The 232,622-nt window shown below is 40.6% G+C and overlaps 1 protein-coding gene across 1 annotated transcript; it reads right to left on the bottom strand.

The window, feature by feature from the left end:
* Window positions 1–36,908: 36,908 nt before the first annotated feature.
* On the bottom strand, window positions 36,909–153,694 carry LOC115390401 (protein unc-13 homolog C-like). The gene is made up of 32 exons (XM_030094261.1): window positions 149,364–153,694; window positions 138,910–138,932; window positions 138,182–138,228; window positions 134,633–134,711; window positions 132,135–132,140; window positions 130,388–130,459; window positions 125,700–125,919; window positions 123,259–123,486; window positions 116,774–116,915; window positions 113,632–113,801; window positions 110,570–110,685; window positions 110,198–110,361; window positions 105,393–105,549; window positions 104,419–104,487; window positions 95,184–95,273; window positions 94,036–94,164; window positions 84,771–84,904; window positions 82,581–82,666; window positions 65,888–66,014; window positions 60,572–60,668; window positions 59,251–59,394; window positions 58,945–59,022; window positions 56,383–56,460; window positions 52,274–52,362; window positions 51,736–51,873; window positions 51,069–51,192; window positions 50,521–50,580; window positions 47,222–47,302; window positions 43,937–44,084; window positions 40,845–40,937; window positions 38,028–38,187; window positions 36,909–37,218 (listed from the first exon to the last, which is right to left on the bottom strand). The coding sequence occupies exons 1-32, from the start codon at window positions 153,562–153,564 to the stop codon at window positions 36,933–36,935; spliced, it is 7,836 nt and encodes a 2,611-aa protein (XP_029950121.1). The 5' UTR covers window positions 153,565–153,694; the 3' UTR covers window positions 36,909–36,932.
* Between the last annotated feature and the right edge of the window lie 78,928 nt (window positions 153,695–232,622).

Raw genomic sequence — 232,622 nt, forward strand, 5'->3', positions numbered from 1 at the left:
TTGAATTTGGCGAGGTTTATGCAGAAAAGCAGAACCAGATCAGTGCTTGAGTCTCTAGTAAAGTATGAAATATCCTGGCCAGAGCAAACGTTGGTCTTGTTCTGTCACACAGAGCAAACAAACTCATTTCTCTGTTATTGCAGTTTGTATCTACCTTAAGCATGCCGACACGAAGCCTGAAGTCTCCTGGATTTTTTTTTAAATGCAGACACTGAGGCAATACTTTAAAGCAGCAACCAAGAATTGAATGCAACCAAGGATGCATCCTTGATAATGAACTGCCGGCGTCACGCAGCTCCCGTCATGTCAAACACATCCGGTGGGTGAGGACATGCACTTCGTGGCAGAACTGCGATTTAACCTACAAGAGCTTTTGTACCTCTAGGTGCTTCACATCAAAACTACTATTAATAGGCTGATAATATAATTTCAGTGGTTAAAAAAAAAGAAAAGGGCAACCTTGACTTTGGTGTAAACTGACATTATGTCTTACATCAGATGGTGGGAGTTGGAATCACCTCATGATAATCGATCCGAGCATCATCTGGCCCTGTAGTTTATTTTCTTTCATCTTCTCTCAGGTGGTTTTTCTTCCAGTCATCCAGCAGTGAAAAAGAAGTGGGTAAATCCCTTCTCTCCTGCCCATGTTTGTAACTGTGTCTATACAGAAGTAAAACAAATCTCACCAGCTCAACTCAAACACATCAGCAGGAGAAATGTACATGACGTACTCATGTACTCATGACGTGAGTGTGTGCGTGACTGTGCGTGCGTGCGTGCGTGTGTTTCTTTCCATCATTTTGGTGTTTACTTTAAAGCTTCTACTGTCCCAAATTTTCTGAACAAAAATGCATGTTTTATTTTATTTTTTTGCCTAACATCAAGAACAAACTGACTTTTCACTGCATCAGCAGGAAATCAATGGACAGAAATGAACTTGATCTGATAAAACGTGGGTCAAATGTTATAATGTAGCTCAGTCTTGGACATTTTTCTGTATTTCCAAAATATTGATGTACCCTCGCAAATTTCATTCTAAGAGGCCCGTTACAAAAAACAAGGCATCTTGGAAAGCCACACTTAAACGGTGCAGGAAAAGCTCACGCTGAAAAGAAGCACTGCTGCATTACTCGTTTCATCAATCTGAAATGGCAAGCATGGTTTATTTGCTGCCGAGCTGCAGTGAGTGAAGTCGCAGCAGGTTTCCGTCACTGTTGAAGTGAAATACCTGCTGTGATATGGATCATCTACCCCGGCGACAAGTTGAATGTATGGAGAGCGATGCAGTCGCAGCCCTCTGCCCTGTGATTTGAGTCTATATTTGAACTTCATATAAGCTAAAGCAAATATCCAAAACAATGAGTGTATATTTTTTGACCCTGGTTGCTTACCAATTCTGTTATGGATAATGTTTATCGTCATTCTTGAGAAAAAAACTAAACAAAGAAAAAAAAAAAAAAGCGTGTGTCCTCAATCTTGTAGAGAAGCATTTTCAAAAGCATTCCAGTTTGATATCACTGACATACCTCTTTAAGTCCAGGTCAGCCATGATTATCTGTTCTGCCTGAAGAGGAGAAGTGCTTAAACCCCCTCCTGACGGCGTTCTGCTGCTCTGACAGGCTTCACTCGGCCTCGGGTTCAGTTCCTACGGCTCCTACTGACACTGAAACCCACGCAGCGGCGTTTTCAAACCCCGCCCGGACTGAATTGAAGTAGCACTGCGAGCAAGCTGTTAGTAGCACTTACAAAAATGAATCCTTTCAAAGTTTTTGGATAGTAAAGTTGCTGGAGACATGCCTCACCCCTGCAGCTGTCCTCTCGCTCTCATTGCGTCTAAAGATACTTATGTAGTAGTTATAGTGTTCTTCTGTCAGATAAATGAAAAAAGTGTCTTTTTCAGATTTGAAAATGAGTGGGTGTTTGCCATACCAGCGTTTGGAAAGAAAACACTTTCACATCTGTGATTTCATGATGGTGTAGCTGCCAAAATCTCATTTGGATGAACTTCCATGTTCTTTTTTGCCCCACTGGTGTTTCATTCAAATCTTTTTGTTTTTACCATGGTTTGAGTCTTGATGCAGTAGTGGGTTGTTAGCGTTTGGAGTTCCTAGATGATCTAAAATAAGAACAGCATTAAACCTGCCTCCAGCATTAGAGGCGTGTGCTCTTCTTATCGGAGCTCTATTTACAGTTATAACCACTTTCTCTTCAATATGTAACTCTTGTCTTTCACTTTACACTTTTTTTTTTTTTCGCTGGAACACTCAACTATTTTGGAGGAATATTATTGTTACTCTTTTTTTAAAAAGACATGATAATTGCATTTTTTTCATCCTCTGTAACTTGTGTTTTTTTTTAACTGCTTACCTCATGTTTCTGATCAGTTTCTTGAGACAGCACATTTAGTGACGAGAGCATCTGTGGTTTTGTGAGCCAAGGTTTTCACAGAGGACGGGACTGACATTTCATTTTTACCTCAGCGTGAGTTTCTTTGCTCATCACAGTGACGTGGACGGTCTGGTCAATGCTGACGGGGTAAACAAATGAGGGGAGGAGGGTTTATAGAAAGAAATCAAAGCTGACTTTGTCAATCTGCAGTGGTAGCTGTGACTTAAGCTTTCCTAAAACGCGTATGAGAACCTTTGGCTGAATGGATCAGTGTTTGATCTACTCGGGAGAAGGGCTAAAGGGACACCCTCTCCAGGCAGGACTTACCTCTCAGTGCAGACAGCCACCAATAGAAATAATGGTCTCTTCTCTACTCAGGTGCCCCATCTCAGCAGAACATTGTAGACGATCATGCCAGCAACTCAGTTACGTGACATTTGTTAGCAAACATCAATCTCTTATGCACAGAAGATTTATTGTTTTGTACAAATCACTCAGTGTATTTCGGTCTCTCAGACTTCTCTCTGTACATTCTGGTGCTTTATGGTGAGCTGCTTCGTCCAGTGATGTTACACTGATATTTTTCTTCTCTGTGTTTTTTTTTTTTTTTTTTTCTGAAATGGTACGTCTTCTCTAGTTTTGTGTGCACCAGCTCAGTTCTGCTTCTCAGAATGTGTAAGCACAGACTCAGACTCTGTGGTCATGTGCCACCAGCGATGCTCTGCAGCTACTCAGACACCTTTGCAATCTACAGTATGTGTGCCAAGCAAGACCTCATTCATCACAGACACTAATGTAGGAGCCAACTGTCGGGGCACTTAATAGATTAGCACTTCCTCTTGGGCCATGAGCAACTTTGGACTGTCATCTTTACATTTCTAGAAGTGCAATTTTCTTAGTCTGTAAAACAGCAGATGGATTACTCAGTGTTAGTCATGGCGACCGCGGCCATGATTTGTGATAGAAATATTGCTTGTTCACACAATAGGTAGTACTTGTGGTTTGTAGAACTATTTCCACTGTGTTACCATATGTGAAAATGTCAAAAAACTCACAGCAACTGTGAAAACTTCTCTTCTGTAAATAAACATCATAAGAAAAGAAGGACGTTGCTCAGTGTGATTCTTCTCTATCTCGCATGCAGAGACAGAGATCATTGCTTTTCTTTCTCTTGATTTCAAGTCAGTTTCATTCTCTGCATGATTTATTTTTCTGGCATTTACCTTCCCGAACTTGTGCTTATACTTAGATTATTTTCTCGTCAAACTCCGATCACTTTGACTTTTATGTTAAGTGACAACATAATGTGTTGTGGTTTGCATTAGTAGATTACAATTTATTTCATCTTCCTAACTCTGGAAGATAGGAAATGAGCTTTGCAGATGATTTACTGAATAATGATGCAAAAGTAAAACAGTTGAAGTACAAAAACAGTTCATCTCAACTTTTAAAACTAAAGCTCTCGTCTGTTAGTTGGCTGTGTTTGGACTTTGCAATTTGTATAATTCATTGATATTTAATCAGAGTAGATCTGAATCATGCCAGAGTGAATATATTTAATGACACAGCTGCAATCACAACTTCATTCCACAAATACCTCGCTATGCTGGAGTCAGTAAAGAGCATTAATCAGACACATTGTCAGCATTTTGGCCAACAGCACTGAGGCTCACTCAACACATTCACAGACTCAGTCTGGCTTGTGCGGTGGTGTCGTGGTCACTCTTGACGCACAAAGATCATTTTTAGAGCTTATCCCTGCAGCTTAAATGTCCCATCCGCCTGTTTGTGGGTGGGTTTTCTTTGGGTACTTTGGCTTTCTCTCACAGTTCAAAACTAGTCATATGAGGGTAACTGGTGACTAATTTCTTCAAATGTGTGAATGTGAGTGTGTGTATTGGTGTTTCCTGTGACAAACTCGCAAGCTGCCCTGGGTGTATTCTCTCCTTCAACAGCAGTTGAATAGAGCAGAATAGAAGATGAACGGATGATTCTTAATAGAGAACGGATCTGTATTAGGTCTTTTCACATTTGTGATCACTTAATATCATGTTTAAATTGGTTACATGTTTTCTTTTGCAATTTTTCCAATTTAAACCTTGTGAACATCTCTCAAAATCAGAACAAATGGTTAACTTTCAGTAATGTCGCTGACTGCTGTGTTATATGCTGCACTTCACGTGAGTTTTCTGTACCTTTCTATGTAAAATATGTAAAAGTACTAACATGACAGACACCGCCTGTAGGTACATTTAAAAACAGGAGGTGTAGTGCCAGGATTATCCAGTAGAATTATGTGGTTATACACTCAGGATTACAATAAGACTCCGCGTTGTGACAAGTGTCCTCCAGTTTAGCTTTGGACACTGGATATAACGAGGTAACAACAACCCTCTTTTCTCCGGTGCCCCACCCTTTTATCTCCAACAGAGCCTCAGGGCTGTAATTAGTCATCCTCACTGTTGCCATTCTCAGAGTGAACGCTGGGTGGCAGTGCGGTCCTTCCCAGATATCCACTAACCTGGTGCCACTCCCATTAGGAGAGACTGCAGCCTGGATGCTGCTCTCACCTCACTCCTGGCTTTCCTATAAATGAATAAGTGCTAATATATGCAACACATTGCATTACTCCAATACTGTGTTACATTTTCATCTGATAAAGGTGGTAAATGGACAAGAGTAAATATGTTACAAAAACACACAGTTAACATGAGATCCATGCCTCGATATTTGTTTGTATATGTACATCTGCCCGTGGATGGCCAGATGACACTGAGAACGCACAGGCAGGCCGAAGCAGGGCAGAGAGGGGAGGTGGGAGAGATAACGGGGTGAGATGAGGCCACGAGAGCTAAGGCAGGAGCAGTGAGGCGACGTGGCATGGCAGAATCCCCTGAAGAGTTTGATAAAAGCCTTCGCCGAGCGGCGGAGGGGTTCACTATCTCCAGCCACTCATCGCTGTTAATCAGGGGACCAGACTCTTCAGACAAATATGCAATGACCCTCACGCAACCAGACAATATCAAACACCTAACGGCAGACGCAGGCATGCAGGCGCGGCTGCGTCTCAGACTTTGTTGCTCTCCTCCGTGCACCTGTCTGAATATGTAATGTCTGTTGTTAGTGTGTATATTGTGTTCCTGTCCTTCAGCGGCGGCATGGTCTCTGGGCTACTTCACAATGCCTCATATTTCATCGGGGAGGCAGGCGAGTCAGGTGAGGGCTGTACTAATGAGGTAGAGCTGACTGCCTGTGGGGAAATAACCGTGTGAAGTTCTTGAATCAGCCCATTCATTCTGCCTCTTCCTGCAGCTTCTACACTACTACAAAAATTCCCACCTTCGCTCGCCAGCCCGCCTGGTTCAGTGCTGAACTGCATGTGCTCCCCGATGCTTCAAAGCGTACAAGAGAAGACCTCCTGGGCTGGCAGGTATTTGCAAATTGATTTTTCTGTTTGTAGAAAGAGGGGACGGTAGTAAGAGCTGGCCACAGCAAATAAAGGACTATAAAGAGAGACAAGCTCAGGACCTGAATTTTAACCATGAAAATGTTTCCATACGAGGAGAACATGAATGGATCCCGACTCATTCATACGAGAGGCTTTCAAAGTGTAGGAGGAGTCTTTCTTCGCTGTAAGAGCGTCGAGGAGGTGCAGCATTGGGAGAAGATAAAGGAGAAAGTGTTTCCCCAACATCAGGAGAAATTACAGACAAATAAAAACTAAATAAGATGATGAAATGATTGATGAGTTTCTTAAAACATTTTTTCTTAAAAGCTCTTTTATACTAAGTGTAATGGAGACTCCTTGAAATTCTAAGATAGATTTGTTTAACCAGTCATAACAAACACAAAAAGTTTGTGCTTTATAAAAGGATCTGTCCTTAGAATACACAAACCTCCCACCTGTTAAAAAAACTCCTGAAATGACTTGTTTTCAATTGATGTTACCTTGGTAACTGCTGAGATTTTAATATTTTTATCATCTTCACCACAGAGGGCAAGGCAAGTTTTTTTGTCTGGCACCATTTATACACAAGGTAATTTAAAGTGCTTCTCTAAGAGAAAGCAACACATAAAAATTACATTAAAATCATAGAAACAAAACAAGACAAATAAGCATCCTAAAGTCTCTTCATACATTGTAAAATCTCTCTGAATCTATTGTGATTGCCCTGTTTATTCGTTGTTACATCTTTGCCTCTTAAACTAAAAGCATGTCAGCGTTTCCTTTTTTTTTTCCCTCCCCATCCGCACTTTACATTCTCATAAAAAAGCTCTCGGTGTGTCGGTGTGGCGTCTGACGTGTGGCGGTGACAGTACGAGCTCAGGTCTGCTGTGTGACCTTCGCTGAATGTCATGTATGTTACCCTTCTAACCGTTCACTACTAAATAAAGCAAGCGAACAACAGGGGGGGAAGCCAATATAAATTCGCAGGCGTTCACCCTGTCTGCACGATATTCACCTTCTGCTGGGCGGGATGTGAGAGTTCTCCTTTGCATGGAGTGAAAAATGAGGGCAGTCTCCATTCATGTTCCAGTTATTGTCTCCAGTTATAATCTATGATAATCTCTGTACTCTCTTTTGCCGCATACTGTCTGAAATTACTGCAATAATTACCACTACTCACAGATAAGGCACTTTCTCAATGTCAGCCCTATACTGCAGGTTACATCCTGTCAGTCAAAATCCCCCAAACTCAACACAGGCCCCCTGAAGAGACAGAAAATGAAGGAGGATGAGATGGATGATAAATAAATGAAGTCAGGGAGAGGGGGACTTGGGAGGTAGGAGGATGGAGGGTGGAGGAAGTCATTTGCATTATTTGGACTCCATATCTGGAATTATACTTGGTCCCGTGAGTTTTGCAATAAGCTTTAATATACTCTATAAAGTAGTTGTAAAAGGTGAGCTGATGGGGGCCTGGCTGGCAGAGGGAGGCAGGGAGCTGTCAGTAATGACTGTGGTCTCTTTGCCCCAGCCTCCTGCCTCCTCTGGGATGCCTGTGCCTCCCTCCATTCACTGTTGACTGGCCACAATTGGACCCCGGAGAGGGAACGGCTTTAAAACACATTGTATACCAATTTTCTACTCTACAACCTGAGGCAACATGTTACACTCCTCTTTGAAGCGTAGAAATATTACATCCTTGACTCCCTTTTAAAGACAAGTGCTGAAATTGGATGCGAGAGATTTATTATGTAGTTAAAATGATTTCAGGTTGTTATTTATTTATTTTTTTTCCAATCCAGATTCTTCAGTGTTTTGTTCCTCCTTTGTCAAAACCATGTAGGTCTAGAACGCGTGAGATGCTCTCGCTGGGGGATGCCTTGAATCTGGTAATGAACTGACAGCAATCGTGTCTCAGTGGATTTGCAGCTGGCCAACTAGAGACTCGCTCCAGCCGTAGTCGTGAGCCAACCGCGGCCATGAAAACTTCCAGCTTCGAGCCGCGCATGCAGATTAAAGGCTGCGTGATGCCTGCCAGTGAGGAATTGCTGAGAGTGGTGCTGGCACCTGGCCATCAGTCATCCGACAAGGGTTTCGCTCGCCCTTACATTATATCCAACTCTGACCTGATGTCCGAGCTGCAGGAGCTCAAATCTCTGCATAGATTACACCAGGAGTCATACGAACAGGCAGGTGTGAGCAACTGACAACACTGTGGCGCTAAATCTTTAATACCATGATACCACCAGTACAACTCCCCACCCAACCACTGATGAATGAGGATGTGGTTCAAATATAGAAAATACTGACGCTATTTAGTCAGCCCACGCTCCACATTTTGGAGAAACTAATAATCTATACAGCAAAGGAAACCAGCGTCTCCACACAAAATGAAAATAAACATGTGAGTAAGCAATTTTCATGCATAAACTTCAAAAGGACCCAATTTTTAAGTGTCTGTTGTTGACTATCGACCATATTCTGTCACTGACTCTGTTGGTAAGAAAATCTAAAAGGGGTTTCCTTTTTCTGCATACCTGTTACAAACAAATATGACAACGTATTCTTGGTGCTGTATGAAAAAAAAACACATTTAGTAATAATATAAGATACTACACAAGCTCTTAGATGTGGACTTATTAGTGTTTTTGAGAGTCACACTTCAGGTCAGGTTTTGTCAGCAGGTCAAACTGTTGTGACTAATTTTTAAAGACTCTGGCCATAGAGGATTCTTCTCTCATTTACCCAGCTTCATCTTCTCGTGTTCTTCCAGGTGTTTGGACATTTGCAAACCCACCAGTTTTTGATGTCCTTTCTTTCTTCCCCTGTATTTCTGTGGCTTCTCTGATGGGTTTGTTTTGATGCACAAGAGTAGATTGCTTCACCTTTAGTGGAAGCTATTTAGATTCTTTTGTTAAAATAGTTGACCTCACTCTAGTATCACACATGTGTCTAGAAAAAAGTCTAGGCAAAGGGTGTCAAACATGTGGCTTGGGGGCTCAAACGGATCCACAAGAGAGTCTCCTCAGGTTTGCAAAGTGTTAAAATAACCAAGAAGACGCTTACTTTCATGAAAGTAAAGCCGCATTCATATGAGCCTTCAGCTATACCAAGTTCCAGGAGAGGACGGACTGGGAGTCATGACCTTCTGGAGTCCACCATGATTGTTATTGTCCTTTTACCTGAACCTCAAAGGACTGTTAAAGCGGTGCACATGCACAACAGTTGCACTCGAGATAAGTTTGTCCCTGTTTTGAGTCGGAGAGTTCTCAAAAGTTTTTGTTTTCAGTGGCACCGTTGTCTTGTAAACGGACGTCCAAAATGCAATGAAAGTGTTCAGTTTTCACTTAAACTTAAACCTTTTCTCAGTGTTGGTCACACAGCTTTTTCATTGACCATCAAAGAAAAACAAATGAAGGCTTAAGAGTTTGTGGATAGTAGATGTTAAATGCTGCAGAAAACCCAGTATCACCAACTTTAATATAAAACACTTTCACAGTCTTTTTAAAAGAAATATCATGTTAATTTCTTGATTTATGTGAATTTGTTGCACAGCAATGGAATGAAAAACTTCAGAATTGTTTGTCCTGGACTAGTTAAGATCAAATTGTCATTTACATGGCGTCTCAATAAAAGTAACTTCATGCTCTTCAAATTGTATCTGCTCCTTGGGAATAAATAGGAAATGAAGAGTTAATAACCCACACCTGGATACGGAACAGTTACTCTAAAAAAGACGCAGGCAACATGAACGATCTGTTTTGTATCAGTTTTAGAATATAATGTTTAGTTAAGTAGGTAAGTCTTTTAATTAACAAATGCTTATTTGAAATAAAAATAATGACCTTAAAGGACATTTTGAGGGGAAAAAACAAAGAACTAAAAAGAGAATGTGAAGCTAAGATCGTTCACACACTATCACCAGATTATGTACGCAGGCATATTTATAAAATAATGATACCAACAGTCATATATTATATGTTCTATACATAAGTTTGTTTACCTGAGCTGTAATTACCTTTGAAGGTTTAAAGTTTGCACATAAAACCTTTTCAGGAACCAGGCTGGAACCTAAGATGCAGGATGTGAAGGTTTGGCATTTGCCAAGAAAACTGTCTCCAAACCGTGTCCCCAAAATTTCATATTATACATTTTTTTTGTATGTATTTTGAATAAATAATAAGTCGAATCGTGTAGAAAAAAAGTTCTCTTTTAAGTCAGTTATTTGTGCGGTGTGGAGTGGTGCGATTTCCGCCGCTTGTCACCACAACACACATTATCCTCTTAACAAGTGTGGAGAATTTGCATAACAATGACAATAGTTCTGCCTAACAAATGAATCTGTGGCTCGAATTATTCATTCTTTGCGGACCTTTGTGCGGTACAAAGCTGGCTGCTGACTCTGGCGGTGTTTGGTAGCGCGGCCTTTTGCTAGCTGGGCCCAGCGCTGGAGACTTATTTCCACATCAGTGAATGGTACAGGCTGAATCTCAGTGGGCTGGGTGACCCACTTTTCCCGCTCTCCAAGTGTGTGTAAGCGTTGCGCGCCACACATCACGCTGCACTCGGCCGTTATCTAGATTCACTCGCGAGTCGCTGCCAGCTTCTCGCGGCAAAAGGCGAGCGCAGCAGCAAGGCGAGCCCACCATTAACGTCACATCCGAAAGAGCATTGAGAGCGGCGTTGAAAAGAATTTGTGCTCGTCTTACAAAGGCTGTTGTTGTAGTTAAACCATCTTCACCCCTGCGATGACGCTTTGCTAGTGCAGCAAATGTGGTTGAATTAGTTTTGAAAAGAACTATTTGGCTTTTAGCCTGCTTGTTTTGGTCTTTTCATACATGCGCCACACACTAAATCAGCATGTTATCCAGTTGTATGTTGTTCCTTCATCAGGGAACCTTCTGCAGCTGCTTTATTTTACACAGAGATGAAGAGAACAGACATTTTACAAAAATATGTTTCCAGCTGGTAAATACTGAATAATTATTCAGAGCTGCAGCAAGGCTCTAAATTATTTCACGACTGAAAAGCAAATTTTTCTTATTGTCTGGAAAAAATATTTTAATGCAGATCCATCATAAAATATAGATATTTTCATCAACTGCAAAAATGAAAGTATTTGAGAAATGTAGAGAGAGAATGAAACACTATTTATGAAAATATCAGTGGTAAAGAGACATCTTCAATTCTGATTTAAAATGCTTTTTTGTAAGACATCATTGCCTCAAACACGACCAATTTTTAGTTGCCACTGTTTTCTGCCAGCTACACCCTCACTGTAATCATCTCCTGTTGTCTTCATTTGAAAAGAGACTCCGATTGTCTTTATTCTGAGAAAATATTTTTTTATGTCTACATTGTTTCATATTTTTGTCCCAAACACTCAACGGACAAGCAAACAAGGTGCTGAACAAATATGCTCATCAGTCGTAACATTATGACCACCGGCAGGTGCTGCTTGTTAGTATTTTAATATTTCATGTGTTAACAGAAGAAGAAAAAAAGTGCAAGTGTGAGGATTTGAGTGAGTGTGACAGGGGTCAAACTGTGATGGCTGGAAGATCAGCGACTGGGTCGCGGGTGGACAAGGCTCATTGGCGGAGGTGGAGAGGGAAGGCTGGCCAGTGTGATCTGATCCAGCTGTGACAGAAGCTCAAACTGCTGCAGGAGCTACAGTCGGCTCCCGTAGACAACTCCGCGTGTCACACTTTATTTCAAACATACACTATAGGTGGGTTGTCATGGGCGTTTGCATAGAAGAATGAAAAAATGTATTTCCCAGTGGAATATACCAAACTGTTTCAAAATTGTGTTGATTGAAAAAGTGGAGGTTTCTTTTATTTTATTATTTATTATTATTTTATTTTGTCTTAAAATGTTCAAATGCAATATTCAAATGTAACATACTTTTTATGATGTGCAGAATTTTGTAAGTCATGAAAAGTTTAATTATGCGTGAAGGTGTGTGCGTGTACATCACCATGCTGTTTTTCACATTCCTGTGTAACAAGAAATGCAGAATTGTTTTAGAAACATATCAAATGTCCAAAGTTAAAAATGTATCCCATAATGCAACTATTTGATTAGTTTTCATTCATTTTAGTGTAGATGTGTCTTATGTTGAGAAATATACTTACTTTTTGAGTGACTCATTTGATGCACGTTTGTTTGAAAAACTTTAGTAAACACAAGAAAATTGCATTTTGTTTAATTATTGTTTCACTGAGTTCTTGATAAAAAATCCTTGTCTGCAGCCATTGAGCTAACAACAGAATGAAATGTTCAAATATGTTCATTACTGTCCCTCTCCAGACATCTTTTAGCTCAACTTGTGTTTCCATTCATAAAAACACACAGTCACACACACACACACACACACACACACACACACACACACACACACACAGAAAAAAGAGAGGGATGAAATATGTTGAATTGGTAAAAGCACCGATGGTTTAGTTTAAATTCAATCAACTGTTGGGAGTGTGCTCTAGAGACCTACTCAATAGTAAAATACCTCCATTAAATAGTATTGAAGTGCAATCTTGCAAATACTGTCAAGGTCAAATTAAACCTGGAAACGCTTCAATAAACTCTCCAAAAATATCATAATTTCAAAAGGCTTTTTTTTTTTTCTTTTTTCAAATTACATTTTGCGTCCTGGTTTGTGTTGTTTTCTGCATTGCGGTCTTCTTCACTCGGTCTGTCTCTTTGGAAGACTCTGCCTCTATTCAGCACTATGTTGCCAGGACATCCGAAAGCCAAGGCCTAACAGAACAGGTCAGTTTTGTTTGATTACCAAAGCAGTGAGCGTCTGGAGAGCCCAGTCCCAGAGAAATACTCTTGGAAAAAGAACACTTTTTTTTCTCAAGCTGCAGAGGGAACCAGAGCTGACACACATTTCCTCTTCTTGATGGTAACAAAAAGACCTCATTGTCAAATGTGTCTCAGTGTGAACTTTTCTGAAAATAGTAAAAAACATCTTACTTCCAACATTTGCAATGTTGCGTATGCCTCACTGTGGATGAAAGACATCTTTAGGAGCAATTACTCATCATGTCACCTTTTTTGGAACTGTAACAGACACACACCTAAAATTGTATTCTTCCTTTTTTGTTCAAAGCGCCTTTCTGGGCACTCAAGGACGCTTTTCAATAGAGATTAAAAACACATTACAAATAAATACACCAACAGACAATATAACACAGCAAACTAAAAAGACCGAGAGAGGTTACAGATGATATGCAGATTGAAACAAATGAGTTTACGAGTTTTGAGTCTGGATTTGAATTGAGGGAGATAATCAATGATATATATATATATATATATATATATATACACACACACACACACACATATATATATATATATATATATATATATATATATATATATATATATATATATATATATATATATATATATATATATATATATATACATATATACATATATATATATATACATATATATGTATGCAAAATGACAAAATGCCTTCTTGTATTACACATACAGTAAATATTTCCCTGATTTATAAATGTCGTAATTACTGCATGTTTGGTGTACTTGGACTACTGAAGCTGCATTAAGTTTAAGTTCCTGCAGGATCTCTGACAGCAGGACTGGAAGTTTGAGATTTGTCTGCAGTGAGTGGATCACCTTGTCGTTTGATGTCAACTTATTGGTTTGTTGCTCCCTGCCTCCCTCATATCATTTTCTTTCTTATCTCAACTGGTGCAACAGAAAGCTGCCACTTCTAGACACTTTGACATTCGAGAGAAGTTACATTTAAAATAAAAAAACACAGTAAATTAAATGAATAGGACTTGATCTTACAGCTAGTTGCTTTCGATCGTGGTAACAGACTGAGGCCAATCCTTGACACATCTTCAGTTGTGTATCTCAACTTCATTGAGTGTTTCGGCCATTTATCCCAATACACTCTGTGTTCAGGAAGGCCCACCACAGGCTGATCAGACCTGGGTGTGTGTCGACTGGTTGGTTTCTTCGTCTGTCACCTTGGGGTCCAGACAGGATCCCTCCTCTTCATCCACAGCCAGTGACTGCTTCTTTCTGCTGAGCTGGCCAGGGCTTTGATGGTTTTCCTCTGTATCGGCCCACTAATACCAACGTCTTTGAGGCGTTTTATGATGGAATGGCCTGCAAAGCCTCTGCAGCCCATTTCCACTGGCCGCACCTCAGCCTTCCAACCTCTTGCTGCAGCTTCGGGATTTTGACCAGAAGACCAAATCTGGTCATAGGTTGGTTGTTGCAATCTCAGATGGAAATCAGAGACGGTGGTCCAAGTCTACACGCATTTCCCAGTCTTTGGCTCCCTGTAGTTGTCTGAGCTCAGGAGGGCAAGAGTTTGGTGTCTGTTTCTCTCCCTCCTGTAGAAACGCTATGGTCTGTTTGCACGGGTCCTGGGGGTGGGGAGGCATGGTGTTGATAGCTACTCTCTTGGCCTCTACCTCCACTGCTCACTTCGTCTTGCTTGTGCAACTCCTCTATCACTAGGAGTCATAAAAATTGATGAGAAATAATAAAAACAACAATAATAATATATAGTTTGAGGAGGTAGGATGTGCTAATTAAAGTCAGGAAAACTTTGGTTTGTGCGACCTTTAAAAAAAAATCTTCAAATTAGAATACTACGCTGTGAATTCAGAAAGAGTTTTAAATGGCTGAAAGACTTCATTTTGTCAGTGCAGCCTCACAGCTTAATGCAGTCTTTCTTGTGCTTTTTCTGTCATTAGTGGGAAAACCTCCTGTCGCCTATGAATTCCTCTCCAGCCTTACACCACGAGCATCTTGCTTCTGGTTTTTTTTTTTTTTTTTTTTTTTTTTTTTAAATGACTGTTCCACAAAACCTAACAATACAGTGCATCATATATGAGTGTCAGTGTCTAGTTTGCTGAACGTGCATGAACAGCAGTCTTCTGGGTCAAAATACTACATTTGAATCAACAGAGTCCTTGACTTTGACTTTTTTTTATGCTTTTACATGATGACAGACTGGATTCGTTTCCAAAATACAGCCAGCTGTATTACACAACTCTGAGTGTGTGTACTGAAAATCTCACATCACCCATGTGCAGCCAGTTACAACATTCATAGCATTAGCTGACTGCTCTTTCTCAAGCTACAGCAGGCACTACAATTACACAGCAAACCTTAACATTTACATTGAAGCTGCACTGAACCAGCAGTGACCCAAAGGCGTCACAGAGCAGGCACGAAAAATTGCCTAAAGGCTCAACAATTTATGTGTTGTTTGTTTATCGCTGGGTGTATTTACAGTAAATTCCCATGAGGTGCTTTTAAGGCCATGTGTCTGTAAAACGTGTGGTGGAATTGCAGTGTTATCTGCCCCATTATTATTAGAGGCACATTATTCACACATGCGGCTAAAGTGGGGAGATAGTGGAAGGAATAATGGCGGTGGGAAGTCTCATCACTTGGCAACCTCTGTGTGTCATTGCATCAATCAGCCAACATGACTGAAAAGGGGCAAAACTGCATGCATCTCATACATATGTTGATGCACGAGACACAAAGTGCTGTAGAAAAAACAGACGCCTCACTGTGATCTACAGTGTGGATATCTAATCTGGTTTTCACCATTATTTCAGGAGACCATCAGGGTGGTGGGTGATGTAGCCTTGCTGACTGCAGGCTTATCGTTCATGGACAGAGACCACGTGAATCCCCTCTACTCTAGAAGGGTAACACTGAGAGCTCTCTACATGGCCATCAGGATGACATACCTTTCATTGTTTGGCTCTCTCCAACCACCATTGGAGTGTTTCACTCATCTCAACAGCAGACCTGAACTCCATTACCGTGCGCTTTAACAGACAAAAAGCTGTGTTGTAATAGAAGAACGAGACACCAAAGTGTTCTAATAGTGGGATTTACAATACCCTTTACAGAGATGAGAAGACATCTTACAACTACAAGGAACATCTGGTACTTTGTGGGAAAAAAAGCAGCATAGGCAGAAGTGACAGAGGTTAATGACATATTTTAGATGCATTGCCTGCTCTGCATTTCTTTTGCAACACTGCCTAGATTTCACAGTTAGGAGATCTAAGTAAATCTAAACCTGCATATGTATTCATTTGGAAGTTATTTTACTTTCATTGTTTCATTCTGATGCAGAGAAGAGTTTGTTGTTAGGTCGGTTGGACAGCATCTGCAATGCAAAGCAATTAAAACAAACAAAAAATGCCTCACCAAGGCTGGGTGATTTGAATCATGCTCCTTGGCAGTGGTTTTCCATTCATCGGCTTTCATCTGCCAGCAATCCCACAGATTCCTGATGCAGGGATGGCCTGAGCTTGACCCTCATTTTCTCTTTATATTATAAAGCCTTGGTTTGGCTCCAGCCCAGCACCCTGGAGAAATACCCTACACCTTGTTTTCAACAAATCTTCCAGGGCAACAGTGTCAGGCATGTTGTTAATGTCCATCGTAAGTTAACGGTGTGCCAGGACAAAAGCATTTGGCATGCACTAAATCCACTTAATTCACATCAGGGCATTTCAAGCACTGACAGCACCACCTTTCTCTGCTTTTTTTTCTTAGTTTACCTCATAGTTTGGTCCAGTGAACATCTTGTTTGAAATCATGCTTTTTTCTACAGAAGAGAAACTCACAATCAAGAAATAAAACTCTCATGTGTCATGTACCGGTAAAACAACTGCATTTTTTTTTTTTCAAAAAATCTCTACATGAAAAATCGCCGCAGTACAAAACCTGACTCTCCTCGGACTAATATTTTCCAGTAGCATGCAACTTCCCAGCCCGTAAAATTTCTGCAGCCTTCAGCTTTTATGCTTCTAACTCGCCCTCGCTGTATGAATCATGATGCTTAGGTAATTTCTCCTGTAAAAAGGAAGCTTCGCAGCTGCAATTGTTCTGGCTTGAATGGAATCTCCTGGAGGGTTTGTCCAGGGTGAAGGCTTTGACCATCCCTCCATGCGAGATCAAGCACAGCTGAAAAGACGTGAAGCTCACCGGTACCTGCTATCGAGAGGTGGCATCATTCAATGAGATTCCGTTGCAGAAACCTGGAATTGGCACGGACAATACGTCTGTAGTGGACACGGCAGGCTGTCATTCAAAGAGAAGTGAATTAAAACGACTTTCAGATATTGTAATGACTGAACCTTGACAGAGCTCTGTGTGTCAGTTCCGACTCATCGAGGCGGATGGAAAGAGTCCTCTGATGATTTTTCTCTGACATTGCTTGACTTTGGTTGACACAGTAGGGACACAATGACTTATTGAAAGTCTGTAATCATTTTGCAACTCATCTGAGACTTATTTTTCAGGATGGGACATTAACAGAGACGACTCCCAGCCAAACAGATGACTTGAGCTGCGATGCCACGAGGACACTGTCCCAGCCGGAGCAAGCCCGGCTGATTTATGATTTCAGCCCTCTGCCTGATCTCAGATGATTATGCAGGCGCCTCCTTGGGCACCGGAGAGCACCATAAAGGTTATTAGAGGTGCTCCACCACTCCACAACCAGCCATACGGAGAGACTGTGGACAGATGAGTTTTTAACAGCTGCACCATGAATCCAATCCCTCACAGGGGATTGGGATCACTTATCCACAGCCGGTCAGTACAATTCAATAAGCACAAACACTTTCACTTTCTCTTATCCAAGTTTCTAATCTCAGGTTGGGCTTCCATTCTTCACTGCATGGCCACAACGAGCCAATCTCTGCGATTCCCACCAAGAGCCCGACTGCCCCTTGGCCAAAGACTGTTTTCAGGGCCTCTAGGGGAGGAGGGCGATCGATACGGGATTGACTCTCTCTCCTCTGTGCTGATCCTCCAAGGCTCTGTCATGTAAAGTCATTTTCTTTGCCATGTATGTGTTTATTGGCAGTGCAGCCCATTTGTAGGCAGCGGGGACCAGTAGTCCGTGACTTGGAAGATTACCAAAGGTGTATTCCTAATGACTTGTAAGAGAAATCCGGCTCCAGAGGACAAATTACACAAGTCTTTTATGGTAATGAATCTCAATCTGAGCGAAATCTTTATCTGTCTGCTGAACCTAACAAACAATCACATCTGCTCCCAGGTTGAACATTCAACATTATCATTATTCATAATAGATATTTTAATCTGTATTCTCCTGGTTTTCGAAGCACTAAAATGTCTGTGGCTATTGATCTGCACTGCTATAGAAGGAGCAGATGACAAATCAAAGTATTCATCCATTGGTTGAAACCTATGAAGCACTTTAACCAAGTTAGAGTTCATTCCAGCTGGTAATGTGTGGGGAAAAGGTACACGCAAAGAAGCAATTCAGATTCACCAATTAAAAACAAATAGATGTTTTTGGATCGTGGAGGGAAAACAAAAGTATCAGGGTGCAGGGGGAACATACAAACTCCACATCAGAAGCAAGTAAAGAAGTGTTTGAATTTAGTACATGTACAAATGGCTTTCAAGGTACAGTATCTGAAATTCTTTCTCTGACTGCATTCTAAATTTACTCCCTAAATTTGAGGACAAATACTTGTATATTCTCCTTATTTCATTCATCTAACTGATTTGAACACTGCTGAAGGTTATGTTTCCTTTCTGTTTTCAGCCTCAGGAAATGAAATTCATAGTATTTTATATAAAATCCAGCCAGATTTCAGTTTTCTTTAAGATAGCAAGCAATTAGTTCAGGGTCAGAACTTTCGTCCAATCATGATCTGTATCCTCGCCAGTAAGTTTATCCATGCTAACAAATATACTATCACAATGATAACAATTCTAATGTGTTCACAGACATGGGCCAACACTGCACCCTTCAAAAGAGTCAAGTTGCCTTAAAAAGGCAATGTGTACCTTCAGTAAATTTCAGAACCTTTTTTGTTAAAAGTGTGTGGAATTTTTGGTGAATCTATTTACAACAACGGTGCTCAGAAACACTGAAACCACAACTTTTTAGAACCAGCACTCAAGGTGCAACTTTTCAGAAACTCCCTGATACGCTGCATGTAAATGAGGGAAAACACACACACACACACACACACACACACACACACACACACACACACACACACACACACACACACACACACACACACACTTTTGTGAAATGCTGCTAATGTACATGTGAAACACAGCATAGAAAATAGTTCATCTGGACGAGTCAACTGACAATAACAGTGGTGTCCTCCGAGTGGCATGACTTCCAGTCCGTATTCTCCTGGTGCGTTTATAGCCGAGACTTATTCATAATAACAGTTCAGCATGGTCACCTGTCCATACAGATAGACATTTTTCTCGCGATTGTTTTTGTATTTATCATATTTTTCTCTACTTTGCAGTATCCCTACATGCTAACTACATTTTTTCCAGCATTTCTTCCATTTCCATGTGAACGGACAGTGTTTTCAAAATGTTGCCGTGTAAACGAGACACTTTTCTGAAACAAGAACACAAAAACGATATGTTTTCACCTGAAACGTTTTCGTGTAAGCTCAGACTCTGTATCAATGCGCAGCCATTACAAAACTTTTTTGTTGTCTTTAGATTGTGTCTTTGTTACCTTAACTTCTTCATTCAATCTCATTTGTTTTTGCCATGTGAAAAGTTTGAAACAAAGTTTCAAACACAATCACAGCCTTGCAGTGATAACTCACTGTAGATGTTCTTTTTAATTGGCTACTCATCCAGAATTTTGTCTCCACACCTTTCATACACTATTTGCACTGCTTGCCATCTCAGTGACCCTAAAAAGAAATATATAAACACATTAGAAGCTTGTAAAAATAAATCACCGTAGGCCTTCTTTTGACCTGGAGCACTTCGTACTGTTGAATCAGTTCATTACCTATAGCCATAGTGGATAATCAATAGCCAGTTCTGCAAACACAACATAAGTGTGAGATATTACTGCTGTCTTCCTTCCAGTTAATCTTTTTCACCTCATCATGGCCTCATTCCAAAGCATTTTATTGCCGTGCTGAAGTAAAAGGCCCCACTTTAATGAAAACTAATATGTCCTATGACACTCTGATGTGGCGTCACATGACCGGCTGGAACAAACAAAAATAAGCCATCAGTCACGCCGTCATTGACGACGCATCAAAACATTCGAGTCGACGGAACACGCCCCCATATCGAATCGAGCCCTGTTGCACTGAGCCAGCATTCATTTTCATATTTATTTGCATCACTTAAACTTTGATTGCAGCTTCGCAAATTTTTATGTCTCCGACATACTCTTAACAGTAAGATTGAGAGTAGCTCACTCCCTTTATGGCCTTCACTGTTTAGATATTGATAGACTTGCTGGATTTACTTTACACAGTGAGCTGCACGATGTACGGTATCAACCTAAGAAAAGCGAGAAGAGGAAGCTGTGGGTGAAGCTCCCTTGTGACTTTTTAACTGAACCATAAAAATTAAGACTATGTTAGCTGACCACAAGGACGAGAATAAAGCAGAGTGATAGAGACCCTGCAGGAAGTTCAAAATGGATGACAACTGCTTCAACTAATGAACACTGAGGCAGTAGACTTGCACCTGTAGACTCTCACATTCAGCCTGTCACCTATGATACAATTGAATGTGTACTTCTCATAACTGACTTTGTATCATCTACTTTTTTCCAAAAGTATTTAAAAGCAGAGAATCGGAGCTGTGAACCCATGAACTCTTCATTATGATGATCCCCAGGACCACAGACAATATTCAGCAAATGTCACCTAAGCTTCTTGATACCTCAGAAATACCCTTTATGAAAACTGACAGATATTAAAAGTTGAAGTCAGATTGATTAAAGATACAGAGACATAAAAAGAGAATTACTTTTAACTTTTAATTTAATTTTATTTTTTGCAATGACAATATTAAAGGGATACTTCAACATTTTGTCAAATTGGCCCATTTAGCGCAATTCCTTAGTCATTTCGAACAGCATACTTACTGTTTTTTGTGAGGGCGAGCTGTTGTTTATTCAGAGGTGAGTCGAGGAGGTTTTCGGGACGGACACAATGGAAGTGGGCGTTATTTTTGCTTCCCCTCGTCAAACTCATCAAATAAACAATCCAACAACCCAAAAACACTTTGGTGGACACGTTTTAATCCGCACATTCACTACGCTGTGAAATATTAATGCAAAATTACGAGATTGAGTTGTTCATGTGAAGATTGCTAAGACGGAACTACTTACTAAACATGGCGTCTGGGCGTAGGGATTTCAAAAGAAAAAGTAGTTCCCAGTATTTGCTTCAGTGTCGTAACACTACAGTATTATTTGTTGGTGTTCCACAGCGTAGTGAATGTGCTGATTATAACGTGTCCACCAAAGTGTTTTGGGGTTGTTGGATTGTGTATTTGATGAGTTTGACGAGGGGAAGCAAAAATACCGCCCACTTCCATTGTGTCCGTCCCGAAAACCTCCTTGACTCATCTCTTAATAAACAACAGCTCGCCCTCACAAATAACAATAAGTATGCTGTTCGAAATGACTAAGGAATTGCGCTAAATGGGCCAATTTGACAAAATGTTGAAGTATCCCTTTAAAGTAAATCCAGTCAATTTGAAGAACCTCGTTAGGTTTAAAGCTAGGGTCAGTGATCTTGGAAAACTAGCATGTAGCACGAATGTAGCATCTCCCCAAGGCTCCGCCCAGCTCCCACCCCATTGGAGGAGCTCCCGTTGGGAGCGAACACACGGGATGCGGAAGCACCGCGCGCACGGAAGCGCCACGCGCACGGAAGCGCCACGCGCACGGAGTTTGTGATCGCCTCAAATGTTATTAACCTTTCTGACTGCCCGCACACAACGTGCATAGGAGCGCAGCGCGCCCGCTCCGCTTCGTTCTATTTTTTATGCGAGCCGCGAGCGCCGAGAGCGCCTTGGCAACGCGCGCGTTCTGAACCAGGGCCAGTGCACGCCATTGAAATGTACGCGCAGGGGGCTGGTAGAACAGCGAAGGGATTTGATTGGTTTCTTAAGAGCGGTCCGCGCCTTACGATTGGTCGGAGTTTTTACTGTCCTGTGGCCGCTGCAGTTGTCAGATTTTTTCCGCACCTTTTTCCGTCCACATAATGTATTGACTTCTCCCAGGGGGCAGGGAGCATTTCACTCAGTATGAGAAAAAGTGCTTTTGGACAACATCGTCTAACCTAGCTTTAACTGTCTCACAAATAACTGCATAATTTACCATACATCTCTCATTTATTGAAGGACAACCTACATAAATGTGTTAATTTCTTCACATTGGATTCTTCTGAATAAAACACCAGTCAATATTTCAGCACTGTAGTTGCTGGATGCGCAAACTGCTGTCCGTGCTAAACAAGTAATTTAACTATCTAACTTTAGTCCCTCTCCTGGACAGGTCAATTCGATCCGTTTCTAACGTGCAGTGCACACAAGTTCAAGGTGTTGGGACTGATAAGTGGCTGATAAACAAAGTTTATTACAAATCGAGTTTTGCTGAATCATGAGAAGCTCCCAACAAATGTAGGGTAAAACCTATCTTGGCTCAGGAGGCGTTATTGGGGTTTTTATTCCTAATCTTTTTCTGTTCACACTTTATTAAAGTTTCAGTCTTTTCTTATTATTCACAGAAGGAAAAAAAGAAAGAAAAACAAAAACAGTGCTATGGGACACCTCTGATAATATTCCGGGCTATTTTTCTAGTATTATTCAGACAACTTCTCATAACTATGTGATATTCTTTATATTTTCTCTTTCTTTATTTTTTTATTCTCTGTATATGCCATTTAAATCCATCATCAGAGCATTTGTTTACTGACCTGTCTCCACAGCTCCTCTCCTCTTCATGAGCGCTGGTTAGTGAGCCCCACTGTGACTTTGGTGTTGTCTTACAGCAGCCTGGTCCTCGTCTGGCTTTCTGATGGCCCGGGGTGTGTGAGGGGTCCTGTCAGATGCGGAAACAAAGATGAGTACATAAAGCAGCAGCCTGCTGACGATGATGCATCATCCAAGGAGAGGAGCTTCATAACATGGCCTGCGTACCTGCAAGATCTCAGCCCCTTATAGAGATGAATGAGCCACGCGCCCGTTTAAGCCTGAAATACAAGGTACCACAAATCACCGAGTCATTTGATGCAGCCAGTACCCATTCTTCAGACGGTGTAATGTGAATCACGTCTGCGAGTTGTGACGCCAAAATGAATAATAGAGATGTCTACCTGAGGAAACCCTCATATCCACAGAAGGTTATCTCAAGAAGAACATTGGACAAAAAAAAAAAAAAAAAATCACAAATTTATATTTACATTAAAGGTGCATTAAGGAGTTTTACAACCTTAAAAATACTTATTTTCCACCATAAATATGTTACACATTTTTAATGATGTGTACAATGTGCCCTGACATATTCATTACAAGTACCTCTAACAGCGCTAAATTGTCACTTGAAAGTTGCAGTGCCGGTCCGGCACCAGCATTTTTTTGGGGAGAATTTGAAAGGAATGATGTAATGCGCGCTCCGGCTGGGTAGGTTTCGTTATGTCCGCCATTACTCCGCCAGATGCTTAGTGAGCAACAACTGAGCAGGAACTTCCAGAAAGTCAGAACAGACTGGCTTCTAGCACTGCCACAACTCCAGCACAGACTCCACCAGGTAAAAGAAACTTAAATCTTACTTGAGCGCTTCTAAACGAGCGAAGACGGAGTCCCCCTCTTCCGTGCACGCGAGCCGCAGGGACGAGTTTTTCACTAAGCTGAATTACGCCCAAGGCCTGCAGGGGGCGCTGTTTTGCATAAAACGTGCAAACTCCTTAATGCACCTTTAAATTAAACACTGAATTATTTTATAATCTTGTAAGCATACTTCTAAAGATACAAGAGAAAGTCAAGGAGGTGTCAGGGGGGTGTTTTATAAAAAAAACAATTTACTAGTTCACATAGAATATTTATACTACATGTATATGCTATAATATGTGCAATATTGATGTGGAAACCATTAGAGGCAGAAAAAATGATAGTCCTTACTTTGTATCTAGGACACTGCATAGCTCTGTACACATGAACAAGAATACACACCACTAAAAATCATACAGCTGATTGGAACAGATGCATATCACTGTTTTATGTTAAAGGTTATTCAGCAAAATAAGCTTTAGGAAGTTACATCATTCACAATCATTGTACATGATGATGAAATGGATTCTGAACTTGGACAGTATACAGTACTAACCCTCTATTTTGATGGGTGAATGAGACTGGCATACTAGCCTTGGTACAGTCTGTTTCAACCACATCACATGTGACGTTTTCGCTTTCCATCTGGACATTGTTTCTGATAAGTTCCAGTCACTGTTTTGTCCTGGGCGTCTCTTGGTTGTCTTTTGCCTGTTTCTCTTGGATCTCCATATGGACACCTCTGCTTCTGTGAGAACGCTAATATACTCAGTGAAAACTTGAACTGTTGTGGTGGGATCTGCTTTTAGGTTCACCATGATCTGTGACACAGATCTGTATGGCTCTGACGGATGGATGGATGGATAGATGGATGGATGGATGTCTGATGATGGCTTCCTTTGTCTGAGTGCACAAAATTTATAATTGAATATTTGATGTTAATGTTAGATGTTTGAGAGAGTCTGTGATATAAAGAGCACATTTCAATGTTTTAGATTGCGACAAAAATATACCAGCTAGTGTTTCCTTCACATTTTTCAAAATCAGTTTCTTCAAAAAAAAAAAAAAAAAAATTCTAACAGCAAAATATTGCCTTGTTTATACTCTCACAGTATATTTCCTCAAACCACATCATAGCTACTTTACTTTCAGATGTATCACCAGAGACAAACTGCTGCCTGCTAATGGTGTAGTGTTATGAGTGTGTGTCTCGTTCTTCTGAATCATTGTGCTTTACTCATTGTGCTGCACTCATCTTCCAAATCCATTCAGATTATGACATAAAACTGGACATGCTGTGCAGTGCACAATGAATAACCAGGGATGCTGTATTGCCACATGCCCGTTTAGCGAACCACAAACACTTAGCGGTTTGGTGGGAAGTGATGAAACCCCTCTCTCTGACCATCTGCTGCAGGGCTTTCCTCTATCCTCCGCAGTCTGGACAGTACCAGGGGCAGACTGCGGTGACCTAATGTTGAAACTGAAACGCCATGGCCTTCCAACAGGGAAGCACACACCCCCGCCTGCTGACTGATGGTCAGAGCGGGAGATGTAACCACAAGGTAGCTGCTCATCTTTTATTTTTAAATTGCCTCTGCTGATATTTTCAAGCCTGAGAATGTTCCTTAATCCCCCATCAGTGTCAGGATGCAGAAACACGCAGTCACCCACACATACATAAATATACACTTAACCCTACACGTATCCCATAGTGTGTCATTGTGAAACCGGATGGCTGGCATATAGAGTGTTTATACATTTTGAAAGGTGGCGGTATTCTGGTGATTTAGATTAATAGCTAAACTGTCAGTGTGCGGCAGCTATGGTTGAGTGCTCGCGTATGAGATTATGCTTTACTTTATGAAGCCGTGTCACACTGTCGGTGGGTTTGTGAGGCAGCATGGGCAAGCTGCATTGAAACATTCATTTAGCATATTGGACAACCCAAGTGTCAGACAGAATTTCATCTGGCATTATTAACATCATGGGCAGGCTGGTGGGTAGAAACAATTGTAAATAACCTATTTGTCATAAAGATTGTCGGGAGGAAACAAAAGCCCATCAGTCATTTTGTAATGACCTTATTGCTTGACTTCAAAATTATAAATCACACACCCCCGTTCGATGATTCTCTTCACCTTTCAGATTTTCTTCCTGCTCAGATCCAGCTGACTGGAGCAGCATTAACAGCTCACTTGAGCTGAAACTGTGTAAGCCGCTGGTGCAGGAGGCAGATCCAGCATTTACCTCTCAGACAGGCTATAGGTTGTTGGAGGGTTTTCCCACATTTAGACTGAGCGGCGCGCGATCCCAATGTGGCCCAGAGCTGTAATTACAAATGAACAGATGGCCTTGCTGGAAGACTCTCCTCCCTCAATCCCTCCTTTTTACAGGAACACTACCTGCAGTGCACTGATCTCTCGCTGTCTTCCAAGCATCATTATGCATAGATTATTGTCCACATTGAATGGGAGGAGGTTGGAGTTATACACGAGCTTCATCAGTGACGGTGATGTTGTGCCTCTGCACATATGCAGCAGCCGAGAACACCCCTGAATCAAATGTGCATTTAGAGAGCTTGTATTGTCAGAATCAGGCTCACTCTGGTCTTGGAAAACAAACGATCGGGCTTGAATAAATTCTGCGCTAACTGGCTGCAGCAGAGAGAAAATTGCTCCGCAATGTACAGAGGACTTGGCTTTTGGTGCGACTTGTTCAATGAACTCCCATGAGATAAAGATGGAGTGGGGTAGACGCTGGCCGTGCTCACCGCGTCCTTTGTTCTCTCTTTGAAAACATGCAGGTGATTTACGAGCGAGGGCTTGAAAAAATCCCTCTGTTGTTGTTTTACTGTGTTCTAGTGGTCCAGAGCAACATCTTCCATCCCGGCCAGTGATTGGAGTGTGAGAAGAAGACAAAAGCAGGGAGAGGATTTATTTGACTTTCAAATAGAGCTTGAGACCAAATACTTGATTCAGGGCCCCCATTGTGCTGCCTCCAGTGGCCAGCGTATTCTCTGACAGCATTTTGATAGAGATAGACCAGCTCCAGGCTTTTAAATGTAATGATTTGTCAAATCAAATTGATATACTTTCCACAGAGTGTTCTGGTGACCAGATTCCAGATCCAGACACTTCCTTTTAATCAAAAGCCGAAAAATGAAATTGTGTGCAGTCGACTGAAAACTACACCCAGATGACTGTCGCGCTGCAGGAAATAAATTATATTTCACCCTTCCCTTGTCGTCATGTGTGTTTTCTATAAAACTGTAAATCAACAGAAGCAATTACAGTGTTGTTGGAGCCATCGGCAGGATAACGGTTGGCTGCTCAGTGTCATGATTCAATTCAGCGCGTCATCCATCAGGGTCAAATCGGCAGAGTCGTTGTCCTGTGTATGCTGCAGAGGTCGTCGCTGCAATCTCTCTAATGACCGTATGATTCCCTCTTTTTGTGCTACAATGGTGGATCCTCACTTTGTGTTCAACAAGTGTTATGTCCACCCCAGCGCCTTAATGGCTGCTTCTTGCTTCCCCACCGTGGCTCATTTTTCTTCGGTTTAATGGCAGGAGGAGGAGCAGGCTGCCCGTTCCCACTGAGACACATAGAGCTGTAATTACACTGTGCCAGATTGGTTAGGGAGAAAGGGCAGAGCAAGTGTGCACCCACAGGACACGGACAAAAACACATGTTTAAGGAGATGATGTATACTGTATATGCAGAGATTCACAGAGACACAATACAGCGAGAATAAATCCACATGCAGGTCACACAGCATTATGGTACTTACAGTACAGACCGTATAGAGTTCACATGCTCACACATACACATAAACACCCTCCCAGGAGAAATGCTCCTGATGATTTATTAAAGCAGAGAGAGGAGAGAAGGAGAAGCACCAGGCTGCAGTGATGGAGAGGGAAGGGGAAAGCCGTGGGGAGACAAAGTGGAACGGAGTCCTGCATGACTTCTCACACTTACACTGGACTCTCTGTGTGTGTGTGTGTGTGTGTGTGTGTGTGTGTGTGTGTGTGTGTGTGTGTGTGTGTGTGTACACGTTTTTCAATCCTTGTGGGGACCAAATGTCCCCACAAGGATAGGAAATTCCAGCAAGATGTGCCTCGTGGGGACATTTTTTGGGTCCAGATGAGAGGAAACAGTGTTTTCTTGACCATGTTGTTGTTACTGAAAAAAGTAAAAGTGCAAAAACATTTCTTTAGGTGTGGGTTAGGGTTAGGATAAGGGTCAGGGTTAGGAGTTAGACATGAATGGAAGGTCCCCACGAGGATAGAAAGGCAAAAGTGTGTTTGTTTGTCTGTGTGTGTGTATGTGTGTGTGTGTGTCTGTGTCTGAGTGTGTGTGTGTGTGTGTGTGTGTGTGTGTGTGAGAGAGAGAGAGAGAGAGAGCTAAACTTGACTTTATTGAAAGTTTAATTTCAGGAACAACAATTAAAATCACTATAATTGTATCTACAGTCAATCCAGATGTTTATGTTCCACTGTCACACACAACGAATGTCTGTATTCTGATGAAGAAACACTGACCACTGGCTCTTCGATATTGACCCCACCTGGTCTGATCTCTGGTCCAAACTTTCCGCTCGTTGATATCGGAAGGAAGGAAAAACAAATTTTGTGACATTGAAAGGATTTTGTCAGTACGATGGCCTTCAATCCAATCCCAAAAAACAAGTTCTAAATCTTCATAACTTAGACAAAGCATTTGTAGATGTTCCGTAGTCATCCTCATCTGTATTCGGCATATTTGGTCAGCTCCTCTCAATTGGGACAGGGAGTTCTCTTTGTGATAAATTCTCTGTCAGATATTAACTTCAATTGTAATATAGTCTCAGCGTCATGTAGTGAATTCTTGTGGCTCCACAAATTCCACTTAGATGCGCAGCGATGGCTTTGTAGTGGAACAGCTTACCGAGGTTAAAAAAAGAAAAAAAGCATTATAAAGCCTGCAAAAAAAAAATCAATGGTCAGATGCATTTTCAAGCATTTGTACATTTGATAGCTACAGATAAAAACAAAATCAAGTTTAAGTTAATTTCTAATGAAATAATATAGAATCTCTACCCAACACAGGATCAAATATCGGTATTATATTTTAAGGAAAAAATTGTTTTAAACACTGACTGTGCTTTTTTTTGGTCTTGAAGATGTTAGAAATAAAACCTTATTAGGAAACATGTTACTGGGTCACCACTAGTTCTGACAGTGATGTGCCAATTAGTAATATGAAATAATGAATTAATTACTCAACGTCAGAGACTGTGCTGTGCTGCTGACTTCTGCCAGTGTTTTCTGAACTGCTGCTAGCCTGAGTGTGTTTCTGGGTTTGTTTAGTCCTGACACTCAAGATTTTTTGAGTTTGTTAGTTTTTTGTAGATGAAAACCGTTTTTGCAAGTTGTCAGTGTTCTGCTTCCTGTGCTCGCCGTTAGTGATGTTTAACCTCACTTTAATGTCGATGCAGAGGCTAAGCCTCTGTTTGAAGCCCCTGAGGTGCTTCGACTGGATTTAGATGAGAGACGTGTCGACAACCTTTAACGCTTGAATGAAGTGAGTCCGAGACAATGGCTTGCAATTTTGTGCATTTGTTGCTCCAAAACTATAACAACCTTTAACTTTCACGCAAAATGGTTTCTTTCTCCCGGGCAGAAACATCTGCCCGACACAAAGTTCGTTATTTATAAAGTTGCACTGACTGGTTGCTACAGGAGAAATGCCTTATCCCCGAAGAAGTCAACGATCAAGCAATACATTTCTCACACAGCTCTCCACGGCACCTATAATACGGTGACAGCCCTCGATAAACATATATCTCCATATTTATACTTCATTTCAGCTTTTGTGTTGCTGCTTCATGTCTCCGCCATGAGTTCATTAATCTGTTCCTCACAGGAACAGGTGCTACGCTGAGTTCTGCATGGCTGCTGGAAACTGCATCGCCCTCTCGGGACCACTTGCAGTGAACTTCCTCCAGGTGAAAATACTAGATTATAATAATGACTGATTAACTAAAAAAAAACAGAATAGTGTGTGTGTGTGTGTGTGTGTGTGTGTGTGTGTGTGTGTGTGTGTACCACTATTTGACTTCCAATTAACTGATGTAACTTTATCAGAAATTAACAAGTGATTCAGCCATTCGACCAGAGGTGGGCTTTCCTGGTCCCAGAAGGCCACAGTCCTGCATGTGTTCAATGGTTTACTGCTTAAACACACATGAAAATAGCAAATTTGTCATTATTAAACCTGACCACACTACTACCTGCTGTTTCAATTATGAGTTAGTAGCTTTTTCAAAGAAAAATTACAAACAGGAGTAATATGACGACAGTGACCTACTAGAACCATTAAGTAACATCCGTGTGCCATTGGATATGCACATACACACCATGCAGATGTATTTTGATCCCTATGTTGGTCACATGACTAATGTGAGTACAGGCTGCTTGGATGGGCTATAAAAAGAACTGTTTCCTTAGTAAGTTCTGTTTCCCATCTGTCATTTTCAGTAGTGTGACAGATTTCCACCTCTTCCCACAGTCATTCTCGTAGATCTGACAATTGTAAGAACATAGTCACACACATAAAACACATAATGGGTAACAGGTGAAGTATTTTTCAGCTTCCCCTCCAGGTATACATCACCCACAACAAACACTGTGGCCCAGAGCTACTAATAAAATACAGTCACCACATATTTATCCTGGGGTCTTATGAAAGCGAGCAACAGGAGAGCGAAAACAACTCTAGTGGTAAATAAATTATTTAAATGCACGCCTTTGGTAATATTACTGTATATCCAGCTTAGTTTGCATTAATGCAAAACAGACTGATAAATATTTAACTGGAGTGTTTATCTGCAGAACTCAGTTGCCTCAATCCTCTATTTAACTACATCTTAATCAATACAGGGGTATTGATATCAGGCATTGCATTTTACACATTTGCATTATAATAATGTGCAGTTTAGAACGGAGTAAGGTCCCTGAATTCACTGCTGTATCCCTTCTATTTCCAATGCATAATGCAGTTGTTATGGCTATCTTCTAAATCACATGTCAAACTTGTGAATGTACAGTTTACAAAACAGTTGATAAGCAGTCAATGTGGAAACACACCCACCCCACACACACACAGAAAGAGAAAGTTGGGGGGGAAAGAACATGCTGTGAGCTGCTAATCCTCCCTGTGAGGGAGCTTCCATCAATCTTCCCCCAGAAGAATAAACAGCCCTCTGTTATGAAGGACACACACACACACACACACACAGGTCCAGGTTGGATGCTTCATGCCTGTCAGGCTGTTGCTCATACATAACAGCTGGCTGCTTTGCATTAGCACACAGATGGACATGTTCTTGTGGTCCATAACATCCAGATAATGGACCCTCCTCTTGCTGAGCCTGGCCTTTATTTTATCCCCCCTGTCACGTGCTCGATTAGCTTCTCCCTGGATCTTACTGACGGCGTATTTTCTGTGGCTTAAGACAACAAGAGTCACTATTTTACTATAAATTCCATCATCTGGATGTCGTTCACAGAGATCGTAATTGTCCTGCCGTGCGCTTGTCCTTCGAAGCGAGCTGCACAGTGAGGAAAAGTCCCGCAGGAGTTGACGGGATGCAAATGAGAGGTCAAGGTTGTGCGAGACAATGTCATTTTGTATCTTGGCAGGTCTGCAGGAGGAGCGGTCAGGTTAGTGTTTTCCTCAGATTTTCCTCTGTCTGGAAGCTCACACAAGAGCTGTGACTGTTTTCCTCTCCCTGGTATATTTTTTGCTCCCATGTGTGAAGTTGTTTTTTTTTTTCCTTTTCCAGTTTCTCTGATTGCACAGTGACAAAACAAACTGACGTGACTTGCATAACTAGCTCAGAAAAATAAAACCTTCAAATATATTTTGAAACGAAGATGTACTTTCAGGTGAAATGTAAGACAGGAACATCCTGGATTCTTTTTTTTTTCTCACTTTCTAAAAGTAATGATGCAATTTTCTGCAATGTTTCAGACTGTGCGTCACACAGCGAGCTGCATTATTTAAAGAGGCTCTGTTACCGGCACAGGCTTTTGTGTTTGATGAAAATTGCCTCCGATGTTTAACCAATTCTACTCAGTGATCTTTAACTTATCTACAGCGTACAGGAAAAGACGATGAATGAACCATCCATCCATCCATCCATCCATCCATCCGAGCCCAGTCCATCAAGGGGCAAAAACAGAAGAAAAAAAACAAAAGAAGAAGAAATCACGCACATTTTTCACAATGAGGGGTCATTTCGACTCACCGAGTATTCTAACATGAATGTTTGGACAAAATCAGAGAAGACAAAAGACAGCAATGTGTGCTCTGGAAGAACATGCAAACTTCCCACAGAAAGACCCTTCACCAATCAGTTAATGTCAGTCAACAATAAAACTCATGTGGGTTCCTCTCCAAAGGTCACCAACCATCTTCTACACGGCTTTATCCATCCACAGGTTATCGGGGCGCTGGAGCAAGTTCCAGCTGATGTTTCAAAAGGTTGGTCAATGCTGCACTTGTCACCCGACCACTGAAAGTCGGAGACATTAACTTCCTGATGACTGTGGGAGAAAACCTTAGAAACACGAGACGAAGATACACTCAAAGGTTCAATCCTGGAGTCAAACCAGGAATAATTTCCCTGTGTGCTTTCCGCTACACCACCAAGGAAAGTTATTACAGCTCTCCTAAATATAAATTGAAATGGTCCCGATCTGAAACCATGACAGTCATGAAGACATTCCTGCTGTGTTTATTGATCTCTCACATCTGTTGTGTCATTCTCTTGGTTCTCATCTTCTTCCTTTCACCTCACCTCTTTCCCAGAACTTCGCTAAAGATGTAAACAGAAGATAAAGAAAGAGTGAGATGCTTGTACTAACTTTACCTGGGCAGGTCATTGCAAGAATAATCAGCAGCAGGATTTTATCGGCCTTGAAAGATAACCAAACTATTGTTTTTGGTAGTTGTTATTTCTTTTTAGATCAGTGTCTCTTTGAGCGTCTGAGTGTGATCTGTGTCACAACACAGCATCCCACATGGTCCATATCAAAATGTAAGGAGGTGGTGTTATAGCTTTGGCAGGTGACATGTGTCTGGGAAATTTGTGCAGCATTTTCTTGTGGGTGTTGGAAGACTGGCAGGAAGTAGAGCATAACTGATCTGGAAACACTCATCTCACGCACCGTGAATTACATTTAGAAAAAAAAAAAAAAACAGAAAGAAGAAGAGGCAAAGTGTTCTTGTTTTTGGAAAAGGATTAGAGAATCTTGTGGGAGGATCTGTAGGTGTTTCCTTTACATGGGTAAAATGGTGATATTTTCAACTGTGTGCTTGATATGAAAAGTATGACGTGTTCAGTTTCCATAGGGGGAAATCATATATGGCACCTGGGAAATCACTCTAAAAACAAAGAACTTCCTCTGAATGTGGAAGTTTACCTCTCAAACCTCAATAATGTAACATAGATATGCCTACATCAACCTTTATGCAGTAAATCCTGCCTCATGTTTGTCATTTCAGTGATTTTAGTGGCCTTTATAATGAACTTTAAGCAAAAGTGCCCTCACACACAGACAGTCACATCCGCGCTGATGGCAGTTTGAGGGTTCCGGTGAACAGCTAAATGTGAATGATTCAAAAAGAATAGACAGTTCAACACAGACAGCATATTTCCAAGGAACAGAGACTTCTTGTATTGGTTCAATCATAAAATAATGGGCAGGCAGCATGAGTGTGATAACTTGTGAAAGTTTGTCATAGATGAACATCATTTGTTATTTTAAAGTAAATTTTTTCTTGTCTCAGAAATAAAACAAGGAACCAGATCAGAATTGTTCACACAATATTAACATGTTAGCATCTACAACCATGACACATTTGCACATGGTAACTTACACATATAGTCTGTGTTGTCTGCTCACCACAGCACCACATGACAGGAAGATGGAGGCAGAGGAGGGAAGTGGTCAGTTAGCCTGTCGCCTGTCACGTTTCCGTGTAGGAGGGTGATCCATGTCTTCAGAGGAAATTATTGAACCTCTTTGATGTGAAACACTCACTGAAGAGGTGAGTGTGTGTGATAATCTTCAGGTTTTATTGAATGGATCTTCAAACAACAATCCGTCTTGTTTGTCTCACCGCTTTGAATAAATGTAAAACAGGGTGAGTGAGCAGTTTGGCAGCTCCGGGAAACAAGCATCTGTCAGAGATAACCACAACTTGCCAGCATGCTGTAAGCCTCAGTCAGGAAAGGGATGCTATTTATGTGATGTAGAGAATCATTACTGCGACTGTCTGCCAGCTGTGCTTTATTAGGCATCAATTCTCACCATTCAAAACAACGTGAAGGCAAGCGATGTCAAACCAGTCCAACTTCCAGAATTAAACTCTTTCATTGATTTCAGTGATTATGTCCTGGCATGTGTTTACCAACACAGCTGTATTTCCTTTACATGCTCTAATGTGAGAAGCTCATAGTTCTCTTTGGTGCCACTCTTGGTGATCGGTGGTAACTGCTGGTGTGTTTCTGGTCATCACGTCACCGTAGAGAACTAATAACGTGGAATGAACAAATTCTTGAAATAATTACATCTGATACTTTTAAGTGCATTTTAGAAATGGAATAACTAAAAAAAAAAACCCAGATGTTTCGAATGATTGTCAAATTTCTATCAGAACGTGTTGGTGATATTAGGACTAATGAAATAATGCCCAGTAATCTGATCCCAGAGAAAGCCTGTGGTAGTCATGATAGCTGTTGATGCATTTCATTTCATCCGACTTTAAATTGTCTTGTCATCATTCCAAAAGAACCTCCATTGTTTGGTTTGTTTGTTTGGTTTCCTGTCTTCCGCACACAATGTGACGACAGCACTTATATTTCCTTCAATATCTATCACATCAAAAGTTAAACATGCAGTGTGCATGACAACGTGAGAGCATTGAAGTGAAACAGGTTTGTTCACTCAGTTGCTCATCATCAGATCCCTGCAGATCGCTTTATAATGCTTCAATGACCACTTGAAAAATCTGATGACTCCAGGAATCAGATCATGCATTTAAACTGGTTCAGTCTTCTGTGTGCAGCTTGAGCAAGCTGAATGAGGAGAGACCCAGTGGCAGGAGCTTCATCTACTGTGATATGGCACAATATGGGCTCAACAGTCCGTACTGCTGAGTGAAGCTACCTGTACACTGCACACTGCGTTTGAGTTTTCCTGGAAAAGTTTTCAACAATAGCTGGATTATTCAGGTCACAGTGCTCACAATCGAAGAACCTTCATTATTCAAGACAGGCGAAATCTCCTCTGTAACCTAATTCAGCAAAAGTCACTCAGCATAAATGTGTTATGACCCAACAGGAAGGATTCAGCAAAAACAGAGAAGTTGATGAAAATATTACATCTAGTGTTTTTAGCCGACACTGCTTTATGAAATCACACATTATTGTGTTATTTTAATCTAGAAAAGAATCCCACATTACTATCAGGACGTCTTTGTTCACAGACTACAATTCTACAGAAATCTGAAGTGGGCAATTATTTTTTATAAGAGAGCAAATGATAAACTAGGACAGCTGAAGAGACTGTAAATTGAACCCAGTTCTACGACAGGTCAGTGTTTCTCCTGGAGCAAAGTAGCAGCCTTTGATTTGAGAAACTAATGTTCCCAATCTGCATCAGTTAAGCTATGTATCTGTTTCTCTGGCCATGACAAATCAAACTGTGGTCTTCAGGCACAGCAACCTATTCTCTCAACACCAGCAACAAGACTTTACCTTTAAATCATCAATGTTTACACTCCGAAAATCTCATGTATGGCTCAAAGAGCAGTCAGACACAGCCAGATTGGGCCACAAGCAAGAGGAAAGCTCTGAAAACTATTATTCACAAAATGAAAAGGAATGACCTGAGTCTGAATAACATCAGAATTGACCTGAAGCTGTGAAAATTGAGGAAAAAGATAAATCCTTCAGAGTTAAAGGGAAGCTTGTTGGACAATTGTTGAAAATGACCCGGATGTTTTACGACATTTGCACATACTTTATGCACATAGAAGAAAAGTAGACTTTTGTACAATATCTCACTAAATATATTTACATGACATACAATTCGCCATCAGTGCAATACATAGGAATGTTGCATATTTACCAAATGTTAGACTCTTTCCTTTATGAAGAAAAATAATTCCAGTGACAGAAGCTGATATAACTAATGTGTAAAGTAACATGTGCAACTTTCATATTGGTTAACAGCTTCAGAGGAAATAAAAAAAATAAAATCTTAGTACCACCCTATCAACAATCAAATATTAAGCATTGAAAAAGTAATAGATCACATGTACATATATATCTTCATACATGTAATGAATTGCTTTTGTACAAATATTTTATATAACTTTGGCAGTTTATCAGGAACAAAGTTATCGGAAAAATATGAAACAATAATATCAAACTGTCAGCAATGTCATGTAAGCTTGCCTTCCAAAGCTCATGTTCACAGTGGTCATTCAGAAAGGCTGGAAGCCGATGGCCAAAACGAAACAACGAAAAGCCCAAAGAAAAAGTAAACATTTCCACCCTTTCTGCTAAGACTGTTAGCACTGGAGGCTGTCGTCATTGTTGTCATGGTTATAAAATTACAAACACCTATGAAGGTTTACATAGCAGTCATCGCCATTTAAAAAAACATGGTCTATTTTCAGGTCGGACTTAAAATACAAACTGTTTGAAGGCAAGGGGACAGGACCCTGCTCGGCGGTCACTGTGGAATCATGGGAGAGACATGACCGAGAAGAGGACATGCACAACAGTGCTGTGTGGAAGAACGTGAAGCCAAAAAACGAGGGGTGCAAAATGAACAACTCTGCAACAATCAGAACGCCACACGGTCAGAAAATGACTTACACCGGACAAAATAATCGAGCAAATTTCAAACATACTAAGTTCACCATAATTCATATACGTTGATTTTGTTCTTTTTTTTTTCCACTGGTTTGGCACTTTATTGGAACAAATCTCTGTTCAAAAAGACTAAATGTTGTACAAAAGGTATCATGTCTCATTAACATAACTTGTAGAATATAGTACTTAATAGTAAGCATACGGTAAGTAAACACTTGTACATACTGTAGTTTTAAAATGAACATTCCAACAGATGTTTTACGCACATGCACAAAAACAAACAAACAAACACAACTCACTCTCTCTCTCCCTCTTTTGCTGCCTCGCCTCATTTGGGCCTCCTCTGCTTCTCTTTGGACAATCTCTTCCTCTCCTGCTGTTTCCCACCTTGCTTCCACCGCTCTCTGTCCCTTCCGCTGTTCTCTCTCTCTCTCTCTCTCTCTCTCTCTCTCGCTTTAAGACAACACAACTTGTTTTTGTTTTTTTTTTCTCCTCATACTGCATTTTTCACCGCGCATTATGACACTTCCTCCGCCGAGCGCGTGTCGGTCTTGAGACGCACAAACTCTTTGGCCACCTCGTCGTGGGTCCTTTGAGAGAGTATCCTCATGATGGTGAGGCCGGTTTCGTCCATGGAGATGCTCTTCACCAGCGGGTAGCAGGCGGAGCAGCTGCCCTTGTCCGCCAGCTCTCGGAGCTGGATGACCGTCATGCCGATGATGCGGTCCTCGCGGGCAAAGCAGTAGTCCTTTACCGAGACGTGCAGCTCGTAGGCCTCCGGCCCGTGTTCATTACTCAGAACACTGGGAGGAGAGACAAGGAGAGAGCGGGGAGGTTAAAGTCAGAGACCGCAAACAACCGCCACCGACAATAAGAAGGGAGAATTCCAATTAATGGTGCAGTCAAAGAAGTCTTAAAAAAAAAAAAAAAAAAAATCTGACTTTAATGTGGTTGTTGTATTCTTGTTCAGACTCAAGCAGCATCCTGTCTTTTCTAAGGGACCCTCGGTTTGTTTTCAGTTGGTATTTACTCCCTGCAAACATTCATTACTTGCATGTGTGGCTGTAATGAGCCAATAAAAGCATGTTTTGTGAGTGAAGTTGATGTTTTTATTCAAATTAGCAATCATTGTAAGCCAGTTTTTAAAGGCTGTTCCCTAATTTTCTCTGAGAACTTAACAAGCGTTTAAAATTCAAATGACAACGCGAGAAGTGAGCATACATGCCGACGGCTTTACTCTGATGCCGTAGCAACTCACGTTAAGCTCACTGTTGCCTCTGTGACTTGGCATAGCTGGAACAAGCACAGTGTTGGAGAAGGGATCAGACTGCTAAAGCAGTCACCGGATTCTCCTCTACTGTGTGAATGTGCAAAGCTGAAATATTGCTTAATACATTGTTTTCTTAAAAAAAAAAAAAAACGAAACACTCAAACGTCTGCAGACAGAATGGTGAGTCCTAATTGTCAAATTTTTTTTCAGTTCCTGACCTCAGAGTTGCAAGTTGAATCCTAAGAACATGTGAAACACAAAATTATAAAAGTCGTACATGCCACACTCGATGCCTCAAGCAAGCACCGAGTTTTCTATTGTTTTTGTTCAAAGGATACTTACTACTGGAATGTTTCATTGTACTTTGGTGACCAGTTGTTATTCTTGGTCTTGGTGCTGAATTTGCGCTTCTTGTCAGCCAGGTGTGGGCCGATGGCATTGACCTCTACGAATGGACGGAACATGGCGTTGGTCTGCCAGATGAGGTTGTTCACGCCGACCACTGTGGATCACACAGGAAATCAATCGTTAGCACAGTTTAGAAGAAAAACATACAGACCAATGTCCAGCAAGATCCTTCCAGGAAAAAAAAAACGTTGTATTCCTAGCTCTGGTTTCCATTTTAGACTGGCATTTATCTTATTCCTATAGATAACCAGATAAATGTAGAAAATGTTGTATTACACTGGGACAGAGATTAAAGTCTGAACAGGGACAACGGAGCCTGATAGCAGGGCCATTTCCACTTATCTGGAACATTAATGGTAAACATCTTAGGGTGTTCGTCCCTGCAAATCAAACTGCAAGGATTTCCTGCCAGACACACCATCCTGCTCTGACATTCAAAACATGTGCAAAGGATAAATCCACCATGAAGGAGACAAGAGATACTGATTGATACAGCAGGTTTGCCGAGCTGGAATGCGACAGCGGCGCGCCATCGCAACAGCTCAATTTTAAATTTCACCCTTTGCTCAGTGATAAGCAAAAGTTGTAATTCTGGAAAATGTGAACATAAATGAAACATTTTGCTTTACGTTTCTCAACCTGTGAGGATGTATTTTGAAAAAAAAAACAACAACATGTATATATGATCACCATTGTAACCAAACCTGCACTCATGCTGTCAAGGTGCTAGAGCTTCTGATTCCAGCCGCTGTGTTTGTGCGTTTGTTTGTGTGTGTGGTGGTGCTAATATCACTGCTACTATGTGGTTGGTGTTTTTAACTGTGTCAAATTGTTGTTACTGAAATGACAAATCCAAAAATATGCAATAATAGACACGAGGTTAAAACAGTCATGCCTATTTAAACCAATTAGAATTGAGGCACCATTTGGTTCTATCCTTTTAAGGCTGCAGCGAGCGAGTGCTTCTCACTTCAGAGCTCAATGTGACACGATTTCACCTTTTCCCACATGTATTCCTGAAATGGCATCATACAGACACATTCACAGAACATCTGGCTTTGGGGGCGTAACTACATTCATCTTGCTTTAGGTCTTAATGGGCCGAACAAGGACGGGAATGAACTTAGCCCAAAAACTGGGTGTTGGAGAAATTAGACGTGCACTCAGACGTAGAAATGAGAGAACAAGCAAATTAAATGGGTTGGACAAGTAGTTCTGTATATTGATACTCAGGTAATCTGGGGCAGAGTGAGATATGCCTTTGCCTTTTCTTGGACCTGCGAAAATATGCATGCATATTTAAACATTTGAACTTAATATGAGCATTAACCTAACATGCAGACTAAAAATCAGGTCACTGTCTTATTTTTGGAGTGAGATTTTCAAGAAATAATGTACATAGCATAATGTTGCTCTTTGTGCAAGTATACTCAATAATCAAATTTATTTATATCTGTAGAGGTATGAAAAGAAGTAAAAAAAAAAAATGGAAATTACAAAGGTGAAATGTGAGTCAGGCAACAAAGGAAACCAACAGCAGAGGAGAGTCACAAAACATTTCTTGTTTTGTAATTGTAGAGAAGTTGAGTGTAAGTTTATGTTAAATGAAAGGAAAAGTCGAGACCAGTAACAATAAGTCACTTCACATTGCCATATACAACAAAACGAGGTCAAATATTTTTGTAAAGTGTGCACAAAATCTATTCACATCTGCTAATATTTTCAGACTTGATGTCAGGAATCCAACCAAGGACTGCAACAGGTAACCCTGGGTTTCTTTAATCATTTTTACTACTATCTGGTTACTCGCAGTAAATCCAGTTTATATGGTCATATTAATGGATTAAAATGTGACTTTTCACAACACTGTTTGGCATTTTTTTCTCTCTAAATGTCCTCCATACTTAGGCTCAAATGTGCTGACTAAAACTTAACACCAAGTAGAGAAACTGGAGGTGCTAAGATCGCTGTGCTGCCATTTATTTCTAAACTAGGCAGGTTGTGAGACTATCAGTTTTATTTTTTTTGGGGGGGAACATCTGATTTGATGGCAGATTAAGTATTGTTACTACAAGCAAGTCAAATCATAATCAACATTAATCTCCATCCTTTAGGAAACATGAATGACTGAATAAAACTGGAATGCAATTCTTCTGATAGCTGTTAAGAGCACTCAGTCAGCACTGGAACCCGCCCGCAGAACGGCACTTACATACAGAATCCCACGCTGCAATGTTAGCTTTATGATAAAAATACAGGCAATAAAAATATATATGACTCAGATTCATAAATCATAGGTTCCAGGCTAAGCTGCCACTTTTTATAGCTTCATACCGAATAGAAAATAAACCAAAGAGCTTCCAAAGCCAGGCCTGTTTTTTTGATGTAGTTTCATCTCACCATCTTCGATAAGCTTTATTGAGCCAACACACTCACATTAACACCTATGGGTATTTCCAGAATCACCAATTAACATCGACTTTTAGAGGAACCAGGTTATGCAGTGAAAAGGAGCTTGCCTTGCAAGCAGGGACTCGAACAAGTGATGGGTAAACGTGCCAACCACTACACCACTGTGCAGATTAGCAAGTGCATTTTATCCATTTAACAACATCGGATCATGCTGATTACTGTGGAAACGGCAGCTCTATCAGGACAACTGAGATTGAGTCTGAGAACATTAGCAGGTGTGAATAAATTTGAATAGAAATGAGGAAAAACACGTCTGAGTGTTGGAAAAAAAAGACTCACCCTTCACGCTGACTTTGTGCTCTCCGGTGCCAGGGTGAGAGATGAGATTCACTTGCATCGACACCTCCCCCACCGATCCATTGGATGACTGACCTGGACACACACCAAAACAGCAACAGGAGAATTAGAGAGGCATACTGAAGGGGAAAAACAAAATCCAAGAGAAGAGGCGAGATGCAGAGAAGAAGTCAAGGAGAGAAAGAGAGCCATGAGGAACCAGAAATAAAAGAGACAAAATCCAAAACTGTGGGTGCAGCATTGTTTTTTTTTTTCTCTTGGTATCGAGAAATTGATCCAAAAAGCTGTGTATAAACACCTAGCGGTGTGTCAAAGCTGCAAAACCAAACCTAAGAAAAACAGCAGGAGAAAAGACTTGAATTCAACTCTAAGGCATCCTGGTAACAAGCAAAGCCAGGCTTTCCTTTAGCTTCAGGCTAAACAAGAACAACCAGTGAAAAAAAATAAATAACAAAAACAAAACAAGAAACATGAAATCATCTGTCGGGTTTTAAGGCCTACGGAAAAGGCAGGTGGTTTGGAGGATTTCACAAAATAAACACTGCCGTACATGATGAAATCATCGAGCCGCCGCACTCGATGGGAATACAAAACACATGATTTGACAGCTTGCACGCAACTTACTAGTGACTCAAAACAATGCAGTCCAAAAGAGGCAGTGACAAAGGTGAAGAAAAATGCAAAAGGTAAAACGACCTTTGGACACGGCACTGTGCAAACTGTGAAAGTAAATTCTTCAGATCCCCTCATGCCCCACCTTGTGTTTCACCCCCAGCGCAGGACGAGCACGCTCGACACTGGAAGGCAAGTGCCACTGTGGTTGATGAAGGTACATGTAGATCCAATAGCTAATCGATATGTGCCGAACACGCAGTGCCCATTATAGCCGGTAATGAAGAAACAAGCCTCGAGATTTATTGTGATGATACCCTGGGAGGCCGGGGGAGGGTCGAAACGGACCCGCCACCGCCACCGCCGCCGCCGCCGCCACTGCTCTGTTAAACCCTGGAGTTGCGGGAAATTAACAAAGCCATGCCACTGCACATTTCCCTCAGCGATCCGTTTAAGTGGTGCCACAGCTGAATTGATTCTGTAACTTTCCTGCACAGCACACCTAGTTAGTGTCTTAATAAACAGACGTATGCCGATTCGACAGCAAATGTGCCAGTGTGGGAGACGGCTGCAGTCAGACAAATAATGGACAATGAAGATAACGGAAATACAAAGTAGATAAAACGAAGGTGGCAGAGTTGGGTCAGGAGATTAGATGCAAATATATGCAAAAAGATAGGAAGAGTGAGGAAGCCGCATTAATTATAGAGGAATTTCTCTTTTATTTAATGCATAACTTCCACCTTCAATTTGGATGTTGCCTCATTTGCATGCTCACATAGTCAGACGGAAGCTTATAACCTCATGAGCTCAAACAACGAAGCAGTGCAGAATGAAAGAAAGAAAGTGTAAATATGTTCAAAGTTACACACTTTACAAGTCATATTTAAATTATTTATATCAAGCCTGATGAACTTATAAACTGAGTTATTTTGTTTTGGGGGGCGAGGGGTTGTTGTTTGCTTCCTCTTGATGATTCTCGCCATCTCCTCTTTAGTTGCCTCTATCTTTAGTTGAACAGATAAAACGTGGTCTCTGTCAAGATTGAGACTCAACACATTTTATTTAGGTCAAATCACAAAGTTATTTCTAAATATCAAATGTTCTGTTTAGATCAACATGACTTCGGTTTAGGCGGGTGATGATCACCCGCCTAAACCGACGTCATGTTGATATGCATTTTCCTTGAAGCATAAAGTAGCTCAGCTCCCCAACAAGCAGGGGTACACATATGCTTCCACCAACACACTTTAGTGGGATGGAAGTGGTGTGTGCCGCGGTCTAAATGTGTCACTGTCAGAGCACACAGGGGTTGGTGATTAATGGAACAGTGTTCACTGTGCTCCATCAAGCATCAGCACATCTCCACTCTGTTTACTGACCTAATGCACATCAGCCACCTCACTACTTCCACTTATGGACATTAGACCTCCTCAGATAAAGAGAGACAACATGGTGTGAAATTAGAGTTGGGGGCGGAATGGGTCGAGAGACGCGGGGCGGGAGGCCGAGGCAGAAACACGTCGAGCAATTCTCAAAATAGCACGCGGCGAAACACAGCGCGTCTGGGCCCATCTGTCAGTCAGTGAGAGCGGCGGTGCCGGTCGGGCCGCCGGCCGCCTGGCCGACTCGCCTTCTCCCACAGCCTTCCTGCGTCCTCCTGCCTGCCTGTGAGGCATTCTGCAAGGCTGAGCACACCGAGGCGAGCAGGGGCTTAAAGCTTCAACGCCCCGCTGGGCAGAATTCCTTCTGCAGCATCTCTGGACACCTAAAGGTATTTCTGTCTCGTTACGGAGAGCGAGGTGGAGGAAAAGCTCCATATCGAGAAAGATGAATGAGACAACAGCATATTAAAGTGGGTCACTGTTGATGGAGAGGAAGAGTGAGCGCAGGGCATTAAAAGGGAATTCTGAGATTGATACAACATACAGTATATATTAAACATTTGTCATGGTGATGAAAAGAAGATGTCTGCGGAGATCCCACAGATACTTTGATTACTTGTTTGTTTATTTATAGTAAGAGATGAATGACATGTAGTGAGTGGATAAATGCAATTACTGCAGTGAGCCGAAGTAAAATGAAGAATCTCCAGGAGATCCTCCCAACACACACATCACTGTCAGGACTTGAAGAAGCCAGCGATTTGAAGAGGCGGACATAAAGCTTTCTTGTTCATTTTCTACCTAAAGGAGTCGACACGTTCGACATAAACTGTGAACAACTGCTGCAATTAAATCCACTCTGAGTGAACCATTTCACCACCACAGTTTGTTAAGTTTTACTAACCGGTGCCTCAGAAAAGCGTTAAAGTGCTGCTCTGCAGTCTGTCCCTCTTTCACATCTTTTGAACCTTTTCCACGGTGCTTCTGTAAAGGCTTTCTCTCCCCAAACCAGACACTTCTAATGGACGCAGAAAATAGTTTTCAATCTAAACAACGTAACCCAGCCTTGCTCCTTACCTTGAGAGGTTTGGGTGCATATATATTTCTTGATCAAGGCATCTGTAGGTTGAGTGTAAAGGCTGAGAGCATATTTGAGGGACTTCATGTCAGGACTCTTTTCGAGGAAGGTTTTCTTCAGTCCGTTTCCTCCGGCATGGAAGTATTGCTGCATGAAAAGAGAGAAAAAAAAAACAACAACATCATCTCATAACCACAGGAAGAAAAGGGAACCTCTTAAGTGTGTGCACAACAACAAGTTAAAGCTGACTACCAAACAACCTAGCATTAGAAATCCAGCATATGTATTTTCCAAGCAGGGGATCATGCAAGAGACAGTAATAGCTACTTTGCTGTTTAATTACGATGGCTTTAAATCTAGACCCCCTGCTTGGATAATTATTGCACATTTGTGTGTCAGTGAGCCTGATAGAGGTGGACAAGGCGAGTGTTTGCATTCTTAACAATTGGTTTCACGACTCCCACATGTGTAAGAAGAGAGAGTGGCGGTGAGCAGATCTAAAGAAAGGAACAGAAGCTTTTATTTTTTGTGTGCATCTATAGAGTGAGCTCTTTTCCGTAACACCTGATCATTATAAAACAAAGGAGGGTCTGTCAGGGTGTCCCCGGTGTCAGCTGGGAGTCTGTTGTCGTGACACAACCTAATAAGTCTGCACACACTGAAGTTTCCGAGGCGGAGAACAAAGCAAATACAGTCGACAGCGACAGGATGCGTGCGCTGGATTCGAGCTGCCAGGTGATATCTGAGCCACGCCAGCCTCCTCAGACACAGACTGACACCACAGCAGAGCTGATGCTGGCTAATATTTTTTGACTTGTGTCAGGTCAGTGCTTGGCAGTGACTCAACACAATGGGAGACGCGGTTTTCTGCCTCACCAACGACTCGTGAGTCATAAAATTTGACCGGCATGTGCCTTTCGTGATCTGTACATGATCTGGCGTGCAGGCCTGAGTCATGGGGTGGAGTCTCTGGAAAGGAAGTGGTATGCCTTCAAAAGGAAATTACATGAAACACCATGTATTTCTTCAACATATTTATGCTTGGCTGCACGGTTTCTCACCTGACTGCGGTTTGAGTCGGTTTGGGGGCTTTTTATGGAGAGTTTGCATGTTCTCTCTATGGGTTTCCTACAGCTACAGTACTTCAGTTTATTCCAAACACATTACAGGTCAATTAGGTGTGTTGAAAATACCCACAAGGGTGAATGTGAATGTGTGTGACTGTCTATCTCCGTCTGTTTTCCTCTGTGAGAGAAATGTCATACTGGATAGAAGAACTTTGGTATTTAGAGTCTACACGTAAATGCATTTTGCTGTGGGTTATTGCGAGTTATTGTTAATCCCATTTCCTGTAGTTCATGTTTATTTGATAAAAAAGCAAATCTAATCACCTTGTTACAATATTATGACTGATTAAATAATGTGGGCAGGTCATGGTTGGGGATGCTGACAGTGTTACAGCTGGGCTGCCGCACCGAAACGCCTCTGGCATGAAGACAGAACCTGAATCTTTAAAATATGAACCTGCTTCTGGCAAAATCATCTGACACACAGCCATGCTTTCAGCATATCTACACCCCTCAGTTTCCCCCCCAATCTTTCTTATAATCCTTTATTCTTAATTCTTCTTGTGCCCTTATTTCTGTTTAGTAAATTCTTGTTTATTTTCAGAGGCAGTGGCGGCCCAGAGGCTGGAAAAGTGACTTTGCTTGTTTAAATTCTTCACTCGGGTTCCTACTGTGACGATCCCGAAACGTAGCAGACTAATCGCAGCAAAACGTGTATTGATGCACTTTGCACTGAATAAACATACAAACAATTTTAAAGGTGAGATCTAAATTTGATGTGAGAGCAGCGACCGTATTCTCTTTCAATGGGCACACAGGTCAGAGTTCAAACAAACACAGGCAAATGAAGCATTACTGGGAATCTGTTGAAAGGAGCTCCTCTGTGGGTCACTGCATCCTCCCATTATCCTAGCCATTAATTTCAACAGGTTCACAGTTCAGTTAGGATGAAGTATTGTCAGTGTGGTACTCCTTAAATACACTTTTGGGTAAATATTTAAGTAAATTTACTCTGTTGACTTTTTTTTATTCCAAGCCCTTTAAAATATGTTCTTGCTTGTGGAACTCTGCCAATTTTCTATATTTATATTTACTTGGCTGTAGCCAGAATTCCTTTGAGGTCATTTATAGTTGAAGTACCAAAAGTCTTCACTTTTAATCCATCTCTCCCATTTGTCTGCTTAGACTGGAGGTAAATCTCATCTGATCAGCTGACTCTCCTCACCTCAGCTCTGCTAATTGACTCTTCTCATTAGAATACTAATGAGAAGAACTCCAGTGACGTGATTGATCTAAACCTGCAGGTAGTTTCCACAGTGACAGCAAAATCAATTAGTTTTCTCTGCACTTTATGATGCACTGTTCCCTGGTGGCACCTCCCATAACTCTTCTCTTGTCCCTGAATAACTGAGCCTTGGTTTTAAAAAAGGCTTAATATCTTCCACTAAAACACTGATGTGGCAGAAAGGTTTGAATGCCGCGGCTCACGGTGTCCTTTTGCTGCAGGGGTCCCAGCAGCTTTTATTAATCCGGGATGTTAATCATGCTCCTAAAATGAATCTAATCTTAACAAGAATCTGTTGTTCTGTAACTATGTTTTCTTCCCAGCGTGCTGAATGTGCTAATAAGTCAAATGCACCAAATGTCTTTGTTAGAGCTAATCAAGAAATATCAGAGATCAAAACAGCATGAATTTAGAACAGCTCATTAAAACCCTCATTAGAAGTTTTTTTTTTTGCATAAGAAATAATCTTTCTTTATTCATTTAGTACATTTTTCCTGTCAAGAAATTAAAGCTTCCCTGAAAAATGCTACTGAAAGGCAATTTGTAAAGTTTGAAAGTTATTTTAATGGTGCGGATTACATGTCAGTTTGAACTAAAAACGACATTTAAAAGATAGGACTGTTATACCGACATTTCAGAGTCCACATTAGTCAAAACAGTTGCTGGCTGTACATAAATTGGTGGTTTAAGAGAACAGAAGGAAATAGCAACTGCCATAAAGTAACACTTAAGCCCCTGTTGTCCTAAACACAGATTTCTTGGCTACACACACACATTTTGTCTTTGATTCGCAATATGCTCGGTTGAGTCGTTTGCATATCTCAGTTCTACCATGTGCATCTGTTGTGCTTTTTAAAGGTCAAAATTAGCCATTCATCTGACAAAAAAATATTGTCAAGAGAGGAAAAAAAAAAAAAAGGAAATTAACTCACCTTGATGGTGGGAAGCACAAGGTCCATGGCTGCACACTGGCGCGGTGTCAGACTTCTGGCTTCCTCTCGAATAACATGCTCCTGGAGAGACACCAGACAAAGTGAAACACTGCGCCGGGAAAAACTGCATCACAGGTTACATTCAGGCGCTTTAATTCTCAAACTGTTTCTCCGGGATAATGATAATGACCTCAGGTGAGTCACGCCACTTGAGAGTCAGACAAAAACAGAACCAGCTGCAGCAATTTAAAGCGCAGAGTGATAAATTTAAGTCTCGCTGTCTCACAGCGGCACTCTAAAAATCTATTTTAATCATGAAAAATGTTTTTGTCAATTGTAATTGGAGCTTTCCTGATTTGTGAATTGATTACAGTAAATAACTGGTGGCACTGCTTTATTTCCCAGGTGTTTCCCTTACAAGGCAAAGATAGAGCAGCATTAATGTTTTATGAAATGGGCTTTGGAGGAACCAAATCACTGGTGCAAATATGGCTGCAGTTGTTTATCATAATCAAGGTGCAATGTTCCCCCAAAATAGTTGCTTTTGGAAATTTTTCAGGAAGAGGAAGAGGGAGAGGGGGCTGCAGTCATGTGGGTTTCACCATATTGTCCAAAAGTTTTGACTAAACATTCCATACAGTCCTGATCACACAGTCTTACAGGTACACACTTTTATAGTGTGACGTGCGTTATTCCAAGAATGGAAATCCATTTCTCATTTTACATTTTGATTTAACTACAAGCTATTTTCAAGCTGCAGCATTTTTTCCCCACAATATAAAAAAAAAGTTTATTTTACATGCACTGTATGGCCTGCAAATGAAGAACCATTCATCACTGTGAGCGCAAGATACAATCTCTTCCCAATGGAGATAATAATAATTCAGCAGGTTCAGCAGCATACAGATCTAAATGGAAGGACTTTCCGTCCCGTTGCCCCAGCTAAACTGCACATTGGTGTTGAATCTCATGATTAAACCAACATAACCGTACTGGAAGATTCATGCATGAGGTGGAAAGCTGTTAAGCTGCACTTTGCAATCAGCACATGAAACACAAGCAAAGATACATCCATCACACTGATATCTGAATAAACTATGTTTTTATGGAGCCAGAGATATGTTTACAGCTTTTACTAACATAAAGCATTGATGCCTTGAATCAAAATCTATGCTTAGCTGTTGTGTGGATTTTCATTGCTTTATTTAGTCAGGAAACAATAATACTGTGGTTCAGTGAATGCTTTTCTTTCCATAAGAGGCAGTTGACTTGGAAAAATGTTTCAAAAAGGATTTTTATTTTTCTCTTTTCACTGCTGAATCCACAGGTCTTTCAGAGAAATTATGTTACTATCAAATCCACAAGGGATTGCTGATAAAACACTACAAACCAGCTTGTGTAACCTATTTGGTTTAATGGATAAGTGCTCAGTGGAGATGGGCAAAGGATTTGTGGAGGTCAGAGGACGTAGTTGGCAAAGTGGTCCTGCACACAGATTTTATTATGTGTTATAGGAAAGTAGCGTATCAGCACTAAAAAGCTCTTTGGCTGTTCCAGAAAATCCACGCCATCACAAAAGTTACAAAGCAATGGCAGTGGAGTTTAATGGAAAACAAATGAATAAAATTAACCAATGATATCACATACTACAGATAAATCAACAAAAACAAAAACGATCCCCCCCAAAAAAAAACCTGATTGAAAAAAAATCACCTCATGAAAGAATGAATGAAGAAACGACACAACGACAACTATCAGTCATAATCAGGGATAACAAGAGGATGATAAAGCACTTTAATGCTTTGGGAGGGAGAAACACCCATCTGTGCACTGATGATCAGTACCCAAATGTTGCCTCAAAGGACATCTGACAGAATCTCTCACGCAAGATAAAGACGCACACAGAGGAGCACACACGCATATGTACACCGGTAAAAAGGCAGTTTTGGTTTGCATCCCTTGTACTGTATAAGAAGTGAAATACCTCTCAGAGGTACTGTCATAGCATATCTGTTAGTGAGACTGCAGCATTTCCACTGATCCATTCCACTGCCTCGCTACGCCGAGCTCCAGGGATTAAACATCCTCCAGTCAAAGCGGCAATTAGACACCTGCCCAGTTATGTCGCATCAGCTGTAATGCAAAACATCAAAGCCTATATAATCTTACATAACTTCCTTTGTTTCTGGCAGCTTTCAATTCAGGGGCAGAAAGTGTTACGCCAGTGAATAACAAGGTCCGAAGGTATTTTCCCGTTATTTGAAGCATTTGTATTGCAGTACTGCACGACACCTTCTCATTGAGACTTTAACATATGCAGGCTTTTCACAAAGGATAGGAGTTTATTTTTGTTGCTTCAAGCCTTTCCTCAATAGTTTATTATGCGCCTGTGTCATCATATGGCCACTGGATCTATAGGTGGTTGTTTTTGTAATAAAACATACATATGTACAGACAACTACACACTATGAACATTAACAACCGAGTACACAGACATTTCGGACGGACAGACTATGAAGTTGGACTGCTATCGGAGTGACTCTTAACTATAAAACTACCAAGTCCCAGGAGAATATGGATCTCTAGAGCAGAATGAGCATTTTCAACAGCCTGATTTACATGAAGTATCTCAGGCAGAAGGAGAACATGCGACGTAATGTGACAGAGGCTGAAGCTGTTTGGTTTTATTTACCTTGGACAAGCATGCGACCACTCAGTTACAGGCCATTTGTCATTTCTCAATCTACTCTTCTGCAAATCTCAGCAGACTGAGGGGAAACCCAAATGCCAAATGCCGCTCCTCATCTTACCCTGAATGACTTTCTAAAAACATGCTCATTAAGAGGTTAAATATAATCCCTCTGGGTCATTCAGCGTACTTTACTATCATATTATGTGTACTTACAAAAGCAGCGAGTGACTTCAGATCACGTGTTTAGAAAAGGTTTAAAAAGTGAACATAGTGTAGCGTTCTCAGTGTTTTTTTTTTTAAATTTACCTACAATCCTTAACACAGTAAGACTGTCATGCTGTGAACAGTCTTACTGTGTTAAGGATTGTAGGTAAATTAAAAAAAAAAAATCACTGACGTGATGATGATGATGATGATGATGATGATGATGATGATGATGTGTCTGACTGAATTACAGATTTATACTGTTGAACTCATAATGGATGCTTGATTCACGCTTTAAGGCTTTTCCAAGACTCTTAGGAAGCAACAATTCGATGTTTCAAACAGGATGACTTTAAAAATTATAAGACGCATTAAATTCTCTTGCAGCTCATTCAATATTTACCTTCAGTTTGGACAGTTGTCCCAAGTCCTTGGCAGCACTGAAGATCATCTGGGCTCCTTGCTATAGGGAGAATCAGACGCATTTCACATGGTGACATATTCACACCAATAGCACAGAGCATTACTACTGATCTAAAAGATTTACACAAAAACAACTAAAGTAAAAATAAGCTATTTTGGTAATTATAGTTAGTTTTTTTGGAGGGAGGGAAACCCCATCCATCTATCATTCATATAGGGGACAACAACTGTTAATAAAATAAAATAAATAATACAACATCAGCGATAACAAGTTAAAAATGAAGCATGATGTAACTGCATTTGAACTATTCCAAGAACAACAATGCAACACAATAAAATCTCTCAGAGAAGACGGATTAACAGTGTGAGGCTGGTATTTCATGTTTTCTGTGTGTTATGATGGAGCAGGAGAGAGATGAACAGATGGACAAAATGAGAGGCAGGTGGACAAGAGGAGGGAGGTGGCCGAGCCGAGGGATGAAAAGAGACGGAGAAAAGGTAAAGAAACAGATAATTGTTCAAACTCACGCTCTGGTCACTCAACGGAGGCAGAACGATTGTTCTCTCGATGGTGTTCAGCACGATTTTCCACAGCTCTTTGAGGACTCGTTTCAGCACTGTCTTCTCACAGATCTTGGCAAACAGCATCAAACTGTGAAGCGGTAAAGAGAGGCACTTGTCAGGTCAACACTTGAAACACGTTTCTCCAGCTGAGCCAACCTGGCTGCAGGCTCCAAGCGGTGACGTCCTCGTAAATAATACGATTAGAAGGAGGAAAAACACCTGTGATTCATAGAATAAATGCCGGAGCTTTCTGCTTTAATCTTAGCCTATTGTGAAAGCAGAGTCTCAGAGACAGGAGGAAGGATTTGGCATTTCCATATCATTAAGAGGATTCCCTGTAATACCCCATTGGCCTCAATGTTGCTTTGACAAATGGTTGAGACTGACTTCCAAAGCTCTGCTGAACCATATCAGCTCTTTCAAGAATGTTGTTCAAGAACACCGCAAATATAAATAAAGTCACAAACTTGAATTTCAGGACCAAACAGTCCTGCTGGTCTCAAAAAACAGCGGTGTTCTCTCATCTCTTGAGTTGAAATACACACTTGAAATGGTTTGTTTCAGTTAAAAAATGAAGACCAATGGACATGAAAGCTGGACTGTTACTACACGTCATTCGCAGGGTGCCTACTTCTTATCCAGAAGATCCATCAGAGGCCGAAGGACAGTTTCAGCATCCAGGGCGGGGTTGTTCCCTTTGATCGGACCTTTCATCTGGACCAGCTCCTGGTTCATCTGCTTCACACAGTCCTCGATCACAGGTTTAAAACTGTTGTGATGGACAGGAACAGCCTTTTAAACACTTTACACGTTGTACACTGCAGCACTCAATGTCAGCTCACACCTGCTGTTTCTGTTATGTTATTGTAAGGCGTTAGGAGCAGATGTGTCTTTTCTTCGGGCTGAAATGTTGAGTAACTCGCCGTGCTCGGAAAGAACACCACACAGCGAGAGCTTGAACCAATTAAATTTTGAATATATGTCTATCAATAACTAAGGAGACTTATTGTACACCATAGCTGACGGAGCGAGACTTGAATGGAAACATTTCCCAACTAAAAATGATTGTAAGCAGACATATTCACATAAATAGAGGATTACGTTCACACGTGCACGCATACACACATGCATGCACACACACACTTATTTTAGACTCCCCCAAACCTCACCTGGAGCCAAACACGCCGCTGAGCTCATCAAGCACGGTGTTGAGTTTATTCTGCAGCTCCTTTAGCAGATCACTGGCCTCTGCATCCAGCTGTCAGTGAGAAACACACAGTTACTACATCATTACACTTGTCCGCACTGAGCATGGCTCTGTGTCTCCGGAGGACGCCTCAAAAGAGGGTGCGGGGTGTTACGGGGGGAGCCGACAGGCTCAGAAGAGAGGTTACCTGCCTTGCTGGTGGCCTCCCCACTCACTCCGCCTGCCATCTGTGCAGAGCACAGCTCTGAATACCAATGGACAGCTCACCTCTGAGCGCCGCAATGATGACTGCTTGCCGAGTCATGAGACACGGCATCGGCACACAAGTAGCCCGCTACTGTTGTTCTCAAAACGGGAGCAGTTTTGTGCATTATTGCACAGGTTACAGAGGCGAGAGGAGGCTGTCAACCAGCTATGTCCCGTACTGTTTCAGTTCAGGCTGCCAGACTGTTCCCGACATCTACACATACATCCATATCTGCAGATATCCTCTGCCTTTTAATTTTCGGGAAAAAAGGAACATAAAATACAAACTCATTACATATTGCATCTTTAGACACTATTATTAAAGCCTCCCACATAACAATAGCCTCAATGTCCTCTGTATCCAAAACTCCACATTATACCAGACCTGACATAACAAAACTGTTTCAAAATGTAATAACAGTACTTTTATGCACGTGCACGGCATGTGTGGGGTTTCTGCAGCACCGTATTTATGCATGTGATGGATGTGCAGGTTTGTTCACCACCCGATTTGGACAAATTCTGAAATAATGCATGGGTGGATGAGCGATAATGTGCACTGTGTGTGAGTGCATTTCTGTGTCATTAACAGGATGCATGAGAGCGTCCCTTTGTCTTGCTGCTTATGAATTACATTCGCCATGTATAAATGTCCAAATATTGATGTTTTGGATGGGGGGTGGAGAACACATGTTTTTAAGGCTCAGTGCTGAGATGGATGTGTGAGGCGAGGCACCGGACCACATGCATGACAGATCGTCACATTAGACCCGATAAGCTTAGCCATGGAGCTGCTCATCTCACACATTTTAATGGTGGATGGCTCAGCTGGGAAGCGGATGTGTAAACTAAACCTTTTATAGACACTGTTATTCTGCAGACATGCCTCCATTGGCATTATAAACAAGACAGATTTCGACACCCGTGTATGTGTGTTCACATGCACGCACATCCGTACTGCTGTCACCTCAATGGAAGTGATTGCAGCATGCAAAATTTGTCTGTCACACAGAAAATTGCCCATAGTGGTTTGAGTTGTTATTTCACCGTTCGAGTCACAGATAACATCTTTTGAAGTGATAGTAAAAAAATAAATAAATAAATGCCAGAGGCCTTGGTCTTTTATCAGTCCCTCTTTTGGCCTGGGGAAGGTTTTAGGTTTGGCTTTAATCTACAGCTTGGCAGTGGCAGAAACTGAGATTCTCAGTTTTGTAAGAACACTTTGTCCAATAGGAATGCTGGCAACAGACGTTCACCCCACTGTTAGATAAAACCATGGGACCCCTGCTAAGCCATCACCCCCTGAGAGGAGACGAGTCCCTTCAGACGGCGCATGATTTCTGACAGTTCAGTCAAAAGTCTACTTGAAAATGGCAGTCCTGATAGAAATGCCTTCATTTAAAGGTAGTCGCTGGGATTTGAGAGGCAGTTTTTGTGGTTTTGAAAAGCTCAGGTATTTTTTTTTCCTTCGAAATGTCAGGATACAGATAAGGTCCTGGATTTGCCTGGAAATGTTACATGATATTGAAAATCAAATAGTAAATATATATATATATGTATATATATATATATATATATATATATATATATATATATATATATATATATATATATATAAATGCAAAAACAGCTCCTAAATCATAAAGTGTTTCCAATAAAGAATCAACATGCGTATCGCCGTCCCCAATTTAAGGCCTTACAAATAGAAGACATTTCCTGCTCTGGTAATTAAATGTATACAGACAAGACATCGTGTTTGAAATTCATGGGGCACCTGGCTCCTCCATGGTAGCTGGTTTCACTCGACACTGACTGGCATTCAAAGTCCTCCGGAGCGCACAGACGCTCCCTCTGGCTGACAGCCTATCATCTGGAGTCCAGCTCGGCTTCCCCTTGCCCGTTTCAACAACGCCGTATCTGCTGGCTGGCAGGTATTTAGTCCACAGAACTGTCTGTCCAAAATAATGACCAGGACATAGTCTAACCTTTGTTTACATGAGTAAATAAAGGTTTAACAGAAACGACCATCTCTAAACTGAGAAGAGCAAAATAAATGGCGATAGTCATCTGAGGAGATCAGTTCATGGTGAAGCCACACATGGGCAATGGGGGAGATTATTGTTAATCTCTGTTATTGGTAACACTATCATACCAGATTTTTATAATTACCTTAGCTCCCTGGGAGTTAATTACTGATAGGAAATGATTCTGTAATGAATAGCCTCCTATGCAGTGAGGAAACTATCATAAAACTTTCACACGCAGTTTTATAATTGCCATTTAAGAGAAATGACTCAGGATGAGCTTTAAGATTGCCAATTATTTGCAGGAATCCACATCTTGACTTTTAAAATGGCAGATAACACCTCTATTGTCATTGTTTTTTTCAGATACTAATGACCACAGTAGTCTTGGCTGGGACCTGCAAACAGAGCGGCGACAGCAGCACCTCAGCAGAAGGCACAGCTGGGCAGATTTTTTAAGAGAAGCTCATTAAAAACCGATGTGCGAAATCCTGCCTGCAATCCTTTCTGCTATTCAGGGAAGGGAAGAAGAAGATCAAAACCGAAACCAGCAACTTAGCGAGCCTCCGACTCCTCTTTTTGCATTGGTGTAGACAGGAAAGGGGGGGGCAGAAAACTAAAATAAATATCACACTTTTCAAATTAGCGATGGAGAGACAAGTGGACAGACAGAAAAAAAAAATAGCAAGCTAAAAATAAAGATGGGATCGGGTGGTTTCATCCACTATCCCCAGAGCGAAGGGGATGGTGAGCTTTAGCAGCCTGTCCAGAGGGGTGATGGGTAATTCAGATTCCGTATGCTCTGTGGCACATGCTGCTGGAGGGGGTTGGGGGGGGTGAGAAGCATAGGAGCGTGAGGGGTGGCACAGGGGGGAGGGGGGAGGGGCGTGCTTTTATTTTTTTCAGATCGTTTGGTAAAATGGTGAGAAGGGGTGTTGACGAGTCCTATTGCACACACCTTACAGAAGGACACAACCCCCTCCTCCTGGAGACAGAGAAGAGAGAGCACAAAACAGGACACGGAGGTGGGGAGTGGGGGGGGAGGACAGAAGACACAACGACAGGAGACAAAACGCAAAGGCCAGACAAGCGTTAGAAGAAACAGAGAGAAACATGCACGTAAGTCACAAGAAGCCGGGGGCTTCTCAGGTTAGGCTGACGGACTGACACGTCGACAGGGGGAGTATTCACCTGTGTGTCAAAGGTGACACACGGATTTCAACTTAATATCGAGTAAAAATGTTAAGTCAACACATGTTATACACAGAAGGGCGGGTTGGATGTGGGGCAACAAGGATGGGGTAGAGGTTACTGAGGAATAGTAGTAGAGATAGTAGCTGGAAAGGGGGTCATATTAGAAGAACGGGGCGACATGTCAGATTAGTCTACTGGTTGGTTAAGTGTGGAAGTGAAGAGGGATTACAGCTCCTCGCTGCTGGGGTCAAGTCACTTTCACTTCACACAGATGTCATTTGAAACCATCATTTACATAAGAATGACACAGCATTTATTCTACAGCGGCAGAGTGCTGATCAGAAGAAGTGAGGTTTAAAGATTCACGTTAAGACTGCTGAAGTGCTCTTTAGCAAGACTCTGAATCCTATAAGTCCCGGGGATATCAGCATTTGGCTAACCTTGTGGTTTGCCTCTCAAGTAAAAAGTCAAGGCTGCTGTGCATTTTTTTTTTCTTTCATTAAAATAATCTATGAGATTTAGGAATGGAAATCTCTTTAGAACTGAAAGTGAGTTGCCTCAAAATTTCGTTCAGGCTTGGCAGGCAGCTAGTTCTTGGATAACAGACCTGTTTACCACCCATGGACTCAAACATCTTCTCCAACTGGACACGAAGCTGCTGAATGTTGTTGAGAAGGATGCAGGGCTAGAGAGAGAGAGAGAGAGAGAGAGAGAGAATGAGCATCAGTGGACTTTTTTTGTTTGCCTGAAATATCAACTAATACTCAGTGACAAATGACACTCAGCAGATCCCGATACAACAAAATCTCAACATGCAAAAAAGGCTAAGAACTGTAGAACTCATCCGTTTTGATTTCCTGACACATCCTGACATGCAAGGAGAGAAAAGGCTGCGCTGAACGTCAGGGCGTGTTTATGTGATCAATTCCGGGCTCCACAACAAGTTTTACAGGATGACAGACATTAATCACGCTGCTTTTTACTGTAATTCTTCAAAATGTTCAGAGTCAGTCACATAATATGTGCATCATCTACCCAAATAACTTCTGACGAGGATACGGCACACCAAAATGTTGACAGTGCTAATACATGGTGCTAAAATGGTAATTCTGTGCCCCACAGGAGAGTGATGATTGGTGTCTCTGTATTCCCACAGCAGCCAGTGGTCTCTCTGCGGCAACACATAATGCCTCGCTCGCCGCTAGATTTATGAGCACATTTCAATAGAAGTGATAAGATATTCTAAATCTGGATAGCGCTGGTGATCTCCCACAGTTATTCCAAGCTTGTGAGAGGGGGAAAAATAGAAGATAACAGGTTTGGTCCACTAACGCCTGCTGTGGATTTATAGTATCATTTAAATGCCAGAGGCTCCTATAATATCAGGCAAGATCGCAGGCAGCAGAGGGAACAACACAGCAAACCTACCATCCTGCATTGATTACGCCAATAATTTTTGAGTGAGGCGATGCTCAGCAGCACACTAGTCAGAAGATATCATTAATATTAAAGAATATTTAATTTTCAGTGCTGCATTTCCCTACAGTGGACCGTACGACTGAGTAGCGGTGAGCACTCTCGACTGGAGGGATTCAAGGGGGTCCTGACACTTTGCCTCCTTCAAGGTTGTCAAATTAAATTTGCACTTGAAAAAGAAAACCACAATAATAACAATAATACATTTTCTTCAGTCTAGAACAGATAAATGTGCACGAAAGGACTACCACTTTTGCATGTTCATGAATGTGGGCTTGTCAACAAGCATTTGGCTGTGTTTGCTGTATTTTATTAAAAAAAACAACAACAACGAATATGATGAAAATTTAAACAGTGTTTTCTTTTAACTAATTGTACTTGACAGACACATTATAAAAGATTGTTTATGCTCAACATTGAGATGAATGCTGCTGTTGGCATGTTTTTGCCATCTTGCTTTGACAAAGCATAATTCTGTTGCAGTCTGCTCACCTAATGCATTTTTCATGAAAATAAAATAAACTGAAAAATTGTGCTTGAGCAATATGAGTTACAAATAAAATTAGCATTAATAAATGAGTATATCGTGTTTAGTGTGCTTTGCAAATAATACATCATGTGGCAGAATAACTGCTCATTAACATGTACATAAAGTTTTACAGAAAATCAGTGACAGATGTTTCCAGTTTAGTGACTTTTTAAGCTAAAACTGGTGAAATATCTTGACTTTTGGACTGTATGGAATATTTTATCATGTATAAAAGTCACATATGTTTGCTTATCTCAGACTGCACAGTATCAAAATGTCCTACATGAATGCCTAATGAAGAATGAACAGTTTTTGAGAAACCTCTTTTTGAAGCAATGTTGCAGGAAGGATCATTCTACTGAAGCTGTTCCTCTCCTATTCCAGCAAACCTCACAAAATACCCTCTATCATTCTGCCTGAATCACCAAACATTACCAAAGTGTACAGACTTGGTGAGGTTGCTGTGATGTTTATCATGTTTGCCCTCCGTGAGACCGTCAAATGGAAGCTTGAGGCAGGTTAAATTTGATGTAACCCAGCCATCATATAACTGTAATTGCATCCATGTTCCTTTAATCCATCTGCTGTCTCCTCAGTTGTGTCTTGGGAAGGAATGTTTCACATTTTCTCCGGGACCGTTGTAATGAGCCTGTCATGGCTGTAAAGAAACATCTGCCTCATCCCCCGACCGACCGTGCACGGTGCGTTATCTCTCAGCACAACTCCAAACACCAGTGCTGATAATTAGGTCACTCACAATGCTCTGTGTTTAGTCATCTGTCACATTAAACAGTGGACAGAGGGCCCAGAAAATACCAGTGACTTCCCTCCATCAGCTGCGGGCTGTGAGATGAATAATTGCATCTGGGTTAATAGAGACACTGTGTTAAGTACATTACAAAGACAGAGCAGAGCAGGCTGGTCTCCCATATGAAATATGTTTTCTCATATAGTCTCCATGCCAACTGCTGATGGAGAGAGCAATCATGGAATCACTGGCGTCCGACTTACCATATTTGCACGCGCACACACGCACACACGCACGCACGCACGCACGCACGCACGCACGCACGCACGCACGCACACACACACACACACACACACACACACAGCCACTGAATGCAACCTTTTCTTTGAGCGTTTGCAGACTGGGTGGGCACTTACCACGTTCTCCTTACTCAAATACAAAGGAAAGTCCTTGGATATGATTGCAGCATACTGCAGAAGAACTTTGTTGATAGTCTGCAGGGATTGAAAGAGACTATTTAATAATTCAATTTATGTAACATTTTACAGTGCATCAACAGAAACGAAACAGTAAACAGTCGCAACCCGCTAACAATTTCATATCAAGCGCAATACATACACCAGGGAATCTGCTTAGATCAATGGCAACCTCTTTAACTGAGCGTTATTACTTCCAACAGAAGCGTTCAGGGTTCACTCGGAGGTATTTCCAAAGAGGCTGACCTTCGCAAAGCGGCACATGAAGTGAGCCAGAGCCTGCGGGTTCGGGCACTCCAGCTTCTTGATAATCTCAAAACTCTGGTTTAGTTGAGTGAACACGTCCACGACTGAGCAGGAGAAGAGGGCGTGCTCTGAGGTCTGCTGGAACTGTTGCAAGAACGACAAGATGACAGATAGATGTTAGGTTAGGCAGAGAGAGAGATGTAAAATCTCAGATTGTGAACTATTGAAAAACTTTATAATATTCTGTTTGGAACATTTGTTGAACGTCACGACTACACTATAACTACATAATTCATACAACTTGATTCTAGATGACCGCTTAGAGCTAATGATGCCTGATAACTGTTGAAATGTACAAATAAAATGGAACAAACTATGCGGGCTTTGTCTTGAACACATACTAAAAAAAATTCATACAAAAGTCATAAAGTCACTTTTTATTATTCATCCAAACAGTTAAAGGCAGGATTAATAAGGGTGTTAACTTTCAACTGTGACCACTGAAAACCTTGAATGAATGAATGAATGGGTCTATATCAACATTATATATACAGTACTTGTCATCTAGAGTGGATGGAAACTGTGAATCGTGGGCTTTAAGCGCTCTTGCGAGCAGTAGGTGAACTGCTATCTGTTTTGTTGTCAGCAAAATTAACATGTATAGACTGTGCCATCACAGTGCATCACTTTTAAAAGAGTACTAAAGTGATTGAGTGGCACACTTTGATATAGCTGGGCAGTTTTAATAGCCGGCGTGGGCAAAGCACCATAACTCATGGGGTCTTTTTCCTGAGACATGCAAACACCGGTAAATTTCAGATGGTGACACAGGTCTTCTGTTTCAGTCTTTGATCCCATGAGATGTTATAGCAGGACTGTCCAAACTGAGGGCCACATATTGAAAAAGACATCTAGGACAGTTTCAATTAAAAAATGTACCACTGTCAAAGTTGGATAAAAACCTGACAGACAAATGTGTGACGGTGCATCAATGTTTTGCATTTACTTAGTCAAGTTTTTGCATATTTCCTCTCATTACTGCCTAATATCCTTTTGAGCCTTTCTCTGTCCTCGAAATCATGTTTTGTTTCCTGTTTATATCAATTTTTAATTGAAGTTTCATTTATATTCCCGTCTTGTGATGTCTCAAGGCGAGTAATGTTTTTGACTGTGAAAGATTTTTGATCCTTCCACAATCCTCTCCTTGAGAGGTAAACTCAGGCTGTGCAGACTGTCCTTGCGGAAAAAAAAAAAGACTGCCTTAAGTGGTTGTTTGGGTAAAAAGTTACGTTTTCGGGGTATAATTTAATAATGCACTCACTCCATCTTTTTTGTCTCTTTCCAGCGCTCCATTGAGGAAATCCATGGCAACATCTTCGTTCTCATCAAGCCACTGAATGACAAACGGCTCGAACCACCTTCAAAAAAGAGAGAGATACTGTCATCGAGGGGCCAAAGTAACATTTTGCCTATTTTTAGCATGCTATTATCTCTCAAACAAACATATTACAATCAGAAATTAAGTCTCAGTATCCTAAAATGATTGTTTATTATTGAAAACAATAAAAAGATGTTCATGTTATACTCAAAACTTTCACTTTAGATATGACCAAAGCTGTAATTCATGCTGCCATTGATATCAGGTTTCCTTTGTGGACAAATGAGTCTGCCCGGCCCCAGACAGAGGACAGTGGAGGACAGCAGGGGCCGGGACTGATGAGTCGGGTAAAGACACACATTTGCTAGTAGAATAGTAATTCATTTCTGTCTGTTTCACTTTGCCATTCGCTTGTTTAATACAGCGCCTGAGTTTGTCCTCAGAGCTACGGATGTTGCCCCAACATTGCTTTGTACTTTGACTGAGGGCATTCGCCACATGAGCCAAAAATTAAAGGTGGGTGGGGCAAGAGAGGACAGGAGAGAGAGGGGGAGACAGGCAGATAAAATGCTGTGCTTGTGAGAATGTGTGTTTGCATGATGTGTACGCCTCTGGAAGAATCAATCCTGCTGGAAATTTAGTTTGAGTGGCAGCGTCGGAGACAGGGAGGGAGAGTCATTACTCTGATAGACTGGCTGGACGGGAGAGGACACGACAATCCCTGTTTGCATTACACATGTTTACATTGCAGCTACTCCTGCTTTGCTGCGCCTGGCTGTGCAGGCACACTGGAAAACGAGGATACATGAAAGAAAGAACAAAAACACGCTTTTAGGCTGTACATTCATCTCCATATCCCAAACAGCCCGTGACCAACATGTTTAGAGTCTTATTTTAATGAACTGCCGGCACAGATCAGGGGCAGTTTTACACCAGACTCTGATCTAAGCTATTATTCTGAGCCATCATATTCACAGTGCAAACCATTACACAATGCCACCAAACTGAAAAATAAGTACAAGTGTAAAATCCTTTTATTCCAGGATGACTTTCCCTCAGGTTATAAAAACACATCATTGACTATTGCAGAGATCCAGATTAATCTTTTGCATATTTTTTATACATATTATGTGATTAAAGGAGTCACACAGTGTTGTAGTGTTTAGAACTCTTGCCACAGAGGAAGAAGGTCCAGGTTAGGGTTGACCATATGTCTTCTGCAGAAACATGACATCCTTTTTGTTCATAAAATTATACCTGTGAGAATTTTACAAAATTCATTATAATGTGTGGGTTTTGCTCAGCTTGTTCTGCAGACTATTAATAATGTAGCGGCATCAGTATATGCAGTAGAGAGATCACTCAGTTAAAGCTCTGATTTATTTGGCACATACTCATAGCTCTCATGACTGTAAGATCTGTCTCACTCACTGGGCCACACAGTGAAGACAAAACAAAGCATGCTGGAATAAGGCAATGATGATACAAGAACAATTAACAGATGACAAAATTACTGAAATATTGAACTACTGAGTATAACTTTGCTTAATTTATATCATCATAGAAAGTCCCTGGAAGCAATTCCTACAGCATCCATGACATTCTGCATCCTTGTTTTCTTTATGTTTGTGAGTGATGGGAAGAAATGTGTACTCTCTGCAAAGCTGGCATCTATGCATCAATTGCAAATATAGTTAGGAAAGATCAACACTTCAGCAGGTTATGCATGGGCAGGCAAGGGAGATAGAGCAGTATTTTTTATTTTTTTTTTAAAGAATCTTTCAAAACATGATTCAAGCACCAAATTTGGCACATATACTCATTATGGGGTACATTGAACATATGTAGTCACAAAATCACAGATATGGATTAGTTTGACTCTACAATTATTTGAACATAGAAATGATACTTAGGAGATCTTTTCTTGCTGAAAGGTCCACAGCTAGTTCTCTATAATATGTCGGATAAATGGAAACATGTAGATGTACATGTATTCCTCTTAATAAAAATTTGGAAATACTGCGTTCCTTGTAAATTTTGCACTGTTTTTATGCTAATAATGCTATAAAGAAGTTCCAAATACATACTAAGAATTGTACATTTGGATTCCTGATACTTGAGAACCTATTTTTCAACACCAAGATCAACTAAATCTGCGGCTAAAGTGAGAGTCTGTGGTTGAAAAGGCATTTTATGTGACAGAATATTGGCCGCGTTGAAAAAATGGCAGGCACCTTAAATTTCAGATGGCCTGGGTAATTTTTTTAAAAAGCAACCTCGAAGGCATGTGTGCCAAGTTTGGTGCGAAAAACAGCAACCAAAAACAGAAAATACACAAAAAATACCTGTATTTCTCTTTTTGTTTAACTAAGATTTTGAGGTACTTTGTACAAAAGAAATATATTTTTCAACATTTTGCTACCTGTCTGTTGCTTTTCATTGAAGCAGAATAAATGTATGGTTTACAGAGTTACTTTAGGCCCTCCTGTTTTGGGGTTTTCAGAATGTGGCCACCATAGTCCAGGTAGAACCGGGGGCCCCTCAGAGACTGCATGTTCTCCCTGTGCAAAACTGAGTTCTCGCCTGGTTCTCCAGCTTCCATGACAGCTTAGCAACATGTGCGTGAGATGATCTCCCTGTTTTTATCCTCAGTCATGCAAAATGGCACAGAAGAATAGTGGATGTCAAACTGTGCTTGAAAAAGCTAATATCTCATTGATAACACTTTTCTTTAAATCCAGTGTTACAATATATGTTCAACACAAATTGACAAAACAAATAACAATGGCATGAGCAAGGTAGGAGATGGCTGGTTTGACCTTGTGTCAGTCTGAAAAGAGCGAATCACCAGAAAGCTTCCTGATGATAAAAGCCTCTTCATGGTACGGCCATCGAAACAGGAATGTTAGTGGTGTAACTTCAAAGATCAGTTCAAGTAGGAGTTGAGTTTAAGAGTGGAGAGGCCGTATTTTACGCGACTAAAGAGGACAGTCAAGAACAAGAGTGCCTTCAGTAATGGACTGTGCCAAAGTCCATGGCAGGGTTCAAAAGTGCGGCATCTGTTGGAGGCATGTGTCAGAAATAACATCAGCTTCACTACTCCCTCCACAGACTCCAGGGCATGACACCGCGCCATAAACACGAGAGGATCTGCAGTAATGAGTGTGAAATAGCCAAACAGAAGCTGTGTGACAAATGATTTCATCTTTCTGAGGAAAAAAGAAAAATCATGTTGTTGAATATTGACTGATCTTGTCTGGGAAAAGTAAAGTGCTGAGAACTTCAATGTTGTTAGCCTAGTTTTGAAGACACACAGAAAGGTACAGTGTTAGTGTTTGCGATTAGTTTGGAGAAAAACTGCCATAAACCATAGAGTATGATCAGCTATGGAACAAGTTTTCATTAGTTAAAGGAGCGTAAAACCACAACGTCAAAAGTTTAGTCAAGTGTGTAAAATGTCAATCAAAAACAGATGAGAGAGTTTGCGATCCTCAAAAAGATATAATCTAGTCAAAATACAACACACAGGAGAACACTTTACCGATTTGATGAAGAATATTAGCTTACTTTGAATTCAGCACATCTTTAAAAAAAAAAAAAAAACAGCTTCCACAGCTGCAAAGCACAAAGGAGCCATTTTAAAAAGGCAATTTTTTTTTCACAAGATGCATACAAGTTTGTTGATTTGTTATTTAGAAAAAGTTATAGAATGATCTTAGTGTTCCTTAAATTTAACTGAAAAAATTCCAACATTGACAGAATCTGATGACCACGGAGAATTTAGAAAAGTTCAGGTTGGCAGATTCAGATCCTATGATCTGAAGTTAAGGTTAATTTTTAATAGGATGGGTTGTATGGAGAAAGTAATCTTCTCAAACTGGTATTTTAAAAATGCTTAATCTGTCATTGAGAACCTTGAAAAAAAAAACAAACAGTGAACACAGTTGCAAAATAAAGTTGAAGCTGCATCATACAGAGAAAACAATCCTTCTTAGAGCAGAAAAAACCCTTTCATTTCAACCACTAACAGCTAAATTAACCCTGTGGTCAGATAAGATGAATGCTGTCCTCCACAACAAAGACGAAACAGGCCAATGCTTCCTGTGCATTGATCAAAAGTCAGCATCTGGGATGGTATGGAGTTGCATAAGTGCCCAGAGCGTGGGCAGCTTCCACATCTGAAAAGGTATTATCAATGCTGAAAAGTATATGGAGGTGTTAAGATAACAAATGTCTCCATCCAGACAGGATCTCTTTCAGGGAAAGCCTTGCATAATCCAGCAGGACAATGAAAGACCGCCTACAGCGCACATCTCAACGACATTACTGTGAATAAGATATGGGTTTTTATAAGATCTGAAAAACATTGCAATCTAACTTTTCATTTACATTCCACACATTATCCCAAGCCTTTTGAAATTTAAGTATAGGTAGAAGGAGACACTGCCCAAGTGGATTAAAACTTTTGGGTAAGTCAGTTAACAGCACAATAGAATTTCTCTGCTGATGATAGCAATACGTTGTGCATGACCATACCTTTATCTGAAGACCCAAGTGCAAGGCATTAGTAAATTGATAACTGCTTTAGGTGCATTGTATTGCTGTGAATGTAAGAGAGGATGTACGATGAATACAAAATAATGAAGGCAAATCCAAAATTATTGGAGTTTAAAGAATGAAAACCTCTTAAACATGTGGGTCTGAATCAATTACTGAAGGGTCTGATCAATATGTGTTCAACACACCTGAACCTAATGGATATATTCTCATGAAGCTCTGCAGTAACACCGATAATGAGCTCATTATGCGTTGGAGTGTAGTGGACACCATGATAACGTGATGTAAAATGCTTTTGTCTAACTGGGAATAAATGGAAAACAGAGCATCAGTAGTAGCCACACACTAAAGTTAGATCTATCAAACAGCCTATTCATTTAAATCCATGCATGCTAGTGACTGCCAGCTTTTGTAGTAGTAAAACTTCAGAACTAGAGCCATTAAAGACAGCAGATGTTGATGCACAGGAGCTCGTTTGCTGCTTAACGTCATTGTGTTGTAGTGATGTTTGTAGTTCAGCCTCATTGATGTAAAAAGGCTTAAAAAATGACTTTATAGAGTTGCAACCCACTGAGTTTAAACAGAAATTTAACATAAAAACCACCATTAACATGAGTCCGTGTGCCGTTGTTCCTCCATTGTAGTATTAGTGTATATGTGAATGTAGTGAACGTGTTACCGTGTAAATAACATGACACTCACAGTGAATACTCGGGCGGGACTCCCTTGAAGGCCGGCAGCTCGCGGACGTACTCATTATGGAACCATTTGACTTTGAAGTGGAGATTCATGTATTCAGTGCTTTTGCATAGGCGGTGCTTCTCGTGTTCTGTAAAAGAGAATGAAAAGCAAGAAACACACGTGTTAAAAGGTAATTCATGAGTTTAAAAGCCAGAAGAAGAAGAAAAAACTAAAACAGTGTTTCCTTTTTTTTTCCGTTGTCTTTTTCAACACATTCCCCTGATACGATAAGAACTGAACCAAAGTCACACAGATCAATATTAATAAGCAAACATTCCCACAACCCTATAAAACAGACCTGAGCAGCAGTGTTTGCTTTTAATCTGGCATCTTAACAGGCTCAATTATGAGCAGCCCTGAGCTATCAGACAATGGGAAAATAAAGCAGAGCATCACCACAGTTAAAAAAAAAAAAAAAAAAAAAAAAAAAAAGCTTTGAATGACTGCAAACAAACTAAAGCTAAAACGGATTAGACTTTGATGTCAGCTGACATGTCTGCTGACTCATTTGTCCACCTCATTGTGAGAATATCAAAACAATTAAACACTTGCACGAGATCCCCTGGAGAAAATAAAAAAGAATAGGGATGCTGCAAAAGAGCGAGTGAGGATAGAAAAAAAAAGAAACCAGGGAAATGATTTCAGACAGGAGGGAAAAGACCATGTGAGAAACTCCACAGAAAAAGAAAAAAAATCTTTAAAAGCAATGTTGGGCTGCAGCTGAGATGATGGCGCGAGGAGAAAAAGGAAGAAATGCGGTCAATATGAAATATCACAAAAGCACAGGCGATCACTGGGGAACGCGTTGTGTCATGAAAGTGGAGACAAAAAACACACTTTCAACACAGATAAGACAGGTTATAGATGAAAGACTATTCCCCAAATTAGCTTTGCACACAAAGCAGAGAGCGTTGTCCCTCTGTGAGGGTCTGCACACACAGTCCACGGAGTGAGGCACGTCGAAGCCTTGTAGGAGGGAAGATAATAAGACGAGACGTTCTCCTGGGTGTGACTGGGAAGACGGCAGCTGTCAATTTTCATGTCATTCATATTTATTCATTTATTTCTTTCATAACGAGCATTTCAGCTGTTGCAGTGAAACTTTGAGCGCTGCAGCTTTGCTGATGTCAACTTCAATAAATGGAAATCTGGACACCGAGTGGAAAGTTATTCAAGTGCTGATGTTCATCTATCTGTCTTATATAAGTTTTTTTTATTCTATTTAGAGCTGTGAGGGAATGGTTTGGGGATAAGACACCAGTCCAACAGAAAAAAAATACAGTCACACAGACACATTCATGTCTATGAGTGATTAAGAGTCACCAGTCAGCCTTGAACGCATGTTTCTGGGCTGTGGTAGGAAAGTGAAATAAAAAAAACCCACACATAGACAGGGATAACATGTAAACTCCACACAAAAAACAAAAAAAAATCCCACCCAGTCAGACTCGAGCCAGTGTCAAGGTAAGAGTGATCACCAGGATTACACTGTGATGCACCTTGTTTTTGTCTAGTAGCTCAAATAACTGCAAAAAATTACATTATGGTAAAAGTAAGAAATATCGACTACATCTCTTTAACCTTATAAAAATAGATAGTACAGGCTCTGACATGTATTCTACATTAACGATAGAAGTAGCTCCTGAAGGATATTTCTGCTGTTTTCTTTGATGAGTGGGCTTCTTCACTCACTTCCTGTAAATAAAAGCCTCAAGTGGGAATGTGCTGTTACGTTCCGACCAATTTTGCCTTTTTTCTTGCAGCTATTTGCCCTCTCAGAAATCAAGAGCCCTTTTTACTGAGATCAAGTCTTTCCTTTTTGTCTATTTTATCTAGCTTTTTGTTTTTTCATGTTTTCCTCTTTTAATGCCTGTTATGCAATACAAAAAAAAGGACTGAAGGATAGATAAGGAAAAAAAATATCGTGAATCAAAACTGGAAGTGAGGGTTACGTTGTGATACTGTTTCATAAACATGAAAACCAAAGAAAGAACAAATATGTGTTAAATGATAAAGTAAAGGTAAAACTAATTAGAGAATGAGATGTTTTACTGATTCAAGATCTGATAAAACAGACTTTTCTCCATCAAAGATTACTTTAAATTGGGACTGCTGTGTGTGTATGCGTATATTTGTGTGTGTCAGTGTGTGCCATGCCTTTAGTCACTGTGTCTGTGGAACTGCTTCAACTATAATGTGGATATAGAGCAGAAAAATAAACCCACAAATTCAGATAGAATATGGAAAATGGACAGATGGATGGACCAACACAGCAAAGTGACCGACTGCTGTTTCCCAAAAAGCGACTATTAGCCTTTAAGATAATGAATGTTGTCTGTTAGACGGGAGCAGGTTCTGAGGCAAACATCCTGCTCCAGACGACCAACAGCAGAGTTTACTGAACCGTGACAGCAGCCTCTTTCAGACTTTCACCATAAACTTCAGCAGCACACACTTAAAGCTGGGGTCGGCGATCTTGGAAAACTAGCATGTGTTTGAATGTAGCATCTCCCCAAGGCTCCACCGAGCTCCGCCCAGCTCCCACCCCATTGGAGGAGCTCCCAACGGGACGCACCCGCTTACATGCACGAGCACCGCTGCTACAGTACTAACCTGTCCTCAGCGCTTCGTTTCTTCGTTTTTCTTTATTTGCACTACGCCAAGTTATGGCGCACTCAACGGTAAGTAAACCCCCAAACATTCTTCTCTGCCATTCTGCAACGACGTTTCGTTGCAGGGCCAGGGCCAGTGCACGCCATTGAAATGTACGCGCAGGGGGCAGGTCGAACGACGAAGGGATTTGATTAGTTTACAGCCAAGGTGTCCCGGCAAGACTATCGGTTGCTGTTTTTCTTGTTTTACTCCTGCTGTAGATAGCGGATATTTTCCGCTCTACTTTAAGAACATTGCTTCCCATCGGGTCATAAAGATCATTTTAACCAGTATTTAAAAAATGTATCTAATTCAGATCGCCAACCCTAGCTTTAACATTCTCAACCACAGAGGTAAAAGTTAAAAAAAACACCTCGATCTCCTATTTCACTTTCAGCGTTGCCAGTCCACATTAAGTATTCCAAACAGCACCAAGCAAAAGCTGTGTTTTCATTGCAGACCCCTGTCACCACTGTGTGTACTTTGTAGTCTCTTTCTCTTTTAGCTGCTGCCTGTGACTTTGCATTGTCTTGGATTACTTTTTTCACGCAGCCTTTCTTTCAAATTTGTCTACTTTTTATGCAGTATGCAAATAGCCAGGTCAATTCTCTTCCCTGCGCCAGGATGAAAAAGAAAAGCATTTACTTCTTGGTTTTGTAGCTGTCACAGATCAAATGAGGAATGTGGGAAAGCTGCATCGGAGACATAGTATCATATCAAGTGTGGACTTCATCTCAGCTAAATGAAGACAGAGTAATTCTATATCAGTGTCTCTATCGCTGATAAAAACCTTGAATACATTGCAAAAATAAATAAAAACAAAAAAAATTAAACAAACAAAGAAACAAAAAAACTATATTTACAAATGAAATTAACATACGGGGTGGAAACGAGTTTTCAGACATCCATAAATTTTATACAACCTCAAATATGAAATATTTGTGAAACAAATATTTTTTGCAAAAGGTGTGGCTGCCTTACACAGACACAAACAAATACATTTTGTTTTCTTGTTTTGTTCATTGTTTCAAATAAAAACTAACAAAACTAAATTCTTGAAAGCTTCAATGTGTTTGTTTCTCAACATTATTGATATCAAAGTCAAGAAATAGAGAACGTGTTTAAAAGTGAGCAAATAATAAGTAAACCACCACATCATCGTTGTACTGAGTTTTCCTTCCATTAGCCTGAAGCAGAGCTCTAATCCGGGCTGACATGTTCTCCATCAGTCTTCCACACTGTTGAGGGGGAATCTTGTCCCATTCTTCTTGAATTACTGCTTTTAATTCCTCTAAATTCTTTGGTTTACTCTTTAAATAGATGATGCTAATCCTCCTCTGACCACAGAATTTTCTTCCAGTTCCTGGCTGTCCAGTTTTTGTGTGTTTGGGCCCAACAGCGCCAGGCTAACCTTTGCCATCGGGGGCTTCCTGACCGCCTTGCCATGATCTAACATGTGGCCATATGCAGTGTGGATTGAATACCGATCATCATTAAGCTGCTGAAGCTCCTGTTATTTCATTTACTGGCTTTCCTTCACATGCAAATCAGGGTGCTGTCATTTCTTGGCGAAGAAGCAATTCGACGCCCAGATCTCGGTTTGTCTTTCAAGCTGTTGGTTCCTTCTTTTAGCAATAATGTGCTGGTTTTATATTGGCACCAAGCACTCCAAAAAAGCGGGTGTTTTTTCAATAAAAGTGTGACCTTTCCTCTATCACTGCATCACAGTACAGGTACAATGATACATTCACACTGCCATGGCATACTGTACATGTTTTACATTTCCGTTAGAAGCGATGCTGTGGCTCTTTTCAAGCTGCTGCTGTAGGAACAGCCTTTAAACTCCACTTATCCTGAAACTTCATTAAAATGACACAGGTATGCTGTCACGTATAATTATAAATATATGTGTTAAATTGAAGCATTGCTCATTAGAGGGACTTTGTAACTGTGCGGAACGCAGTAATTTCAACACATTTCACTGTCATTTTGAAAGTGCTGGTCTCTCCGGAGAAAATGTCTCTGATATAAAGGACTTCATTATGTCTTGGCGAGCGTGGAGATAAATATAAGTAGAGAGGTGCCATAGCAACCACAGCCGAAAGCACGTTATAGGCAGGGAGAATCAGAAATAAACTCACACAAGATCACAGTAATTACATGTTCTGCCTAAAGTGTTCTGAGAATGATGTTTCATAGGAAAAAGGCAAAAGAAAAATAAGTTTTTCTAAACCCTTAACCTTAATTGAACAATGATTTACAGAGAGATTTTGTGCTAGAAACACAAATTTTCATCAATGAGAACAAGGGTATTATTATTAATCTGCTTTAAGAGAGTTTAATGGATTTATCTAAACTTGGTTTAATAGTGCTGCTCTTGATTGAGATACTTTAAAACATTTATTTCATTTTGTCTTAAAATGGTAATTTTTGTACTGGCTCCTGCTCTGACAAGGTCTCTCTTGCAAAAGAAATCTGGTGTAAAACAGATCAAATAAAAAATGTAAGATATCATTTATATTGTAAAAAGATGACATTTTTCAGACTTGCTCATCCAGATTTTCACATCTTTTCTCAAGTCCCTGCGGCAACAGTTGGAGACCATTTGAAGCAATGGTCTGCAAATTATTGATATGAAAACTACAATAATCTCAGGAGCTGCGCAGTTATTTTCTTTGAGAGGTCGACGCTCCAAAATACCGCTGCTTTCATCAGCAGCTAACCTTCACGGCTGAGGTATTTTCCAAGGCTGAAATTGCCGAGGGATGTGAAGTTTCACCTGGATTCACCCATTCAGTCTGGTGTTGTAGGAAGGAGCAGGTGGTTTAAAGACTGTGAATATTGAGTGGGGATTGTTTTACTAGAGAGGACCTGCAGTCATTCTGCTGCAGAGGATGTGTAATATCTGAGCAGAGGCATTCACTGTGGCAGTGCCACTTTAATGACTGAGGTGACACGCACTCACGCACGCACGCACGCACGCACGCACGCACGGCACACAGAGTCACCTGAAGGGGAAGAAAAAATGGCGGTCATATGGGAGGTCAGTACATGTTTGGTGCTGCGAGGAAAATTCTCTGGGATTTACCAAAGTGAAGTTGGATTTGGTGTATTTAGGGTCAGAACTAAAAAAAAAAATAGATTTATAAAGATAAAAAGATAAAAGCATTAACAGCATACATTTTAATGTAATGCAGAATCCTAAAGCTTGTTACAAGGACTGTTCATTTTCAGCACTGGAGTTCGGGCATTCTTTCAGTTTTTACTCATCGTGAAAAAAAGAAAAAAGTTCATAAAAGTGGAAACGTTTGTCCTTCAAGGATCATGAATATTTCATTTAATCTAAATCAATAATTTCCTTAAAAAAAAAAAAAGTTTGTATTTCTTGGCTGTAAGTGATATCCTGGCCTGGTGGGGGCATGCAAGAAAAGTTAAGGGTCATTAAAATAAGATCTGTGGATCACGAAGCTTATCATCTTTAATCAGCGTTACCAACAAAAGCACTGGCGATTCAAAGACATCACGTTCACTTGGTGGAACAGTTCATTTTGCAAGCCCAGCATTTTCAAATGAGACTTTTATTTCAATCTTCGTCTGTGCGGTATGAAACCAGAAGCGTCTGCCTGTTGTTAGAACAGTGTGAAGCCCTCGAAAGCATTTGTCGTTCAAAGCTCTTCAGTTTGAGAGTGATAAAGATGATCTTTCTAGAGAGCGGTGGCACCGAGGAGCATAATGTGCTTCTTTGCACATCCTGAAAGCAATAATTTTCCTTTCACTGGGTCCAATGTGATTCTTTTGAATAAAGGAGCGAATCTAAGGAAAATGAGGCCGGGGGAGTAATGTTTCAGAAATACGACAGAAAATACACACAGAAGCTGTCTGATTTCACAATGAGTCATCTGTAAATAGTTTAAAAATGTTTGTATTTGAAGTTCACGAGCAATTCACTAGCAATTTGTGTGTTTTTAAACACACTCAAGATCCCCATAAAAAACTCTAATCACTGACAGGTGAACTTCAATATGATTAATTTATCATTCATTGATGAATCTTACTGCTGTGACAGAAATTCATTTGCAAGTTTAAGTGCCATTTTTTTCCCCAACGCAGCATCTGTCATCTAAAAAGGTAAGTCAATTCATATTTATGTATGACGCTATGCTTATTTATGCTAATTCAGCCACAAGAGGCCTCCTGGTTGTGCCACATGAACCGACACATTGAAAAAAAAAAAAAAAAAAAAAAAAAAGGATTTAACGTACCATGTGTGCCAGCATGTGCATGAATTTAATGTGTGCTATTCTTGTATCATCACAAAGGGTGCAGCTTGCAGCGCTGCAGCTGACCTTGGAATATACCTCATCAATTTACGTGGCCTTTCTGTACTTTGCAAAGCAGGAATGATGCAAAAGTATCCAAAGCTGCAAAGTGAAACAGCAATGCATGCAAATGAGGTTACAGATTTTTTTTAAGTTGACATCTTTGACTGTCCAAGAAGAATAAAAGACCCGTGACTGTCTCCCTTTGCCACGTTAGATTTTTTTAAAGTGATAACAGGAGCGTTTCAATCCAAAAAAACCTTTCATTTTCAGCTGCCTAAATGAACCTCATACAATACCAGGAAATTATAAAAGTAATCACTTTTCTCCAGTACACACCAGACCACCCAGGTCTCACCCTGGGTTTTCTGGGTCGTCCACATTGTGAACCACAGGCGCAGGTGTCAGTAACATCCCAAATGCATTGAATCAACACAGTTCGCACACTTCCATGAGAAATTGCTTTTCTCTCTGCATCACTTAACGCTCCAGCCACTGCTCACAATCATCAGCTTTCCAAATTCGCTTCCAAAAAGCAGATGTGTACACGAGGGAGAACATTTTGTTCCACACACGGCGAGACAATAAACAGAAAACAATTACCCACTGGCAATTTCATCGGAAATGAAATGTGCCACCAAAATGCTATTGTATAAATATATTTATAAATGGAAAATACCCTTATTACTGCGGCATATACTGGATGATAAACTAACAGATGACATTGCTCGCACCAGCACTCGGACACGATGATGCAGTGTTAAGCACTCTCGCTCACAAAGAGTATACTCCCAGTTCAACTCTGGGTTCTGGTTCCTGTGTTTACAGTTTGCATGTTTTTCCTGTGTGTTTGTGTTGTACTGGTATAAAGTTTCCTGTGACATTAAAAATGCCTCTCTGTGTGTGTGTGTGTGTGTGTGTGTGTATGTGTGTGTGTGATGATAGCTCTCTGTTTAGAGTGTATCTTGCCTTTCGCTGATCGCCAGCTTGGATTCGTTCCAGCACTGACTTGAATAAAGCACAGAAGATGATGGATGACTCTGTGGATTCACCAGCTTGCTGTAATGTTTAAACATTTTCCTATTTGCAATATATTTCCTGTTTAATGGATACTGTAGTTATTTGAAAACTAGGGACCAAAGTTGACAATTCAAGAGAGGTGCTCAGGATTGTGACTGATGGATGCACAGAATAGAATACACAAACAATAAAGCACAATTGCTTTCACAAATGTAGAATATACTTCAAAGCTTCTACTTTAGGCTGACAGATTCTCATTCACCTCTGACTCTCTTCTGTTGTGTGTCTTTTGCCAAAGCTTTGGCTATGTGGTAAATGATCATCCGTATTGAATTTTTTGTCCAGTTCAGATCGTTTCGCCACAGTGTGCTGATATGTTTCATAACCTCTTCCTCCAACGTGTCGAACTCTATGGTATCATACTTGATTTTGTTATTGTGAGGTTTCACTGCTCCATCGAGCCGCTCCATGACCAATGCAAGCAATAATGCATGCAAAATTCTAATTTGAATTCTGTTTCTGCACAATGACGCAGGGTATCATTCTTAGTGGATCACCTGGAAAACATGCAAAAACTGAAAGCACAGTCTATTTGCCAAGAGGCTGTAAAATAGTGTTTACGGAGAATCTTTGGAAATCAACCAATAAAAAAATGAAAATAACCTGTCATAAACCAGCATATTTTTTCTGTTGTACTGTGCTATATGTGACACACAGTATGTAACTCAGTATGAGAGAGCAAACACACCACAGTCTGGTCAGCCCGGAAACAGGTTTAATTCTATTTCGTGGTGGAAATAAAGGAGACACATTTTCAGCTTTTGGGCTCTTCTTTGTAATGTGGAAACTACTCCAGACCAGGCACTCCATTAGTTTGCTCAGTTCTGGTAATAAGTGCAGTATTGGTTTCGTAAAAAGGCTGGGGACTAGACCTCAAACATGACAGCAAGACAACTGAAACAATATGTCGAAACTTAAGGGGGATTAAGCATATTTGGGTCTTATTTACGAGTGATGGCAGGAGGAATCGAGATTCAGAGGGGCGGCCGTAGTAATCACTGGACTGTTGGGGAGAAAAAGGAGGAAAGCTCTGGAGTAAAGCTCTGTGTTTACCTGTTGGTCTATTCCCAGCCTCAATTTTGTTAGTGAACAACAACAAAAAAGACATACCAAATAAAAGCTCAATCATCCCAGTCGACCTGCTCGTCCTCTACATTGAAAGGTGACTTGAGGTGATGTTGTTCGCCTCTCATTAAAGGTTTACCAGGTACGCTCAAAGGTCAGCCCTGGACATTACAGCCCTCCTCTGGTCTAGCAGTGGTTTGGGGTTTGAAGAAGTCGCAGAGGACAGGGATGTGGGCTTATTTTCTGCTACCATGAACTCATGTGGACTAAAGAATGAAACTAGGAACACAAAGGGAGAACATGCAGACTCAGTACAGTCCTGGTCCCAGGACTGAGGCAGGAACCATCTCACCACGATGATATCATCAGAATCTTCAATTAGTGGGACACTATCAGTACAGATCGTCGTAATCAACACATCTGTTTCACAGATCGTGTGACGGTCTGAAAAAATAATGATTAATCACCACGCCAAGTCCGTTTACTTTCTGTTTCACTCAGTGTGGAACACATGCATGATCTATTAAGTATGCTCTGATTGTCTGATCCATTATTGTAATCATTCTTTCAAAACAGCATCATCCTGCCTGCCTGCCATTGCATGCATAAAACACATCTGTGTTCACGTGTGTGCGTTGATACACTGTTGCATGTGTGTGTATCTCTGTGCCCTGCTGGTGGTAAACAGTGTGGGCCGTCCTGTGGGAGGAGTAGGCTCAAGGTCCCCGGTGAGGATTTCATCTTGTCTGACGCAGCCCACAGGGACGAACAACTCACAGGAGGCTCACTCACTCCCTGCTTCATTGATCTAAATGCCGGGATGTCAGGATGAACCGTGGCAGCAGTTCACTACAACGTTTCAACTCTGCAGTTACTGTTCAGCGGCTATAGACTTTCAGCACTGCAAAGTTACTGGAGGACCAACATGGCAGCACCGGCCAGTGTAATTTCCACTGTGACATAATTCCTTCATCTTGGCTTATGACCCAGTTCTGTCAAAGGGTCTCCTAAGCTGCATTAGAGGGGCCTACTGACACAGCTCTGCTGTAACTCCAGAGACAAAAGAGACACCAAATACCGCCGATGTGACTCCAAAAACATGCAGTGAAACGGGACACAACCAAGCATGTGAGTCGCTGATGTTAAAGGTCTGCTTTGACTCGGTAAAATGGAAGGTTTTAAAAAGCGGCCTAACATTTCAGACACTGATTAATTTTATTAAAGTTTGAGGGCTTGGGTTACTTGCTAATTAACAAATTCTGCGACAGTATACAATACTTTTCATTTCAATTTGAAAGGACATGTCTGTACTGTCACTAATGCTTACTCGCAGTCAGTTGAAAATACAACCATGTGCCACTCACACAGATATTCTTCAGTACATTTCCTACATTTCGAAATAAGAAGACAGGTATTTAATGCCTTACAATAACAGCAGCAGTAAAGATAGATTTGAGAAAATCACAGTTCAGATCTGCTATGAATCTGAAGATCAAGTACATGCTGAGGTTTAATCTACACAGATCATAAATCATTCACAATTTATTACAGCCGACTGCTTCCCTCACACAGCTGCTTTGTCTGTGTCTTTCCACTGCAAAGCCACATTACGATTTAAAAGACTGCCGTTCATATTAATAATGGTAGTGAGGCCATATCTGAGACACTAGCGGCTGAACTTCATTTGCACATCACATGCATGCAGATCCCCACGGGTGATCCATACAGATCACCGATCAGCCACAATCCATCACACCACTCGTGTCAGTGCGGATAATTTTCATTCACTCTATTAAAGCTACAGTGCAGGACTCTCACATAAATCAATGTCTATTAAAGTCAACTCCAAAATCGAGTGCTGGTTTTATCCTCATCACTGCCAGTTAAAAATGTCGGCATTTAACAGTACAATATAGCATGAAAAACTTTTTTTTTTGTCCGTGGCACCTCCAGTGTGTTTTTGTAGTTACTGTCACTGACAGAAGGGGGAGATATGAGCTCCACATGGCTAGATGAGAAAAATACAGTGACACCAGATATAATATATGGAGTTCTGTAAGCAAGTCCATATGTAACATTACTTTTTAACTGGACAGGCAGAAAGCACTGTAGTAAATGAAGAGGATTTATTAAGCATTGATGAAGATATTCATGTGCATTAAACTCACTGCCCCATGGCTAAAATAGGACCTCTGTGCTTTCTAACATCTATTAATACAAAAAGCTTTAAGGCGTTATGTGAGGAACAAAGAGATCAGGCTTGAAGTGAAGGTGCAGGTCGGTTTTTCATATTTCACTGGCGCTACAAAATATAACCGCGCCCCCGCCAATAAACACCATCTCTCTACAGAAAACTAAAACTACGAAAACTACAAAACTACTCAGTTGTGCCGAGATGCAATAATTGAAACTCAATTAAAATATTCTGTAGAGTGAAGTCGCTTGGAGACAGCAGATGAGTTAATAGGCCGCTGAAGCGCTGGATATTTAATGACATGCTCCAGAGACCCCTGCTATTAAACAGCTATACAGTGAGTACTGTAAAGCTTGATCACAGAACTACTATGAAGTCCAAAAAAGGGAAATACTTATCTACTTCTTGCTAAAGCACTCTTTTGTTACCAAGGGAATATTTAAAATTCTTCCCTTTTTTTTTATTAAGTAGTCCTCTTCATTTTAAGAATTGAAGATGTGTTTGCATGATGACAGAAACCTATTTAAGGTGAACCGTAATATGTTTCATTGGATCTCTAAAAGCTCAGTATACCAAATAGCTTCACAGAAAATGAGGCGGATGACGGCTACTGGGATTTGATTCTGAAATTTTAATTTCCTCCAACACAGCCTAAGTGTTTACAGCAAAACTCTGAGTGAATAAATATATGAGGCAGCCAGTTTAGATACAGTCATTCATTATTTCACATTCCACCTCTTGTATTCTCTCTCTGTCTTTTTGTATCCCCCGTCTTCCCTCCTACCTCTCGGTCTCTCCTACCCGCTCCCTCTCACACATTCAGAGATTCTCACTGAAATGCTAAATTTAGCAGCATCCATTTCTGCACCAGCACCAAAGAGCCTCCAAGCAGGAAGAAGAGGATGCATCAAAGACTTCATTAAGTAATGCACAAGCACATGCGTATGCGCACGCACACGCATGCACACACACACACACACACACACACACACACACACACACACACTGACCGAAAAAGCAAGACATTCTGGCGAGCCTCCTTCAGGGTGTCTCTGTTAGCTGCTCTGCCAGTTTTATGTACATTACGTAAAGAGGTCACTCTGTGTTACTTCCTTTTGTCTGGATGGATAACACAAGCTGCAACCTGGGCACGCTTATTATGTGCTGTACCACACTTTCAGCACATGCTGTTTGGGCACGAAGGAAGATGTGCATACCAATACAGAGCATTGCATGTGTGCACATCTTGCATATATAAATGTGATATGTAAACATCATATTGTCTTGAACACCTTTCTGCAGCATTGATACATTCTACTATGCAAAGTGTGAGAAAACAAACAACAGTCTGGCGGTATTCTATATTAGTCAGTCTGTTGGAGTATAAATAGACAAAGGAAATGTGTCCATGTGATACTGCCATGGTACATTTTCACTTGGCTGAGATATGAAATGTGACAATGGTAATGGACTAATATAAGGGACTGTTTAGATGTTCATTAGAATGTATTGGGTGTTCGTCTGGGCACCGCCACCACAGATTGTCCATACTCTGCATGCAAAGTAGAAATGCACTGAGACATCTCCCCCTTTCCTCTTCATCACAGCCATACGGACACTCTGATCATGTATTTCTTATTACATTTTGGGGAAACGAAAACATGCCACATGCAACATAGCACGTCACTGTTCCACGCAAGGTGAAAACAAGCAGATCAGTGTCGGCATTTCATCTATAAATGCATTGTATTTTCACCTATTTTTACAAGCCAAAAACTACTTTGATTAATCAACAACCTGTCTCCACCAAACCCAACCCAATGAAATGTAACTGCCACAGGAACCAACAAGAAATGAGCAATAATTCATTCAAAGTGCTCCTTTGAGGAACATGACAGCCGTGGCATACGTCGCTGTGGGCATCCAGTGACGTGCTGACAAGAGGAGGGAAGAGGGTTCAGGTTCAAGGAGCGAGAATGAGGGTATATGTGACTGAGTGCACCCATGATTCTTGTCTCCTTTTGTAACTCGGACACCCTCGAGCAAATGAGACACACACACACATATACACACACTACGCAAACCTGCTGTGACAGCAGTCAGTAACACCCTAGGTGGTCACATGCCCAGCTGCCCTGACTCAGTGATGCACACACACCAACACAACTGCTCTTTGCGTCTCTGTAGGATTATTGATCTGCTTAAACATTTACGTGTCACGTTCCATGTTTAGCGAGCTGGAATGCCACACTGGAAATCTATCTATCTATCAATAGGTATTACTCTTTAATTCAAATTGCCTCAGATCAGCAGAATGAAACAACACATCAGTCTTAATGTCATCTCTATGACAACCTTGTAATCGAACCAAGGTTTTCCAACTTGTACCAATCTGTTTAGTCTTACTTTACGTTAGGTATGACGATGTATTGAGTCACTCCAACAAGCAGCAGGAAGCATCAGGAAAACTATGATAGATGTTCCACTTATCACAATGTATTGTAGTTATCAGATTGAGTACAGTACATCGGATTTACCCAATTAAGCTCTGTAAATATACAATAAAAAAAATTATAACAAACTGTGGACATGCTATAACAACTAAGACATGCTTTCAATTAGACGTAGTGCCTGTTCAAATGATAAAATCTTTCTTTTTTCTATATTGCAATCATGGTATGCCACTCAAAAACAAATAAGCAAACACTCAACATGAATTCATGATATCTATTTGACCTTTTGTTTTCTTGTGGAAAAAAGTAACCTTTTTATTTGCTTCTCTGCAACAAGAGATAAAGTTTGAATTAAAAAAAAGATTTGTTTTTCTAAAGGTTTCTCAAGCAGTGACTCTGTGTTCCTGTTTGAGAAACCGGAATCAAAATAAAGTGAACTGCAGAATAAACTCAGCTATAAAAATTATTGCGTTAGGAAATGCAATATATATTGACATTAGAAGTACACGATGTATAATAACATTTCTTTGCATTGTATAATGTGAAAAAATAATTTTACTGGTCACTATATTTTCAAAGAAAACAACTAAAAAAAATTGTGCGTTACAGAAATATAAAAGAAGTTTGATGAAACAGAAATTACAATCAAAATGCCATTTCACTTTAAGGTGTAAGAAGACCTAACAGAACATTTATGAGAGAAAATGTGAGTTTGAGGCTCAATAACTTCAGCAATACCCCCAGTGAGGAACAGATGATTTATTACCATTTAACCTGCCGTCAGTAAATACCCAAACGAAAGATACCATATTTATTCTGGCAAACATGTAAATAAAAATAATATCTGTGGAATCATAAAGAATGATCAAGATAAGGGACTGTGTTTAAAATCCCAGCTCATTTCCTCACACAGAAATAAACGTTCATGTGTAAACCTGCTGCTGATGCAGCAGCATGTTTTCATATGAGCAGATTGAGTTTCACTGCTAAATAACAGATGAGGTTTGGAATAATCTCAAATGAAAAGCAGTGCATATACAGAATCTATACATTACATCACTGTGTGTTACACACATGCAGGTATATATGTGTGTGTATCAAGACACTGCAGTTTGCAGTGGCTGCACATACCACCTGGTTGCTATAGCAACTCAAGATGGCTTAGTACAGAGAAAGCAGCAGGTACAGTATATGCAGTGTGGATGAGGATAAATTACCAATAAGCTCTTTGGTGCTCCTGCTCTCTCGTGTGAGCAACATTTTCAGTCTTTTTGACCTCAGTCAACCAACCCAAATTTTCTACTAACTTGGTTTATTCTTGTTGGACAAGCAAACCATTCTGTTCTCTGCTGTAGTGGTTCAGCAGTTCAGTCTTGACTATAACACACGCAACAAAAACCCAGTAACAACAGCGTGACAACAAGTGGTGTCAAAGTTAAACCAAGAAACAAAACATTATGAGTTTGGGCAATATAGTCTTCTGCACCCAAATTAAGTAACTATAGATCCAATAAAAAATATTTGTCACTGTAGCAAATAAGTTTCTGAGATTGAAATGACATCTGCAGCATGTTAATACTGTGATGAATGAATCCTGCATAGCAAAGTCTTAAAAAACCTGCTACTTGCTTGAAACATGATTACAACCCAACATGATGTTTGGTCCATCAGGCTCCAAGCTCAAAACAGCCTCCAGGAGGCATTCACTGCTTTTGGAGAGGAGCGCTGGCGGAGTGTAGTTAAAGACTACATTCAAACAAGTTATTCATGACCGCAGAGCTCATCTTGATCGCAGTGACTTTGTTATCTCTGGCAAATTCTGCAGCAAACACGAAAAAACTTGCAAGAAAACAAAATGTGAACTATATTTTGCATGGTGGCATTTAAAATTAGCTGTCAAAAAGTGATGAATACTGTGTACTCTCATGAGTAATTAGTGGCAAAGGATGAAAATGACTGATTGTTTTGATTCATGCTAGATTACAGATAGTTAATTACTTCTTTTGGATTTAAAAGTCCTTTTTTCCCTCCAGCACAAATGCACAGTATCCTCCTTATAGCCTGATTATGTGGCATAATGACCATATATAATAACCTGTATTTATCAGGTCACAATAAGGATAGAAAACCAATGCATAAAGAACAGCAGCAGAGTATGGTGTACCTATTTATTGATGCATCTTTGAAAAGATATCTATTGATTTGACTCACAAAACGCACTGCTGCCTACCAGAGGAAGCGCTTAAAAAAGCTGCCCATTCGTCATCGACCTAAATCATAGACATGCTTCCCCTCCATTCTCTCACTAGGTTTAACTCAAATGCTGACCTGTAAACTACTTCACTCCTTAAATACCCCATAAATCATTTTCTTTGCAAGATTTATTTCCCTGCTTTATATTGCTTGTGAAAGCAACCGAACCACGCAGTCGCCGTCGTGCGTGGACACCAAAAACCCGATCCTACATCTGCTACTGACTGTGCCCTCGATCAATGTTTTATCTTGATTAAAGGAAATTCTAGTTTTTCTATCGCGATCGATCATGTGAAAGCAAGGAACCATAATCCCGATAGGCAGCAGAGCTGACCTCAGCCTGACGCGGCCAATAAACAACATTGTGACACCAGCCAATAAACAGAAATCACATACACTGAAGTGAAAGGCAGCCACGTTTCCAACGTGTTCCTGCGTGGTTACACAGGAACGAGGGAGCAACAAATAACCAGCAACTGCTCATCAATACATATCAGAAACACAGGTTTACATTCAGCAGTGACCGGTCACCATGTGCAGGACTTAGCTCATTCACCTTCATTTCTTGCTCAGTCCTTGCGCACACACACACACACGGCGACCCCTGTGCAAAGCGATGACGGCTGATTGTCACTGACCTTCCATTGCATACTTCATATCCAGGGCAAAGAGGTTCCACGTGATCTCGGCGCTGATCCTGCCCACGTTCAGCTCCTGTGGAAACCTGGCGGAATTGAAACGGATTCCAATCAGACTCGCTTCCGGATAGCGACACGCTCGAGCGGACGGCCTGATGGCTCGGCCCAGCCAGAATCTCTAACAAATGACTTAACAGATGTGCAAGAGGCCATGGTTGGCGAATCTCATAATCTAATAATCCCCCATCATCTCCAAACCAAGTTGAATTTGGGAGGGAATTGAGATGCTGCTTACAGATGAGAGAGAGCAGAGGAGGAAATGACAAAGGAAAGGACGGAGACCGGGGTGGCAACCTATCTGCCAAGTAATCTGTGATTTTGAAATGTTTATAGATTTTCAGTCAAAGCAGCAACGTGGGATGTCGATGGTTTAATTATCCTTATCTCCAGACTGTGATAGGAGGATGTTTACAGATGACTGGGCCTCGGGTGGGAAAAAGGTCAACTTATCTGGAAATGTTTTGGTTTTGCTCCGGACCGCCCCGTTTCTCACAACAAACTCATTTGTCGAACAGTTTTGTTGAATCAGTAGTGATCTGTCCGGTCAGGACTCTACAGGAAAACCAATGAGAATGTGCTCACAAGCCTGCGCTGAAGCTTTCTGATCCCTTCCACCAACTATCGCCACATCTTTTTCTGCAGCAGAGGAGCAAACACCCAGACTGGAAGGTTGGATTTGTGCCCCCAGAACCATTTTCCCCATCTTTCATCTCGATCACTGTCAAAATCTCATTCACTGTTTTCCTTCTGCTCCCTGTCAAACCAAGCAACGAAGGTCCCTTCTTGTAAAACTGAACCTATTTTCCATAGCCACTGTGTATATCTGTAGATGTTACATCCATTTCAGTGTTGAATAAAATTGTGTCTCTATGAAGGGGATTTCTGGAGATAATCCCTAAAGCTTCTTATGCTTTACACTTTTAAAAACAACTGCATCACTCATTTTATGATTCTCAATGTTGAAAAAAAAAAAATCTTTCCATCGGTTTATTGGTCTGAATTTTCAAAACATGATTACCTTTTGTTCCAGTAAAAAGTGGAAAATCAAGACCTTTTTTTAGCTCCACAAGCAAATATTCAAAAGCAACAGGTCCAGGCCTGGATTGGTTAGTTTCTGTCACTCTGGAGCTTGACCAAAGGAACGTGGAGGCACTCTGCATGAATATTGCAAATCTATCATTAGACAGTGTAGGAGAGAAAGCTCAAGGCATAAACAGTTCTAATAAGCATCGTAAATCAGCAGCAGGAACGAGAAAAGAAAAAGGCGAGGCAGAGAGAGAAAAGCCTATGTGATGACATTTCCTTCAGGTTATGTCATTTCTTTTCCTTTTGGTTGATTGTTTTTTTTTTTTATGTTAACCAAATCATCTGAACAGTGAACATTTTGCGTCTCCCACAAATCATCATCACAAAGCAGCCCTTTTTTTTATATACGCAAATCTGTAATCTGTTATATAATTTGGCAACAGCGCTTTCCTCTTTAATCCATCAGCGCCGCGGTTCGGAGCATTTGCGGCTTCATTGCAGGCGTCCCAGCCCATAATTCATTCATCCCTCCACAATTTGAAAACAACAACAACAACAAAAAAACATTTTTCAAATGTTGACCCACAAAAAAGTTTTCTTTGTTTTTTTTTAATCCAGAACAAATTTTTCGTGACTATTTTTATCCGTCAGGGTTAATCATGAGGAGGAAAGTCGCTGCAAATAAGCGAAGCTGAATAACAAAAAACAAATACGACCACTATTGAACAAATATGTAAATTCTCATAATCAACATTCATAACTTACATCAACATTTTGAGATGAAACTGAAGAAATAACATGTTTGATGTTAATTTATTAAACAATAACATGAACCTTGAATGCAGCTGCTTTGAAATATGCAGGAAAATTGATGTTTCTTATCTCCGTTGTGCTACGGATGTTCTCATCATGGTGTTTGGTAGATTTAACAATTTAAGCAACAATAAAAGTCAGATGATACAAATAATACAGCAGGCTTTAGTTAAAAAAGAAGAAAATTTCATTCATTACCAAAAAAAAAAAAAAAAAAAAAAAACAAACCTGGGAAAGCATTTTATAAAGAGACATGGGTGAATATTCATTGATTAAAGAAGAAGTACATACTGGTTAATGACTGGGGTGTATGCTGTACGGTCCTCATCAATTACAGACACCATGAGAGTGATGAGTTTCGGCCAGAAGTCCAGGTTCTTTATCGACGGACCCTGCTCTTCTCTGGGAATGTCTTGCTTTCGGCTCTGAGGAGAAGGAAAAATGGATGGGGAGGTGAAGGCTGGAGCATTATCCTCAAGGATTACTATAAACATGTTCTGTGTGATGACAGCTAATGTTATGAACTCAAATTTTATCATGGGGGAGTTTTCAGAAACATAAATTCCATTAATCAATCGTTTGAATGGATAACTACAACCATGCTGATGTATAGTAAAACAGAAAAACCTTGAAGGTGGAAATAAGCGCCAAAGGGACTACGAAGCTGGCAAGAACAAGAACAAAGTTGACTCTGCTCAGGAGATTTCACACTAAATAAGAAAAGCTCAATGTTGCATATTAATAAGGCTCTCTTCACACTCCTGCCCAATCACACAGGAGCTGTCAGATCACAGAAAAAAAACCCAAAAAAACAAACAAACTATAAACAATTCTGAATGATATGCGAGTCAAGAACAAGCTGTGACAACTCTCAAACAGGGAGACAGAATGCAGAGACCATGGATATATATTTTTTTCATACAACAATTAAAGTATTTGTCAGTTGACACGAACAAAAAATTAACAGATTTTTTTTCTTTACTCGCTTTGTCTCCACAAACCACTTCTTTTTTACCATATTTCCACTTTGCTGTAGATTATGGTCGTTTGAATCTTGTATATTTAGTTGTTTGATATATTCTGTTATGACAGCTTTTTACAGTCATTTGAAGTGAAAGATGGAGTGATACAGCTGTGAAGTGTCCATGTTCAACAACTCCAGCATTCTGGAGGTTTTCAGCACCACTGGATTGTGTAGTTTTTACTTTCAGTAAACCGAGAGATGTGGTGAACGCCATTTCTGTGCATCTCAAAAAACTAAGTTACTGTGTAAAACTTAAATCAATTCAAACTGTGAGTCTTCTAATTACTTAAGTTTAATACATATAACATGAGATATTTCAAGCCCTGTTTGTATTTGCCTTTGTCAAATCTTTTCAATCATGAATAATTCAGCTTAAATAGACTTAGACTTCACAGTGGTGCGGTCTATAAGTCTCTGTGTCTCAGTGTTTGATTTGAGGTAGTTTGCGGTTTCCATGCTTCACATTCACAAGTTAATGAAGCAAGACAGAAGATGGACAAAACTGAAATTGGACTTGTAAGTCATGTATCTCAAGCCAGAGTATTTCACTACATCAAATGTTTCTCCTAATTTCTATACCAGAGGTTATAATTATCCCATCGCATGTATGAGCACACATTTGCAAATCGGCGGAGCCAGCAAGCAAGTGAGACAGACTTAAACTAGATGCACGGGCCATGAGGGCACATATAACTGTTAGAAAACCATGATAAAGTGAATTATGCATAAAACGGGACATTTAATGCTAACTAAGATTAATTCAAAGCAAAAGCCTCTTCAGCATTTTTGCACTTTTTTTTTCCAACAGATGACACAGTTTGTTATGCGTCTCAAATACCTGAGGGGGTGAGGATGTGAAACTATTCACTTTTATTAAAATTCACCTTGTCATAACTGAATGAAATGATAAACGTAGAGAGGACAAAATAAGATTACTAACTTAAACCAAAAACTCTTTAAAGTCAAGATTTTCTTTCATTCAGTTGAAAACTATAGTAAATATGAGAATCCCTCTGCCTGATAGCCTTGACCTGTGTCGCTGTTAGTTTGCTCCCAGAATTAGCACGCAACATTATCAAAGACTTCAGGGGGAAGATTGTTCAGATCACAGCTCAGAAGACTTGTCACTGGTGTCTGGATATGAAAACATTTGTGTGTGTTGACTTGTGCAGAAATCTGTGTTGCTGTGCTGAGGTGAAAGGTGCTGAATCCAGAACCTCTCACTGCCTCCACCATCTGTTCGCCCCACGCTGAGTGCGACCGCGCCGATCTCCAGTCAGCAAGTGACTGTCCCCGTCGTTTAGCCTGCCACGACGGGCTCCGCAGAAAAATGAGCAAGGCCACGCGCAAGACAGGAAACCACAGCTGAGTTCATGCAGTGCCGCAAACTCCCACATACCGACTGCATCAAGATATCTGTACGAAGCCACTTGTGCTTTTGCACTCTGACTGTGACTGATACAATCCAAGAGTGTTGAGATTTCCCACTGATGAAAGGCTGCGGCAACATAGATTCATTTGTGTTTGTGCAATTCTTACTGAGGTAGAATGTATTTCTGATGACAAAAAAATACAACGTCAACAAAAAAATCAGTCAGAAATGAAACATGTTGAGATTAGGTACTGAATAATTGAATTTAATTATTTAACAACTTCCAGTGTATTGACTGTGGTGCAGCACACAGAAGATGAAGGGAGAGCCGGGGAAATGGAAACACAACACAATTCAATTTCTCCTCAAAACAATCCTCACAGAGCGATCAATTCCTACAATAATGAACTTGTGTCTGATACGTTAATTCTTGTTTTGAATATATGGTGATGCATGGCGTGTTATTCTGCTGCGCATCTTGCTGACGTTGCATTTGCTTCCAAATTTAACCTCAGAGGAGCAAGAAAACGCAGATGGAGCTCACTGATGATTGTGCGACAGTGGATCGTGTCTACCCAGGGTGCATTGCTTTAATCATTTTGAGTTTGGGGCGGCAAAAAGTTAAGTCTATCATCTTACGTGAAAGACACATGAAACACGATCACGCCAATGGAGAATCCATCACAGGAATCATAATGACAAAAAGATAGTAAATTCTTAATTTGCATTGGCGAGTGAGAAAATCACACGGGTTTCCCAGTCTGTGAAACTTAAAGAGTGAAACAAGCAACAAAAAGAAGACGTAGCACAGTGCGCAAGGCCCAGGACAACAAAGAGAAGATATAAAACTACATTTGGAAGTACACTTCCTCCTAAATGGCTCATCTGAATATTAAAAGAACAGTCTCTGCAGGAGGTGAACAAAAGCCATCAGTGGGCCTGTGTTTGTGTGGGCGTGTGGATGCATAACTGTATGCATTTATGAAGGACACTGAAGGTTGTGTCAACCCCACTAAATTACATACAGTATGCATCCCACTAAAATCTAGTGTGGTCTCCCTTTGCTCATTAGTATTCTCTTCAAGTCGCTTCAAATACATTCTCAGAGGTGATTAAATAGCCCGCTGTCTTTTACAGTCAACAACACGCCCATGGGCTTCACTCTCAGTGGTAGCTAGAGGTGAAAACGGTGCAGGGGAAAGAGTCCAGTGAATTTTCACTACTTCTGAGGCCACGTGTCGAGGGGGGAACCGGCAGTCGTATTGAGAGCAGAGCATAACTCCTCTGCAGGGGAGCTGGTGGCTTCTGTTCATTGTTTAGCAGTCTGCGTCCCTGAGTGGGAGAAATCAGCATTAAAATACAACTGGCTCCTCATCAGTTCCCACAATCTGACACAAATCTGATTGAAGGGTGTTGGAAGAGAATGTGATCAAATTCCCGGGAGAATGAGCAGTGGCTGGAGCTGAAACAGCTGTGGTTCACTTAAAAATGCACGAGAAATAGGCCGCGTGCTCACGCACGGTCCGCAAGGAAAATCCGACTCAATGACACCTATTTAGAAATCAAACAGCATATTCTTCAAACGCAGCTGAATTCACCACTTGGGCATTGTTGTAGAATATGTGATAATGCTAGTAAGAGACACACTTATCAAATCAATTTGAACTGCTTGCCCAGTGAGTGCGGGAGTCTTCCTGCTCCTCCGTGCTTCTTCTCGCAGAGAGGCACAGAGCCAGAGCATGCATGTCAACAATCACCAACCGACTCTTCAAAACCAAATTGCTTCCATTCTTCCGCCTTCTTTATTTGCATAACACACACAAATGTGCACACACATAAATGTATATGTATATTTTTATGGATACTTTATGCACCATCCTTGCAGCTCTGCATTCCTTCATAATGGATGAACAACAAAAAAATTATTGTTGATTTTCTTTTTTTTTTTTTTTTTTTTGTTCTTTTCCCATGATTTCGTTGCTCTCTTTCTGATTCCCCTTCATCTTGCTTCTGTAAATCCTCTCTTTACTGCCAGGATTTAAGAAACAGTTAAGCTGGATCCCCCCTCCCCGCAGCCACCTCCTCCCTCCCGGTCATTTTACGCCCAGGCAGAAGCAGCCAGCTTTGTTGCTGTGTTATGCAAGACGCCTCATTGTGGCCGGGATATTTCACCGCTCGCTGGCCACAGTGTCAGCCTTTGTGTCACTACACTCCATCACTGTTAGAAACTGGAGAATTGGGGTCCGAGATGCACTCTCTGCTGTGGAAGAGGCTACCAAGTGCATGTGAACATAATAATTTATAGTCACAGAGAGGTTTGCGTTGGGGTGAAGCTGATGTCTTCTTCCTCTTCCGTAGAGAAAACATTGACAGAGAGGTTGTCTACTGTGAAACTGGGGTGGACGAAGATGTAATTAGCGCGAGTGTCTATCTCACCGGTTTGGTAATTGCTTACAGCCCCTCAGGCAGTTTAAACAAAGGAAGCTTATTATTCAACTTTTGAGCAGATTGCACCCTATTACAACTGAGGAAGACATTATCTTCCATAGTGTGGAGGCCATTCTCCTTGGGAAGTAAACCGTAAAATAATCAGGCGGAGCTGCCTGTTGACTGATTATTTTCTACCCCGGCAAGGCCAAAGCGCAAACGAGCATGGAAATCTTTACATGTTTGGAAAAGCATGTGATGACTTAGTAATGCTGCGTTTCTTAAATAAACTGAAAACTTAATCCATGCCTACATATATTGAAAGCAGGTGCTTGCGGCATACTGAAGATGTTCTGTTGAATGTTTTCATGAGGGAACCGTATGGAATTATATTTTCATTCAAGGACAATATTACTTTAATGCCGGAACTCTCATTCTCATACATTATCCATGTGAGCAGTTCGAAGCAAGAAAAGCTTGAAAACTGTCTGTGATTTGCACCAAATAAGCAGCACCTAATGCGTGTTTTTTTTCAAATAGCCCTCTGCTGAAAAGGACATCTTCTTACACAACTGTCATTTTATCCAAAGTTGCAACATACAATAAGTGCATTTTATTATTAGGTGAGCGCCAGTTGAAATATCAAGACTAAATTTTACAGTATTGTCACATTTCAACAAAATTCACTCATACGCTCAAAGACTTGGTGTCGGCTGACAGTCGGTGAGGAAATGACATTTGCAGGCTGAAAACATAAGTGTTTTCAAGGTCATTTTCTGGTGAATAAATTAGGCGCGGCATTAAAGATAAAAGTTCACTTAATTAGAAATAATTATTCAGGTATATCCTAGAGGTATTAACCCGTTTTGCCCCACTGGCAACAATTGTTGCCAAAGTTTGTCACTGTTATTTTTGACTCACAATAAAAAATCTCAAAGGTACTAATGCAACTTTTCCCACTTAAATGCTAGTAGACCACTTAGACAAAGGTTTTCATTTTTAAAAAATCATTTCCAAGTGCTTCCTGTCACATGACATCATCTGCTTCCTGCTCCTTCCGGCTGAAGACATGGCCGACGCAAATCTTCCTGGAAAGAGGTAATTTTCAAACATTTCTAATGATTTTCCAACAGCCATATTTATAATTATTTAATCATTCGAGTCTCTAGAGTAACCCTGAACCCAAAAATTGTACCTAGGATAAATATTTTTTTGTTCATGGGCTTATTTTTATGAGCGGCAACAAAAGTTGCCAATGGGCACATAGCTTGTCACTAACTACAGGAAAACACTGTCTGCAGGATTGCTCCTAATTTACTTATTTAAATTTGTAGAATGATGTACAGTGTCTCATTTTAGTCCTCTTAGAATACTCTTTCAAGCTAAATAAGTTCACAGGTGTTCAAGGCCTGTGTGTTTAGGATTTTTATATGTTATCATATATCATTTTGTTGCTAGCTAACATTAGCTTGTGTTTCACTGAAGTAAAAAATGTTGCTGTTGGATGATGTTGGAGGTGCACTTCTCTTGGCACACAAGTACTTTTCATAGCCAAGGCCCCCCCACCCCCACCCCTGGGGTAGGATGGATGTTATTTAGCAATATCACAGTCGAGTTTGTGATCTTTGACTAGAGTTCATCATCGCTACTGCTCTTCAGTCGACAAGAGCAACAGTGATGATATCCAGACCAACATCAAAAACTAAACTGTGATATTGCTTTTTCCAGAATATTCTACATATGATGCTTTAGAAAGAATGATATTGATGATTCATCAATAAAATCAAATGTGAACTAAAACATGGCGCATTCTTACATCTGTCATGCTTGCTTTGTCATTCATTTAGGTCCTGGAAAAGTGGGCAGGAGGATCTCCTCTGCTTCCAGAGGCTGACAGCCCAGACCCTCCTCCATGGAACAAAACCAATTAGGCAGGGCAGAAGATCTTCAAAGGCATTGCTGATAACTGGTTTGATAGTTTCAACCACTGGGCCTTCAACAGCAGCAGGTGCAACTAGTGAGAGGCAAACGAGGCCTCATGAACCACTGTCCGTACTGTCTGAAGCCACTAGATGGTGCTGTATGTTCAAGAATTGTGTGAAAGCACACTTCATTGTCAGTCCTTCAGCCTCCACTTTAAAACCAAGAGACTCGTGACCACAGAAAATGGAAACCACGGAAAGTGGTTCAGGAGGCCTGATTTACCCATCACTAGAAACGATGCAAGAACTGTGGCGGCGCACATCATTAGCACGTGGAAAGTGTGATGTTCCACCACATGTGGTGTGCTTCAAGAAGTACCACAATGAGTAGAACATGTATGAAAGATGATGGAATGTATGGCAAGAAATTTTATGTAGTATGTGTTTTTAGACGTTCTAAGAAAAAACTGTTTGCTAAGGTGTTGAGTGTAAAAAAAATGAGAATAAAAAAAACATTCCAAGTTGTTTGTTGTTTGGAATTTTATGCAGGGAGAACCTGAGGCTCCATCTTATTGTTATTGTTTATTCTGACTACATTATTATTTTGTTGTTATTGTCATTCCTGCATTATAGGTGACATTTGACATAGTGACAAGGTATGTGCCCACTGGCAACAATTGTTGCCAGTCATAAAAATGCAATTTTTTTCAAAAAAAAGAACAAAATGGAAATAATAAATACATAACTTGATTCAACTGGACTCAACTGATAAAATGATATGCCTTACAACTCTGAAAAAAATTTGGGCACAAATGGGTTAAAAGAAGATGAATACTATAACTGCTTATTTTTTGCAGTTTTTGTCACACATTCATGAAGCATTTATTAAGTTCTCATTCTTGTCTTAGTAATTATCAGACACATTTCAGACAAATGAATAATGTATGCAATATTATAGAGGTAGCTATGTTTAATTATGAGACCATGATTTAGAAATGTAGAAAATGTTATACTGAAAACATTGGAGAAAAATTCACACATTAATTTACTTTTTATGAGTCAATAAAAAGTGTTCCCTCATTAAAGACATGCTTTCCTCTCAGAAACTGTCTTTTTGTTGCTTTGTTTCTTGTAATGTAGTGGGCAGGATAATAGTTTTCAATCCCACAGAAACCCCCACAATCGCTATGAAAGACACAAAAGAACATTGAAGTTTAAAAGAGGTTGCTGTGTTCGGAATGGTCAGCGTAAAAACTTTTTATTGGATCCACAAATGATTGAACCAAAGTGTTCTTTAGTGAAATGTGCCTCCAGATGACAAATAAACCACTAACTGCACATCTATGCTACAATGACAACTTCCTGCACCAACGGGCGAAGTCACTGTTGACTATAAAGTCTGTCTGAACTCATCTGTAGTGATACACAGACGGGGAAAGGTAAGACTAATGGATAAGGTACGGTATTAGGTAGGCTTTCAAAAGATACTGTAGTGAACCTCATTTTTGAACTTGGGGAGTTTTTTTTTAGCTCACAGGTTGAGAAAAGTTCTGAGAATATTCTGTAGATTTGTCTTCACTGAAGCAATGTGTTTGTGTATACTGTGACTTAGAAATAGATCAGATCACATTAATTGCTATGCAGTTTAAATGTTCCATATGGTTCCCTTACTTTTTCTTGCCACTGTATGCACATATGTAAGAACAGATTTATTGACAGATCCCCAGACATATAAGGCCTCTGGCCTTCAGCTGAAACTGTGCAGAGGCATGGAGTTTAATGTTAAGACTGTAAATGAGCTATAAACAGTAAAACCTCCTAAAAGCATTAAATTCAGCTCGCGTGATCGGACTGCACCTGTGCATGTGCACGTCCAATTCAGCCTCATCTGAAAATATAAAACTGTAGTCTGTTGGTTTATGGATCTGCTTAACAAATAGCATTTTCTTGATTAGCTGCCAACAGCTACGTTTCCACACATGCAGACATCAAGTTAATAGATATTTTTTGACTTTACAGGGATATTCGCCATCCATCTGTTGGCCTTTATTGATGTTCACAAAATAGTTGGAAATCAGTTTTGGAAATATCATAAGGCGGCCATTTATCTCACCGCATGTGTTCCCAAACATAAATATTAGGTCAATCACATTAACTCTGTGTCTGAAATTGTGCATTGTGTCATTTGCATCCATGTTCATACGCATTATTCAGCCCATGAGTCGAGTTGAAGGGTGTCAGACTCATTCCAGCTCAACAGTCATTCAACCCTAATTGATTACAATGGGACCAGAACAAAAAAGATGAAAATTTAAAACATAAAAACTTACGAATACTAGCAAATTTCTAAAAAAAAAAAAAAAAAAAAAAAAAACTCTTGAGATATAAAAGTAAAATAGATATACATCCAATATACTAAAATAACAGGAAAAGGTTTCAGTGACCAACTGGCCAGTATTCGATAAGTATTTGTGAACCTTTGACAGGACTGCAGGCTGCTGGAGCTTCAGATTTTATAACATGTAGCTATTCTGCCTGCAAGTTGTTCTAAAGTAAGTGCCCAGGTTTGTGGATTCTTGGTACACAAACAACTTGGCACATTAGTCTGCTGAAATATCCTGACATGAATGAATGAAAACACAGCTCCTGTGCAGCAACAACCCACCATTGCAGAAAGACCTGAATTTTCATCATGTATGGAAAAGACATTCATTCATATCGTGTGGAGCAACATTGCCAGCATGTTGTATCAGTTTGTTTTCAAGTGTTTCTGCCTGACAGCAGAGGCCTGACTGCTTCTTTAACGCTTACCTGGTCGAGGAGCTGGTTGTACAGCTCGTGACAGTTGTCAAAGATGTATTTGTATGTCGAGTCCAGACACGCTTTACAACAATCCTTCACCACCATACTGGCCCGCGGTGGACTCTGGAGCTCTTGTACCTGCACACATACGAGTACATACATGATTAAAATTCAAGAGGTATGCTTTCAGGGTTACATCCTCTACATGGTATCAAACCACATACACAGCATACAAATTACCTGAACTTAACCCATAAACCCAAGTCGGGACAGGTTCAACGTCTGCATTCGTTTGTAATGAAGTAATGATATCAACTCGCAAGTGTGAAACATTTATACCGAAACATCTCTTTCTTGTGGGGAAAAAGCAAGCTAGTTACATGCATTATGTATATTATAATTGGCACTTGGACAAACTGGCATTTAGGAAGAATGTATCGTAACGCTGTAGCTGCAGTATGTGAGCAGCGATGCATACTGTATACACAGTAACACTCAGCATGGTCATGACAGAGAGTGAAGGCTTTAGTAACTGAAAGTGGCAGTTTTCATTCCTTTGCTCACAGCTGCCATCTTAGCTATGCCTCAGTGCCTCGGTTCTACATCCCAGATATAGCTCGGTCCTTCATACAGCCACAGACAGGTAGTTTATACAGTGAGGGGAGGACGATGGATGGGGGGAGGAACAAAGCAGTGCCGGGAGCATTTCAAACATCCTGGTTCACGGTAAAATGTAGGACATTGTGTTACACAAAGTCAGTTCACCTGTGTTAACCAGTGCAGAGTCCTGCAGTAATTAACTATCTGGATTTGAATGATAAGCCGTGCTGCAAGAGATGGAATAAAATCCATCTGCCTTCGGATTTGTGTTTGAATGTTGGGAGATTTCGCCATGACCATTGTGAAGGTGTCTAAGTCATCCAGTCAAGGTTCTTCAGTGACAAAGAGAAGAACGAAGAGCAATAGCAGTGTGCAAGAAGTAATCAGTAACCGTTCAATGGAGTGTTTGCTTCTTTCATAGGCTCTGTAGTTAAAAGTCATCCTCCCAAGAACATTTAGACTGTTTATTGCCATGGCAACACACACACACACACACACACACACACACACACACACACACACACACACACACACACACACACACACACACACATTACCTTCATTCTGAAGAAAGTGATGCTGGTCAACAGATCGACGGTAGACTTCAGATCCTGCAGACGTTCAGGGTTTCCAGCGGGGAAATTATCCTGAGGCGGAAACAGAGGAGAACGCCATGAAGAAAGAGCACGTCTCTTTTCTAGGAGGCTTTTGATGTCGGACCTCAACCTGCCACGTCACCACGCTAAGGCCGCAACAATGAAATTGATCACAGAGCAATGTCCAGCAATCATAACAAAATGACTGTCTGTCTAATCGTTTAGTGGACAAGGGAGGTCTCTGCTGATGAAAAGCTCCATTTCAGGGCCATGAAGCCATCAGATGGTGCAGAGCACCGTGACGGGGTGAATAAAAAAGCCCTGACAGCTCTGAGGAAAGGCACTGCTGCCCCATACATTACCCTACATCTCCTACGCTCTCACTGCTCTAATAAAATTTTGCTTGTTTTCTGCCCCTCCTCAACCCTGTCAATAAATGCACACCGGAGATTCTAGAAAGCCAGCCAAATCTTTATAGCTGCCTGTAGGCTTGACAGCACAACCACAAGGGAGATCTATCTGAGATCAAGGCCCATCAGCGGAGGCAAAACTCTCTTGATATCTTTAAGACATGAGCAGCGTGGAGAGTGAGTTGGTCGATAATTCAAGATGCCCACTTTACGAAGAAGTAGTAAAGTATACAAAAGAGGCAGCTAAGTTTTCCGAAAACAACCGCTCAACAAAAAAATCTACACACAGACAGCCAGCAATCTACAGACAGCTTCCGGCACATCCACAACACTCATGATTAATAGAACTCAATTTTAGTGGTAAAAGTGTCGTCCCCCAATAAACGAAACAGCCTCCAAGCAAACAGGCTTGAAACACATCCTGCATTAGCAATGTGGACCAGTTGTACTATATTTGGCTGCTGACATCAAAAACAAACCAGAAGCAGCTATGCTTTTATTTTTTTTCTTCTTTGCCTCAGATAAAATGATGTTTGCGTCATTCCCTTTTGGATAAACAATGCAGTTTTGGGGAGAATTTCATCATTTTGTTTTTAGCAAATGAATTGCATTCTGTTGATTAAAGGAGGTTGAGCTCAATGTCTCCAACAGCCTCATGCAGAGGAGCTCTTTTTCTTCTTCTTCTTCTTCTTCTTCGTTTCAGCAGTCTCACAGCATCACAGCATGGAGCTCATTGGTACCATCACTTCATTTTTCCCTCCCTGCTGACAGCGAGCAGCTCGTACAATAACCATTCCCATACAACATGTAGCCTTTGAACACAAGTGCAATCATCCATTCATTCCTCTGAAGCATGGACTCTTTACAGTCACTTCACTGCAACCTTGAATGTTCCCATTGAATGCCGCCATAGTGCCACAATGATAGTTTCATATATATGTTCAATGACTTAGGTTTCTGGTAAAAAGAACTGTAGCTTTCATAAAGGAAACTCTAATTGAGACTACTGTGTGACTGTAAGCAGTGATTTTGAAAAAAATAAAGGTAATCCACATGAGCTCTGGCATTTCCCCTTAGTAATGTCAAAATAATCTGTGCGTTCTTGCTTTTTTGCAAAGCGAGAGGAATTAACATCTTTATCTGGAAGAGGAAAATCACCCCAGAATGAACTGAAACTGCTCCCTCGGAAAAAAAAGGGCAGTTTCCACTACTGCCAGTCTGCCTTTCACTGATAACAAGGGTCTGATCCATTGCCTGCTCATGAAATTAAACGATTCATTTAAATTGCACACAATAACATCTAATATCGTATTCCATACATTTAAATAGAGAATGCTCCATATTTTAGCATTTTGAGCGCTTTAATTCCCACAGCGAATTCACTGACTTCAAAAAGTGGTCTAGCTGTGTAATTATGGTGATTGAAGTCAAGTGATGTCAAGTGCCTGTTGACACTCACTTTGGCTGCTGCAAAGGAAGTAACAGCAAATGAATGTGTATATTCAAAATATTGTGATCCCAGCTTCCAAACTATTTGGATATTTGACAACCTGTTTTGATTGCAGATGGCAAGTGTTCACATAAACACATCAATTCCCCACTACTTATAAATGAAGGAATGGGGGAAAAAATCAGATGCATTCAAAAGTGGCTGATAAAAGTTTGAGTAGGCACTTGTGAAGAAGAAAACTGTTGATTCGCAAAGACAAAACATTGTATGTCAGCCTGAGTTTCTCCTGCTGACAGACATACCACAGAGATTCGCCCACAGTCGGGCTTAAAACTCACTAATTAAATCCTGCAGCAAGTGCACCACTCCAACCTGCTCCGCAGAAACACTGCACTCAGAGTTACAATAGTGAAGAAAACTTTGCCTAACCCTAGTACAATGCTGAAAATACAGGAAAGAAAGGGTCTGACTTCATCAGCAGAAAAAGAAAAAGAAAGGAAGGAGGAGGGGAAACGAAGATTTATTGCCCAAAGCAGACAAGCATACTAAAAACCCAAAGAATCAATGTCTGAGCCAGAAGTAGAGACAACATCAGCGCTGCCTCACAAAGATGACAGAAAAGCCATTATGAGATGAAACAAGGTTTGAGTGACGCTGATCAGCTTTTAGGTTTTTCGTTTTTTTTTCTTCATAGAAGTCTACAACAAACATTATGTTGGGCCACAGCCTATGTTAGGCGTGCGATACCTCATCATCAAAAACAATAAAAGCCAGCAGATTCACTAAGAAGAAGTGACGTGCAAAATGTACATGAACATTGAACTTTTCTTCTTGAAATTTACACCACTGTGTTGAGTGTCTCCCCGTGGGATTAAGTCACAATCTGAACAGAAGACTATGTCAAGATTTTATTTTGATCTGTGCAGATTAAAGAGACCAAACATCAGACAAAAACTTGCAGGACAAGCACAGAGCAACAAGTAGAGCGAGTGCAGGTAATCATGTGGAAAGAGAGATCAAAAGCAGTCATGCTCTGATGAGCGCCGGACCACAAGCAGCCACAGGAACGGTGCACTGGTCACCCTGCAGTCCGAGACGGAGAATCTCCGACCCGTCTGTGGATTTTTATTTCTAGTGTTAAGAGCCATAACTACTGCACCCACAAGAGTTTACATGCCATTTTAGATATATATGCATTTATAGTTTATGGATAGAAGTGAATTTTTTTTATACTTTAGAATTTAGTTTTTCAGTTTCAAAATGAGTTTTCAAGAGCGGAAAAGGACCATACTGATGATAATATACAGTATTTCTCATCTGATCTGGGAGTGCCTCAAGATGCCCAAAGACCTGGAACATTTCAGGGTCCAGGGATGTTTGGATTAACTGACTAATTGAGGTGATCTACCTCTGGATGAACGGCGGAACACCGAGAAATAGACAGTGATCTTCTGAACAATATATATTTGCATCTATTGTTCTATGAAAAACACGTACATTTTGTACCCTTTCCAATTTTTTTAAATCACTTTTGGTATGTAGGTTACTTAACTCCTGCCCTCTGTGAAAGAGGATCCCAGCTTGTCTCCTCTGCTTGGATTATCATCATGTCTGTTAGAAATTTCAAAGGGCTAGCCTTGGATTATGCAGGTTCTGCTCTGCAAAGAACAGGATTACCCTAAATATTTCCAGCAACATCGATATAGGTTTTGTTCTCCAAACATTTTCTTCCTCTGGGGCATGTAAAATGATATTTTTATGCACCGTGTGAGGATGACATACTGTACTTGAATGCTTTTGCGACAAAGGTTTGTTGGTATAATCTTGTTAGCATCTACACACAGTGTTCCTGGCATGATCCCACAGGTATAATTTTTGTTGCCTGTTTGATGCGTCATCATATATATGAGCAGCAGGATGAGTGACTATGATGTTAAGCTTGTAGACAGCTGCAGTTAGTCTTAAACAACTCCACATCACTGGCACAAACATCGGATCCGTCAATATTCTTTTGGGGGAAGGGGAATAATCAGTCATAAATGAAACAGGTGCAATGATTGTGAGATTCATACCGACCCACAATAAATTCAGATCTGCCATGGAATTACTTTTACCAGCATTTCCAATGAATAAAATAAATAATTTGTGTAAAATATGGTTAGTTCAGCAGATCCAACTTGAACTTTATAGGGTCGTACCGCCTGAAATCTCCTCAGTTGTGTGTGTGCTGCACATTCATCTCGCTGGCTGAAGCTGCTTGAAGAACCACATGAAGCGGCAAACCGGTTGTTTGCATTAAGTAAGTTTCTCCTGACTGATGCAACACTGCACAGAGTGCCATTTTAGCAGAGCAGTACCAAACAGCCAGCGGTGCTCGCTGAACAAACATCACTTTATATCAAACTGCCCAATATAAGCCAGCAGTCTAAATCCCTCACAGCATGCTCTGAATACTGAAATTTTATGTTCGCCCCCAGAGAGACTTGCAAAGCTGGGACAGCCCGGCTACACAAGGTGCCACCATGCATCAGGACTGTTCGAGTAAAGCTGAAGAGGAAGAATTGCACATCTAGCAAAATGTGGAGTGGCAGCTGCACCTCGGCTCCCGCTATGCTGATTCAAGCCCTCCGTTTTACAAAAGCAAACTCAATCTCCCTCAGAATGTCATTATAGGGAAATCCATACGGCAAACGGGCGGAGCAGCCAGATCTGAATCTTATTACTGTCCGGCGGTGGCAGGCGGGCTCGGTGGGATGGCTTCAGAAAGTGAGAGAATGAAAGTGGGAGTATGAACCGTGTGTGGAAGTGGATGTGTGTGCAAGAAGCACTGGTCTGTGGCAGGTTTGACAAGAGAGCAGCAGGGCAGCACTGGCAGGTGAAGGCAATGTGATATTCGGTGACTTCTCTGGGCGAACGTGTCAGCGGCAGACAGCTGGGCCATCTGAAAATAAAGGAGGCCATCTCTCCTCCACTTAACCGTTTCACTCCTTCTCTTGCTGCCCAACCATGCCTTTTATTCTTCATCTGTTTCTCTTCTCATGTGTTTCAAAATCCATGGCTGTCCCTCCAAACCCTTCTCTCTTTTCCTTAAAAATCCCTTCTCCTCCAACTCTGTCTCTCTGCTCGTTTCATCCACCTCTCTCTCCAAATCCACTTTATCCCTCCTTCACTATTTGCAACTTCGTTCTGCCTCTCTCCTTCTCTATCTACTTGCTTTAGCTCATCCTTCCTGTTTTTTCTTCCTCCTCACCGTAGGCACACAGCAGTCTGTGCTGCTTCCAGGGTGTGTCCCTATAATCACACGTGGTTTCACACAGAGCGCTACGGCGAAGAACAGAGGGGCCGAAGCAATCTCCCACTCGACCACACGTTGTCTTTTGTGTCACATCAAATGTGAGAGGGTCATCTTTCAGCTACAGTTCACTGTCTCATGCCAACAGCTGTGAGGAAGTGTGGAGTCGTGCAGACATCCGCACACTTGGGAGTTCAGAAAGTGGTTTGTGTGAAACAAAGAGTGGGGGGAAAGACGGAGACACGTGGGTATCATATACCTGGAGGTAAACACGATTATCAATGTACATGCAGGTATGAAGGGTGAGCCACATAGGCGTGTGGCTGTGCATGTGAGTGAGCGGCGTTTAACGGGATTAGCTCTCCTGGGATTGTTCAGGAAGATTATGTACTGTATGTCAGGATTTCAATTTGTCTGAGTAGGATGCAGCAGCACCTTTGGTGGCATCAGTGTGGTAGATCTCTGGGAAATCAACCATCAATTTTCTTTATTTTTCTATTTCTTGAGTTGACATGTTTGATTTAAAATGTCTGGATTAACAGCATACAGAATTTTAAGGAAGAAGGACATGGAATAAAACTATACAGTACATATAGAATAATAATACAATCCAATGCTGCAAAATGGTGAAAGCGGTTCAAACCGATGTGACGAGTGAACCGGAAAAGTCTGAATATGAATAAGGCTTTTCATTCAGAGGCAATCGCCAAACAAATGACTGTCAAGCATGAAGCAAAGTCATAATAGACATACAAGTGTGACTGTCTCCACTTATAGATGCAAAGTCAATGTATTTGCTATTAGAGGAGACACAATTGTTGTCAGCATTTGTGTGAAGAGGGGGGTGGACAAAGCCTAATCCATCATCATGCAGATTAATCTGATATTTAGGATTCTAAGTGGAAAACTTACCACAAGTTTAACTAAATGCTTCTATAAAACAACAATAGTAACAGTTTCTATGAACACATGCTTACTCCCGTGGTGTTTGATGGGCAGGTGATGCTTTACAGTGTCTTCACTGGATGCTTCACATTGATTTAAGCTGCTGTTCCAGTGTGAGCTGGTTGGAATTAAGGACAAATCTCTGATTCTAGACAGTGCAACAAAACCATCTCAAGGGATAACGGGCATATTTACAGCAGAAAAGAATCCATCAACTTATTGAAATGGTGGCTTTTTTTCTAAAACACATATGTTATCAACAATAACCACATGCAAACCAACCAGAAGCTGTTGATCGAAATGGGAAGCGCATCTCTCACCCCTCGGACTTTTACAAGACGCCCCCAAGGTAAAGTCACACAGATTTCAAGATGCTCAATACACTGTCTATTTATGAGACCATGAAGACCAATATTTCTAAAGATGCCGAAAGGCTTCCTGGACATCGTGGGCTGAATAATGAAATTCATGGACCTGGTTACACCAATTTCTGCACTCTGCAGAAAACTGTAAAGCAACCTGGACGATTATCACTGAAGTCCATCCTTCTCTCTGACACCACTTCATCCAATTCAAGGTTGTGGACCATGGAACCAATTCTAGCTGACTGTGGGCAAAGGCAGGGTTTGTCTTGTACAGACTGCTTATCCATCACAGCCTAGAGACAATACAATCACACCTATGGACATAATCATTTCAAATGCATGTTAAGGTTTGTAGCAGCTAGGGGTGTCTTCAGATATTCAACGATTCAATGATTCGTTTGAGGAGGCCTGACTCGAAGGCCAATCACGCAGTCGAAGCATCGCAAAATGTGGTTAATAAACGAGGATCATTCCATTACAGCTGTATGGGGGTGCTGAATGACTGATTTTACATAGAATTGCTTGTTTTTTTTTCCAAATAAACATGATATAAAGCCTATTTGTTATACATGTTAGCCTATCAAATATAGTGCGGAAAAATTTACTTGACTTGTTCTTTTATTCAGTATTCTATCTATTTAGTGTTTGTGAATGAACCACCATGGTGAGTGGCACAATCCGATTTTGCTTAAAGCACCATCACAGAGCAGCATCTTGTTGGTGATTTGGCTTAACTTTAAAAGGCTCACAATGTTGGAAAAAAAAAAACTTCAATCAAAGATGATCCAAAAAAAGTCAAATGCAAGCTGTGTCAGCAGCTCCTTTCATATCACTCCACAACAACTAACATGGCTTTCCACCTGAAACGGGTAAGTAGCCAAATTATTAAAAGATGTTTCTGTCACTCAATTCTCAGTTTGAATGCTGACTTCTATTTCGTTTAATTGTAATATTTTAGGTTATTAAATTATTTTTTTTATTTATCTAAAAGGCTTATTCCATTTAATTTAGTGTTTGTTTTTGCATGGATGTTGCGCTGCTAAACAACCCGACACAGCACAATTAAGCCTATTTCATTTAATTTGAGCAGATAATGTGAGAAATTGTTTAGCCAAAAAATTTGAGCTTATCTGCAGAGATTATAGATTTAAATAAATAACATGCTTCAGCCTGTTTGTTAGAAGTGGGTTTGGTTATGGTCACTTGAACTACTTCATTTGTTTGATGTTTAAAGTTACCGACACTTTGTCGCAGTCTGTGTTTCAGTTGTGTGTAGGAAAAAAAATAAAAGTTTTGTTTTACCTGCCTGCGCTTTTTTTTTTTTTTTTTTTTAATTACTGCAACATTCTGCTGTAGCCTGTATTCAAATGATTCTAAAAAAAAAAAAAAAAAAAAGATGATAGATTTGAGTATCAGTCGATGATCATCAGGATCGGACAAATCAGATTCGACTTTGTAAATTCTTAGTCAGGGACACCTCTAGTAGCAGCAAATGGGAACAGCTATTTTCCACAGAGAGAACATGCAAACATAAAGACTCATCAGATTCAAACCACGGAGCAGCCCTACTCACACATCCAGTCATTATAGTAGTCATTCAAAGCAGTCCATCACGTATGCTGGCGAATATATTTTTAACTTCAGCTTTTAAACAAGCAACGCCTCTTCGCTTTTATCTGTTCATCTTCAAGGATTACAGAAAACTGCTTAGGAATACAAACCATTAATGTTAGTCAGAAAATAGGGAACTTGAGTGTGGCCCAAGTGACATTATCAAATGTCATTCCTGACATCCCCGACATCAGCACATTTACCATGACATTTACCTCATCTTGGTCTCCATATTTACACTTGACATTAACGCGCCCCCTGTGCATTTCAAACACAGAGCCTGAACTGTGCCTCAAATAAAGAAGAGCGTCGGGCAGGTCAGCACGGTTCAAAGGCACACATTCGGCATGAACAACAAGGCACAACTGTGTCGCAGCTTCTTACCATAAACACACAGGAAGTAGACAGAGAAATATAAACAGAGGTGACTCCACCTGGAGGCGTGCATCAAATGAATCAAATCATGTTGTATAACGAATGACTGAGGAGCTGAGGAGCTGTTACTACAATAACAAACTGCTTTAAAAGGCGTGAATGGTCACGACAGGACTGTCAAGTAAACCAGTTTCACAGCAACGGAGAAGCAAAGTTATCTTTGTCAAATATGTGGGTGTTACTTCAAATCTGACAGTGTCAGTTGAGACGATCCTCCGTGGAAGACGTCACAGAGACACTGTTGATGGCTTCATATTAACAGAGTTTCTGTAGATCTGGCCAAAAATGCTACTTTCCAAAACCTGCCCTCAAACTGACGAGAGTCCCCAAAAGTCTGTATTCAATCAGGTGACTGAAAAACACATCCGACACCTGCGTGTAACGCTGACGCAAGTATTTGTAGAGCAAAACTTATGAAACTCAAGCATCACAACTCACCCTGACGTTAGCCCTAAAGCAATACCAAGAACTGTATCACGCCTTGCATTTCAGCTCTGCAAGGATCCACAATTAATGGCTGACCATTAAATCACATCCTAGTTCTTAAAAGTATATTAAAAAAAAAGTGTGGACCATAGCGTAAGCAGTTGCCTTTCAGATTTTGACACTCACAAAGAGAGAAAAACAAGAACATATACATACACACACACACTTGCACAGATGAACCACATAAAAATTTCTCACATACCCGATATTTGGACAGGTCGATCCTCAGTGAGTTATGCAGCTGGTCCAGCAATTTGACAAATTTCTCCCTCTGTCAAGATCAGAAGTGAATAATTCAGTTGAGAGTGTCACCACACAAAAAGCATTGTGCCTGGAAATTTATAACACCTGTGGCACGGCTTCGCCTGCAGTGATTCATTTTCACTTCCTGAAACAAAATATAGTGCCGCGCTCGGGCTTCGTGCCTGAAAATATTATTTGATGCCTTACAACATTAGCTTATTAAAAGTTTAAATGGGAAACATTGGCAGAACTCAGAGATGTTGATGTTGACTGTGAAAGCACAGTTTACTCCGGGCAAATGACTGAGGCTCATTAGAAAATGTAGCGTTGTCGGGTTTTCAATACAAAATACAGAGTTCACCTCAGTGTACCAGGGAGAATGGTTGCAGACCTTTATATAAGACATTGACCACCTGACTTCCACTGAGTGAAAGAATCTTAACAGCACAGCTCGGAAAATGCTTTCCATTGTTAATTGTTCTCATCATTCATTAACAACACAATCTTTCAATGTCAAATCCCTTCGGAAGTCTGACAAGCAAGCCTTCCACGTAGAGATTTTATAAGCTGAGAGTGATATAAGACTTAATACTGAATCACTTTCAATCTTTTCATGCCTTTTTTCTCATAAAACACTTTTATTTTAAGTGTTTTATGTGGTCAGTGAAGTAGGTTTAATCACTGTGCTGGGGAGGGAAAGGTTGGGTGTCAAACAGGGGGACAGCGGATCCCCTTGGAAAATCGCTTTCTGGACATGTTATTTAAACAGTCCTCGATAAGATGCTTGGGTACTTAAGAGACTTGAATTTGCATCAAACTATCTGCTCAATCGCTGAAGTTGCTGCAGTGGACAGAATTACTTTGCCACGTGGTTGTTAGTATCGCTCCTGCGACATCACTCTGGCCCAACAAGACAGTTATAGTTGCACTTACCCCAAAGTTAGAAGCAGCAAATCGGTCGGAAGCGGAGGCCGTGGTTGTGGTGGTGGTGGTGGTGTGGGCAAAGTAGGCATTGATGTTAGCGAGCAGGTTGCTCATAACTGCTGGCACACCGGGACACATGTACTTGGCGGACAGACAAGAGAAATGCCTGCAGAGGAGAACAAACAGCCATTATTCCGCTATAAATGGCTCAGAGATTTTGTGCAATTAAACATAATATCCCCTCCAAGGAGCAAAATACGATCACATGAAGAACCGCTGGACAATTTAAGACCCCACACCAACAAGATAATTTCAGAGAAAACGATCAAGATTGTAAAATCCCACAAGCTTAACTGAGCCGAATGAAGTATATGCATAATTACACTTTAAATGAACATTATTTGAAGTGAAACGCTGAAGAATCTCACCCATCCTGCTGCTATCAATCGTTTTGCACTGCAGTAACCACAATAAAAAAGTGCGCAGACATGCTGCAGTACTTTATTATTTTCACCCCCTGACTGCTGAAGAGAGAACGTATTTTATTGTTCCAAACAATTACTCCTTTAGGAAGAGTTAGCACGTAGATAGTCCACTGCCTTGTTCATGTAGTGTAAAATAAAATGATTCTTCATTGACTATCTTTGACAAATTAGGCAATAAATCAATGCTGTATAAGCCAAACTATTAATGGCATGAAGCGACAGAGTAATGGATGGAGCAAACAAGTTTGATAGTAAATCAGTTGATCCTGTGGGGACTGAGATGCAATCACACCCAGAGGAATGGAAGTGGAAAAATGTAAATTTTTTAAAAACTTTGCTGTTTAATTCTGTAGCAAATACCACAGAGACAAACTCCTGCACAGTATTTGCTCTTGCCAATTCAAGTGTTTTCCACCGGGGAGACTCCACATGTATCAGTCTGCTCTGAAATTACACAAGCCATCTCTCCCAGGGGAAGGACTGAGGGAAGTTTTTTCTTCTTTTTTTTTTTTTTTGCAGAATTGATGCCTCCCATTTGAATAAATCTTAAATCCATTTCTCCTGTCCCAAGTGCCTTTTTAACTCTTTGGGTCGCACACGGTAGGAGAATATTGCCTCTTTGGCTCTGCCACAATCCCTTCTCTCTTTCTCTCTTACCTTCTCTCTGTCTCTTTTCTCTCTCTTTTCTCTCTCTCTCTCTCTCTCTCTCTCTCTCTCTCTCTCTCTCTCTGAAACACATCTGCAACAGTGCTACCCATCAGTAATTAAGTGCTGGAGCCTGAGAGGCCTGGTCTGAGCAGAGATCTCTGCCTGAGTGAAGAGCATATGCTCCTTTTAACACTTCATCCTGCTTCTTCACAGGCCATGTGGAATGCCTCCTACATACAAATCAGCAGTACTTAAAGAGAAAGCTGGCTGCCGTCATCAAACACATTCATACAGCATGAAAAATCGATTGTAGGGACTCTTTATGAACACCACTTATTAAAGTGCAATAATCTGTGTGCTTTACTTCAATGCATCAAACAACAAGACATACCGGAGCTTCCTTATCAGCCTGTGGCATGACTCAGAGCCACTAAACATCTGGACGAATTGGGCATATTTTACTGTAAAGATGCCTGAGAGCTTAAAGCAAGAAAAAAGCAGGCTGAGCTCTATAAATATAGCATTTGTTTCAGGGCAAATTTTTAAGATCAAGAGAAAAATAAGATTTTATTTAATCTCATAGTGTGAAGTCCGTGGAACACAGTCTATTTTGACATTTTGAGTACAAAATCACACATGAATAATTCAGTATTTGAGCAAATTAAACCAATTTTTAAAGTGTCTTGCAATGTCTTTCAGAATATTCTATGTAGGTTTTTCCAAGATTATCTATATACAAGCTGAGTGATATGTGACGGAGAGCTTTGCATAACTTGGAGACAGACATTTTGAAGAGTTAACATCTTGCTCAGTGGCCTTGTGAAGGCGCAGAGTTAGTAATGACGACAGATTTACTCCCCCTCCTGAGTGGAGCCCATGCACAGACACACACACACACACGCACACACACACGCACACGCACACGCACACGCACACGCACACAAACACAAACATGTTCTCATTGGGAGGCCTATTTAATTACTCTGCTTTCAGCCTCCAAATTACCCAGGAGCACTTGGGGTTAGGCGAGCAAAGAGAGTGATGCGAAGAGAGTGATGATGGCATCCGCTGAATTCCCGCGGTGCTTTTAGAGCTGGATCTCCTGAGCCAATTTTCAAGAGGGAAGACATTGCATCCCCTCGTGTTGCCCTTGCTTTGGGTTTTACCAGCGGATGAGGCGCACTATGCAACACTCTCGCATATCGTTTTATGGTTTCAAATGGCTTGGAGAAATGGGAAAGAGATGATGAGAAATAAGAGATGGAGGAGCACTGGGGGGAGAGGGAGGAGAAGAGGAGGTTAGGGAGTGGTGATGGAGTGAGATGAAGAAAAACGAACATGAGGGAGGAGTATGGTGAGAGCCGCTGTGTGGCAGTGGGGGGATTCAGGCAGGGAGAGTGAGACTCCACATCTGCTGTGATTTATGCAGTCATCACGGTAGGAGCTACTGGGAGTCAAGGTTTCCATGATGAAGAAATCGGAACGGTAGAGCCTTTCATAAATTCCTGATGAAGCATAATAAGAGCAGATATGAAAACGCTAAGCTTAAACAAGGTGCAGGCCTGGAGCATTCACTCCACCTGACAAAGCTGGTAATAAGGCCACTTACTGCTTCGTTTGCCTGCACTTAAATAACCCTGCAATCCTTAATATGCTGCAATACTCTGTCACAATGAAACAACAACCTGTTGCTTAGCAACTCCACACCTCTACAATAAAATCTGCCAACCACAGTAAAGCTGCATTCTTGCTGTTGGTGAAGCAGCTGGTTTATTTTTTTATTTTTTTCCACTTATGGGTATGAATGCTGTTAATGCCAAACCCTCACTAACAGATTGGCCCAAGAAATCCAGCAGGGGGTCAGATAAAGACGCTGCAGTGGAATATATCGTGAAGTTAAACTACGGTAGGGGAGCAATTTCATGGAGAAACTGCTAAAACAATTGCTGCGTAATTAGAGTTTGATTTAGTAATTTAGAGAAAAGGCAGAATAGCTGCAGCCTGGTGATGACTGGAGATTCGTAACCCAAAGATCTGGTTAAAATTACTGCTTCAGATTGTGCTTCAGAGCTGCTCAATACCTCATTACTGCAAGCTGGATGATTGAGAAGTCTCTTTAAGACACTATAATCACGGGGTAAAGGTTGTGAAGCAAGGTATTCTTGAGTTTGTAATGGTAAAAAAAAAAAAGCTTCTTTTTCTTTGTTGGCTACGTATAAGTATAATGTATCCAATTTAGTTACTTGAAAACTGAGTGGGTGGAACTAAGGAGATTAACAAGAAGAAGCATCATGTATACTGTTGTAAAATTTCCATCATCCATTCATCTTATGCGTCAATATTGGCAACAAATTGTCTCGAGCCAATCCCGACTGAATCCCTGATCAGTTCATTAGAGAGGAAAACACAGAGAGACAGACAATCACTGACATTTACACCTACAGGGAGGTCAAGAGTAACAAATTAGCGTCAAATGCATCTTTTAAGACCGTGAGTGCTGCCATTATTGATAGATTATTAACACCATAATTAGAGAAGTTCTGGTGAAAATGCCAAACAAAATGAGGTTCCTATGATGTTAAAAAATACATCACTTGTAAATTGGCTGTTATTTAATGGTAAAATTCTTCATTTTCAATACATAACATGATGTCTGATTTAACTGACAATTTGCCACACTTTGCAAAAAGTAAGATTTGATGCTTTATTTTTTCCCAACTCTTTGGTGATTGATGACTATGACTTTTCTCAGAAAGATCAGATCACTATAAAGGATTTAACCCTTAAAGTTTAACTCTTTAAGTTGAAGGTGAAGAGATTCTCAGGAGTGCCACTGCAATCGCTGATAACCAGCTGAGTGGGCATCGGTGTAAAGCTCAGGCTTAATGATCCCAGTCAGCAACCGCTTGTTCCCTCTCAGCTTGATGTTTAACACATGTTGTAAATGCTGTCTTTCAATCAATAGTTTATCCAACATCTAACCGACAACAATTTTTCTGAAGGTATAATAAATGGGGTTTTTTTTTAAGGGCAAGAGAGCTGCACTTCGACGAGCCACATAAAGAAATCTTAATGGAAAACAGTGCATGTGAAGTGCAGTTTAAGGCTTTTTGTGAAAGGTCTTATTTATATAAATAAAAAAATAAAGCTGCAGCCGTCAGTGGACCAGAAAACCGATACATACATACATGCCTGGTGCAGACTTCTGCAGCGGTAACCATTATTTCAGCAATGCACGGTGTAAAATGGCATTGCATGACCTTGATCAATATTTAATGATTTTAATGTTTCAAATGGTGTGTTTGCATGTGCCTGTGTGTGTGTGCGAGAGAGAGAGAGCGAACAGACAGACATTTATAGATGGAGAGAGGTCACGGAGGATCAGAGACACAGCAAGAGAGGGAAACGAGGATGTTTATGTGCATCCGTGATCAATGTGACCACGGCAAGTTAGGAGGCTTCCTTTTTTTTTTTTTTTTTTTTTTTTTTTTTTGACCATGAATGAATCAATCACACAGAAGCTCGATAGTCCTCCAAGCTCCGATTCTGCTGAGGAGACATCTTTACAACTCCTCTTGTCCTCCTGCTTTCCTTCTCTTATCTCCTTCTCTCCTCCACTCTACTGAATGAGACAATGACAAATTGGTGAGGTAAAAGGCCATAGATCAGGGTGGTACTAACGTCATAGCCTGATAGATGGACTCCACTCCGTATCTCATGGCGAACTCATCCACTATCTCCTGAGACACGTCGTCAAAGTAGACCTTCCACGCCTCGTCCCCTTTCACCTGCGGGATCTTCACCACCCCGTTGCTCTTCACCTCGGTCAGGTAGTGGAACAGGTTCTGTGAGTGGCAGCAGAGATAAGGTGAGGGGGGGGGGGGGGGGGGGGGGGGGGGGGGGTGTGATGGAGCACAGTGTCATAACCGTGTGAAAAGGGGCCCAGTGTACGCCACTTAATGAAGGGCCTTATCACTGCTGTAACGGCCTGTGCAAAACATGATGCTCAGCTTCCACAGGCTGATGAGGAATGAAACGAGAACATGCTGTTACCTCATGTAAACAGGTGTACTGGCCATGAGGAGGAACCACGTTCTCCTCGCCCTTCATCTCCACGCTGATCTTGAGTCTGATGGCGCCAGATACTGCAGACTTGTCTGTCCTCTTATCTGTAACATAAAACCAGGCTAGATGAGCCACTGGACATAACCTGAAATGATTAGGAGAGTAAATCCAGGGTGCAAGCAACATCTTTGTGAAGACACAAATATTTTTGAACCTTTCAAAACTGAGCTGTTTTCAGTGTTACGGAGCAGAAGTAATAAAGATAAAAAGTACTTTAGGTCAGCATCAGGACTCAGGACAGCAGGGCGCTGAGTTTTGTTTTCAGGTTTAATGCTCACAGTGTGACATGTCAGCATAAATGTTTTAGGAATATTTTTATAGCACAAATAAGTTTCTATACAGTTTCAGCGACGAGCAGGTACAGTTCTGCTGCAGAGACTCTGTAGAGATGAAATGATGCTGTTTATTCACTGTGTGTAGCAACGCCGTGATAAGCTCTATGCTTCTTAGTCATGAATCCTAAACACTGGTGGCAGCTGGTAAACAGCATTATAGTACAATAGAAAAGTCAATTCTTTGAATACTTTTTAGGCACTTCCATCTGTACCCCAAAACATGTACAAGATTATCACATAACTCTTTATCTGAAGCAGCTTTTACTATGGTTGTATGTGACAAAACAAAATTAATCACTGCATCAGTCTGACTATAACTGGATTTAAAGGTTCATGCAAACATATTAACTTGAATAAAATCAATGTTTGTTATGGCATATGTGCAAACCGAAGCCCAAACAGAAGAAGGGGGCGATAAAACCGGTGGAGTTTGCTTCCAGACAGATATGCGTAGAGGCAGGTTTTGTCGCTATTGACTTTTGTTTGGCTGTGGAGGGTCATAAATCCACCAGAAACAGTACAGTACTGGCAAACTGAAGGAGTGCACAACATCATCTATTGTTGTAGAAGTGACCTGATTTAAACAATAAATCGATTAGACTATGTATACTGGTAGAAAGACAATAGTCCAATTAAATGGCTCCGGAAAGCCACAACCAAAGCTCGATTTAGCTGAACACACAGACAGACACAGAGCCTGTGGAAAAAACTGTGTGGACTGGTTTGTTTTGTTCGTGACTTATGACTTTGATCAATGTTACAACAGAAGATGATCAAACCTTTTAATGGTTGAAAAGAAGAACAATGACGAGACGGGACCTTAATGAAATAATCTATAGTTCAATGAACAACATTGCTGTGTTCACAGTGGCGGTCTGCCCTTCAATACATTGCAAAAGTGAGACACATAAAATACTAAAAGATTAAAAATTAAAATACATTGATTTAATGACCCGAAACACTGACAGGGGACAATAAAAGCATTACAGCAGATACTATAAAACATGAGTGAAATCGCATCTGGGTAAATCCATCCAAGCAGTTCAACAGATCCCACTTAGATGTTGTGAAAGGGGATGATTCATTAAACGTAAACATAAGGCAAATATATACTTAAAAAAAAAACAAATGTCAAAGCAAGGTAGGTTTATTTGTGTAGTACAATTCGTACCGAGGCGAATTGACGTGCTTCACTGCCACATTGAAAAAAAAAAAAAAACAACAACAAAAAAACAAACATGCAGCCCAACAGCACAAACACATAAATCCAGAAGTGCATGAAGACATGTCAGACAGCTACTAAAATACACAGTTTGGGACACGGTTAGTAGTAGACTTTAACCCACCGTACCCCCACCCCACCCCTGTGCTCTCATAAACAACACAACTCCTCTCCGTCAAATGAGTATAATTCTCCTCTACAGTCCATTGGTCAAGAGACAGACAAGTGAAATATAACAACGTGACAAAGCAACGGAGATGAGCGCTGCGCTCTGCTAAAGCCCAGATTGAAGAGGAGCTGAAGAGGCTTGGAGAGGAGAGCAGCTGGAGGGGGTGGACACCCACACCAGCGAAGGCCTGTTTAAACATTCATTGTGGACATTTAAAAAGGCACCGAGCATCAGCAGTGGGCAGGGGTCACTATTACCACAAATTGCTTCCTTTTAGCTGGAGAGACAAACAAAGACAGCACCCGCCAGTCATAATACTTCAACGGAGTGCGAGCTCGCATTATTCCGTCATTCAGTTCAGCCGCGTGCAGCGTGGAGAAACCAGTGGCGTGCGAGAGCGTTAGAGGGGAGGGGGGTGGCGCTCAGTGCACGGACAGCATCGCCACAGTGCACGGACAGCATCGCCACCGTGCACACTGCACTTCCTCACGGGCAGTCTGAGCGGTTACAGAATAAATGGAGGATGCTGATGTGAGAAGTTCAGTGAGACGGCTTTACCTTGGCAGCTTTGTGGGTGTGTCTCAATCATTTATTTATTAGACAATAATTTGTTAGAGAAAATAATTATCGCTTTTCGTGTGTCTTTCATAATAATATATCTTCAAACTGTCAGTCAAAATTAATAAAAAATAATCACAATGTTGTGACTGATGGACGAAATGTAGTTTCTCTTGTATTTAACATCTCCTTTTAAACTTTACTCTACAACTGATAAAGAAATATTGCAAATAAAAAACAATTAAAATGATGTGTTTAGATGTTAAAAAAGGGAATTTAGGTGACACTTTCTTATGAGCAAATCTGCAGAATTCAAGTTTTGAATTTTTTTTGCTGTGTAAAACACAAAAATGTTTCAATCCAACATCAATATTTTTTTAATACAATTTCAATTTTTTCCAAGGAAATCATCACAGCAAATAGTGTGGCCAACAAAAAGAAATTATTATTCATCCTAGTACTTTTATTTTGCTATAATGCAAAACTATAAGTGTGTCAAGTATAATTTAGAGAAAAAATGTTAAAGCTTCTTATTGGCCCTGCACACGTCTCTGGATCCTAATAATTTAAGAGTAATATCTTTATGTTTGAAAATATGAGAACTTCAGTAACCATGATTAAACAGCCGTCACATTAGTCAGCAGTCTGTTAGCAGCTACCACCGTGGTTTCTAAACGAGTATTCTGTAATCACAAGAGCGACGTACCCAGGTTGTACCAAACGTCCATCTCTCCGCTCAGAGTGCGAACTTCGATGATGGTCTGGCCGAGGAAATCGTCGGACTCTCGCTTGAAATGTTGTTTCACTCGTGATTTGATGTCGTCGTCCTCGTCCCACACGCGCACCTTGATGCGGTCCGTGGCGTTGTGACATTCACTGCAAGTTCAGAGGAGATTACGCCATGTCAAAACAATCTCGGCAACATAAACAGCAACAGCAGCAACTACATATTCAGAGACAGCTCATCAGTTTGTGGCAGTCAGCAGAGCAGAATGGGAGTCTAATGCACAAGTGAAGCATGAATATAAGTCACATGAACTGACCCTTCTATAAGGATCACATCTGAAATGCTTCGTATTCAAATTGAGACACAAGAATGTAGGATGTTTGTATGCACATGTGGTTGTGTATGAATTAGTTTGCATGCCTTGAGTATATTTGTGAGGAGGAGTTTGCTGTCTGCCAGGAAGAATTACCCCAAGACATTGCGTGACCTTTATTCTGCATCTGTTTTCTTTTTTTTTTTCCACTCTCCTGATGCATGCTATGATGATCAGAGAAGAGTCTTTCACTAGAATGACTGTGCACCATTTATCGCGGGGATTATCCATTTAGGGGAAAATTTCTACGGTAAAACGTCCATGGCTTTGTTCCCCCGGTTGCGGCTGACAGACGTTTCACAATAATGACAGAGCAAAATTAAACAGAGGTGGCCAGAGCACTTTGGATGGGGTCAGGCTGTTTGGCTCCGGAATTAAAACCAACAGATTACATTTTGTTCTAATCACATCTTGGGTGTGACAGCCTGAGCAACAGTATCTGCAGTATTTTTTTAACTAATCCCTTTCTGGTGGAAGCTCTGACTGCTTCTGTTGTGCCAGTCCAGTACTTTGGTCTCTGCCAAGCACACAGTAATGTATCGCTCTATTAATCTACATCCCTGTAGTAATGGGAAAGAGTTTTATTACAGCCACCACTGGAGTCTCATTACAGGTATGGAGCCATCTCTGTAAATAGCTTCGGAAGCACGCGCTCGTGGTATATAAACACACATATGCGCAGCGAAATTATAAGGTTATAGTAGAAATAGTTGGAGCAGAAATAGTGAAAGCATCACCTCAGAGAAATAGATTTTGAGAAAGGACAGAAACAGCTTGGATGCTTGGGGTATTTACCTTCTGCACAAAGCAAAGTGCATGTGCTACTTTCAGCCCGGACTCACTTAAACAGTTAATGCACAAACCTGAGTGCCCATGGCTGCATCGGTCATATAATGAGATGTGGTTAGGTGCATTTGGGACGTCCTGCTATCTTGAGGTAAGGAAAAGCAACTGACCAGCTACAAAAAAGGTTTTAAGGTTTATGACACAAAGCTCTCTTCTTACTCATTGAGCACATACCGCAATGCTCGTATAGATAAGCAGCTCAAAAAAAAAAAAAAACTGCTAGCAAAAATGGAGCTTAACTTGTGATGTTGTGAAAAGTTTGTATTAGAATCCGTATGTGCATTTTCAAAGAAGGCCTGTGGGAGTTTATGCATGTCAGCACATGCTGCATATCATTAACATTTCAACTCTATACAATTCATCATGGTAACTGTGTTGAATAGAGAAGTAAATGCTTCTGTAAGCATTTTCCTTTTACTTCAGGAAGGTGAAATATTAAATAAAATGAGTTCACAGTTCCATCTTTTCATCCCTCAAGAGACAAAGAATTAATCTTTTGAACCATGTGCCAGATTTTCCACAGAGATAATTCTCTGTCAAAATAGCGAAAGTGGACTTGGATGCACCCAAATGGACCAGTCGCCTGTCCTTCGCAGCATATGCTTTAGATCATTAAAATAAAGACCTAAATAATACTTAAAAAAAAAAAAAAAACAATTTCAATGCTTTTAGTGTAAGCCTGTAGCGGGCAAAAACATCCAGAGCACGCAACATGTGACAGCATAAAAACAAAACAAAAAAATCCATTAGCCGCTCTCCATTTGGTTTAGCTCAATGTGACAAACCTTCCCTGATCCTCTAACAGTTGTTCCCAAGTGCACCGTATATGCACCAAGGATTAAAATAAAAAACAAGAAGAAAATAATACATGTAATGTAAATACGACACTGATGCTCAGTGGGTTTGATCCTGACTTGGGTCAAATTATGTCCAGTTTGTTTTTGCTGTTGGTTTTCAGACACATCGAGAAAGCCTGACTTACTCACCTACAGTTGCATAATGAGTATTTACAAATCAGTTTTATATACCTGTGGTCTAGCTAATTATTCTGGCACTATGCGGAAAAACATATCCATCTGGTCCTCATGAGGCTGCCCAACAAGCCCCAGGATCCACTGCTGCATACTATTCGTCACTCCTGGGACAAAGAAAAAGCTTTTCCTCTCAGCCTGGCTCCTATTTTCAATTCCAGCATTTAAAAACAACAGAGCTCAGCATAATACGCATCCCCCTGGGTTCATTAACCTGACAGGTTTTCCGTATTTCCTATACTGTCTATTAGCAATAAAGTAAATGTTTACAGTAGTTTCCCGATACTGGCTCCCAGTGCTGGAGGTTTGATTGACAAAGAGCTAATTCAGTTATAAAGTTGTAGCTGATGCCGTATTGAAACAAATTGAGAACACAAAATGTAATGAGATAAAGAAACCTGAGGCTCCCCTGTGAATATATAATAACTCAAAGACAAACTCTCTCTTTGTCCTAATACATCCGCACAAGGAAAATATATGCAACTGTTTTACTGTTCTGTTTCATATTGTTTTATTGTACTGTAAAACACTTGGGCTGGCCTTAGGCCTTTCCTTTTTTTAATGTGCTATATAAATAAACTTGACATTGACAAACAAGAACATCGAAAGAAATAAAAATCAGAGGTCAAATAAAATGAAAACAGTAAAACAGAATGGAAGTAATTTGGTTGGTTTGGTTAAACTCTTTAATCTGATGGATTCCAGTTTTTGTTCCCTGCAGCCACTGTGTTATAACTGAGCTATTAAATTGGAATTCTGAATAAAAAAGGGATTTACATACTAGTGTCTTAAGATATCCTTACCCAGATGAGTTTTAATCTTAGAATGGATTAAAAGATCAAGCAGGGGTCCATTATTAGATTGCACTCACAAGTAAAACTTCTCGTCCCAAACCGGGTTGAGGTTGCCGAAGATGGTCTTCGTCCTGCGTTTGGTCTTGCCCACTTGGACGGTGACGTATGGATCGCTGGAACCAGTTTTGTCCTTGGCTTGTAAACCCTGTGCACTCATGACTGAAGACAAAACACATGGACAAGGGACAAGAGTCATGTCAGCACCATCAGAAGCATTTCATGATGTATTAGAGCCACACATAGGGAGGACTGGTGTACACTGTATCCAATATTCATTTGCAAAAAACAAAACCAAAACAGAGCAAAGCTAGCATAACACTGTTGATTTATTGCATTATCATCCGCTATATGAATTTCCCCAGATCTTCATGTGTTCTGCACTTCACCAACACATGCCTCAGTGTCCACTTCTTTAGCTGCCAGTTCATCCATCTTTGATACTGGCTTTGTGCAACCTGGGTTTACGGAGAGCTGGAGCTGATCCCAGCCGACTCTGGGCAAAAGGCAGGGTACACCCAGCACGGGGTGTAAGTCCACAACAGATCTAACACAATCACACAAACATTCACGTTTATGGATCACTACACAAGCATAGCATGAAGACCAAACCGGCGTCTTTTTGAGATTAATAACCACCAAACTGTTGTGCGGCAGTTGAAAGGAAACCGTAGAGGTTGTGTTCGTGGATTGTTTTTTTCTTCAAGCATTTCCTACGGTGGATTTCACTCCTGTGTAAGAATGTCCAGTGCTACATGTTGCTAATCCTCGGCTTGAAAGAAAGATCAGTGATTGATAATCTTATTTCCACACACAGAGGAAGGTGCACAGAAGGAGAGACAGTAGTATTTCACAGCGCCATAAAAGGGAAAAAGGACACTGCTGCATTAAATATGCATCAGTGACAATCTAAATAATTCAGGGTACATATATATCCTTCAGTTCAATGCTGACAGGGGTTGGTGGGCAGGATATAGAGGTTCGGGGGAGTCGCAGCCTGCTTGCTCCACGAGAATTCAAAATCAAATGCTTGGTAATAGCAGAGGAGGGGCCTGAGACAGTGATATATCTGCGAGGAGCTCAATACGCTTCAAACTAAATACTTAGTAGATCATCCAATGTCATCTGAACCCCCGTGTCCTCACAACTCTTTTCACTCTGATTCATCCCGTAGTGTCAAGTCAAGAGAAACTGAATGAATATCGCAAATCAAATCTCACTGAACGTATCTCAGCGCAAGCTTTCACAGACGATCGTTTTGAAGAAGTAAAATCACTTCACTGCCTGGTAGATAACACGCTTGTCAGGCCCATAAATATTTGGACACTATGACACAATTTTAATTATTTAAAATGAAGGGTTTTGTAATTTCAAAACAATTCACCTCATTTCAATGCAAACACCTTCAAATTGGATTTGATTCACATTTAATTGATGTAGGATCACTAATGTGACAAAATAATTAAAATACAGCCAGGTTATTTAAATACTAAGGAGTTCTCTGACACTGCTGCTAGTGCACAGAATCTGTGTTGAATTAGATTTATAAAGCAGCTTGTGGGTGAACTTCAGCAAACCTTCAAAAAAGTACCAAAAGGAACTCTAGAAAAGAAAAGAAAAACACAAATGTGTCTTACGATAATACATAATATCAAAATAGAATAAATCCATGATGTGCACTGTATATTTTATATATCCTTTATCTTAAGACGATCAACATAGTAAAATACTATAATCAGTGCTCTGCGTTAAACAGAAGACATCACAGAAATCAAGTTCCATTTGAACATATCTTTTCAAATTCAGTAATCTCATCACAGTTATGCAGGAACATTTTTCAGGTTATTTTGTGTCTTCAACCTCTACATTACCTGGATCCTCGGAGGGACAAAACTGGATTTCACACATGCTCAATGGGCACAATCACTGAGCTTTCATCACATAACTTTGGCAAGAGTTCAAGCAGCAAACAGGAATAACATCAGAACATACAACTTATTAGGAAAACAGAGGTACTCAATTCATGATCAAACAAAAACTCATAAGTCATCATAAAGTGATGTTTCAGGGGCTTTTTCTGTAATGATAATAACAATAGTGATGATAATAATAATGATAATAATGTGTTGTTTCATTATTATTAGTATTCATATTGGTATTAAAGACTTCGAAATGCTCTCAATGTCATTGTAAGTAACAAACATTAAAGTAGGGATGTTCTGACTGGATCAATAGGATCACATCAGACTGGGCCCAACTTTAGCGTTTTTCAATTGATTGGCATCTTTGTACTACAGCTGCTATAAACTGAGCATCATTTATAAAGTGCTTTAAACGGCCACTCAATAACACAACGGCTGAGTGACTGAAAGCAGTCCAATAGCCACTTGCAATACCTGTGTTATAAGAGGCGGAAGCATCAGACCTTGGTTCAATAAAACTAATTTGCTACAACATCTAAAAGTAATCACGAAGCAGGCTGCTCACTAACGGTGCTTATTTAGCCAGCCAAACGTCCTGCATATGACACAATATTAAGAAGAGAAGGCTCCTGTTGTCCAATGAGTCAAGCAGATGACTTCATAAATGCACAGCGACTCACAGCAGAGCGAGAACAATGATGTTTCTGCCGTGTTCACTAAACACATCATAGAGAGCCACTTCAATCTCTCTGTATAACGATTTTTGGGAAAAAAACAAAAAAAAAAAAAACATCCTCTTTGAACGCTTTTAGAGGCACAAAAAAAAAAATCACTTCAGCATACAAGGTCATTTAAAATAAGATGTGGTCCCACTACAGACATCTGAAACTCTGATGTTTGCCCCACGTCACTGCTGAGTCGGCACACTGGATTGATTCTGCCACTTTCAGTTGAATCCGGCAGGGCTGCATACACACCAGCTTCCCGGGTGTCATATGAACATGTGAAATAAACATCCAGGAGATGATCGGTGAAAAAACAGAAAGAGTTCAGGTCATTTTGTATACTATAGGAGCAATTTTCAAGTCAAATAAATTGAAATATTGTCTCAGAGAAGTATCAGGGTTGGCTAATACTCATTTCTAAAATGTATGATCAAAGTCCAATCAGCATATCTCTAAATTAAAGAACAGAAGAAACAACATTAAAAAACACTGAAGTGGGGAAAAAACAAAACACAGAGAGACACCGAGATAGTATACAATCTATAAATCATCACAGCTGCATGATGTGAAGTGTGAGAGGTTTTGGCATTAGGGAGGGAGTAGAGATTACGAGGGCTGAACAAATCTGGATCTGAAGTTAGATCTCAGTCAGTGGAGAGGAGGAAGGCAGAGGTAGATCTAAGAGTACATATAGAGTTCACAGGTCAGTGATGGAGGGCTTTGAAAATGTGCAAAAGGATTTTAGGTTTAATGGAAGGGTGAATCAGGAGTCAGTGTTTGAGTGATGTGCTGTTTGGAGAAACGAGATGTGACAAGATAGGATGGAGCTCTGGAGGACGCCACTTTAGGATGGGGAGGGCTGCATTTGGTAGCTGTTGTTTTGTTGTTGCTGTTTATTAGTTTTCTTTTCAGACGCTCCTGACGGCATGCAACCATGGAGATGTGAGGTGGACCAGGTGAGAGAGGAAAGATTAACCAAGGAGGACGTGATAAGAAAAAGAAGAAATTAAGAAAAAGAAATTGTGAACATGAAAACATACATTCTGCCAACATTACATTTAAAAGAAACACTGGGACAGACTCAAATTTAGATCTTTCAGCAGATTTGTGAAATAAATATAAAATAATTTGTCGCATTTTTGGATTACAAAAAAAAAAAATTACGGATACTGTTAAGAATGGCATAACATTAAAATTTATGTTACTTCAAAAACAATAATTTGCTGTTGAATACTTTTCAGTTATTTATAGATACAAATGGTTGGTTTTGGGGTTCAGATTGGGACACATGTAGCCTCTGTGAAGAAAAAAATACTGAATTGAATTGAAGACTGAATTGAAAAAAACAACAATAACAACAGCAACAAGAAAAGTGGAAGCAATTAATTTGTCCACGTATTGACATCATCTCTGGTGTGATAAAGATCTACTGTACTTGCTTTGGCGTTGAAGCCTGTTTTTGTCCTCAGTGTTTCCTGTGATTGCGGTTCCCTCCGTGTTTTCCTGTGTGTCTCTGTGACTGTGATGCACTGCCTCCTCCTCTCGGCTCCCAGGCTGCACAATCCCCCGTGTGCCTGTTTTCAATCAGTTCATCAATCTGCACTTTATCAAGCCTGCTCCCACAGCTACTCTTCCCCGGTTTTCCTGTCAGCGACAGTGTGGAATTTGTCCTACCGGACTGCGAAGAATTGCGCATTCAAAGTTTGTTGGACACGCTATTTTTCTACGTTCAACTTTTGGGGGACTTCACCTGCCTGCACGCCTTGCTGCTCGGCCTCCCTCACTAACCAGCCCTCCCCCACTCCCCGCTTTCACACCACATCATCCTGCCTCCACTTATTCCTCGCTCCGCCGTGCTCATCGCCGACCGGCAGCCCTCTCCGTCCAGCCTCAGCAGCCATCTGCCTCTCCTTCTGCCCTCAGCTCACACCTGCCCACTTCACGCTGCTGAAGACACAATAAAAAAACCTGGAATTCGATCATCCTTTCCAGACCCTGCGTTGACTGTCTGTTACGATGCACGGCTTCGTCACAAGAAGAACTCCTCATCACCACAGTCAGAGAGCCTGAAAATCCAATGGCAGTCTGTTTTTATCTAATGAATGAGTGAGTAGATATAAAACAGCTCGATACCTACATTCTAAACTGGGGCGTTCAATAAGCTTGTGGAAAATTGGCCGAGGTATCCCAGAGTCTCTGTCACGTCTCTCACTCCTTCTTTACTTTCCTTCTGTTTTTCTTCCCTCCTTCAATTTTGTTCTTCTCTCGCTGTCCTCTCCCTCTCAATTCCCATTATTTTTCACTCCATCTCTATTTGTCTGGCCCCCTCTCTGTTGCCATTTCTCTCTCCTGTATTGACACTGTGAGAAATGCAACGTGGGCAATAAATGAGTTGGACCTGGCACCACCACCGCGGGGATGGATCGGAGTCCAGGGTGAGGTTACAGATACAACTTTCTGACCTTCTTCCGGGAGCAAGTTTAGTAGACATAACTGAGAATAAATCCATAAACTCAGCAAATGCTCAGAGGTGTGAATGTGAAATTAATTCTGCAGCATGACTACAACCCTCATACATACTGAGCAAGCAGCGTAAAGAACAACCTTCTAGTAAATATGTGCAATTCAGAGCCTTAAACAGCGGGTATTTGTACAAGTGTACAATTTCTATGATAAAATACTGCATTCTCTGTTATTTCATGTTGAATAAGTGATGATATTTACCTCTAAACTTGAGAAATTCAGCCTGGGCTGTGAAACAGCAGCATGAATGAACAACTGCAGTAACCAAAGTTGGATTCAGATACAAATAAAATGGGTTAACTTCCATTCCTTCTCACTCAGAAGGCTGGGGAACAGAGACAAAAGTAGTCAGGTAAGAAAAAGGAAGAAGTCTGCTCCCAATTAGTTTCACCATGGAGACACCAAAAATACAAGATGTTCACAGTTGCACCCAATCATTACATGACCTGAGAAACTAGAAAGAGCACAAAGGAGTGAAAAGAAGAAGAAAAAAATGATGGAATCCTTTTCCTTTCTGACATGCTGTTATGTGCTATTATGTCAAACTGCTCTCCCAGGCCTGACATTTTGATTGGCGTCTGCGAGAGAGCTTGAGGTGAGGCTCTGGGCGGCTCATTTCCAAGGTACGCTCTACAGAGCCAGCCAACAGATTAGCATGCTGCTGAGCTGGGGAGGAGAACAAACCCAAAGTGCTCTGTCAGTTGCAGTGGGCCACTGTCTTTTCATCTCAGCATCACGTATGGTTTCATTTAATGTGCCACCTTTTAAAATGCAGCGAGCATTGTGTGAACCTGATGAAGCCTTTTACTGTTCACCTTGTACTCAGCTTTATCTGAAGCTGTGACACTTCAGGAGTTAACAGGAGTTAACTGGCTTTTCACGAAGAGAAAATCATCATTCATGATTGTCTGCAGTGATAAGTTTGGATGGTATTATTAACAAACTATTTCTCCACCCCATCCAATCAATTTTCATTTCTATATCAGAATAAATGTGCGGTGCTGGTTGTGCTTCATTGTCAGAGGTTAATGACCAAGCTCTGGAGGTTAATAACAAATAAAAGCTAATTAGAATAAAAGTGTTTGTCGTTTAGGATGAGTAATAGCACTTTAGGTGATTTGGTATGGGAGTAAAGGCTTAAAGGTCATAGTTCACAGGTCAAGAGTCACAGAGAGCAGTATCGGTACATTACGGCCGTTGACTGATGATTAATGCATAAATGGGAGATAATCAAAACCCCACATCATAGTTGACAGTTTCGATTACAGCGGGATTCTCTATTGAGATTTTAATGTGTGGCGTAATGAATGGATTTTCAGATATAATCAGGCTAACCTGTTATGCTGATTTTCGCCGACCATTTGGAGGTCCCGTCCAGCACGGCCTGCTTGGCTGTTTTCAGATGGCTGGCGAAGTCCTCTTTGGAGATGTGGAACATCTCTTGGATCACCTCAAACACTTCAGGCCGGTTCTTCTCTCTTATCTTCATACGCTCCTTCATCGCCATGATGATGTTCTGGGTCTTGTCTTCTGCCCCGTGCTTGGAGCTCTTCTCCACTGCCCCTGAAAAAAAAAAAAAAAAAAAAAGGCTTTCAGATCGGTGGGCTGCACATCTGTTGGCCGTTTTAATAGAGTATCTGTCATAGATATTGATCGTCCGTTTTCTGGTCAATTTTTTTTAATCAACTCAGCTTAGCTGACCTTGTTCATTCTAAAATATTCCACCCTTAAGTGTAACTGAAAGGTGCACAGTGTGTGTGGTGATTCAACATCTAGGCCTAATGTGAATGTACAGAATGAGAAAACTAAAATTCTTGCTAATACTTCTTTCGTGATCCTGTGAATGTGGGGGTGTTTTATGAGTCTACTTTACAAAAGAGGCACACATGACAGGTTTTGTTCTTTTTTTATCTGATTGGAGAATCACGAGTCTGCAGCTTGTTCATGAGTGCAGATTGAACTGTGATAAAGATGTATCACAGTCTGAACCATAAAACACTGTTAGGCTGGTATGAACGTGTCATAACACACAGACTTTTAGTAGAGCTCGGGTGTAGCTAATCCACTTAAGAGTGTGTGAGGATTGCCGCGAGGATCATCCTGAAGCCCCCATGTCACATTGTTCCCATTAATCTACACTGTAACAACGGCACTGTGCCTGATTGTAAACACTGATTGGAGACCGCAAAGAGGGCCGGTGATGGAAAGAGTCATTCAGACACACCACATGGCAAATGTACAAGGACAAGTTATGTGTGTAACACAAACCATCATAACATCTTGTATGCATACTGTAAGGCAAATCGAGGATGTTTTTTTTTTTTTTTTTTTTTTAATCGAAATGTGGGGGGTGGCAAATTTAAACAAGAGCAACAGTGATGAATAAGCATGTGCACATTATCTATTTTAACTGTATTAGTTTAAGGAAAATAAAACACATTACAAGAACTATCACGACTTGCCAATCCGTTGGCCATACGTTTAGCATTAATATTTAATCAGACAACAGCATGAGTCTGTTTATCCCACATATCTGATATACTGTACTCATAGTCTGACTCACACACATCCATGGTGAGATTTGCCAAGGGATGTGTACCATCCCTCCTCTGCTGAATCATTTTCATCTCAGGGAGGGGGGAAAAAAAATCTATCTCTCTCTCAGAGGGATCAATGCCATTTCACCTGCAGATCAGGGGAAATGCATTAAATATCACAGGTGCTTAATTTTGGATGATGCCACACTTTTGCAATGATTTTCAAATGGAAAGATTCAGTTGTTAACAGTGTTCAAAATCATCGGAGCTTTTAGTTTGAAAGCGGAAATCAGGTGGTTAGGCACTTATGTATAGGTGTCCAACTGTCAGTGTAGAACATTTGATCATTCTAATTTGTTTTCATTAACTGTGCACCACATTCAGTTCTCAAGAATTCCATCCATCTATCTACTGTACAACTTTATCCTGTTTTAATCCCAGCTGACTTTCGGACAAAGGAAGGGTGCAGCCTGGACAGGTAGCCTGTTCATCACAGAGACACACACAGACGCAGACCAACACACACATTTACATTCAAACCTCGGAGCACTTTAGGGGCAGCAGTCAAACACATGTGCATGTTTTGCTTTGTTTTTTCATCTTAATTTTACAGGGAGAAGACGCTTCAAAAAAAACTAAAGTATTTCACACTTTCACACTTACAAGCAATTAAGAGTCACCATTTAACCTGAATGATCCTGAGAAAACAGGAGTGCCTAGAGAAAACTCACACACATATAAAGACAACTTGCAAACATCTTAGGTACCGTTGATCTTGATCATCCCATTAACAACAGTAATTTGAGTAATGGGGACAGTTTGTTTCAGGATGGGTTCGGTTCAGGAAAGGAGCTGTGTTTAATTAGGTAATGACTTCAAATATTTGAAAGTTTATCTTCTGTACTCCATATTCTGCTTCTTCTAGCAGTTTTCTTTGTAAATTCCTTGACTTCTAATTTGCTAATCTGTGGCTGTGATTAAGAGATTTTTTTTCCAGTCTTTCCACAATTTCCTTAGCACAATTACAAAGCCAACTGCAGATCTCATTAAATCAGTGAAATAAGTCAGTGGCGCCAGTTTCCGAATATTAACAATCCAATATGCACAGAGACTGTCAACACTGGCATCTTTCCCTGGTGAGTAAGTTTCTTCAAGTGGCAGTTCATATTAAAAAATATATGGATGTAATAAAAAATGGCAGCTGAGGCTGTCTGTGGGAGGATGAAAAACTTTCCTTACTTTGTAAACAATCCGCGTTGAGCAGGTCCTGACACTTTTCGTGGCATTTGACGCCACACTCGGAGCAGCGCATCCCCTGCCGGGCGATGCCCCACAGCAGACCCTCGCACTCATGACAGTAGGTGGGCGCGGTTGCCGTCCACACCTCGAAGTTATGGGGTGTTGTGGATGATATCGGGTAGATCAGGGCCTGGAGAGTCTTCTTGAAGACGTGCAGTTTCTGTAAGAAAGACACAACACTGAAAGGCCCGAGCAAATAATAGGATATGAAGAGACTGATGGAAAAGGATTTGAGAGACAGAGAAGGGAGGCTGATGTCGTTATAGTCTCATGGCACCGCAAGCTCAGAAAAATAAGACTTCATAACAACTTCAAAATTTAATAAAAACAAGTTTGTTCTTAAATTGCTTCACAGAAATAGTCAATACAGCTTGCGATCAGAGAAAGAAATACTCCTGCTCCTGCTAAGGGAACACGGCAACCTGCTTTTATAAGATAAAGTTTCGGTTAAAACAGTTTGAAAGTTTAATAGAAAAGGCAGTTTTGGGAGATTGAGTTAAAAAAAAAATTGCAACTTGAATTTTGAATTCACCATATTTTACTGTGCTGATCTTGATAACAAAACAACTTGATTTAATTACAGCAGTCATGCAATACTGCAGCATTTCCAAGCTGTCATCCTTCACGGATCTAAGACAAACAAGTTTAACGGGGTACATTTTCCAAGAGAACTTGTATGGGGTTTTGCTGATCTCTCTCTGATTACCTTATCGCCAGAGGGGAGGTCAGCAGTATCAGAGTAAATCAGCCTTACATCTCATTAAGCTTAGATTAACAGCATCTTTAGCCCAAAGGTGTTGTTCTCATTGAGTGGTTTACTGGCTAAAGCCCCTCCAAACCAAATACTAAAAGTCTACAGGAGGCCTGTCTGGACTGATCGCTGTGTAACCGAAGCATCTTCAAATTGAATGCTTCACTGCAGTAGCCTTGCCTTCCTCAAGGACTGGAAAAAAGGCAGGACTTGCCAATTCTTGAAGGCAGAATCAATGGATGCTGTAAATAAGGTTTTTAAAAGTGAGCATTATCCAGATTGAGTGAGCAGGGGGGAGAGATGGGGGGGGGGGGGGGGGGGGGGGGAGAGAGAGAGAGAGAGAGAGAGAGAGAGAATGACAGAAAGAGACGAAGATGTATGGCAGCTTAAATAAATCTTCAGGAGGTACTTGTTCTCCACTTCTCCTCCCCCCTCCCCCTCCCCCTGCCACCAGCCCCCAGCATGTTGACAATGTGCTTCAACACCTGAATAGTAGCTGTGTGCTTTATCAAGACTACAGCAGGGCCAACTCCAACACACACACACACACACACACACACACACACACACACACACACACACACACACACACACACATACAGAGACGACAACACACACTTGTGGAGATGATTAAATGACGCCAGATGACAGGACAACAAGGCTATCTAACATTGTGAAACTTCGCTGACACAACGAAGAGGCTGCTGAACCCTACAGGACCTCTAATGAAACACGGAGCGAGACGGAGAGATTTCCCTTATAATCTGGCGGAGATGAGAGGAAGCAGATGTCTGAGATTTATCCACAACTTGCAACACAAGCTTGACTACAGCAACACTCAGAAGCCTGCTTTTCACCAAATTTGACACAGACCCATCCAATACTGGCACAGCCTGCAGGAGATGAGCGAATTAAATGTTCTCTAAACTTTGGAAATCACTCGGTTTTATCAGTGAGCCAATGGAGTCCTTCAGCCTCTTTTTTTTTTTTTTTTTTTTTTACCAAATTGTCTAAGTCAGAGTTATCAAAGCTGTGGCCCATGAGCCAAGGCTGGCCCAGCAGAGAGTCCATTACTTCTCCCTGGATAACACTGCAAAGAAGACTTTTTTTTCCCAATAAAGGAAACTGCTCATATTGTTTTTGTGAGTCAGAGGAAAATATTGACACCAAAACTGAAAGTTGGGGATACAGCAGCAAAATCTATGAACTTACTGTTACTGAAAGGTACATCAAAATGCACTGGGAGCCTAAAATTGTAAACACATGCATGATAATTATTGGAAAATTATTTCACCAAATGACATGGCTTATGGACTGGAGATTTTAATTAAAATTGGCCTTATGTAGAGATTGCCGTTTTACTGGTCAGAGCCACTCCAGATCAAACTGGGCTATGTATGACCCCTAAATTGAATCCGACACTCTTCTTCTAAGTGGTACTGTGTATATCATATCTGTCTTTACATTTCTTTCCTCCTGCATGAAGAATATTTTAGCACTGACTTTATTACCACTGCCTGTCCCTGTCTTTTTACACTTCCTGCCTCTCGCTGTCTTCTCACTCTCAGTCCTGACACTGTATGTCAGCCTGTGCATCAGATGTGAGCGGAGCGCTGCATGTGTTAGACTGTGAGGTAACCCTGGTGCCTCTGTGCAAGACAGTGCCGGAATTGATTGACAGCGCCAGCCTGTGCCTGAGAGCAACATGACGGGGAAGGATCTAATCTCGCCCTCCTCCTTTTGCCCCTCCTTTCCAATTTCACCACCTATTGTCCTTGTCAACCCCTTCATCGACAGCTCCGTCCTCCACATCCTTCGCCAGCCCTCAAAACCTCTAATCTTTTGTTAACCGCTCCACTGTCTCAGCCTTAACAAGGAGTCCATGTCCGTGACCTTATGCATTTTAAACCCAATTTCAGAAAGCAAGATTCACTAAACCATCCAGAATTGCTTAGACAGAAATCACAGACAAGCATTTAGAAATCAATATTGTATATTTTGCTGCAAACAACCTGCCTGATGATATCTGACCTGACTTATGGCGACACATCACATCTTATTTCCAGACAGTCGCTGACCCACGTCAGATCGCGGCTTCCTTCTTCCTTTGCAAAAGTCCCTGACTTGTCTAAGCAGGTAAGCGCGACCTCACTTTATGCTGACAGTAACATTTAAAAGACTCTGGTGTTGAGATCACATGCAGCCAAGAACATCGAGCAGACAAATAGGCAGTTAGCCGGCCCACACATAATGTTCCTTTCTGCTCTAAAAAGCAGATGCACGAGACACATGACGCAAAGAGAGAACAACAACAAGAGGATGAGGTCGCCACATCAGTCATGAGGAAAAGACATTTTTAATCATACTGAAGATGTGTAAAGGTGAAAGAGCAAAAAGATGAAGGAGATGACGGGGACATGAAAGTGAAAGGGCTGTAGAAGAAGGAAGCACTTTAAATAGAATCAAGCATCTCTCCAGGGAGTGCGGATTGTTCAGCATGGCTGCCTGATCAGTGACTTCAGGGCCAAGGGGTCATACTCTCCTCCAGTTTTTTTCTCATTCCTTCCTAATTTCCATCCTTTTTCTCATTGTCCCTCCCTCTTCCCTTTTCCTCTCTTTCCTCAACTCGTCCTCGCTCTCCAACGGCATATGGTTGTTTACTCTCTCTCAGCACTCACAGGGAAGCACTCTCCTGGACTTAATGCAGCAGATAAAACTCTGACATCTGCTCGTCCTACTTACCGAGACCGCACAATCTACAGCTTCGCTGGAACGTCAGCTCTGTTTGACCAACTATTAAACCGTTCCGTGTTTGGCCGCAATCAGGATGTCCGACATCTATCCTTAAAGTTCGAGTTCATACTTAAAACAGCGGCACAATCGTTAAAATCTCCCCTCGCAAACCAATTAGCACAGTGCATCATTCACGTCACTCCTCCCTCATCTAGGATATGAGTTGTTCATCCCTAAAGCCCCTTTAATCAAACCCACAGCTATTAGTAAGCAATCAAGACCCTGCCGCCACGGGGCAGCTGGGCATGTGGACCACGAGGAGCGAGTCATGTGTGTGAGACCACTGACTGACGTCCACATACAAACAAATCAGCGAAGATTGCATTAAGGGTCTCTTGAAAAGATGAAATCTTTGTGCATTATGTACAGAGCCCATTTAAGTCCAGTAATCTTGAAGGCTTAGGCAGCCCCGTGTCCCACATCAGCGGATATGAAATCGTCTGCTTGTTTGTGTCGCAGAGAAACTGCTTCCTCCTGCCGTTTTGCCTCCTGTTACGCCGTCTTCCCTCTGGGAGGGAAGAATTGCAATCAATTAATGCAGAGAGAGCTTTGGAGGTCAACGCAAAAGTGTCTCACACCATCGACTGAGACATTCTGCCCTTTCCACGCGGCTCAGTCACCCTCGATGTACAGTGCTTCTTATTAATCGCAGGACATCGTGTAAATAAAAGGAGCAGGCCGTTGCTTCATTGCTGAACTCAACCAAATCATCTGACAGAAAGGCCACAGCAGAATGAATGAGCAGCTGAGCAGAAAGACCAATTTAATAAACTGCAGCGTGCACAGCGACGGGCAGACAGACAGATGATGGCATGCTGTATGTGTATCCAAAGAAATAAGGCCTTCAACTAATGCAGTCCATCTAATTTTCCTTTTGGAACTCTGTGTTCCTGGCAATGTGACTCTCTGCCCTAAAGTACAGTGGCAGCAGCAAACAGCACAGCTATAAACATTTTGCCAGTATTAAAGCAACCTGTCTCTCCAAGTTCTGCCCATGACAGAGAATCCAGAATCCCTCATTCCTGCACAACTTTTCAACAAACACGAAGACTGCACAACAGCACGATCGCTTCCATGTACTCACCAGGTCCTCGTTATTGAGGGTGGACCGGTTCACCAGAGCGAACGAGATGCCTGCCTTTCGAGCAGTGAGGGTCTGACGGACAGAAGAACAGAAAAAAAGATAAGTTCATTGAGCCATTTTACCTATCTGCACTTTTATGTGGCATCTAATGGATTTACAACGAACAACAGGAAGCAATAAAGCACTCCCAGATTTCACGGTCTTTGTGTTTTTAGACATTTAAACTTTGTTTTGCACATTTATGTTTTTTCAATGTGTTTTCTTGATGTTTTATCCCCTCATTACTCCCAGAGTTCTGGTGTTTTATGGTCGGCCATGTTTTACCGTCTTCTAGTCCTAAGTCTAGTTTTGTTATTTCTTCTTTATATAATCTGGTTTGTCAACTCCTTCATTTTTTGATTTTGGATTTTGCATGCAGTTATCTTGCCTGTGTAGCTACTTTTCCATTTGGTCACTGTCAGATCTTCACACACCTTTCCCTCCTGCTCCTCAAGTTTCCTGTGAATATGTGGATTCCAATTCTGCCTGCTGTGCCTCATCTTCCCTCTCCACGTTGGTGTATACACAAATCTCATTTTCTCCCGAGGTTTCCCGAGAGCTGCACTATGAAGTGTGATTTTGGCTGTGGAGTTCACCCTGTTTTCAATACTACAGCAATGATCAACTCCTTACAGGGTGCACGGCTGTAGTAGCTTATTGTGACAATAAGCTACTGCAACAGCTCAGTGGGTAAAAAGATCACCTGCTGGTCAGCTGGCTCTCTTGAAAAAAGGTGTAATGAACACTTGGAAGAGCAAGATAAGTCTTTATAAAAGATACCCACTTTGGTTCAGAGCAACTGCAGAATATCTGCAATGTGCTAGAGGGTCATTCCTACAACATGTACACTCATATGTTATAACAAGTAAACTGAACACTGTTAGCTATTTTATTCAACTTTTTTATTTATATTATATTTACTGTCAAGTTATTTTGGCTCAACTGGGGTCGCTTCTGAAATAGTGATGTTAAAGTAATCATGCAGGTCACAATGATGGATTTCAGAAACAGAATTACCACACACCATGTCTATAGTGGAATCTACTTGTTCAATAAATGGAGAGGAATTAAAAATGTGATCCCCAAAGCAAAGTTGTTTTTCTTTCCCTGCCTATTTTGTGTCCTTTGGCAGCTAAAGCAAAGTTGTTTTTCTGCCAAGATGGTAAAGGATGTCTCTGTGATGTCTTCATGTCAGTGGCCGGTCACACGCCACTTCTTTTGTTGTACAGAGGTAGATTGGAAAAGGGTGAGTTCAGTTACTGTATTGATGACCAGGTTTGTAGTTCTGCTCATCCTCATCTTGGATATTTGGGTAAGTGAAGCTAGATAATGAAGAGATATGGCACCTTAATCCCACTTTGCAACGAGGTCAGCTCATTCAGATCTCAATAACCTGCCCATTCCCGAGTAAGTCTCTGGTTCAGAAACATTACTGTTTGAATTTGTCAGCGAATATTAGTTGTCTTGTTATTAAAAGTCAACTTTCTATTATGGGATTGTTTTGTGGCTATGATTTCTATAGATTTTCTGTTTATGATTTGATGTTTGTAGGTTTTAGGTTCACTTTTGTGAAATGGACACATTTCCTCTGGTTACAAAATTGAACAATACTAAAAGACCATTTGGGCATAGGTCTTAAATTACAATCAATAACCCTGAATAAAAGAAACATAACTTCAGCACAGGGACAACGAGAAAGTAAACTTACCAAAGCCTGTTGTTTCCAGGAGGTCATGAATAGAGAACGAAAGAAAGAATGAAAGTGAATTAGACAGGGAGTGGGAGGGTGACTGCTGAAAGCACAAACAGCAGAGGAATTGAATTTATTATCCATACTGAGCGCATAGGTGCCTCAACTGCCATGCAGGACTGCTGGTTTTGGGCATGAAGCTCTAGAAAGATTCAGCTATTCTCCAAGAGAGTTTATACAGCTGTTGCATGATTATTTATCCACTCATGCACTGGAAGTCACTAAACTGCAGTCATGCTTGGCATTTCTATTCAGTTCTCTGTTGGATGAAGCTTTGATCATATTTTCTGCTGTCTGCTCTGCACATTGGTTTGACACAAACAGAGAAACACGAGACACACGCACGCACACACGTATGGTTGAAGCCAGCTGTACTGCACAATGCCAACTCATACATACACTCTCTCTCTCTCTCTCTCTCACACACACACACACCCACTCACGCGTGCGCACGCACACACACACACACACACACACACACACACACAAGCACACACGCAACCAAAAACGCACGCACACACACACACCTCCACCCAGACAGCCGCAAACTTACTTGAACGCCCACACGTAAACACCCACATGAAGCACCCTCACAAACACAAACCAGAACACACACACACACACACACATTTACAAAGATTAGCGACTATATTAAAATCCATAGAGTGTGAGTGAGCAGAGTTTGATAAACATATATCCCATACTGAGGGAAGTTACGTAACAGAGGAATGCAGACATGGACAGCTGACAATATTGGATCAGTCTTTACCACGACCCTCTTGTCTGTACAGCCCAGCTATGGTAAAGATCCATGGAAGCCATGGAAAATGTAGGAGGGAACGTGACCTCTACATGAACCGTGAGTGTTGATGTAAGTTTATCAACATGCACCAGCACTGCTGAGGTTGCTGCGGGCAATACAAATAAAACCCTTGTATCAAGATATTATCTATTTTGCATCGCGAATCAATCTTCAACTTTTTTTTTTTTTTGTTGTTGTTGTAGTTGTTGCTTATGTTTTTGCATCCCGCTGCAATGCGGGGGAACCCTGCTGTCCATTCCAATCAAACGCTGTTGCTGCCCTGAAGCAATCACACAGCAAATGGGGGACATTGACAAAGGAGAGGCATGAAAGGGGACCAATTAATTTGCTGACTACTGACTTCATCCCACGTGTAAAAGGCTTGCTCAGTGTCACTTTTACATGATTTAAAAGCCCCACACAGTTAAATCAGAAGTCAATGAAGTCTCACGGATATATTTTTGGGCTGAGTTGTCAACATTTCAAGTTATAAATCAAATGTTTTCACACCTGCCGAACAACAAAAAAAAGGGGGTGGAGAAATGGCTCTGCCGCGAGCGTCGGCGAGGCTGAAATCTGACAACTCACAGAAAAATATTACCCATAGCTGTTATGGGTCTATGTAGGAATGGAAAATATATACACGCAAAATCCAAAAAAATTCAAATAAAAAACGACAACCCATACTTACCAAGACATTGTTGGTTATTAATTTCATGAGAGATATGGACAAATACAGCATCAACTCATGTTGTTCACCGTGATATAAACATTCATCAGCATCTATGTGTACGACATCAAGCTGCTTTTATCATTAAAATGCATTCTGTTTGTATTCAGAGTAGAAACTGTGCTAAAACTATTAAACATTTTTACGAGACTTAATTCTAAAGAGTTGTTTTAAAAGCTATTGAATGATTTGGCTAAAATACATGAAGATGAGAAACGGACATACACAGGACAGACGTACTGTGCAGCACATCACAAACAGTTAGAAACACACATGAATGCTACTGGCATCACCGCTGACTGTCGTCTGTCATAAAGACTAACCATGTGGCACAGTGCTAAAGTGGACTGCACTGGAACAGGCCTCTCTGTGACACATTATGTTGCTATAAAAACAAATGGCGGCGCATCAGTGTGATGCAACGTCTTAAAACACCCTCACTCCAGTAATTAATCAACCAACAGACTTACAGCCATGGTAACGTTCTCATAAAGTAGTGCTCTAATAGCCTGCATTTATCACCAATCAGTTTCTTACCAGCTTTATTTTACCGCGGTGGGATGCGTATGCAATATTTCAAACTCATGTTTATTTTGCTTGGCATTTCTTTTTCAATTAGCTCAATGTTTTTCTGTAGCAGGTGTAGTAAATGAATATACTAAACTGAGTTATGTCTTAATAACAAGTTAACAGTCACATTGTTTGAGGTTATTATCACAGTATTGAGGATCTTATATAACTACAATAAACAGTGTCACTCTGGACGACTATTATATTTTATCAGGGTGCCAGTAAAGATATTATTGCTCTCGGCACGGGTCCATACTCACACGGGGCAGGATTCCACCACTGTGGTATAACATGGGGTCACTTAGATAGATTTGACATAAATCACACATAACCTTGTTGAGGCAGATGACTCACCAGGTCTCGGACAAGAGGCACTGTCCTCTTGCGGCGTAAATCTGGCATGCTGTCAATACCATAAAGAATACTGCCAGCCCTGGAAAAGAAGACAGATTTAAGGTGTATTAATATCATAATAATGCCATGCTGGGGGAGACATTACTGGGATGAAAAGGGGGGGTCTTGATTTACGCAGCCGGCAAGTACCATGGATCACACCTCCTTCATAACCTGTCGTCTTCACCTCGCATGGTGGTGACCACGTATGCTGGAAATCAGAGGACTTCTACATGATTCCACTTAGAATTTCCCTGTTTTCAATGCTGAATTCATTCCCACATGGTATGACTACAGTGATGCCTGTCGTGAATGTAAATTACACTTTTTCAGAATGGTTTTAAAATTGTGGAAAGATGTAACATGTACAAGCTGACCTACTAACACTCTGAGGATCATGCAGCAAGTTTGCTTTCATGAATGCCAGAGGTGGAGCGTGGGTCTCAGTACAGAGAGGGCGGAGCATTCTCGATCGGCCCTCATGATAGTAATTTTACCATTCAAACAATACCTCACGCTACCATCAAATAACACACTAATGCTCACTTTTATTGAGCCAAGCAAACCTATATGCCTCAGAAAGCAGAATAAAGTCACAAACCAGTTCACAAACTTGTTCTGAAGAACAAATACACATATGCACGCACACACACACAACTGCAGACTGACAGCTGTCAGTCTCACGCCGGGAACGCACTGGACGCGGAAGCGTAGCGGAGGCGCCGCGCGCTCCGCGCGCGTCTCCGCGCCGGCGCTTGGCTGTTCGCACTGGAGGCGTATCTGCTGGCTGCGCTCTCCGCGCTGGTCACACATCGGCTGCACTCGGCTCGCTCCGTCAGCTCTCGGTTTTCACGTTTGTTCCCTGTTCCCTCTGTCTCGCTCTGCCAGTATGGATGTGTGTGTTTTGGTGACCTGTGGAGGGACTTTTTCTCCTCCTGTCCTCTTTTTTTCTGCATCACGTGAATGTCTGTCGCTGTGTGTGTGTGTGTGTGTGTGTGTGTGTGTGTGTGTGTGTGTGTGTGTGTGTGTGTGTGTGTGTGTGTGTGTGTGTGTGTGTTTGGGTGCGTACATGCGTATGTCTGTTTGTGTGTCCATCTGTCTTGTGATTAGACCCAAGTGACAAATTATAGACGGACGAGCAACACCGTCCGTAACTAATCGTTATTTAATTTGTTATATTTTGAAAATTGACCGGATTCTCTTGCCTTTTCTGTTTCCGACTTCCTGTCTGGTCCGATCTGCTTGATCCAGCTTGACACATGGCGCTCCCGGCGCTCGCGGCTCGCGTGAAAAATAGAACGAAGCGGAGCGGGCGCGCTGCAGAGCGCGAGCCGCGGCGCGCGCGGCGCTCCACTGCGCGTTCGGTGCGGCCGGTTAGATAGGTTAACATGGGAGGCGATCAGAAGCGCAGTGCGCGGCGCTACCGCGCGCGGCGCTTCCGCGTCCAGTGCGTTCGGGCCGTCAGAGCGTCCGCTGTCCATGGTGCTGAAAAACTCACTGGCGAAATTTGTACCATCTTTGATACAGCTTAAATATAAAATGAACACAGCTGGTCCAAAATTACACAATCTATTCAGATAGATATAGACACAGCTATCTGTATCTTTTGGAATTCACGTATATTAGAAAAAAAGAGACTCGCGGTCTCTTATAGTTGAGAGCAATACAAAGTACATTCAAATAGCCAGGTGTTTCAGACCACAGCATTCTGATAAAGATAATATTTTTGAAGGTTTCACTGACTCACCAGTGGCTCCGATGTTAGGTTTTGGGTAGTACCGCTAGTGGCTAGCATAGTGTTTAGCATACTGTTTAACTTCCCTCCAAAGAGTTCAGATCAAGTGCAAAAGAAAAAAACTCGTTCACGCTGCACAGCCAATCAGCGCTGGCTTATAGCTCTGATGCATTCATGGACAGTCGTAATGTAAGAATTGGCAAATTGGAGCCCACACTCATATGCATATACCTTCTCGCACAAAGCGCATTTTATTATAATAATTTATTTACGATTAAATGTGAACACATCACGAAACGGGGCCCTATGGCCTTGTGGGCCCTGGGGCAACCGCCCCCTTGCTCCCACTCTGGCTCCGCTACAGATGAATGCAGAAAATCGATCGTATATGCCAGACACCGCAATAAAATCAACAATAATATTAATAACATTAATTAAAAACAATCACAATTTACAATATGAAAATGTTCACACGGTTTACAACTGCTTCTGTTTTTAACATGTGAAAAGGAGAAACCAGCTCAGCCTTCGGTAGAAGTGCTTCTGTTGTTTGGAGGCTCATTTTCTCAACTAACTCAACACAACTTTCCTGTGAGGACTTTCCGTGCTGTACCTGAGACTTAGACTTTGTGACTAATTATCTCCCATGGTGATGTTTTTCTGCCAAACACAGATCTATTTGCTGCAGCACATCATCTTGTTTGATAACTCCTTACATGAACAATTCCAATTCTGTTGTATCACAGTTTATCTTGTGCTTGTAGAGATCAGCACTCCATTCAATCGCTCAATGGGGAATAGAAGCAAAGAAGCACAGAAGTAATTTCCAGTGGACCATTCTCATGTAAACAGGATGCAATGCACGCAAAACCCTCGTTTATATAATCCTGTTTGCATGTGAACTCACTCCCAATGCTACTCTTAATCACCAACAAAATGCATTGCACATACACACAGGATCTTAGTAAGTCATGGCCAACCAGAGTACAGTGAATGTGGAATTCAGTGAGTCATATTAAGCAAGCGACTGCAAGCCTCAAAAAAACTCCATTTCGAGATCAGCTGCTGCTAGTATAAAACACTTGAACTCTTCAGCTCCAGTTTTTCTGCCCTCTCTGTTTTCAAACTCCCTGGTGTGCGCCCAACTGCTCCGTCACTGCTTTCCCACCAGTCTTCCTTTTTCCCAGGAGGTTCTCCGTGGCATCACCTCAGCTGTCACTCAGAGCCTCTCTAATGACCTCAACATGACATCAAGGCCCCAATGTCTCCACACAGATAAAGCTCCTCAAGCTTTTCTGTCAGGTCTCTGAGCGACATCAGTGGTTTGACCCTAAAGATATGCAACGTGACAAGCTGCGCAGGCCTTTGCCACATCCCCGGGACCCCGACCGCCTGTATGTGTGCGATGCATGCTGCAGATGGCTGTACGATCATGGCATGCTCTGGGGTAATGAAGGCTAAAGATGATTATTGACTGTTTCATCCCCATATGGTGTACTAAAACAGTTGGCTCCATGTGTGTCTCAAAGAGACTTTTCAAAACAAGAATTTCATCAGATATGTGTGCTTGGAGGAGAAATTCCATGAATGCTGTGAAGGCATCAAACATTTTGGATGTCCGTCTCGCCTCTGATATGTTAATTAGGGCGTCCTGCTCGCAAACCGGTGTGCAGTTGACATTTTTAGCAACATGTGCCCCAGCATGAAAATAGAAAACAGCACAGCAGCTCTGATTTGTTTAATTGGGAAGCAATCCGAAGCGAGCCACCACTCACCCTCCAGACTGTAAGCCGAGCACTTTTGGATCCAAAAGACTGCGAGGCTGCGGAGAGAAGAGACACACAGCGTAAAACAATACATACACGATAAGCACACACATATACACACATCCAACTGAACACAAAGCAAACAACAGCCACACCAAACAGAAGAAGTGTACAGTCAAAAAATACAGTGCAACAAAAGGTACGTGGGAAAATACAGTACATCTGAGGGTCAGTTTGGGATAAGATAAATAACAGCAGAGGAGGAGTACAGCACGGAGAGAGGGGAGGGAAACACCACAGGCAAAAGACCAAATTATTCCACATCAATGTAATTTGTGGGCTCAAGACTGAGAGTTTTGCCGCTCTCTGTGCTTTGGGGCAGATTTGCCTGTTGTGTAACGCTCTCTCCTCACTGACCAAATATCCTGTTTGAAACACAAATCATTACAGCAACGAAATAGGTAACAACAGGCAACCAGCACAGGGTGACAGCAAGATGGCTCTGAGGCACATGCCAAGTTCTCTTCTCATACCTCCACATAATACTTTCATTTATCCCACCATTTAACACACACACACACACACACACACACACACACACACACACACACAAACACACACACATATACAGGTACATAAGACACAAACACTTGATTCTCAAGCGTACCACACAAGCACACACATGCACATGCAATCACAAGTGTCCAACTAGTCAATGATGAACAGTGACTTAAAACCTGAGTATCCAAAGCACTGGTATCTGGAAGAAGAGAATGAGAGAAGGGTGAAGAGTTACAAAGGCTCACCTCACACACACCTCAAGATGACACAAATCTAATATAACCTCATGACACAATCGAAGATTGACCAATTCAAACAGGACCACACACATGGTGAATGCGTAGCTCATGATCACAGGAATTTCAGAAACAGCAAAAAGTCGAGAATACAAGAGTTTGTAATCTCAAGTTCCGTCTTTGCACAAAGGTTCAACTAGAGATTTTCAGCATGCATTTAACATCACTGCCTGTGATGCTTAACAATCCTGACTTATAACTCTCCTGTGCAGACACAGGACATTAGGTAAGCATAACCCACCGGTATCATGTTGCTGTTTAAGAGAGGAACTCCAAGAGGACGAGCTCTTTAAATAAGCCATACTGCAGCAGTGCAATTACTGTGCTATTGATCCATGGGTGATAAATAGCAGCATAATCATGATCTAATGTGTTACAAACAGAAAACAGCTGTTCACAAGAGAAAGATCAAATTGGCACACTGATTAAAATGATACAACAGAGCGCTGGCTGCTGACGTGCTGTTACCGCTTCACCAACGCAGAAGAAAACGCTGTTATATAACATCCCTGTTTGATTTCACTATGTCTGCTTGGTCGTGTTTCATCTTCCAGATTGAACATCAGCACTTGTTGAGAAGTAAAATACCAATTGACAACTGTTAATGCTACAATAATTTGAGACCTTGGCATTGATTGAGAGTGCAGTCCACAGCAGTTGGTGGATGCCTTTATCCAAAGTGCTTTGTAATGCCATTAGTGTTCACCATGAGAGTGTGTCTTTTCATGATAAGTGGTCCTCATAGCGGTATTAGTATTAAAATGTGGCCAGTCAACAGTGTACTGTACAAAATGTGTAAATTGTCTTCTTTGGAAAATTGTTACAACATACTGTCAGATCATATATTTTTATGCATGTTCAAAACTACTGTCTCTGATTGCAGTTTTCAGAGGAATACCAGAAGATGTGCTATTTCCACACACGATACACCAAAGGCGAAACCTCTCCAGTCTGAATTGCTGAATGTTTGATACTTATATGTGAAAACTGAAAGCTTCTCCCAAACAAGTCCAATGGACTCGGGATGTCATGAGTTTCCTACATCTGGGAAAGACAAAAAGTACTTTGTGTGTTTCGACTGATAAAAAGTGACAAATTTAATTTTTATGTGGATGACAAAATATATGAAACTCCACTGAAAATTGTTCAACTTTTTTGTCTTCATTTATGTCTGTTTATTCACGTGTGTGATCTTTTAGTTATACGTCATGCTTTAGCCACCACTGAATGCATAGTAGATTGTTCTGTTTATGAGATTTACGAGAGACAGGATGAAAATATACCACTAAGCTAAAATATTACTACAAATATCCTGCGTTGCTCAAACATGTGGGAAAACAAAGCTTTAACAAATAACAGTGAACACGTTCAGAGGATTTGCACCTCAAGCAGAGCTGAGCTTCAAACTGGTACCATGGACAGCTCCCAGCCAAGCTGGAAGAGCCATCTGATCTGCAGCTGCACAAGAACAAGATAAAGCCAAACCATCGAGAAAAGCTTAAGTGCCTTATTATCAGACCTCATTTCACAGGGGGCATCAAATCTATAGAACAAAGCTATCATTAATTGGCAGGGCATGTGCACACTCGTGCATAAGTAGATGGCAAAGTGTTGAATGTATGACCATGAGCAAACGCAAGTATTTTTGGCAATGAATTTTGCCTCAGTGTTATAATTTCAGAATTGATAGAAATGTTGTAGCTGCTCGGTGTTGTCGCCATTCATTCACTGATCATTAATGTAGGAATGTCAAGTTAACTATTGCAACGAAAATGTAAATCTCCTTGTGGGAGCTTGAGCTGCTGAAAATACTGTATTGTAATCGTAACTGATTGATTCAAACAATTCAAAATAACATGAATGCACAATCATCTGACTACCAACTAATTGCTGTAATACAAGCTGAGCTTAATGAGTGAATCAATCATTTGGCTGACCCGTACACTGCCCACAGATCCACTAATGTACCAACCAACTCCATAAAGCGACTATGTGCACATTATGAGGGCATCTTAACGGAAGCAGAAAATTTGAAGTAATGCCCAATTTCCTTTTACTAGTAGTTACGTTCCTTTAGAATTTGCAAAGCAACTCCACAATTTATTGAAGAAAAGGCCCGTCACTGAAATCAAGTACTGCATGTTAATAACTTGCACAAAGCTGCAATGGAAAACTCCACTAACCTTTCGTATTGCACACGTGTGGCCAGCACATACAATAAGATCACACCAGTGCAAAAATCACATTATCAAGGCGATATCTAGTTTCTGAGACACTGTATTTCAAGATATTTTTCAGCTTTCAGCACAGTGACAAAGTGTCCCATGATAACAGTGCGACAGTGTGAGCGTGAGAGGGCATGAGGACATCGGAGGAAATTGAGATAACAAAGCAGAGCTCAGCCCAGCGACAGTCCTTTAAAACCTCGATCCTCACTTTGAAGCTCATGGCTCACGTATGGGTGTCAGACAGAAAGAAGAGTGAATGGACAAATCCCAAATGTAGGGGATTGTTTGATGTGCTCTTGAAAGGAACAGCCTAAAAGCTTTAACCAGTTTTGTAGCGTGGAATAAATTTCACATGCATACAAAAAAAAAAAAAAGATATTACTCAGATAGCATCGATGCCCATTATCTTAGTGCTTCTCTAATATGCCAGCCGTTATTCTCCATATACATTTAACTGTCTTTCCATCATCACTGTGGTGTCGGACTGTAACTTAAGATATCAGGGTACATTACTATCCACTTAGCTGATGTCCATAATTGGCATTTTAGTATGAGCTTAAGCTTGTGTTCAGTCATAACAACTCAAGGTTGTGTTGTCATTTTAGTTCTCGCTTGTGTGTTCAGTGCAGTACATGTAATAGGCTGCATCAGACCATAACAAAACTTAATTTACATTGCTTGCACGAAGCTTATTTACAGAGCAACGTGGAGGAACATGATTTAATGGTCAGAACACGACATCGACTTTAATGCAGAGTTTTGAGTCTCAGGAGTCAAATATGACCACAAATTAACCCAATATCTGGAGTTAAACACAATATGTCGCTTCTTGGTGCTCATCTTTTTCTGTACCTTCTTTATTTTTGCTGCGGCAGATGGCCGCCCACCTCAGAGTCTGGCTCAGTGAAAGACCTCTTCCAGTTAAAGAGAGGTTTTCCTCTCAACCGTTGCTCAAGAGGGAATTCTTGAATTGTCGAGTCTCGCTCTGTTTTATTGCCGTGCCTTCACCTCAATATTGAAAAATGTCTTGAAATGAGTCATGTTGTGATTTGGCACAACACAAATAAAACATCAGAACAAAGCAGGGAGCTCTGTAATAATGTGTGGGATTCATGTCAGCGTGCTCAGTGTTTGCTATGAAACATGGAAATGTTTGATTTAATTGAAACAATTGAAAACATTACATTGATAATCCTTTAATATGTATTGATGTAGGTATCTTAGCACTGCTTTGGGAGCTGTTACATTTTACTACAATGCAGGATTTGACACCAAGTGGTTAAGATTTTTCAAAATGTATGAATAGCATGTGATGAAAATTTCACATGTGCATTTTAACTTGAAAAAAAAGGTAACATTAAGTTAAGGTAACATCATTTGGAATCCCGACTGAAAGCTTATAGCAGCTTCGAAGACCTCACATATATGTTTTTAACTCTTTCAGTGAGTTATACATATCTCCTTGCACCTACAATGTTCCCTATGCTCATAAGTTATGCTGTTCTTATGAATACAATGTAGCAGAAAAGTTTTTATTTGTACTCAGAAAGAGCTAGGGTAGGAACATCTTGACAGGATGCATCCACTGTTTCTCAGCTTGCACTGAAATATATTGCAACAGCCTTTTTTTCTTTTTCCCAAAGGAACTGATGTCTCTCTGAGTTGTGAAACTTGAGTTATTACCAAATCTGGAAAACAGGGTCATATTTGAAAGATCAACTTTGACAATGAATGAGTTAGACATCTTTCTTCACTGCTGTTTTCCACCTGTGCTGAGGTGTGTTCTGTTCACTCCTTTACTCTGAGACTGAGTTGAGAGCAGCGGTGCATTTAAACTGTGACAATGACGCAAGGTGTTCAACTATACATAAAATCAACAAAACTCGCTGAGTTTGGTTTCTTGTAATTACCACAAGTGTATTCATACCCGTTGCTACGTGCGGGCCATAGTGCTCTTTAATATACCTGTTTGCATTTGTAGTTTCCATTTCAGTTGTAATCTTTGCCCTATATCTCACATTTTCAGCTCAACCTTGTCAAATTATAATCTTATCTGTTTTAATGTCAATCTCACCTGTTTTGTCTTCATCATCAAACATTCTTTCCCTTTTACATAATAGCATCGCCACATAAAATGTAATGCTCTATAAATGTTGTTTTATCTACTATAATTTCACCTTTTTGTTATTTTTAATTCCATCTTAAGTTACCTCCTTAATTTTTCTATTTGGAAAATAATCTGAATTCACAAAAACCTTTTTTTACAGTGTCTTGCAAAATTATTTTTCTGCTATGATTAATATTCCTTCCTTTCACCTCTTTCAAAGCTGTTTTTGGCATGTACAATATCTGCAGCTTGATACATTCTTGATGGCAGCACAGTCCATATTTTAATTTGTGACATACGTCAATCATCTAGACCTGTGAGGCAATACACAGATGGTGGCCAGCAGCCAAGCAAAAATGCATGTCCAATATACTCAAAAATTACCTCATGGAAACCAAATTTTGCACGAGACAATTAACAAATATGTATCGTAGGATGTTGTGGCCGTGAGTCTGGCTTAAGTTGTGGCAGTTCAGGGAGAAATGTGAATGTCCTGTGTGCCCATGGAGCCAGTTCGTACACGACTCGTACCCACGATGACTCAGATAATACCGCATGACCACAGCATTTCCCACTATGGAAGAAAACACATCAACTACTGTATGTGTGCAACATCCACTGACCGTTGCCCTTAGCTCATCTTTTTTCCCCCAACTATGACTAAGTGTTGGAGGCTGTGGCAGGCTGATGTCAGAGGCTTTATTTACTTTAATATTTCAGGGCAAAAATAGAGACCCTGAGGGCACGAACCAAGAGCACTGCAATGGGATGAATGACATTGTTGTCCATCACTTACTCCAGAAAAAAGTACATGTATTCTGTTTTGGTTATAAAAAAAAAAAAAAACATTTAAATATGTGCTGTTCCACGTACAAAAGGAAGAATTTCATCCAGATGCTAATTAACAGTATTCATGAATTTGTGATTTGAGAAATGCTTACTCTGAAGCTGCTACTAAAAGTTGCAAGAGTATGTAAAGTTTGTAGCGGCGGCTTTCCCGTTCCACCACCCTCAACAATGAAGCTAAATCAGTTAGATGGTATCACCTTAAACAACTACAGAGACTCTTCATTTCCTGCAATCTGCATTTTTCATATCTCCACTTTGGTGAAAAATGGTGCACTAAGCATAAAGAGGGTCTACCTCCTTGGTTCCCCCAGGAGCAATCGGCAAACTTCACGAGCGGCAGACCTCTATAAATATTCCAAGCAAGGCTGACCTGGTTACAGAATGCCCTTGGGAGTGTGAATTAGCATCTGAATACAGACGCTGCTGTAGCCAGTTGAAGACAGGCCTGGCAGGAGTGGCAGTGCTGCTGAGGCTCCCTACGCTGTTCCCACACAGACCAGCCAGCACGCTTCAGAGCACGAGCATGATGAGCACACATCAGCGTCAAGACATGAAGGCATAAAGCTAATGAGGGGGGGGGGGTTATAGAGTCTGCATGCATCTGTGGTTGTTTCTCCATTGGTCATATGATGAACTACACTCAGTTTGGACTCGCTGCCACAAAGGTATGCAAGTTCAGTGTATTCCCATCAAATTTCTGAAGCAGTAAAATGTCAGATAATCATGGATGAAGCAAGATGGAACTGCAGAAAAAGAGAGAGTAACAGAATTTCTCATGTTGACCTATTTGACATGCCAAACAAAACCTTTAAGCGATGTTCTGAATGCCAACAGAGCAGGGAAGCATGAACAAACCTAATGGTTTCTAGAACTTGACAAAAAGATGAGCCAAAAGGCGGCAGATGTAGTCAGAGAATTATCATGGTGAAAGCTTATCTTCACAAACAAGCCAACATAGGCAGCGATATACATATATATAACTTGTAGTGTGATCGCGGAGGCCACAAACTCACTGGTATAACATCTATAACTAGAGTCTTCTCAGTATTCAGGAAGTGGTGTCCATTTCCTAGACATTAAATTGATTCAATCAAGATGTCTCCTTCACTTAGAGCAGTCGTCACTCATTATTTGACACTCTCTATTTATAGCGTCAAGTAAGTACTTACAATTAAATTTATCAGAAATATTAACATTTAAACAAATATCAGTATAATCGAAGCCTCCTTCCATCACAGTAAGAACAATCTCTTGGTCCAAAAAAAAAATAAAATACAAATATCACAAATCTTCAGTACTTTCTGTTTAATTTTTATTCTGTAATCTTATATTTGCCGACTCACTGGGAGTTGGTGCTACTAAATACACTGCAAACGCTCAAAAGGGGAGTGATAGAAATGTTTTGGCTTCATCTCAGGAGAGTTGAAATAAACCACAGAGAAAAAGTAGAGAAATTGGCGATTGGAGAATTATTTCCTTGCTGTAACAATGCTTCCAGACAGTAAATGATAAGCAGTAGAGCTGAGTACGTCGGTCCTTCAAATGAAAAATTCTTGACTCTTGTTTTAAACTTCTGGTGCCTCCAGGCACTAACAATAGAGGTCTGACTGGCACTTCTCACCGCAAAAAGATACAGATATGAAAATCTGCAACCACTGGCAATCCCATATCTCCACAGTCTGGGATCAAACACTATCCCCAATCCACAGAATGGAGTTAGTCAGAGAATGCATCCAAAATTCTGAATGGGAGAGGATGGGTTGGACTACCAGTCGTCCTGGCCTCAAACAAATTCAACACTTGTGGGATCAGTTCGGGTGAGCTGTTAGTGACAGTGACCAACACTACCATGTGTGCTGACTGAGACAGAAGCTGATGGCATCCTTACAGTAGAGTGTGAGCAGCCTGGTGACCATTATGAGGAGAAAAGGCCAGGCCATTATGACTGTGCAGGGTCCAGCCACACAATACCTAGACTCCTGTTTCTTCAATGAATAAATCGTTACATTACCAAAATGTTTTGCTTCTACAAACTTCACTCATCCATTTCACCAATCCAGACTCAATTCACAATTCCCTACTTTTAATTATCTTTATTATCTTTGTTTTTTTTGTTTGTTTTTTAAAGACTGCAAACAATCACATTGCTTTTCATTAGAAGCTCCTTCCTCTCATGCCTTCTCCTTGTGTTCAACAATGTTCCAAAATTTATTTGCACAGTTCACTGAGAAAACTAACACTCATCTCAAACACTTAGTTTAACAATGATCACAAAGTCTGGAAACACAACAGTATCAAATATCCAGCATCACAGCGGAATAAGGTCAGAGACCCGAGTGATTATAAAAAGGTGTAAAAACAGACACAAGAAAACACTGAAAACTGCAGCTGATTGGTTACACTTCACGTGTGTGTGATTCAGCGATAGGTAACTTGATCAGTGAGTCAGTCACTATGATCGACTCTTAATTCTTCCAATAGTTCAGTAAAACAATTTAAAGGACTGACAAAATTTGTACAGTCACTGAGGTTTTGTTTGGATAAAATGCATATTAGAAGAACTACCTTTCGAATTGCTCGCTTAACACTCAAGTCCTTTATCTGGTTTGTTCACTCTGCTTGCACATACAATAGAAATGTCCAAACAAATGCACAAGATTCAAAGGAGTAAAACATTTAGCAAAGAAATGTTGACCAACAAAGCTTTTCTTGCTTTTAACAATCACATTGTAGTTTTGTCAGCAAAACTGAATTCCCTAAACAGCTAAGTGAAATTATATTGACAACTTTAACGGAATTGAACAGCTGAAAAGCATTCAATGATCTGCTGTTGTACTTAATATTCCAGTGTATCATAAGTTGTAAATTTATATTGAGCCTTTAATAGAACAATACTCCCTTGTGCATAATATCACTAAAATATATAGAAGACATTTGTTTCTAATTAAGTGTATCTTGTGTCATTTGTCTGATTAATTCAGTTTGTCTAATAAGAATAAGCACAAGAAGCATGACTTACAAAAATCAGAAAAGACTGAATTTGTTTAGGCTGTGAAAGTGATTTTATGCTTAGTTTGGTAAACTGATGCACTCAAAATGTTTCTGCATCAATGTGTCTCCCCTTGAGTGAGAAGGTATATCCTGGTTTTCCTGGGGTAACTTACATCACTGTGAGCACCAGTTACAGCCACATATGTAGGTCAAGAGATTTCTGATTTAAAGTGTGCATGGAAATTCCCCTGTGTCCTTTATTTCCCCCAGCATTTCATCCATGAATCGAACTTGCCTTTGAGTAAGCCTTGACACACCAGCTATGCAGGGTTTTCATTCAAGTCAAGCATTGTGGCTAAGCAGTGAGGTGTGCTGCTCACTGTCACAACAGTTGATCATATGATTCACGTCTGATTTGGTTCAAAGTTGATCCTGGCACGGGAAACTAATTCAGCTTATCTGCTGATTACAGTTGACTAAAATGATCTTAATTGAGTGCAAACATGGAGGACTCAACACTGACTGTGGCTAGTGGGTTTTCAAAAGTAACTTTTTGTTAGTAAATGAGGCTATTGTCTGATTAAAGTTACGTTAACAAAACAAAATTTAAAACAACTTTGATAGTAAAATATCAAGACTGGTAGAATTGTTGAACGATTTTTTCTTTTCTTTTTTTTTTTTTTTTGATCCACCCTAAACGTTCAGTGAAGTTATATTAAGTTACATTCACATATTCCCGTTCAAATGCTTTCTGTACCTTGGGTCTATTTACAAAGTATTCAGGATTCACACTAAAATGCCACAAGTGACTAATGCAATTTTAAAAAACAGCATAAGTCTGACTCTTGAGTGTTGCCAGTCCTGTCGTCCACATGGATGCAGTGGTCCTACAAAAACAACACCATGAACTGCAGTTTAGTTTCTGGACTGGTTTTTTTCACTAACAGGAAATCTGTTAAAACTTCACGTGTGGAGCTTGTGTGCAAAGGATGTGTAGTTCCTGACTGTTGTGACAAAGTTGTATTGTGAAAAGGTTGAACAGGTTCTAACAGTGTAAAGATTACAAAAAAAACAGAGTCAGTGGAGTAGCCGTTGACCATTGTGGCTAGTAACAGTGGCTGAGTTACACAGCAAGACCATTTCCCACCCACATTTGGCAGGTTGGTGGGTGTTAATGTTGAGCCCTGCAAATATGAGCAAAGCACTCAGTAATAAGGCATGACATGGCGTCTTTATGTTTATAGATACTATTAAAACAAGTCTACCAACACAATCACACTCAGTAAAAGAGCACAATCATGTTTTCTTTTTAGAAGGACAGATAATAGTTTTGAAGGTCAGCTCTTCTGAAGCTTTTAGGGTCTATTAAAGTTTGATGGTAAATGACAATCCTTCAAAAATACTTGTCTGACAGCCTTATCCCTTGAGCCAAAGTCTGCTCAAAGAAAATCCGGTACTGTGCAACGAGAATACAAAGTTGGGAGCACTACCATCCACCCTCAGAGAGATCCCCTCTGTTCAGTCTTTGTACTCTAAACAAATGAGCATTTCAAAGATGCCCTTCACACAGATCAAAGTCTAGGGTTCCTACAAATCCAAAAATATACAACCAAAGAAATTTCGAGTCCTAGGCTTTTCTCCACCGTACAAAATGAAAACAGGTTTGACCAGCACAAAACTCCTGACAGATGTTTAGAAACTTGTTTTGGAACATAAAATATTCTCACAGATATGTTTTTGTGTACTTTTAACGCTTGTTTACTTTTGCCTTCCTTTTCTATTGTTCTTGGTTACAATTAAGAGAATTCCACTATGTTCACTCACTACTTTTAAATGACAGTAGAATGCAGAATAAACCACAAATGATCATCACTGCCAATGTAGGGTTAATCAATCAAAAATCAAAACATGAATGCAACATTTATTTTTTCATTTTCAATAATTTTCAGCTCTTTTGTGAAAGCTAAAGTTTTTACAATATATAGGTGATGCTTTTTGAGAAATCTTCTGATAGAGGTAAGATTGTATGGGTGTTTAGATCTGATGAGTAGTTTAAATTGTTTGCAATTGATAGACTGCTGCAAAAGCCTGCCAAAAACATTTAAAATAATACAAAGTCTTTGCTTAAGTGACAAAGAATAAGCAAAGAAAAGCCATACCCCCTGCCAGGATCTGCTGCTCCAGTTCAGCCATCTGTTTCCTGTAGGCCCTCAGCGCTGCTTCTTTGAATGTGGGTCGAATGCGCTTCTTGGGTGGTGCCTCCACGGGCTTTTCTTCCTCTGGAACATTTTTGTTTTCATCCTCCTGCTGCTGTTCCACTTGTTCAGAAACCTCGGCAACCTCTTCTGTTATCTCCTCAATCTCCAAAATCTCTTCCTCGCCTTCTTCCATCTCTTCTGTCACGTCGTTGTCCTCAGTCTCGTCAGGCTCCTCAATGTCTACATACTCCACCATTGCATCATATTCAGCATTGTCCTCAGCAAGATGGGCGTCATAATCCTCATTGTACTCTTCATCGTACTGCTCATCCAAACTGCAATCATACTCCAGAACCTGTGCCTCTTTAGTGGCATCATAGTCTTCTTGGGCTTCCAAATCTTGAGAAGCCTCAAAATCCTCCAAGGCATCATCTTGAGAGGCCTCAGCATCATCAGACACATCATAGTCCTGAGAAGTTTCACACTCCTGAACAGGCTCCTCTGTTTCCTCTGTCTCATTGGTGTTAGTTCTATTCTCCAAGTTAGCTAACACTTGCTCCATCACTTCAACATAATGTGTCTCGCTATCCTCTTGTTGTTCCACAGCTTCTTCAGCTGCTTTCTCTTCATCAGCCTTGAGGAAGACAGGCTCTGTGCTGGCATCTGAGTCTACTGTAGCACTGGAGTTATTTCCAGAAGTGGAAAGGGTGCGGAAGCGCCCCATGAATGAGGATGAGGAATTGGTTGGCTCTTCAGGAGGAGGTGGAGTCGGCTGAGACCCTGTTTTCCAGACAACCTCTAGAGCTGACTTTGCTCTCTGCAGAGTAGATCCGAAACCAAACCCGAAAGATTTTTCGCTGAGATCTATGCTGAGTCTACTGCTCCAAGACTTTGGAACCTCCTCAACTTTTTCTGTTCGGATCTCACTCTGACTACGATACATACTTGTAGTCTTACTCTGAGCCTGGTGAAAGCTGTGGTTCACATCTAATTCAGGGAATTTTTCTTTAGGAACCACTTTGGGAGTATCCTTGGAAACATCTTTAGGAACCACTTTGGGAGTATCCTTGGAAACATCTTTAGGAACCACTTTGGGAGTATCCTTGGAAACATCTTTAGAGGCTACTTTGGGAGTGTCCTTGGAAACATCTTTAGAGACTACTTTTGGAGCTACTTTAGGGGGTTCTGCTGGTGCTATTTTAACGGTCTCTTTAGGGGTCACTACAGGGCTCTCTTTAGGGGCCACCTTAGCAGCTTCCTTAGGTGGAGTTGTCGCTACTTCTTTCGAGGGGATTTTAGTGGTCTCTTTAGATGTTACTTTCGGTATTTCTTTTGGAGTCTCTTTAGGGAGTACTTTTGATGCTTCTTTGGTAACCTCTTTAGCAGCTGCTTTTGCAACTTCTTTAGTTGCAATCTGTGGTGGTTGTTTTACTACAGCTTTAGGTGATTCTTTAGGAGATTCTTTCGGAGACTCTTTAGGAGTCGAGACTGGAGTCAACACTGGAGTCAAGACTGGAGTCAAGACTGGAGTGTCGATTGGGGTTATTTTAGGGCTCTCTTTAGGAGATTCCTTGGGACTATCTTTGGGAGTTATTATTGGACTATCTTTTGGGGTTATTTTAGAGGAAGTTTTCACAGTTTCACTAGACACTGCCTTAGATGTAACTTTTGAAACTTCCTTAACTGTGGGTTTTGGGGAGTCTTTAAGTGTAAGTTTCGGACTATCTTTATGGAGAGCTTGAGAGTTTTCTTTAACAGATTGTTTTAGAGTCTCTTTTGCTTGCTCTTTAGGAGCAGCTTTAGAGGTCACTTTAGGTGAAACTTTAGAAGATACCTTGGGAGTCTCCTTTTGGGATATTTTAGTTGCCTCTTCTTTCTGAGATGTTTTAGCTTGTTTGTGGGTCACCTTAGAGGTACCTTTAGGGGTATCTTTAGATGATGCTTTCGTGCTTTCTTTTGTAATAACCTTAGACCCCTCTTTGGAGTGCCGGGTTGATGTCTTGATAACAGATTCCCGTTCTGTAATAGGAGCAATAATGTGGGTGGTAATAGGTGGTAGAGAAGCTTCTCTATCAAGCATCATGAATTCCTCATCTCCTTCAAACTGCAAATCAACTTCCTGACATTTAGTGATGTTTTCAGGAAAACCTGGGATGGTTGACGGGTCAAATGGACTGCTAACTTCTATGGAAGCTTCCAACCCAGAATCGGCACCTTGTTCGAGATGGTGCCAGTCTTTCCAGGGTGATAAATCACCTTGGAGAGAAAGCTGGGAGCCACTATAGTGACTTCTGTCCCCTGACATGCATACAAGCCCATTGCTAACCCCACTATCAATAGTCTCTGTAGTCTCAACCTCATTATGATTCCCATGGCCAAGGGCGTGACTAGGGCTGGCATACCAAGAAGAAGCCATGTCTTCTTGTTTTCTTTGCCATAGTTCCTGATCTGAGGAAGAGAGCAGGGAGCAGCCATTTGCCCGTGTAAAATACTGACTCTCTGAAAAGTCTTCTGAGTATGACTGGCAAAGTTTTGAGCAGTCAGACTCGGAACGGCTGAGTTTAGGCGTGGAATAGTCACTCTGGGAAAGCCAACCAGGGGTCAAATCAGAGTAGTAAGCTTTTGCATGTTTGTCTGGGTCATAGTAAGAGTCATCAGCATAGTGAACTGTGCCTGAGTAGCCTGCATCGTCTCCTGACCGACTATGGTCATGAGACCGCCTTTTCTCTGATTTGCTCTTGTGAACTGGCTTGGAAATCACCATTGCATATTTATTTCTGCTTAATTCGTCCAGTTCTTTGTCACTGTCCATAGAATCCCAGTCATCACTTTCAACTACTTTGTCTTTTCCTGAGACCTTTACATCCATGCTTTCATAGGTTTGTGAGGATGACATTGCTTTGTCTTTTCTCTCTTTTCCATCATGGGTTAAACTATCAGTAGAAACTGTAATGCCTGTTCCTTTTAGTTTATAACATTTTTTCAGGACTATGTCTCTATCTTGAGGTGTTGCAAAAATAACAATGATAGGCCGGGGTTTTGCATTAGAACATTCTCTTTGTTGCCCCAGCCTATGAGCAAGCTCAATTTTAATGTTTTTATGGGCATCAGCAAGACCCATTTTCTCTTTCAGTATTTTATATATCACACTCTCCGTTTTCTCTGACCTTTCTTCAGGAACGTTCAGGAAACGCAAGGTTGAATTATTAGCTTGGTGGCTAATCTGTTTAATGTAATCATGAATATCGCGTGTTTCTCTTCTAGACTGGACAAATCCAGAACGAAGTTGCTCAATCTCACTTTGAACTACTTCTACACTGCTAGAAATCTCATCAATGGAACTTTTCAGGGCATTTACGTGGCCACGAAGCTCAGACAGTTCTGTCTCTATCTGGCTGATACCCTGAAGCTCCTTGAAAATCATTTCCATTACATCCTGGGTTTGACTGATGCAACCTGTGGAGGAGGAGCCAGGCTCCAGAGTCGAACTTTTTTGCTGCCGTCCAGCACGGTCCAAGGATTTGCTCCTGATTCCCAGAGTTTTTCTCCAGTTGCTGACCTCTGAGTCTGAGGAGACGCATTCCTGACTCTTTTTCCATTTTCTTAGCTTGCGTAGAGCACCAAGCCTCAGCGTGTGTAGACTGGAGCGTTCCACTCGTTCACCCTCAGAGCTGCCATCAGAGGGAGCCAAACTGATGAGGCTCTTCCTGTTTCGTCTTACTGGCATAGTGTGTGATTTATGCTCATCCAGTCTCCGCACAGGTTTGGTCTCACTCAAAGAGTCAGAATAACTACTGTCAATCGAAAGAACCTCAGGAAAGATACTTTCATTATTATTTAAAAACAGAGAGCTTTTCGGAAGTCCATTGGCTATAGCAACACGATAACTGAATGTGGGTGACAGGGATGAGCAGTCGTTCTTTCCGTCGTCGTCTTCAAGCGATATGTTACGTGCCGAAGAGCATTTGGAAATCTTTTTTACGGTTGTCTTCAGTGTGGTGGATATGGTTAGATTCTGTGCTTGCAAATCAGTGGTCAATTTCGGCTCTTTATTTTCGCTTCTCTCTTTCTTCTTTATTGGGTTTGCCAATTTCTTTGTAAACATTCCTTTGCAAATCTTTTCAAAGTAGGAAGATATAGTCTTGATTAGGGCAGAAACCATGGATGGCAATCCTGTGAACAGTTTTTATCATCTAGTGAAAGAAGAAGTTGGCTGGAAATGCAGCGTCAGTGAGCCAAGCACAATCAACCTGTGCTTGACAGTGTGAGTTCAGCTAACAAGCTCTAAAATCACACTCTGCATGGAGATTCACAAATACTCTTGAATCCAGTGGTCTTCATCCAGAAAAGGAACATCTCTCTGCAAGACAGAAAGAAAAGAGGGATTCTTTCAAAATTCAGTTGCACATTAACCTACCTACACAGCATATGAAATGATTACATTGTATTCACCAAGACAAGGGAATTCACAGAACAGGTCAAAGTCTCTCATTCAGTAGACTTAACTGGTTATTTCATTTTAAGTCTTATTGAAAATTGTCTTAAAATACTTTTTGAAGAAAAAATGTTATATCACAAAGGTCATTCACCCCACACAGACATTAATTTCATGAGAAAGAAAGACATTAGATAAGAGGGACGAGACAAAGTGTGTGTGTGTGTGTGTGTGTGTGTGTGTGTGTGTGTGTGTGTGTGTGTGTGTGTGTGTGTGTGTGTGTGTGTGTGTGGTCAAGGCCAATAGACTCACTGGCTGCATTGATGTATCTAGCTTGTTCAGTAGCCAATTATTAGAATTGTCTCGGTACTGCAGTCGTCTACAGTTATGAACATGTGGAGCACCAAAGTGAATTGCCATACTTTACAGTATCCATACAGTGCACTCAAGATTACATGATTATTAAATTCCTAGATTAATGAAGAAAAGAAAATGTTGATGTAATGCCCAATCTTATTACAATAACACAAGGTGGATTTTACTTTCTTCAAAATTGACTACAATTAGGATGATGTAGCTGTTTCAAATATTACGTCATATAAATGTGATTTATTAAATGACTTATGTTGTCATACATTTGACAATTTGTTTAATTGGAATAATTAGGCACCTGCGGCAAGTCAAAGAAAACAAAACCTGCACCGTAAACTAAGGGAAAAGAGTCGGATCATGCTGCAATCAGTAGTGTCAAACCCTGAAAGCTTGAAGTGGCTCCGAGAGGTGTGTGTTTTCTATAAAGTGGAACTGGTCAACTGAATCGAAAGAAGGATGTTTGTTGTGCGGAGGATCTGACAGCTGCTCCACATTAGTTCTGGGGTTTAGAGCTTGACGTGTCTACAGTCTCATGACCACAGAGACATGCTCACTTCAAATGAGCTGTGAAACACAGCTTCACAGTTAGCTTTTATTGCTGCCCTCCAAAGAAAGACCGAGCAACCAATCATTTTGGTTCCCACAATCAGCTGGATGTATTTTGCCATCACAGCATATTACTTTAACAGTAGTCATTGAAGCTTTTTTTTTTTATTTTAAAACTGTTATGCAAGTATTACTACACTTTCTGTTTATTTGCAAGGGTGGATAGCAGTACAATTTGATGGTCTTTTATCAACAGGATTTTTTTTTCCTTTCAATTTTTCTGACAAAAATATGATTTAAAAAATCAGCAGAAAACCACTGATTAGTTTCTTGAAACACTTGATGATATATTGTTTTAGTTAAAAACAAGGATTCTTAAAAAAGCTTTAGTGCAAAACGACAGATGTAAAAGTTATTATGGTTACAGATATTTAAAATTTAAAGTAAACCTGCATATTTTATGCTCCAAACAGGCATCAACAATAAAGTCTTACAATGTGCAACATTTTAGAGGAACCAAAAGGACTTCTTGGCACAGGAAAAACCATGTGCTGTTGAAGAGTTGAGGATTCAAGCTGTGTTTGAGGGTGTCGGCGGTGGGGCTTCGTGGCCAGTACTTTCAAGGCCTCTGGCTTAGATGGTTGGAACTAACACTTAAAAAACAAACAGGTCACTGTAGATACAGCGTGTTTTGACAACTTGAGGAAGATACTTGCTATAATATATGATAGGAAGGGGGTTCGTGACTCAGCTCTTTTTGCTGACTGGCATAAAGTCGAAAGCTGCCTTTGGCAACAGGTCATGACCTAAAACTCTGCCCCCATAAGTAACTGACACTGGATATTATATAAATACGCTCCTAAATTGCAACAATGAATTTAACTTTTTGTGTTTTTCTGAATTTGAAAACAGATGGAAAACATGAGCTAAACAACAATCAACCCTGGTTAGCCAGATTTTACAAAATGATGTTGATACCATAAAAACAGAGATAAACTATCAGCAGATGATTGAGGGTGAGGAGCTTTTTGATCAACCCTGTAGAAAATTCTGGTTTTGCTGAAAACTTCAGAGGAAAACAACAAAATAACGACAGTTGGTGAATTGCTACTGAATTACAGGATGTCTAAAGAGTTACATGCGGGACCAAACAAAAAACACAATAAACTGAAGGTTATCTATGATCACGCCAACCCCCACAACCCCAAGTTGGACAACAGAAGGCAGAATGGATGAAAGTAACAGACATGTGACTGAACCATTGGTGGCTCTCAGCTTGGATTTTTAATGTAACCAAGATGTTTCACATCACTGATGATAGTTCTGATAACATGATTTAAGACTATAGATACAAAGTGACAGAGTTTATATTCTCCATGTCAACCTGTCATCACTTAATTAGGTTTGATAAAAGCAATAACGCTTATTGCTGATTCAGTAGTCTCTTTCTATTCATGAGGCAGGGCTAGTTATTAAAATTAACTAAGATGAGGAATTAATAATACAGTTTCAAATCAGGTTAGTTAGTATATAATTATTACTTTAAAAAATGTGTAGATTTTAAAGTCAGAGCTGGAAACAGATCATATTTTTTATTAGTGAGTTTTTCCACAGCAGCACACTAAAGCCGGCTACAATATTAAATTTACATATTTATTCTTAACACACATGAATAACACAATATAATAATGAGCAGAATGAAATGTGGGCATGAAATAAGTCAGAGATTAAAATTATAAACAGTATGCAAAATGAAGTCAAAATATAATGGTGTTGATTCAAGTTGAGTTACATTTTAATGGAAGCAGAATAATCATTTGAAATATGTACTGTATAATGTGGGAAGTAAAAAACAAAATTACATGGGAGCATAGCAGATGGCCAACACAATTATAATAACTATAGAAATTGAGGAAATAATATAAGATTAACATTGGTGTCACACTCTTCAGTCTGCTCTGACGTTTTCAGGAGCTAAGGAATTGAATTTAGCATTTACAAGTACGTAGCAACCTATAGCTCTGAAGCAGGAAGAGCTGGTTTTATTTGAAAAGCACTGCTGAGGTGAAGCTCTACCACCAACGGAATGGGTCAGCCATGCTGGGCCTTCCCAAATTTTCATGGCAGTGTTGCTTTTTCTTTTGATCAAACAAACTTTTGATGCCCTTTGCAGAAGCTGCAGACTTGCAGGTGATACACACCCAGCAGGAGGTGACTGAGCACAGAGCGGTGACAGGAATGTGCTGTGAATGCAGAGCTGTAACTGTAACTATACCTCACTCTGTGGCTGTCTGTTCTGCACTGTTACAGTCAGTTTTGCTTAAAAAAATACTATAGATGCCTTGATAATATTGAGATGGCCAATTTTTTTAAGAGCTACCTTAAAATAATGTTTATTGAATATTTGATTAATTTGATTCAACCTACTTCTGTATAAAGCAATTTTTGTCTTTACAAGCATATTTCCTAAAGCAAAAAGTAATAGATAACAGACTGTCTCTATAATCCTAAATCTACAATATTCACATCATGAAAAATTGTTTTGCCAACGGATGTTTCCAAACTGCATCTTGTTGAATGACTCAACCATAATGGTCCATTACACAATTGTCCCCCAAAAAGGCAGCTGGTTAATTTCAACCAATGTCCTTAATGCATTCGAGATGCCTTTCTTTTTTTTTTTTTTTTGCAATGTACTTAATGTACTAAATTGATCAACAGCCACAGCCATGGCTTGCGTATGTCTCTGTTTGCTGCAGCAGATAGTGGAACATCACTTACATAAAGCGCTGCGCTGCACTGTGGCTGCACTCTGTCTGGACAAATCACACTAAAGGACTACTAGTGTTTAATGAGTGTTGATCACCAATTAGTGGGGCGCCTTTCTGTTCAACAGAGCCAACATCTTGACGTCTGCATGTTAAGGTTTGACAAATGAAGCATTCACCCTCTTCAAGAACTGGGGTTGAAGCACAAATGACTTGCAAAATGCCCCGGAGGCATCGCCTGTACTGTCCCATTAGAGTGTAATGATGCAAGAATTAGGAGAAAGAGGATGACAGATAACTAGATCACCTTATTGTCGTTCATGTGTGTTACCCCAATTTGATCACAGAATCTGCAAAGGCATGCTTCTGTGAGAAAGCCCTGCAAGCGAAAGTACTACAAATAAAAGAGGCGAGTCAGCGCTGACCGATACCTTGCATTTCTATCATATTCATGGTATGATTATTTACAATAAAGATTACAAAGTGTTGCTTTTACTGCAATAAATATGAAAAAAAAAACCTTCCATTCTTACTTTACATGCAGATATTTGAGTGTGTGACTGACAGAGATGTTATGAAAAAGAAGCCTCACTGTTGCTAATAATACTTGAATATTAGCTGTTATCCACTTTGAATGATGACTAAAGGATGACAGCAGAGCAAGAACAATGTGGTTGACGAAGATCTTGTGGAGAAAAAGATCGACCTTTGGGTGTTGAAGCAAATCATGCAAACTGCAATATTTGTTTATCATGAGTAAATTCGCCAGCAGGGGCAGTTAGTGAGACAGACGTAGTTCTGGAGGTTCATAGGTGCTCCTTCCATGCGTACTGAAGGTTTACTGTAAATGGATGGATTAAATGAAGAAAAGCAACTTGTCCAAGAAGGGTTAATTAAGTTTGTTTGACCTAACATATCATCTGAACATTAAATAATGCTGCTGCAGATTGCTTTTGCATGGCGCTCGCCCTCTCTAAATTACATCGCCAAAGAACATGGGAAATGAATATCATCTGACACTAATACTGTAAGACAATATGAACATATCTTGTGTAAACGTGTACAGTAATTCATAATTATTATGTTAATTTATTGGCTTATGATAAATCAATGCAGAGATGTAGCATCTGCTCACAAACGCATGCAGCCTTTAAACTACATGTCACGATTACTGTGCTAATACATTAAAAGATGCACAATACATTTAGATTATTAACATTCAACATGCCATGTGTTTCACAGTGCAGAAGTAAAGCTTAAACTGTGAGGTTCTCAACATCTGAGCAAAGCATTCAACTCCAGTAGCGATATCTTAATCTGTACCACTGATGTGCAGAAGAACGCCATAATATTGATTCTTAATTATCCTCATATATCTGTCTTTGAATGGGTTCTCATGGCAATATAATAAATATACTTTAGTTACTATTGTAAGGTGAATGTGTATGGAGGAAGGTCATCAAAATTACAAGCTGTTGTGCTATTTATATCTCATTTCTTCATTGGTAAGCTGTTTGTTCTCCCAAGAGTCATTGCTGATGTTAATATGACTGGAAAAAATGCCCCATTCTCAGGATCATCATGTCAGAGGCTGACATGTATTCACATAACTGACCCTGAGTACAGCTTTATAGCTGAAAAATATTCTTCACCTTCATTCCTTTTTTGTGGTTTATCTCTCTTACAATATAAACTTAGGGTTACCCTCACATATTAGGCCTTTGTACAAGTATCCATGTCTGGGATGTCAATGATGTTTTAGGCAGAGCAGCACTCTCACTATTTCCACATCACTTTGTTCTTTTCTTTTATCACATTGCTCCCTCAGAGAGGAGTGGCCACGGTGACAAACTCAAATTCTGGGAATTCCTGTGGTCCTGAATTACAGCTCCTCCTATTTGTGAGTCATAGTAGAAACCTCCAGAGAACTGGGGAGCACCTCAACCACACCCACTCAAAAAGCCTGGGGGGGCGATGCTACCCCAGACCTTCCGGTATCACTACCTGGAGACTCATTTCCCCCAATTTTTCTTAATGCATGTGATTAGTAAAGCACTCCGAAACCCTCCTTCCCACGTCCCTGCAGCCTGTTCAATCCCTGCCACTCTGCCTTAATGAAAATGAGTGTCAGTTGGAGGCATGCTAACCTATTTCTCACAACAGCGGCTACAACTCCTCGGTTCTCCAGATGAAAACACTAGTATGCCAATTTGAGGTTATTATGCTGCAAGCAATTATACTCCATGCTGTGAGGTGCCGTTCGCTCCCTTGTCGTTTTTTCTGGGGGGTAAGACTGTTGAATATTTTCGTGCATTCCTTCAGAAACGCATGCATATAAACGAGGGACGCTCGCGTGTTACGTCATGTCTCCAGAACACATGATTATGGATTAAGGGCCGAGTGTGGATTAGTGCACATGTGGGTGTGTGCACGCTCGCGCGTCTGTGTGTGCAGCCGTGCATGCACACACATGTGCGCCACGCATGCCTCCGTGCATGAATGCTTTCAAGCGTGCATTTTGCCGCTCTGGGAGAGAATCGAAGCACACCAGTGGGGGCCGAGGGTGTGTGTATGTGTGTGTGTGTGTGCGCGTCCTCAGATCATATTGCCCTCACGCCCATCCTGAGCTCCATTCGTCCTCCCTTCTCCTAACCTGTGTAGTCTATTTCCCAACAGTGAAATATCTGCCTGCAGCCTTAGGAAACCAGCCAACATCACAACAGATTGTCTCCCCTCATAAATCAAAATATTACCATTTCTTTGGCCAGCATGACGAGGAGCAGTCTCATCGCATTTGCTCAGTGTGAAACAACAGCATTGCTCACATGCGTTCATGTTGTGTGTTATGCATAACAGCACGGGGAAAGGTGAGAACGAGAGCATTGGGACATTTGTGAAATCGACGGCGTTTAGACGGGTCTTTGTGAATAAACAACCCAAAGATTAAGTGTCATTTACACCTGAAGGGGTTTTTTTCCCCCCCTTTTTCTTCAATGTATTTTCTACCACAGACACATCGACAGATGATGCCATCTATCCGCATCATTCTCAAATAACGTTTTATTAATCCACTGACAGGGCCACAGAGGGAGGGGAGGGAAGCAACAAGACAAGACACGGGATTAAGTCAAACAGACAAGATCCCCAAACGCCATGCAAAACGCGTCTCCAGCGCCCCGGCGGGGCCGCGCCGCCGCACGTACCTGGTGGTGCCAAATCTCCGTGCAGGACGCCGGCGGTGGGAGTGAGCAGCGCGGAGCCGTGTGGAGCCGAATCCCCGGTTTGAGCGAATGGTCGGTGCTGGGAGAGCGGCGGTGCTGGGGGACGGGGAGGGAGGGAGAGGAGGGAGGGAGCGGAGAGGAGAGAAAGTGGCTCTGTGCGCAGCTGCCTGCTAATACCGGAGCTCACAGCATCTCTCCGCGCCCGTCAGACAGCACATCCCAGAACCGAGCCTCCGCCGAGGAACACGCACACCTCCTCCATCGTGCCACCGACGGTACACCCTCCCTTCTTCTGTCGTTACCACTGATTTTTCGTTGGGGTGAAAAAAAAAAACAAAGTAAAAATGGTGCTTTTTTTTTCCTTCTGAATTGCTGCGTTTTGGTGATTCGCTTCAAAGACTGACTGGCGCGCGGTCACACAGCAGGGAGCCAGTGCCACAGCACGAGGTGTCTGATCCGGAAACACGGGGTGCGGGGGGCTGGTGGAGGTGATGGTGGTGATGGCAGCAGCTCTGATGAAGGAGGCAGACAGCGATGCTGCTGCTCCTTGATGCCCAGACTGAGGCTCTGCTCCCCGGCTGGAAGATGTTCCTCCCTCCCATGTAGGCTACAACTCTCTCTCTCTCTCTCTCTCTCTCTCTCTCTCTCTCTCTCTCTCTCTCTCTCTCTCTCTCTCTCTCTCTCTCTCTCTCTCTCTCTCTCTCTCTCGCTCGCTCGCTCCCTCTCTCTCTCTCTCTCTCTCTCTCACACACACACACACACACACACACACACACACACTTAATGCAAGGGAAAAGACAAGCAAGGAGGGAAGAGGGATTTAATGATATATGCTTCATTCCCATTGGTCAGGAGATAAAAAGCCACTACATCCCCACATTCCGATGGAAAACTCTGATGTAACATGTTATTAAACTGTGAGCAGCAGACAAACACCGACAAGATGATTTTTATTATATATTTTTAGACGATGTAGCTTTAATAGTTCGTCGGGGGGTGGGGGGGGGGGCACGCGCACACACGCACTCACTCGCGGGGTTTACGCGGGAGCGCACTTTCATCTCTTACTGTCAAGCAGACACATTTCCACTAATATAATGTGCGTCGAGTCGAGTCTCCAGGCAAACGCACTGCAAGGCGCATCCGTACATACGTGCGCTCACACATCATCTAATTGCGTCTCTCAGTGGAAACGTCGTCAGACATGATTGCTCATCGCCGCTGCTGATTTGTCATAGATGCACTCTGGTGAATTAAAACGCCATCAGTGTCTTCAGTTGATTTTTTTTCTTCTTACAACAGGAATAGAAAAGCATTTAAGTCGGTGAGAAGACACTGGGTGAGGCACTGTAGGACACTTGGATTTAAGTGGACTGCTGCATTGTGTCCCTGTGTGACATTTTCTTAATTGCGGCTTTAATTCCAGGTTGACTGACATGAATGAAAATGGACAGAGTGAAATGAAAACATAGCAGGTGGAGAGTCACATGAAAGTCCATATCAGTTCTCTGACTCCCCTGCCAATGGTAGTGATTAAGCATTCAAATGACCCCCCACCCCCCCACACCCCCCACCCCGACGCACACGCACATGCACGTCCTCTCCCCATCCTTCTTTGGGCTCTTCTCTGAGTTCACCTCCTGTCAATCTTGCTCTTCTCTCAGCTGAGATGTGTGTCATCTTGCCTCCCTACAGCAGCCAAAGCCTCTAATTGTTCGGCCTTCGAGCAAATCCCCCCCCCCCCCCCCCCCCCCCCCCCCCACACGCACACACACACACACACACACACACACACACACACACACACACACACACACACACACACACACACAGAAGATGGACAGGAGAAGAGCGGTGCAGATCATGATGTGGCTCCCGCTCGCCCCCTGCTGGCCACGACAGCAACACCAGCTTTACAACCCCAGCTGCTCCTGAGTCAATCTGACCAAACAGATTCCCAGCCAATTAGAGCAGGGCTCTGGCGATCAAGCAAGGGTGGCAGACCACAGTGTGATTTATTCCAGCATCTGACTCAATTCAAGGCCGATGTGATCTAGGGGTAGTTTCAATGTGTAAATCAATTGATGCATTTATTATGGGAAGTCGGTGCTTAATGTCACATTGCTGGGCTCCATCTGTATTTCTCTCTCTCTTTTCATGCCTTCTCCGGAGAGAGACCCTTTCTTGTGCATTCAGCTGCCAAGGGACAGCGAGCCAAGTCTCCTGAGGTCTTCTCCACCTCCATCCCTCACTCCCCTCCAGTCTTAACAGCCTTTCACTCTCCAAGCTTGTGAAACTGTCTGTCGATCGGTATTTCACATCCATGGCCCTCCCTTGTTATCTGTGTTTTATCTTTCCATATTCAATTTAAAGACAGGGAAATAAACATAGGATGCGCCTATTTTAAGTGAATGTACACAGAAATTTCTGTAAAATATTCTGAATTTAGCACAACCCAGGATCTCCATGCATGGCGGTGACCTGGTAAACACATTTAATGAGCAACATCTCTCAGCCTTACAACCGTACACTGTCATAATAAGGCCTGCAGATCAAACATGTTCCTTGGAGATGACATAGCAACATTTGAAGAAAAGAAAAGCCTCAAACAAGTTTTAATATGGGGGAAGTTAGATACATGTCTTATATCTGAAATAGCGCCCAGCTTTCGACAACTGCAGTTTAATATGTGTGAACTATTTTAACAAAACTAAGATACACTCTTCTTTCGTCCTCTGACCCATTTGACACTATTGGACACTGTCAGCATGTGCATAGCTCTCATATTGCACACCAAAACTGATTCATGCAACTGTTACTTCTCTTTATAAAACCCTTATTTTGGCGCCATGTACAAATTCTGTCCACGTTTTAGATACAGCAATGTCTATGGATAGTATTTGCTCAGTCCAATCATTACAAAATACAAGTGAACTGAAACAAACCTGCATTGTGTCAAATACGACATTTTGTGGATGGACTCGACTGCTGCCTTCACTCAGTCAGAGTGCTGGATTTGACAGTATTGATCCTGAAAAGTTGACATAAAAGAAACACCAGCAGTTAGACAATCTGTTTCCTGGAGAACTGTGCATCCTCATAAATCAGCCAGTGCGGTATTCATCAGGGATCAGTCCTGGGTCCAATCTTGTGTGCAAATGCTGCCTAAAGCATGTGCTTCTGCCATCTAGAGTCAAACTGGGGGTTGGGAGTGGGCTTCTAGAAAAGAGGGATTAGGAACCACTGCTTTAACGAACCTGCTGTTCTAAGAGATTATTTATTCAGTATTGGGGCAAACCTTCTACATTAAAGGTGTAACACAGGATTTTCTGTTTGCTTTGATTTCCGGGTGGATCATCTAAATAACTGGTGGGTCTGTTTGTCAATCATTCTGACGAGCTGGTTTCGTAAGGCGGGTCTACGTGCTTGCGCCCAATAAGCTTCTCCCTTTTGTGCATGCGCTTTCAGAGTGTTTATGTAGCCGGTGAGCTTCTGAGCTAGTACTTACCGATGGCGAGTGTGACATAATAAAAATGTAACTGTTTCGGAATACAAGCTTTATGTATGAGTGAGGCCGATCGCAGAAACTGTAAACAGAGCCGTGTACGTCCGGAGAAGAGGAGATCGCGCTCGCACGCTTCCGCGTTTCCTGGGAGAAGCAGAAGAGCCGGGCGGATGGTCTGGCGCATGTGCGTCGTTCAAAAAATGAGTAACAGACGTTTGGCTTTCTCTTTTCAAGAAAATCCTGTGTAATACCTTTAAATCTGCTGATAAACAGATGTCATGCTAGCTGACATTGCATGTAACATGTTCACCAGTCAGAAATTCAGCTTCAAATATGGTCTGCTTTTAGTCATTTGGACACTTTATTACTCTGCTGAAATCTTTTTCACTCAAATGAATGTTTCCCATAACTTATCCTGAATGAACAGATCCCGCTACATGTAGCCATTACACAGGCCTTTGTGCAGCCATCATAGTCAGAGTATGGAAGATCTCGGTCTTGAAACATATCAAGAGTGAAGTGGTATTCACGTTGGTCTGGCTTTCAGCTGCAGTGGAGGATCACTGTGCCCTCTCCACAGTGGGAGGAGAGCGGCACCCTCAGAACAAGAATTGTTTGCTGTTCTGAGATCAAGGCTGAAAGCTAAATCTTTATGTTTCTCAACAGTATGCTTTGATCAGAGTCTGAAAGAGGCTGAGTCATAAAATACATCTGCTCGGTACATCTTGAAAAGCAGTCTAAATGCCTCTTATAGATACAGTTTACTTGCTTGCTGCATCCTAGTCGGACTGTATTTGCCTGTCCTTTTCCATGTTGGCCGAACTCCCACTGTTATTCCTTTACTGCTTATTATCACGTCTGTGCAAAGCTTTATCTCCATTTGCAAATATGTCGGCTAAGCTCACTGATCTACATAAAACAGAACAGAGAACTGCCCTTCTGGCATACTCTCAACGTCTACAGTTTTGTTTATGCCTGGCTCTGATTTCTGACCTGCAGTGGTGTTTTTTAAATGACCCATGATGCTTGTGCCAGAATCCATATTTGCATGCTTTGGAAAAGCTGTGACACAAGTGATTTTATCTTAACTCAGATAAATCACAAATATTGGACAACTATTTCCCACTACAGAGCTTTATCATCTGGAGGCAGAAAAACAGGGAAGTTGGCAATAAGTAGGAAAGCAGATGGCCTTTACATAGCCCTTTAGTGGTTAAAATCCTTCCATTGAAGCATAAAGAGATAGCTGTGGGCACATGACCATCAATTCCATGGAAAATATTTTTTCATTTACGTACAGAAGAGAGTACACATTCAAAGGGAGTGTTTGGATCACACAGCTGTTGACACACAGCCAGCAGCAGTTCAGGCTGCCTTCGGTGCTATCCAATTGAAGAATTACCATTTTCATCATATTAGCACATGGTGAACCAGAAACCAAAAACTACAGTGGAGGATGTTAAAAAGCAAAACAAAACAGGAAATGCAGGGGTACAGATTCTACTTGTCATTTTCTTACACACATCTATAATATGTCTTCAAGATAAGATTTATAGATTATATTTGAGGGGTTTGTTTCCAGGCACCATTTGTTATATGAAATATTTACTTTGGTTGACTGGTGTCATCACTGATTCCCATGTTGCTCCAGTGTTTGAAAAAAAAACCCCACACACATAAGTAAAGAGTACAGACCTACAAGCAACTCAGTGAGGATGCTCTTTATGTTCTCTTTTCTCTGATCCAATGCAACATATTATTATTAAGTTTTCAGATGGCATAATTCAAAGTTAAGCAAGTAGAAATGTTCTTATTTTCTGGGTGACTGGGCATTCAGATTTAATAGATCACAACAGAAGACCAGACTTTCCTCCTTTCCTCCACTTGATACCATAAATATATTTTGTGATGCACCGAATTGCCACTGAAGCAATCAGCCTGTTGGATTTATGGAGCACAGGTTGCGTTGACAGTGTCCTTCAGCATATCCGTATTGTGGGTCTGGATTATCTCATCATCATCTGGACAACAGCGCATGGATTCTCGACAGGGTTCAATTCAAACCAGATGTTTGGCCCGTCAGTCTCAGTAATGTGGAGACGAACCAGTTCTGTGGCAGCGTGGGCACAAAAACATCCTGAGAGAAGGAAATCAACATCTTCACGAAGCTTGTCCACAGATAAAAGCGCGAGACGATCTAAAATGTCAGTAGATTAGGCTAGTAGGCTTCATCGACTTTGTTCTTAAAAAAACTCAGTGGATGAACAGCAGCAGACCTCATGGCTCCTCAAATCGTAAGAGATTACTGACACTTCACTGAGAGACAGTCTCTACATTCAAGATCAGGCTTAAAACTTCCCACTTCGAAAAGGATTAATTGGGCTGACTCAGGTCATGGGGGTGGGTGGGTGGGGGGGTTCTGGTAAATTAAACTGCTATAGGTTTAGACTGCTAGAATACCTTCTTGATGAGAATGGGAATTTGTATCGGGGTCTGAGCCCCAAGTGGAGCAAAGATTCGATTGGAAAGCAAGGAATTTTATTTTTCATTGACGTCTTTGCTTGTTATGTGGGATCATTGTGTTTTGATATGCATTTCATTAGAAATGTTCCCTGAAATGGGCATTTCAGCGCTTTATATTTGAAACTGAATGAGATTAACAGAACTGACTGAATGTGAATTGAAATGAAATTCCCTGCATTCCAAATCATATTCCTTTTGTCTGACCTTTTATCTAAAATGGAACCTCTACACTGGGCTCTGATCTGGATCATTAATCCCTCTGATGTTGAACAGAATGCCTGACATGTGACACTCAGCTCATTTCCTGTGTGGCAGCAGTTGATGCTCGAGTCCACTGGTTGTATAAAGTATACAATTTGTCTTTACCTAACAATCTTTACAAGGCTGCTTTCATTCGCGTTCCTTGTGCACCTTTTCTACCACGCGTGGTTCATTTAGTCAGTTTCTCACAAATCTGCTTTGATCCAACACTTCATGGGGTCAGTCAGGAGGGGGCCTCAATTTCAGCAGCTCTCCATATGATCGCAATCTTTTTTTTTGTTTTTTTTTTTTTGTTTACTGACCCTGACTGAGCGATTAATTTAATGTATGCAAATTGCATTCAAGCCGCATGACTTTTTCTTATATTTTGAAAAACATTTTTTTCAATCAATCAATCTTTATTTATAAAGCACTTTTCATATACATTAAATGACAACACAAAATGCTTTACAGCCTTCAAAACGAAAATCAGTATATAATAGAAAAAACTATAGCCACACCTTCATCACAATCACACACACAAATGTACACCCACACACACATAAATACACACTCCGTCTTTCATCACTGACATCACCGCCAGACCGGGGGGGAGCCCGCCAGCCAGACAGGACAGGAGGACCCGTGCACACAGATCCCCCACAGTGAACTGGACCAAACTCCCAGTGTGAAGGATCCCCCTCAGGAAACACTGGAGTTACACAACAATAAAAAAAAAAACTTTAAATTATAAAATATGGTAAGAAGTTGACATAAAACAAGTAAGATAAGGTTAAAAAGTAAAAGAACACAATGAAATGAATAATGATATTGGGAAGGAAAATCTTAAAGGCCAGTTAAAAAAAAAAAAGGTATGTTTTTAACCTCCCTTTAAAAATATCAACAGTGTCTGCGGTCCTGAGGTTCTCCGGCAGGCTGTTCCACAGGCGGGGCCGTAGTGGCTAAAGGCCGCCTCACTGTGGGTCTTGTTTCTGGCTTTTGTAAGCCGCTGCCAGTGGACCTCAGGTCCCGCGAGGGTCGATACGGTAAAAACAGATCAGCTAAATAAGAAGGCGCAAGGCCGTTAAGACTTAAAAACTAATAAGAGAACCTTAAAACTGATCCGGAAGTGGACAGGGGGCCAGTGCAGTGACTTTGAAAGCATGGGCTGAGTTTTGTAATAACTGGAGATTTGAAAACTTCTTTTTTGGGAAGACCAGAGAGCAAGGCATTAGGGTAATCTAGCAGACAGGAGATAAAAGCTGCATTAGCACCTTTGTACTGGCCTGAGAGAGAAACGGGTGGACGGGTGGCTATATTCTTAAGATGATAAAGACCAATCTTAGTTATATATTTAATATGTGGGATAAAATTCAACTCAGAGTAGAAAATCGCACCCTCACTGTGCTAGTTTAAAATCTAGTTGTTTTGGTAAAAGTTTCTCTGGCCTTTGGGACCGATAAATGAAACCTCAGTTTATCCTATTTGAGTTGAAGGAAATTCATTGCCATCCATGACTTGATGTCTGAGATACAATTAAAAAGGGTTTCTATTGGCCCTATTTAAATTATAAGTTTTAAGACTCAAATGGGAAAAGTAGTAATAATGCTAAATTCTATTTTTTAATTGAGGTTGTATGCAATTGATGTGTGAAATATATATATATTTTAAATTTCTGAAAATACTAACAATTAAATATTTTCAAGATATTTGATGATTTTGAAATGGGCTTTTATTTTTCAAATGAAAAAATACAGTATAGTTAAGATATTATTTCCTGTCGTCCTGTGATTTTCTCCAAATGTGACGATCCTTCATAAAATTAAAACACAAAAAGTAAAATGCACTCTGAACATGTTAGAGGGTTGTTATTAATGTGTGAAATGGCAGGTTCAGAGCTGTAAAACTTCAGGAAAGTGTAACTGTTGACAAAGAGTACAGCTGGGCAAAAAGCAACTGAAAGAAGAAGAAAAAAATACCATGTCAACACTGCATTGAAATTATAGCAGTGAGTGCAGGGCTGTCTGGGTCAAGATAAAGTGGTTTTCAGTGTGCGTGGGGGAAAAATCTTGTGATAGTTGCTTTTCCAATTTTTGTTTTTTTTTTTGTCACGCAGGACCACAGAATCCTGTCAAATTGTTTGGACTTTACAGCATTGGTGGAGTAGTCTTTCGGTTCACTATGTTGAGAGAGATCCTATGGATCAATCAGAGGGTGTTTAAGTCCCTGGCAGAGTCCGCTCTTCAGTTCGCACAACTGCTGCATTGCAGATAAAAATCCTCTTCAGCCAGACACATTTTACACACAACAGGGACTAGTACGAGCCCCTAAATACAGTAAAGCACAACCTGCCAGGAGATGAACACACTTTTTTTTCCAGCGAGCAGTCTTGGTGATTATGAAATAAATTGTTCAAACATCACAAGGTGCAACCAAACATTTACCACTTTCCCACTGGCCAAAAAAACCTGTTTAAACCCGCAAATAATCGGCTCATCATGGCAGTGGGAAAGTGTTTAAACGGCATTCCGATCCGGGTCAATCGACCCTGCAAGCGGCCAGGGTTTAAATCGGCTCACCTCCGCTCGGCTTGAGTGTGAATAGCACAGCCGGGTCGACGCTGTAATTTACGTGACGATGTCAGCATACATGCCTATGTTAGCGCGCTTGTTGTTGTTTTTAGACACAGGATGAGATATCCTTCATCAAGATGACCCAGCATTGGCAAGATAGCGAGATCAGAGAGCCTCTCTTGATCCATGGGGAAGAGGAAATTCGTCGACAGGTAACGTTGACTGAGCTCTTATGCATTGTTTATTTTTGCTTTGCTCCGTCTCGCAGATGATGTCATCAACGTGGGACACTATCAGCGCGGGAAAATGCAGCCACGCAGCTCACCTGCCGGTGATGAACCCCACGTTTGCAGGCAGCGGGAAAGGAGTCAATTGTCGATTGTTAGCGGGTAGACCCGTGTGGGTCGACCCACTAGTTTCAGTGGGAAAGGGGTAATTGACACATCTCTTCAGATAATTGACCATTTAGCAATATAATTAGAAACCAAGTACTTCAGTACTTGATGCTGTAGTCCATTGCATATTTTACTGAAACACCATCTTGATGAAGGAATAGCTATATTCAGTGTTTTAGTTTTTTCATCTAGCAGACAGTGACTAGATGCGTCTAGGTCTTTAGGAATACTACAATCAAAAAATCCTTGTGTGTGTGTGTGTGTGTGTGTGTGTAAACTAACAACTCAACTCAATGCCAGGATCATGATCCACTGAATCCACTGATGGTGAAAGTACAGCAAAACTTGCATGTTTATTCACATATACAAAAAAAACAAACAAATAAACCTGTGTGAAATAATCTGCGTTATCAAACCAAACATTTCCCTTAAAAGACAGTGTTGTCTTGTTCAGCATGGCTACACTGTTTTTATTGTTCATCACCTGTAAAAGCTTGATGTCAGTCAGGAAGCAAAAATAACTAACCTACACTGCGATTGCAGTGAATGATACAGTATTTAAAAAAAAAAAAAAAAAAAAGGACAGTGACATCAGTAAAAGCTACAAAAACAGTAAATAGTGATGATGCCACTGGGATGCTGTGCAGCATGGGACAGGCACAACAGTGTATTTTTATGACAAAAAAAAACAACAACATTGCAACACTATATGGGCCTCCTGGCTGGCTCGCCACAGTTTCTTTGTGTTGCTTCACTAAGCTAATTACAGTGGTTGCTGTGGACTGCAGCAGGTAAAACAGATCAGAGAGTGAGTGAGACTCAACACTTAAGACCTTAATGGGCTGAGAGCTTATCCTTGAAAAACAGCATGTCCAAGTCTCGACAAACTGGCCAGCACCTTTAGAACCTCGACTTTCTTTAAGTGGAATATTTGACTGCTACATTCTCACTGTTTTTGCTGCTCTTACCATGGCCCTGCTGTAACATTGTCTCAATTACTGAAGCTGTTTACACCCTCACGAACTGTGACTAGACGTCAGAGTGGACTTGGAGGTGATTTGTCAGACTGTAATGCAAAAGGCTAAATAAATTATGGACACTGAATGATGGTTATTCTGAATAATCCGCCGTTGTTTTGTTGATTGTTGCAGTTCGGGAGCAAGCCTGAACTGACGCCAGTGGTCTGCTCACTGCCTGGTCATCCAGCCAAATAATAAATGTGCTAAAGGTGCAACTCCAGTCTGTCTGCAAATTCCTGCAGGCAAAGAAAATCCACTTGAGCCCTTTTCAGGGCTGGATATATGTATTGTTGATTTGTTACTTGTTGACAGACGGGAACAGAAATTCACTTGTTTACCAGAAGCTTCACTGACTAATAGTTGGTTACGCAGTTGGATGAACAAGACGCAACTCTGCTTAGCAACACACATTAATTCCTCCAATGCGGTGAAGGTCTGATTGAAATGCGAGCTAGAACTTCAGTTTTTACTTACAATACACCTATCATGAGTAATGGTGCGTTCACACCGGACGCGTCGTGGGCGTCGTCGTCGCTTGGGATGCCTCGAAGCTGACGCTTGTGACGCTTCAAACACGACGCTTGACACCAGGTGGTCACAAAGCTCACGACACTTGCGACGGTCTTGACGCGCGTCAGTTTATTGGCGCGCGGGAGGCTGATTTCTGTTTCCAGCTATGGCAGATCGCATCAGGAGAGTGGCTTGGCTATATTTGTTAAATAAAGCTAGACAGCGTCGTCGTCGTCGGGCACATGGGCGTCGTCTGTGGGTTCATCCCATTATTCAGAGGCGTTCTGAATTTGGGGAGTTTCACCATTTGCTCTAGGAGCTGCGTGAGGATGAGGGTCACTTCCAGGGCTACTTTCGTCTCTCCCGTACCCAGTTTGACGACCGGCTGGCCCCAGTGTTGCCAACTCCCCAGTAAGAAAAGTCGCTATTGGCTGGTCTGCTCCTGTCTGCTCTGACTGCAGCGGGGAGCGCTGCGTGAGACTGACCGCTTGTGAGTGCTTTGGGACAGGGGAGGGGCTCACGGCAGCACCCGCTGCTCATTGATGACAGCAACGAGACGTCCTGTCACGTCTCCAGAGCACCAGAAAAGGTTGCTAGATTTGTCGGTAGTCGCTTTTGACAAAAAAAAAAAAAAAGTCGCCAAGAGACTTTGGAAAGTCGCCAGATTTAGTGAGAAAGTCATCAAGTTGGCAACACTGGCTGGCCCGCATCGGTCCTCGGATCACTCGTAGTGACGTAGCACCGGAGGGATCGTTTCTGATTGGTTGACGCCCAGCGGCAGCGCGTCGAAAGTTCAGTTTTCCGAACTCTCAAAAAGCGACGCTCACGATGCTCCTGACGCCGGGACGCGCGTCGTGGGCGCCGACGCTCAAAACGCTCGAAAGTCGACGTCCTGACGCACCACCCCGCCCTCCACCGGTCCACAACGCTCGTCCACATAGACTTTGCATAGAAAAGCGCCGCTCACGACGCTTGCGACGCATCCGGTGTGAATGCATAGTAAGTGGAATGGCTATGATAACACACTTTACAGTGCAATCATGAAATCTTCAATTAGTAACAGCTAAGTGGGAAAGTTCTAACTTCTCAACGCAAAAGCTACATTCTACTGTTGTGAAACACTGAAAGTCCCTGTGAGAAATCGAAAAGAGACCGTCAAGATTTGATTTGTGCGTTTGCGTCAGCAATTTCCATTTCTTACTGATTCACCTTATCTCATCAGGGGAGTGAACTATTTTAAACTCTGTCAAAGATGAAAATGTGCCGACGACAGATGGATATAAAAGTTTTTTATCAGCAGATGTTAGTGGAGATAACTGTTTGTGTGTTCATTGATGTTCTGTTCTTTCCAGTTCATTCTGAATGAATCAAGTTGTGTTGAAATATATACAGTGGATTTGGACACACTCCAAATACAAAGGTGTTTTAAGACGGTTTACAGATTGTTAAAATGCATCTCATAATGTTATTGCTTTGGTTTAACTGTTAAAGGTAGGACACAAACTTAATATATGGTTATTTATCCATGTGTTTATGGCTTTGTATTGGCATTGTTTTTATTTTTTCAAGGTTTGGGCTGCATTGTGTGTAGTCATTAGCTTTTTAGCTTTGGGCGCTTTTGGGTGACTGAGACAGATAGGGGGGGGGGGGGGGGGGGGGGGGGGGGGGGGGGGCGGGGGGGTAGAGTTTAGTGAATTAAATTCTGGGAGATTTGTTTGTTTTTAACTGTGAATTTTAGGTCTGTCTCAGGCTTACACTGACCATCTGCTGACTTGAGCTTGATAGTCACGAGGCAGAGTGGCCTTTATGAGTGTTACTGTTACATTAAACTCCCTCCATGAAAACCAAAGACAAATAAACAGAATAAAAATTTGAAATATTGCATAGAGTGCATTATGCATTTTGCTGATCCCGCTGCGGCGGAACATGGAGTTGCAGCAGCTTCACTGATCCAAAAGCAAGTTCATCACAGCTACAGCATGTGTAGATTACAGACGTCCTAACTGGAATATCTTTGTTGACACACCGCGCTCTGACATTTCAATAACCCCTGTGTGGTGTGAGATGTTCACCTTCAGCAGAGACAGCTTCAGATAAAATTGACTTGATGCCAAAGATTGACGTGTAACTTGACTTGACGCGACCTAATGAATGAGGAGCTGCGGCTCAGCTGCTGAATTGCCCCCCAGGCTGAGGACAAACAGTCTAAAATCTAAGAACTTGTGAGCAGCGAGGGTCAGTGTCCCTCACCTCTGTGGTAGTAGTGCTGCTGAGTGATTCAGCTTCAGTCAGTGCTCGGAGCCGCTGCTGTCTCTGTCTCACACAGAGACAAGTTTGCTGGAGGGGACAACCTGTTGATTTCCACTCCGGTCCTGAGGTCATCTCACTTCTTACTTGCAGCTGAGTCACCTCGCTGCGTACGCACACGCTCACATTGACCACACGATATTTTTCACAAAAGGAGGACATAAGCAAATAGTTCACCTAGAACAAAATGAAAATCCAACCCTAGTAACAACCTTGCATTAATAAAAGTAACTCAGATGCAATTGGTGTCATGACGGAGCATGAAGATTAACCACAGCATCCATTTAATTCAGTGGGTTAGGATTTCATAATACTCTGCAAATAAGCTTATGAAAGGTAAAATAATCACCACAGGATTTACCAGGAATAGTGCTCACATTTTTGTTTACCCTTTTCGTTGTTGACACACACACAAAGTTGCTCAGGTGTGGATGTCTGACACTTCAACAATAACAAAGCCTATAGCTGATTATCATTAAAATTAGCTCTGAGCACTGGAAAAGCTGTCTATAGTACAGTGTTAGCGGCCTGGCTGTGTCAGCACAGCACTTCCTGTTTACCGTTTAGTCCCGCAGCAGGCTGCAGACGGCAGATAACAACAGCACAAAGCATGCTGGGAGATAAAAGCACCACCAAATGTGCTGGAGCCCCATAGCGCCTGTCGCTGCCTGATGTGGCATCAGTCAGTATTACTGCTGAGAACGGTGCTCCCTCAAACTGCACCGCATATGGGAGGAAAAGGGGAAGCAGAAAGTCCTGTTTGTGATATGCTATAACATGTTAATAAGTTAACGAGAAAAACTTGGGCCTTTTCAGCCAAGTAATTCATACGGCATTTGTCTATTACGCGTCAGACTGATTCCGCGCCCCATGAGGTTAATTGATTCACGATAAAGAGTCTAATCTGAAACCTGTGGAGGCTGTGGAGAATTATAAAAGATTTGAGGCTCGAGGAACACAATTAGTCTGCTAAACTCCTAAATGCCCGCTGCCTTTCTAGTTGGCAATAGAAATATTAGTCCGTTAAGGTTTAATCCATGTCATGCCTCTGTCATGCAGCAGCCACCCCCCACCACCACTACTTTGGGGACATTAAAAACAAGCTAGCATGTAGGCTGTGTCCAAAAGGTCACTCCTCTGGAGCAATGCAGTGTCGCATTTTATGGCACCATTTGGAGATTATATTGTTTAACTCCAGGACTCAAGGGGCCACATACAGCCCGAGTTCATAATAAATCAGTCAAATAAGTAGTTTTTTTTCTTAGTTTTATTTAAAAAAAACAACATTATTTACGTCCTATTTTTTTCACATATAATGTAGTTTTACAAATTGTAGATAACTTTTATGTTTAATTACAATAAAATATATCAATGATTCTCTTTTTGTAGGGAAAAAGCCTGTCACAGATCCAAACACAGAATGAATGAAGCTATTATGCGTTTTCATTAACTCTCATGGTTAGCTTTGCTGCTGATGAGATGAGCTGTGAGTTGGCTTAGCTTAGCTTAGCTTAGCTTCATTTAATATATTTGACACAAGGTCATCCTGCAGGTCGGAGTTAGAATGGAACCTGTTGCTACACAGTGTTGACTTATGGGCAGTATGTTTGATCCTGTTTACCCCGTGATGATTAATTATCCTGTAAAGTCTAAGAATATAATCAGTGTTTATAATGTGAGTTGACAAATTGTGACAAAATTTGGAATTTTAAGTTAGAGTAGGATGTAGCAGCGTTTTTCGGTTATTGTAATTAATTTGTTCTGAAATGATCTTTGGAAATTTTTTGTACCATGTATATAACCGATATAAATCATTCATTCATTCATTCATTCATTCATTCAATAATTAAATGAAAATGACCTTCTGCTATAACTTAACTTTTTTGAAGGGGAAGGCTTCAGATCGGAAGTTCAAAAAAGGAACTTGGCACGGTGTGGTAATGTTAAAGCTTACAATCGCACCATTAGCAAAACATGTTATTTTTTTCGATCCTCAGAAACACACAGACTTTAAAGTTAGCCTTAATGTCAGGACTTTCTTTTAGAAGCACAAAACTGTCAGAATTATTAACGTCTCGTTTCAAGGTGCCGTGGTAAAACAGTGATGTCTCAGCTGTAATTCTTTATTATTAGTGTGTCCCTGCCACTCGAAAAAGCCTTCAGTTGATCTAAATTGCTGCAGACATATTTCTGCTCAAGCTTCACTTAGCTGCTTGTAAAATTGAGAAATGGGTTTTAAATCCTTTTTCTGATAAACAAAACCCTTGATGAGCAATTCCATCATAACAAAAAGACCATGTAGTGCAATTCTATCCTGGTGGTGCATTTCACTCCTCCAGAGTGGATCTTTGAGTTTGCAGAAGCAAAGCAGGAGAGAAGCCTTCAGCTATCAGGCTCCTCTCCCGTGCAACCAGCTGTCAGTGTGAGTTACCCTTTTGACTTTTAAGATTAAGCTTAAAACTTTCATTTTTGATAAGGCTTATAGACAGGGCAGACGTAGGTGACCCAGAACTATCCTTTAGTGATGGTGTTATGGATCCAGATTATTGAGTGTTTTTCTCTCTTCCTAAAGGTACTCTCTCCTGTCTCTGGTGTTTCTGACCTGTTTGCTGTCTCCATCAACCTGCCCCGTGTTTAATATCTGTTTTTTCTCCAACTTGTTCTTTCCTCTGTTCATTCTTCCCTCAACCTGACCGCTCTGTGTGCATACCTGGATGGTTGTATTAGAAATATAATAGTGGCCTCTCTGCGTGGTGGAAGCATGGATAAGAATGAGACTATCTGCTAGATATGCAGGAAATAATTTAAATATCTCATTGCATTTCAGATCTTTAGGATCACATCTGTGTTGAACATGCACCTGCAAGCTCAGACATCCAGGGTAACATTGAGGAGACTGTAATATTCAGACATCATTCAATAGGATAATTGGAAGTTTAAAAATACACTAAAACAAAAAAGTATGACTTTGCTTTGCGAATATACATAGCTTCAATCAAAGCTGCTAATAGATATATAGTTATTTCACCATCTTTCTATCTTGTTCAAGCAAAAGTGAAATAATTATTCAGAAGGTATTTAATTTATCAGACTTTTTACATTGGGAAATTTGACTTTTGAAAGCTCAGAGAACAAATTGACCTGATCTTCACTGAGCTTTGGCCTTGCTATAGAAAACCAAACAGTGGGTTGGAGAGACTGACAGTCATCTGTCCTTGATGGTACTGTTACTGCCTTCACGACATGTTCACAGAACTCCTGCTTTTCAATCGCTTTGCCTTCAGTCTTCCCCTCAGCAGGAGAAACTGATTCAATTCACAGTCAGACGGATGTCAAAAACAATACTCAAATCACTGCACTTCCTTCCTTCACAGTGTACCTATACATCTCTTCCTACTAACATGTTAAAGGACAATGTTGATAACCAGGTACAGAAATATGGAAAACTAAGAAGAAAAAAAAAGAAAAAAGTGTCACCTGCTTTTCGCTGAAAGGGATAAATGTTGAGTCTCCAATAGCATCTCTCAGAAAACTAACCTTGGATAAATCAAAAGAACAAACACCAATATAGAGATTCATTCACTGTTATTGTCAATGATGCAGAATTATCTGTTTGTTTCAGACCTGAAGAGAAACTGAAAGCTGAAAAGCTATGATGAAAATGCTAAATAGCAAAAAAAAAAACAAAACTAAATGACATTGGCCACCTATGGTAAACTAACAAAAGCAACTGAAAACTATGACAAAACGTTTCAATGCACAAAGGTACAGATATGACTGAAAATGAATAAATGTATTTAAACAAATGAAATTATTAAAACAGCGAAATTGGTTAGAAAACTAAAACAGTATAAACAGAAAGCATGGCTACTGCAAATAAAGCCTCCAAAAACAGCTAAATATGTACAAATTGTTAAAATATAAAACGTTTAAAAAATATAGATGAAGCAGCTCAAGTTGACAAATTACAACTCATAAGCTGTTATCTTCGCTGTAGGTTCAATATTTTGTTTCTCCCGACAAATGTCATTTGAAGAATCATGACAAAAATAAGTCACTTGGTGAAAATATTTGCACTCCCAGCAGCACTGACAGGTCCAGACTGATATCCAACTGGCTACTTTGGAAATAGGAGACAATCAATTACGCTTTATAAAAAGCATCAAGCCTTTGATTTAGGCTAATTGTAATTTAATTATGCACAGTGCTTTTTAAATGAACCAAATTCAGTCATGTGATCAGTTATCAACTTTTCAGGTAAAGTAGTTCTCAGTCCATGTGCTCAAGAAATGCACTTCAGGGTTTCTACTGTACTTTCTGCATTCCACTGTTGATGGTAGATGGACTTTGAAGCACTGGGCATATAAAAACGTGGCTCCATCAATTAACATTAGTGCAGATGGGACTTAAGTGAAAGTTACAGCAGCTGCATTGCATCCCAGACGTAAAGCTGGAACATCCATTCACTTCTAAAAAGGTCAGTCCAATCGCTCAGGAGATAACAGTGTGCTGAGTGGGTCGTTTTGCGATTACTGCATGAGGGTTCAACGGCAATTTTCAACGTGTACAACAGCAGCAGAAGCGGCCCCTCTGACCTGTGCTGTCGGCCCACCTGGGAAGAAGCCTTTACTCAAGGGTGTGAGTTCATTAAGAGCAGAAACTAAACTTAAACAAACTTACATAGTAGTCATACTCCTGTACCACATGCCAAACTTGCAACACTCCCAACTTAAAACCAGCTGAGTGTGCACCAAATATCAATACTCACATGTAAGTGGAACTCCTGCAATTAACACATGTGCTGCTGCAAGTAATGAGAAAGACACAAGCTGTACTTTATCTCTCACAGAAAACATGTACAAATACTACACATCCTGAAGTTAAAGGATGCGTTGCTCTATAGAGTCATCTCCTCTCTTGTTTCTGGATGGAATGGAGCTGTAAATGTCGATGCATATGTCTGTCACTGGTGAATATGCCTGCCCCTCGCTACAGCAAGCTAATTACGTTTCAGCCGCAGTGATAAATGTGGCTCCGCTTTGATTTACTTTCAGCTGCCCTCGCTGTATTCATAGCTTGTCTTTCCTCTCTCTCTCACACACACACACACGTGCACGCACGCACACATGAAGTTGAATTTCCCCCGAGAGCAATTATCATGGAGTTCTACAGTATGTACTCGTGCTATTAATCTCTTCACTGACTTTGCTTTGACAATACAGCACTTTCTGTGGTTATTTACAGAACAATTCCCCGCCAGTAGCTTTTACTGCGTCCTATAATTACAGGCACAAATAAGCTGACGTATAGAAACATGGCTGCTCAAGATGTGTGTGAGCTTGTTATGTGGGCAGGTGGGATAGAAAGTGGAGGATGATTCAACTCAATGACTTAGAAAACCCATTGAGCGGCTGCGCTTACTGTCACATACTGAATGTGCATTTGCATATACTATAACACTCACACACTCACACACACGCACACACACAAAGGGTGAATCAGCAGGGGTACTATAAACATAAGGTAATACAGGGCTCCATAGGTGTGTGTGTATAGAGATCAGGTGAGGCTGAGGAAGTTTGTAGGTCTGAACTCAAGCTTCACTACACACAGAGAGAAAGACACACACACACACACACACACACACACACACACATCTACGGGCATTTTTAGAGTCACTAATTATTACTTACTAAATGCCAGCTAATTAAAGACTTTGTTTTGAGGCTCTTGATCATTGCTGCAGGAATGGGAGGAACAAAGGCTAAGCCTCAGTGACTCAGGGGGTCATTCTACTGACCTCAGGGCTCTTTCAGACTGTGATTCCAGTAGTCTTATTATTTCATTACCAGCTGCGCTGTCGAATGCGGATTTCGTAAACTTCGGCATGACAGTAAGTGTAACTGCTCAGTGTCGCTCTCCATTTGGCGAGTGCCTGCAGGAAATGAATAAATGAAGCCATCAGAGACTCAAGCTGTTGTTCCAGCAGCATTTATGTGCAGGAAAAAAAAAAAAAAAAAACAAAGTTCAGTATGGAAATAAATGGGTAATGTGGTCATAGTCCAGTATTTATCTCCTTACAAAGCTGTGAACTACTGTTTCAATTTGGTGCGTTTGGGGCTTTGATCATTTTAATCTTTTTTTGGCTGTGAGCTCGTAGAAGCAGTCGCACTCTGTGGCGAGTGAGAGAGTTCAAGTTTGCTGCATCAGTGCTGGTGTCAGAACTGTGTGGAAAGTAACAAAAGACAAATGATTACTTCCAAGTAGATCTGATTACAATACACTTAAAAAAAAACTGAAATCCAAAAAGGACAAGAAACCAAATAAATTGCAAAACGAGTGAAACATGGTACTAAATCCAAAAAAAAAAAAAAAAATTAACAAGCAGATGAGAAATACTGACAGGTTGAGACAGAAACACACCAAAAATACAGCAGGAATATAACAGATGAGCCAACAAGAACACAAGGGCAGAGAGAGTTACACACCCTCAAGTCGAGGGGAAACGAGACACAGCAGGATCAATCAGAGGCATGGTTGAACAACATGAGTGCAGACCGCAGGCCCACGTCCCCTCACTGAGGAAAGGGTCAGGAACAAAAACAGGCAGCAGCTGAAAAGAGAAAGTGCTGCGCTTGTGAGAAATTCATGAAACACTCATACACACACACTCATAAAAAAAAAAAAATAATACAATCAAGAGAACAAATGAAACTGGATGCAAGCACTAGAAACAGACAAGACAGACTAATTTTAAATAAACTAAAAACCCAAATCTCTATAAGGACAAGAAAACAGGAAAATAGCATGTCAGGACATGAATCACTTGAAAGTGGCATTGTACATCAAAAACCAAATTAAACAAAAGAGCCTAAACAGTCTGTTGACCTCAGTGCAGAGCAGACGCTGGTTCATGGTTCAAAGAGGGCGTTCTTTCTTTGTAGGTGTTTTGAGAGGAAGATTAATCAATCCAATCAGCCAAACAGAACCCACCCCCTTTAAGAACAAGTACATTTCCACAATAAAGTACTGAATTAAATTGTTTCTGTCCTCTTGCCACCAGTGCTTGCTCACAAGGTAATTATTGGATTTTTTTCCAGACTATTGTGAAGATTCTTGCTTCCCTATGTCTATAAATATGTTGTCACATGTGCTTTGAAGAAAGAATTGCTGTATTAGAGTGAATTCATGCAAGTAAAAACGAAAGTGGGGTTTTGGGACTAAGAACTGAAGTGACGAACGATTTCTGGCTGTGATTCAATCTGTCTAAACTGAAGGAAATCACACAGTGTGACTCAGATTCACCTCTGTCCCGAGAGAAATGAGTAAAATAATGCTACAACAGTAGCATTATTTGCACATGCAGTGGTGATGTGAGAAGGTTGTGCCACTAAGACCTTTTAATCACTGGTCAATATTGGGTTTCTTTGCTTGAAAACAGTAAAGCCCCAACAGCACATCTGCCCATATGACAGTTCCAGAGCATCAATAAGTAACAAAATGCAGGGTTGTTAAATACTTGAGGAGCAAAGACAAACATGCTATTCTCTGCAAGTCTTCCCACTGTGCATGAGATCAAAGGTATTGGAAGACTTCATTTAATCTGTAAATATTCGAAAAGCATTAAAAACTTGCAGAACTGACTAAAGAGGACAGAATATGCAGAAACCCTGGACAGTGTAATGAAATGGTGAATGTTCAGTTTTCAGTTTTGAATAGTCTTCAGTGTAGCCTTGGCTCATGGCTGAGTAATGGATGACAAAACAAAACTCACTCCTCTCACACTTCCCTGAAGCTGGAAAATCGCAGTGTGAAGTGGAGGTGAACGCTTCAGTGGTGATTTTGGGAAGTCGGTAAATATCAGACGGGTGGAGGAGGGATTTAGAGAGGGTGGGGTCTCAAAGCCTCCAGTATTTGACTCCATGACATACTAGTCTAGTTACTGAGGAGTAGGAGGAATCAGTGGGCAGGAAAGCAGCGGGAGTTTGAACAGGGAGAGAAGGGCGAGGTGAGACTGTGACAGATGGCCTTTCTCTGGACGTCCTCCATCTCTTTAATAAACACAAACATGCTCACACATATTCACGCCCGTATTCAAGGGCTGCAAGTGACTGTAGGAGATTCGAGTATGATGCAGAAACAAAGCTTATAAACAAAGCACCTAAAACAATTCCAATAATCCTCTAACACTGATGCATCCTGTCATTTACTTTCACTTTACTGTTCTTTTAGTTGAAGATAAACACATTTATTGAATCTGAATGTGTTCCTGTAATCATAACTTCGCCTTTGAACAGCTTCCTTATTTGACTGAAAAGATGAAACAAGAGATGCAAGCATTTCTTATTAGACTGAAAAAAGCAATTAGCTAGTTCACTGAATGTTCAACCCATCCTTGTTAAAGCATACTAATTGCAGACCTTGTCTTAAGGCCCTTTTGTACAGTATTGTTGCAGGAATGGGAAGAACGAACTCGAACACAGAACATTTCTGAGGTTTGGAAATCAGAGTAAAAGTGTTTGCTGAAGCTCTCACTCCAGACCAACTTCTGCACAAGTTTGCTTAGGAATGAAGAAACTCTAAATTATGATGAATTGTTTTGGAGTGTCTTTGCTATTTAATTAAAACCAGTGATGCTTGGAGCCACAAACAGGCCTGTTTTCAAACAGAGAAATTTGTAATCATTATCTCAAACAGAAATAAATTTCTGCTGCAATTTTATTTCCATTTTTTAACATATTGCCGGCTCATAAACAGGCTTTTTTTTTTTCTTACCAGTGCAAAGATGTAACAAATTACTTTTAAATTACATCATGCAGTAATTGTATTTTAAATGGATTTCTTCTTCAGTTCAGGCTCTGTACATTATGCTTTTCAAAACTGGACACACTGACTCTTACTGGCTTTCTTTCAGGTGTTTCACCCAAGCAATGCAAACTAAGCAAAACTTGTATTTATTGCAAGTGAAAACTACAGTGAATAAAGACCGCTCATATGATTGTGACATGCTACATACTGCTTCAACAGTTCCTGATGAATCATTTTACTGGTGTACACCAAGTTTTAGAGGAATCTGCAGTTATCATCCACAATGTTTACGGTAATCAATTTAAAATCAATTCAATATTTACTATGATAACTGTTTGTGAATTATTCTTTTTTTGGTAACACTTTACTTGAAGCCCCCCTGCATAACACATTATAAGTACATTCATAAAGCATTATAATGCCATTATAACATGTGTAGCTGTAGTTATAAACATTCATAGATGATCACAATGCCAGGACCAAACCCTAACCCTAACCCTAACCCTAACCTTAATCCTATGCTGTATACTGCTGTATAGTGAGTTATAAAGCATTGTGATAATGTATTAGTGTTTATAACTATTTATAATGTGTTATAAAGAGGGGCTTCAAGTAAAGTGTTACCCTTTTTTTTTATCCTCACATGTTCCAATTATCAGAAACTGCCCAAATACCCATGCACTTTAGGTGTGTGTGTGTGTGTGTGTGTGTGTGTGTGTGTGTGTGTGTGTGTGTGTGTGTGTGTGTGTGTGTGTGTGTGTGTGTGTGTCTACTGTTCTTCAGTTGAACAGAGTAAATCATCCTGACAACTATACAAAGCCATAAGCTGTAAAGACAGGCTGAACATCTGCCCGGCACAACTTGAACGGAAGCCTCAGACGGCATCAGGTGATGGACGTCAGCCTCCCAACGAACAGGTGGGACCAGCAGGTGGAAAACAAGACATGACAACTCAGCTTGAGTCATGAGGGGTTGTAGATCTAATTTACTGACGAATAGCCTCAACTAGCGGTTTCAAATCCTTTTTTCCCCACTTAATTTCACAAATTACCAGGATTTCTGCATGAAGTCATAAAATGTGATTTCGTTTTCACCTCTGTCAAAATAATGGACACACACAGTTTCCTTAACCTGAAATCTCACAATTGTAATTGTTCAGGTTTTTACTGGATATGTAATATGTACAATATGTAAACATCCACAGTGCACGGTGGGAAACGGTGACTGAGTAAAAAATCAGGAGCAGCTCATAACTTGTATAACATGAAATTCAAACATAACACACATATTCTTCCCAACTTTGCAAAGTACATTGAGAGTACCCATTACCGATGTATCTTTTATAGAGTGGCAGTAAGAATGAGGAAGCCAAATAAAACGATAAGCTCACCAAAAATTCTGCCTTCTCCTCAAAGCCCCCCGAAAAGAAACAAGCAGTTTGACTGAGCCATTTGCCTTTAGAAGGCATTTTTATTTTGTCACCCACCTCTCTTGACCAGGTTCATAATGATTTGGCGTTAAATTGAAAATATTACTGTCTAGTTGTAAACTGAATCAACAGCCCCCCGGCACACCTGCAGTATAAACATCCTCGCATCCTTTCCTATCTACCTCATTCAGCCTAACTCCGAATATGAACTTCAGTCTTGTGTAACACTGCCTCACAGTGAATATATTTTGAATTCTGTTTCATATTTGCATTTACCCCTGGTCGGCATTTAAAGGTGGGCTTCAGCAGAACGCTTTACATTAAACGTGAGGGACAACATGCTCACCAAGGTCTCCTATATATAAATGGATAATCCAGGTAAAACTGACCATGCCATCCAGTTTGATTGATTTCCCCCGCAGGCTGTTTTTGCCGAAGGTCTCTTTTCATCTTTTCATTTTAATTGGCTTGACATGAGGGGAAACCTGCAAGTCAGTGGTATTCAGAAACACACAGTACTACTCTTTCACTACAGATCCATCACTGAAAAGGACATTAAATATATTCGTTCCAGTCTTTGCATGCAATGATGTTAACCAAATTATGTTTGGCCTCAAAATTATGCCCCATAATTATCCAGTGCTCCAATACAAGCAGTGGTGAGAGGATTTTTCTAATATAAAAAGGCTTTTGTCCTGATATCTAATATCTATATAATAAAATAATATAGTATGATATAATTATGTAGATGATCACTGATGTTATGCCTCATTGTTAAGAGTAATAACCTATGATTTCACAGAAAACAGGATTTATCCTCTCATATTGTTTTTCCTACATGGTTGTCTAATTTAATAAAACATGAAATTTCTGGAGTCAAGGGAGGCTCAAATGTCATGCCGACTTTAAAAAATCTTTAGCTTTTCACAACGCAAGCTGCATAAGCTTTAAATTTCGACGGTCAGTGGGTCCCCGGTGTAAGAGGATAATCCATGCAGTGGTCGCTGGCTCAGGCATTCCTCACTTCCCCCACCAACAACCATCCTCTCTGCACTACTAACAACCTTAAGATCACTCGATTTACAGAGCAAGCCCTACAGCCTAATGAACACACATGCTGGCACAAGCTGGACATAAGCATACGGGTCCTCTCCTCAAGCTTGTTGCTTCCTTGCCTACGAGGCTGAACATGATGAACCGGGATCACTGCTCAGAGGCAACAGTGTCAACGGGGCTCCTGCAGATCTCAGAGTCAAGCTGTGTCGGCCGACTCGAAAACCCTCGACCAATAAAGAGTCTGTTCTTCCATCTGTCTACATTACACTAAACAGGGGTAGTGAATAAATTAACAGTGCTGTATGTTAGTGGATACCACTTATATAAGTAGCCTCCGTTGGGTTTTTCCTGCAGGAAGACAATAACCCTATGAGAAGGCAGAGTCTTTTAGAGATTTGGAGTTAGGGAAGCTGAAAGTTTCTGCAGCTTCAACCAACATTAGTATTCTGAGTGCCCCAAAGCACTCCACTACTGATGATTGTTAGTCCAAAACAAATAGCCATGCCGCTTGTTTTCGCGGAAGACTTTCCTTTAAGGGATGATGCCATCCTTAGCAAGAAAAACACAACCCAGAATAAGACAAAAACAACGTGTTGTGGCATCATTCTTAGCTGTCTTTCTTCACCTGGCCAAGACACAGCACTGGAGTCTGGGAGCGGAGAACGGCCCGATACTGACATGGTGCAGACACCGTGATATCTGTGCTGGAGAAAATATAAAAGTGCCTTAATAAAGTCACTGTTTTTTGTTTGTTTTATATGAGAGAGCCTGTGGGAAGAAGACAGGATATTATGAGCCGTTAAAAGGTAAATTAAAGAAAGGAGGGGGAGAACAGATGGAGATGGCACCACTGAATCAGCCTGGGTTTCTTTGGTAAATTTAGGTTTTTCTTCCCTTCTGTTCTCACTCAACTTTTAAGTGCTACTTTAAAACCTGTGGGCCCTTTGTAACCAGACATGTACAAGTGGTGGGAGCATCTGGATCCAGTTCAGTGTTATTTCGAATATAATGACAAATCATTTTCCCATCATGCAACAGTTTAGGCAATCATAACAGATTGAACAAGACGACAACTGACGTTATGTTCACTGAAATGACTCATTATCTTGAAAGTGCTATAATGAGGAAAAAAATGGTGAATGATGATCACACATTTGTGTTTTTCAAGTGGAAAACATGATGTTTCTATGTTATTTATTGAACAGCTCTGCAAAACAAGACTAGTAAAATAATGAGAGTGAGCTGCTTTAATATTTATAATTGTGGTTAGTATTTATTATTGAGTGTATCATTCAAAATACATCACTATGCAAGCCCGGGGTTTTCATTTAATGTTGGCAATACTGTCCATGCAAGTTTTCTGATCATTATTTTATGTAAACCTATGTAAGTACAGTACTGCAATCCAGATGTAGAAGCCGTTTGTGAGTTTTTGGAAAGAGAAAAGAATTCCTCCAAACTCATTCAAAACATCTATTAAAGATTTGATTAGGCCACCACTATGTGGTTTCCCCAAAAATCCCATTCCTTCACCAGAAGTTCACAATAATGTATATTTTCACTTTCATGTCATGATATATTTAACCAGTCATAATCCATCTCATAAATCTGACCAAAGTGAAGAGGAATATTCTCAACTTGTTTGCAACTGAGGTGAAGACAAGGCAATCACTAAGGAAATCTAATTCTAAAGGTACTTATTGAAACCTCAAGCTTGATCTTTTCTTCAACATAATTCAATTTTGAAGTCTAAATCAAACCACAATTGACAGTAGGTTAATGGTAAAACACCAAATGTGAGATTGACCTCCTAACTAGGGAGTGTGTGTGATAAGAACACTCTGTACTGTCTCTTGTCACTACAATGTTTTTTTTTTTCCAGTTTGAAATATTAGAAATGTATTAAAAACTGACATTTCCGGGAAATTTCAATAAACGTTAATTTAACTGAGGGCGAGTTTCACTGCTGAAAAAGTATTCTGGACTTTTACCAGAAAAGCCAATTCATTCATTCTGTGGCGCTATGTGATAGAAGCTGCTGTTCATTGATTCAACTTTGGCCTTAAACTGCCGTGTTTGTTGATACTTCTTCAACATCGATGAGCATCTGCTCTTCGAGAGCAGCGCTGACCACTGAACCTTGTGAATTTCAATACTGGTTCCTTCAATGACCTTTACATCATAGTGCTCATGACAGCATTTTTCTCTTTGTCACAACAACGGAGGCAAAACCTGCACTTGTCTGCATTCCACTCAAGGCATGCTTGGATACTCTCAGCCAAACAGTGAATTCCCACCCTTGACTTATTGAACCGATGGTAAATGCACTACACTGTACAGTCAGTCTTTTATTGTGTCTGTACCCTCTGGGTGTGAGTGTAGTCACATGCCATCTAGACAAGCTGAATGAATAGACTTCACTGTACGGTGTCGGCACTCTGATCTGCTTCAGACTGAATATCTTAACCCACCAGCATAACTGCACAAGCACACTTAAATGTGGTTCCTTAGCTCAAATGATAACTTCATCAAAACATGTTTTTGGGAAAACGGTTGTTTACAGTTTTTTGGGTTTTTTTTTTTTTTGGGGGGGGGGGGCACTTTGCGAGTGCACATTAGATAATGTGGATGACATCTTATAGCACTGCTTGTGTAGACACATGTGCGTATGAGAGAAAAAGCGACATCGCTCATGGGCTTGGCCACTTCTGCACATGTGAAGAAAGCAGCGTAATGAGGGCCCAGGGAGCAGACATTCCTCCTTCCTCTCCACTGCGGATGAAGAGAGAGGGCGGTCCCAGAGGGGCACCTTCGCACCGGAGGCTGCGACGGCTGATGACATCACCTATTAGAGGTCACCGCAAAGAGCGCGCTGCGCTAAAAGCGACACGCTGGAATTAAAACAAAGACAGCGACTTAGAGTGGCTTTGACTTCTTAGAAGGCCAATCAATACTAATGCTTTTTTTCCTCACCTTTGTTTAAACCCTCCATAGCAATAGATGTCAAATGACGCTGCTGGTGTGGTTAATAAATTATCTCCGGTTAATCTAAAATCAATTATCTTCTCTAACGGCATCCTCGCATGATACAAGTGTGCATGTAATCATGCAAATGCCTTCCAACGTACACAAACCAATTAGCATTAACAATGCCTTTTGACAGAGGCAATGTTTTCCTACAAATCGCACATGGAAATGAGAGTCGACGCAGTGTTTGTCCAATGGGGACACTTAATGGTTGGGTAGGTCCCATTTTCCAGTTTACAGTGTTCACAAGTAACATAGCTGTTTCCTGCAGGAATGTTTTATTCAGCATCCAGAAGAGGTGCCTGGGGGCAGGGCAAGCTCCACTCCAGGTCCAGGTGGGGCCTGGGTCTGGCTGGCCCTAGAGCTGTCGGCATTGTCTGGTCTCGACCTGGTGGCTTGTGTTGGACCTTGGGGTCCGGTGCCTCCTCTTCTCCTGCAGCCTGCTCCAGCCTACAGTCTCCCTCTGGTGCCTGCTGGGCTGGAGGCGTGGTCCTCTCCGGGATGGATGAAATGTTTCTGCTGTTGTCCTCGATTCACCGAAATGTGAAAATGTTGTGTAACACTGTCTTCATCATTACAGCAGCCAAGACGGGATGAAGCAAAGTTCAAAAAGTACAATTCATTTTCACACTAAATGTATGCATTTTTGCTGCACAGCACTTTGTTTTCAGCTGATAACACATCTAGAGATCATTGTCACCATTGCAATTACAACATGTCTGAAGCAGAGAGAAGGAGTGTCCTATTCATACAATATGAAAAGGATAAAAATTACTTCTTAGTGCAAGTAGAGGAAGAAAGATTGACTAGCAGTGAAAGACTGTTCGGATGCTTTTCTCCCAGTGGGAAGAGAGATTGTTCCCACTTTCCAGGTTTCGTGGGTAAAATATATGAATGAATCATAATAGCTCTGTGGAAAATGTGACTGCATGTCTACAGTTAATCACAGCTTAGATCCTGAAAGTTCAAGAGATTCCAGATTAGGTGCAAATAATTACAACCTGGTGTGGGGGGTGACAGGCAGGTGGACCCTGTCGAGTTAAACCTCTGACATTTAGACTGTTCTCTTTGCTGTCTCCGTGTGTGGTGTCATTATGCCAAGATTTAAACAGCTCTCTGCGGCCTTTCTGGAGAAAGGCTGCGGATCTATATGCGCCTGACAAGGGATTTAAAGTGATCTCCTTTCATCTGATGTACCCCACATAGTACAGATTAGGGTTGCATGGCGCTGGAGTCTGGCTAGTCACTCCCCAGTGAGAGTCCTTAAATTCACCAGTAGGGCTTATATTCAGAGTCACTGATTAATGAAATATCCACGTCTGCGGATTGTGGGAGGAAGCTGCAATATCCACACAGACATAAAGAAAATATTAAACCTCCCGAAAATAGAAAAACACCATCAGAGAGTCATCTAAAACCAGGGGGAAAAAAATGTAATCAGGAGGCGACAACATCAACCACTGTCCCAACGTGAGCCCAAGATTACTTCAAATGATTTTATATCAATGAGTCAGACAGACAGGCAGATTTCTCTGTTGTGGTTGGATAAATTTACATAAAACACTAATGTTAGTGTTCTCTGTGAACACTAATCTCTTCCAACAAACTTCAGAAGAAATAAAACACAAAAGAAAAATAAGGCAGAGATGTCACTATAGGATACATTTTATTTCCATACCAGAGCAATGCATTAGAAAAAATGACAGATTAACAGTTATTGTACAGCTTCATCAATGGAAAGCTGTTTCTTCTTGCTTCATATTATTTGGTACTAACATGATACTATTTCAGCAATGACTTGAAAATTGCAATAAAAGTGTAAATTTGTCCATCATTGCATTGCATATCTCATATTTACAATTTTACGGACATGTCTGTAAAGGACACAAATACCATGATGATGTGTTATTATGGCTCTTCTCTTTCTACAGATCCAATGGGATCCACAGAGCTGAGGTGGAAAGTGCATGATCGTAAAAATTATGATAATAATAAAGACAACCCCGGCCCTCATCCTTAGGCTGTATGACTTCTCAGATTACGTCAGAGCTTCCTGGTGTGTGGGTGCCAGAGTGATGAGACTGGTTGGGTGTAATCCGTGCTGACACTCGCCCACATCTTGTTTCCCTAACTGAGTGGATAACGCACACACACACTCACACACACACACACGTATTCATGCACGTGCACACAGAGACACACTATCAGCGAGAACGCAGAGGGAACAAAACAAATTACAATGGAAAGAGAAAGAGGCAGACAGGAAAAAAAAAAGGGAGTAACGCAAACTCAAGGGAAGCAGGGTTTTGCAAAGCTGTTCTAAAGAATTCGATTTAAAAAAAATGCATTGACAAAGCGGCGTGATTAAGTCGGTGCTAACGCAGCTGCAACGTAAATTAATTTGCGATGCTTTACAATGCCGCTCATAAAAAAACACCAAAAGAGATGTGTTTTTTCCAGATGTACAGCAGATGAGGAGAGTGATCATTAATAACAGAGAAATGTTTGCAGAAGACAAAAAAAGCCATTGAGGATGATAACATTTCCCCGGGAGCCTGGGAGTCTACTACTCTTCCCTGGTAGAAGAAATATTCTCTTTCCTGTTTTTCTTCTCACCCTCCTAAACACTTCTTCCATGTCCCTAATGGGCAAGTATGTTGCATCTCTGTTTCAGGGAGGATATTCCAATCGGAAAAGATGAATTAATGGTCCGAGGATCACTGCTCTGGTTTCCAGCTGCCTGTGTGCTCTATCCCCTCCCCCCATGATATTATGAGTGCACAACACAGGAAGAAGCTGTGGATGCGGTTTCAGGTTTTGATGCCATTTGCACAGAAGAGGAACACAACAAGAGTAAAATCCCTGGCAGCATCCCCGAGAGGCTGCAGTGTTATTAACACAACACAAATTAAGGCGCTGAACAGGAACAACGAGACAGGGATAATCTAGCAGATTCACCGCTTCACGGCGTGATATTAGGCAGACCAGTGAATCACTGAGCTCAGAAAGGCTCTTTCCAAAAACAATAATGATACTAATAGCCATTATTATCATCTATTATCAGCGTTAGAGGAGGCCACTAGGGACAGCCCAACACAAAGGAAGGCTGAAAATGAAGTGCTTCAATTAAAGAGGGAAAAAAAGTTTGTTACAGTGGAGAACAAACATCCGGACTCCAAACAAGAGGAATGGATGAACCTACTAGATTTACACTCTATCAGGGAACTAATAGCAAATGTTGTCGATGCAAAGCTCCACATGTCTGCAACATCTGCCACATCCTCACCGAAAAGTGACATAATTTGATTGATGCACCAGGAGGGAAAAGTTCTCAACAACTTATTATTGAGCTCACTTCCAGAGCCTAATGTGACCTTTAACATGCCACTTTCACACAAAAGCCCACTACAAAAGTTGTAAGATTCTCCAGCTGCATCTAAAAACATGTTAAAGCGAGAGTCTGGAAGAACGAAAGTCCATTCAAGTAGGAGTTTACATGCTGTCAATGTGTTTGTGTGGGATTACTTCAGATGCTCCAGCTTCCCCTCACTAACTAAACACATGCACGGGAGGGACTAAGACTGACTGTTTATTACCAAGTGTGTGCAGGTGTGACTGTCTGTCTGGAGGTTTACAGTGGAGTGCTGACCTGTTCAAGGTCCTGCCTCTCCAGGATCTTCAGGTCAGATCAGCTGATCATAAACAGAGCTGCTTTACGGATGGACGTTTGCCAACCTCTCCATGGAGAGGCCACATGCCGCCACAAATTATGAATGAAAACAAAAACTGTGCATGCGATTGAGCACACAGAGTTACGTAATGATTAATTGTACTGCTTACTCTGAAATACTGGTCAGAGCTGCTTTATAAGCCACATGAACCTAACCCTGAAAAGAGTCAAACCATAAAATAACCACCAGATGATGGTGGATTTGTTAAAGTGATTTATCTTGTTTGAGATCACTTACACTTTGAAATCTCTAATTCTGACTATTTTCCCATCAGTGTGCAATCAGAGGGTAAAACAGAGCTTTTGAAGCCCCAGTATAAATATGAAAATAAATCCTCTCTTTTAATCCCTGGATTAACGACGACATATGAAAAACACATGACATTAATATTTTTGAGAGGATTCAAGTTCACTAAAGTGATTATTTTCAGGATCTGCAACACTATCGCACTCTGCCGGCCTCGCAGCAATGAAGTAAGACAGAAAAAGGAGCGGAGAGTTAGGAGCAGAAGGATAGTGAAAATTAATTCGGTGCAGAACCTTTTCACTGGCTTGACAGTTTTGCAGCAGCTGGCCTTGGCTCAGGCTGCTGTCTGTCACGTCGTTTGGAGGTTAGATAAGCCTTGCATCTCCAGCTCACTAACAGCCCCTGAACAACGGGCACGATGCTGCGATAAGCTGATATTACCACTCCTGCAGCTGTTGGGATCCAGTTTGATCAATGGATGTGAAACAACTGCACATCCATACACATTACGCGCACAGTAAAAAACAGGCAATGACACCTTTTCACTACGTATTTCCGCTCCTCTTTGTAAGGAAATCGCTATAAATCTCCATCAAACAGGCCCATTATCGCTGGTGCTTGAAACTGAGCTGCTCTGGAAAGTTGAATATGGATGAGTGGGTTGAGATGAAAGTCAAAAAAGAGATCCTGCTGATCATAGTGGAAAAATAGTGAGAAATCTGTAGTTAATTTGAATATGATTGTCTCATCTTGCACTGCACCGTGCTCCAGTTCTGAGCAGCACATGCCCCCCTTTTTCAGAGCACATTCAGCAACTTCAAATACCACACTCATGCTTAACTGGATATGACTTCTCGGGGTCTTCTCTATTACAGTACAACTCTTATTTGAAACAGAGGTGCAGTTTGGCAGTAGTGGAAAAAATGAATTAGACTTTTCTCAAGGGGGAACAGTTTTTTCTGTGATTGTCTATTGTATCTCGCACAAAACAAACAAACAAGCAAACCAAAAAACAGTCATGTTAAAAAGCCCCCAAAATTCCTCACTGCTCTTGTGTATCTGTTTACACAGTGTACAGCGTATAATTATGTGTATTATCAAGGGGGCGACTGTGTGGTGTTTCCAGAAATAATTAATTTTTATCTGGAAGCAATATAACGAATTAAAAACACCCTGATAGGTGCCATCAATTTTTATAGGATCACTTATATTCGGTTGCAACCAGTCCCGGATTCTGCCATGTTTCTAGAGAATTACCATCTGTTTGGGAGTCTGTTTGTGATCATGAGTGGCAACAAGTCCAAAAAGTGCAGGCAGGTAAAGCAGTTTCCAAGGAAACAGTAGGCCATTTGAAGCACCGCTACGGATACGGTTTCCAAAGCATGACTGGGTGGATCAGATTGTTGAAGCCAAAAGAGAGCCCCCTCCTCATGAGTGCACTCAGACACGCCTGTCGATGAGTCTCACTGCTCAGGTTTACTTCAGAGGAATTTCATTATGGAAAATCCATTTCCTGTTAAGAGGTTGGATTAGGTCAGACTGGGTATCCAATCAGCTTGGATCGGCTCAAAGATGAGGTCTGAGCAGTTTATGGCAAGTCATCATCATGGCTGCCATCACCAATATCATCACTGTCACGGTGTCAGCAGTCTGAGCAGCTGCATCACTTATTTATTGTTCCCATTCTAACAATTTACGGTAACCAGTAAGTTTACCGTTTCAGTCCAAGCCAGGAAAGACGTTTAAAAATTCACAGGAAACTAATTCCTGATAAAACTTCCGTCAAATTTAAATGTATTGAACTGAAAGTGAAACAACACAGTGAAAGAATTAAAAAATAATAAATATTGCATGTACAACAGCATCCCGCATGTAAAAATGAGTTTCATCAATAAATAAATGTACTGAACAGTAGTTAATTTCATGCCCTGTGTGTGTGTGTCATTTAAAATGGAAAAAAAAAATAGATTATGCTAATATACAAACATTATACGTGCACACATTATTGAAACTCAGCACTTCAGTTAATAAAAATGCCTGAAATAGTGACAGGCATTTATTTACCTGGGGAGCTGTATGATAATTAATCAAATTGACAAAGCAAAAGATGAGATGTTATTAGTTTAACAGTGGAAGCTGGCGAATTGTCACAATGGCAGGGGATGGCCCACACGCTCTGTACATGTTACATAATGAAGTGGGAATAAATGGGAAATGTCATATCAGGTGGTTTGTGTATTACTGAAAACACAGATGAGTAATTATGTTTGAATAGACATTAAAAGATTTACCTTTATTAACACGCTACTGCATTCATTTGAATACTGCTTTAGTTGCCATTTAGAGAAAGACATTTGTCTTTTACCCTGTTTCACAATTAACAAACACAGGCTGCACAGTGACTCATTTGTGACTTAAACTTTGTGACAGATTTGAGTTCCAAGGAGAAAACAAACTTTATGAATGAATGTGGCTATTAGAGTTATAGATTTGACCTGCTATCTCTCTGCAGAGATACATGTAGGCATCCATGCAAAATGCACGAGAATAGTTGTTCTTCTTGTCAAGACTATGCATAAATTAAATGTAGGTGAATGTTTTATGGGTTGCTGTACCGGAATACTCTTCCTGGAAAGATTTTCATGTAGAACACTTACTAATGCTTTTGGTCCCCCTTTATTTCAGCAAGCTTTTATGCTTTATTACAGCTGATGTAATAAATAATGTTATATGAACACATTGGATCAAATCACAATTCCTGTTTTAAAAAAGTTCGTTATAAACTGGCAAAGGATCGTTACACTATTGGAGGCCCCTTAAACTGTTTAGGTCTCCTCAGTGTTTCAGCAGGTTATCATTTTGCATTTGTGAAGCACAGTTTTGTCCAAGCCAACATCTCTCTCATGAGAAATAAATCTAGGGAGGGTGGACTTTTGACAGAAAAAGTTATTAAAGTTTTAATCTTGAAGATGGCCATTTATCTAAATGTCTGTTAAGGCACTATCTATCACTGTAAAGTGTACCACAATGGAAATTGAGCCTGTGGCTCACTAATGAAATTTCTGCATTTGCAGTGTGACTGACTGTTGGATCTGGTGTCAGCGGTGACATGCTCTGAAAAAATGACAAGCGGCACACAGTAAATGACGGGTTTCCATCAGCCAGCAGGGGATGTACTGTCATTAAGGGTAGGTAGAGCTAATGCGACAGACGTGTCAAATTCCAACAGACTGACTCCACTGTGGTGACACTGAAAAGACAAGTCCACATTCACAATTAATTCCTCTCATCATCTCATGAGTGCTGCCAAGTGGAACTAAACTGACACGTCCAGGGTAGTCATTTTAAACCCAAAGAGCAGCACTTATTGAGGCTGGAACAGCAATCAGATCCACACGTGTGATGAATTGATATCTGAAATTTTGCAAATAAAAATGAACATTCAACCACCAAGTACCAAGTATTTCTTGCCTCTGGATTTACCACTGATAAAAATATAATTTATCTTAAAAATACAGGAAGTGACAGAAGCTCTCTGCCCTGACGTCGTCCACCTGTGCCTGATTGTCTGCACCTGGTGACTGCACTATAAGCTGAGCTTCAGTTTGGCATCTGGTTGCCAGTTAATCTGTGTTTCTGCCTGTGTATCCTGCGTTTGTCTGGGATGCTGTGTCTGCTTTCCGCCTTCTCCCTATGTTCCCTGTTCCTTAGCCAAAGGAGTTTCTGTCTCAAAACCTGCTGTGCCTGGCATTTTGAGTCCCTCACCCACCCGTGATACTTTCAAGGTTTTCTAGTAATATGAAGAATTTGCTATAAGCTCCTTTAATAACTCATGTTGAGCATTTCAAACTTAATGATAATGAATGTGTATCTGTGAAGAGGTGTAGATAGTTAATAATGATTTACCAATGTAAAAAAAAAAAAAAGTTAAACAGGGAGCATTTTTTCTCCCAGAAGTCCCAGAAAGCAGAGGATGAGAGCTTTATATTCCATTAAAGAAGCCTCCACTTGTTCTGCTGAATGGACAAGAATCACCAGTGTGTCACACAGATGTAACATGCACACAGTGACGCTCAGAACGTGTTAATGTTGAAATAACATTTGTTTACATTTTTTTTTTTACACACAAAAAAGGATTTTATGATCATTTCTGACTTTGACTTTCCCATATTTGTGAATATGTGTGTGTGTGTGGTTCTCCAGCATGTCTCTGTGTTTGCACTGCAATGGACAGCTAACCTGCTTTCACTCAGCTGTGATCGGCTCCAGCACCCTCTGACCTTAAGATAGATATATACGTACAGAGGAACGAATGTCTGAATATATCTCATCATGAAAATCAATGTCTCAACTGATTCTGATGCTGTGCATCAGTGAAGATGTCCCCTTATTTTGTTGGTGTTTTGTATAATGATGATCAAAATTGTAATCACCAACCACAGTGAAGCAGAGAAGAGATATACAAAATGAAACACGGATTACTTGATTCACAGTTTTCGTTTGGCTGGGATCAGCTGCAGTCCACATTCAGCCTAAGCTGTAGGGAGAGAATACATGAATTGGTCATTTTTACATGTTACCGTTACCCATATTGGCATTCAGTACATTGAGCTTCTTCCAATAATTGCTTTTGTGTTTGAGTAATATCTTAATTTACAGAAGATCCATTAAAAAAAAAAAAAAAAAAAAACACTCTTGGTCCTAATTTCTTTGAGCCTGAGTTCATCCTCCAACCTAACAGTTACATCAGCAGAGTAGGGAGGGCGTGCTCCATCGAGAACCTGTGTATACTGACAGCTTGTTTGTCTTATGCAGTTTACAAAACCCTGCTACTCTCACCACATCAATCATGCAATTGCCCTGAATTTTCAAATTTCTATCCGGCTATAAACGTCACCACCAAAAACTGAACTACCGGAATGACGAAGGAATGTGAGAGAGGAGAAGCCCGCTCTTTTGGGGTCAACTCTCCATCGTCAGTCCTCATCACTGTGCCTCGGGCTTGTTCCTGGTCAGAGGTGGCATTTTCTTTCTTCATTATTGCCGCCTACACTTCCTCAAGTGGATGAAGGGAGATTTAAGGAGATTAGGAGTGATATAATGGATTGTGACATCCTATCCTCGACAGCAGCACCCGGGGTGAAGGCCAGAGACACGAGCTCCAGTGCAATTACGCTCACACACAAGCACACATGCACTCCCAGCAACTGGCATCGCAATGCTGGACAGCATGCATGTTAGCAGTGATGAATGTCTATAATTTGCTAAGCAAATGCCTACACAGAGTAACACATTAAGCTGTGTTGTCTATTAACGAGCGTCGGTGCCGCGATACCGGGGATCATTGGTGACACTGGCACTAATCAAACACTGGGCTCTGATGAATTTCTCTTCCCTCTGGTTATGTTTGCCGCATTTGTCATGAATAATGACATGTGAGTGTTGCGCTGGGCAAAATCTGTATTATTAGACTCACACAATCATATGATTCAAAACAAATTCTTGCATTAGTTGATGTTTTAAAAATTAAAAAAATGTGATATTTGTTTAACATTTTTAAAATATAGACTTTATATAGTGTTTTTGAATTGTATTCTATTTCTATTGTAGTTAAGCATTTAAAAAAAGAGCTCCATAAACATAAAATACACGTTAGCTCAGTAAGTTAGTGTTTAATTCATGCTTAACTGTGATACAGCCAGTTGAAGTGACAGAGTCACCAGGCAGCAGCAGGGAGACTTTAAAATGTCGAATGCATTTTTAAAACAGTCCTGTTGGGAGATATGAGATATGGTTTCTTGACAGGTCTGTCAAAATTAAGATATTTCAATTCAATTCAACTTCATTAATATATCACTAAATATATCACAGTCATTTTGAGGCACTTATACAAAGGAAAAACTCAACAATTCCACGTGAGCAAGCATTAAAAAAAAAAAAAAAAACCTTCACCAGAACCATATTCAGAGGCGGCATGTAACATGTAGTCTGTGTCAGAGCAATACACCGTCAACAGCAGTTGCTGCTAGTGGTGCGAGCCACAATCAAGGCAACATTTACATAATTTATCGAGAGATGCTGGGATCCCGCCCGATCTCAGAGGATTGCACGGCTCATCACTACAACGATCTCTCAAGATACAGTGTCAGCTACAATGATGAGTTTCCTCAAGTTCAGGGGATTTTTTTAACTGTTTAGAAATGGTATGTCCTTTTAGACTGGTCAACTGGTTGGTATCAACGTAAGCAAATACAAAATTCTTGGTCAAAGTTTCTCTCTGATTTTTCATCACTTTAGTAAAGGTTATTAGTTTTCTTCCAATGTCGCCGTTATGGCGAAACATAAAGACGGTATTCAGTCCTCAACCAAGCTCGTTGAGGCCTCCATGCTATGAGACGTTACAAACCAGTCTTACATGAATCCTTAATGAATTCATTCAGAATGAATCAATACTCAATAATGGAAAAGTGATGTAATTTCTATCACACTGAAGATTCATGAGAACTGCACTCAAAAATAGCTCGATAGCAGAGAAACGGTTGTGAATGCAAGCCTTCGTAAAGCATAGAATGATATTAACATCTAGTCCAGTCAGTTTATCTAAACTGTGATCAGCAACCTATTTTGGGAAAATCCATGAAGTCATTTAATGACACTGACTACTCTTGAAGTGAAATCCTAAAGGCCTTATCCAATTCTGTGAGATAATGAATAGATTATCACGGTGCAAAGTAAGGTACACAGTTTTAAAAAGCAGTGTTATTAAATCTCAAAATTAATCTTAATTAGCGTCACATCTCTATTTTAAAATTGGCCACACTCCATCTTGGAAACTACAATGGAAGATGTACATTACATGCTGTATGTGTGTCACAGTCTGTGGATGCAGGTGGACTTAGGATCAGGTCTTTCTTGGTCAATAATCAAATTGCTTTCGTCACTCTGAAGATATCAATGTGCCATTAAAGCTTCTCACTACACTGAATCTCAACAAACACGTTCGCCACATGCAGATTATTGCAACGTTTTGGGTTTCAGAACTGAGGTGTTGAATGACAAGATGACAGAAATGTTTGCAGTGACACTTGTGCGTGTAAAGTGTAAGATGTTTTCACAATCAAAAGAGCCATTTTCAGCCTCTCCTGCAGAATAAATTTTGGCTCGAGCCATGAAATATCATTAAACTTTGATCAAGCAGGTCATCATATGTGGTAACACTCACATTTCTTTCTGGTTCTTCTTGAAGAAAGTTACTGATTAAAGGAGGGAATGTGTAAAAGTTGCATGTTGGTCTATTCTAAAATGTTATCAGTGCATATACTGGGCATATAATCTTGTTTTGAAACTTAACCACAACATTAAAATAATAAAAAAAAAAAAAATGAAAGTTTTTAAATTAGTGCCTTAATAATTCTCAGAATGGAGAGAAAAAAAAATGGATAATGGACAAAAACAATATTTCATAGTCTTGTTATACTTCAAGCTGTGATAATGAAATTGAAGAACTGGAAGATCAGGAATAATTACAAATACAAATGATTTATTCAAGCAACTCTTTATTTACATGCAATTCTGTCAAAGCTGCAGGCAGCCATTATGGCAAGGAGAAAAAGCAGCATGCAGCCCAACTTTTAGGCATAATTCATTTATTTGGGCTCAAATCTACGGAGTCGCAGAACTACCACAGTAAAGAAATACTTTATTGAGCTGTATCTTGGCATAATGATATAATTTCCTCATTTTAACAACATAATTTCCCATTATTATGAGATAGTTTTCTCATTTTAACGAGATCTTTTCTCGTTATCTTTGCAGATGCTCCCTGCAGATATCATGTGCAGGAGTAATGTAGCTGCACATCAAGACTGGTGTCATTTCTGTTGCTTGAAAGAAAACTATTTTTGATTAAATTAACTTCAAGCATATTGTCCACCTCACACCGATGGGAAAGACATGTTGCCTGTGTGTTGATGATGTTTTGTTAGAGAGCTATTGATGCTGGTGTCCTGCCAAAGTGGGTACCCCGTTATAAAGCGTATCCCCTGCTGTGGTTCTGTCCTTAGAAATCAGTTTAATTTATTGATTTATCATAATGTGGCTTTCTATGATCATGGTTTGATTCTCAAAGATGTTTGGTCATGTAACTTGTGATATTTCCAACAAAAATAATTATTTTGCTATTTTCTACTTGATGTTTAATCCATTTATTCCACCAGAAGTCCAGAGTTGTGAATTGCAATCAGAAAATGGTCATTAAAATGAGAAACTACATGGTTAGAGCAAGACACAGGTCAAAAAATGTTTCTTTCCCAGAGCATTTCTGAATTTTCATACATGCTTAAAGCTTCTGTTTGTGTACAACAATGAAAAGGTGCTTTAAAATTAAAAGTGGTGAGCCTTAGGAAGGAAAACAACATAGCTCTTTTAACCTTGACAAATATTCAGCGTTGGTTTAAGATCAACAAATAACAATATGTGCACTGATTTTCTGCAAGTGCTCTAAAATTGATGCAGCCTTGGTTCGGAGAGAAGTATGTAAATTGAATAAAGATACCAGTCGAAGTTTGAAAAGGAAATGTTTGCTGGGACCCTTAGTGCAGTCGGAGACAAAAAGCTGTGCTCAAACAGCATCCGGAAGCATAAAACTAGCATCTGTCCTGTGCTGAACAAATAACTGAATGCAGACAGCTGCCATAAATATACAAGACTTTAATTTGCCTACAATTAACTGTTTGCCTCACTTTTTATTTACAGTTTTGATGGGGACTTATTTTGAATCCCTGATACTTTAAAACAGTCAGTCTCAATTATAGCAGTGATCTTTATAACGGACAGATGAAAAGATGTAAAACACCTACAGTGTATTGATGTTGGCTATCCCCCTGTGAGCCGCCCACCGTGTTGTGTTCCTCTAGAAATCGATCTTTGACCCTTGGCCCAGTATCTGACTTTCAGCATGACATTGAGGGTGATCCATTTATACAGCTGGTAATGTTAAAGCTCCCCATCTGCTGCTCAATTAGAAAAGCTATTATCTTATATTGAAAGCTACTGCCAAAAATAAAGCCTCACTGAACCTCCACAGGTTGATGAAATCATCTTCAGCTGAGCAGAGAATGACGTCCGCTGTCCAAACACACAAACATGACACATATTTAAACATCCCTACTTCAGTCCAGCAGTTTTTTTTTTTTTTTTTTAACGGTGTGACAGTTACCAACTGTAAATCGTAGGACTCCTGTCATAACAGCTTTCATGTGAGGTTGTAGCGAACAGCAGATTGAGAAAAGCAACCATGACATCCTCTGAGGGGTAAATATAAGAAGGATATGTTTGAGTTCTGTTGCGATGCCAAATAGTGTCACAACACAAACATGCCAACATGTCAGTAATCCACCGAGGTCAGCAGGGTGAGGAATTTACACTGAGCTGCATGGGAGCTTCCAAATCAGCAGTAATAACAGAAAAAAAAATCTATGTCAAGTAACAACATACACAACTGGCCTTATTTTGATTTTAAAGAAATATTAAAACTGTGATGGAGAAAATTGTGTAAATGTGTGTGAGCGTTGTAAGTTCCTCATCTGGATCAATTGAAAATAAACATACAATCATGAGAAGAGAAGCAGCTGCTACACATAAAGACTTACTGTTCAAATCCTGGAGGACTTTAAGCTTTGTTTACAGTCATGCTTTGGAGAAATACTAACTCTTATGCAAACCCGAATACAGTTCACATATCATCTGCCTCACAGAATCAACGTAAAAAGGAAATGACTATACCCGGTAAAGTATCAATAGAGATGCACGGGGACCCTCAATCTGTCCTTTCGATCACCGGAAGACAACAATGAGAGAGATTTACTGCGTCTCCCAAAGCGTGAAACAGGTGGCTCTGTCAGAAGTCATTACTCTGCTCTAAATCAGCAGCTGGTTGGATTTAAAGCCTTAAAAAGCACAAAGTCTGTGGGTGAGGGGGCAATTCGACTGGTTGGGGAAGTATCTGCATTGAAAGCGATGGTATGGAAAGCTTTATTGGCCTCGCAAGATAACAGAAGGCAAGAAACAGCTTCCTTTTTTTTTAAGAGTTTTTAGTTTTACAGCATTTTTATTGTTCTTTGAATGGTCATAAAACTGAAAAAGGCCTAATAAGCACATTTTAAGTGAATTAAACAGTATTAAATATAAATCCATTTGATTAATTCATATCCTGAGGATAAAAAGGTTTTATTGAATTGTAGTTGACACTAGAGTTTTCAATACTTTGAAGCCTCCCAGTCTGTCTTTGACAAATGGTTACCCCAAAACAGGAGCCTTCAAAATATAAAGGGAAAATTTCTAGGTCTGCTCTTCTCTTGTGAGAGTGTTTATTATTCTTTAATAACCATTTTAGTTTTTATTTGTTCCTTTGGGAGTTTAGTTAATCTGATTGTAGTTATTGGTTGGAGATTGAATGAACTGTTAGGACTTCGTTCAAAAGTGGGTGAAGATCTAATGCAGAGCTGAAAGTCTGGGAATCCACAGCCAGATCGTCAGAAACACTTCAAATAAATGATAATGTAGTTTCAGAGGTGTGACTGAGGTGAAGGATTCTGACCAAACTGATCAAATCAACTTCAAATCTGAAAAACTGTCAATATTATGTTTGCAACTTGCTTCCTTTGCCATCATGTGGTACAAAATCTACTTATTGCACATTTATGCAACAGAATTCCCACATATGTTGCACAGAACCAGACAATACAACCTATAGAATTTATAAACAACTCGTTTTATAATGATTATTATATAAACACTTTTTATTTCTTACATGTGGAGTTTCAAATACAGTTAAAAAATTGTAAGATTGTTTTTCTTATTGTTTTTCTAATGCCATAAGCACACGTCTGTCCAGATTTATGTGTTGGAAATTGCAGGAATAGCCCTTAAATCCATGGGAATGTTGGATTTCTCCTACTCACATCTGCTGGTCGGTGCAGCAGCAGATCAGGCAGCGCTATCAGCTTTTTGTGAGATGATGGACTCGCATTTTCCCCTTGGGGATGAATGAAGTTTTTTTCCTTCTCTGTTCCGTTTGAAAGCAAATAATTAGTATGGTTTGACATGCATTAAAGCTTACTTATGCAATATTGAAATATTCAATGAAAAATAAGATGTTTCACCTTAACCAATAATGATTTTTTTTTTCTCAGCTTTGTAGCTCAAGACTGGATGCAGGAAATGCTTCTAAAGTAGAACAAGTCTGCAGAGCTCAGCAATCAATGCAATTATCTAACAACAAAAAAAGCTGGGGGGAAAAAAAACCAGGCACAGTACATGTGCAGCGTTTACACATCAAACACTCTCTCAAGGTTCGAGAGGAAAAATAATCCTGGGACATTAATCCCACCATCCCTCGACAAATGGGAGATGTTGAGTAATTCCAACCTACAAACTCAGGATTTACACTGAAATCTACCGACACATGTAAAATACACACGGAGTACACGTGCACGTGTGTGGGCTTATATCCACACATCAATACACATGGGGCTTACAGTAATCTGTGGCTCGCTGCCTCTGGCACTGATGAAGTCATGCCGCTTTGTCGTGATGAAAATACTGTAAGACATCAGGAGTGTACTTCGCACACAAGACGCAGATACTGTGTAGACTCGAGAGGACATAATTGCTCGAGTCTTAATGTCCTCACCTGATCTCTGGGCACATTTGTGTGGATGCGGTTTGCACCGCAGTGTCAAAATGTCCACACCTGTTTTTATTTTCTGTACATTCTCTTTATCTTTCTGTGCTCACGTGAGTTGATGTTGTCTCATCGGAGTCTGAAGTTATTCTCATCCACTCTTCCATTGGTCGGATGCGAAAGATAAAAGCTAAGAAAAAAAACTCATCTCTTGACAGACGAGAGAGAGACAGAGAGAGAGAATCTGCCTTAATCCTTACCTTTTATGGATCTGTTGCAGCATGTGTGCATGCATACTTAAATCACATACACATTGCATATAAACACTAATATGCATGACCTACACACCTGTTTGTATAAATGTTTGTCTGTATACACACACACACACACAACATGATGTAATAGTATATTAGTGACATACGTGTACGTGTGTGTGTGTGTGTGTGTGTGTGTGTGTGTGTGTGTGTGTGTGTGTGTGTGTGTGGGCAGCCTTGTTAATATTCTGCACAGTGTGCAGACAAGCTCCCGGTGCAGTGACACCTGGTCATGCCTCAGAGCATCAAGCCTCTGTGGGACACCTCTCAGAGGCCTTTCCGACAGCCAGACGCACATGCACTCCAACATGCACGTTCAAATACACACTCTGTCATTTGTATGGTATTGCTTGTGCGGATGACTCATTGGCACGATCAGTTCCTTAACATCTTAGACGAAGCTAACCGTCACAACTGAGCACCGACCCAGCCGGTCCCCTGGCTTCAACCGTGTAGTGACCTCAGCTTTAAATCCTATAAAACATGCAACATTCTGTAGATTCAAGAAGTGTGAGCTTCAAGGTTTAAGCCCCCGCAAAGATTGTAAAACAAGAAAACACCACACACTGCTTTGCTGTAAGATTGCAGTCATTCTTCTGGCTTGTAGCCTTTCTCGTAAAATATTAATGTTCTCAACCTAGGGTTGTGGGGGGGAAGGAGACAATTTCCGTTGACATTGGGTTAAAGGTGGCGTATGCCCTGAACAGGTCACCAGTCCATCACAAGGGAGGGGAGAGAGAGACAGACAGTCATGCCTATTGGGAAAAGCCCGAGTATCCAGTAAAACCACGTAAACTCAACACAGTGAGGCCTGAAACCTAAATCAGAGCTGGCATTTTCTTATGTAAAGAAACAACAATAACTACTGAACCACTGTGTGGTACAAACCCATTAGATTTTGGAAATATTAGGACTGTCAGCACCTGATTGACAGTTAATGTGTTTATACTCTCAAACTGCAGCATGTATAAATGTTTAAAAGGAAGGGTGAATGAAAATTCAATCAAAAAATATGTTGTGATTTTAACAGGTCAATGTGTTTTGAGGGTTTTTTTGAGCACATGATTTCTATATAAATTAATGTAAATCAATTAATCACCCCCAACCCCACAACAATAACTTACCAATCAGAGATGATCTCATTCATTATTTTAAAGTTGGCATTCCTCTAAATCAATGACAGAAAATGTGATTGACAAGTCTTTCCATTGCAGATACAGTATATTTTACTACATATGCTGTTCATTGTTAACACACAAATACAAGGAGTCTTATCAATATTAAACTGGCGCACTACAGAAAGCCTACTTTTGAATAAACAACTCTTGCAGCAGGTCAATGCTTTTGAAAATGTGACACAAGTTGTTAATTCAGACACTCTGCTTCCATGGGTGTAAATCTGTGAAACTGCCATCTAAATTAGGTACATATTCAAGTAAAGGCGGTTGTCTTCTGCAAGTTGAAAAAGTCTTCAAGCAGTAATTAACTTAAAATCATCTAGAATCACTATTTATCCCCAAAACGCCACAATTTCATTATCTGACATGTTTGCGTGCACTTGCGAAATTTTGCAGGTTTCTTGAAGAAATCTGAGCAGCTAATCCTCAAATGTGGTGTGAAAGTGACAGCTCTGTACAGCAGCCAAACCGAGGGCCCGGCGTTCAGAGAGGCACTGTCATATATTAATGCAAACTTCACAGTGTTGCTCAAGAGAATCCATTCTGTCACTTCTAATCAGCTAAATTTAGCCTTAAGGCAACACTGGCTATCATGTAGGTGACTCATAGTTCGAATGAACTGTACATACCATCGCACCTGTCGTTTCCTGCATGCATGAAGTCAACTTTAAGTTCACACAGCAAACTGATTTGTACATCATTATACCAACAGTATGAATTCTGTTTTAGAGGTGAGGAAGAACAATACCATTATGGATAAAAAAAATCTTTCTCGACACTAAAACGAAACCCCCTAGATGTTGACTTTTCTCAGAGGAGCCCGACATTAAGAAGCAAAGGAAGGGCATAATTAATATTCTCATCACTGACAGGAAGTTTGCCAAGTTGGAGAGCATCAAAGACAAATCAATCTGGGCTTCCACTGTACGTGTGCCGGTTGTAGGGCTCGGCTCCAACGCGCTAAAACAGAGGAGGAATTTATCACCCAGCGACTGACTGTGCAGCCCTCGCAACAGGCTTTTCCTCTGCTTCCAGCTCTCACTCTTCCAAATATCACCTTCATCCCTCACAAGAGGGCCCTCAGCTCCACTCCAGCACTTACAATCACATTATGCAGAGAAGACAAGTGAGCATGGACTGATTTTGAACTTTTGCTGAATCTTATTGCTCTATATTCAAAACCACCCAGTGGATCACACAATATAAGCAAAGAATGAGTATTTTTCTTTTTTTTCTTTTTCCAAAGCTCATACAGGGTTCTTTGAAGCACTGGCTGTTCATATTCAAAAGAGGCTGACCTGAGAAGAAGGATTGAAGAAAAGTTAACAAAGGTTGAAAATCAATCAGATTTACTGACTGCTACATAATCTATCAAATACTAATAAAAAAAAAACTCCAACGTTGAGGGCCTGATCAGACACAGGCAATGCCAACACTGCAAAAAGTCCAAATCTGAGCAAGTTTTTTCAACTTGTTTTGAGTGAAAATGTCTAATTTTACTTGATTTAAGATAAAATTTACTTAAATTTTATATTTGCTCAAGATAAAAAGGCTTGATTTAAGAGAAAATACGCTGATTTCAAGAAAATTTTTTGCTTGTTCTATTGGCAGATTTTTTTTCTTAAATTAAGAAATTTTTACTTGAAATGAGTAAAAAAATCTGCCAATAGAACAAGCAAAAAATTTTCTTGATTTCAGAGAATTTTCTCTTAAATCAAGCCTTTTTATCTTGATCAAATATAAAATTTAAGTAAATTTATCTTAAATCAAGTAAAATTAGACATTTTCACTGCAGTGAAAAAAGATAGACAAAAATAGATCTGAGGTACGAGTATACAAAAAGTGCAAAGAAATTCCACATTACCCAAAAAACAGAACAGTTATAATTGTTAGACTTGACTAGACTTTTTAAATTCATATTTGTAGTCACACTGGACATCCGTGATCATGAATAAATTCTGCACCTGTCCTACAAAGACAGCTGAATTTGGTAATCTACAATTCAAAAACACCTCCACCATTAAGCGATCGACCTGAAATACCGGGGACCTGTATAATAGCTCAGCAACGCAAAGCTTAATTAATATTTTTCAGCATGAAGCAGTCTGTAGCGGTGCATACTTTCATAGTTTTAGACTTCCCATGTGGAAAGATGACCTCCTAACAAAAGAAAACACACATATAGCACTTTTTCTTTTTGCTTCAAACCTGTTTATGTTTAAATAGGTTTCCTCCTTCCACGTGCCTGTAATAAGAAGAAATCTACCTCATATGTGAGAAATGATTAGGAAATGTAAACTCCACACGCTGCCTCAGGTTGAGCCCATTACCACTGCAGCCTGTATCGACTATGCACTATAAATATGTATAGGCTGCTCCATGTACACATGGATATGCGTCATATTTAACTGTGGTTAATATATTCACTGTTTATATTCGTACACTGTGGATACACTCAGAATGGCACAGCGTGGAATATCCTTCAGATAGAAACATTTATAATTGTAGCTGATGGATATTCACAAGCTGCAAATAACTGTTGGCAGCTTAACAGAACATGAGAGTGAAAAAGGTAACAAGACGAGAAAAAAGGAGAAGGAAGAAGGATTAGGTGTGCTGGAAAGGCTTCTGTTTAATAGATAAAAGAACAGAAACATGTAAATGCATTTTTTTCATGTAAATTTAATGCAGATGTGAGAGCTACTCAGAAAAAGACCAAATTGGACACTGGAAAGGAGAGAAAAATGAACTGGAGTAAGAATCTCCCAGCATGCTTTCTTCATAAATAATATATTTTGAATACAGGATTGTTTCATTAAATATCTTAGCATGTTTTCACACCTGGTCAAATGGACCAGAAGGCACATTTGATGATGACTAAACTGCACACAGATGCACTGTAGATAGTACAGGTTGCTTTCACACCTGTTTTTAGTATTCCCATGACAACTGATCATGACATGTTCATGTCTTGAGTTTATGCAGCTTGTAGATCGTTTGGCCTTTCTGCAACCATTAAATTCATCTTCTGTGATGTGTTCTCCACAATTTTTTGAGCTTATGTGGCACCGTTCCAAAGAATGATTACAGCCCCTTTCTATGAGACAGTAAAAAAAACAGCATATACATAGTTGCTTTTTGAATGGGGTAATTGGTAAAACCAAATAATATGAGCATTTGATCAATTTGGTTCTAGGTTTGGCTGCGGTTTTGGAATTTTTCCTTAACGTTTGATTTTATATAATTTGCTCAAAACAAAAAATTCAGAAAACTAAGCTAATTTGAGGATATATATATATATATATATATATATATATATATATATATATATATATATATATATATATATATATATCTGGAACCTTCTGCTGTCCTTCGAGTCCTGCAACTGAACTGACTCAACCTGAATAGTTGGTCTGAGGATTTTTCCCCCATCACATCTGCACCGATTTAGTTTCTTTGATTATCTCTGTCCTATCCTTTTCCTGTTGGAATTGTTTGGTTTTACAGCAGTAACTTCAACCCTCAACAGAGTTTCTTTGGTGATTGACATTAAAGGGCACAGCCATCTTGGAATGCTGCTGAAGTCATAATTCCTAAATAATGTATTTATGGTTTCAATATGGTTTTCTGATGTTTTGATCAATTAAGTATAATCCATGTTTAGAACCATTAGGAATGTGTATCTGACTTTATGGTCCATTATTGATATCTGTAATGTGGTATTAACACTCATGTGGGAACTATAATGTTACCTGCTGCTGTTTTTATTTATCACTGGAGACATCTGACGGATGGAAAAACACTCCGTATAATGCAGCGGAAACTTTATTCTGTCAATAGTTGTGAGTGTCAGAAACGTCAGTGGGCGATTGTTAGGTAAAAAAATAAAGTTTACTTTTTACATTACAACTACATTTGCTTGTATATGGTCTGATCTGAGACCCAGAGGAAATTTGATCAAATTTCTATTTCATAATCGCACAGCAGAGTTTCTGAGTGATGATTATTTTATCTCACAAAAAAAAAAAAAAAAAAAAACCACTGTGGTTGAGCACTGACTCCAGAGAGCTCGAACCTCCCAGAGGCCAATTCATTTTGGCCTTTTACCAAGAAAAACTATCATTACTTAGCAACACCTGGAATGAGCTCTGACTATAGACATCTGCTATTTTTTAACTGTGCAGGTGGCCGATGCTAAACACTTGCTAAAATGAGAAGCTGCACTCTAAACACACTGGGCGTTTTCCCAATGAGAAATCCAGTAAGAAAGAGACAACTTCTCTTTGAATGTATTTTAGAAAATAAATCTGTGCTACTTCATCAGATCTTATATAAGGGAGTTTTTGGCTTTGTTCTCCAACCACAAAGACAAACTTGTAAACTTTGCATTTACGTTACCTTTTGCAGACAATTTGGAACTCTTGCTACCACACAGCTGCTTCCTCACATCCACTACCAAACACTTTTGATAGAGGTATTGTTGTTAAACTGGAGCAATATTTCTGGCTGCCAGGTCAATTTATTATATAGTTTTTAACCTGTTTTAGGTGTCCATGAACATTAAAGATAACTGTTCAAGTCTATGCAGTGCTAAAAATCCATGTTGCTCTGGTGGTAGAGGTGTGTGTGTGAATGGTTAGTTTTTGAAAGTTTAACGTTGCCATAACTTCTACAATATGGCTCCGAAGTTTCTGGTGTCTGAGAAAACAGCTGTATTCATACAAAGACATAAATGTCTCAAGAAAAGAGTTTTATCAATAGATGGACAAAGTAGGGCAGACTTCCCATCACTTTTGCCCTGAGGGAGAGAAGGAGAGGGGGCAAGAGAAAGACAGAGTGGGTAGAGACAATAACTCTGTCTCTGCTAATCGATACGCTCTCAGAGGATCGATCATCATGGTCCCCGTCAGCCACTAGACAAGCAACCCAACCCAGAGCAAATGATGGCAAGCTCTGACTCGAGACAGGTCTTATCCGTGACCCCCTCTGATGACTCATTCCAGACCAGACACTCTCGTTTCCAATCCACTCAAGCATTTGGCTGAGGAGTCATGGATACTTTTAGAGGGAAGGCTGGCAAAAACTAAACACCTGCACCTGCCAAATGCTGGTAAACTCCAACAATATGCAGATGTGTCCATGATGTTTTTTGATTAGATGACTAATTTAAGCAGAGGAAAATGTGGGGAAATCAGCAGGGAATCAGTGTAATTATGGAGTTCATGTTCAGAATGATTAGTCATGTTTGGGTCTGTGGTATCTGGACGCTGATTGATAAAACACTGCCAGGCCTTCTCGGACGTGCCACTCCTTAATTATAAGTCAGCTGATTAAGTGTCACATAAGGGGCAACCGCTGTTTTGTGCATTGAGACCCAGGGGAGAAATCTGAAGCAGCAGGTCTCTTATTTAACCATGTTCCTTTGAAAATTGAAATAAAGTGTCCTCACAGCTTCTGTACAGCTGTGTAATGGTTAGCTGTAAGTTAGTGTCCTAGCGTAATGAATCGAGCAGAGGGAGTCATTTTGAGTTTATTCATGAAGGCATTGCTTTGAGGTACGAAGTTTGTTTGGCCGTGCACTGGAGGAAAAAAAAGTGGATGTTACACAAAATACCATTGGAGGAGGAGGGAGTGAAGGAGTCATCTGATCTGCTGACACATCCAGCCCCAAAGGAATATCCATAATAAGCTTGAAGGAATGCACTAAAAGCATTTTAATTAAATCAAAACAGGGAATCCACTCACTACTCTACAATCCGCAAAGTAATAACAGAAGCAGCTGCATAATCACATACATGCAAACAAAAATAAAGATCTTTTACATACACATTTTGCCCGCCAGCTCCTTGTGCAACTCATTAAAGTCCCTTGGCTGAACAAAGTCTGACGTCCATAATGCAGGGGGATGTTCAAGACTTGGGCACCCTGATGATAAAGCACATATGCAAAGTGACTATCGTTTTCAAGTGGCAGCATTGCAAAACTCTTGATTTACCAATGTCCCAACTACACTTTTAAACGTTTTCTGATATGAGTCACACTCACTCCTCAAATAAAACAAGATACTCTGCAATTACTCTTAGTCTTTAAGAGGTCAGTGACCCTCGCAGAGACTTCAGGATGCAGTAACAGCTTCATAAGCAATATTGGAAAAAGTGCAGAGTAACAGATTTAACTAATAATGCACTGTTGGTGATATATGAGCTACATATTTACGTAGTGTACATGAACATGCATTGGGTTGTGATCTTCGAGACCTTTGCCTCTCAACGTCCCTCAAACGACTGAGTGAAACAACGTTGATGTTTTTTTTTTCAACTGTTATTGCAATAAATGGTGATTATGATCATAACTGTTAAAATCAAATGCATTTATAAAATAATTTACCATTTAATGACATGATGGGATGCAAACACAAAGTGCAGCAACGACTGCAGAAAGAAGCTAGACATAACTAACAAGAAATCACCACAGTTCTCAGACAGGTTACATAACAGAAATTAAACAGGCTAATAAGGATGCAAGGCAATACTGAGACGTGTATACACAGACAGAATCTAGCGGCGACGAGACATATGGAGGGCAGAGCGGCACGACAGTCGGGAGGGTAGATAGTCAACATGGACAAACACCACAGACAATTAAAAAAAAAAAAAAAAAACTTCAACACAAATACACAACATTAAAGCTAAACTTGACATGACCTGGATTGAACACACGTTTGCATGATACGACACAAAAAAACAGGACATAATCTGTTCGACGTGAGTCGGCAAGCATAGAATAAGCTAATAAACATGAATAAAATTCACATAAGGACCAGAATTACAAAGACAATCAATGGTATGGTATGGTATGGTTTTATTTATACAGGGACAGTGTACAAAATAACATGAACCACAAAGGAGAGATGCTTTGTACCAGGTTATAGCAAAAATGCTAATTTCCACCAGCAGTCCCTGGGCAGGTTGATGTTACATGCTGTATAAACTGATTCTAAATGTAGATGGAACATGATGACCATATCTTACAAAACTGGTATCCTAAGATCATTTCATAACATTTAATTTGAGAGACAATTAATTCCATTTATACAGCACCAGCATACTTATCTCAAGGCACTTTCACAGCGGAAAGTCCAACCATTCTAGTGGAGTAAGGAGACCAGGCAACATTGTAAAGGAAAACCTCCCTGTCTCTACAGAAGCAGGATCAGAGGTGGTGGTTTTTTGCTGTTCTGGTTTTGGTTACTGGATAGAAAGAGAGAAAAGAACAGGACAGACGTAGGAAGGCAAGCCGATCCACTCACTGTGGACTTCATGGAGGCAGGAGGCTCACATCACAAACTTACATTTTCACTGTCAGAGGAGGTTTCTCAGCGGTCCAGCGTGACAAAAACACAGAAAGATGACATGACAAAATATGAAACACCAGAGTAGAAAAAAAAAATAAATTAATGAACTTGACATAAAGAAAACAGTACAAAAACGAAAACTAATAACAAAACAAGTTAAGTAACATACTAAATCGAGCCATGACACTTAGATTGTAGAGATACAGGAGGTTGTATTCTAGAGCAGCTGATTCTCATGAGCCATTTAAAACTGTTGTCTGTTATCTAACTAAGAGTACACACAGAGTATGTCCTTAACTTGGCAATTATAGCAAGCATTAACAGACTGGATCTGGGTCAACTTGCTGGAGTTTTCACTCAGATGCAGTCGTAAAGTGGGTTATAATTGTAATCAGTGTGTCGAGGCAGTTTGGCCTCAATAGTGTTTTGTAGGAGTCCTTGCCCCAGAATCATTAAACAAGAGTGGCTAATGCGAAGGTATCACAAGCTGTGGAGTTACAATTGGCCAGAATAAAGGGAAGCACAAGAGATTAAAATACACAACAATTATCCTTCAGGAATGCGGTATATTGGCCCACACCGTTTCATCATTTAACCAGCCACAGAATGCATGTAAATAATGTAAATAAACCCATTGATTCACCAGCTACACCGGCGTTGAAATCACTTTAACTCCGTCTAATTGCAGTACTGGTGCACATCGTTGCTGCTGCTGATTCACTGGGGAAATCTGAGGTCTGAATTTGGGATTGTCAGAGCCTATTTCTGCTCACAGAGCACATCTCCTCACATCAATCAACGTCCCTCTTCTCTGCTCTCCCTTGTCATAGGCTTTCCTTTGCCCTCAAACAGTCATACAGAAAAAAAAAAAAAAAAAAATAGCCCTACACACACACAAACAACACAGACACACACACTTACACAACAGGACCCTGAAGAGCGGCTTTCCCATTGCCCCTGCACACACGAAGCAGCATGTCAGCTCTGATTATCAGCACTGCTCACTGCTTGCTGCAGGAGCTTCTATTTTAGATCTGTTTTCCCCCTTTGCAAGTGAGCATACAAATACAATCCTTGCTTATACTTGTCATTTCAAGATTATCTGCAGAAATTTGATCATAAAGATGTGATGCTACTGAAATGCTGCTGGCTCGCTACACGTGGCCTGAAAATGTCTGCTGGATCCGTTTCTTCAATGGCTACTGAAATCTGCCGCACCACACTTCGCATTTCATTCATTTCACTGATTGAAAAATGTATCGGCAAGAAAATACATTTGTATCTATTTCATTTTCTGTTCAAAATTTTAAAAAAAAATTAAAGGCTCGCCATCTGTCACACAAGAGAAATGTCATTTTAATAAGTATCTAAACAGATAATTGGTAGTTTGTCAGACAAAAATAGCGAATGCATCACTTTAAAAAAAAAAAAGTGCAAGCTGCTGAACTGAAGCATATTCCTTATTACTGCGATTTCATAATGTGCCCATTAGCTCTGCAATACATCATCTGTAGTGATGAGCTGCGACTGTAAGGCAGGACCAGACACAGAAGCAGAGACAAGAGGCATGAAGACACAGCAAGAGATAAAACAGCATGTGGCAGGAAGAGTGTATAAATGTGAAAACGGTGACAAATGCACTTTGCTTCCCTCCGCCACATCCTATGACGCTGATAGTGCTCTGAGCCAGGTACATGTCAGTGGAGAAACAAACCGAGAGAGAGGGAGAGCCACACCGCCAGTCCCAAGGGGGGGAAAACAGAGGTAGATAAAGAACAACAGTGGGGCACATGGAGGGAAGGGGAAAGCGCAGTGTGATTCATGGGGACTTTTACTGCTTAAGAAAGGTGTCGCCTCCCATCACATTTCAGAATCAGCTTGGTGTAGCACCTACAGTATCAGGTAATACTACTTTATTCTCACTTTATCACACCTTCGTTTTCTTTCACTCTGCCATCAGTCATCTCTCCGGCTCTCAGAAACGCAGACACAAACCTACTGAAAAAGAAGATTGAATTTAAAGGACGGGGGCCCCTAAGCAAGTCAACCTCAAAGACTGAAAGGTGGAAAGAATTTAAGGGCTTCTCCGAGCACGCCCCATGCTGTGTTTTCAAGAAAAGGCAATGATATGTCATAGTGACACTGAAAAACTAGACTGACAAAAGAGAAGTGGTTAAAGAATGAACGAACAAGGGGAGAGTGTTACGGGTACATCTAAAGTCAAGGGCAGAAATGTGACTTCTTTTGAAAATATCCTTGCCTTAAGGGAGGGCAAAAAAGAAGAAAAAAAAAGAATAAATGTAATTATACTTGAGTGATAATATGGTACAACACTAGAAGAACGATCTTCACTTCAATCAACACTTTTTCAAGCTTCAAAGGCTAGAAATACTCATAATAACTGAAATACCAGATTCATCATTGTATTATGTAACAGGAGAAAACGTGCGGAGGAAAAAATAACAGTGTGGTAATGTAAAGTCTGTGGTGACTTTGAGATTTCAATCCAGTGGCAGCCGTGTTCCTGAGGCCAACAAACACATATGGCATGTCAACTAATTCCAGCAGAACATCATCTGATATGTCATATCAGCAGTCGGGGTGCAGCAGCAGGGAACGCAGGCAGTGTGGTGAATATGGTATCACACTGAGATAACCGTATCATGACTACATGAACACACACAGCACTTGCACGACGGCATCCTCTACACCGAGAGGAGTACTTGGAATCAAACATGCACTTTTGATCCCCTAGCACGGCCTATATAATGTCAAAAATCAAGCACTTGTTACACTTTCGCAATAGTACAAAGAGGCCCTTTTAATTCCTCAACTGAGAAAAGGCAGCACCAATACACTCTATAGACAGTTTAATTAACATTGTTCTTTTTTTAAAAAGTCCACACTGTATTATCCCAGTTAGTTTAGAATTTTGTCTCACTACTACAGACTGAGCTCAGTGATCTCAACCAAATTACAAAGCTCCAAGCCTTCAAAAACTGGTTACCAACCCATATATTCAACATTACATTAATCAGTACATGGACAAGAAGAACTTGCCTGTGTTTCATCGACAATGTCAAGTTATAAAACTTTATCAACAAGCTGAACTATAAAATACTGAAAATGAAAAGAAGCAGCAATAAAAGAGCCGAGATAAATGACAGACATGCATAAGGCAGCAAGTAGCTCTTGGCATCAAAGTGACAGTGAACATTAAGGTAGCATGTGACATGACTTTCATGTTGCTGTCAGAAAGAGCGACTTAGTCCAGGATTATGGAGACACCCATCTTTTAATAAACAAGAGTTTACTGAAACAGCACCCATTCGGGCAACAGCTGAGGATGAACCCACTGAAGCTTTAATGATCCGAGACAGACTGCTGTGCCACAATCTTCTTCTTAAGAGATGTGTTTCAGCTGCTTTTCAAATGACATTTTTAATGTTTTGAGCTGCACATATTTTTTGCTTTAATGTAGGTGGTGCACATACATGAATCATAGATTTTAAATCCGAAGCATAACCTGAGCATATAAAACCAATATGGCACATGGAACGTGCATGACTTAATAGCAACTCTCTTTGTGATTACGATGTAAAATGCATATCATATCATTTTATTTATTTATTTATTTTTTTAGCACAAGAAGATGGGAAACACAAACATGGGCTCTGCAGAGATTTTCCACTATCATTATGTCAGGTTTGTTCATCATTCATGTCAGCTGGCATGACAATCTTGATGATCTTTCCTTCATATTGAACATTTGAAATGATTTTTAAGAGAAGGCTGTGGTTCATTTCCTCTCGTCTCTGACAGCATGTCGTTTAAGCCCCCTTCTGCACCAAAATGCGTGCCGTTTTTCCACATGTTTTTCTTGGCTTAATGTCGCTCGCAGTGCAGAATGAGCTACGTGTAACACTGAAAAACTCAACGTGCAAAATTTGTGTCCTGTGAACATGATTTATGACATCAATAACAGTGTGGGAGACAGTCGTGGAGGAGTTTAGCTTCCACTGTAGAAAGCCATTTGAGCATTTATTAAACATCCAAGTTAAGGTCTGTGTACTAGTCAGCTCTTTGTCCTCACTAGTAAAACAATACAGCACACTGGTAGACCGACTGTACCTCACTAGTTATGTTTTTTTTTCATTACTACTGCCACTTTTGACCTCCCCGCACGGCACTGCACTGGTAACACTATTCCATATTACACCACTGTTATGTTGACATTTAAGGATTCTAGAGCACAGCCACTGAGAATAGACTGTAAAATTGCAATATGTAATATTTATAGTGAAAATAATAGTAGAAGATGTGCAGACACAAACTGCCCCTCTCTGGTTTAGTGATGGAAAACTGCTTGATGTGCTGCTCACACAAAGAGAGATAGTAACGCTTTCTCAGTTCCTCAGTAAGTCCCGGACTTGCATAAACTCACAATAAAATCTATTCTATACTATAATGGTACACTAAATCCCTCTTTCACTCTGACTCCAATGTATGAACTTTCAACGAACTAACAAAGAGCTAACTGCTGAAACTGATGAACTCTGACTTTCTTCTCCCACCTGGTGCACAGAAGTAATATTAATCAAAGAGTTACAGTTCCCAAAAAAAGTTACTGATCTTATTGCAGGGCTACTCAAACCTGGTCCTCGTGGGCCGCAGTCCTGCATGTTTCAGCTCTCTCCCTGCTTCGGCACTGCTCAATCTGATGTTTATGTCTTCATCATGCTTGTAAAGAAGGCCACTATCAAGCCTTCATTGCAATCAGGTGTGCTGCAACTGGGAGAGACTGGACCCGAGGACCAGGACTTTTTAACCCTGTTTTAAAATGTTTGCCTTTTTAAAAAAAAAAAAAAAAAAAAAAAAAAAAATATATATATATATATATATATATATATATATATATATATATATATATATATATATATATATATATATATATAATATATATATATATATATATATATATATATATATATTATCTTAATAAATATATAAAATTGTTTGATTAGGTGAAATTCAGTAGATATCGTTTCAAGAAATTAAATGGCATATGATTATTAACGTGAGGAAACTATCCTATGCTCCGCACATATGCATGTTTGAGGAGAGTAATGAAAGAGATGCGGGAGAGTATATTGCTCAGAGGATAAAGCACTGAATCAAGATCAATGTTCCGCTTATGATAACTATTCTGGACAACCAATACAGCCTCTAGCAGACTGAGCTGATAGGAAGCATCAGAGCTAGGTTTTTTTTTTTTTGTATTCATGTCCTGTTTTAAGCTTCTTTTAACTTCCTATTTTATATATGCACCATACACTGTGAAACCTCATGTTTAGATGTAACATCATTCAGAGAAAAGGTGCTCCAGTCTGGTGCTTAAACAAAAACAATGTCACCCTGGAAAAAAGGCTTCAGGAGTATCATTGCTGTGCTGATATTCTTCTGTTGTAGTCCCAGAAATAAAAAACAGAGAGGGCATTCAGTGACAGACTAAATGGTTTTTACTGAACAAGTGGGGCGGCTCAGTTGGAAACTGATATAATGGTTGAGAATCTCATCAGCGACATCTGTTGTTGACAACTGCGGCGCCACAAAGAGTTTTGCGCTGTGCAGCTGGCAGGCGCTCTGTCCTCGGTGCAGCCAAGCACCACATCCTCATTATCCCCGTTAGAACAGAAAAAAAAAAAAAAATCAGAGTCCTGATAATGTTGAGTTTCTTCAAGCAGAAGTAAACTATGTGTCACTCAGAATCTGAAATTATGGTGGCTGTATAATTAAATAAAAAGAAACAAAAGCAAGCTCTGTTTCAGACATTTTTACCCCTTTTCACAATGACACATGGCCTTTTGGGTTAATAATTCTCCTGGTGTGAACTTGAATCATAACCTTTTGAAATCATGTTCATTCATCCTCTTGATGGAATTGTCAGAGTCTTACTTTACCAGATCCACTTTTGCAACTCCTAACACCAAAAGCCATGCATGTTATATGCAGCAGATGATTCAGAGGAGCTGTGCTGGTTCTCCTGGGCGTATTCACAGGAGTCTGTTGGGCTTAGAAATTGCTTTTAAATGACCAGTGTCTTGATGGACATACAGTATCATCAGATTTTGAAAGACAAAAATGTGACTTTTTTTTCATCTGAGCCAATCGCAAAACAAGGCCTAATATCACACTTCACATTAGAGAACCAATAATACCAGTGTATTATTTTACTGTATAAATAGCCATTTTTTATCTACTTTGTACTGACTGTTCATGTCTTTTTTTCCTTTTCTGTTCTTATTCAGGGTTGTACAACTGTTTCATGCAACGCTTATGTAATGTGACCTGAAATGTAGTGAGCATCTGTGTTTTTCTCACGGAAAACATAGTTTCCACAGACATTGCAGATCATCAAATGGTAACTAATGATGCTTCCAGGAAGCACCATTAGTTATCTACAAACGGAGCTACAGTCTATGTCGTCCTTTCAGAAGACCCTGTAGAAGTCTGCTAAATGCAAACATGAGCACTTAATCATAAAGATGATTTATGTCTTCATTTATTTTGTAAATTACTATAATATTTATTTTAGATTAGCAGCAAACACAATAAAAGTACATGAATTAAAACTGGTTCTTTGGTTTGCTTTTGTTCTGAAGAACTTAAATCCATTCATAATTTGAAAGTATTTTATCATCAGAAAGTCCCTCGGAATTCAGTTTGTGCAGAGCTCAAATATTCTTATAAAATGGTCCTGATGATAATTATGTGATTGGAAATGTACTTCTGAAGCCAAGGTTATTTATTGATCAAATGTTGCTACAGGTTGCAATGTATAGCTGTGGCAACTATTAAGGAAAAAAAAAATCCAGCATCAGAATAAAAATATGTAGTTACAAAGTGCACCCAAGAAAGAAGTCAACACTGAATAATAGAGACAGAGTCTTGTAGACCAAGATAGCCATCACAGTAGCTGCAGAGATAAGGTGTCAAGTCCTTTACAACAAGCAGAAAGTTAGCACCATTGTGACCCTGCACGTCAAACGAGCCAGGAAAAACCTTTTGCTGTATAAAAAGAACATGAGAGCCAAGCTCCAGTTTGCTAATAAACACAAACGCCTTTTTGAAATTACGTGCTCTGGACAGAGAAATCAAAGGCAGAGTTGGCCTCAGAAACAGCGGACATGTTTGGCATAACAAAGGCTGCTTTCCATGAGAACAAGCTCAAACCGACTGTGAAGCACGGTGGCGGAAATGTAATGGTTTGGCGTCGCTTCACTGCTTCAGGGTTTGGGCCGATTGTTGTGATTGTTACATGGATAAATTTTGCATAATAGAATGGAAGACAACTTCAGAAGAAAGCAAAGTTGCTTGCTCAAATATAGTAGCCTTACCTTTCAGGGTGAAGTTCCTGAGCACAAGTCCACCAAGGAAAAAAACTCAAAACAGAGATGGATTTTCAGGCAATGGTAGATTATTGGAGATTTAAAGTTCAGATTTTAATTCTGTTAAATTGCTTTGGGTGTATACGCAGCATTTTTGAAGGGGGCTCATGAACTGCTACTCCTTCACCTTGAGTTGGGGAGTAGCAGCCAGTTAAGGTATTTCATTCGAAAGGCCAACTGAAATGAAACTAAATCAGCTGAAGAGATTGCCATATTTAGTTCCTTTTTTTGAACGTTTTCTGGCTGGTCATGTGACTTCATATTAATACAGAAGATCTATGACCACAAGATGTCCCTGTCTGACAGCAGAAAGATGCTACAGTACTGGTATAAGTTTAATATTATTAAAAAAAATAAATCTACAGAGCTGCATTTCGACAAAATATGGAAAAATCTATACAGGAGAAAACAGACAGAGAGCAGCATAAAGAGTTCGGATTGCCTAACTTGTGAGGGACTGCATATAAAAAGAAAAAAGGCTTATTGCAAGTTAAAACTATTGGATCCAGGGGTTAAGGAACGAATTCGTGGATGGCTTCCAAATAGCGACTGCTGGTTGAGGTTTATCAACGGTGCAGTTCATTGTGAGCATGGAAAAATAAAAGCTTGTTTTTCTCTGTCCATGACACATTATCTGACAGATGCGACACATACTGTGCTATATATAGACCGAAACATATGGCATATCTACCTGTTGTGGAGGGATTTTCTGTATGAGTAGTGTTTAGTTTCTGGACAAATTATGGACTGCTTTTGTGATTCAACATTCTTTTTCCTCTTCTTGTTTTTGTCCGAGTTGTTATCTGAGCGAACTTTTTAGCTCATTGGTAATAATATTGTCTCAGAAGTAGCTTTTGGGTAAGGATTAATAACCAAACATTTTCTGTTTTGCAGCTACTTTTGCTTTCCTGTATTTCCAAGAGCTCAGCTGACCAGAAACAAACACTGACCTACATCAGCCACATGATATCATTCTCTGCACTAAGACGGAGAATTACACAACTTAAACTCTGAAGAATAGCTGCAGGGAATAAACAACAATACAATAGTATTAGTTTGAGCTTTCCAACAGAACTAAACAAATAATGTCAACACTACATCATTACAGAGCTCTCTGTCTCACCTTGGGCACAAATCCCTCCTGAAATGATGATTTTGCTCTAACTTCTTCTTTTTTGGCAGGGAAATAATACTCCCTGCATTTTCAGTCAGACTATTTTAACTTTCTTGAGGTGACATAATGGAGCTAAAGGTATGGATGATGTCCCCTGATGGTCTCGCCAGGTTGTCAGCTGTGGTTTGGCTGCAGTGTTTGTAATATGACAACTTCTGTCCACGGTATCCTGCAGATGTCCTCTGCACTCTGGCATGGATCCAACGTTAATGTTGATCTGATTTATTCCTGTATACCTGTAGCGTCACGCTGTTGTCAGTATGCTTACACTAACAGTTGCGCTCTTGAACATCAGATTATGGGTGAACCTTGGGTATGAATACATAGACAGGCCCAAAGTCAAAGAGGAGGTGCAGAGACTGAGTTCACTCTTACTGTTTGATCTGAAAAACAAAACGAAAGGAGAGACTTGTCAGCTTCTGTCCTGTTTTTTCTCAAATGACATTCATATTTTGCCAGAAACAAGGATGAAATGCATGTTTCTGCTGAATCTGTAGTGAGTTTTCAAAAAAATAAAATACAACTCGATTTCCAGTTCTAAAATCGATGGATTTCCATCGTGTGCAGCTGTTTGGTAACTTCCTGGTTTTTATTGTTAACTGTGTGCTGTACAGTCGATTCAAACCGAGCCCCTTTTCATCTTCTCATTTTTAACGTTTAATGTGATCAGTAACAAGGAGTGAATCCAGCCAACCGTTACCATGGAAACCAGCGGATGAGAAACACCAGCTCCAGCACGTTCTGCAATGTTCGCACGGAAGAACAACGTCTTTCACTAATTTGATGTCAACACTTAACGGCCCACTTTTAACTCATGTGAGACGAGCACTGTCGTTCTGAACTTCACATGTTGGTCATCTCCTGTACAGTAGAAGGTAGGTAAATGATCTAGACATTCTGACTGTGAGGTAGGACCGCTACACACCACTACGCCACTTACAAACCAGATTAATGGGCTGAATTATCAGAAAATAAGAAAAAACATCCCTCAGCTTGTGTGTCTGAAAATCCAACCTTTATCAGCAACAGACGGTGGGCAGGTGAGCTGTAAAAAATATTTTAGTTTACCAACTCTGAAACCATTTTTTAAATTCAAATGTCACATTTGTCACTTTGAACTGTGAGATGAGACGCCCTCTGAAAGAAAGTCTGGTGTGCAAATGAAAACAGATAGAGACTCTAATATAAATGTTACTTTGTGAAAGCTTCAGGGTGAAACTACACAGAGTGTGAAAAGCCACATGAGGCTCCACAGCAGCATGTGGCTGGCTGACCCCTGCAGAAAATGACCAAAACGATCACAATAACGCATAACAAACAATTTCCACATTTAATAAAATAGAAGGAAAAAAGAGGAATTGCAAAACAGTCAGTACAGCTGTGGTTGTGACAGTTTATAGTGAATACAGAACACATCTGGCCTCCTGCATACGCTTCACTAGAACAACACTTCATTAACAAAAACAGCTTAGCTTCTTCTAACCCTAACCCTATTCAAACACAAAAATAATTATTTAGACTTTCCAAAGTAAAAATGTCTAACATAATTCAGTTTATGAACCAAACTGTTTTGTCTGTACTGTGGAGATCTGCATCAGTACTGCTTCTGAATTTCATACCGACACCACCGACCAAGTTTCACAAACAATTATAAAGACACATTTTAATGGATTCACGAAACCAAACAGATCACCAACTGTTTCAACTTTCTCATTATGCTTTTCCAGTGAGGGAAAATAACATCTAATCCCTTTAATCTTAGACCAATATCTCTTTCAAAGCTCTGTCCCATCATTTCTGGCTCACAGCAAAATTTCTCTGGATCTGTACACCTGCCTGCTTTTCCTGCATCCAGCATTTTGTCTAATAGAACCAGCTGTTCATTTACCATCTAATACACCCCAGGCCTTTACATGCACTATTGTGATGGGACAAATATTCACTTCGTCTGTGACTGATCAGGCTGTTTTGGCTCATCTGGGTATATCCCAAACAGATTAGATTGTGACTGTGCCATACGGGAAGAAGTTCCCACACTGTGTTTATACATCTGTGCTGAAAGCTAATGTCCCACCTAAATGCAGTTTCTATTGCATTTGCAAGGAAATTAGAATGCCATGTCTATGCTGCTCCTCTTCCGTGAGTGTATGTGTGTGATTATATTATGTCATATTACATCAAGTTGGATTAGATCAGACACGATTAGATAAAACCTTCATTATCTGCATGAGCTTAATGATCTACACTGGGACGTCATGGCATTGCAGCAAAACTTGAGATGATGTTTTGATGGTATTCATAGTAGTAATGACATGCTGAAGGCAGGGTGAGGGAGAGAGTGAGCGTCTGTGTGCTTGGAGAAAGGTGAGATTCTCAGAGTACAAACACATTTGACATTTGTGTCATATTGAGTAATACTAACTTGTGTTCAGTAATAAATCTCATGTGTGAAAGGCACAATGTGTTGTGATTCAACAATAAAAAAAAAGGTTATCCGTGCCCTTCAACTAAACAAATCTCAAACACATGGATTACCACAGCGGGAGAGACAGAGGGGATACATGTATATTAGTGTGACAGAGAGCGCCATGGGAGCTCTGTACTTAAGCGAGTTTTCCAGGACAGCGTACGATGTATCGCTTGTGTGGGATTTACAGCGAGGGAGCTGCCAGCCGGCATGCATGCACACACACAGAAGTACACAAACACCAACAACCTGGGGCAACTTGGCTTTTCCTATTCCAATAACTCATGGCTATAGGCTGAAGCAACATGTCAGAAAGCCTCACTGCTCGAAGTGATCTAGTGAACTCGCCGTTGAGACTCACTTTGTTTCCGTGAAGCAAACCTGAATCAGAAAACAATAGCTGCACTGATCTGTACATGTATACACAAGCTGACACAATAACAGCTCTCAACAAGAGAGGATTTAAGATACAAGATCCCTCTCTCTCTCTGGTTCTTTAATGTGTTCTAGTCTTGGTTCTCTGATTGCTTCACTTTCTGTCCCTTGCTGGAGATTAACCCTTCACTGTTCAGTCCTTAAAGCCCTGCTACGTTCAGAGGACATGTCATCTCTCTCAGAAGTGACACTGCTGTGCCGATGCAATCTGAACTCACTGAGTGATATTCCTGGAATCCTCTGACACTTCAGGTCTTTCTACATCATACGTCCGTCCAGCTCCAGGTGACTCAGATAAACATCAGATGTCGTCCGGAGAGCCAGCTTCTCTCACTCCATTGCTCTACTCTTTTCATCCCAGGTTGTCTGGAGACTTTTTTAGCTGCTTACAGAAGATAGCTGTCCTCATCCTTGTTCCTCAGATGGATAAATTACAGAAGGAAGACTCTGATCAGACAACATGCTGCAAAAACCTCTGCATTCAACTCCCACTGGGAGACATCTCACTTTCTATCTAGATTGCTTCCAGTCGCTGACCATTCTCCATACTTGGAGAGTTTCTTTTTCAAAGGCTTATTCTGAATAATCTCCTACCAGGGCTGTCAGCTCCTGCAGCACAGCTTGTTTGGTGCTGTGACACATGAGAACAGTGTAAGGCGGCGTCCCCAATGTGGGGAAAGAACTTAAACTATTTTCAATGACCTGTATGTCCAGATATGCATGTTGAAGAAGTATTTTTTAGAGTGAGTGAGAGAGAGAGAGAGAGAGAGAGAGAGAGAGAGAGAGAGAGAGAGAGAGAGAGAGAGAGAGAGAAATAGGGAGTTTTGGGGAGGTGTGCAATCCAGTTTTCAAATCGAATGATTGTTATCATTTAGTAGTTTACACGACCACTGATCAGTCCAGAAATCGGATAATCACCACATATTTATAAACAGGCTCAGTGTGATATCGTGAATTAAATTGATAAACATCATCATTAAAAAAAAAGAGCTTAACGGGATTATCTTTGGATGTTTAAATAATTGCATTTGATACATTTGTGCAGCATCTTACCCTACAGCTCTCCACAGTCGATGGAAACAACCTCGAGTTCAACTGCAGGGTGGCAGTTTCTGAAGCTGATCAGCTCCGACAAATGCTGGAGCAAAATCTCGGAGATGTCGGCAGGTTGTGAGAGTGGCGTTGCTCTGGAAATACACTTTACACTTTAGTAGGTCCAGATGGACACAAATTCAGGGAACAGGTCTCCTGAAAAACAACATTTTCTGCAGTAAGCTGTGAGACTGCACAAACTGACTGGCACTTGTTAGCCACCCCCTTGTGAAATGCTTCATTTGAAGCAAAGAATTATTTGGATATTTTAGATGTCACCACCAGGACTCAAACTGTTATTTGTGAACTGTATTTTTTAATCAGGATCAGCACACATTACATTTGTCCCTGTTACTATCCCAACCGCTCTCTGGATCTGCTGTGACACTAAAAGGGCTGTATGAAAAATATAAAATCTAAACGAATGGGAATAAACAGTCTTCTTTAATTGACAGTGAAGTGAGTGGCAAGTTCTGACTCTGTCCTCAGGGTTCAATTCTAATATCAAGAATAAAGTTTAGGTTTTTGCTGTTGTTGTTTTTTTTTGTTTGTTTGTTTGTTTGGGGGGGGGGGGGGGGGGGCGAATAAAGCACATGAAAAACAAAAGGACTTGTCACCAAAGGAATAAGTAGGTCCCAATATGATGCTGTGGTGAACACTCCTGCCTCACACAGTCAGAAGTTCTCTGGTTCGATTTCATTCTGCGGAGCCTTCCCGTGGGGAATTTACAAGTTCTCGTGTGCTTCTGTGGGTTGTTTTTTTCAGCTAAAAGACACCCACACATTTGGTAGATTGGTGTTTCTCAAATGACAGTATGTTTGACTGTGTGCCCATCTTTCTCTCTGTGATTCATTAGTTTTAGAATTAGATTTCTTTGTATGATTAGAGAGATTACACATCAAATTTGATTTTGGCATGACTTTGGATCCCCCGAGTGGGGCTGGAGAAAGTTGTAGGAGACAGAGATATTCTGGGCTTCTCTGCTCTCTATACTTCTACCACGACCCCATAGGGACCAAAATGAGGATGGGAGGATGGGAGATGAATGGATTAATTGATGGATGGATGGATGGATAGATGGATGGATGGATGGATGGATGGATGGATGGATGGATGGATGGATGGATGGATGGATTAGTATTTCCTTAAAACATGTCGTGTAGCTGTGAACATAAAAATCAGTTTGTTTCTATGAGTGAATGACTAAAATTATTTAGCTAACAACACTGCATAGGAAATTTTATTGAATATTATACTGTTAATGATCAAACTTAAACAGCTGTTATCTGTTAAAATCATCTTTGTAGCTTGGTGTCTAGACATGTTGACAAGTCTGTCTTTTGCAGAGTCATGTCACTTTTACAAATTAGTGTTTAGAATCTGTCTCTAAGCTTTGGACCACAGTATGGATGCAGGTTCAGGCTGGTCAGTTCCTGCACGTCAAGGAGAATTGGAAACTTAATGGTGAGTGAGCAGGAATATTGCAGGTAACAGTCAGTAGGAGACTTTATTAATGCAATGGGCTCTTCGGAAAGATACTGATACCCAAAAACACCACTACGGTGGCTGCACACTTTCCACCAAATGTGTAACCAATAAGATAACTTTAGATATCTTCTAATAGGTTATTCGACATGCCTCAAATATTCTCTTTGAGAGTAGACAATAAAAATGTGTATGACTCTACTGCTGCGTACTAAGCAATAGATTGCAAAACATCGGCATTTCTAATGGTCAACTCCAAGGAAGTGAATCATTGGGACAAACTGAAATTGTAGCATTAAAAGGGAAAGTGGTTCAAACAATTTTTTTTTCACACAAAACAGATGACTTACAATTAAAATAGTTCATTGTTAAAGTTTGGTGAAACTCATGGAGATTGTCACCAACTGATTTTGAGAATAAAGTTAGACTAACTGTCCTCAAATACGTATGTTGTTGCCCAAAACATATGTTGATATAATTATCTAATTGTGCATTCCTTCAAAAATCTGTCAGCATGCACACTCAATCTGTGCTAATAACTCTGTATGTCTCAAATCAAAATATTAATGAAAATGTGAATATAAGCTTTTTAGAGTTTGGCCGATGTTTTCTAATGTGTTAGTGAAGAGACTCAAGATGAGGCAGGTAGTTGTTCAGTCTTACGGTAGGGGGCGCTCGAGAGTCTGGAGACTCTTAACACTACAACTTCACTGCGAGAGAGCTTGACCATCCATGTTTACAACCTCCGCTTTTTACACAGCAGAGGATTCTATATTTTAGAAATAACTTTCATTTGAAACAGGAGGCAATAATTAAAGGGACTTTTATCCAGAAGGCTCTTTATATGAACTTCATTCAGAAGGTAAGGTGTAGATAAATTATTTTTTCAATGGAATGTGCATCTAGGGCTACAGTTTGCGGATGCTGCCTGTTCTTTGCTCCGTTTTCGTTGACTTTTGTTACTTTATTTAAGCCTTTTTCCTAACTTTTGGATTATTTCTTCCTAGTGTGTCGGTGAGTTTTACTCTGTTCTGTCTAACATGTCGTTTTTCTTCGATTTGACAGTAAACCCATTCATCTATCTGTTGACTTTTTTTGCTTTTCCATATTTCTATTGTTACTTAATTGATCATTTAATATTTTGTTCAATTCTATTAACATCCTATTCTATTCTGTGTGGAGCAACTGTAAAGGATTTTCCTGTAGGATTAATATAGTAGTGCCAGTGTTGGGTAAATTACTTTCAAAACGTAGTTATAGTTTCTAGTTACTTCTTCAAAATAAGTACCTGAATTTGTAATTGGGTTAAAATATTTCAAAAATAACTAACTACTAGACGAAGTAAGTATTTCATTACTTCATTCATTACATGTTTAAAAATGTCAAAGAACTTGGGTCCCCTCTTAATGGAACTTTAAAATGCATGTTAAATTATTTATTATAAAACTGAATATATGATTAATGAAATGAATGGACACTTGACAGAGTAAATTTCGAACAGGAAATGCTACACTATTCTAAATTATTCAAATGTTGCTGTGTATGAGACAAGACACCAATCATATTCCCTTTGTTGATGGTATTTCTCCATTGACATACATCTATTGACCCACATTTCTCTATGGCTGTAGCTCTGTCACATCACGTGACACATTTCAACCAATATGGTTCCTTAACTTATTGCTTCACTGGACTCAGCTGAAAGCAGTGAATTGGAACTACACCTCATATTATCGTCAGTCACAGTAAAGGTGTTATAAAGCCAGGAAAAGTAATTAGATTGCTTGTTACTAAAAAAGTAATACCTTTAGTAACCCCATTTTAACAGTTTTTCCCATCACTGAGTAGCACTGTACTAAACGATTGCAGGCAGTGGCTAGTGCTCTCATCTTACAGTGAGAAGGTCATAGGTTCAAACACAAGGTGGGGCATTTCTGTTGCATGTTCTTTCTGTGTATGCATGGCTCCTCCCACGGTCAAAAACATGCATGTGAGGCTATTGATGACTCTAATCTGCCCCTATGGTCATTTTTCTCTGTATGTTTGTCCTGTGATGGACTGGTGACCTGTACAGGGTGTGTATCCTGCCTTTGCCCACCGTAAGCTAGGATTGGCTCCAGCCCCCCAGGGGCCCTATGCATTATTAAGCAGTATAGAAAATGGATAGATGCATGAGGTAATAAAGTGTTTTCTCTCTAGAAAAACTCAGAATACTCATATGAGATCTGAAACATAACTCCTTAACTGCTGCAAATCAAATGGTGATTAATCTACTCCGCTGGGGGCATACATTTGTAAATCAGATTCTGATGGGATCCGTTTATATTTCCCAGTGCCTCACCAGGTATGAACCTGACTGTACACCACTGCTTGTTAAATTTAACTGTGTAAAGTGTCTGCTGCAGATATGTTATAGTTATGAAAAAAGAGTTATAAAATATTGAGTGTAAAGTAGCACAATGTGAGGCGAACATAAGATGTGCAGTAATCTTGTTCAATAAATGCACTTCTTTTAAACTTCAATTTATTGTTTTAACGATGTGTGTGTTGCAAATTATGATGTTGTGGTAACGATAAATTTGTGACATATTGCGCAACCCTAGTGTAAATATTCATAATTGAATAATAACTGGAATTTAATGGAAGTCAACGCAAGAGACAAATCCAGCCTGAGCATCAACATGAATGCATCACCATCAGTGTTTCCCACGATCACAACATTCAAAAATATGCTCAGGCAGATTTGTCCTGAGGTCCTGCACACAGGCAGCAAGCAGAGGGAGGGAGAAGCAGCTTGGCATTACCTTTAGCTGTGACATGCACAAAGCAACTGGCCTGTCAGGAGCACCTTGGCCTGGGAAAACGCCCTGGGCAGTGAGCATCAAATGGCACACCACTGCCCTCTGGTGGACAGAGAGGAAATAATTTAAAACTGAAAAATAAAAAGAAAATCACCATGATCGCTTGTGAATTCTGGTCATGGTCCACTGGAGAAATATTTGGGACTGTTCTGTTGCCCTCAGAAAAATGGCATTTTATGAAAATTCTTCACATGAAAAGCTCCCACAGGCTTGAAATTTACTGGAGCTGCTGTTCCAGACACACAGTGAGACAAACTGCACCCCCAAAACATGTTTATTTACACAGTGCCACTCCTGCGGGCCATTATGATGCTCCTGGATTCAGATCAAACCCTGCTGTTTACTCAATATTCACCAGTTCATTAAATCACTTAAACATCACTGATCTCCATATCGATTCCCATGGAACCATTCTGTGTCTATCATTGCACTGTTTTGGTGGAGGACAGTAGCAAGAACTGTGACATTTGCATGTTGTCCCTGTGTACAATGGTCCCTCTATGTACTCTGCAGTCCAGAAATGTGAATCTGTCTGATGTTAATTCTTGTCTCGAAATTGCCCTTCACTTGCGCAGTAAGGTTCTGGAAATCTGCCACTCTGAATGACCAACAGTAATAACAGCGCTGAAGAAAAATATACATGCAACACTTCTGTTTCTGATCCCATTTTTCATGTTTCATACTCAAAAATTCCAACACTATTTCTGTGTACACAAAGGTCCTATTTCTCAGAATCTTTTTCACAAATTTGTGTAAATCTGATAGCGAGCGCTTCTTCTTAGTTGAGATAATCCGACCAGCTCACAGGTGTGGCATATCAAGATGCTGATTAGACAGCAGGAATATTGCACAGGTAGCCTGCATACAAGAAAAGGTCAGTCTAAAATGTGCAGTTGTTTCACAATGTTACAAATGTCGTAAGTTTTGAGGGAGCGTGCAAGTGTCATGCTGACTGCGAATGTCCCATAAAACTGAGTGTTCATTCCTCTTCCATAAATCGTCTCGAAAAGCATTTCAGAGAATTTGGCAGTACATCCATCTGGCCCCAGCACTGCAGACTGCGTGTCGCCACACCAGCCCAGATCTCCACATCCGACATCTTCTGAGACCAGCCACCCAAACCGCTGCTGCAATAATCCCGTTTCATAAGAAACAATTTCTGCACAAACTGTCATAATGTGCACTAATTGAACATGTTTAGGATGCTCTGGATCAGCAGCTACGGCACCAACATCCAGCAACTTCACACAGCCGGTGAAGACTGGTCCAACATTCGACAGGCCACAATCCACCACCTGATCAGCTCTATGTGAAGGAGATGCATTACAGTGCTTAAGGAAAATGCTGGTTACACAAAATATTGATAAGCTTTCTGACCTCCCAATACAATCAAACTGCATCATTTAAACTGTGTTTTTATTGCAGCCAGCCTGAAAGACCTCTGCATTAATCCTGCTCTCTAATCATCTTGATCGGCCACACCTGTGAGGTGGATGGATTATCTCAGTAAAGAAGTGCTCACTTACAGAAATTTAGAGTCATTTGTTGTTTGTGTACAAAGAAGTCCTAAATCCCTGAGTTGAGCTCAGTGTTGAATTTGTTTTTGTTCATTGTGTTACACTTTTCAGCAGAAATGAAATTGATAGTTTATTGGTACATAAGTGCTTACACATGCATGTGTGCAAAACAAGTTTGTTTAATATTCTTGCCTTGCATGTAAATGCTGAAGACAGGAGTCACAAGTGAGGTGAGCACACCATGAATGCACTGTATTGGCCAAGCAATTGAAGCGTATGCAATTGAACTACTTCCTGCTCAACTATATCACCCAGCTGTTTCAAGTACGTGTTCAATTCAAATTAAAGCCACATTGCAACAGAATGCTGCTGCAGCATCACCAAACATCTCCTGTATCAGCGTATTGAACTCACAGTGCAAGCGGATTGCCATCATAAAGAAAAGGCTAGAAGAATATGCAGACTAAAGACTGAAAAGGAGCATCAGAAAGAGTTCAGTGTCTGAAAAGCTTGTGAAGGACTGATGAAAAGAAAAAAACAACTATTGCTCTGATTAAGAAAACAAAAAGATTAATTGTAAGTTAAGTATGACAGCCAGAGCTGAGAAAGAAGTTCAGATGTCTAACCCTTTTATAACAGCAGCTGCAAATAAATGTACCTTATAACCAGTGAGACTGATATGTTTTTTCCCCACATCTGTTGACAGATGACTTGTAGTCTGAAAAATAAGGTGAAATAGTGGCTTTGTTCACCACTGAAGGGCTGCTGGCGACCTTTCTGATACAAACTGTTTCACTCATCCAGTAGTAGTTTCACTGGCTCACCAATAAACATTTGTAAGGTTGCAGAAGATTTAAAATGATAGATGTATTCATTACAGTACAATGATTTATAGGGTTAAACACCGGCTCATTTGTGATCGTTCAATTTCATATCCATGTTCCTTTTTTGAATTAATAATCTGACGAGGAGAGTCACATACTAAATAGAAGGAAGATGAAATAATAAAAAGGAAATGTGGAAAACACAATGAAGTTCAGATGAGACAGACTGATAATCATCTTAAATGTGATTGGAATCTCTGAACGTGAGACGCTTTTTTCCCACATTACAATTAAAGCACTCCCGACAGACCGGGCTTATTGCAGCTTCTTCTCATCGAAATGAATTGTTTTCCTCATCCATCACGGTTCATTAGCAAGCAATTCTTCCCAGTCCCGCTCTCAGCACTCGATTATAACAGTTCTCTCTGCAGCGCATTACTATGAAGAATACCACGAGCTCACGTCACCACATTGCTTTTAAGACGCTGCCTTACAGCAGCAGGCTTTTGCAGTCTAAATTTAATAATGTGTAATATATATTGGAATATTTGCTAGTAACTTATCTGCAAGCAAATTTGTATAATAGGACTTCTCCCTGAAAAAAAAAACAAAAAAAAAACAGATTAAACATGTTTACTGTGCAGGTTTTCCTGAATGATCCTCCATAGCTGAGA

The sequence above is a fragment of the Salarias fasciatus genome, chromosome 1 (assembly GCF_902148845.1).
Source record: "Salarias fasciatus chromosome 1, fSalaFa1.1, whole genome shotgun sequence".
NCBI classification, from domain to species: Eukaryota; Metazoa; Chordata; class Actinopteri; order Blenniiformes; family Blenniidae; genus Salarias; species Salarias fasciatus.

Excerpts from the sequence above, each read along its gene's own strand:
- LOC115390401 (XM_030094261.1), bottom strand. The coding sequence starts at position 153,564 with ATGGTTTCTGCCCTAATCAAGACTATATCTTCCTACTTTGAAAAGATT. Across the intron at positions 84,905-94,035 it reads ACAACCAGCTCCTCGACCAG|AGCCGAAAGCAAGACATTCC; the intron begins GTAAGCGTTAAA and ends CCTTCTCCTCAG. Across the intron at positions 44,085-47,221 it reads TTGTGCTTCCCACCATCAAG|CAATACTTCCATGCCGGAGG; the intron begins GTGAGTTAATTT and ends CTTTTCATGCAG.